Below are 267,409 nucleotides of genomic sequence, written 5' to 3'. Positions count from 1 at the left end.
GACATCGGTCCGGGGTTTCTCTCCGCCCGGGACTCTATCCTCTTCCTCCTCCTCTTCTCCTGTGGCCAATTCCTTTCCCGCCGGCGCTTCCCAGCCCTTGCTCTCTCTCCCCCGCGTCTGGCTGAGGTTGGGCCAGGGACAGCCCGTACTTGGCCAGGAAGGCTCGAGTCACGCAGCGGGCAGCGGCGGGCGGGGGACGGCGGCCGGGGGCTGTGCGCGGAGGTGGCCAGGCGCGGACCCCCGATGCGCGCCCCCGCTCACCGCGGCCTGCCGCGGGGAGTCCGCTCTCCTTCTCGGCCCCGTCGGGTCCCCGCACCTTTCTGGCTGCCTGGCTTCGGGCGCCGCTCTGGCCACGCCGGCTCAGCTGGGTCCTGTTCTTGGTCCCCAGAGACCGCTCTGTCTCGCCGGCTGCAACCGCGGGCGATTTGAACAATTCTCGACCTCGTGCGTGCAGGGCGGCGACGCGCACACGGACACCCGGGCTAACCAGCGAGGGAGCATGTGTGGCTTGTCGTTTTTACAAGGCACACAAGCACACTTAAAATTCTCAACGCACGTTCCTGGTGGAAGTAAAACAGAAGGCCCACCACTGGGGCAGGTGGCCGCTGAGGTTCTCTGGTGCTTCACCACCTGCTCGACGCCACTTGGCTGCATGCGTGGGAAGCCCACCTCCCTTGCCACGGGACCCCGAGGCCCTACGGATCCCACCCTCGCGACACCCCCATCCTGAATTTCGTTCCAGAGGTGTAGACAGATGTGCCCTCTCAGCCTAGTCAAGTCCGGCTAGGGTGGGAAAAGGGACCGGGTGCCCTCTCCAAACCTTCAGAGCGTCCCCTGCTTTTTCTCCTGGCGTTGTCCCTAAACAAGGGACCCCAGGGTTGGTGAGGGACGAACAAGAAGGTGGGGGAGAAGGGCATGGCCATCTGCGCTTAGAATTTGTCTTCAGTGAAGTCTCAGTGACTTTCATGTGTCCTGGTACTGGGTTGGCATCATCTCTTGCCCTGTTGACCTGCGAGGTGACTCCTCTTGCACACTGGAGTCAATGTGCAAGAAAAAAGCAAAAAACCGGTGACATTTTAAGTGCTTACGAAAAAAAAATTTTTTAACCAACATGTAACTAGTAAACACGAGAAAATGCCAGCCTCGTTAGCCATCAAAGACATGCAAATCAAAATATCATAGTACATTCTTCAGTTTTTGTGTGTTAAACGACCAGCTGGGGTGGGAGGAATCCTAGAATTTGGGTGCTGGTGAAAGTGCTTCGAAGCTGGTATTCTCACAAATACTGCTGGGTGCGAATAAACTCTTAAATCCGTTAGGAAAGCAATTCGGCAGTAGCATCAACCCCCCTAGTTTTTTTTCACACGCTGTTGCTCAGAGAATTCCACTTGTGAGTGTTTACTCCATGGAAATAATCTAAAATGTGAAGCGGAAGGTTTCATACATGAATATGCTTATTACAACATTATGGTTTGGAGGAAAAAAAAAAAAAACCTCTGCTATCCAACAAAAGAAAAAATCGTTTAGTGACGTGGATTAAATTTGCTTGGTAATATGTTATACAATTATTGAAACTAATTATGAAATCTAGCAACATGGGAATGCTTGTGACATACTAAATGTTTAAAAAGAATGATGCACTATTAGAAGTCTTCCAAAATGTTAGTCAGAGATAAAAGTGGTGATAATACACATCGTTGGCTAGAGGGTGGGGAAATTAGAAAACAGTTTTCTGGTGGGGGTGCACTGAGCAACAATGTCTTCTGAGGGCACTTTGGCAATATATTTTATAGCCTAAAAATGTGATGGATTTGACCCAATATAGAAATTTAGCCACAGAAAGTAATCAAGAATGTTTGTAAAGAGTTAATTACAAGGATGTTTATAATATTTTGAAAGAGAATAAACTATATATCCAACAATAGGGGATTATTAAATAGAGTAAATAAAATGGAATGTTATACTGTTGTTGGAAAATACAACAGAAAATATTTAACAATGTAAGAAAGTGAGATTTATTAGAAAAAAAGTAAATATGAAGCAATATGAAGTTCAGGGGATTTTTTTTAGCAGCATAGATAGAAAGTCTATGTTAAAATATAAAAGTGCTTATCTGTACAGTGGATATTTGTATTTTTTTAGTTTTTCTAAGTTTCCTCAATTATTTTATAAAGCAGAAAAAGCTAAGAAAATTATTTTCTAAAGCATTGAGAAAACACTGGAAGGAAATATGTCAAAATGTTGTTCAATAATATAGTGGGAGAAAAGTGTGTTAGGGAGATGTATTATGGAAGTTTTTTCTTTTTTCTCTTTTCCAGATTTTCTGTAAAGTGTTTATATTTTTTCAGTAATATTAGTAAAGGATAAAATATTTATATTATATTTATGTTAAATATTTATATTATATTTAATATATATTTAATATAATATTTACATATAATTTAATAATATATAAATATATATTTGTTTACATATGATATCTATAATTATAATTATTAGAAAATAAATTACATTTATATTATATTTATACTGATTGTGCTATATTTAAAATATTTATATAAATTTATATTTATAGAGACAGCATATGCGGTACTTTTATAATTAAAAATTATATTTTAAACATGCAAATAAAATAAAATAAAATGAAATAAAATGCTTTCTGCAGCTCTGCTGCCCTGGTATGAGCCTGCCCAGGTCCTGCCCTCTTTTCATTGCATGTCACTAGCCTGTCACTGGGTGAGGGACAGCATTACTGTGGTGGGGACTCTCCTGGCCCAGTGCTGATTCAGCAGATGCCATTCTCACCTTTATCCAGTGGCAGAAGAGCCCTGGGAGGTCCAGCTGGTTCTCAGTTCTTCAACTTGTGGGCAGCCGCTCCCCTGCACCCCAAAGCCTCCCCGCTCATACAAACAAGGCAGCTCAGCCAATATATGCCCTTTCCACCTTCGAGATTTTTCTAGAAGTATGAGCTGGGTCCCATTTTCAACATCTTCCATTAACACCATACATCTGACAAGGCATTTCACTTCCTTCCTGGGGCCTCAGCTTTCCCATCTGTAAATGATGAAACCCCAATGAAAAGCTTTCCTTGAATAGAATGTTTAGTGCCTACTGCTGCTGATAGCAATAACAACAATATAATAGCACACAGTGGTAATAATAACAACTAACATTTATTGACAGTTTGAAACTGTGCCAGGCGCTCAGGTAAGTGCTTCTACCTGCATAATTCCATCTATTCCTCATTCCAATTCAATAAATGGTATTGTTATACCTATTTGGAGGATGAAAAAGCTGAGGCTAACAGGGGCTAAGGTCGTCTCTCCCCCCACCCAGAGAATGCAGAGAGTCACTGAATCCCACAGGAAGACTTCCTGGAGGACCTGTGTGGACCTAAACTCTGAGCTGACTCAGCAGGGGTGTTCTCAGTGAAGGCCCCCCAGGGCTAGCTGGTGATCCCCCAGGAGCAACAGTCCTTGGAGCCGACCTCAGACCTGCGGCTTTAGGCTACAACTCAGTTGAAGGGTGGGCACCAGAGGATGGGCCATCGGTGACGTGGCTTTGCCCAGGTCTAAGTTCTGTCAGGGCAGTCAGTCTATAAGAGTGTCCAGGAACGAAGCCCAACAAGTCAGCGGATCCGGTTCTGAGGGAACGGTCTTCAGAAACCCAATTTAGGAAAATGATTATAGCTTGCATTTGTCTAGCACTTTACAATTTACAAACTTCCTCTACATATTTTATCTCATTTGATCTTCATGATCATGCTGGGTTTGGGTATGATTATCAGGAAACGGAGAGGTTAAGTGGTTTGCCTAAGGTCACACTGCTAATAAGTTGCAGAGCCAACTGGAGATGAAATCCAGCCTTTGACTCCGGCTCTGGCGCTCTTTCCACTCTGCACACAGACTCCTGTGTCTTCTAACCCTTCCATTTTAGGAGCTTCCCGGAGTAGGCGACTTCACCCTCTGAGGCCAGGAGTTCTGAACCTCAGCCCCTTTCTCCGCTCACCACCCCGGCTCCCCATCACCCCATCGCCAGTCACCTCCTCCTTGTCCTCCAGCCTCTCAAACCCTCTTTCATCATTTGCATTTTGAAACTGTTTCCTTAATTATTCCCCTGCTATTGGAAACCTGCTCTCCCCCTTCTCCGTGGCATCCTTTGATTTATCTCTGTCTGGATAACAGCTCCCCGATTCTCCTTGGGGAATTCAATTTTCATTCATTTTTCTGCTGGGCTAGATTGATATAGACCCTCTGCCCTGGTCCATATTACTCATCCCAACAGAGAGAACCAGGGAGACCAACCCTCAGCCCAGCCCCTGGGGAGCCACTGTCTTGTTCAGGGAGCCACAAGGAGTTCTCCAATAAAAGGACAGGGGCCTTTGCTCTTCCCCATCTGTCCACCCAGTCCTTCCAGTCATTTGTCAAGGGCCCCTTTCGTGAGCCCACCACTTTGTCATTTGTCTCCCTCTCTTCCCAGAACCTTCCAGGGATCTCCCCCCACCCCCAGGATGCTGATCAAAAGGCAGTTGCTCCTCAATTTAAACCTGCCCTGTGTCCTTGACACAGGCCTTGAAGGGACATGGAAAAGAGATGGTCCTTTACTTGGGCATCTAGCTCTCAAGATAAGATTCTGAGGCAGCACGTGGCAGAGAAACAGAGTAAGAAAAGAGCACTGGGATCCTTCGAGGAAGAAGGGAGGTGACAATAGCTGACACTTAAACCACCAGCACTGCTCTAAGTGCTCTATATGTGTTAACTCATTTAATCCTCACAAACCCTTTGAGGTGGGTATTACTATTATCCCCATTTTATAGATGAGGAAACTGGGGCATAAAGAGGTCAAGTGATGTAGCCAATAGTAGGCACAGATAGTAGGCAGTGGAATCAGGATATGGTCACAGGTGGTCTGGCTCTGCTTGCCAGCATCACCAGCAACATCATATAACTCTTGTTGGGAAGTCCCTGGGCATAGCCAGTGGTGAATCCACACAGAGCCTGGCAAGGCCAAGTCGTCTGGGATCCATCCGTGCAGCCATCATACCCCGTGGCCTGTGTGCATGAGCAGCTGGGGAATGAATCAGGGAATTTGGTCTCGTTCTAATTTCAGGGTTTATTCTCTTTATTTCCCATCAAAAACCTAGAGTATCTTAGATCGTTCCTTAATTCCTGCATTCATTGAGCATCTGCTGTATACCAGCTCCTCGCTTGACCCTGGAAGACAAGGATCTGCAGTGCCAAATGCAGACAGTCCATAGCTCACTTTGCTCCAGAATTCCAGGCATTCCTGTGAGACAGTGTCAGCAAAATTCCCCAGGAGCACGTGCTTTCCTTATGCTGGAAGGGAGCTGGAGATGGGTGGGCAAACCTTTGGGCTCTGGCTCCCAGTGTCTGCATTGAAATTCCAACTTGGATACAGCCTAAGTGGGGCAACTTTTGGCAGGTTCCTTCCCACAGGCTCCGTGGGGTAACGACGGTACTCTCCTCACAGATGGTCACCTGAAGCGTTTCCCTAGAAAGGTGGGCTGGCATCATTATTGTATCCCTTCTGTAATATTTTGCCTGTTTTCCTTTTTTCCCCCTTGTTTTATATTTATGGGAGAAACCAGTGGGCAAGAAACTTACTTGAGTATTTTCAAGCAAAGACTGGAACTTGGGAGCTCTTCCTTCCTAAAAATGTTAGCTGGGGAAGAGAGAGACCCGTGGTGGGTGGCGGTGGGGCCATTCTTTGCCCCCCTCTTTGGGAGTGGAGGAGACCTGCACCCACAGTATGGTCACAAGCTGAGTTCCAGGTGCCAAAGCTGCCCCTTGGGTGAAATTTAAGCTACCTTATGAAAATCTTCCTGTCTAGTTATTTCCTAGACGAGTTATTTAAACGTGCCATTTTCCTCATTTGTAAAATGGGGATAAAACCTGCCTACATTGTAGGATCTTGTTGGATTAGAGAGAATGCATATAAACCCCAGAGCCCAGTGCTCAACACCCAGAAATGGTTAATAATGGTGGCCTCCAGTATTAATCAGGTGGCTCTGCTCCTTCTGATGGCTTCTACACGGCACACTGAGATCTTTTCAGAAGCCAGTCTGCCTGTGCAACCTGTAATTATGCTCTTTGTTTTTTTGTTTGCTTTTGAAGTTGACTTAATATCTAGGTTTGTTTTAAAAACCTGGACTCCAGAGGCTGCACAAGTGACATCCTTTCTCCCTATTTTCTCTCTTCAGTCCCCAGGGCTCAGAGGCATCCTGAACCCAAGAATGATCCTAGCAACTGACATTATCATGGTGCTTTACAGATTGTTAAGGGCCATCACATACCTTTCTCACCCAAGCCTCATAAGATAGGTGGGGCCCATCACATCAGGGCCGCCTTCCAGATGAGGACACTGAAGCATAGAAAGGGATAGCTGTCTGCACTACCGTATTAGGGCTTTTAGGCACCCAGGATCTGTTTCTCAGCTTCTAAAGAGGAGGCTGTGAATGGGGAGAGGGGGAAGGAGGGGAAGTCCAGCCTGGCTCCATTTGAAAATAGCTGCAGGTGTCAAGGCTAATCTATAAAATAACCCCGTCATCATCTTGGCAAAAGACTTTTACTGGACGAGCTTAACTCAGCGATTTCCTCTCAGGAACTGACTTACAACCAAAAAATGTAGATGTGTTAGATGTGGGCAGAGGTGACAGGAGACAGACCCGGGAGGTTCGTGGGAAGCAATGGTGAGGCAAGACCAGACTCCTGACCCTGGAACTAGGCAGACTTCATTGTCGATGGCTGCTGGAGTGCTGTTCGCCCTGAGCCTCGGTTTACTGATTTGTATAATGGGAGAGTAAGAGTAGTAAAAGACCTGCCTGATAATATTGTCACAGGAGGGCTGTAGCTGTTAGTACAGAGCCTGGCATTTAGAGGATCCCCACTGATGACAGCTGCCTTTAGTCTGAAAGGACGTGCAGCTTCACCTTTAATATCTCTCACTGCCTGGCCTTCTCCCCTGCTCATAGCCCTGGCTTACCGGCAAGGGGCTCGCCCTCGGTCACCTATCTGCTTAAAAGCACAGGTCCGCAGGGAAGGGACCGGGACACTGTAACTATGGCCAATTTTGATGGCCAAGGAAGAAGCACTAAGAGCTTTGGGGGACAAAGGATTTCTTCAAGACCTCACCTGAGGAAGCATTCTGTGGAAAACATAAATCCTGGATCTACTCGACATCCGAGTTGTATGGCTATGAGAAGGAAAATTCTCTGAACCTCTGTTTTCCTGTGTTAATTGGGGATAATACTCAGATCACTCTCCTGAGAAGGGGTTGTTGGGAGATTGTATGAGATCCAATATGAAAAAAGTTCCTAAGGCAAAATGCTCCATGAATGCTCATTCTATTTCCCTGTTCTTGCACACGCCGGTCCTCAGATTTACTACGCACATAAATCACTGGGCGTTTTGTTGAAACACAGATTCTGATTCAGCAGGTCTGGGACCTGAGATTCTGCATTTCTAACGAGTTGCCAGACGATGCTGATGCTGCTGGCCCTGGGGGCCGCACTGTGTGGGAATGCTCTAGGTTTCCACCTTCCAGTGCGATGGTGGCTAGTCACGTATGGCTGCTGAGCCCCGAAATGTGGCTGGCCAGAAATGAGATGTGCTTTAAAGGTAAATTACATATTGGAGTGTGAAGACTTAATACAAAGAAAAGAATGTAAAACATCTCATTAATATTTTTTAAATATTTATTACATGTTGAAATGATACTATTTTGGAGACAGTGGGTTAAACAAAATCTATTATTAATCACTGCTTTCTTTTATTGGCATGGCGACCAGAAAATGTAAACTTACACAAGTGGCTGGCATCATATTTCTGTTGGACAGCGCCAATAAAAGTCTAGGGTATTTAGGCTTCAGTGCGCTGCACGCACGCGCATGCACGTACGCGTGCGCGCGCGCGCGCAGCAGCAGTTGGTCTTCCTCCTAGCACCTAGCGCAGTTTCTGGCACTGAGTAAGGGACTGCTAAGCATTTGCTGGGTGAATACGCAGGGAGGATGCCCACAAATGTAGCCCCACGAGAGCTGGGCCCCACTCACTGATGAAGGGACCTCAGCTGCACGAGAGAGCAGGCAGGGGCTGAGCAGGTGGCTGTGCCTGAAGAATGACCATCTCCCCCTTGCAGTTGACCCTGACCTGCCACCCATCCATTCTCCATCATCCTCAGCCCCACCCTCTGCTCTTTTCAAGGCTCTGATGGCAAAGAAAAAAAGGAATTCTGGTCCTCCGTCACCAGAGCTTGCCAGATAAAGAGGATAGTCATGGGATTGCTTGGAATCCAAGGACCACTCTGCCACACAGGCTTCCTGCCTTCCCTGAAAGCCACCTCAGCTAACCTGAGGGTCCCCTTCCCTTTCTCCTGTTCCCCTCCCTCAGGGTGCTCTTTGTGGTCTTTGCCCATCCCTGCTTGGAGGTGGGGGTGGGAAAGCCCATGACCACAGGCACAGACCAGGCATGAACTTGCACAGACCTCCCTGAGCCCCGTCACGGCCGGCCCGAGGGGCTCTCAGAGAAAGGGATGGAAAACGGCTTCTGAAGAGGCTCCCCCACCTCCAGCCTGACATTGGCAGGGGAGACAAAAGGACAACTCAGAGTCCAGATTCCCACATCTTCCCTGCTCTCAATGACCAGTGTCAGGTTTCAGGACACTACAGGCTGTGAGCTGGGAGTATGGGGTGTCTGGAGGGAAAACCAGCCCCAGGAAAGGCTCTAGTGAGCCAGCAGTGACCTTAGGATGCTCAGGAGCCGGGCTCTGCCCCAACTGCAGGGTGCTGAGCTGATTTCTGCCCCCTCCACCGGATCCTGAGTGTGGGTACACGTGGCCCACACCACCCTGCTTCAATATCTCCCATACCCCTGTCCAGACTATTTCCCCTCCAAGCCTCTGACGCTACGCAGGACAAAGAGAATTCTCGAAACATATGAACTTACCAGAGGTCAGGGGAAGAATCTGCCTTCATGGTGAGGACTTGGAGGCTGGGAGTAGCTGTTGTCGCTGAACGTGGGCAGCTCTAGAGGCAAGTCAGAGAGTGTCTGGGAGGGGAGCAGCAGCCCCATCGGGGGCGGGAGCTGGGGAAGGGGCTTGGTAGGTGGGGCAGGGGCTGTTCCCAAGGAGGAGGCCGAGTGGATGGATTTGGACAGAGCCCGGAGGAGGCCCCTCTCCTCTTTTCTCTGCAAGAACGTGCTCTGCTCCCCCCAGGAAGCTGGGGAAATAAGGGTCTGTCTGGGGGAGGGTAGCAGAGGGGCTGGAGACCGCCTCAGAGAAAATTAAATTGCACTTGAGGGCAAATTCTATTAGGGAATAGAGCCTGTCTCTCAACAGCCTGCGTCCATTTAGGTGATTAGCTCAGCCCAGCACCTCCACCCCAGAGCCTGGTGAGCTCTGTCCCTCTGCTGGGGGAGCCAGGCTTGTGGCCTCTGGGGACCCAGCTGCCCCTGCTCCCCTCTCCTGCCCCCCAGCCAACCGTGGGAGGACCCTTCTCTCACCACTGACAGCCCCCAAGCTCTTTGAAAGTGGCCAGGAGGGAATGAGCACCCCGGTGTTTGCCTAGAACATCCTGGAACATACACCGAAGCAAGGACAGGCAACACCAGAGAGAACAGAGACAGCCCTTCCCCTGAGGAGTGAGAGACCACTGGGCACTGGGAGGGTCAGCTGGCTGGAAAGCAGGGAGGATCTGGGTAGGTGGAGAAGGGAGAAGAGAGAAGGTGGCCGGGTGACTGAACAGGCAAGAATAAAAGCCCTCGCTTTTATTGGGCAAGAGGCAGGGTTGCCAAATTCAGCAGAATTTGGAAGTAGGTACAGAGAAATACAAGTGGCTGACATTTGAGGAACGTCAAATGTAATAATGAATTAATATAATGGAATGGTAAATGGTATAATAAATTCATCTGTAAAGTGGGCATGATAGTAATAACATGTACCTTATGGGGCTATTTTGCACATCCTAAGAGTTCAACAAATGTTGGGGCTTATTATTAGCTATTGGTTCTGTGTCCATACACTTTATGCTGTATCTAGGCTTTGGCAGGAGGGACTAGATCTGAGGCGCTGAGAAGACCTGCTTACCAGTCCCCTATTTCCTCACACCAGCAGTACTCAGATCTCTGATTCACAGGCCAGTCTCAACAGGCTGGACACTCCCCAGCCTGGCCACCTGCTGGCCACCTGCCCAGGAAGATGGTCCCTCCCTCTCCTTCATATTGACCAGTACAAGGGCCTGTTGGGTTTCCCTCAGTTTCTGGCTATAAAATTATTTCATTTGCTTAACAAAACTTTATTAAGCATCTGAAATGTATTCTTTTTTTAAAGATTATTTTTAATGTTTATGTATTTTTGAGAGAGAGAGAGCACGAGAGGGAGCAGAGAATCCAAAGCAGGCTCCATGCTGTCAGTGCAAAGCCCTATGAGGGGCTCAAACCCACGAACCACGAGCTCATGACGTGGGCTGAAGTCGGACTGAGCCACCTAGTATCCTGAAGAGAGTAGTGCACGGCTTCCAGAACAAGGAGAAACGTAAATACATTCAACTTAAAAAGAGTTCTGAAAACACATAATGGTGCGGAAAGCATTGTCTCTGACCTGTGGTATGTATCGTTCTAATGTATGTGAGCCTCCTCTTTCGGGCTCTTCTAAGGCCCACCCAAGTGTCCTGGGACACAGAATTCCAGCCCAAGCGAGCTTAACCTCTAAACCAAGGATTAAACCGTGTATTTATATTGCTGGGGTGGTTGTACCAGACCAAATAGCAAGGGATTTGTGTTCTGTGTGGGAGGGCAGTAGAGAGGGTGTTCAGAAAGGGAAGGCCCTGAGGGAGGGAAAGAAAGTATGTGGCGTGCAGGGGGAGAGGGATGTTCCTACTCTTGAGGCTGTGGGCAGGTTCATCGCATGGTTGGTTGTGGCCTAAAGAGAGAAGCCCAGGCGCCTTCTGCTGTACCCTCCAGCCTGTCAGTGGGGCTGCTTCTGCTCAATGATGGGCTCCGGTGGGCCTCTACCCCAAACTCTGTCCTCTGCCCAATTGTCAGGGCAAGGGTTTAGTATCTGAGGGCACTTGGTGAGTACTGGGAACCAGCTGGTGTTGCAGACAGCCTGGAGGCTGCTTGTCTCCCAGGTCTGGCCTTCCAGGCCTCAGACACCCCAAATGGCGTTGACAAGGCCCCTGATCCCTAAGAATACCCTCTACCCATTCATCCCCTTTACTAACAAGGGCCTGGGGCAGGCCCTCCTTGGGATTCTAGCAGTCTTCATGACAAGAACATCCCTGATAACACATTCCTGTCCTTGACCGGACTTGGGTACCCCCACCTTGTTCCAGGGACACACTTACAGGGACCCTCTCGGGTGACTCCGAGAAGGCACTCAAGGACAGTGATTCTTGTTAGCTTCACTCTCCAAAGGCAATCTTATTACAAGAGGCCTCAGCACTGGAGGTCTTGGGCAAGTTATTTAACCACGGGAAAACAGAGCCCAGAGTGCTGGGCTCTTAAGAGGCGCTTCGTAGATGGTAATAAATGTTGTTACAAAGCCCTCCGCCCCTGTGTTTACACCTCTCTGCTGACAGTAAAGAAAGTGTCTTACTCACCATTATGTTTCAAGCTCCAAGTACAGGACCCAGCATATTACAGCATCTTCGTAAATACCTGTTACGTGAATGGATGCGGGAGGGGGGGCAGTGTACAAGGAACCCACTGACCAAGAGAAGCCCGAGCACATGCTCCCTGGGGCAGTGGGGAGGCTCTCAGCAGCTGCTCGCACACCGCTGCTGGTGGCCCTGTCAGGCCTGGTTAGGCTGTCGGACCTGTTATTGGTGCAGTCGCTGGCGGGATACTCACGGCTACGGCTGTCAGGCCCCCGATTACCTCTCACCACTAATGGGCCCTGGCTTTTTATGGACTTCCCGCTCTCCCTCAGTGCCCTGCAGACTTTATTACACGGGCCCGGGGTCCCTTTGACGAGCTAAAGAAGAAGAGGAAAGCCTGAGACGGTGACCTGGACACAGAGCACAGGAAAAGCCACACCAGCATCCTGCTTCAGCTGCTGTCGCTGGAGTGAGGCTGGGGGCTCCCACCCGTGAACGCTCAGCTGGAGTCCCCAGGCCCAGGATGCAAGCTGTTCCTCTCCTTTCCAGGTGCTGGCCCCCTCCTCAAGCCTGCCTCCAGCCTTGAGTCCCATGCAACTCCGGCATCACACATCAGGTCCTCCCTCTGGGAATGTCTGAGAGGACTTCTAGCCCTAGCCCTGCCCTGCCCCTGCCCCTGCAGAATCGTGTCTGTGCACCCCTGCCCGGCAGACACTCGACCTCTGTGTGAACACGGCCGGGGGCACCGGCCTCCTCCTTTCAGCGGCAGTCAAGGTCATTTCCAGGCAGTTCTGCACAGGACTGTTACCATTCCCACAAACTCTGCCTTTGAATAAATTCGGCTGAAAGTGTGATTTTGCTGGTGCGCGTGTGTGTGTTACACATGCATTATAGTTAGCTCTTATTTCAAAATGACTTTACCGCCTGGAGTTACTTGCTTTTCCACCATTTTCTTGAGCCTGCGATGATCAGAGTAAGAGGTGACCTCCACAATCAGATCTTGGCCTTTTCAAAGTGGCCCACTGACGTTTCACTGAATGTTAGATGGTTGACTCTTTCCTGAAAACAAAAATGAATCGCTCTCAGAGATTTAGTTACAATTCATGTGATCACACCTTTGAAGAATATTCACATCACGCTACATTCTCATGCACGGAGTAGACCTTTGGTGTTTACACTAGTCACACAGGTGACCCCTAATGAGCCATATCTCTTGTATTTGTAACCTTGTGGAGTCCCCGCCCCTTGAATCTGGGCTGTGTCTGTGACTTGCTTCAAGCACTAGAATACAGCGGAGGTGACACTGTGCCAGTTATGTCACTGAGCTTTAAGAGGGCGTGGCATTTGGGGAGGCTGGGGGGCTGCTCCCCCATCCATGTAAGGTGTTCAACTACTGAGCTGGAGAGATCACATGCCAGAAAGCTCACCAAAAAGGGTCTACCAATGTACAGATCTTATGGTGCTATTGAAAACCTAAATTAAACAAATACTTTTGGGGGCACCTGGGTGCCTCAGTCAATTAAGCATCTGACTCTTAGCTCAGGTCATGATCACGTTCGTGGGTTTGAGCCCCACGTTGGGCTCTGCACTGACAACATGGAGCTTGCTTGGGATTCTCTCTCTCTCTCTCTCTCTCCTCTCTCTCTGCCCTCCTCAAATAATTAAGTAACCATTAAAAAAATAAAAACATAAAATACTTTTGAGTATCTCTTCTCTCCCCAGGTAGCTGAATGCACCCGGGGCAGAGAGAGCTGAGTCATCCTGAGACAGAGAGGAGGAAAGGAGAGGTAGAAAAAGTCAGCAAGTGTTTTACTCGCCGGTGGGAGAGGAGGCCATGATTTCACCGGTCAGTCACTTACTGACAGCAAGGGTGACAAGCAGAGACACGGGGGTGGAGGGAGTACAGACTCCACATTCCCAGAGTTCCCAGTCTGACGGGTGGGGAGGCCAAGCAGTCAGCACACATCTTCAGCCATGGGATGGGAGGAAAAGGGTGGTGCTTACCGTGGCCCAAGAAGGGGAGGAAGGGCTTGGCTGCAGGGTGTGGCCCAAGGAGGGTCAGGGAAGGCTTCTTGGAGGAGGTGACATTTGAACACAGGCAGGCATTTGGTGGGGAAAGATTTCAGGTGGGGAAAGAGCACATAAGAAGGCCTGTGGATTGAGAGCTTGAGTCCTGGGGACTCACAAGATCTGTCTGGCCGGGGTGGGCCCACCCCGGAGAGGACCAGAGAGGCAGCTGGAGAGGCGGCAGGCACAGCGAGGCAACCACACTGAGGTCTTACATGTATGTTGTTGGCTGGGGAGAACTTGGACCTCAGACTTGGGTTCTCACACCAGGGACATCTTGCTAAAAAATACCCAAGACTGTGCCTCTCTGCTGAAGCACCCCACCAGCCCCTAAAGCCTACAGAATCCATTCCAGACTTCCAGGCTGTTCCTTAAGTGCCCTACTCAGGCCACATCCCACCCTCTCATCCTTAGTGCTTCCCTCTCTCTTCTTCCCCCTTTCCCTGTGTGAATTTCCAGTGACCCCTGCTCCTCTCTCCTGAAGAGGAGATGAGTCCTGGGGCTCCACAGCACCCCAGCCCTTCTGTGGGGCATCTACCGGGCTGAATCGTCATGGAACCCTTTCCTGGTGGGTCTCCCCTTCTAGACTCCACACTCCTTAAGGGCAGGGCACCTTAATCAATATTTGCTATGAAGTTACTGTCCTTCAGAAGAAGCCCACTCAAAGCTTCCTTCTAGAAAGGGGACAGTGTCAGGAGCAGTACTTTTATGGGACACTGTTCCACAGTCTGAAGCGTCTGTGACTGTGGCCTGTGGTGGCAAGTCCCCCGACCCCCAAACCACATGCACACCCTGTTGATTCAGGCTTTCAGTCACAGAAACAGGACGGGAAGTGTTGCTCGGGACACAGAAAGGAATTCTGCCGTGGAGAAACAGAATTAGCCCCACTCTCTCCCCCAGGCCTGGAGGTGACGGGCTTCCTTTAGGCCGCTAATCCACCATGAAGGCTGCGTTTCACACTTGCCACTCTGGAATAGGCCTGCAGGGAATTGCTCCCGCAGAGTGAAAATTGGAACCCGTCAGGGTAATTTGTCCATTTTACCACACACGTTTCAGGGCCAGTGCTCATAGTCTGGCCTGTGGCTGACCATGAATGAATCTCGTCTCAGGGAGCATCCTCGGCCGGGAGAGGGCCTGGACAGCCGGCCAGCACGCCTGTCATTCTCCTGCCATGCCATCGAGTTTTCCACCTCGGCGCCAGCCCTCTCCCTGATCCGAGTGCAGAGACAGTCCCGCCAGAGCCAGACCTCCCCTACGGGGTTGTCATGGGCAGGTCTACACTCGATGGTGACGAGGGCAGTTTTAGACGCCGCAGATACCTTTTCCCAGCCTGTAAGCTGTCTGTTCACTTGCCTGTGGCAAACAGAAACTCTTCAGCATGACCTAAGAAATCTGTCTCCACGTCACCTCGTGGTTTGTGCTTTTTAGGTTCTTAAGAAGTGCTTCTCTATCCCTATGTTGCCATGATATGCTCCCCTATTTTCTGTTGGCTTATAATTTTTAATCGATCATGTTTAGGTTTTAAACCCATCTAAAAACATAAAATAAAATACGCAACTACTTTGGACTTAAATAAAAATTAAATCCATCTAGAGCTCATCTTCGGTACAAGGCAGAGGTCCAGTTTTCCTTCTCTCCATACTGAGTGAGCCAGTTTCCTGTCAACTTTGACTGTCTGATGGGTTTATAATGCTACCTTAGTCATATCTCACATGGCCGTATATTCGTGGGTCTTCCTTTAAACGTTTTATTAGGATCTATTGGTTCCTAGGGTGAAAATCACTCTTAAAAAATTTCTCACAACAAGCAAGTCCCCTACTTTACTCTTCCCCTCCCCCCAGAACGATTTAGTAATCCACGGACCTTTAATCAGCTATATGCGTTTTAGAATAAAGTTGCTGAGTTCTACCAAAAAAAATCTACCTGGACTTTTGATTGGTGTTACACTAAATTGTAGGTTAATTTGGAAAGAACTTTTCTCTCTGCAGTGTTGATCTGCCCGTGCATAAGCACAGAATCTCTGTTTAGTGAGATCTTGATGTCTTTCATAAGGAAGTCCTGTTTATTTTCTCCATAGCATTAACACTATGTGAGATCCTTATTCATTTATTTCTTTACCTGATTATAGTCTGTCTCTTCCTACCATCTCGCCACAAGATGTAACCTGAGACCCTTCTTTTACTCATCCCTGTGTCCCAAGTGCCTAGATGTCCCTGACCCTATTTTGCTGCTGAAACAAAACAGAGTTTGGAAAAAGTTGAACTTCTGCTGTGGCCCAGGTAGCCAGTCCCCCACCGGCTGTGATTCCAGGGGAGACAAGTGAGGCCCCTTCGGTGGGGGGGAGGGAGGGCTCACGGGGAGGGGACGCCTGCTAGACTAAGGGGTTTGGCCTCTATCCTTGTAGATAAGAGGGGGGTTCTGAGACACTGTGAGTGGGGGGGCTGGGCAACAGGAAAGAGGAGAGAATCCATGCACAGGACGGCCAAGAGGAGACATCCAGGCCTGGGAGAGTGAAGGGAACCCCTCGGGCTGCCAAGAGAGGGAGCAGGCTTGGAGAGGAAGCCTCCGTCAGCATCGGTTTCAGATATGGGGAGTTGGAGGAGCCAGAGACACCTGGGGAAACAAGTCCAAGTTCGCGGAGCCTGAAGGCGTAGCTGGAGCTCGGAAGGGAGACTGGGAAGGGGCCAGAGATCGGTGCACCCCAGAGACAGGACGCTGCGTGTGTTGGCAGTCTGTGTATGTGATGCGGCAAGGTCTTCAACGTGCAGTATTAACGTGACACAACGGGTGCCGAGTGGTACGTGTAGCGTGTGCCTGTCTCGTATTTGCAGAGAACGGGTCTGAAAGGACATGCGCGAAACCAGCAGTACTGCGAGCTTCCAGGGAGGGGACCTGAGAGCCTGGCAGGCACTCTGTGTCCTTCTGAACTTTTAGAATACTTATTTCTGTATTACCTATTGAAAACATCGAGCAAAACTAAATCTTTTCTTTTAAAAAAGAACCAAGTATGTGAAAGAACTTTGGGATGAGTAAAGGAGTTGAGAGACATAGCAATTCTGCCTTTGAGGAATGAGGCCTGGCCTCTGTGGAGAAGCGCCCTGGTCCCCTCAGCCAGGCAAGGGGCCAGGGCACGGCTCACACTACTCCCAGAGGTATTGGCTGCCTGAGGCTCCGAAACCACCCGAATCCCAATCCCCGGCCCAGCGCAATTAGGAGAGAAGGCAAATGGTGTTAAAGATGAGAATGTGCGATGAACTCTTACTGTGTGCTGGGCACTGTTCGCCACACCTTACCCCTGATGACCTTCTTCGCGGATGAAGAAACTCAGGCTCGGAGCAGCATGTTCCCGAGGTTATGTGGCTAAGAGGGAGCAGCATCGGGATTTGAGCCCACGTCTCCCTCACCCTGAAACATCCTTTTCCACAATGGTAGCTGATCCCTAATTTGTTATTCACTCATTTTACCATTATTAAGCCTCTTTAGTGTTCAAAGCACTCCCTGCGCGCAGCACTGAAGGTGTATAAAAAGGCATAACATGCTATGAGAGTTGCAGATCCTGGAATATATCCCTGTTTATTCAAAAGGTATCGATTGACCACCTATGAGGTGCCAGGCCCCATGCTAAGTCCTGGGGCTGCAAAGGGAGAAGGGAAGATTGTCTTTGTCCTCTCAGAGCAGACGTCCACAGCCAGGTGACCACACTGCCCTGTGGTAAGTGCCCTCAGGAGAGTGTACGCCCAGCTCAGGCTTGAGGGCCTTGGAGGACCTTCTTAAGAGAGTGATCTTTCGGCTGAGTCTAAAAGCAGGTCAAAACTGGGGCACCTGGGTGGCTCAGTTGGTTAAGCGTCTGACTTCAGCTCAGGTCATGATCTCACACAGTTCGTCAGTTCAAGCCCCAGGTCGGGCTCTGTGCTGACAGCTCAGAGCCTGGAGCCTGCTTTGGATTCTGTGTCTCCCTCTCTCTCTGCCCCTCCCCCACTCATGCTCTGTCTCTCTCTCTCTCTCTCTCTCTCTCAAAAAATAAACATTGAAAAAAATAAAAACTTTTAAATCAGGTCAAAACTCAAATGCCTATATGGCAGGCAGCCAGGTAAGGAGGGATGTGAGCTAGGTCCGTTCTCAGACACAGATGTGCTCAGCCCAAATATAGGCATGTGCTTCACTTCCACACCCATACGGTTTTCTTTCATTTTTTCCTAAAACACGACTTGTGTAATTAAAAACAAGAGTACAGGGGAATATTTCCCTCTTCTAAATCAACAGTGCCAGTGTGATGATAAATCGTAACTGCCCCCTGGCCTCTGCACTCGGAGTGCAAAAGGGGGAGGTGAAAACTGTGGGTCTGAGAGGAGGGCCCAGTGGACTGTTTCCTGTGGGAAGCAGGCCCCAGGGAAGGTTTTCCGATGGTGAACATGGAGGCTGTTCCAAGTTTGGGTCAGTATTTCTGACTATTAACATCTGTTTCTTTAAAGTTTATTTATTTATTTTGAAAAAGAAAGCATGAGTGGGTGAGGGGAAGAGAGAGAGAGAGAGAGAGAGAGAGAGAGTGAGAGAGACTCCCAAGCAGGCTCCACACTGTCAGTGCAGAGCCTGACGCGGGGCTCAAACTCATGAACCGTGAGATCATGATCTGAGTTGAAGTCAGATGCTTAACTGACCGAGCCACCAGGCACCCTTGATTCTTAACATCTTTAAAGTTGGTACATATTGCTATATTCTTTTTCAGCAATACTATACCAACTTATATGATCACTTTTCCAGCATCAAGTTGTATTGTTACTTGATGTATAAAAAATATTACTCTTTCACTCTGTTGACTATTGAAGAATATTGTTTCATGTATCTATTGATATTTGTATTTCTTCTTTTATGAATTGACAGTTCATATTCTTGGCCCATTAAAAGTGGTTTTTAATTGTAGAAGTAGTAAATATTTAATAAAAATGAGAAAATACAGATACCTAAAAAGAAAAACACCCATAATCCTACCCCTGTTAACCACTGTTGACCTATTTCATGTACATGTTCCAGGTTTTCACCCATGCCTTCAGTATCCCTATGTATATATGTATTCTCTTTTTCAAAAATAAGATCATACTGTGTAGAACTGCTTTTGTAACTTCATATTTTCATTTCACAATATGGTGTGGAAACATTTTCAGCTTAAAAATACGCACTCAAATTGTTTCTAGTGGTTATGTTGTATTCCATTGTAATGATGTACCATAACTTAATCACCTCCGATTATGGACTTTAGATCAAATTTATTTTGATGTTATAAATATTCATCATGTAGCAAATCTTAGTGAATATCTTCAATTACTTCCTTAGGACAAATTCCAGGAATAGAATTGTTGGATCAAAGGTTACATATTCTCTTAAGGCTCTTAAAACATATTACCAGTTACATTGTATTACAAATTGCACATTTCCCAAAGGTGGTGTCAGTTTTTACCTCCACAAGCCGTGTAGAAGGGTGCTCTGTGGCAGACTGTATTTTTTTAAGCTGGCTTCGACAACCTCTCCCATCTCACATAGTTTTCCAGAACTTGTCACTGCCCTATCAGAAGGTGGAGTCTAGGACTCCTCCCCTCGAACCTGGGCAGGACTTTGTATCTGCAACCCGGATGAGATTTTATATCTGTCTCAACCAACAAAGTATAGCAAAAATAATGCTATGTGACTTCTGAGGGCTCTTATGTGAAAATGCCATGCACTTCTGCCTTGTCCTCTTTGGATACTTGCTCTCAGAGCACAGCCACCAGGCTGTGAGGAAGTCCAGGCAGCCCGTGGAGAGGCCTATGAAGAGAACTGAAGCTCCCTGCCCACAGCACGAGCTTGCCAGACGAATTGCATCCAGATATACTGCACAGAGCAGAGATGAGCCGTTTTCCCCTGAACTCTGCTCAAATTGAAGATTTGTGAGCAAAGTAAACGACTGTTGTTGTTTCAAACCGCTAAGCTTTGGGGTGGCTTGTTATGCAGCAAAAGATAACTGATACACGTCCTTTTCCCCTCCCTCTAGCTAGCACTGGGCATTATCCTTTTTTTCTTTCATTTTACCAATAGGATAAAAAAGAGTGACATCTCTCATTTGGTCTTCATACTTCGGCCCATTATTTTCAACAGGGCATTAATGCTTTTCCTATTTACAACAGAACTTTAAAATCCTTTAATCCTGTTTATTTTCCTTGTTGTTCTTTCTTTTCAAAAGAACTGCATTGGTTGCCAAAATTCAAAAAGGTATTTAAGTATTTCTTAAATTTCTAAATTTCTTGGGGGGGGGGGGACCCAAGCAGTGCTGGGGCAGAGGACGCCGGTGGGGTGCAGGCTGAGGGCTAGCATGAGTGAGCCTTCCCTTCTCATAGTTGTCCTGGACTTCCAAGAGGACACAAATCATACAGGCTGTGATTTCTTTCTGCCACAAGTCCTTCCTGAGTGGCCTTGCAAGACCAACCCTCCCTGAGCTGACAAGAAAACAGCTGAAATCACTGCAAGAAAGGTAAAGGCACCTTAGGGACCACGAGGCTCTGTCTGAAGCCTTCATCCTAGAGGTGAGGAAGCGGAGACCCAAGAAGTGAATGGCTCATCCAATGTCACATGCAGCTGGTTAATGGCCAAGCCAGGAGAATGAAACAGATCTCCTCTTCCTCCTCCAACTGCTGGTGACTTTCCTCCAGGGCCAAGGCTGTGTGGGTACCCTGGACCCCAGGCCTCACCCCCACATCCAGGGAATGATGTGCTGCTCCTGGGCACCCACCCACCCACCCAGTGCCAAGGCTGTGGGGGGGGAGGAGCCAGGCTGGAAGTGGGGCCACCCCTTGGGACCTCACCAGCCTGGGGGTGGCTTCTGAATGCAGCAGCCCCTCAGGCTTGTGGTCCCCCTACCCCTGCCCACTACCTGTCTTCTCTTCCTTCAGGTCTCAGAGAAGCCTCCCCTAACGTCCCCTGCTGGCCCCTCCTTAAGAGCATGAGCACATTTTCCTCTCCCGTCTCTTCCCCTAGAGTGGAAAGCTCCACCGTAGCGGGAACCACGGCTTTCTTCTGTGTATCCTCAGCTTTAGCCCAGGGCAGCATTGAACAAATCCTTAAATAATTTTTTTGAACAGAAAAAATGTCTACGTTTCTTTACTGAGAATTTCTTGTATTCACTCTTTTTCTTTGTTGGACTTGGCATGTGCTTTCCCCTTGGCCTGTGATGCCTTTTCCTGCATGTTTTCCTTGCTACACCCACTCAGTTTTCAAAAGCCAGCTCGGCGGCATCTGTCTCTAAGAAATCGTTCCTGAATGCTCAGTAGGTAGCATCCCAGGCAGAGGGGAGTTTCTCTGTCCGGCTCCAGAACAAGGAGCCTTCGCTTTGGCAGGGCTCCCCCGAGGACCCTCTCCTGCGTGGGAGCTCTCCCAAGAAGTGGAGAACAACCCAGAATGGCAAGCAGAGTTCAAGTCACAGAAGCAGGGGCTCCCAGCCTGGCAGACCCGCTGGGGGAGGGGACGAGCTGGGGGGCAAGCTGGTTTATCGATGAAGCTGAAAGCGCCCTGGGGAAATCAGGGTGAAAGGCAGCAGCCCTGTTAAGGGGGAGGCCCACCCTTGTTTATCAATCAGAGCCATGGAGACAGCACAAGAAAGGGTTGGCTGTGCGGAGGAGGCCCACACCCACTATAGAGGCCCTGGTGGGCCCTAAGAAGGTCCTGTGAAGCAGGCTTGCCGAGGGAAATCCTCTGCACTTGACACTGTGCCAGGTACCAGGCAGGAGAGGAGCAAGGCAGGTGGTCTTGGCCCCGTGGGCACTGGCCCTGGGACCTCTTTCACCTTCTTGCAGGCCGGGGTCGCACTGCCCGGTGTGCTGGCCCGTCAGCCTCCCAGCCAGGACCCGGTGGGGCTCGGGGAGAGGACCAGAGCCAGCTTAGGAGAACGGAGGGGGCAGACGGATGAGTAGAGCCAGGACACAGAGAGGGAGGCTGCGGGGAGGCTCCAGGCTGGAAGCTACCCAGCTAACACAGGGCTGACACGTGCAGGGAAGGGGGTGTCGACCCCTGCCTGTGCCCCCATCCCAGCTGCCCCAGCAGAGGGAGCACGCTCGGCACCCCGCCTGCTTCACCCAGTGCCAAGGCCATCTGAGCAGAGTGAAGATGTCAAAGAGAAAAACCCCAAATCGGATTGAGGCTCCTGTTCCCCCTTAATGAGGTTCATTATCAGCTGTTCTGATCCTTGTAAAACCTGGCAGGCCGGATTAGGGACAGGCTCTCTAATCTGGCTGACTCCTCCCTGCCGAGCAGCCAAGGCAGGCCGCTCCCACAAACAAGCCCTCTCCTTCCTTGGGAGAGAGCTGGGGATGCAGGAGGCCAGGCCAGGCAGGTGCGAGGAAGGTGCCTGGAGCAGAACTGGAACACGAGTCAGGTGCTCCAGGGAGGCTGGGGGAACAGGAGGCAGGATTAGAACACCAAGGCCTGTCTCCAGTGCATGTGGAGATGGAAGGGGCTTGGGAACGGAGAGCTCCATGGGCAGTACAGGAGGGTCCATCCCGGAGACAGGGGCCGTGCTGCGGCACCTCCTCCCCTGCAGGGTGGTAGCTATGTGAGCCAGGGGCCAGTCGCTTCTGGCTGGATCCCCACTGAGGCTGGATTCTGCGTATTCTGTCCAGACCTGGACACTAGGTCTCCAAACAGTAAGTTAAAGAACACACCAATGCTTTGCCTTAACAAAAATAATTTATTCCACAACCCTCCCAAGCAGTGGGGTAGAGTGGGAATCGAGCATGTGTACAGAGTCACCCTCCCCTCTGACCCTTTTAACCTCTGCACGATGGAAGGTGGGCCCTTGAGAGAGAGGACACTTCCTCACTGCAACACCCTCCACATTCAAACATTAGCATCTATTTCGGAAGCCAAAATCAAAAGACAAAAGACCCAGCTCTAGGAGGGGTAGAGTGCACTGGGGAGGAGACAAAGCACATTCGAAGCAACCATCTTTTCCCTGTGGCTTCACTCTACCCTCCAGCTAAGCCCAGAGCCAAGGCACTAAAGACACCAGCACCCTCCTTAAATCCCACACCAGCCCTTATCAGGTCCTGCCAAGCCAGCTGCTCACCACCCAGCCCCGTGGCCATCACCCATCCGAGTCCACACCAGCTCTGGCCTGCACCCCTCCTGAAGCAGAGGTGTGGGGGAAGGAGCCAGAAGCTCTCCTCCCTCCAACACTCACCCAAGCCTCACCTGGGGGACCAGCAGGACGTTCAGAAGCTTCCAGACCCACCCCCCCCCCGAAGCAAACCCCCACCCCATAGATACTGAGGGGCTGGAGGATGGACAGACCACAGAGGGCCAGAAGCAGTCCTGCCTTTTCTGGCACAAAGGCCTCTTTGCATCCAGAAGGGAGCGGGATGGATGGGGCCTGGGGTGCAGTGAAGAGTTCCGCTCTAGTGCGCCAGCCCTGGGAACGCTCCTCTGGATGGGGGACCTGGGGAACTGTGGCCTCACTTGCCCCAGTTTAGGCCCAAGGCCAGGTGGGAGACACGGAAGTTTCAGTGAGAATGAGCAGGACTTCAAACAAGGTGAAAAAAAGGAATGTGGGTCCTGAGAGGCCAGGGACAGAGCCTCCCATCCCCCCTGCCCACAGCTGTCCTCCCCCGTGCTGTCAGATGGACATGAGCCCTAGGTGCGCTTTCATGGCTATGGAATTCTCCTTCCCAGAGGGCCCCAGGAGGTTCACTGGAGCAACTGGCTTCCCTGGATTTCCCTGGACAAGGAGCAAGGGAAAAGGGGAGAGGAGCAGGGGGCTGGAAGAGCGCCATGAATGGCAGCTCCCCTTCCCGCCCCCTCCCAAGGTGAACGGTTCAGGCTGTGGGGTGGCCAGCGTGGCCCTTCAGTGCCCTCATCCTGGCCCGGAAGTAGGTGTACACGGCCAGGAGGCCCATGAAAGACAGGGAGTAGAGCCCCACACAGAGGCTGATGTCCAGGTGGGAGAAGCCCCCTCCCAGCACCTGTAGCCACTGGTCCCGGCCCCGCAAGGGCCCAGCCTCCAGCTCCCCATCAGAAATGCTGGCCAGCTGCTTTGAGCTGCGACCCACTCGCCCCAGCTCTGCAGGGCCTCTGGGGTTCTTCTCAGCGAGGAACTCGGCCAGCAACACGGTTCCTGTGTCTCGTTTGGTCAAGTGTTCCCGCCCTTTTGGCCGCTCCAACGTATCCCTGTGAAGCTCTGCTCTGTGCTCAGGAGGTCCCTGGTCTGGCTCAGCCGTCATACTGAGGCCAATGAGCACATCCCGGGGGTGACTCACCCTCAGTGTCTCTGCTGGAACTTTGGGAACCGTGGTTCCGGGGCCTACCATGACCCCAGCCTTCTCAGGGCCCAGAGTAAAATTTCTGGCTGCCATCCTCTGGGCAACCATCCGGGGGCCCGGCCCGGCTGAAGGAAGGTCCAGGATGACATTGCTCGGCGAGAAGTGGGTCTTGAGGAATCTGAGGGTGTTGTCCAGGTCCCACACAGGCGAACCCCGGAGCTCATTGTGGCAGGCAGAACAGAGTTCGCGGGGCGGCCATTGCACCTTGGGAAAGTGGGGGTCCTCACTGGGGGCACCTGGCGAGGAAAACACACAGGCTGGCTGTGACCTCTGGGCCTGCCTAGACGCCCAGACCTCATTCTTCATTCAGAATGCCAGCTTCCTCATCTGCCCTTGGGAATGATGGGTATGAGAAGCCAGGTGAAAAAACCTAGCATGGGGTGGGGGGGCCCATGGAGCCCAGCACGGTGCTGCCCTGGGCGAGGAGGACTCCAATCCCCTCCTCAGCCACCACAGCCTCCTAGCGGCCGTTCCCTGCAGCCCCTTCATCAACTTCACTGCTGGGTTGTACCCCTCAACCAGGCATGGAAAAGGGTCAGAGGACTCAATATTATCTGTCTTGCAGTCTTTGGTTGGTCTGCTAGTAATTTTCTTCTCTGCATTTTTCTGAAATTTCTCACATTTTATACAGTGAAGAAACATTACTTCTGTAGTTGAAGGGAAAATGTTTTTTTAAAACAAGAGCTCGGGCATGTGGTAATGCACAGGTGTTCCTCACGCCATGGCAGCCCTCCAGGGTAGGCAGGAGTTGGTGGAATCTCCTTCCCTGGTGGGCTCCAAGGGGTGGGTATGGGGGCGCCTGGGGGCCTGGATGGGGAAAAGGGCACTCAGGAGGGTCAGGGAGTTACCCTGATGGCTGGCTTGGTGGGCAGAGCCCCAGGCTGAGCCCCATAGGGCCAGGGTCGCCCAGGGAGTGCCCATCAGCCCAGATCTCTTGGAGGAGGCACCTCTCCCAAAGGGGTTAATAGGGGAACAAAAGGTACTGGCCAGAACGAAGCAGCGGCAAGTGATGTAACCGCTGGAACAGTTATTGTGGGGAGGGGACATCGAGCAGATTCCAAAGGTCCAGTGAGAAGTAGTGGTGACCAGCCTCGTAAAGTGAGCACTCGATTTGTACCTGCTTGTTACCAATACTAATTTAATCCGAAAGGACCCCACTACCCCCCCCACCCCCGCTCCGAGGCCGGGCCGCGCCAGGAGAAGCCCCAGATCCACCCTCCAGTGGCAGCTGGGCCCCAAGGGGAGCAGGGAGCCTGCCCAGGTCATGGGGCTGGAGGGTCACATGGAGCATGTGGGGGCAGGACGGCAGCAGAGAGGGAAGCAGGGAGAGGAGAGACGGGCTCCTGTCTTCTTTTCAAAGTCGGCCAGGAGGCCCCAGGGGACCAGCAGCCTGCACCACCACCTGCTCCATTCCCTTCCTTTTCCTTTAACCTCGGCAGCCCCAGGCCTCATCCCCAAACCTCCCACCCCCAGGAGGTCTGTCAGCCGCTCCCCTCTCCCCACAGATAAGCCCAGGCTCCCGACCACAGATGGCCCCTCCCCACAGCGACAGTTTCTGGTCACCCCTTAGTTTAATGCTTTTGCCTGTTGGACCCATCCGACTCCTTTGCACCAGGAACAGAAAACACTGTAAATGGGGAAACTCAGAAGACAAGGCCTCCCCCTATGGGAATCAGTCCCTGTTTTTTTCTAGGGAGGACTTGGTCTTTGTCTTCAGGCACATTTCATTGCTAGACCCCTCCCCTTGGGTGGAAAAGCCCAGCTCTCCTCTCCCTGTTGGTGTGAGTAAGAAAGGGGCCAAGAGCCAGACAGCAGAACAAGGAAGGCAGGAGAGGGACCCCAAGAGTTCTGAGGAAGGCGCCCTGGTGCAGGAGAAAGAGTGAGCAGTGGCACTGGAAGGCCACAGTCCTAGAGCGTCAAAGCCTCAGCTTCCTCATCTGGAAAATGGGTCTAAAGACACTGACTCCATCAGCAGCGCAGGCGGAGCATGTGGAAAGGCTCTGTGCCCTGTGAAGCACTGTGAAACACAGGCTGTTACTTTCGGGATGAGTGTCCTGTCCCCACCTCTGGTCCAAGTCCCCTAAAACTCCCCCACCTCCCTCTGTAGGTGACTCCAGGCTTGGAGAGGGCCCTTCCTTACCGGCGAGGCGGGCGTTGACCTTGTTGTGGCTAGACCAGAGCCAGAGCACGGCGCTGTTCAGACTCTCCACCCGGTGCATGGAGGCCACCGCCATCTGCTCAAAGTGGCTGGCGCAATCTCGGCAGCCGAAAAAGAAGCGCACGTAGCCCCGGATGGCCTGGAGGACCTCCTGGGCTTTGGCTGCGGGGAGAGGAGACGCTGTTGCGGTCGCGGGGGGTGGGGGGGCCTTTCTGGCTGCCTGCGCCCGCCAGCCCCACCACCGTCCCCTCCGCGGGCCCCGGGTCTCCTTGCACACCTGTCCACCTTTCAGAGGTCACTTCAGAGTTGACCCCATCTCCTCCCAAACTCCTAAATCGCAGTTTCCTTTCTCTGCTAATCATCCAGGTCCCTGTCACTGACACTTGGGATAAAGCCCAAACTCGTCAGCAGAACACTTAGGCTCTTTGAGATGTGTCTGGAGAAGCAGGCAGGGGCCAGCCTGCCCACACCCCATCCCCTGCACCCCTCCTTGTGCCCAACCCACTTTGGGCTTCCTGCTCCTTCAGGTACTGCATCAGGGGTCCCTGAGATCTGGCTCTGCACATTCCCCGCTTTGTCTCCATATCCCCTCACCTCCTACTCCCTCCCCCTGGGCCCTCTGGACTGGCGTCAGTGCCCACCCCTGAAAACTCCCTTCACCTTCCTGCTGACGCCGGGCTCCCTGAAACATGCCCTCTTAAACCTTTTGTCTTCCCCACACCTCATACGTCAGGGCCAGGGCCGGTGGTGGCGGAAGGACCCTCCTTGCTGCTGGTTGCTTCCAAACTCTCTCTGTCCTGCAGCAAACTCCCAGCCCCTCAAAACAGGACCCATGGCCCCCCTACCTCGACCACCCCCCAAGCCATCATTCCTGGCAACTTGAGCACCCTGAAAGCCACGCCTTGCCTTTGTCCTTGGCCCCCTGGGTGCTGCCCTCTCCTGCCCCAGCCCGGCTGCTGCCTGCCCTGCAACTGTGCGCACCGCCTCCTCCCTCCCTGTGCTCGGGGGGCCTTACCCCTTCTGGCCTCGGCGAGGATCTCACTCCTGTAAACATATTCCTTTGTTACTGCAGCACCCACTTCTCCCTTAACGCGGGATCATTCTGACTGGGAAAGACGACTGCAATAAAGACATCCCTTCTCTGACCCCTGTTACTTCCCCATCATCTCCAGTTTCTTGCCTCTTGTTCTCCCCTCAGCCCATTCCAGCCGGGCCTTTCTCTTTCTCTCCACGACACAACTGCAACAGCTCTTGCCAGAGAGCCCCGCACCGCCCCCCCGCCTTGGCTGAGTACACCCTTCTTCTTCAAACACGGTATTTTGAAATCACAGCGGCTGCTCCTTCTCCATCTCCTTTGCTGGCTCCTGTTCCTCGTCAGAGGCCCAGATGCCACACACCCCAGGGCACAGGCCTCAGTGCTGTCCTCTGCCCGCCCCGTAATGGGCTTGTCCAGTCCTGAGGCTTTACCTATCACCCCCATGCTCATGCCCACGAGATCTGTACCTCTGCCATGGACCTCTCCCCAGAAGCCTGGACTCAACTGTCTACATCTCCGTTCAGACAGCCAGCGGGCACAGACCACGGAGTCCCCCACCATCTACACACTCCGACCACTGAGCCTTCCCATTTCCCGGCTCACAGAACCACTGTCCACCAGCAACTCTGGGGTCTACCCTGGGTCCTGGCTCCTGCATATACTCTCCATCCAGTCCGCCCCAGGCTCCCAGCAGCACTACCTTCAAGATACTCCTAAATCTGACCACTTCTTCCACATGCTACCTACCACCCTGGTCTAGGCCACCACTGCCTCTCGGGACTAGCTTCACAACTTCCTGGGGTGGCCCTGCCTCCACCTTGCCCCGCTACAGACCACCCTCCACCCAGCAGTCTCTCTAAAGCATCTGTCGTTAGGGACGCTCCCCTATGAAACTCTCCAGCAGGGTCTCCTGGCGCTGAATCAGAAATCCAACCCCTCCTTTGCCGGGACCACAACACGTGCACCTCCTCTACTGCCTCCCCCATCCCAGACTCTCCCCCTGGCCTTCTTTTGCTGCTGCAAACATGCCAGACGTGTCCTCTGCACCTGCTAGCCCTTGGCCCGTGTTATCGGCTGTATTGTGTTCACTCAAATTCTTATGTCAAAGTCCTAACCTCCAGTATTTCAGAATGTGACTGTATTGGACACAGACTTCAAATTAGATAATTAAAGTAAAATAAGGTCACGAGGGTGGGCCCTCAGCCATTGTGACTGGTGTCCCTACAAGAAGAGGAAGTTGGGACGTGGCACACGGTGAAGACCACATGAAGACAGCGAGAAGAGGGCCTTCTGCCAGCCAATGAGAGGCCTCAGCAGACACCAACCCTGCTGACACTTTGATCCTGGACTTCCAGACTCCACAACCGTGAGCAAGTAAGTTTCTGTTGTGCGAGCCCCTCAACATGTAGCACTTTGTTATGGCGGTCAAACGGGCACAGCCTGGAAACCTCTCTTCCCACATTCCCCCAGCTGCCTCCCTCTCACTAGTCAGGGCCCCGTGCAGGGCTAGCTCCTCGGAGAAGCCGTCCCCAGCCACCCTGTGTAAACATGGCACCCCTCCCTCGCCCTCTTCCACACCACCTAGCTCGGTCTTCTTCAGAGCATTCATCATCACACCTGAGATGATCTATTTGTATGGTCCCTGTCCATCTCCTTCCCCCGGAACATCGGCCCTCTGAGGGAGGGACTTCCTGCCTGATGCACCACGGTACCCCTCCCGACACAGGGCCCAACGCTTTGAAGGTGCTCTGTAGAGACCGGCTGGCTGCACCCTGGCCGCTCCTCGAATCCCTCTGCCTCTGCTCAGCCGTTGGGGTGCTCTTCCTTCCTAGCTCGGCTCCTGTTCACCCATCCATTCTCAGCTTACCTCCTTTTGCCCCTCCTGACAGCATGGAGACTTCCTCCCCCTCCCTGCGCACCCTCATCCCTGGCTCTTGGCCTTGGCACCTTGCAGGGTGGCTCCGCCCCCCTGCCCCACGGAGGGCAGGGATTGTTTCTTTCCCACCTTTGCAGCCTCCGGGCTGAGCCAGGGCCCCATATAACCCTCAGCAAACACGGACTGAACTGAATACATGCCCTTCTGGCTGTCAGGTGTGGCTGCGAGGCAGACTGGGTGATGGAGGCAGCTGCTCGCTTTGGGGAGGGAACAGGGCAAGAGGAGCAATGTGTTCCCCCAGCTTCCCTCAGAAAATGACGTTTCAGTGTGACACTAAAACTGTTCAAAGTACACAGTATCGGCCACGTAGACCAAAACAGACATAGTTCTTTCCTTTACAGGAGTATAAAAAAACAGAACCACACATTTTTCACGAAGGGCTGGAAACAAAGCAAGGTCGTGGTTCCAAGAAAGCCGGGAAGAAACCTCATGCTGCTGTTTGCCGGGCACCACCCTGGGGCAGGGGACACGGCCGGGTGGCTTCTCCAGGTCCCCCCCATTCTGGTTCTATGCTGAGTGCATGCAGCCAGCTGTAAATGCAGAATCTTCTACATCTGGGCCTGAGTGAGGAGGGCAAGGCAGGGCTGGGCTGGGGCACTGGGGGTGCACAGGCCTCGGACTCACCTGCTTCATGCGAGTGGTCTAAATTGTGCCGGGCTGCTTGCACGGTCAGGAAATGAAAGAGGAGCCACAAGGAACACGGAAAGCCCCGGAAATGTGGCTCACTCCCCTGGCAGCCAACCCAGTTCACCTTCTTGACAATCACAGCGCCCTAAGGAACACATACGTGCATGAGAGCATATATGGAGAAGAAAAGGAATGGGACGGGTGGTGAGGAAAGAAGCTTCCAGGAGACTCAAAGGTCAGCACACAACCCTAAGACAAACGAGGTCCCTTTCTTAGTCTCTCATCTCAAAGGTGGCCTTTCCCTTCCACTGGCGACACCCATCAAAGGAGCAGCAGATCTGAAAAGCCGTGACACAGACTGAGTTACATCCTTATTCTAGCCTCAACTTCCCCATCTGTAAAATGAGAAATGAGGGGTCTGGCCTCTGAGGTCCCTTCGAGCCTTGGCATCCTACAAATCTGTAAGGCTGTGTGCCTCTGCTGGCTGCCGTGGCCCACCTTTGCAAAGAGCGGAACGCACAGGAGCCCAGAAAGGTGCCCCTGGAGAGGGCCAGAGGGGCCCAATGTGCCTGCGGTCCGCAGGGAGCAGTGGCTACAAACTCGCTCACGGCTGGTATCTCACAATTGGACTTGAATCCCAGCCCAATCACCTACTGGCTATGTGATCGTAGACAAGCTACACAATCTCTCTTACCCTCAGTTTCCTCATCTGCTAAACAGGGATAATAGCTACCTTCCACTAAAGCTGGGAAGATTAGATGAGCTACGGTGCACGCACACAGCTCTAAGTAGCAGTTTATTCATTACGAATGGAAGGACCCAACCAAGATCCCAGACTCCTGCCCCAGTCCAAGTTGGTGAAGGAGGTCGGAGGCCACAGGGTGAGCCTTCCACTCCCACAGTTATTGAGGATACGAAGAAGGACGTCAGTTGTCCCCAGACTCACCTCCTTCCTGTTGTCCAGGGCAGCTTTAAAGAAACCGTAGGGAATTTTCTTTCTCTGCTGCCTCTTGAGCCAGTCATTCATGGAATGCAGGAAGTTCTGGACTAAAGGCTGGCCAGGGAAGTGCTGTGGGGGGCACAAGGGGAAGCTGGGGAGTGAACAGCAATTCCCCCAGAGCCCTGCAGTCCCAGGGAGGATAGGGGGCTAAACAGAAGTGGGCCAAGGCAGTTTCTTGAAATGTCCCCAAGCCACCAGGAAAACATCCTAAGATGCAAATGTGTGTTCCTCACAACCTCTGCTCTGGGGCACCTGGTAAGGCGAGGGAGGGGCTGGGGAGAGAACAGAGGCTCTAAGTCAAGCTGGGTCCTTGAGGCTCCCTCTCTCAAGGCTGACCCTGACCCCACACTGCCCCTGGGAGGAAGGCTGGGCAGCTGCGTGGCTTCCCGGGGCTGCTGGGCACCTGGGCCACACAGTCCTCTTTGCAGGTGATCTTCTGAGAGACCAGCTGACTTGCTGACTTACTGACTGCTGGGCGAGGCTGGGGAACAGCCTTCCATCTGTATTCCGTAGGATGCCATGGGGACAAGGCGGCCCTGGGGCGCATAGCCAAGATCCAGACCTTGATGGTAACTCCCAAGAGTCTCTGAGGAGCATGAAAAGCTACTCTGACAATAAGTCAGCTGAAATCTCATTAGTATCAGCACTTTAAAGCCACAGGACTCTAGGGAGGAGGACAGATGTGTGTGTGCATGTGCGTGTGCACACACACACCAGGGGAGGGGGGCAGAAGAGGGAAATGCCAGCAGAGCAGGTCAGATAAAACCACCGAGACACTGGTCAAGAGGACAATGACACTGAGGAAAGTTCGGAGGAGAAAGAAAAAAGAAGGATCACTACACAGAAAAACCTGCCAGAGGACTCAGTCCTGGGAGAAAGCCATTACATATTCCCATCAACCCTCCAGGGCTGGACACGGCCCCTGAGGGAGAAGTGGCCAGAAGAATCTTGTCTTTGACCCACTCCCTCTTGGTCAGCTCACTCGGGCCTCTGGGCTCCCAACATGATTTTACAGCTTTAAGTCGGCGTTTTTCCCTGACCTTTGCCCTTCATCCTGACTCGGACCCTTCCTCCTTCTAAGACCCTGGTGTCAGGAGGAAGGATGAATTAAAGGCTCTGGACTTCAGGGAGTCACCCTCTGGCTGGAGCAGGAAACGCTGGTGACCGCACGCCACCCAGTGGCCAGTCCCACCAGGTGCTTACAGGAAGGAGCAGGGACGTCGTTGGGGAGGGACCCAAGGCTCTGGCTTCAGGCTGTGACAGCACCACACAAGCACAAGACTGAGCCAGGTGGGCCTGAGGCCAGGACTGGGTGAGGTGGGGACTGGGGAGGTGGGGCTGGCAAGCAGTTCCCGATGGGGAGGCACAGATCACCCCCAGCGGCAGCCCCAGCTGCCCACAGACCTGCACCAAGAAGAAGCAGACCTGGCACTCAGGAGCTGAGGGTAGCTGAGTCAGCAGTCAGGCTCAGCAGGAGACCAGGGCCCGCATCTGACTCAGCAGTCCTCGGCAGCCCAGCGCCTCGGATTTTAAGTAGGGCAGCACTGGAGTGGATCTGGAACCAGACAGAAGGATGCAAGGAGGGAGGGGGAGCCAGCTACAGAGGGAAGAGAGACAAGGGAGACTGGGGCCCTACTCACCTGGGCCAGCACTGCCATGAACTTTTTCAGGGCCACCAGGCGCTGCCCTTCCAGAACAGAGAATTTGCCCACTTCTACCCGCAGGATGTAGTGCAGTGCAGATTCCAGGTCAGCCATGTAGATCTTGGAGCTAAGGACCCAGGAGGAGGCAGAGAGAGAGAGAGAGGTGTTAGCCATAGGGCAGCGGCTGGGGACGAGTGCCCAGGGCTAAAGAGAGAGAAGGGGAGGGCCATCTCTGATGGTCACAGAGTCTTGTAAGTTAGCACCAGGCTCTGCCACTGACCAGCTCTGTGACCCTGAGTATATGACTTAACTTCTCTGAGCCTCAATTCCTCATTTATTATCACAAATAAATAATAAATTGCTCACGGGTAGGTTGCTAAGAGGATGAAACAAAAGCACAAAGGTAAACCCCTCAGCAACTCCTGGCACAGAGTAGGGGATCCCCCTCTGCAGGCTCAGAGCCAGTCTCACCCATGACTCCTTAAAGGTGCTTTAGTCAGGCTGCTGGTGGAAGGCTGAGCTTCATTCTCTGTTCTGAACAAAGACCCCTAAGGGACAGACAGACCAATAAAAAGCTGGGTCCTCTCGGAAAGACCAAGGGTTTGGCTGCCCACCAAGTCAGGGCACAGCGGGGATGCAGGGGATAGGAGGAGAAGCGGTGTGTGTTTTTATTTTGGGGCTGATATCCTCGTAGCTGCCAGACCTTGGTAGCAGGTGGGGCTCCCTCTCACACCTCTTGGGCTGACTCCAGCCCCAGCGGAAGGGCTTCAGGCTCCATGCTGACCATTCCCCCCTGCGCCCATCACGCTCACTTGGGGCCTGGGCTTAGGGTTCTGAAGCAAAGGGCTCCTTGTGTGTTGGCCGCTTCTCTACCCCTGCTTCCTGAGGCCTGGGTTCTGGCCTCAGATCTACAGTGAGCTAGCTCTGAGAGGTGGGGCAACTACAATCTACCTCTCTGGGGCCTCAGTGACCTCACCTGTAAAATGGACTGATGGCTCCTGCCGCACCTACCACCTCAGGTTGCAGGGAACCAGCAAGGTCAGCTAACTGGGGTGAGCCTGTGACCACCTGTGCTTCATCCTCGTGGCAGAGTCCCTCTCTGTGCTCTTGGGCCTCAGTACCTCACCATTCCCATGGTCTGCCTCAAGAAGTGGCCCGTGACTGAAGGGAGATAATGTATTGGAAGGTGCCCAGCAGTTTGGCACACCAGGCCAGTATGTGTCAGCTATTATAATTTGAATGAATTGAATCACCATAATTTGAATGACCATAACGACCATTCGTTCCCACCTCTCAGTCTCTCTTTCCTTCTTACCTGATTTACTAAAAATCTCTCCATTAGTGCTTTCAACCCTTAAAGTCCCTCATGCTGGGATGCAAAATCCTCTGGAAATCAGGTGACCTTTCCCCCAGTTGTCTCGTACAGTCCCCTGTACTGTAGGTGCAAACCACCTTCCTGATGCAGCTCTGGGCTCCCTGGTCAGCCATTTCCACCTGGTAAACTGCTGGGTGCCCGTGCAAGAGGTTTATAGCCTCATTTGCCCAAAAAGCAAGAATTCTACTCCAAGAGCAACTTCCTCATGGTTACAACTGTGCACAAAGATATAGGCTACCTCAAAAGGTAGTGAGCTCTCCAGCACCAGAGGCATTCAAATGAGGTCAGTGTCCTCCTAGAATGGAAAGTAAACTCTCTGTGGGAAGGAGCTGCACATCTGGGCATACCTGTGGTACAGTGCCTAGCCTGTAGCAGGTACTCAAAAGTACCTGCTGAAGAAATAGTTGCTTGGGTAGGAAGCTGGCTGGAAGGCCACAGATTATCCTTCTAAGCTGATTCTACTTGTTCTTGAATAGCATTAAGCTCAAGGAATGTGGGCATAGAGAAGTATTCATTCTATCATGAAGGATACAAGTAAATGCTGTTTGGCAGCCGCCACAGTCAGCAGACGCAGGGCTGGTCACCAGTTCACTGCTGCTGCTCCCACACATCTGAGACTCTCCTGCATGGCCGGAGAGGGGGCGCTGCCCAAAGGCCAAGGTCAGCCCTCGGGGGTCTGGGACTGGAAAGGCACGTGCTAAGCTCAAGACAAGGAACGGAATGTGGTAGGAGGCAGGGGGTCTGTGATCAGTGGTAAGGCTGGGGTGAGGGAAGGGCTCAGGGAAGTAGGCGTGGCCTTACCGATCTGCGACCTTCCACACAGTGGGAGCTGCTGTGTGAGCTGTGGTTGGCGCAACCGTGGTCGGGACAGACTCCCTGGTGGTCCTGGAGAACTTCTGCAGGTACGCGGTGTAGAAGGACCTGGATTCCTTAAGTCTGCGAGGGAAGAAAGCACAGAGGAGAGGCAGTGAGTGTGGAGAAGCAGACCCCAGGGCGAACTCCTGCCTGGAGAGGAGGTAGGTGGCTCACTTGACAAAAATGTTTATTAAGAAATATTTGAATCTGGTTGGGTCTTACCCTCCACGAGCTCAAAATCAAGGCACCCATGCCTCACTTCGGCCTTTCTATCCACTGCTCATGCAATGGAAAGTTTCGTGGACACCAGTCTGATGTCAAAACCCCATCTGGAAAAGCAGCGGGGCCCGAGAAGGTCTCAACCTGGCCCGGAGAGGCTGTGGGGTGGAGCGCGGAGGAGCAGGTGGGGTCCGCGGGGCTGCTGCTAATTCCGCCGTGGACAGGACGGCTGGGTCTGACTCCCCTCCCCAGAGACCGAGGAAGCTGCCTGCTCACAAGCTGGCTCTGAGATACCAGAGGGGACATGAGTCCCCAAGAAAGTCACCGCAGTGTGATACACAGCTTTTCAAAAACAGGTAGTAACGACAACAACAAAAATGCTACAATCCTCAAATCCTTCTACAATCCTTTTTACTTCTTTCCCTCTTCCGACAGAGTCCTTGAGGGCAGACGACACCTCCTGGTCACGGCCACCTGGAGGGAGGGTGTGAAGACCAGCCACAGCATGACGGGACACCCCAGGGGAGCTGGCATCAGGAAGCCCTGCTTCCCACTCTGCTGTCCCGGCCCGATGTTTATCGATGAACAGATGGCTCCGGAGCAGCGTCGTCACAAACAATTTTCCCCTCCACCAGCTCCAAGTAGGGAAACAATGCCTCCTCTCCCCACCAGGACTGGCACTTTCTGTCCCTCCTGTCCCCCTACAGACATCAGGCTTCCCTCCCCCAGGAGAACTCTCTGACAAGGTCTGGCCCGGTGCTGTCTAGCGACTGGGGCCGGCAAGGGCGTGTGGCCGCCCTGCCCAGCCTCCAGGCGGGATGGCACTAATGGGCCCGCAGAGCAGCTCGCTGGGTACCTCGGGCAAGTCTCGAGCTCCCTGGCCCTCGAGTTCCTGCCTGCAGAGCCAGGCTACATCAATCATCTACCCAGGGAGGGCATCGAGGCACCATCTGGCGCCATTTAACAGGCCATTCAGCAGCAGGAGCCTGACAGAGGGCCACGGCTGGCCTGATTGTTTTCTCTTGGCATTTTGGAACCGGCTATTGTCTAGCTCCTAATGAACTTTTCTGCAATTAGAAAACTAAAGGGAGGGAGGGTCAGGCATATCTGAGAGCTTGCCAGGCCCGCAGCCTGCCAACGAGTCTGTGGACAGAGGAGAATGAGGAGTGGGGCCAGGGCTGCGGTGGCGACGGTGCGGAAGCATGGAGGGCGAGGGCGCCAGGAGCCTGAGGCAGGACTGCCGAGCTGGGGGCCGGGGGCCATGTCCCCTGCACTGCCCACCCCCGCAGGCAGACGGCTGCTTCTCCTGCACAGGGCGCTCCCTGCCTGTCTCGGAGGGAGCTCCTCAGAAGAAGGGCAGGAGAAAGAACTTGTCAGCCCCAGGAAGAGGCCAGCAGCCGCAGCCCCTCCGGGCAGGAAGAAACGAGCACAGGGAGAGAGGAGGGAGGGGACAGAGAGGCACTGCACTCACACGTGGACCCGGGAGGCAGAGCCATTCCGAAACAGCAAGTAGCAAGACGGGAAGTCGGTGACCCCAAACTTGCTCACCACATCACCCTCCGTGTTCAGGACCCTGCGCACCGCGATGCCATGGTGCTGGGACAGGTCCAGAGTCACCTGCAGAGACAGACAGATAGACGTGTTGGGGGCGGGGTCCAGTCACTGGGCAGAAGGAGCCCTGGGCGGGTGCCTGGTGGCAGCCACGCTCCACCCAGACTCTAAACCTTTCAGAGAGTGGACCAGGGTGCTGAGCGAGACTCATGCCACCAACCGCATCTATGCCACAGGGGACAAGAATCAAGCACTGCCCAGGAGAAGGGGCCTTGGAACTGTGCACACCACACACCTTGAATTTCCTAGAGCAGTCCAATTGAATAGCATTTTCTTTCCAATGAAAGCAATCTGTAGAAGGCATGATAAAATGTGGTTTCATTTTTATTCTCATATTTATAAGGCTTTCTATCTATATTCTGAATCAGAAAACATACTTAGATAGGATTTTAATTTTAGAAAGAAATAAGGGAAAATAATGTTAGCTAATGTTTACAGAGTAGGTATCATGTGCTGTATATATATTGCTTCATTTAACCTTCAAAATAATACTATGAAACAGGAACTATTGTTAGGAGGCCAAGCCAGTAGGCACAGTATACTATGGCTACCTGGGTGTGCATCCTGGCCCCACTGGCCTAAACCTCCCCCCAACTCAATTTCCTTACTTGCAAAACTGGAGTAACAATTGGATTATTAACAAAATTGGAATCATAACAGCAACTAGTGCATAGTAGGTACATAAGTGTTCATTAAAAAAATAAATGCCTATTGCAAATGAAAAACCTGAGGCTTAGAAGTGAAATCGAGTGTCTAGGTCATACAGTTAGCAAGAGCCTGAATTGGGCAACAAATCCAGTTCAGTTTGGCTCCAGAGCCTGGGCTCTTGGTCACTGTGCCTTCCTGCTTTTCAAACTAACCATCCTCTGCGTGGACACGGCCCCAGACTCACTCAGTCCACAGGGGTCCCTGCCCCTGGTTTCCCAGGGGGCTAGGGGGTGGGCAGCAGGGAGAAAAGCTGATTCCAATGAACATTTATCAGTCACTTCCTCATGACAGGCACGACCCCAGGCCTGGACTGGGACCCCAGAAGGGTCAGGCAGTCCTTCAGCAAAACTCTGTGCCCCCTCCCCACCTCCCTCTATTTCCCCTCTTGGCGCTCTGAGGCCTAGAGGCACCCCAGAGCCCTGTCGACTGTGCTTGCTGAGTTTCGGGAGGAAAGCCATTCAGAGTCAACAGTGGTGTTTAATTTCATTCCCACTTTCATGCTTCTTCTACATCCCTGGCCTGCCTTGCACCTTCACCCGTGCCCTGGCCCATCATCCCACCTCTGCACCTGGGAAAAGCTCACCAGTGATCTAGACGAGTCTGTGTGCCAGTGGCAGAATGCAGAGCTCTCTGCATCAGGCCAAGGGCATGGATCTTTAAAAGGCACTATTCTGTGCCAGCTACCCACCCAGGTCCGTTACCTAAACTGCCTCATTGGACTGTCCCAGCAATACTCTGAGGAAAGGTAATTATCACTGCTTTATAGATGGAAATGGGGCTCCAGGAAGCTAACTCACTTGATCACATATCATCACGAAATGGGAAGTCAAACCTGCCTGTTCTGTAACCTGCCTCATCTGGTAAGGGATCTCACTTCCTAATGAGGCACTGCCTGAGCTTTGATGTCCCCTCCCCCCACTCAAGTTTTCTACTCCAGTTCTTGGGGGGGGGGGGGGGAGGCGGGCAGGCTCACAGACCTGGCTTAAAGCCGTACTCCACCAATTCACTGGCCAAGGGATCTTCAACGTGTTACCTGATTATCTACCTTAACTTTGAAGATTAGCGACTATGTGTGCCAGCATTCAATGGACAACGGGTGATATATGTGCGGTTTCAATGAGGGACATGAAACCAGACATAAAGGTTTTCAAATAGAAACGCCCGGCTCCCACACTTCCCGTGTCCCCCAGCAGGGGTCAGGCCAGTGCTGAGCTAAGAAGTGCATGTGACCGACACCCTAGAATTCCGGGGGACAGCTCTGTCCTTGAACTCACTGGGCTCCTCAGGAGTTGCAGGGACCCTGGGGGCAGCTCACCTCTCTACCCAGATAGGAGCCTGCCTTTTCAAAGATCAGGGCCAGGTATTCTTCGTCGTTTCTTGCAAAGAAGCCATCAATCTCCTCCAGCCTGCAAGAGACAACATTGGCAGTGACCACCCACAGCCAGTGACAATAAAGCGGAGCTGCTGGGGACACAGGCGCGGCAGGCACAGCACTGCAGGCACAGCCACACAAACTCCTCCTCTGTTTCCACAGGGGGCTCCATGGCGGTCTCCCCCTGCCAGCCCTCCCCTCCGGGGGAGTAAAGCCAAACCCTCAGTCTCAGAGCATGCTGCCTCTGCTACCTCACACTGGCTCTCCATTGTGCCCACCTTATTGACTTGTTTTTTCAAATGTTTATTTTTGAGAGAGACAGACAGAGAGAGAGAGAGAGCATAAGAGTGTGCAGGGGAGGGGCAGAGAGAGAGAGGGAGAGAGAGAAGCAGGCTCCACACTGTCGGTGCAGAGCCTGATGTGGGGATCGATCCCACAAACTATGAGATTGTGACCTGAGCTCCAATCAAGAGTTGGGTGCCGAACCGATGGAGCCACCCAGGTGCCCCTTGATTTGTTTTTTGATGCTGTCTCTGAAAAATCTGGGGTGATTATGAGGTGGTCTAGGGAGCAGGAAGTGGGTGGGGGAGGGATGCTTTGACACTAGTCGTCTTTATGTTCTGGGTAAGGCCCAGGCTTAGCGAATATGGTTTTTATTTGTCCCCTAAGGACCAGTGTTTAGAACCATTCAGATATGAGACTTGGTCTTGGGGGTGGCAAGTCATTACCAACTGGGAGACCCGCTTTCCCTCCCCTGGAGCAGGCCTGACAAGGGAATTAAAGAACCAAAGTCCTGGGTGCAGGAGACCTTAGAAGCCATCTAATCCAACCTCCTTATTTTAATTTGAAGAGACTGAGACCCAGAACAAAGGCAGAAATTAGTAAGAAGGTAAATGTTATGATCACCCCAAATCAGAGAATTAAGCTCCAAACGGTTTTAGAAACTCAAAGTTTCAGCGGAAAATAATTGCACAAAAATGATCTGTTTCCTCATTCCAATTAAAGACGGCACATTGTCACACATGCTTAAGAGGCCAACACGTAAGAGGGCACTGGGAGACTGCATCTTTTTATCCCTAACCTGATGGCCTATTTCCCTCTACTGGATCCAATGACACATGTGGCATGATCACATCCAAATGGAACACACAAAATGGGGCCAACGCTGGAGCCCAGCCCAGTGACAATACAAAAGGATGTGCTAGAGAGGTGGAGGCTAGAGTGTACTCCAACGGGGGAATGAAAAGAGGAGCTGTGGACTCTGACAGACTCTCAGACCCCTTCGCCAGACCTCCCTTCGGCTAGCAGAAGAGCAACATGGCGGCCAACACCCCCCAGCCCATCCATTCCCACTCAGACTTCTGGAAGAGGCAGCTCACCTTTCATCACACATCTCTGCCTCCTTCCTAAAGCTCTTTAGAAGGGCCACTTTGAGGGAGTTGGCAGGTGTGTCTGATTTGCTGCTTTTGAGATCCCTTGGGACTGAAAATGCACCATGAGGGATGTGTGTGCCTAAGACAGACAGACACGGTCACTGGGAAATGTAAGTAAGGAACAGGCTGGCTGGCTGTTTCCTGGAGAGATGGAATCACGCTGTGCAGCCCCAAACCACACCTGACTAATGCTGGGTCCAGGATCTCTGTGGGGCCCTCCGGGAGGATAGACAATTGGGGAAGATTATAAAAAGTCACCGTGGGTTGACTGACGCTTAGAAGCACAATCTCTTGGCAGGGCTATGGCTTTGAAGAACATCATTAAATCAACGTGGAGGGCCTGGAGCACCAGCGCCTGTCTCACGAGGCCTTCTCAGCCCCTGGAACCTTCATTGTGCTCTAAGGCTGGGCTCCCTCCAGCAGTGCCTGCTGGTATTTGGATTTGTTCCTTCTTGGCAGGAGTCCCTGAGGTGGGCACTATCCGGTCTCAAGAGCTTATCTGGGAGGGCGGGACCCAGTGTCCTCAATTTACCCTCTGTGGGAGAGCTAAAGCAATACACTGTGTACCTGCCTCTCCTAGAACAGATAATCCTGGAAGCCTGCCTGGCAGGCAGATAAGGGCCACCAGCCACCATGCCTGATGCTCTGTGGCACAACAGTCACATGCCCCACCCCCCAGTCACAGCCGCTGCTCAGAAAGACAACCACTTTCCTTTTACAGGAAGGGTTCCCTTTTCCTCTGAGCCTATCTTCTTCCTCCCCCCGCCCACTCTCTCAGTGCCCCCTCCAGGTTAGATCATGTGAAAAGATCACAAGGACAGGTTATGAAAAGCAGCAGCAGGTATGACCCGGAGAACCCCTGCCCATCCCTTCCTTTCTGCCCGGCAAGACAGGCCTTTGCACCTGTCAGCCCCACGAAGCCAGGGCTGCTCGGGGAGGACTCCAGCAACAGGGTACCTTCTACCAGCTGCTCCAGAGTGGCTCTAGCCTACAGAGGTGTCTGCCCCAAAGACACAGGCCTTCATTTCCCCTGCCCAGCTGTCCCCACTACCCTCTTGCTCCCAGGCCTGTGATCCTGGCCCAAATCTGCACCACCCTGAATACCTGGCAGGCTCCAGTGGGGGGCAGGCAGGGGGCCACGTGTCACTATGGGACTCGAGGGCGTCGATGAGCCTCTTCCGCAGTGTTTCCACATCAGCACCAGCCACTGGATGAAGACGGACATGGGGGGGGGGGGGGCGGGCATGAGGAGGGAAGGAGAATGAATCCCACCACCCTTGTCAGCTTCACTGAAACAAAGGGCCCAGGGCACAGGCTAGTTCTGAGAGAAACAGAGCATGGTTCAGTCCTTAGCAGTGGGGGTGGGGTCTTCTTCTGTGGCCCTAAGTTATGCAAGGAGACCCATCTCTTAGGGGACAGGAAAGAGTCCTTCAGACCTGGGACCCATGAAGGTTTTCCCTGGAGGCTAGCTGGTCTGTCCCTCTGGATGCCAACCCCATTTTGACAGGAAGAGTTAGCCTGGATACACTGTGACCCTCCCCTCTTCCCAGGACCCTGAACGAGCCAAACCAGAAGGGTTTCTTCAGCCTCCTTTCCCTGAAGGCATCTTCCAGGCTGGCTGGGAAGGCCACACAAGAAAACACAAACTCCACTTTCACCTGGGAAACTCTTCACCCCGGAGACCCTGCCGGGCTCTTCTCACCTCAGTAGAAACCCAGCAGAAAGAAAAAGAGAAAGACCATGGACAACTGGACCCAGGACACCTACCTGGCAGTGCTGTTCCTGAGCCGTTCTTGGTGAAGGCCTTAAAGAACTGGAAGCAAACACACAGGCGAGAGTCAGTAACACACGGAGCTAAGACCACAACAGCGATGCCAGATGGATCCGTGTCTAAGACCCTCTACTTACTCAAGGGGGTTAATTTGGGAAAATTACTTAACTTCTGTGAGCCTCAGTTTCCTCATCTGTAAAGGAGAACAGGACGGTTTCTGCCCCTGGGGCTGGACACGGATTCCTGTCTTCCCCGTCTCCGTACCCAATCCCTACCCCCACAGCTCTGATGCACCCAGGGACGCACAGTACTAGAGGCAGACGGTCTCCCTAAGCACCGGCACCCAGCACACCGTGACTGGAAAATATCCGCTGCATGGATGAAAGGATGAGGCAAACCCAACCGAGAAAACAAAGTCACGTCATACTTCCCCCAGAAAATGTAAGCGACCCTCTGAGGCAGTCTGTCCTTAGAGGCTGGTGTCTGTCTGTCCACTGAGAACTCCCAGCCTGGCACAGCAGACACTCCACGAGGGGAGGGGTCTCCAGTTCAGGTCCTGTTGAAGGGTGGGCCCAAGCCCCTGAAGAAACAAGTCTTGTTACAGACAGGCCAATTTAATTCACCACTTCGTCCTCTTTTCCCATTTACGCGAATGACACTCCAGCCTCAGTGTGGAGCGAGAATGACCTCCTTGGGCAAGAGGACAGAGACAACAGAGGACAATTCCTCAGGATGTGGGCCTCTGTGTAAGTGGCAAGACCGCTGGCAGGGCTCTGGCCTGTGCTCTCCCGGGCTCAGGAGGGAACAAAGTTCAGTTGTCTTGACGGACAGACAGCTACCTAAAGGCCTGTGAGAGAGTCTGCTGGCCAGGAAGAGGCCTCTTCCTGAGGTCCTCCGGGGCCACCTGTAGCTTCCTTTGGGCCTCTGCCTGCAACAGTATGGCCATCCGGCCTTATTCCAAGCTGGTGGTTGAGTACGGGCCCTGCGGTCTACCAGACCTGGATTCTGCTACTCTTGCTGTGTGACCTTGGGCGATCCATTAGCCCCCCTCTCCCTTCTCATCTTTAAGATGAAACGACACCATCCACCTTGAAGATTTGCTGTGAGGAGTCAAAGATAACACATCTAAGTGCTTGTGTCTGATGCATACAGTAAGGAACCAATAAATGTTAACTGCATGATTATTACCGTCCCCTTCCCTTGTTCCACCTCTTAAACACTAGGAAACACTGACCAGCTAGCATTTGTTTATTCCAGCCATTTGTAGGCGGAAAACTAACAGGCCACCTGCCCACCCTCCCACACGAGGAACCACAAAGATGCAAAGAAGCCACCCACCTCTTCCCATCTACAAGCTTCTCCTGTTCCCTCTGACCTCACCTGGCTCCTAACTCCTGCTAACTGCTTTATCCTCTTTCTTTCTAGACCATTAATATGAACTTTTATTCTAGGTGAAAACCATCCACAGATACACGCCACATATATTTATTTTTATTTTTCATTTTTAAATGTTTATTTTTGAGAGAGAGAGAGAGACAGACAGAGAGACAGACTGCGAGTGGGGAAAAGGAAGACAGAGAGGGAGACAGAGAATCCGAAGCAGGCTCCAGGCTCTGAGCTGTCAGCACAGGGCCTGATGCGGGGCTTGAACTCCTGAAATGTGAGATCATGACCTGAGCCAAAGTTGGACGCTTAACCGACTGAGCCACCCAGGCGCCCTGCCACATATATGTATGATAATGTTCTTTGCAGTTATTGAACAAATTCTGAGTGAAATTATACGTTATCCTAACACTTGTAAGAACAATCACAAAGTTCCTGAATTGCGATGGGATCGAGTAGAGAAAGCATGTTAAGGCATTTATGGACCGTCACTGCTACGGGTGTTATTTTCAGTCATGAGAAGCAGCGTGGCAACTTGTCTTCATCAACCACCAGGTCACCCAGGTCTGAGCAGGTGCTTTATTAAAAGGGGCTGGCATGTTACCTCCATCAAAAGGTACCCTCCCTGGACCCCAGCGGAGCCTTCTAAAGGCCCCGGCCATGGGCAGCAGGGAGTGAGACAGGAGCCCCAGCAAGACTGACTCAGGGGAATGCAGGGACCCAGGACACACCCCCAGGAAGACCTCCCACTTCCCTCCACGTGCCCCTGTGCTACTACACAGCCTTCCCTTCTGTCCTCAGATGCCCATCTACCTTCCAGAACAATGTCGCCACTGGGGCTCCAGCTCCCAACCTCATGCTCTTAGGAACTTTTTCCAATCAATTCATCTCTTTCCCCTCTTCTGCCAGCAACTTCCCTAAGCCTACAAATAGACTCCAATCCTCCTAATTTTTCTTTTATAAAAGGGCAGGAAGGGAAGTGGGATGAGAATAGAGAGATGCCCTCCTTCCTCCTCCAGTTACTGCATTTCCCGTTTTCCTAGCACTGCCAAATTTCCCAAAGCAGGGTCCGCTCTCCCTCTCCGGCTGCCCCCTCACTTCACTCCCATGCTGTGGCCTGTGGCCTGTGCCCCCACTGCTCAGCTGACCCCTTTGGCCAATCCAATGACCTCTCCGGCGCCTCCTTGCTTCCTCTGCAGTGTCTGCTTTGCCCCCATGGCCAGGTTTTGCCACTTTTTTGTACCATATATTCCTGACGTTCTCCTCGTTGGCCTTCATATTGCCACCTCCCTTGGTCTGCCTGACACCGACCAGGCCTTCTTTGCCACTTTCACAGCCTTCCCTTCACCCTTGTCCTAGCCTCACCCTGGACTCCTCTCTCGTGTCCCCTGCCCCCACCATCTCCTGTACCCAGTCTCCAGCCATGCATCAGCTCTTGACACTCTTCTGTTTAAAAAGTCCTGGGAAAGGGGCACCTGGGTGGCTCAGTCTGTTAAGCGTCCGACTTCAGCTCAGGTCATGATCTCATCATGGTTTGTGAGTTCGAGCCCTGCATCGGGCTCTGTGCCGACAGCGCAGAGCCTGGAGCCTGCTTCGGATTCTGTGTCTCCCTCTCTCTCTGCCCCTTGCCTGCTCACACCCTGTCCCTCAAAAATAAACAAACATTAAAAAAAAAAATTTTTTTTTATAAAAAGCCCTGGGAGGCATCGTCAAAAACAAGGAGGTTAATCCATGCTTTTGGACAAAGGAGCAAATGAATGAGTGAATAAGCCTACTGTTTGCCTCCCTTGCCAATGTCATCTACTTGGTCTAAATGATTTGCAATCTGAACCCTCTGTCCAGGTCCTCACCTGTCCTAGACTTCCGTTTCCTCCTGGTGCCCTCCACCCAGGTGCTACCCCTCCCCCAACTCCCTAAGTCACCCCTCCCCCAACCTGTTTCTCCATTTATGTTGCTTATTTCACCCCATGCTCATCCTTCTCCCCCCATTATCCAGACGAGCACCTCGTCCTCCCCCTAACCCCATCAGCCAGTCAGTGGACAAGTTCCGTGAATGTGACCTTTGTGATTCTTCACCAGTCGTCTGGGCCAGTTGCCCTTGTCCAGACCAGGGCTTACCACCTATTTCCTGGCCTAATGCAACAGTTGTCACCTGTCCCTCTGTGAGCTCAGACATTTTCATCCACTCAATTTTTGCATTCTGCAACTCTGTTCCTTGTTGCCCCTTTGCTTAGTGGCACAGTTCCGGTCTGATCATGTCATTCTCCCGCAAATCTCTCCCCTGACTCCCCACTACCAATGAATAATGGCTAAACTCACTGGGTCCGAGGCCTTCTAGGACCTGACCCAAACTTACCCGCACTGTCCCCTTTCCCTACACTTCAGCTATGACAGGCCTGAAACCGGAACTTTCTCTGGACTGTAGAGGACTGTACTCTGGCACCTCTGCAAGCCCCACAGTGTCGAGAACATGGAAGTTCCCAGAAGGCATCTGTTCAGCTGAGCAGAGAACCTCTGCCCTTTGATCATCTTAGATGCTCATGTGAAAATCATATTAAAATCTAGTCAGGGCACATTTTTGTCCTCCTATTAAAATGCATCCTTCTTAAGTCAGCTGTTGGAGGAGGCGTGTGCCCTCCCCAAGGGAAACCACCACAACTCTTGGAAACAGGTAATTAAGATGTCAGCAGTGAGTTTTCTTTTTTCCAGGAGCAGTCGGCACCCGGTCCCTTTCCTCCCGCCACTTCACGCAGGACCCTTCCCCAACTCTGCGCCCCTGGAAGACCTCCACATCTCCCCAAAGGCAGGAGACCAAGGGGCAGCAGGTGGGTCTTTACCAATCTGTCAAGAAGCAACACCAATATCAAGAGTAACTGCCTTTCTAGGGGTCAAATAAGGCTGAATGGAAAGCACACTTTCCAGTGGTGACCATCAATAACATTGGATCCAAGCTTTTAAGGCAAGTTTCAAGGAAAATGACCCGGTCTCCAAATATCTTATGGTGATCCCAGGAGGATCCATATGCCTAACCATTGCTATGTTGGGGCCTGACTGTGGAGGGGGCCACAAGAGAGCAGGTGGCTGCTGACTGGGGGCTCATATCCTTCTTCCTGAGAGAGCCAGGAGTCCCCCTCCCTGACACCCCACCCTCTTGCAAGTGCCACATAAGGTAACAGCCCAGCCTCTGTGCCCCTACAGGCTGTCCACACTCCCAGCCTTGAACTCAGGGACCTGCCATTCCTGGGCCCCACCACCGTGCCTCAGCCCTGCCCAGGAGCCTCTGCTCCAGCCAGACCAGTCTTCTCAACATGTCACACGGTTCTGCCCACACAGGGCCTCTGCTCTTACCTCCTCCTCTGCCCGCATTCCTCTTCCACCAGCCAAAGCCCACAGGTCCTTCAATACCAAGTGGAAGTCCCCTTCTTCCGTGAAACCTCTCTGATGTGTTAGGGAGAGGGCTCAGGGAGCCCAGGCGATTCCTCTGGCGTTCACTGCCCACTACCTAGCTGCTGAGCTCTCTGTGTCTCCCCCACAATGGTGAGCACAGCGCAGTGCGCCCGGCAAACATTCACTCAAGGGCTGCTGATGGAAGGACTGCCTTAAATGCAGCGCCCACAGAGGAGCCATCGTGAGCTCCATGGGATGACTTAGGAAGGAGGCTGGACAATGGGAAGGAAGCCAAGTAACATTTACTGAACTCCACGTGATACTCCACAATGCTGTGGCACTCTCACGTGTAAGACCTCACTTCACGCTCGGCCACAGTCCTATTAGGTGGAGATATTAGCATCCCAGTTTTTACAGACAAGGAAAATGAGGCCTGTTGCTGAGGCACGGTTAAACAACTTTCTGAGTCATAGATAGTAAGCAGTGGAACCAGGATCTGAACCCACGTGAAGTATCTCCTCAGAATCTTGCAAAGGGGAGACTTCCGTCCTCTTCCACCCCAATGCTGATGCTCTCTGTAATCTTGCCCCAGCTGGGCCTCTGGCTACAAGGGGTCCTGATGGAATATCCCCTGACAGCACTACTGTGGCCCGTGGCAGAGCCCCTCCCCACTAGATCCAGCCTCTAGGTCTCCAAGTGCCAGCCAGAACCTGTTGCCAACTAGTCCCTCCCTCCCCCACACCTTTGTTTTCTTCCAGCTGGGCTCCAGCTCCAGTCTGACGGGCACCTGACACAGCCAGCTGGCCCTGCAGGGCCAGATGTTTGCTACACAGGCTGGGCTAGTGGAAGCTGTTTGCTAATGGTGACAAAAGGGGTAGGAGGCAGAAGAAAGGGACAATGATACATGTAACTGGGGGTGGCCAGACTCTTGTGTGGGTCTGCCTCCATCACACCAGCAACACTCTCCCTTGCCCTGTGCGACAGGAGTTCTCACAGGCTCTAGAGGCAGGAGTGTGGACAGGTCCAGCCCCAGGGGGGGGCAGCAGACAGGGCATCAGGGCTATCTCTCTGGCCTGCTGGCAGCCAGGCTGACCTCTAGCCTCTGCTCTGCTCTCTAGGGAGTCCAGACACGATGCCCACAGGCACACCAGACTCTGAATGGGCTAGAATTTCTGGAGATCTGGAATTTTCCAAAATTTTGAAGCAGCGTAGTAGTAAGATGGAACATCAGTTTAGCGAATCACAGCTAGGAGTTAAAAAAAATAATAAATGGAACAAAAATAGTAACAAAAATGCACTGCATTTAGGAAGAATAAATACTGCTTTATGAAACTTTTGGTTTAGTGATCACATACAAATCAACTTCTGGATGTCACTGGAAAATGTATATATCTTACTGTAGGTTACAGTAAAAAGGTTTGAAAGCCAGTGCCTTAGAGCAGAGACCCATCGGAAGCTAGAACCACCTGCCCCCCACCCCAGGGCCAGAGTCCTGATGACAGGACACTGAGTGTCTCTCCCTGCTGAAACTGAACTGCCAGGGCCAGCCAGGCACTGCCCGTGTGAAGGCTGGGAAAGGTCAAGACGACCAGCGTGGGGCCTTCTCTCCCAGCTCCCCTCCCACAGCCAGCTGGGCGGTGCAGGAGATGATTAATCTCTTGAGGTATTTGGGCTGCGTGTGCTGCGTGACACAGGCAGGCCAGGCGCTGGGAGCTATGGGGGACCTCCCGACTGCCTGAGCCGCCTCCCTCACACCCACTGAGCCCCAGCCTCTCCCGGGCAGAAACACAAAGCCCCAGGTGCCAGGTCCCACAGAACCCTGCCAGGACGCCCTGACACGGCCCTGGCACCAATGCCAATCCCTTTCCCAGGGGCTGAGCAGGGGCTAGACCCCTGTGGCCAGTATTCACTGACAGAAGTGTCAGCCTGTGAATGAGGACTCTTCCAGCCACGGTGGTCTTCCCACAGCTTTCCACACTGGGCTGCTTACCCCGGCTCAGCAAAAGGAGCAGAGATCCCTGTACAGTAATTCTGAGTATTTTCAGTTACATATTTCAGGACAAGGATAAAGCAGTGGCCCTGCCAGGGAGGTCTTTAACTTGAAAGGGATGACTGATAGGCAATCTCTTTACTGCCACCTCTAAATGATATGGCAGGAGGTGTTGGCTCACCACGCTGTTCCCCAGACAGGCCTAGCCTCAGCTACACCTGGGGTTTAGGCCTGACCTCAAATGGTAACAAGAGTGTAGGAGGGAGCTCGCTGGGGCTGTGGAAACCCTGAACCCAGCAGGATTCCAATGGGTGTGAGGAACAGAAAGGTCACATGGAGGTCGAGCTGGACATTCTTGCTGGAGTCCGGAGCCTTGTTTTCCAGACAAATTCTCTTGGAATCATTAGGCTGAGATATGGCTGGTGGGTCGGCCTGCAACTTGAGGCCCCTGTGTTCAGATATCTTGTTCTAAGGACAATGCTTAGCATTTTAACCTTCAGAGGCCTTTCCTGATTATTCTTAGTGGTTATAGAAGAAATGCTTTTCTAGATGCCATTCTGGTAGAAGGAGGCTTACTATTTATAGCTGGAGGTAGGGAGAGAGATTCTGATTCTTTAAATTGGAAGCAAACTAATTGGATTACAGCTGGGGCTGAGCCCTGGGCACTAAGTATAACGGCACAACCTTGCTGTTCTGGGCTTTCCAGAACCTCCTACTTGAGAGCCTTGGAAGTTGTTCAGATGTTAATTAAGCTGCTGCTGCCCCACAGTGGGCAGGTTGCCAGGCAAGGCCTCACTGGAGAGCTCACACTACTTTCAGCCAGAGCTGGGGTGACAGAGCCCTCATGTGCTGGGTGTGATGGCTCCCATGATGGGGACCCCTGCTGCCTGAGGCATCAGCATTTGACCAGGGGGTGAGGCTACCCGGGCAGGTCACTTCTGAGCTATTTGTCTCAAGGCACTTGCCTGATGAGGATGAAGCTTGCTGGTATTTTCTAGAGGATCATCAGGCCCCCTGAGTCTGATCCTGCCTATGGGTGGGTCAGAGCCTGAATCGGGTTTTACAGTGTTGGATCAGACCTCTAAGGCTGGGAGGTCGGGAGGGAGAGGAATTGGAAAGAGGATCCCTGGGGCTGAGGGTTCTCACCAGCCTAGGCGATAACTACCTCACAGCCTCAAATCAGAGCAGCTGAAATCGGCCCCTCCCCTCCTTATAAAGGGAAGAACTGGCCAGACGAAATGAACCTCCCGATTCACATCCCTTTCCGCCTCTACGACAGGTGTCTCATCAAGCACAGGAACAGTGCTCCAGAGGCCATGACTTAAGTGGATCGAGGCCAGAGGCATCACAGGCCACCACGGAGCTCAGATGCCAGGGCAGCACGGGGCAGCAGTGGGCAACATGCACCGCCAGTGCCATGCCCTCTCTCCCCTCCCTGTCACGCACCCTCACGGTCGGGAAACCAGGGATGTTGAAGTCTCTGCAGACTTCGCTGTTGGTCTCCTCGGCACAGTCCAGCGCGGCGAGATTCAGTGCTGGCCTCCAGTCTGCAAGGGGAAACAAAGAAATCAGGTGAAGTAAGAGGGACCGGGACCTCCGCCTGCTTACCCCCAAAGTGCAACATTCCACCCTCACCAATGCCCAGAGTACCTGCCCCTAAGGCTCTCATGAGAAAAGGTCACCCCTTCCCCAGGAGGGGTCTCTGAAATAGTCTGGTTATCCTGCACTTGGCCCGTGCTTAGGACATGGTTAAACAGCACAGGCAACACTGTCCTGTAATGGTATCTGTGTTCCTCCGTTTTCTGCGGTGGGGGAGGGGCACAGAGGCTGCGGGGGATGACAAAAAATGTGAGATGATCTTGAACGCCCTGGGACCGACCAAGCCCTGGCACTGCCTCTGTCCCTGCTGCCCTCTAGAGAGCATCCATTCCAGAAGGGCGAAGAACATGCCTCAGGAGCTTTAGAATTCCCCAGTGGACGCTGAGTGAAGGCTTCTGCGGCCAGAGGTCCTGGCTGTCGGCCCAGCTTGGCTTGCATGGGCGGCACACGGGGTGGTGAGGACCAGCTCCCCCGCTGGACAGGGAGGCAGGAAACCCAGGGGAGGGAGGGAAAGGCACCTGGAGTCCAGGAACCGCAGGAAAAGAAGCCTGAGGCCAGAGTCTGGAAAGGTTAACAGCTCCCAAGCTGCCTGGGCACCCTGCTCTTTCAACAGGCCCCAGGCTGCAAGTCCCCCCTCTGCTCAAACTCACCGGCAGAGAAAATAATGGCCCCATTCTGGGCCATAGCCCAGGATCTGTGAAACAGCAAACAAACTCCTCTACCAGGTAGGCCCCCCGAGCTCTGGTTCCAGGTCGGGTCCCCCTGCTAAGGTTCCACGCTACACTGAGGCTGCTTCGGCTGGAGGGCAAGATACACACACACGTGAGGCCACACAGCCGTGAGATGGCGATGGACTGGTGCCTGCCACATGGCACAGAGCTCTAATGGGATTTGGACACACGGGAGACCAGCCCCGGGGACCAAGCACAGGCTTCGCCGGAAGGGCAGAAATTGAGTGGAAGCCTATCAGTCAGCTGACAGGGGCCTGTGTGAGCAATAAGCTCAGGGCCCTGCTCGTGTCTCCGTGACAGTCACAAGCCTGTCCGCCCCAAGTGCTTCTTCATGTGCGCAACCTCACTGCCCAGCTTCCCCATTGTCCTCAGTGAGCACTGACAGCATTACACGGCATTGCAGGATCAGCCCTGGCTCTCAGCGGCTCCAGGGCCGGAACCACTGCTCTCTGCTCTCTGCCTCAGTCTAGCAGGCCCAGGCAGGGGGTGAGCTTAAAGCCAGCCGCCTGTGAAGGAGAGCAGAGCTGCCCAGGTACGGGGTTTTGTCCTGGAGCACAGACGAGAGCACCTCAGGCCTCCCTCCTATGGCTCCTTCCTTGCCCAAGGGAGTCCCAGGGAGAGTGGGAAGCACAGGTCGCCTCCTGCGGCCGTCTGGCACACTCAAGGCTTGGCGCCTTCTGTTCTGCATCTCAGGCTCTGCTCACCTTGTGTGGGGAGACTTGGCTACTCCCAAAGGAGTAGGCCAATTAGACAAGAACATGAAAGAGAAGCACTTCCGTGTCCTTCCACCGGTGAGGGCCCCTGGCGGGGGTCTCACAAAGTCACCCGGTAGGGTGACCAAGCACTGAAGGCCTCAACGGCTCCCCTCTTCTCCAAAAGTACAGGCCACCATCCATTGGACCAGAGTCAGTGTCCACTGCCCCTGGGACCCGAAGACTGAAGGGACAGGCAGGGGAGAGAACAGAAAGCTGGTGCTCAGTGAGCGCCTATGACACACCCTGTCTCCACCATGGCCACTGGAGGGGGGCATCACTCCCCCCACTTTACAAATGAGGCAAGCAACTGAGGCCTCCAAGTTGTCCAAAGGCTACCCGACTCAAACCCACTTCCCTTCCCTTTCCACCTCACCAGGGTCAGGATATTACCCTTCTGTTTTTGCTCTTGGCTCTGATCACAACCTTGAGAGAACGTAAACACAATGCTGTCTTCAAATAGCATAAATTCTTTAACTCAAACATTCAGTCGCTTTCATAGACTCTCCTCTTAGATGATGATATCACATGTACAGAGTTTATGAAGAGATCATTGTGTGCCTAATTTATCTAGTTAATGTGCAACTACCACTGTGAGACAAAGATCAGAGAACTGTGCCCAAGGCACACATGAATCAATGGTAGATCTGGGATCTGAACCCAGGATTTGAGCTTCTCTTCTGGTCTCAAGAGGGCCCAAGACAGAACAGAGAGCTGCTCTGTTGGCTTGGCAACCAGAAAACCCAGGGAGTGGGGTGGAGGGGGGTGTTAGTAGTGGAGACAGGGGGGAAAGGTGATGCCTGGGAGTTCTCAGCCCCTTGCTCCTGAGCAGGCCTTTGACTCCTTCTCTTTATACCTTGATTCTCTTTCCCCCATGAAATGGAACCCGCGCCTCTTCAGCCACAGGGGGAAGTGGAGGGGTAGGCTGAGGCCAGGCAGGTGCCAAGAGTGTCAGCTAAGGAAGGTTTCTCAGGAATATCAATGTCAATACCTTAATGAGCCATAATGACATATAAAGATCTGGTTTGATACACTCATCATTCTAGTAACAGTCCAAGGAACAGGGTGCTGTTATCTGGGTGCTCCACTGGTAATGCAAAGCTGCATTTAAGTAAAGTGCACTCCTGTCAAAGAGGAAGAGAACTGGGCGAGGGAGGCTTTTTAAAGTGTCAGGTGACTTAAACACTGCAATCTGCAGGCCTAACACCTAACATTAGCAGTTATCAGACCAGCCCCACTCCTGGGGAGAAAAAAGTTTCCTAGTGCAATTACTGCCCTGGCAAAGTAATTTCTCTATTAACAACAGAGTAAATGAGCAAATGTAGAAGGGAAGGATGGGGACACAAGCATAACTAGGACAGCTATGGTCTCTGAGGTGGTGAGTGAAGAGACACCCATAGTGAGGGGGGTCATGGGCTCCTTCTGGAGTGCTAGGCAGTATCCCCATCCCCACTCACCAGTCCAGGAAGGGGCATGGACCCAGAGCCACATGTCTTGATTATGGCTATAAGTGGCCAAGGCACCAAGAGCTGCACATGTTTTCTTTCTGGGCCTCCCGGGTCAAATGGGGGCCAGGGTGGATGGTCTCTCCTCTCCTTTCCAGCTCCAACAGCCGTTCAAGCGCTTAATGGCAAACTCTCGCCAAGAAAAATGGCCGTTAGTCCTTTGCGTGTTAAGCAAGCCACTATTAAGGCAGAGGCCAGACCCACCCAAACCACCAAGAGCCAGTCAAGTCGAGTGGTCAGAACTGGACCCCTACCCAACTCTCCAGGAGTCCTCCTGCAAGGAGTTAGCCAGTGCCATGCTGTCTCCACCACACCCCTGCCTCCTTGTTGCAGACTTCTGGGCAGTGAGGTCATGGGATAGACCAAATGCCTTCCCTAGCCCTCACACCTGGCTGACACTCCAGGTCTAAGTCCAGAAGAGCCACAGCACCAGCAGAAGGCCCAATCACTACATTCTCACTTGGAATCCCATGAGGCTCATGCCATCAGCCTGGATGAGTGTTCAGCAGACTCCTACCCTGTGCCAGACTCTGCACTAAGGCATCACAGGGGTACAAGTAAGAGAGGTGGTCTACACCATGGGAAAAAAAAAAAAAAGAGGCAAACCAATGCTGTTCAGCGTCACTCAAACATCCATGCCTTATAAATGTCATCTCCATGGCTTTGCAGAGGCCATTTTCCCACCTGTACCCTCCCTCTTTCACCCACTTCTCCACCTGCCTGGGCTCGAGAGAGAGAGATGGGCTCACGAACCTCCTCCAGCATCTGTACTATCTTGGGCAAGTTACTTAATCTGTTAAAAACAAAATACAATCGACTGCTCCAATATTTTCTCATAAAGATTATATGTAATAGTGGCCCTTAGCAAAGTGCCTGGCATAAGGCAAGTGCGTAAACTGCTTAAACGATGGCCTTTGGTGACCAGATTAGCCTCCTGTGACTTCCCCCTTCCCTCAATTCCTACAAGAAATGGCTGAGCCACTCCTTTGTCCCTTTTCAAACACAGCTTCTTACTGTGGCCAATTCTCCTGCTGTGTGTAGCTCACTTCCCAAACCCAAACTGCAATGTAAACAATGCTTTGCACACAGAGGTCACTCAACAAATATTTACTCATTGATTAGCCAGTGAAGAGTAATGAAGACTTAAAATGAATGCAATCAATTTCCCAAACATATGGTAACACAATAAGAGCTGCTCCTGAATAGAAAGGGATGAGCCAGATCTTTCGAAGCCAGTGTGCTAGTCCGTGGCAATGACTGCCCCAGAGAACCTATCCTACAAGTCACTGAACAAATGAGCCCGAGCCAGTCAGATGAAATGCCTGAGGCCAGCTGGGCCGGGTTGCAAATTTTTTTTCTCCCCCCATGGCCTTCCACACTCTCACTGCTTCTACCCCAGATACTCATCCCATTGGCAGAAGGCAGGGGCCACACTCCCACAGGCCCATGATGGTGTCTGAGCCTTCTGCTGGCCCACAACCATTTATTCAAGGAACCTCGGGAATACAGAGGTGATGTGAGAATAGCCCTGGCTTCCCAGCAGGGCCTCCCCCTTGGACTGGAGTAGGGGCATTCTCTATCACTGCAGGCTGACACCAGATTCGGCCACTGCTATCCTCCCACAGGATCTTGTTAAGGGGGCTGACCCATCCCCGTGGCTCATGAGAGACCTCCGGTTCCCACCTCAATTTCCCACTTCCCACTGACTGATTCATCTCCTCAGACTTCAAGGCTTTCATTTTCCTTCCTCAGATTAAGTTATGATTGGTGTTTTTTAGGGGGAGGCTGTCCCTCTGTGCACTAGGGAAAGACCCCTTTTGGAAGTGGCAACCCTCATCCAGGAGTAAGCTGGGTCAGTGTCTGACTATGCAATTCATTGGAAAACCCTGGGTCGCAAGAGGCCAAACATATGAGTCAGCTGGAAGCTAACCCTTCCCTCCAACGTTCTTAAGATAGAAGAATCTTCTAGGTTGGGTTCATCTGAAGCCATTAAAGACCTCTCACGGCCTCAAGATGGAAACTGATCTGGGGATTTTTATGATTTTCAGGCCCTCAATGTCCCCTGAGGTGTTCCGGCTGCATGTTCAACATTCTTCTTCCTCCCTCCTGCCCTGACCAGATGTGTTGACATCACCAAAACAGTGTGAAGAGCTGCTGAGAAATGGCTCATTCCGGTGATGGGACCAGAGAGGCATGCAGACACGCGTCTACATGTACACTGGAGGTAAAACAGTTTATCGGTTTTGTCAAAAATAACATTCCGGGACCATATGGCTAACAGGTGCATGCATCTTTCCAGCTCGCCACTTCAGTTGCCACTACGCAAGCTGCTCAAGGTGAGTGGTGGCCTCGGTTTGAAAACCAACACCTACAAATGCACTGTTCCGCCACGAATGGCTGAGTTTATCAAGAAATACCAACAGCACAACGAGGAAACAACGGTTCCAGTTCTCTTTCTAGAAAGAGGCCTATTCCCCAAGATGCCCTCAGTCAGTGACCATTTCCAGTCCGGGGCCCTGCGAGGGCCCTAGCACCACAATCAGGAAGTAGCTCCATTCGGAGGCAGCAAATCAGAAGCCAATCACTACCACCCCACCCACCAAACACCTACTACCTGGGTGAGGCAGACGTGTGAACCCACAGAGATCTTTAAACTGTGGAAAGGAAATCGAGATAGTGCATGTTATGTACTTACCCAGGGAGGTGTCAGACATACAGTAAGCACTCAGTACATATTACTATTATGACCATATTTTTTCAGCTCTAGTCTTAAGTTTTTAAAAAATTTACCATTTCTGCAACAGAGTACGCCTTTAAACCTCTACATTTAGTAGTCAGTCTTGTTATCTCTCTACCCCTCAAGCTGTCAGTAAATGAATGGTGTGTATCACAATTGGGGGACTCTTAGAATCAAGGAAATATGGTCAGGCCAGAGAACAAGAACGTGCAGCAAGGGCCAAACACATACGGAGAGGCTGTCTTCAGTGGGGCCTCTGGGTTCCTTTGGTTAAAGCAAAAGGGTGTGGAAGGATTCATGGCCAAGGGGAAGAGAGAGAAGGATGTGGCCCAGAAGCTAATTAACTGGAGGCAGCAGGTCAGGAGAGGCCTGGAACCCAGGCAGGAAAACGCTGTCTCCAAAGTAGAGCTAAAAAAAGAAGTCTAAGTAGCAGCTGGGTCAACTAGCCAAGGGGTTGTTGGGGCGGGAGATGGAATGTCAGTTCCTTTTGTCCTTAGTACCGATCCCACAGCAGCGGAAGAACTCCGTAGGAAGGTGAGACGGGTCCCTGGGCGAGAGGAAGGGGACTGCCACAGGCGACTGTAGAAGAGGCGGTAAGGTGTCAGCCTAGCAATCGGAGGAACAAAGGACCCCGGCGCAGGGATGGGGGCAGTAAGCCGGTAGAAGACGGGCAGAAAAGCAGAGCAGGTGCGAGGGCCCAGGCCGCCGGGAGGGGAGAGAAGCTCGGCACACCTGCCAAAGGGAGAGAGGAGGCGCGGGAGCCAAAAATGGAGTCGAGGGCTGGAAACCGGGGAGAAGTGCAAAGCGGCCGAGAGAAAGAGGTGGGCGAGGCGATGGGGCGGTGGGAGAGGCTCTCGGCCCGACAGGTGGAGGGGGTCGGCCGGGGTGGGGGATGGCGCGAGAGGCCCTCCGGCCCGCCTCTCACCTTTGACGTCGTTGGCCAGCGCCTTCCACGTCGGGGCGAAGGCGATGCAGTGGCCGCACCAGGAGGCGAAGAACTCCACGGCCCAGGCGCTGCGGGAGCCCAGCACGGCGCCGCGTACCGTATCCGCCTGCAGCAGCGTCAGCGGGTCGGAGGACGAGTAGAGCGCGGAGCGCGGGGCCGCGCCGGCGCCGGCCACCGCCAGCAGCAGCAGCAGCAGCAGCGACGGCGGCGGCCCTGAGCGGCGGCCGCACCAGCCCATCCTCGAGGCGGCGCCCACCACTGCGCAACAGTTTCGGACGAGTCGGCGCCCGGCCGCTCCGCCGCTCCTCCGGCGTCCGTCGGGGGGAGGAGCCACGGGGCCCCGCCCCCTCGGCCCGGCCCCGCCTCTTTCCCCGCCCCGTGGTCCGCCGAGGCCTCGGAGTCAGCGCTAGAGTGTTCGGCGGGAGAGGGCGGGGAGCGCAACCCCGGCCCTGGAGCCCCGCACTCCAGCCCTCCATGAAAGGGGCGTTTGCCCTGCAGAGGCCCCGACCCGTGTTCCGGTCGCGGTTGGGGACTCGAGGAGGTCATTTGGCTTCTCACGAGCCTCGTATCTAACGGAAAAGGAGTAAATTGGAATAGATTGGATCGATTTACGCTGTACCAAGAAAGTTCTGGGGATCCCTCCACGCAATAAGACATATGAGTTAGAAGCAGGTGAGAGAGAAGAGGGAGGTCTCTGAGTCTGTGATCATCATGACCCCACAAGGATGAGATGTGCCCACACCCCTGAGGTCTGTGACCATCCAAGGGAAACCGTATTTGAGGGCTTTCTAGTCATGGATGAGAAGCCCCCTCTCCACACTAAGCTGGGCTGGATTGGCGTGGCCATTGCGGTGGAATCAGTGTATCGTCAGCACACAGGTCTGGCCACCCTGGTAAGGTCATGAGGGGATTCCTCCAGTGGACCCCCACATCTAATTCCCCAGCCTACTAGAAGCCCTCTGTACTCAAATGTCCCTCTCAAAAGTAACCCTCTAACTAATTTTGTGTCTGTGTGTACTAAGGTGTTAATGGTTAATTTATTTCCCTGGTCGCATTTGTAGCCCCTAGACTGAGTTATTTTACAGGGAGAGAGAGCTCCTGGGAGGGTTGTCACACATCATCTTTTTCCTTTGTGTTTGTGGGCTAGCTCACTCATCTGTGAGCCATCTGGGACTGGACTCATTATTCATTTAACATTTATTGAGTGGTTTCTTTGTGCCAGACACTGCTCTAGGTACTAAGAATAAGACAGTAAACAAAACCGAGATTCTGCAGTCATGGGCTTACATTCTAGTGAGGATAGGGATAGAGAGATGATACACAAGTAAATGTAGATGTGATGGTGAAAAATGCTATGAAGAACTAGGGTAGAAATAGAGTGACAGAGGAAGTGCTATTTTATTTTAGACAGCGTGGTCGGGGATGGGCCTACCCCTAATATTTACAGGGCCATGGTCAACAGCACAAATGGAGGTCCACATACCGTATGTGTATGTACTGAAAAAGTACAAACCAAGTTAAACTGGTATGTAAAATTCATATCCTTTCATTGTGACAAGTATACCTTCATCATAATCTGGAAAGCCAAATTTAAGTTTAGAATTCTTGGACTCCTCCAAGATGTGCACTAGAATGGGGTGGCTTAGGTGGTAACCAGTCCCTGGCCCTCGATCTTCCTCCTACTCTTCCTCCTCCTACTCTTTGCACTCCAGCTCTGTTCCATACTTCAAGGGGCCATGTACCCACACTATCATATCTGGGTCTGCACATCCACACCTCCTACAAATAGCTGTTCCTTGGCTCCTCCAAAGGACGGAAAGGCCAACACAGTCTCTAGAAGCTGGCCTTGTGCTATTGGGACAAAGAATTCTAGGGTCTCAGGTACGCACAATATTGTCTAAGAAGGGGTGACGAGCAGAAGCTTTGGGTGGGCACATCCCCATGGCGCATGGACTTCTTGCTCTGTGGAAAGGTTAGAAGAGGCCAGAGAGGGGTGCCTGGGTGGCTCAGTTGGTTGAGTGTCAGACTTCAGCTCACGTCATGATCTCCTGGCTTGTGGGTTTGAGCCCTGCATCAGGCTCTGTGCTGACGGCTCAGGGCCTGGAGCCTGCTTCAGATTCTGTGTTTCTGTCTCTTTCTCTGCCCCTCCCCTGCTTTTGCTCTGTCTCTGTCTCTGTCTCTCTCTCTCTGAAAAATAAATAAACATTTAAAAAGAAAGAAAGAAAAAGAAGTGGGCCAGAGAGCTCAGAACCCAGGTAGGGGCTTTTCTTGTCCCAGTCTTTTTTTTTTTTTTTTTTTTATGTTTACTTATTTTTGACAGTGAGAGTGGGGCAGAGAGAGGGGGAGACAGAGGATCCAAAGCCAGCTCCACGCTGACAGTAGAGAGCCCTATGCAGGGCTTGAACTCACGATCTGTGAGATCATGAGCTGAGCTGAAGTTGGAAGCTTAACTGAGCCACCCAGGCACCTCTTGCCCCAGTCTTAAGACAGTCTTAATGAGGTAACATTTGAGCCAAATGAAGTATGAGAGGGACCTTGTGGCAATCTGGGATAAAAGCATTCCAGGCAGAGATCTGGATGTTAGGGCTTTTGCTCCTTTCCTGTATTCATAGTCTCAATGCCCAGAGTCTTGAACTGCATAAAGAAATTATATGTTGACCGCTTGGAGTGTTAGTACCTCCCCAAACTCCCGCAGCCAATTCCAGATGCTGAGCGCTCCTCCCTGCCTGCCGGTCCCTGAACAGCTTTTGCTACCCCACTTCCCTCACTCCGAGCAGCCATTAGGACCAGTTGTGGCCCAGGGTCATCAGGATAGAGTCCTAATAGTCTTTTGATTCCTGGGGTTGGAAGTATTCCAGTGGTTGGATTGGGTGCCAGGAAAAGTCGAGTGCCTTTAAGTGTGTCTATTGTTAAACAGTGCTGTAGTTATCTTCCCCCAGAGGCCTGAGAATTAAGGAGACAATGTCTGCTGAACATGCTGAGCACCTGTGAGAGACACCGCAGATGAATACACAAAGATTTGCTTGTTCACGTATCTGTTTCAGAGCATCAGAAATAGAAAAGAACCCAAACTATTTGAATGAAGTAGAGAAAGTTGCTTGGCAATGGGGTCAAAGAAGTTAGGAGTGAGAGCTGTCGTATCTAGGGCTTCAATATCTCAGAATAGGGATTTTCAACTTTTTCACGTCTTGGAAGCCTGTGTTCAAACAGAATCTTGAAAGGAAACTTGAACAGACAAAAAAAGCAAGCTAAAGGGTGTGACCTAGAGTGATAACCACTTTCTGTGGTCTGTGGGGCTTCTTGGGAGCCCTGGGGCTCTCCGGACCACCGTCTGAAAACCACTGGTCTAGAATTGAAAGCAGAAAACATAAGAATCAACTTGTCCTGGCTGCTCTTCCAGAAGCTTCCTGGGATAAAAAGATGGCAAAGAAGGAGATCTACTCAGGAGTGGGGTATGGAGGGGGGAGGGAAAAGAGGAGGACAACACTGAAAGTGGGGGGACTTAGGAATTCCTACCCAGGTCCCCTGCTCCCCTTCCTACATACAAGCTGTAGGAAAGTGAGCCAAAGGAACCAGATGAGAGAGTATAATAATAGTATTAGATAATACTTTGCACCTGCTGTTCTAAACACTTAAGGACGTTACTCATTTAATCCTCACACCAATTCTATGAGGTTGATAGTATTATTATCCCATTTATACAGATGAGGAGACTGAGGTAGAAGGAGCCCTGTTGACTTTCCCATTTGTGAATCATTCATGTATTATGCATGAATAAAAGAGAGGGAATTTGGGAGTCTGTCAACCAAAATAAGACAGATGGTCAGAGGAATGAAGCTTACATACAAATACAGATAATTATGGTGAGCAACAGGATTGTGTTTGGTAAAACATGTCACCCGGTAGCAGACCATTAGATGACTTCCCACTCACTCATTTGTACCGAGCATGAGAAAGGGTGTGTGCAGCTAGCTAGAAGGCAACTGCCTAGCAGCCAAGGCACCTTTGCTTTGTCCCTTCAAGACTCACCTCTTGGTCTTACAGATGAACTTTTCAATAGCCAGGGCTGGTTAGAATACCAATTCTGAAAGCGGAGACAGAGAGGTATAAGATTCTGTGTCGTTTAGGTATGGCAGGAAAGAGAAAGCACATTCGAAGGGTTCATTAATGGAAGGACTGTCTACAGAGGTGGGTGAAGGGAACTGACAAGAGCTGTGAGGTCCTTTGTGACTAACAACAGCAAGAAATCTTTTTAGTGCCCCTCCACTGGGGGAGATAAGGTGAAGGAACTTTGTGAGGAAAACCTGTGGGAGCTGGGGTCAAGGAAGAGGGGCCACCCAACCACAGTTGTAATTGCCAAATGCCACCACTGCCAGGAACACAGGGAAGTGTGGGGGAGAGCAGTGAGACACCCGGAGAGTCTCACCTCTACTACCTCTTTCTCTTCTAGTCCTCTAACAGTGCCTCCCATTGGCCAAACCCAATCAAAGCTAGAAGGGGGGGGGGGGGGTGGCCCTGGCTATCGTCCATAGAGGTTGATTTCCAAGACAAAAGGCAGGTTGGAAGAGGGTGGAGAGTAGAGAAAATACTACTAGTAGAGAATACCCTAGAACAGGATCCCTAAACGTGGGTCTTTGAGGCCTTAGAAATGAGAATAGAAAACACAAACATCCCTGACCATCCTTCTGTGAGTCTCTTGGGCGGGAGGGGAGGGCCAGACATCCACCTGACCACTGGAGAGAGAGCCATTGGAAGAGGGCTGCTAAGCAGTTCCTTCTGGGCTCCTCGTTCACACTGTTCACACTTGGTCCGGCTGCCTTATTCTCATCTGTAGAGAAGACAGAGGCTCAGAAAAGTGAAGGGATTCGCTTGACACCACACGGCAAGTATGGGTTCATAACCCTCCCGGGAGCTTCCCTGGAGTAATCTGAAACCCTGTACTTGGAGGGCAGGGAGAGACCGAAGCAAAAGGCAGGCCACTCCAGGTTGACAGCTGGCATTTCTATTAAGTAAAGGGAACTTACATGTGAGGCTTTTCTTGGGCGGCAGCACGACTAATGGATTCCTGCGCTCGCCTGCCAAATCTTAAGAGGCCTCTAACTGGTTCAGTCACATAAACCATTTTGGTGTTCTTCACACCACATCGCTATCTCAAGACTGTGTCCTTGGAGGAGCCCTTCGGGGCGGGAAAGGAAGGAGAGCCCACATTCCAAGGACAGGGGAGGGGATGAGGAACCTCTGAGTGCCCGGGGGCCAGCTCATGGAGCGGTCGACAGTCACGTCTTTTTGATGACCTTCCTCAAGAGCCCGGTAATGGCAGACTCCATTTTTGTTGGGCTGTCCAACATGACTGTGGGAGTATTGAGACGGGGACGTGTATGAATGGGATATCTGGGGCCGAACCCAGCGTTCGTGTAGAGCTTCCCCAGTCCCTAGGTCACTTGGTGGCAATTCAGAAGGAACAGGCACCCCCACCCTTTCCACACACACTGCCCTTCCCTCCCCCACCCCCACCCCCCCAGAAGGAAACTATTTAAAGTAGAATGAAGATAAAAGTCTATACACTCAAGACCTTGTTTGGGCTCTCTGACTAATGTCAGGAATGAAACATTTTGGGGACCTGCAAGTTGTCAAATGAGGCCTGAGGTCAAAAGCAAGAAGACCACACCCTGAGTGCCCAGTCTTCCCCCTCCAAGGCTTCTGGAGACTTTGCCAACTTGTTGATACTGTGGGATTTATTTGGGGGGAAATTTAGGTTTCTGGAGTAGGTGTCCTAATTTAAAATATCTTCTGCTGTGACTTAAGGGTGAGTCCTGTAGTTCTCATATAATAAATAGATAAATACAAATAACTACAAAGTATAACACAGGTCCTGAGGAGGGGCAGAATTAAACTTTGCTTATAACAAAAGGCTTCGCAGAATTTGCCTGAAGAGAGGACAAATACGCATGTGCACGTGGAGGGAGGGGTGGGAAGAGCAGGCACAGGTTGGAAGACAGCAGTCACCTGAGGCTGTGGGGACACCCTCCTTCTACCTCAAAGCTACTAGTTTGGAAGCTCTTTTAGAAGACGCTGGGTATGGCAGATGAGCACCTGGTCTTTGGAGTGAAGATACTTACCTTTCAGTCCTTGGCAACTGCCTCCACCTCTCTGAGCTTCAGTTTCCTCATCTGTAAAATGGGTACAGAGGCTACTTGAGTTTTGGAGTTCTTGTTTATGAATGCTGTGGTGATTGTATTTTTTCTTTCCTTTTCCTTTCCTTTTCTTCTTTTAGAGACAGAGACGGAGAAAGAATCCCAAGCAAGCTCCACACCCAGCACAGAGCCTGATGCAGGGCTCAATCTCACAAACCGTGACCTGAGCTGAAATCGAGAGATGCTTAACCGACTGAGCCCCCCTGGCACCCCCAACTCTTGTGATTTTCTTATTCAGCTGTGGTTCCACTGCACCTCAGACTAGTTTCACCAGTCCAAGGGGGTAAAAATTTCTATTTTGAAATACCTATCCAATTTTCAATTTCCTAAATGCTTTTTTTTTTTTTTTTTTTTAATGAAATGAATAAGGGATGAATGGACAAGCACAGAGGATTGTTAGGGCAGTAAAACTATTCTGTGAGATATTGTAGTGGTAGATACATGTCCTTTTACATTTGTCAAAAACCACAGAATGCCCAACACCAAGAGCGAACCCTAGCAATCCGTAGACCTAGGGTGATAATGATGTGCCTAGGAGTTTCATAGGTCTTAACACATGTGTCACTCGGGAGCAGGATGTTGGTGGGGGTGGGGGAGGTATGCACGGTGACAGGGGGTATGTGAGAACTCGCTGGAAGTTCTGCTGAATTCTTCTGTGAACCTAAAACTGCTCAAAAAGATACAATCTATTTTTTTTTTAATGAAATGATGAGGGGTGCCTGGGGGGCTCAGCGGATTAAGTGTCTGACTTCGGCTCAGGTCATGATCTCATGGTTCATGAGTTCAAGCCCCAATTGGGCTCTGTGCTGACAGCTCAGAACCTGGAGCCTGCTTGGGATTCTGTGTCTTGCTCTCTCTCTATCCACCCCCATCCCCACTTGTGCTCTGTTTCTCTCAAAAATAAATAAAAACATTAAAAATTTTTTTAAATAAAATGAAATGATGATAGCGGATGGATAACTTAAAAAAAAAAAAAAAATGTATCCTTAATGGAAAAATTTGAAGTTGGCACCCTGGTTTTTTTTTTTTTTTTTTTTTTTTTTTTACTTTTGAGAGAGACAGGGCACCAGTGTGGTAGAGGCAGAGAGAGAGAGAGAGAGGGAGACACAGAATCTGAAGCAGGCTCCAGGCTCCGAGTTGTCAGCACAGACCCTGACGTGGGGCTCGAACCCATGAAATGGGGAGATCATGACCTGAGCTGAAGTCAGACACCCAACCAGCCGAGCCACCCAGGTGCCCCGCTGGCACCCTGTTTTGGTCCCTAAAATAATTTGGGAATTTTGGTGGCCCATAAAAAACCACAAAAAGAATTTATATGATTGACTTGCTGTTGAATATGTAAAGGTAAGGCCACACTTGGGCATAGAGGCCTGGTCTCGCCAGCAGAGTGAGGGCATTTCTGGTGCCAATCACCCCCCTGCAGAAAGACATTTTCCCATCTGGAATTTGGGGCTTGGAGAAAGCAGCCCTGGTGAGCTGCACAGAAGGGCATAAGATGCACAGATCTCAGAAGAAAGCTAATAGTAATAATGTCTCTGTTGGCAATCATTGAGAGCTTACTGTGGGCCGAGCACGCTGCCAAGCAAAGGGGTGTGGGGTGGGAGCTGAGGGTCTGTGTCCATGAGTAATGCTGCTGGGTCCCCTCTTGAGTAAGGAACAAGCAGAGATTCAAATTTTTCTGCTTTCTTACGGATAAAGCTGATTGCAGAATGTGGCTTAGACGCCCACAAAGTATTCCTTGTACTTCACCTTCGAATTAAAACCGTCTCCCAACTACAGGCCCTCTCTAGTAAGCTGACCAGATGGATGAGAAGATGCCCTCCCACGGCTGGCGGATCTCAGAGGAGACTCAGCCTCTTAGCCCAAGAAACCTCCGCACGGGGAGAGGAATTTCTGTGTCCTCGGATTGGTCTACACAGTAGTCCCACCAGCCCCCATCTGCAGTTTTCCTCTCCATGGTTTTAGTTACCTGCAATCAAGAGGAACCAGAAACAGACGATCCTCCTTCTGACTGATGGTCAGAAGGTCAGTGGTAGCCTAACGCTACATCACAAGGCCCAGGTCATTCCCCTCCCTTCAGCTCATCACGTAGGCATTTTATCACCTCATATCATCACAGGAAGAAGGGTGAGTAGTACAGTGCAGTAAGAGATTTGGAGAGAGAGAGACATAACTTTTATTATAGTATAGTCTTATAATTGTTCTGTTTAATATTATCGTTGTTCATCTCTTACTGTGCCTGATTTCTAAATTAAACTTTATCATAGGTGTGTATGCATAGGAAAAACATAGCATATACAGAGTACAGTGGTTTTGGCATCCACTGAGGATCTTGGAACAAATCCCCTGCAGAAATGAGGGCCGGATTACTGTATGTAGTATTGGGAGTTTCCGGACCTTTTCTCAAAGTGGTTGTGCCATTTTATATTCTCACCAACAACGTATGAGAGTCCAGCTTGCACCACATCCTTGCCAGTATTTGGTGGTATCCGTATTTTTTTGATGGTAGCTATTCTGGTAGGTGGGTAGTGGCATCCCATTTTGTTTTAGTTTGCATTTCCCTGGTAACTAATGGTTGGACATCTTTTCGTGGTTCTTCTTAAATCTTTTTGTGTGTGTGAAGTATCGAAGTGTTGTGGACCTTTTTAAAGATTGGGTTGACTTATTACTGAGTTGTAAGTGTTCTGTGTATGTATATATATATATATATATATATATATATATATATATATATATATATATATTTGCTAGATGCAAATCCTTGCAGATATATGCTTTACACACATTTTCTCTCAGCCAAAAGCTCACCTATTCATTTTCTTGATGGTGTCTCTTGAGAAGTTTTTCATTTTCATGAAGTCTAATTTATCTTTTTTTTTCTCTTAAGGTTTGTACTTTTTATGTCCTAAGAAGTCTTTGCCTACCTCAGAGTCACAAAGATTTTCTTATGTTTTCTTCTGGATTTCTTCTAGAAGTTTTATAGTTTTAGCTTTTACATTTGTTTACATATGCTTAACTTTTTGAGGAATTCTTTAATTAGAATTTTGTGTCTTTTTTTTTTCCAAAATTATTTTGTGTCTTTTGTGTCTTTGTGTCTTTTTTTTTTTCCCAAAATTATTTTGTGTCTTTTGTGTCTTTGTGTCTTTTTTTTTTTTTCCAAAATTATTTTGGGCATTCTAGTTCTTTACATTTCTATAGGAATTTTAGGATCAGCTTGTCAATTCTAAAATTTTAAAAAACCTGCTGGGATTTTTATTGGGATTGCATCGCATCTATAAGTCAATTTGGTTTGCCACATTTTAATTTTTTAAATTAGCTAATGTTTTAAGCAACGCTCTATGTGTAATCAGACCAGGAAGCAGGGATCCCAGGCTAGATTGCTAAAACCTTTCGCCACATCATGAGGGTTAGAATGAAGCAATCTCAATATAGCTCATGCAATAGAATAGGTCTGCAGGCCCTGAAGCAAGCTAGCTGCAGACTGCTCTGTAATCATGTCTGTTTTGTGCATTTATTACCTCATGTTATTCATTTGCTTGCTGTGACCTCTCAGAATTTTACTCAAGTCTTTGAAAATTCCAGCCTATCTTAGCAGTGCTATGAGCTGAAGCCAGGGCTGTGAGCTCTAGCCATTGTGGTGGGGATAGCTATGAAGGAAGCAAGAGAATTTCAAAAGCATGTCAGAACTCAACAGGAACAAGATCTGAGACTCTTGGTCAGCTGCAGGGGCTGCCTGAGATTCTGGGATTTGTCTGAACAAAGAACACCTTCAGAAGACTCTTGGTCACACTGGATGAAATCCTTAACTGAACTGGCTAAAGCAGGAAAGGGGAATCGATTGCCAGGAGGGACCAATTCGAGAATAGGGCAAAGGCCTATCTGGCCTCGGAGAAACCATGGTTTCATCTTTCTCTCTGCACTTCTAGTCTCCACATTGGCTTTAGTCTCTAAGCCTGGCTGCTTCCAAAAGTCTAGAACCGTAGTCATATGCTTTCATCTTTGAGGTCAGGAGGAAAAGACCAAACTTCTCTCCTGACCCTAGTTTGAGAAATACTGGAGAAAAACACTGGCCAGGCTTGGGTTATGTGTTCATTCCCTGATCAATCCCTGTGATCAGGGAGATGGGGTATCACCACTGGCTCATCCCAGGCAGTGTACCCATTCCTATAGGTAGCGGGGTGAGCACAGTATTGGCAGCCCCAACCAGAACTACATGTCTGGAGTAAGAAAGGAGTTTTCCAGAGAAAAAGGACTACTGCCATGTGGGAAAGAGGTCAGATGGGGCTGTGCGGACCAAGGCAGAAGGTGCAGATGGCCACCACAAGGAGGTGTAAGTGTAAGGATCCACTGGGAGAATGTGAGGGTCTAACACAGTGCCTGGGACAGTAGGGCTCAACTAATCGTTGTTTTTAAAAAATAGTCGGGAAGGCTGAGGTCTGAGTACACCTGGAAGTCACAATACCTATGTCGAGATGTGTCATGAATGTACCAGGGATTTTCAGGCGTCCAGATAAACTTGGCTCAAGCCATTTGGGTGCAGAAATGGGGAGAAACTTATGTAAAGAAGAAAGAATATCTTGCAAGAATTTGCCTCACCCACAGGAAGCTCTCAGAGCGTGTTGTGTGAATTGCCCAAATGAAATATGGAGTGTTCGTATGTTCTCAGGTGACCATATCAACATCCAGATGTTATTTTATGCATTCTTATTTTACGATGGCCTTGCTGTCCGCAAACACCCTGGACAGAGGCAGAGAGGCAGTTTTAGACTTCTTCCCAGACTGTCCTCTGGACCACAGCCCCTCATTCCCTGCTTGACACCTTCCGGTGACTTCCCATCCACTTAGGAAATCCACATCTGTACCTCGGCCTAAAGGCGCTACCTGCGGCTCAGACCCCATCTCCCACCCCTGCTGCTCTGCCCCTCACTGACCATGCCACAAGCCTGTGCTCACTGATGCGGTTTTCTTTTTTAATTTTAAATACAGCATAGTTAACACACAGTGTTCTATTCGTTTCAATTGTACAATACTTGATTCAACAATTCTGTAGTTACTCAGAGCTCATCATGATAAGTGTTCTCTTGATCCCCTTCACCTATTTCACCCATCCTCCCCGCCCCCCACCTCCCCTCTGGTGACTATCAGTTTGTTCTCTATAGTTAAGAGTGCTTTTTGGTTGATTCGGGGTTTTCTTCCCTTTGTTCATTTGTTTTATTTCTTAAATTCCACATATGAGTGAAATGATATGGTATTTGTCTTTCTCTGATTTCTTCACTTAGCATTATATCCTGTAGGCCCATCCATACTGTTGCAAATAGTAAGATCTCATTCTTTTTAGGGCTGAGTAATACTCCATTGTGTATGCACACCATATCTTCTTTATCTATTCATCGATCAGTGGACACTTGGGTTGCTGCCATCTCTTGGCTACTGTAAATAATGCTGCAGTAAATATAGGGGTGCACATACCTTTTCAAGTTAGTGTTTTCGTTTTCTTTGGGTAAATACCCAGAAACAGAATTACTGGATCATATGGTAATTCTATTTTTTATTTTTTTAAGGAACCTCCATATTGTTTTCCACAGCAGCGGCCCCGATTTACATTCCCATCAACAGTGCATGGGGTTCCTTTTTCTCCACATCCTCACCAACATTTGTTATTTTTTGTCTTTTTTATTTTAGCCATTCTGACAGGTGTGAGGTAATATCTTCTTGAGATTTTGATTTGCATTTCCCTGATGAGTGATATTGAACATCTTTTCATGTGTATGTCGGTCATTTAAATGTCTTCTTTGGAAAAAAATGTCTATTCGGGTCCCCTGTCCATTTTCTAACTGAGTTGTTTGGGTTCTTGGTGTTGAGTTGTAGAAGTTCTTTATATATTTTGGTTATTAACCCCTTATCGGATATATCATTTGCAAATATCTTCTCCCATTTAGTAGGTTGCCTTGTTGTTTGCTGATGGTTTCCTTCACTGTACAAAGGCTTTTTATTTTGGTGGAGTCCCAACAGTTTAATTTTGTTTTTGTTTCCCTTGCCTGAGGAAACATATCTAGGACAATGTTTCTGTGGCTGATCTCAAGGAAATTTCTACCTTCTAAGAGTTTTATGGTTTCAGGTCTCACATTTAGGTCTTTACTCTGTTTTTTTTTTTTTTTTTTTTGTATATGGTGCAAGAAAGTACTGAAGTTTCATTCTTTTGCACGTAGCCGTCCAGTTTTCCCAACACTGTTTGTTGAACAGACTGTGTTTTCCTTATTGTATATTCTTGCCTCCTTTGTCATAGATTAATTGACCATACATGCATGGGTTTATTTCTGGGCTCTCTATCCTATTCTGTTGACCTACGTGTCGATTTTCTGTGCCAATAGCATACTGCTTTGATTACTACATCTTTGTAGTATATCTTGAAATCTGGAATTGTGATGCCTCCAGCTTTGTTCTTCCTCAAGATTGCTTTGGCTATTTGTGGCCTTTTGTGGCTACATAAAAATTTTAGTATTATTTGGTCTCATTCTGTGAGAAATGTTGATATATTTTTAATATCTTTTCTTTTTTTAAGTTTATTTATTTATTTTGAGAGAGAGACAGAGACAGAGACAGAGACGGGGGGGAGGGGCAAAGAGAAAGGGAGAGAGAGAATCCCCAGCAAGCTCTGTGCTGCCAGCACAGAACCCGATAAGGGGCTCAAACTCAAAACCGTAAGATCATGACCTGAATCAAAACCAAGAGTCAGACACTTACCCAACTGAGCCACTCAGGTACCCCAAAAATGTTGATATTTTGATAGGGATTGCATTAATTCTATATTTTGCTTTGGGTTGTATGGACATTTTAACAATATTGGTTCTTTCAGTGATGAGCATGGAATATCTTTCCATTTGTTTGTGTCTTCTTCAGTTTCTTTCATCAATATTTTACAGTTTTGGTGGTACAGGTCTTTCATCTTCCTTTTATTATTTTTTTGTAGTCTTTATTTTTTTAAGTAGGCTCCATGCCCAGCATGGAGGCCAACGTAGGGCTTGAACTCATGACCCTGAGATCAAGACCTAAGCTGAGATCAAGAGTTGGGAGCTTGTCCAGAAAAATCAGAATTGCCACTGTTGAGAAACACTTGACTTTTCACTGTTCATTTAGGATTAATATTGTACCACTTCATTTAAATGCAGAAACTTTGCCACTGCATAAGTCTTTTTCCCATCCTACTGCCATTTTCCTTTACAGGAGTTGACAAACCTGTAGTTAGTGAGCCAGATCCAGCCTGCTGCCTATTTTGTACATAAAATTTTATGGGAACATAGCCACACCCATTCGCTTATGTTTATCTGCAGCTGCTTTCACACTACAGTGCAGAGTTGAGTACTTGTGACAGAGATCCTATGGCCCTCAAATCCATGATATTTACTCTCTTGCCCTTTACAGGAAAAGCGTGCTATCTCCTGCTTTTTGTTGTATTGTCATGGGTATTAATTATATCTACTTATATTATAAAACTCACAAGAAAATATTTCTATGCTTCAAATAGTCATACATATGTTAAAGAAATTAAGAGGAAAAAATAGACTTTTCTATTTATCTAGATAGTTACACTTCCAAAGCACCTCATTCCTTCTAGAAGATCTGAATGTCAATCTGGTATTGTTTTCCTTTAGCATGAAGAATTTTATCATCTCTTAGAGTGGAGCTCTGCTGTCAATGAGTCTTCTTAATTTTATTTTTTAATTTATTTTTATTTTTTATTTCATTTTATTATTTTTTTTAAAGTAGGCTTCACATCTAGTGCAGAGCCCAATGTGGGGCTTGAACTCACGACCTTGAAATCAAGACCTGAGCTGAGATCAAGAATGGGACACTTAACTGACCAAGCCACCCAGGTGCCCCTCTTAATTTTATCTGAAATTGTCTTTGCCCTCATTCTTGTAGGATATTTTCACTAGCATGCCAAAAGAATTGGCATGTTTTGTTGTTGTTGTTTGGTTTTGTTTTTCTTTTCAGCACTTAAAGATGTTTCCATGGCTTCTGGTGAGAAGTTAGCAGTCATTCATATCACTGTTTCTCTGTATGTAACATGTTGGTTTTCTCAGACTGCTTTCTCTTTCTCTTTGCTTTTCAACAGTTTGATGTGCCCAGGCATAGTGTCTTCATGTTTACCTTGCCTCAGATTTGCTGAGCTTCTTGAGTCTTTAAATGTATGTCTTTCACCATATTTAGGGAAGGTTCGGTCATATTTCTTCAAATAGCTTTTTCTGCCCCACTCTCATTCTTCTCTGGCTGTGACTCCACTTATAAGTATGTTAGACACGTGTTCCATGAGTTCCATAGGTCTCTGAAAGTCTTTTCTGATTTTCTTTTTGTTTTTCTTCACTGTTCTTAGATTAACTTCTGTTGATCTAGCTTTGAGTTCACTGAATTTTTCTAAATTTAGTCCTCTCCATTCTGCTGTTAAGCCCATTCCATAATTTGTTTTTTATTTCAGATACTGTAATTTTAGTTTATTTCATAGATTGCAATTTTTTGTTCTAGAATTGCCATTTCACTACATTTTATGATTTTTTTTTTCTGAGACTCCCTACCTTTCTATTCACTATAAGCATGTTTTTCCTTACATCATTGAATACAGACATATAGCTGTTTCGAAGTCCTGTTTCCTGATTCCAGCATCTGAGTCCTTTGTGGTTGTTTTCTATTGAGAATAGGCTACATTTCCCTGTCTCTTCATATGTCAAAAGTTTTGGATTATCTTCTGGACATTGTGAATATCATGCTTTAGAGACTCTGGATTCTGATGTATTTTTCCAAAGAGCTGATTTTTTTATTTGACTTGTTTGGGTTTTTGCAAGTCATCGATTTGGCCAGACACAAACTGTAAACACTTTCTCTTCAGAATCAGCTCAAAGCCAGTTTTATGTTCATCTCTCCCATAGAATGTTTCTGTGAGTTTTGAAGGCATTCCATTCCATCTTCATTCCCCTGAAAAATTTTCTTTTGTCTACTTCCTCCTACTTTGGAGGGGGAAGAAATGGGTGAATTTTATGGCATTAGGAGGACGGGCAGGAGGAGCAGAGAAGGTGGTTGCCGAAAAGAACATGGTGCCCTGTTGTTGTTCCTGGCTCTCCCGTCTTAGGTGACCAGGATCAAATGTTGAACTCAGAATGGCTTCTGTGCCAGAGCATACCCGTTTCCCATAGAGCTCCAGTTGCCAGGGTAGTCACAAAACAACCTCTGTCTGTGTTACACAGAGAGACTCTCAGCCACCCGGAGGTGTGCCTTCTGCCTCCCCTCCTGCAGAGAGGGCCAGAACAGAAGCATGACCCCTGATAGGCAAGCACTCTGTAAACGCTGGTGCTTTCCCTCCACCTCCCTTCCCTGGAAGCAGGCAGGTTTGTTGGCCCCAGGAAGGCAGTGTTATATGGTGGGGGAGAAAACATGAGCTTGGAGTCAAATAGACTTCATCTGGACTCACAGGTCCTCACCTGAGCTGTGTCTGACCCTGGATGGTGTCCTCTTGCTCTGTGATCCCTGCTTTCCGCTGGGAGAATCCGCTGTCTCTTTCATCGGTGAGGTTTATTTAACTTTTATAAACTAGCCCTTCTCCAAACCACCCACACAACAAGTCCTAATCCGCCAGAGAGCTTTCACAGGGAACCTTCGTTAGAATACATATTGCCACTCTGGGGCAATTCCACGGAGCAGACATTGAGCCAGTGGCAGGGCAGGACCAGCCAGGTGACAGCTGCAGACATTATAGCTGGAGGAGCTCCCCAAGGAGAGCAAGCCCCAACACAGGTTATTGTGCTCCCTTTGTTCCGGGTACAGGACAGCACACTCAAGCCCGAGTTTTTCCTGGGACTGGGTGGAGGTGGAAGGAATTGCTCATGCTTTGGAAGAGGATGATCTCAGAATCAGAGCTGCTGCTGGGCAGACACCCTCCCCTACACTCATCTCCAGCCTTCAGGGCATCTCCACCTGCAGTGGCCGGAGAGTATAAGATGGACCCCACCCATAAAGAAAGACAGGGCTTGACAGGCCATGAAACACTTCAGCACCTGCTGTTTCCTTTGATGAAAGTAGGCGGGGCGAGCATGAAGCTGAAGAGCTAAGAAAGTTGCTGAGGGTTATTTGTCTAGTAAGTAACCTCCTCTGGGGCCCAACCTGGATCCAACAGTCCCCCCGCCCCCTCCAGTCCCAACATCAGGGCCCAAAGAGAGATGACAAAGGCCACTTCCTTCCTGGGGCCGTGCTCCTCCAGTTTGTCATCAGGTGGCTTCCCACATTTCAAGAGACACCATTTCATATCTTTTCTTTCTCTTCTCAACCCTCCAGCATGCCTCCCTCTCCACACACCCTCCCAGGAGACCTCACTTCAGTCCTGTTGGTGACAAAGTAGAAGCCATCAGACAGGAACTCCTTCCCCCCACCACCAAACTACAAATTGCCTTGCACCTGTGCTCGCCTTCTTTGTTTTCCTTCCAGCTGTTTCTTCCCACCACACGTAGCCGGGGCCAGGCCCTTCTCACTCACGCACTCTTGATTCCCACCCACACCCTCCGCAAACCAAACTACTCTCTGCTCGGTCGATTCCTTCAGCAAACACACACGTTCTCTGGCTCCCACTAAGACCAAGAAAATAAAACTCCTGGATGAACACACCCTTCTCCAGATACCGTCCTCTTTCCTTCCTTCTCTTTGCAACCAAACTTTACAACACAGTTGTCTGTGTTCACTGCCTCCGCTTCCTCACCCTGCCCTTTATTCCTCAACCCACTCCAGCCTGGTCTCTGACCCCGCCACTCCGCCGAAACTGCTTGTCAAGGTTGAGAGCAAGCTCTGTGTCACCCCCTCCGAAGCTCGCACCTGTCTTCCTCTTACTCAGCCTCACACGGCCTGTGACACAGCTGATGGCTCCTTCTTCCTCGAAATGATTTCTTCCTAGGCTTCTAAACCACATGGGTTCATTTTCTATTGCTGCAGCAACAAATGATCACAAACTGAGTGTCTCAAGACGATGTAAATTTATCTCACCGTTCTGTAGGTCAGAAGCCCAACACAGGTCTCGCTGGCTGACATGGAGGTGTTGGCAGTGCTGTGTTCCCTGCTGGGGGGTTCGAGAGGAGAGCCTTTCCTTGCTCATTCAGGTCATTGGCGAATTCATTCCTTGCTGTTGTGGGACTCGGGTTCTAGGTCTTAGCTAGCCTCCCTCTGAGAGCCATTCCTATGTTCTGGAATTGGCTTCTCCCTCCTCAAAGCCTGCAGTCGTGGGTCAAGTTTTTCTCGTGTTTTTTTTTTTTTTTTTTTTAATTTTTTTTTTCAACGTGTATTTATTTTTTTTGGGACAGAGAGAGACAGAGCATGAACGGGGGAGGGGCAGAGAGAGAGGGAGACACAGAATCCGAAGCAGGCTCCAGGCTCTGAGCCATCAGCCCAGAGCCTGACGCGGGGCTCGAACTCACAGACCGCGAGATCGTGACCTGGCTGAAGTCGGACGCTTAACCGACTGCGCCACCCAGGCGCCCCTCTCGTGTTTCAAATCTCTTGTGCGTTTTCTTCCATCGCCGCATATCTCTGACGCCCGCTCCTACCTTCCATTTTGTTTTTAAAGGCTGTGGTGATTAGATTGGGCCCATCCAGATAATCCAGGATCATCTCTGACCTCAAACTCTTTAACCTTAATTGCTCTGCATAGTGCCTTTTGCCACATAAGATAATATATTCACAGGTTCCGTGGATTAGGGAGTGGATATCTTTGGAGTCTGCTGTTAAGCCCACCAGGCCCCTCACCAGTTCTCCTACTTCACCAGTACTTTCTCGCTCTCCTTTCCTGGCTCCTCCTCACCCTGTCACCCCTAAATGTTAGAAACCTGCAGCTTCAGCTCTCAGATCTTCTTATCTGCTACATGTTCTCCATAAGCAAGCCCGTCCAGTCTTGTGGCTTTAAAATACCATCCGAGGGGCGCCTGGGTGGCGCAGTCAGTTGAGCGTCCGACTTCAGCTCAGGTCACGATCTCGCGGTCCGCGAGTTCGAGCCCCGCGTCGGGCTCTGGGCTGATGGCTCAGAGCCTGGAGCCTGCTTCCGATTCTGTGTCTCCCTCTCTGTCTTCCCCTCCCCCGTTCATGCTCTCTCTCTCTCTGTGTCTCAAAAATAAATAAATGTTAAAAAAAAATTAGAAAAAACATTAAAAATAATAATAATAAAATAAAATACCATCCGAAAACCAGTGATCCTAAATGCTTATTTTCAACCCCAGAATCACTCTTGAGCCCAAGATTCATCTCTCTGGGGGCACCTGGGTGGCTCAGTTGAGCATCTGACTTTGGCTCAGGTCATGATCTCATGGTTTGTGGGTTCAAGCCCCACATCGGACTCTGTGCTGACAGTTCAGCCTGGAGCCTGCTTGGGATTCGGTGTCTCCCTCTCTCTCTGCCCCTGCCCTGCTCATGCTCTGTCTCTGTCTGTGAACAGACATTAAAGTCTGAACACACATTAAAAAGGGAAATTAAAAATAAAGATTCATCTATCTGACTCAACATTTTCAGTTGAATATGTGACTACCATCTCAAACTGAAACTCTGGTTTGTTTTGTTTTGTTTGTTTGTTTCTTTTTTTTACAAATCCCGTTTCCCCCTAGCCTTGGCCACACCACTGAAGGCATTGATTCAGCCTCTAGCTCAGGCCCCAAACCTAGGAGCCATGCTGGATTTGTATGTGTGTGATGTTTTTGTTTTTGTTTTTTTTGAGAGAGAGAAAGAGGGAGAGAGAGAGAGTACTAATGGGGGGGGGGGGGGAGAGGATAGGGAGAGAGAATCCCAAGCAGACTCCACACTGTCAGTGCAAAGCCTAATGCAGGGTTTGAACTCACCAACGGTGAGATCATGACCTGAATTGAAATCAGGAGCTGGAAACTTAACCCACTGAGCCACCCAGGCAACCCTGGATTTCTGTGTTTAACTCTACCCCTTCATGCAGTCAATTAGCCAGGCTTATTGACTTGCTCTCCACCTACTTCTGTCCAGCTCACTACCCCCACCAATGCAGGCTGCTTCTACTTTTCACCTGGGCCACTGTAATTGCCCTTCTGCTGGTGTCCAGCCTTTTCTCTTACCCCCTAACCCACTCTCCACACTGCAGTGGGAGCAAGCTCTAAAAATAGAACCAGACTGAGTCACATCTCTGCTTACTATCTGTTGCCTAAAGCCCGGCCACTCAAAGTGTGGTCCACAGACCAGCGGCACTGGCCCAGCCTAGGAGCATGTTAGGAATGCAGAATTTCAGGCCCCCACCTTGGACCTTCTGAACCTGAATCTGTACTTTAACAGACAGGATGCCCAGATGGCTTGTGGGCATCTTAAACTTTGAGAAGCACTTGACTGGGTCTCTCTCTACTTTTCTGACTTGTTTCCTGTCACTCTTTCCTTTGCTGACTACCTTTAAGTGACATAGATCTTCTGTTTCTCATATTATGTCAAGCACACAACCACCTCAGGGCCCTTGCACTAGCCGATTTTGTTTCTTGGCACATCCTTTTCCTGATTCTTTATACCGCTGGTTCCTCCTAATTATTCAGGTCTCAGTTTTAACGTCACCTCCTCAGACGCCATCAGGGAGCACCCTACCTCATTTGGTTCACCCTCCCCCAACTCTCTTCACCGGCCGTTCACTCAATTTATCCTATTTGATTTCTTTCACACACACACACCCTTATCTCTGTAAGGCTTACGTTTATTTCTTTGTTTTCTTGTTACACATCTTCCGTCTATCGCCCCTGCCCACCCTACCCCAAGAAGGTAGGATGAATGGAGGCAGGGACCCTGTCTTGCTTACTCCTGCTATCTAGTGCCTGGAAAAGTATCTGCCCAAGAAACTCTTTCTGAATGAACTGCCAGCAAATACTCTGCCCTTCTTTCTGGCCCATTCTCTTCTGTTCCCCTCTTTCCACAGTTTCTGTTCCAGTCACAGGCTCTGGCCTGAGGACAGATCAGGCAGCCAGAGTACCTGTTCTTGGAATTCTCCAGGTCTCCAGAAATAGCTTTTGCCCATCACCAGTCAGGAAATGAGGTTTTTTTTGCAGCATTCAATCTGGTAACAACTTTGAGGATGCCCGAGCCCAAATAATAATTACACGTAATGGGCAGTACCTAATTAACACTTACTGTTTGCCAAGCACTGTTCTAAGCACTTTACCCCTGAATAAGCTCACTTATTCCTGTTACTCCGTACTGACATTATCTCCATTCTCCAGACATGGAAAACAAGGTCCAGAGAGATTAATTAACATGCTCAAAGTTTCACAATAAGGGACTGGCAGCCACAACATCCTTTGACCCAGACTGGAGGGACCTCTTCCTTGGGCCTCATGCTTTAGAAGGCCCCGCTCTGGAGCCATCCCTGCCCCCCAGGGCACAGAATCCAGGGGGCCAAGGGGAGAGCCCACCCCCCACCTTGTACACCACACTTGGGCACCTGGGACTGTGGAATCCCGGCCCAAATGGCCTCTTCTCTGGCTTCATCTTCCTGAGGGTGGACGGTGCCCCTGAGAAGGCCCAAACGGTGGCCAAGAGGTGGCTTGTTGCAAAAGGCACGGGCAGAGCTCAAACGTGCAGGCCCAGTGTTCACACGCTTTGGGGAAGGGCCCTGAGGAGGTGCAGCAGAGCAGGGCCTGGAAGAGAAGGGGCCACTTTCCCCACAGCTCCTCACCCAGTCAGAGGACTCCGTGGACTTCAAGTGTGCGAGATCCAAACCTGCCTCCCAGGTCTTCGTGAAGGTTCCTGTGTCAAGATGGGAGGAGAGAACGTATTTTACTTAACAGTTTGTTAGCTGGACGGATAACTTTAAAATATCTGAAGTATTTAGACATGTGACCCACGCGTCCACGTGTCTTCCTGCCCTGGCCCCACAAACATCGGGGGTAGGTCAGAGCGGACCCCAGGCAGCCTGGCTCAGGGCTGACATCCCAAGCCGTAACTGGGAAGCCTCTGCGCTCTGAGCTGTGCACCTTCCAGAGGTCTGGACCCTCAGCTCCCGGGAAGGCTTGGCCCCGTCTGTCCAGTCCTGTCCTCCAGCTGCTCCTCCCGTGGGGGCTCCAATATTGGCCATTACTGTATCCACAAAACTTGTAATACTCTCACTGGTGCCCGGAGGCTGAAGGCTTAGGGAGGCTGGGGCTGGTTGGTGTCCTGGTGCTACATATGCCTTGGGTTCAAATCCCAGCTCTGCCATTAATAAGCTGTGTGACCTTGGGCAAATTATGTCGCCCAATGGGAAAGTCTACACACTTGGTAACATTTCTCATCATCGTCATCTCCTCTTACCCTTTGCTCTGAGGCCCAAGGGATATGGCTCAGCTGCCCCGCTGGGAAGCTGCCCCAAACCGATCCCAAGCACTGAGGTGGCAAGGAGCCAAAGTAACGGGCCACAGAGACCCCTAATGGTTAAGTCCTGGGCCCTGGCATAGCTGAGCTGGCAGCGGTGCGGGATAGGTCCTCCTGCAGTGCTCCAAAGCAGGATTCTGTGGGTCTCTCAGGAGCCAGTGCTGTCCTGGAACACGGTGGGCCTACCCTCCACCTTCAGAACTCTCTTTTTTCCTTTAATGTTCTTTACCTGTGAGCTGTGAAGGCCTATGGCCTTCCCATTGCTAATAATGATTAAACCTTGGGGGCGCCTGGGTGGCGCAGTCGGTTAAGCATCCGACTTCAGCCAGGTCACGATCTCGCGGTCCGTGAGTTCGAGCCCTGCGTCAGGCTCTGGGCTGATGGCTCAGAGCCTGGAGCCTGTTTCCGATTCTGTGTCTCCCTCTCTCTCTGCCCCTCCCCCGTTCGTGCTCTGTCTCTCTCTGTCCCAAAAATAAATAAACGTTGAAAAAAAAAATAAAAAAAAAATAATAATAATGATTAAACCAAACACACTCACGCGTGCACACACACACACACACACACACACATCCATAGACATGCAAATTGGTTTAGGTGAAGTACTTCTTAGTGGCTAAATATAGATCATCGTTTGACAGGAGTTTAATGTTCTTATTGAGAAATGAAGGTTTCCTTTTAACTCATTATGAAACCCTCCGCAAGTAAGATAGATGTTACTAGGGAAGGGGGTTGGGGGGAAAGCAGGAGGGGTGTCTGCAGAATAGGATGTTAAAGCTGACATTCCTTCTTTTGCCTTGTTTGGGCAAATGTGGCATCCGAATACATAGAAATTGAACCTGGGTGGTCCTAACTGGGGCCCAGACTCTCGGAAGGGCCTGGTCAAAGTGCTGGCTGCATACCCAGGTGGTGTTCTCTCTTCTCTGCACCGATACCCAGAAGTCAGGCTGCAGCAGCCTGTTTTCAGAAGAAAATAAGCACCCACATTCAGGATCTGAAGCTAATGGTGGTGGACATCTACAGACAGACAGCATAGAGCTCTTAATTCAATTATTGGGATTCCAGGCCAGCCCCACCACTGGCTGGCTGAATGAAATTGGGCAAGTTAATTACCCAACCTATGCCTCAATCATCTCATCTATTAGATGGCTCTACTAATAGTATCTGTTTCATAGGGTAATTTTCAGATTAAGTGAATTAGTGTGCATTAATACATATAAACACTTAGAGGCAGAACGTTCAGAATGGCAACTAACAAGACTAAATAGTCATGTTGTTTACCATTATTTCATCCAAGGGGAGCAGGCCAGAGGCTTGAGAAATGGTGCCACCACATGACGTTTCTAATAACCCCCTCCAGTGATCGTGATGCTGCCCTGAGCGTAGGTATGTGGTGAGGACATGAGCCCAGCCTGTGGGGGCTTTGCAGCCTTGCTAAGGGGTTTGGTTCTATTCTGAACAAATGGGGAGGTATTTAAAATTTTTAATTTTGCTGTAGGCAGGTCTTACAGTCTCATCTAGAACTTGGTGACCTGGGGGCCTGAGGTTGCCTGCCCAGGAAAGGATAATGTCCAGGTGAAGCGACAATGACCAGAAATAAACACAGGATAAAAGGCATGGTTTTGGGAACCAGACAGACCCAGGTGAGTCCAGCTCATGTCACTCACAAGCTCTGTGTTTTCAGGCAAGGTCCTTAACCTTCGAAACCTCAGTTTCCTCACCTGTGAAATGGGGCCCGCCTCATAAAGTAGTTGTGAAGACCAAATCCGATGATGCAAGCCAAGTCCTCAGCACATAGTAAGTAAGTTTGTGCTCAGTGAGCCGTCGCATTTATTGTTAGGGCTTTTGTGGGAGAGTCTGAGAAGCGAAAGGTGGTCGTGAGGGTCAGGATTGTCCAGGAAGGAGAGAGGCATTCTGAATGGAGACAGGAGCACTGCAGGCATGAGAGAGAAGAGAGAGCATTTTCTGGGCCCACCATGCTTGGGTGGAATGCAAGGCGTGGTATATATACACGATGGAATACTACTCAGCCATATAAAAAAGAATGAAATCTTACCATTTGCAGCAACGTGGATGGACCTTGAAGGTATTATGCCAAGGGAAACAAGTCAGATAAAGAAAGTAAAATACTGTCTGATTTCACTTCTATGTGGAATTCAAAAAACAAACGAACGAACAGACAAAACAAGACCCACAGATACCAAGAACAGATTTGTGGTGGCCAGAGGGGAGGACGAGTGGAGGTTGGGCAGCATGAGTGAAGGGGGCGAAGAGACACAAACTTCCAGTTAAGTCACGGGATGCAAGGGACAGCATGGTGACTAGAGTTGATAATCTTGTATTGCAAATTTGAAAGATGCTAAGAAGATGCTTAAAAGTTCTCATCACACACACACACACAAAAACCCACAGTTTTTGTAACTTTGTGTGGTGACAAGACTTCCTGTGGTGGTCACTTCCCAACATATACAAATGTCAAGTCGTTGTGTTATACACCTGACACTAATAGAATGTTGTATTTCAATCATACCTCAGTAAACAAGAAACAGGGAAACAAGAGAGGAAGGGTTGGGTCAGAAATAGGATACAAGAGTTTTGTCCGCAACTCACCTGAATTATACCACGTCTGAGTCTCTGCTTCTCAATCGCAAAATAAAATGCTTACTTCACCGATTTTTTAGAACAGTGAAATACAATAATGTATGTGAAGCATCTGGGGGAAAAGAAAGACTTAGGCTCCTCAACATGTTCACCAAACTTGCTTTCCATTAACGAAACAAACTCTGGGAAAAGGGAAGGGGAAGGGGGGCGTGGCTGTAGATAGAAAATGGAGGCATGTGGGTCTTGAGAAAATGATGCCTCCATTCTAAGTTAGTCAGAAGGTTTTCTGGTTTTTTCTTCCAATTTATGAGACTTACTCTGACCTCCAGAGTGCCCGCACACCTCTGGGAGACCTGACACCTCCCTGTTGCTCAGTCTCTCAGGCTGGGGAACAGAGCCCTGGTTGTGGTAAATTACCCCAAGTGTGACTGCCTCCCAGCGAGGTCTCTGGCTGGGTCCTCCCCACTCACACCTGCCCCGTAACTGCCACCCTGCGCCCTGCGGCGGCCCAGGAACTGGCAAGAGGAATCATTTACTAACGTGGTTGAAAGTAGATATTTGTGAATGAACGAATGAATGAATGGGTATCGCCTACTGGTGCCCTTTACTTATTCACACGTGTGTGTTTTGTCTCCTCATCCTAATTCATGCAAGGGACATTTGAAGACCTTCTAGCTAATGGGTGGGATCAAGAATGATGGCTCCTCTAGGGTTTTGAAAGCTGGAGACATAGTTCCATTTGAAGGCTGCTGGGCACGTGGTTGTGCCCAAGGGTGGAGGGACGGAGAAGATGAGTGTTCACGCACTGCTGGTCATAATAGAGCGCACGGAAGGGCGTTGGCATGATGATGGAACAGCCCAGCCGCCTGTTCTCAGAATTTTTCCAGGGAAGTCAGCAGCTCAGGATAAATACATTCGCAGGCACTGCTGGTTGTGAAATAAACAGCCATATTCTCGCTCTCCTTCTTTATTTGTGGGACCTGCCTTCAGAAGCTGAAAATTCTAGATGCTTGCTTTCTGAGTTTCTCTTACAACTCGAGGAGGGCATTCTTGCCAACGACACATAAAGGAAAGTTCGCTGAAGACTTATGGAAATAATTTTCCAAGTATTTTTAAAATCAACATATTAAAATGTTAAATTTTAAAATAGTTAAAATTTACAGGGTACTTGGAGCTGCCCCAGCCATCTGGGCATCCTGATCAAGAGGGTCAAGGGGGAGCTGACCGAAAGCTCTGAGGCGTTGACCAACCCTGACCCGGTCTGCCTCTGGATTCCTTGTGATGTGACAAGTATAAGATAAGCCCCGATTGTCGACCTACTTTCAGTCAAGTGTTCTGTTCCTTGCAGTCAAGTGCATCTTGGCTGCTACAGTTTTTAGTAAAATTTACTTTTCACGTTGGTTATTTCCCACATTGAGATTTTTAGCTCTTTTTATAAGTAAGGATGTAGAAACCAAAATGATTTTGTTTCCATTCACTGGCTCCTCTCAGAAGAACAAAACTCTTAAATGGTTCAACTGCTTCCCCAGAAACCAGCAGATTCTCCTCTCTTCTATTCCGGGCCTCCAAAGTGATAAAAATCACACAAAAGCTTCTTAAGACAAACTCCCTTGTTATGTGTATTTTGGGCAGTGCTACTTTCAGAGAGTAGAATTAACAAGGTAATGATCTCAAAGGCCAGAAGCAGGGATTAATCAATATTGCAGCTCCCAAGGAATTCTTGACTAAATGCTTTTTCTGCCCCTTTTCTCCAAGAAAACTCAACCTTGAGACTCGTGGTAGGAATTTGGAGTTATAACTCCATTTTGCTCATCTAATTGTTTGAATTAGTTTTCTCAAAATAGTAGCAATCATACTGACAGACCAGTCAGGGAAGTTATTTAGGTGGTTATTATTTAAAAGAATATTTTGGCCGTACTTAAAATGGGTCATCACGCATGCCTGTCTGTGTTGTGGGAACTCAGAATCCTGGAATGTGTTTGGAGCTAAAAGAGTGGTTTTGAGTTTCCTGACCTGCATTCTTCAGGTGGGAAGATTAGTTACATAAAATGTATTTTTCAATGGTGTGCTTGTTCGAAACAAAAGCACAAGAAAGTTGGGTATCTGCTTGTAAAAGGTGCCAGTATCGTGACAACAAAATAAATTTGAATAGGTAATAGAGTTACAGACCCAAGAGAAACCTTGGCCTCCAGTTCCATGCAAGTTGACACGCTGAGGCCACTAGTTAGTGCTAAGACACGATGATTCCTTTCCCTACACCATCTACCTACCATCAAATGTGCGTGTTTAACCTTTTTTAGTATGCAGTACTAAAATGTTATTAGAAGTTTTTTATTTTAGAGAGTGTGGGTGGGGGAAGGGCAGAAGGAGGGAGGGAAAGGAAGGGAGGAGAGAGAGAGAGAGAGAGAGAGAGAGAGAGAGAGAGAGAGAGAGAATCCCAAGCAGGCTCCATGCTCAGCACAGAGCCCGATGCGGGGCTCGATCCCACCACCCTGGGATGGTGACCTGAGCCAAAATCAAGAGTCAGACACTCAACCGACTGAGCCACCCAGGCTCCCCTAAAATATTTTTTTATTACGTTAAATGCATCACTTAAATTGTGCATAACAGCAACACGTTTCAATTACTTTGAATCTAGTTCTTAGTTGGAACAGAAAAATATTTAGATTGCAAAGCTGTGACCCAAATTTAGCTTCTACAGACAGTAGTACTGGAATAGTTTTAAAGTTATAAGAGGAAGGAGGGTAGAATCCCATCTAAATATGCCCTCTTTACATTTAGCAGAGAAGTCAATGAAGAGAAGCTGCATTTGTCCTTTTTTGGTGCTGCTTTATTTTTTGGTGGAGGGAATATTAATTTTTATTATCAAGATGATACTTGTATGTAGTAAAAACAAAAAAGGTTATTAATTAAACACACACACACTCGTGGAACACATGAGTAGTCTTCAGCCCCATTCTTCTCCTCACCGTCATCCAGAGGCACCTGTTGTTAGTCATTTCATTCCAGCATCTTTGTTCTGGTCTTTACCTCTGTATCGAAGAGAATCTGCTATATCTTAAATCACTGGTTTTATACTTTAGTTATTGACTTCCCGTATTCCTTAGGCTCTCTGGAGAAACAGAACTAATGGGTTGTGTATGGAGAGAGAAAATAAGGGAGAAAGGGCAGGGGCAGAGAGACAGACATAGAAGGAATTGACTCCTGTGACTGTAGGAGGTGGCAAGCACAAAATATATGGAGCAGGTTGGAGACCAAGGGAAGCGTTCACATTGTAGCTCAAGTCCAAAGGCAGTCTGGAGGCAGAATATTCCCTTCCCTGTGGGACTTCAGTCTCTAAGACCTTCACCTGATTGGATGAGGCCCACCACACTATGAAAGCTATGAAAGGTAACCTGCTTTATTCAAAACCTACTCGTTTAAATGTTAATCTCATATCAAAAAATACCTTCATAGAAACATCTAGATCAATGTTTGATCAAATATCTGGGTACCATGGCCTGGCTAAGTTGACACATAAAATTAACCATCCCACGTCCTTATATGAGTAGATGTCGGTTTAGCGCTCTGATACCTCCCTTCCCTTTCCTCACCCTTTCAATTTAGTGATATCCCAGTATTCACATTATTGTAACTATAAATATTGTTCATAGCTGGGCCAAGAAGTGTATTATGATTGTTTCTTACTCACACAATGCTTTGCTTTTCCTCATATTTCATTACTCACTCTTTAAACCTATTACTCAATCTTTCCTCACCTTCCAACAGCTTCTCAATGAAAAATTTCACGTTGTTAAAAACATACGTTATTTATTCCTCTCTCTTTCCCTTCCCTGTCACCTGGGGACATTCCCTCTGGAGTCTGTCCCCCTGCCCTGATCTGGACTGATGGCCCCTAAGGCATACCAGGTGGCCGTCATCCTGGGACTGCCCTTCCAAGTCATCCTGGGGATTTTCCTCCACAGTCTTCCTGGTGGAGCCGCTGTTTCTGGATCCCACGGTTTCATCCTTCAAGGTTTATGCCTCCGGTGAAAGAATGCGTGAGAAGTTAGGGCCTCCCCAAACACATCCACATTCTACCCTAACACTCGAGTCACGATTTGGCTGAGTGTAGACTTTTGCATGAAAATGGTTCTCGTGATTTTTGAAAATTTTGTTGTATTTTCGTATGGTCTCCAATGTTTCTGTTCAGGAGAGTGATGACGTTTTTATTCCTCACCCTCTTCCCGCAGTGTCCTGATGTATCCCCCTGATACGACTTGCTGGGGCGGCGACGGGTTTGGGGGGGGGGGGTGCGTATTTCTTGCGCGGGGCACTTAGCAGAGTTTCAACAGGAAACTCACAGAGGTAAGTTCTGAATTCTTTTCGTGTCCCCATTCCCTCCTGTTTTCTCTGTTTTTGTTAGATTCCAATTAACGTTGGATTTCCTGGGTTGGTTCTCTAACTTCATCTGTTTCCTGTTTTTATCTACCTTTTCGTTTTACTGTTTAGGAGATTTCCTCCACTTGGCCTCCCAACTTCCTACTGAGTTTTATATGATGGCTGCTATCCATTTAATTTTCAAGAGCTTCATCTAGTTTCTCTGGTTCATTACTCTTTCAGAGCGTCCTGTGCCCATTTCATAGATGCTGTGTTACAGCAGCTGTCTGAGAGGGCTTTCATTTTAATTGTGGTTTTTTGGCTTGTGATGTTTTCTTCAGTGCCGTGCCTTGTTTCACCAGGATTCCTTTATGTTTCTTCTTTTGGGGTTGATCTAGCTCATACTGCTGGCTTTCCTCGAGCGTCTGGCGGTGGCTGGCTGTTTGTTCACCTCTGGGCGATGCACTAAAATGTGATGAATAGGGGCGCCTGGGTGGCTCAGTCAGTTGAGCGTCCTATTCAGCTCAGGTCATGATCTCACAATCTGTGAGTTGGATCCCCGCATTGGGCTGTGTACTAACAGCTCACAGCCTGGAGCCTGCTTCAGATTCTGTGTCTCCCTTTCTCTCTGCCCCTCCCCTGCTCGTGCTCTGTCTCTCTCTGTCTCAAAAATAAATAAAAACATTAAAAAAAATTTTTTTAATGTGATGCATAGCTCAGTGGGCATGTGTGAGACTTTTGACTGGTCAGTTTCCTGGACAGAGATCAGGTAGCAAACCAACTTTTCCTCTAGAGCAATCTCCCCACATGTCAGGACCTCTAGGTCTTTCCTCCAAAGCCATCCATTTTTCCAGAGGAGGGTCCTCCAGTCTTCTTTCTGGAGAAGGGAGTCCTGGATAAGCCTGACTAGATCCTTCCATTTCAATCCACAGACTTTAACTTCGCTTTCGTTTTCGGTTTGTTGCCCCATCTTTGTGCTTGGTTGTGCCGGGAGTCCTCACATTCAGGAATTCTCTGGTTGGGTTTCTCCAGAGAATAAATGACCTCCTGAGGGCATTAGTGAGGGGACTGGCAGTGACCCACACCCACCAGAGAGGCACGGGTACCCAGGGGGTCTAGCCGTTCCTTTCAGAATTCAATCAAGTTCGCTCTTTCATTCCTGTCGGGAAAGGCAGTCAGGCACAGCTTCTTGCTTCCTGCGCGGTCACATACGAATGGGCCTTGGCCTGGCACACCTCCTTCACCAGGAGATGGAGTCCTCGCGGCCTATGCCGGGCCTGTCACCTTGTGTGGGAAGGCATTTCCCCGCCTCAGACTCAGCGTGTGCGCCTTCGTTCTCCTGAAGGGCGTGCCACGGTGGCCCCTGGGCACACCCCCAACTTTCTGTATTTCAGACCCGTGGGAAGGGCCCTGGTCCTTCCTCTGCAGCACAACACGGCGTGCAGTCCCGTCTCCCCCTCCTCTGCAGGGTGGATGCGCTTGCCATGGGGGACTTGCCACGGGAGACCCATGCATGGCAAGGGGCTGGATCTTGCGCACTTTCTTTCCTCTCCGGACCAGGAAATGCGGCACCACTGGAGCCTGGGGTGCATGCTGCCTGTTCTCAGTGACCTCATATCCTGTGTCGATCTCATATCCTGGATGCCACTTATCTGCCTTTTAACTTTGGCTGCACAGCCTGGCCAGCGGGCAGACGGTGAGACAGATTTGGTGCCCTGAGCAGGGTTGCTGAAGATACGTCCTGAACGTGTCCCCCAGGACCCCATCCCAGAGTGACGCTGGCTCCCCTGGGGATGCTGAGGCTCTTGAGGAGGGTGAGGAACACGCTGGTCTGCCAGCAGGCAAACGTTGTCTAAGAGTCTCCCCGTGAACTTGGCCGAGTTGATGGATTGGAGTAGAAGTAAAAGAAAGGAGCCCTAGGAGGGGCAGGAGAACCATGCCGGGGCTCCTGGCTCCTGTGGCACCTGCCCACTGCCCGGCCTTTCAGGGGCACAGACCACATCCCCGGGATGTCTGGGGCCCCCGTTCAGGGAGCTGTGCCAGGCCTGGGTCACTTGTGGGCCTCAGGTAAGACCTGTTTTCTCTCAACACAAAAACCGATGGCGTTGCTGAAACGAAACTGTTCAAATGAGGTCCTTCTCTGAAAATAAAATACAGAAACTGAAGCACAGGTGTGGACAAAAGCCAGGGAGTCCCATGCAGCCAGGTTAGTACGTCTGTTTGGTAAAGGAGCATTGAAACCCACGAGTCCTGGCTGTTACAGACATTGACGTTTGGGCCACTTTTGACGTACAACATCACCGCCACCTGAGGGTGGATGTCCCCTCACAACACAGAGCTCCCGCCATGACAGCAGGACAGCCGCTCCCGCCGCCCGAGTCAGCTGAACCCCAGCGGAATAGTCAGTAAACGCAGTACCACATGCCGTGTGAAAACCAGAAACCATTATTAATTCAAGTCTTGGTGCCAGCACCGCTCTGGTGCCATCTAACAACTCAGTGTGGCCCATAAAAAAGGCCTCAGGAGTCTGGAGGCCAACAGTGGACCCCCTTTGGTTCTCAGAACCAGACACCGAGTCACCTGGGTGGTGACGGTGCACGTGGGAGACCGGTGTGCAGTTACTGATCTGGCCATTGTCTTCTTTTCAGTCCCTTGTGGGATAAGGGCCAAGACCGACTTGCATTACATGCAACGGCCTATAGTGTACTTTCACTTTGCCCCCTCGCCATATGCCAGAGTGGGTAGGGCTAGGTCTGTAGCAAGCCCAGTGACTCCCAGGAGGGCTTGGCATCCACTTTACTGAGGACAGCCTCACTGCTGGCCTGGGGAACAAGTTGGCCAGGCCCCGCCTAAGGTCACGGATACCACGACACATGCAGGTTGGGCCGTCCACCCCGGGAAGGTCCAGGACCCGCTCAACAGCGGCAGTTCCGGGGAGCCACATGGGCCAGGAGTCAACAAAATATTCTGGACGAGCTTAAACAAAAGTTACTGTCCTAGACAGTTCCTACCAACAAAAAGGAGACTCAACAACTGGCAGGCCCACGTGGCGACTAAAACACATACATCACATCTGGGTATTCTTTTGGTCCTTTTTTGTCAAGGTTACCCACGTGGCGGCTCCTTTGGATGGGACTTCTGACAACAGCGGGTCCCACAGGCCGTGCAACATGCGAGGCCCTGCCACTGGGCCAATGGAGCCCACCAGGCTTATGAAACTACAGGTTTCATTGACTCCTACCCATGTGGATTAGGGCCTGTGATAACAAGAGACCGCTATCAAGGTGCATTGGTCCCTTGGGTTCTGAACGCATAAATTACTTGAGGGAGGTGCCAGACATACTCCACTCAAATGGCAACTTCCGTTCTGCCTTTGGGCCTTACTGAAAGGAGAGTGCCTGACTGCTAGAGCCTGACAGCTTGTGTGACCATAAGACCTCAGCTGCCCATCCTCATGTGGGTACCCGCTGATGCCACTAATAAAATAGGACAGGTTCAGCAAAGCTCCATCTTTAAATAAAATAGTACAGCCAAGGTCAAGCCCACTTAGGCCCCAGTAGCTGCTTGGCCATAGGAAGCTAAACAGCTGTAGCGGCTGCTCCTGCCCCTCCCTTTATGAAGTGGGGCCACAGCTCAGAGATTTCCAGCTGCCAAGCTCAAAGCCGGCAGAGTCACTTGGGTCGCCATGCCATCTTCTCCAAGGATGACCACCTTTTAACTGAGGCTGGACAAGAATACTCTGCCCAGTGGGCCAAAGTGTATCCGATAAGGATGCTGAAGCCCTTCCACGAGCAACTCTCTGCTACTTATTTATAGACCCACAGGCTATTACAAACCGTCTAGCTCCCCCGGTGTAGGGACAGGGATGGTGACAACAGCTTGTGGACTGGAAAAAAAAAAAAAAAAAAAGCCGATTCACCACTCATATTAATGTCTATGACAAAGAACCATTAAAAAACAAACACAAATGGAACTCACAAGCTGACCTAACATGCACTCAGCAAACCACCGTGGGCACCTGTTGGGTCCACTACAGAATGGAACATCAAAGTCCCCCTCGACACAAAAATGGACCGAATCTCAATGGCTCACCCCCCAAAACCGAAAGCCAAAGGTAACACAGTTGTCACTATTGTGTGAGTTCTGCCTTTTAATGCAGCCCACACAATATAATGAACACATCCACATCAGGTGGCCTTCGGCCCGACACAAATGTGGCAAATCGACGACTTCGGGCCACTCGTCCCCAGGCGTGGATGCCAGCAATGCTCACCGTGTGGACACAGTGGGCCATAGAGACACAGAGATCACTATTGTAGCTTAAAAAAACACCATTGCCATATGTTCAGATATTCAACAAAATTCCCATCTGATCAAGACACCACATTCACAGCCCAAAAAACAAAGTGATGGACATGTTCCTGTGACATAAGGTGGAGCTTTCATGCTCCCTATCACCCCCAGACAGATTGGGGGTGGGGAGGAAACACTGTAGTGGGTGGCTTAGGCAATAACTATACAAAGACCATAAAAAAAGAGAAAAAGCCAACTTACCAGAGGTACCTCCGCTTAAGAAAAGTCGTTGAACATTTAACAGGAGGCTCCACCCATGGCGGGCCATACTTGGAGTGGGTGGAAGGCCAGACAGTCACCCGATTAGGCTGCACCAGCAGAATCCCAACCTCGGTGTACCCAACCATTCGTTCTCTTTTCTCCCTTGTGACATACTTCCTAGGTGTGACTTGTCCTCGGGATCACAGCAGCAGCACAGTAGGACCCCCCAGGCCAAACGTGAAAGCAACACTACCTGCAGGTGCCTCACTCTTGAGGGACCCCAGGGAGATGGGGGAAGGGGCGAAAGAGCATCGGAGCCGTAGGGCTACCCTGGCTGTGCTGGGACCTCCAACTCAAGTGGGTGATATTATTATGAGATACGTCAAGTTCATTCAGACTGTGACTTCCCTCTCCAGGTTGGATGATTGGGCCAAAAGATTTGGGTCAAGCCATGGGCAGTGGATCCCGAGGAAGTAGGGGACAAGAGTGCCTCTGGCCCCAGGAGGTTTTTGGTGTGGAAGCGAGGTGGGAACTTTCACCTGTCTTCTCTTCACTCCGACAGGAGCCTCCGCTGTGCCTGGCACGACAACACACGACAGCACAGCCGTGAGGAGAGGAGGCGAACTCGAACAATGCTGAATTTGTCATCCCAGAATAAAGTTCCTTTTGTCCCACATTCCCATTTTAATGTCCTGCCTGGTACACAACAACTTGGACTTTCCTCTAGACCAACAAGAATCACTAGAGACGGACACCTGACTAGCCTTCAGTTATCTGCTGGCAGAATAGGGTAGCTGTTGTGTCATTGCCAACATCTCTTGCTGGGACACATCAACAATGCAGGGGAGGGGGAAGCCCCATGCTCCAGTCGGATGGTTATCAGACTCATCTTTTGACCTCTTCAGTTGGCTTAGGCCAGGCACTGGAGGTTTCTGGCCGAGGACCATCCTCCAGAGAGGCCTGATCATCGTCCTGGGTCTGGTTCTTCCAGTGACTCTGGTAAATGTCTCAAAATGACAGGAAGGCTCTGTGAATTGTAGCCATATGCATTGTTCAGGGGCTCCTGGACCCAGCTCCGCCTACCCATTTGTGGCAAACAGTCGTCCTACCAGATCTGGTGTGCTTTATCTGCTAGTTCAGTGGCTGAGCGGGGGAGGTGGGGTGGATTGTCAGGAAAGGCAGTCATCCACAGCTTCTTGCCTCCTGCACAGTCTCATAAAAATGGGCCTTGGCCCTGGCACACTTCCTTAACCAAGAGATAGAGTCCTCACAGCCTGTGCTGAGCTTATCACCTTGTGTGGGAAGGCACTTCCCCCGTTCAGACTCAACATGTGCGCCTTTGTGCCTTTGTTCTGCTGAAGGGCCTGTGTCAGTGGCCCGCAGGCACACCCCCAGCTTTCTGTATTTCAGACCCCACAGGGAGGGCTCTGGTCCTTCCTCGGCAGCACAACATGGTGTGCGTGCAGTCCCGTCTCCCCCTTTGGCTTCGGAGTGGACCTGCTGGCCACGGGAGACCCAGGCACTGCAAGAGGCTGGGTCTTGTGCAGTCTTTCCTCTCCGTATGGAAACGCTGTACTTCGTGAGCCTGAGAGCTGTTGTCTGTTCTCAGAAACCTCGTACCACAGCATTGGTCTCTTCCCTGGGTGCCACTTACCTGCCTTCTAACCTTGGCCACATAGCCTGGCCTCCCAGTGAAGGGAGGGACAATCCCCCTGCTTCCCACCTTTGCCTGTGGCAGTCACTATCTCCCATTCCTGAGCTTTTTCGTAGGGCACTGGCTGGTTCTCCAGCCCTCGCCCCTGTAGATCACATTACTTTGGGTGTCACCATTCTTAGCTCTGCCATCTATCTACCTACTACTTTCACGTATTTTGATTCAAGGATATGGATATTTGGGTTCCCCCCCCTCCCCCCAAGATTCAACCTGTCATTCCTATTGTGCCTGAGCATCAAACACAGTATCTGGCACATCATGGGCGTTCACTCACACGTCTGTTCTGGGAATCACAAGAAATATTTTAGAACCTGCCACAATTTGGGGTTAGTCCTCTTCCGAGAATTCCATTAAGGTTCACGGTTGTGTAGGGATTAAAGGTATAGCAGGGTTGGCCATCAGGAAGCTACTAGAGGAATTCAGGCGTGATGATGGTGGTTACTTCCAGTCTGTTGGACCAGAGAGGATTCATGATCCTGAGGGCCATACGTTGCAACCTTTGAAATTCTTTTATTCTTCTAGATCGCTAGCTCCATTCTTCTCCAAGCTTGTATTTCTAGAAATAAATTAGAGCCTCCACACCTAGTCATTGGATGGTTGCTTTTTTATGGCCCACTTAATTGTGTGTGACTTTTCCGTGTGTTATTTTGCGAGGATGATCAGAACTCAAGTCACCTGGGAGAAAAGAGTTTTCCCATGAATTACAGGGAAGAAACCCATCAATATAGAGCTCAAAGTTATCATTTGTCAGAGAGCTCTTCTCTGGCCCATCCCCACCCTTGCTGGTCCTTTTGTCAATAGATTCTCAAACCCCCGTGAGTGCTTCATTTCAGCACCTCCTGCAATCTGTTAGACATTGTTTTGGAAGTTCTTTTTTGATGACGCCTTCAGTAGACTTTAAGCTCCATGAGATCAGGGACCACGTCCGTTGCCTCTGCTACCTCTCCAGCCCTCTGCCCAGTGCTCAGGACACGAAGCTGTGCCCAACGACTGGACAAACGAGTGACGAACGTCAGAGCCCAGGCTGCTCAGACGTGTGCATCTGTGAGCACGGCAAACAGGTCCTCCACACTGCTCAGCCTAGTCGGCTGTCCCGCGGGCAACCAGAAGTCAGTGAACTTCACGGGGACTGTGGCTTTCTACACTTGTCTCCAAAGGTGAGGACGCAAACACCTGACACGGTATTAATTTATAAATCAGTTTATTTACAGATTTTCTCTTTTCTTAAAGTACATTTCAGTTAACAAATCTATTTACACAGGTATACATGGGAATCCATCCCAGTTATTTTACAGGTCATACTTACAAACCACACCCCAAGTGTCGTGTGCGAGCTGCACCGGATGTGACTATTGGCTGAAAATGGCCTGGTGACCAGGCTATTTACACATACACAGTAAACGGGTTTGTTTTTTCATGTCTGCACAGTACAGTACACACACGGAGGCCAGGCCTCCCAGAGAACGCTTTGCAACGTGTTTCCCGAGAAGGCTTTGCAAAGTCCGGAAGGAAAAGCTATTAAACATACAGGTTAATTAAAATGACAGTACCTCCTTTACATCAGTTTACATTGTTTTCTTCACATTTTTATAATACAAAGATATTTTATTGAATTGCTGCACAACCAGTTTAAGATGATTTGTAAACATGTAAGTTCCTACAATTTGCATTAAACATCATTGTAGTTTCTATCATTTGCTCTTTGAATTAATGTTTTTATTCACTAGTATTCTTAAGGTAGTAAAAGAAGATGTAAGTTTGAACTTCTTGCAGAAAAGTTATGAGTCTCTAACGCTGTGCGAGTACACACTTTATTCAAGTATTGCAAAAAGCTAAGGCCACTTTTTTTCAAGACAAGAAAGTGAACAAAATTGTTTTTATCAATAGGCCACAACACTCTTATGAGCAATGAAATCTCTTCTGAAAGATAATTTCTCAGAGACCTGTAGTCACAGAAGGAATTTTCTTTTCTTTCGGGTAAAAGAAAAACAAATTGCCTTCCTTATTAACTACTTTTGAGCTCTTCCCACTTTTCCCTAGAATAAAAATTCCTGTTTAGACCTGAAGAGGGAATCTATACCCTGTACTTATTTAACCCAGAGTCAAGTACCCTGGATAGCACAAATTATTTTGGACTCAGAAATAAATCTGAAGCCTCTATGTTGGTTTACTACTAAATTCTGATAGTGCTATTCTAAAAGATATTACTGCTGATGCAAAGATCTTTTTCTTAGAGGAATTACAAAGAAAGAGTGAAAGAGGATGGGCGCGTGGGGAGAAGGAACAAAGATTAGAAAGAGGGACTATTTAGATTCTTGAAGAGGCAGAGCTTGATTAAAAAGATCCCAATATGGAACGAGTGGCTGCATATCCACAGTCATCAATCCTAATGCTAACAAGAAACACCTTTTCCATTATATCCAATAGTTAAAATAATAAGAAATCTGCTAATTATAGATTCCTCTGTTTTCTGCTACCAAACTATGGACAACCATTTCTAAGCAGGGGCAAGACGGACCGACTGCTGCCTCCCCGGTGGAGCCCGGATTTCTGAGGACCGCGCAGCCCCAGCAGCGCCCTCACCACGGAACTCTACGGGCTCCGCACTCTGATCTACTCTTTTCCTTTTCTGGAATCATAATGTCATAAAGAGTAAAGATTAACTTTCTTATTAAAAATTGATTTAGATCCAAATAATGAGAATGTAGAAAAACAACCTATATTCCTATTATATTATTTTTATATTCACTTATAAAAAATTTATAGCAGCTGTAAAGTTTCAGTATCATAAGGACAATGTAATCCTACAAACAGCCAAAGGGTGTAGACAAGATGTTTTTCTGTCTTCCGAGTAACACAGACTAAAAACAAAGGCCTTTGCTTTTCCTTGGCCGCGTGAGAACAATATCTCCACACTACTGGTTAATAACCCCAAGAAACCCTAGCTTCTCTTAGTCAATCTGCTCGTTATGGCTACAAGACTAGAGCTCAACATCAAAAGCCCAGAAGAAATGCTGGCGATGCATCAAACTGCGCATTTCCCGAGACCCAGTCACCACATTTCAGTGCTTTCCTTATTTGTCAAGAGCTATCAGACCAGTCATTGTGCAAAATGCAAATATTCCAATGATCATTTCAGTAAGTGTCTCATGATGACAAGATGAAACCAAGGAGGAATGGAAGTGTGCATAGTGAAACACTTGAGACGCAAAGGCAAGTTGACAGGGAAGATGCAGAAATGAACGAACGTGCACACTTAAAGATTATACCATCTTTGGGGTTTTTCTAACATATTGTGAAGCTCTAACATTCCAGGATATTTGTAAATAGGAATCCAGTGGATGTCTTATATCATGCTTCTAGTCAGGACCTTCCAATATTAAGGCATTTACATTCACGCCTAAGATTATCCACATTCTTCTAGATTACTTGAAGAAGGATGGGACCGATTAAGAGAAACCAGTCGAGAAGGCAGTGTATTGAGGTCCCGGAGAGCATCATGTGTGCTCTAACGTAGCAGCTGGAGTCTATGTATTTCTTTTCAGGTACAGGTAAGAGTTGTGAGAAGCAATGCTGCAGGAGAGGCAGAACTGAATTGTGCAGTGTCTTTAAATCACCTTATTCCATTCCTGCTACTGCAGGTGATCTCGGAAAAGCTCATCTTCTTTTCACCGAATCAAACTGCCTTCTTCGATATGTGTATGGGTCTGTTTAAACCGTAGATTTCCTGTGCAAAGACTATGAACCACAGAAGCTTCAAGACGGAAGCTTAACTATTACAAGAAGAATCTTTCACTTCTGAATAGGGACACACGTTTCCAACTTAATAATTTATCTGAAAATAAATTAAAAAAAAAAAAGTTCCATAGCGCAACACAAGCACACAAACAACAGACAATATCTTTTTGTCTTTGGTGCACACACTCATTTCCTAAATCATTCAAGTAACAGCGTCTCTGACTTCTTGGGGGAAAGATGGGGGGTGAGGGGGGGGAGTTGAACGTTTGAAGGCCAAAATGAATCATTTCCACTTTTGCCATGCCTGGATGCCTGAGATGGTCCTGAGGATCTGGGATTCTGGGAGCAGCTGGCAGAGGTTTAGAAGGAGTAAGCAAAGTGCAGGGACAGAAGAAGGGGTAGAAGAGCCGGCCCCGCATCCGTCCTTTGAGCCCGGTCTTCAGTGGGGGCATTCCTCGTTTTCATGCCCACACAGAGAAAACTAAAAATAATGCAAAGGTTTAAAATTCTGTAGATGGTGCTCAGAAAGCAAGGCTACCACTGATTTGTTAACTCGACAGGTCCACTCGGTGCTGCTCAACTGCAAGAATGGAAGAAAACGGTCTTCAAAAAGAAGCGAAAGGAATTCCAAAGTGTGAAATAGGCACACATGATTAAACTTGCCTATTTAGAAGTGGTTAAGGGTTTAATACTGTTGAGAGACTATCGTGTCCATTTATGACTTTCATGGTATAGACCAGGATTACGTCTCCAAAATGGTAGGACGCACGTTAGCTATACACCTCACCCCGCCTGACTTCAGATTCAACGAAGAGACAGCCTCGTCTAAGCTAAGAGGTGAGTCTGGTGTTTTCAGCCCACATCTGGGACCTGGTAGGGGCGCTAACAAGAGGTGTAGGATTATACCGCGTGTCAACATCAGGAGTGCGGCCCTGCCCACCGAAAATAACCAATGGATCCAGTGGACGGTCTCTAAAGGCAAAGGCTGTCATACCAGATATACCGCATGGTCCCATGAACTCCAAACCAGTAGTCTTTAAGGAAAGTACCAAGTCCAGGAGCACTCTTGCTATGATGGAGATGGGGTGTGTATCAGGAGGCAGAAAGGCCCAGGACTCATATTACACTCAGTGTTCGATTTATTTGCAAGATGTCACACAAGTAGCATTCTCCCCTGTTTTTCACTGATCTGATTCAGAACATCGATAGTATCTCTGATCAAGGTCTCGAAGATCCCCTCGGCGAGCTGCATCTTCACACACAGCTCATCCTCGTCATAGTTCACCCACTGCGCCTCCTCTTCGTGCAGCTCCTGCACCTGGAATTTAGGGAAAAACAAGGCGAGAAAATTACTGTCGCACAAAAGCTACAAAACTAATCATATTAATGCAATGCCTGATAGTAGGCATTATTATATATCACTGTGTATTACATGCCCGTCCATGAGAACACAGACCAAGGAAATAAGTCAGACACAAGGTAGTTTATATGATGGTATCAAGATCCCTTTTCAAGTTGCAAGAGATTTGAAAAAACTCAACTGCCAAATAAAAGTGGCTTCAAAACTGTCAGAGTAGAATTTGACGATATTCCAGTATTTTACTAAGATATTTTAGATATTAAGGATTTATATTAGATATTAAAGTATTATAGATATTAAGGATTACAAGTGTGTTGTTGTCTATGACAACATAAGCAAATGTGTATAAGGATTTAAGGGGGAGAGAAGAATGTAAACTCTTAGATGTATGGATTTACAATTATAAAATGTATATATCCAAAGAAAATACTGAATGCGATTTTAGAATATTATAAATAAATGAAGTTTAATATTCATTACAGAATTTTTATTTTATTTTTTATGTTTATTTATTTTTTGAGAGACAGAGCTTTGAGCTGTCAGTACAGAGCCTAATGCGGGGCTCAAACTAACAAACTGTGAGATCATGACCTGAGCCAAAGTCAGATGCTGAACCGACTGAGCCACCCAGGCGCCCCTTCATTACAGTATTTTTAAAATGTATTATTGCTTAAGTTTATTTTAAAAATCAGTCATGTAATACTTGCTCTTTTTTTTTTTAACTGAAGTATAGTTGACACCCAATGTTAATTAGTTTGACACAGTGATTCAACAATTCCATACATTATGCCATACTCACCATGGTAAGTGTACCTACCATCTGTCATCATACAATGTTAGTACAGTATTAGTTGCATTTTAGGGTTTGGGGATTCCCAAGGTAAACTAAAACCAATCAAGTTAGAACTAACTGTCCAAGATTTTTTTTGCTTGTTTACAATTTTTAAAGACTACTCTTAAAAACAAACAAACAAACATATGAGACTTAACAGTATGTAATGATACTGTATGTGGGTTGGAGGTCAGGCGGAGAAAGTGGGATTGTAAACCCCAATCTAGTGAGAAATTCAGTGACCGGAGTGTCTAACCAGAAATCTAACTTGGTGAAAAAGCCATACAACCGCAAATCCCTGACTTGCCCTGATCAGAGTTTCATCTCGAAAGAGGCAGAGGAGGTGAAGGCGGGCACTTGTACTCTGGTTCCTGTTAGGAGGAAATGAGAAGACTCCACTGCCCTGGAGTTTGAGAGCACAAGAAGAAAGAACAGCTTTGCCTGACAGGTGCCCTTGGCCAGGGCTGACAGATCTATGACATGGTGGCTGCCACATTCTTTCTCTTTGAGGAGAGTTTTTTGAAGGGTTTACAAAACATCCATTTCCTCTGTTCCCTAATTTATGATCCGTGAACACATATGCCACCAGAAAGGGCTCCAAGGTCAAATAAGTTTTAGAAAGCTCCCTCTGGAGTTTCACAATGTAAATTAGCCTATTGAAAAGAAGTCCACCAGTAAAGAAACTTATTAAAAATTTTTTTAACATTTACTATTGAGAGAGAGAGAGACAGAGCATGAGCATGGGAAGGGCAGAAAGAGAGGGAGACACAGAATTTGAAGCAGGCTCCAGCCTCTGAGCTGTCAGCACAGAGCCCGATGCGGGGCTCGAACTCACAAACCACGAGATCATGACCTGAGCCAAAGTCGGATGCTTAACCGACTGAGCCACCCAGGCACCCCGAGAAACATTTAATCCAGGGTTTCCCATATTTATTTGATCAAAGAATCATTTTGTATGGATGTGTAAGAAACACAAGTAACCTCCCAAGGAACTGGTGTTCCTCTCATGAAAGATGCTGTACGCAACAGCCTAATGCGACACTTCTCGAACTGGTGTTGAGGGAGAACCATGTTCTGGGAAAGCTAAGAGGTGTGTCCCCACATAAGATTTCATATTGCCCATGAATTTTGTCCAAACAAAGTTGCACAGCTTTCCTTTTTATAAGTTTTCTCAACCTTTAAGGTTAAATCTTTTCTCCTCCCCAGTAACAAAATTTAGGAAGCACTGTCCTAATGCAACCAATTGTGGCCTTAGAGTAGAATATATGCTTGGGACTTCATCTGTTATCTCAGTGCACAGACGATGAGCCCCCACAGAGCCCTCATCAGATTTAGCAAAAGCTTTGCTCCTCCTTAAGAGCAGGAACCATCTCCCTTTTGGCTGGTGAGGACTAATATCATGTTTTCCATTTTGCTTTAGCCATCAAAAAGCACAAAGCCCAACTCAGAACTTCAACTATGGCAACTGAGGGATCTCGTAGCCTGCAGATCTGCCTCCGTGTTTTTTTCTTCTGGCTATTGGAGCCTATTCTACTTTCTTACACATTTTCCTCTGTTCCTACAGATGTGTTATGCATGTATGGTAAATTAATATGTATTATATAAATTAAATTACATTAGGGGCGCCTGGGTGGCTCAGTCGGTTAAGCGTCCGACTTCAGCTCAGGTCACGATCTCGTGGTCCGTGAGTTCGAGCCCCGCGTCGGGCTCTGGGCTGATGGCTCAGAGCCTGGAGCCTGCTTCCGATTCTGTGTCTCCCTCTCTCTCTGCCCCTCCCCCATTCATGCTCTGTGTCTCTCTGTCTCAAAAATAAATAAACGTTAAAAAAAATTTAAAAAAAATTAAATTACATTAAAAAGTCAGTCTAATAATTTTAATTTCTCAGTGACAAGGATGGTGCGAATAGAATGTGCTAAGCATCTGGCACATGGATTTTTTACTGAGTGCTAAAAGGCTGTCTTTGGCTCTGTCCAGTTCATCATTTGCAGCAATGACCAGGATGAATTTCAGAGGTAACAAGAAGTTGAGAACAGAACTATGTTGGAAAAACGAACTCAAAAATGTATGGGTAGCTTGGAATGAAGAGCCAAATTTAACAAGATGATGCAATAAAAGAATAAGGTCCTATATTTGGGTCCCCAAAATAACAACAGAGGGACAGGTTGAAACTTTGGTCTTGGCGTTTTCCTAAGTTTTTGTGAGTCCTGTGAGAATGATGTAGCTAAAAATAAAACAAATGTAATTATAAACTGCATTAGTCCAAGTGTAATATCTAAAAAACGAAGGGTTGCATGTCCGTACTAATTAAATACACGAAATATTATATGGTCTGTTCTGTGCACAGTATTTAAAGAGGGACACTGAAAAAAGAGGTAAAGTGAAAAGATGTTGAGGGGACTTAAAAACACTATCAGACAAGAGGAGAGAATACCATTTAAAAGGGAGAGAAAGACTCAGGCGCAACACGACAGCTGCCTCAAAGGCATGCAGGAAGAATTCAAATTGTTAGATAAAACCCCAAAGCTGGAGAAGTAAATTATAATTAATTATATGAAAGAAAACCCTTTTAGGCTTACTATGAGAAAGAACTTATCAACAATAGGTAGACCCTCAGGAGCTATCTCGTACCTTAACAGACCTTAACTTGTAAAGGAGATTCAATCGTAAGCTAGGTGGTTTCACTATAGGATTTGTTCTTAGTGCAATTGTACCTACAGTAGAGGCAATTTCCAAGGCTACTATGTGTAAAGGATATGCAAGAGTTGGTCTAATTTCTTGTCATTCATACACTCCATCCACATCACATACACTTTGAGAATGCATTGCTAAAAATAGCTCATCATATTCTTAGCTAACCTAAGAGAAAACTTAATGTCCTTCTGGAGTGGTAAAGAGACAGAGTGAATGAGACCTGGAGCTGAAAGAAAGATTTCTGTTCTTATTTTTGGCTAACGGAGGCCCTTCTGTCTAAAAAAAAAAAAACTTTCTTTGTATTTTACTCACCTCAAATAATGCCTACTGACACAGGGAGAGTTAGACTGATTAGGGACCTTCCTAGTCTGAGCGATGACAGCTAAATTACACATTTCCTTTTGGAAAGCAACTTTTGGAGGAAGCTACTGTTCATTCTGGAATATTTACTGTAACAGATCATCCTGTCACAAGTGCTCACGTTCAGCGGGAGGGCACCCGTCCACGGTGCGGATGCCACCGCGCCGACTCAGGGACATGTTCCTGCCGTGCTCTCTCCTCTGCGCCATCACAATTTCTCCTTTTTCCTGTCAGCATATTTCTTTCAAGCTACAAGAATGCTCTCTTGTCACCATGTCCCCCTCCATCTTTCGCTTCACAAAAAAACTCCTTTGACATGTCCATTTTTGCTCTCACTAATCTCTTGTTCTCTCTTGAAACCTACTGCAAATCAAACGTTTACCTCATGCACGCCATCCAAAGTCTTTGTATTAATGTTAAGATCAGTAAAGACCGCCACGTTGCTAAATCCCATGGTAAATCCTTAGTTCTCATTTTACGTGACCAATTAGCTGTATCCCATGCAGTTGATTCTTGCCTCTTCCTTAAAACACTCTTACCTGGCTTCCAGGGCCCCACCCTCTCCTGGCTTGCTTCTACTTCACTGGCTGCTCCTTTTTAGTTTCATTTGTTGGTTCCTCCTCATCTTCTGAATACATGAAACATTAGAGTGTGTCAGGAATTAGTCCTTGGACCTCCTCCCTTTGCGTCTACACTCTGTTGGTCTCAGGGCTCTGACTGCCATCTATGTGTCCACCACTCCCAAAGTCCTACCTCCAGCCTAGGACTCGTGCCTGAGATCCAGACTCGTATGTCCACTTGCCTCTTCAGTATCTCCATTTGGATGTTTATCAGACACCTCCAATTTAACAGGTTCAGAACAGAACTCTTGATATTGCTTCCCAACCTGCTCCTCTCAGTCTTCCTCAAGTCGGCAAAGGGAAGTTCCATCCTTCAAGTTGTTCAGGCCAACCCGATGGATTATTCTTAATACTTTTCCCTCTCTCATATGGCACAATTTATCAGCAATTCCATTCTGCTCTGAAAATCTGTCTAGAATCTGACCACTTCTTACCACCTCAACACCACCACACTGGTGCTAGCCACTATTATTGCTTGTCTGGATTATGACAATATCCTGCTGGTCTCCTTGCTCCTGCCTTTACTACCATTCCCTCAGTCTATTCTCAACACAGCAGTCACAGTGATCCTGTTAAATAAATTAAGTCAGATCACATCACTCTTCTGCTCAAACCTTAAATGTCTGCTGATCTTATTCAGCGTAAAACCTAGTTTTTACAAGGGCCTATTAGACCCTGTATGATTCGGCCCTCTGTGTGTACACACACACACACACACACACACACACACACACCGGTACTTCTGGGACATCATCTCCTACTACTTTTTCTGACTTCTCACTCTGCTCCATACCCAGTGATTTTTCCCTAATAATCAAGGCCCGATGTATCTTTTCCAGAATGTTCTTCCCCTGGATGAGTGTTTGGCTCACTTCATTTCCCTCAGTCCTTTAAACAAATATCATCTTCTCAGTAAAATCTTTCCCAGCCATTCTATCTAGAACTGCAACCCCCAATATTCCCTTATTGCCTCCATAGATTTATTTTTCTTATGTATCTGTCTCCCTTACCAGAATGAAAGCTCCTTGCATTTTGTCTGGTTTGTTCACTAATGTATTCCCAGGGCCTAGAATACTACTTAGCACATAGCAGGTCCATAAGAAATGATTGATTGATTGGGTTAATTTGAACTGGCCACAGATGCTCCTGGGAGCTCCATGGATCTAATGCTGTAACAGGGAAATATGTGAATAGTTTTCTCTAGTTCTTTCTTATCGTTGTAAAGCATGGTATTTATGTATACATACATCAGAGTCCCTTCTCCAATTAAACTTTTCACATGATTTAATTCTGTGTTAATCTGTTCTTTCATCACACTGGACTGTGTGGTGACGAAGCAGTGTGATGAAAGAAAATACTGGAACTGGTCAAAAAGTATATTGACAAACTTGGCGATATGGCTGACATATTATATGATCTTATAGGAAGATGGAGTCACAACATTCTGGGATTAAATCTAGCTAGTAGTGTTAGGATCTTTAGGCAGAGGTGACAGCATCTGCTTGTTCTGAGTCCAAGTGCTTTCATCTATCAGGCATAGGTAACAGATTAAAACTACTATAGCTGAGAGGCATGTACATTTTTATTTTTATTTTTTTTCAAGTTTACTTATTTGAGACAGAGCGCGTGTGCATGGGAGGGGCAGAGAGAGGGGGAGAGAGAGAATTCGGAGCAGGCTCTGCACTGTCCTGACGCAGGGCTCGAACTCACGAACCGTGAGATCATGACCTGAGCTGAAACCAAAAGTTGGATGTTTAACCGACTGAGCCACCCAAGTGCCCCAGCATGTGTATTTTTAATAAAAAGATGAAATTTTTACTTTCACAATGCAAGAAAACAAAAATTTTCATAATGTATCTCATAGCACCAAGTCAAATTTCTGACCCAAGTTCTAAGTGACATAATTTAGACTCTGGCTATTTAAATTTTTTTTTTTTCAATGTTTATTTATTTTTGGGACAGAGAGAGACAGAGCATGAACGGGGGAGGGGCAGAGAGAGAGGGAGACACAGAATCGGAAACAGGCTCCAGGCTCTGAGCCATCAGCCCAGAGCCCGACGCGGGGCTCGAACTCACGGACCGCGAGATCGTGACCTGGCTGAAGTCGGACGCTCAACCGACTGCGCCACCCAGGCGCCCCGACTCTGGCTATTTAAAGACAGGGAGGGTAGGGATCAAATAAGAAAATGATTGTAAATCAATAAAAATGTTTACACTAATAATATCTACTACTTTTGAGAGCTTTCTATATGCCACTTAAGACATGCAGCACCTCATTTGGTCATCACTACAACTCTATGAGGCTGTCACTCTACAGAGGGGGAGACTGAGAGACAGAGAGGTAACCTGCCCAAAGTCACGTTGTTAATAAGTGGTAGGAGCCAAGTTTGGAACCTTCAAGGAGTCTGATTCCACAGATCTGGCTCTTAACTGCTATGCCCTATTTTCTCATTTTAGTGGCACTAACATCCATGGGAGCATTCTGGGGATCGTACATCCAAGAATATTAAATGAGGCTCAGGATATTTCAGGACCTCTAAAATCTAAAGATCCTAACCAAAATTACCAACAGTCAAAACTCTAGAAAAACAATGAAACTCATCGATTTTATAAGAAAAGCTGGCTTCATTTTATCTATAGTATTGAGCTGACCAAAATGTTAATCACTGACTTCTTCTGCTCTTTTAAATGATAATACCCAAATATGACTTAGAAATAAAATTTGAAAAACTCCTGGCGTACGTTAAAACACCACCACCCCCAACACCACAACTAGCTGGCAAGCCCGTCAGAGTAAAAATGGTAAGATAAGAGTAAGGTGGTGCGAAAAAGTTCTCATATAAAGACAGATATATTGGATAAAGTACAACAAAAAATATTTGTAATGCATAGGGAAATCTTGAGAAAAGAGGAAAATCCTGACTACCAGAACAAATAGGGATTTAAAAGAGTGGCAAGAGCTGCAACTATTTAGGGGAAGAATCAAGCACCGTGGAAGAGAGAACAGGGACAAAGGGATGTCCAGAGAGGCGCCACAGGGAACTGGAGACTTGGGGAGAGGCAATATTCTAAGAGACAATAGCTGAGAATTTTCCAGAATTGAGTAAAGATATGAATCCATAGATTTAATAAGCATAGTGAGTCCAAAGCAGGAAAAAAAAAAAAAAAACAAAAAAACCAAGCCAAATCCACATCTAGACACATCCAGAGAAACTGAAACAAACACACAAATTCACAAACACACACACGGTCTTCCACAAAAACCAAAAAGAAAAGACAGATTCCCCAAAAAGAACTATCAGCAGATGTCTTAAGACCAACAAGAGAGGTCAGGTTACAGGAAAATAGTATCTTCAAGCTGCTGAAGTGAAAGAACGATCGTCCTAGAATTCAATATGTAAGTAAGCCGGAATTCAGGAGCAGGGGCTGAGATCAGAGCAGACAGACAGACCTGCAGACAAAGGCTGAGAGCTGATATGATGTTTGTGGGATTAACGAAATACTAAAGTATGGACGTTAGAAAGGTGGAAACAATGGTTTCTGTATTATTTTCATTCTTTTTTGTCATTCTGAAATATGTAAGGATTAAACATGCAAAAGATTTAGAATAACCAATGAACAGGTAAAAATATTAACCACATTGATAATAAAATTAAATAGAGCAAAATGAGCTCGTTCTTTTGGTAAAGACTTACACATTGGTAGTAGCTAGTATTGGCAAAGGTGGGAACCTCCACTCTTGTACCGTGCTGGTAAGGATGTATAATTGCTACGACCTTTTTGGAGAACAATTTGACAACACATACGTAAGCCTTAACATTCTGCATTATGCTTTTAATCAGCGATTCTATTTCTAGGAGTTTATCCTAAGGAAACCAATGGAAATAAGTACAAAGATCTACCATATCACAAGATGTTTATTACAACACTGCTGTTCAAAAGAGCAAAAAAATTACTGCCTGGTTAAATAAATGATGGTACATCCATACAACAGATTACTATATTTCCACAACAATAAAATGGGATAAAGTTATTAAGTGTGATATAAAATAGAGGAACATTTAGTGACAAGAAAAAAGTTCACATTTTATTGACTAAAAACAATCAGTTCACAAAAAAGAGACCATGATCTCAACTGTTTAAAAAAATCCTCTGTATAAAGACTCTAAGCCTATACATCACAATATAAAGAGCTATCTAGGTGATGAGATTATCATGATTTTCTTTTGATTTACCAATATTTTCTAAATTTCCTAAAATGAGCATGGTTGTTTTATAATAAACATGATTTTTCTTTTGTACTATGGGAAAAATTTTGGTTCATGTGATATAAAAAAATTGTTTTGAATCTCAATCTCTCTATGCAAGAGCATTAGAATCTCCAGATGCTAGGTTGGCTAAATCTAACAGTGGGAGAGGAGTTTATTTAGCATTTTTAATCATTAACTCAAGGAACTAACAGTATCATTTTGCTATACATTAAGAGTGAACTCATGAAACAAGTTACATAGGCCCAGGTCTCTCTGTAGGAAGGTGAAAAACAGTTTATGACCAACAAAGGGAATAGTCACAAAATATATGTTGTTACTATTTTCCCAACTCCCAACTCTCCTGAATTGTTGTACACTGACGTTACCCTCACCCAAGCTATAATAATCTCATACTAGCAAAAGGAATTTTTGTTTGCTATTTAAGAATTTTCTGAAAACTGCTGGAGAGACCAATGTTTTCCTGTGTAAGTGATCCTATCTGGCACCTGGAAGCCTATGCCTTCCAAGGACAAGATCTTGTTTTGTGGTACGTCTAATAAAGAGCTACAAATCAATTCATTTATTGTTCACTTGTGAGATGTATTACTTGTCATTTCTGACTAATAATTCCAGTCTGAAGATGCCTCCAAATTGTTGCTCCCCCGCCAACGTATTTAATCCTTTCACTGTGAAGATGACAGTTTTATAACCATGTGAAGTGAGAGCTGTCTGTAACTAGCTGGAAGCCGCATGCATTAAGCCTTCACTCTCTGTTCATTTTGAACTGCCACACTATGCTGGTTTCCTCATTTACTTGACATGTGCTCAAGATAAACTTACCTAAGAAGTTTTGCTTCAATAAACCTAAACAGTCACCTTTGACCTACAGGCTACATCCTTCTCACTGGTCTTTTTTCCTCCACACATTTCTTTTGAAGGATTCTTCCAGCATTTTAATTTAATTTTTTTAAATTCTTTTTTTTTTTTTTTTTTTTTTTTGAGAGTGAGAGAGAGAAAGTGTGAGCAGGGGAGGGGCAGAGAGACAGGGAGAGAGAGAATCCCAAGCAAGCTCTGCGCCATCAGTGACCTGAGCTGAAATCAGAGTCGGATGTTTAACTGACTGAGCCACCTAGGTGTCCCATATCCAGGACTTTTAAAACTGCAGATCTGGTCTTGTAATCTCTCTTGCTTAAACTCCTTGCTTTTACAATAAAATCCAAAATCCCTGACGTGGCTTACAAGGCACTGCAGGATACAGACTCTACCTCTCCAGTTTATGCCACCTCCAGCCGTGCTAACATTTCAGCTCAGACCCATGCTCATTTCAGGTCTTTGCAAACGTGGTTTGCTTTCTGTGAATTGTTCTTCTATCTTAGAACCCAGTTAATGCTTACTCGTCTTTAAGGTCTCAGCTCAGATGTCACTTCCTCAGGGGAGTCTTCCCTGACCATCTTCAACAGATCAGTTTCCTCTGGGTTATGCTTGTATAAAGCTCTCTGTTCCTCTATTTTTATCACTTAATTTATAATTTATAAAATTTCTAATTTACTTATGTAAATTATATATTAATGGCTAGTTTTTCCAGCCAAGGATAAATCCATGAAGGCAGGGTCTAGGTCTGTCTTGCTTACCACTGTAACATTAGTCGTTAATTAGCACAATTCTTGGCTCAGTGTGTGCCCTGAGATGATTTATAGAGGATATGATCAATTTAACTGATAGAAGGGGTACATGAATGTTTCTTGACATGCTCTCTTCTTTAACTCCTAAAGAAGTGGAGGAAGTAACGACTTAGAAAATAACAAGAACTCAAACTTTAAGCTGCTGTAGAACTATGAGAACAAGTTCACGTTCTTAAGAGGCAAAGAGCTATGAAAAAGTTGCTTAAAATCTTGGCTCTTATTTGCTGGGCAAGTCACTTAATATCTCTGAGTCTAAACTTTCTGTAAAGATTTTTTTTTTTTTTTTAATTTCACTCATTTTTAGAGAGACAGGGAGAGAGCACGAACGCGGCAGAGGGGCAGAGGGAGACAGAGAGAATCTTAAGCACCCTCCACCCTCAGGGCAGAGCCTCATGTGGGGCTTGATCTCACGACGCTGGGATCATGGCCTGAGCTGAAATCAGGAGTCGGAAGCTCAACTGACTGAGTCATCCAGGTGCCCCAAGATTTTTTATTTTTAAGTAATCTGTACAATCAACGTGGGGCTTGAACTCGAACTCTGAGATCAAGAGTCACACACTCTGCTAAGCCAGCCAGGTGCCCCCAAACTTTCTCATTTGTAACACAGAATAACGTGAGTCCTTCCTGCCTCATGTAATTACTGTGAGGATCAAATAAGGCATGAAAAAGAATGGCAAAGTATAAAACTCTAAATAAATGTTTATCTAGTGTAGTCATTACTGAGTAAATGAAGCAATGGAAAGGTGCATACTTGGGGAAAACTCATTAATTTAAGCCTTACATTTGTTTTTCGTTATATGAATATAAATACAGACAAGATAAAATAGTTCAGAATCAAAATGTTTAGAGATAAACGTGAATCAAGTAATGAGTTTCCCGAAGTTTGCTACTGCTTAACATTCTTTTAGGGAACAAAGAAAAGAATGACTTTTTTTTTTTCTTTCCTTTTTCTTTCTTTTTTTTTGTTTGAGAAATGTTTTTCTAGTGCTAGGGAAATCTATTGCCAAATGGAATAAATCCTACCCAGCTAAAAGCTCTGGATAATAATAACGAGGAGGAAATCATAACAGCTAGTATTTACTGAGTTATATGTAGCCAGGGAACTCTTGCATACATACATATGTAAACATACTTTTAATTCTCTTAATAACTGTCTTGGTAGATTACAGATAGGGAGACGAGACACAAGGGGATTAGACAATTTGTCCAAGATTACACACCAGGTATGTGGCAGAAAAGGAATTTAAAGGCAGGCAGTCTGGCCCCAGAGTCTACACTGATCTCTTCTTAATGCCGTACCTCATCCACTCGGCTTTTTATTTCTCGAGTTTTCCACACCCACAAAATACTGTTTAGTTAAATATTCATCTGTCAAGTTCAAAAGAAAGCAAGTTCCAAAACTGAGGGGCAGAAATGCAGCAAGTGAAGGCTTTACGGCTTCACTATCATAGACTTAGGGTCAGTTACATTCCTTTTCTTTTTAGAATGTGACTACATTCTGATTTTAGAAGAGACAGTCAAAATAAACATATTGCAGTTATATACACTGACCAGGATATGATCCACTCGGTCTCTTTTCTTTCTTCCAAATTTCATCATTTTCTGCCAATCTGTTTTGTGGTTTGGCTCCTTTTTAAGACTAAACAACTTGAGCACTTCGGTGGCTATGAAGTTCTGTGAAAATAAGAGGAAGTAATGAACCAAACAGCCAAATTTCTGAGAGTCAGTGCTTATAATGCAGGTGCGTGCTAAGAACATAGCATTTATAATAAAAGATCATACAAATTTCTTCCACTTAACAGTTCCACTTAGCAATTTGAAGACAAAAGCATTCCAAATGCTCTGACTTTACTTACTCACTTAAAGAATTTTTCTTTTTACACAACATACAAAAGTAAAACCCACTGATGAATCTGCAAAGAAAAATCACTTTAGAGTCCCCTCTATCTAAGAACCGCCATTAGCTAACTTCAAGCGGGCAAAACTATTAGAGAAAGCATTAAATAAATCTCTGCACTTAAAGAATCCCACATAAAGGTTCGAAGCAGTGCCATGGGAGCAAAGTACAGGCTTTGGCTGGGATAGTTTATTTTGAAGCACCATGACTGAATACGTTGAATTGTAACAATATTAATCAGTGCTTCAATATAAAAAGCATGATAATTTTACTAACAGTATTTAAACTATCATCCTTAAAAACACCTTACAAAATGTTATTTCAATATTAAAATCACTGGGCAGCATCACTGTGTGTTATACTGATATATGCATTTTGATGATTGTTGATATATATTATGCACCTTGTCTTTTTAAAAATTTTTTTATTTGAGAGAGAGAGAGAGAGAGAGAGAGAGCGAGCATGAGTGGGGAAGAGGGGCAGAGGGAAAGAGAGAATCTTAAGCAGGCTCCACGTAGAGCTCGATCCCACGACCCTGGGATCATGACCTGAGTGGAAATCAAGAGTTGGACATTCAACCAACTGAGCCACCCAGGCATCCCATTATGTATCTTGTCTTATTTCAACTTATTTGTCCTTTGTTATTAATAAAACAATTGGCGTTTACAACTTTTTATGGTTGTTCCATTAAAAAAATGTCAATGGGGGGAAAAGACACATTTATGAATCAGAATCATTTGAAAAGATTCTCAAACTACCAATGTGCCCCCAAACTCCACCAATCCACACACATTTTCTAGCTCTCTCTCTTTCAAGGATGTATCAACACTGGAGGGCTGAAAGCAATGGAGTACACCTGTGTTTTGAAAAAGCTCCCCAGGCAGTTCTGGTACTTTATTCCTCAAAGCTGAAAATCATTTTAGAAGTTTTCTTTTTTTAATGAATCAAAAGTAATCTTTGGAAGCTTTTTATTTCTTCCTTACTTTAATTTAAGCGGGGGCCAGCCTGTAAATATTTAAGGCTTTGTGGGCCATTTGGTCTCTGTCGCAACTACTGAAGTCTGCTGTTGTAGCAGAATGGCAGTCATACACAATATTTAAACAAATGGGTGTGGCTGTGGTCCAATACACCTTCATTTATAAAAACAGGTGGTAGGCTGGATTTGGACTATGAGCCACAGTTTGCCTAACTTCAATGTAGGCATACATGACATCCCATAAATATCTGTTGGTGTTCTATGAGTACAAAATATTTTCAAAAGCTTTCTGTAGTTAAATAATACTGTATTGTACATTTGAAAGTCACTAAGAGAGATCTTAAAATTTTTTCATCACACAAAACAATTTGTAACCATATGTAATGATGGATGCTAACTAGACTTGTGGTGACCTTTTTTTTTTTAATAATATAGACAAATACAGAATCATTATGTTGTATACCTAAAACAAATATAATTATGTTAATTATATCTCAATTAAAGAAACTGACTAAATTGTTTAGGCAATGCCTCCACATGACATACCAGAATAATGTATATGTTCTTTACTATATTTTAATAGTCCACATACACTTCTGGATGATGTAAGAAAATACACCAGTAAGATGAGCACAGGTGACCCTTGAACAACATGGGTTTGAACTGTGTTGACCCACTTATACACAGAGTTTTTTCAAGAAATACATAATAGTACCATAAACGTATTTTCTTTTCCTTAAGATTTTCTTAGTGACATTTCTTTTCTCTAGCTTACTTTATTATAAGAATACAGTATACAAAACATGTAACATACAAAATATGTGTTAATTGACTATATTATCAGTAAGGTTTCTGGTAGACTGTTAGTAGTTAAAGATTTTCAACTGAGTAGGGGGTTGGCAGCTCTAACCCCTAAAGATGTTCAAGGATCAACTGTAGTTGGAGGTATGCTATAGGGACAGGATGCAGGGGGCAGGCTTTCTGTGATCAAATAAGTCTGGAAAACACAATTCCAGAGCCTTGTTCCTCAGGGTGGGTTCTAGGGTCAACAGCGTCCACATCACTTGGGAGTCTGTTAGAAATGGTACTCCTGACCTGCTGAGTAAGAATCTCCATTTTAACCAAATCCCCAGTGATTCATATGCACATTACAGTTCAAGAGGCACTACACTGGGAATACAACCTTTGCTATATTAAGGAAACATGTGAACGGGCAGAAATTTCCACCAATGTGACTTTGAAGTTTTGCTGGGAGTCACTGTAGCTTCAAGGCACTTAATCTTCTCAGAGGCTTCTTAGATAACAAACAATATTTTTTATATATCATATTACTATCCCACATATTTCAAAACCACATAACTAATTTGAGACCTCCAAAATCAAAGATGAAAAGTAACACCTGTCTAGGGCTGGCATATTTGATAGAAGACATGTTTTCAGGTATACTTCTAGAATACTGTATCATGATCTCTAAATTGCCAAAAATTTACCTGGAAGTCCAATCATTTATCTCCCAGAGTATTTCCTAATTTTTTCTTAAATATTATAAATTATGTACACATAGGAAATGTTAAAAAGTTATACTTGCAAAAACTTGAGGATTCAGGACTCCCTCTCACCTCATCCCTCCACTGCTCATGGACTTCATGAATCAACAAACATGTACTGAAAACCCACTATGCAAAAGGCCTTGAGGATAGAAGGAGAAACATACAGAAGAGTACCTGCTTTTACGGCATTTATAGATCTACATAAATGAACAGCAAGTCAAAAAAGGAGATACTCTCTAGTTTGCAGTTTACCTTGATTTCATCAAGGTTATTTGGGTTTTTCACTCGTCGGAAATAACTGGAGTTGATTCTACATGGCTTCATCCAGACGGGTTGATTCAAGTTGGGATCCTCTGCGAATATTTCCTCAAAAATCTCTTTTGTTAAATCAAAAACCGCCTTGACAGAGAAAAATGAAACAAAAATAAAATGGCTACAAATCCAAATTTCAAACAACAGAGATTAGTCTAAAAATTAAAATTATCCTTCCAGGTTACATACCTGTTTGTAGACTCTTTTACTAGTGCTTTCTATATCTAGACCCTTACTGGCACAGCCAAGCAATTTTGTAGGAACACTGATGCTGTGGAGATCGTGACCTAATTCTTTCCATTTCCAGAGTTCTTCCACTGCATTATGTACAAGAGTTTCTACTTCCTCTGTGGTATGGGGGACTGCCAACAGTGTCTCACATGGCTTTTGGGGAGCTCTTTTAGGCTCTGCCATTAGAGGTACAATTGTTTCTTCTGCCTTGTTTTTGGGGATCTTGTGAGAAGAGCTCAAACCAAAGTCTTCATCAAACCAGTCTTGATCATCTCCTAACACGCTCAGGAACTCCCGGCTGATCTCAAGTTCAGCAAGTCTTTTAGCGAGCTCCTCCTGTCCACTGGCACCAAATACTGGACTCTCCTATGGAAATGGAACCAATCAAACAGAGCACCGTTTAGTAACCTCAGATCATTCATTTGGGCTTTTTGTTTTTAAAGACAAAGCAAATATATTATTTGTATGTTTACTCTTTCTCTATAAGCAAAACAAAAACAACATGGTGGCTACTAATTAATAATTTAAGAAGAAAGTATCCTGCTTCCCATAATTCTGCTTACATAAGCCTTATAACTGAATTTTTATAAAGTGTTTATTGATTAGTTGTTTTTTCTTTTTGAATCATCATTATTTTGTTCCTGAAGGACTCTCTTGTCTCGGGGATATGGAAACAATATATGAAATTTCTCACCTCTGGGGATTATCTGGCTCAAATTACTCAAAATCATTACTTTTGTTCAACTGTCTACGGACAACCCGAGTTAAGTTGATGGTCTGTCTGAGTATATGTCATAGTGGATGTATTTCAGTTTTCCCAGAATCAGCATCACAACTGGTAATATCTGCAGAGCAATTATGACTGAGTAGATAAGTAGACACATAATTTCATAGGCAAAAAAGAACTGGATTGAGAACCACTGGAAAGCTCCATTGAGTAAATCTGTTCAGTGGATCTGGAAGGGAATCTAACCTCCAGACAGCACACAGGGGTCATCAATCCAGCACAAAACTGCCAGCGTTTGTGACAATCCTACAGTGACCACTCATGACATAATAGAGGACAATCATACTTCAGACAGAAAAACAGCCACAGGGTCTTTAAAAACTAGTACAGTGATCTTTATCTAATAAATAACATGTCACAAAAAATCTATGATGAACTACAGAATTAAAACGCACTACAGAAGGTAAATTGACATTCTTTCTAGACAAAATACTTACAGGCCTGGGGCATATATCTGGTGAAGAAATCTCTTCTTTTTCATCTTCTAAGTCAGGCCTTAAGAAGCAATCTGGAACACTTGCTGACTGTTCCTCAAGATTTTGGGATAGGCCTTGGGGTGGCATACTCTGTCGATCATCATCAAGAAGCCCTTGATTGCTAAGCTGGATTTTCTCATTCCTAGCTTTTTTGATTTCTTGTAGTTGATTGACTGTGTCCTTCACAAAGACTGTTAGTAAACTGTCTGTCAGTAAGCTGACTTTTTCTAGCTGCTGCTTTGACTTTTCCTCATTTAGTGAGGACCTCAGCTGGGCTTCCAGTTGGTTCTTTTCTCTTGTTAAAAGATCTAGAAGTGGAGTAGAGAGCTTTTCTGACACCTCAGGACATAAGTCCTCTTCCTTTTCTGTCAACTGCTGCTGCTGCTTTAATTCTTCAGAAAAGGCATTGTCTAAAGTATCGCCTTCTACAGCAATGGAAACCTTTTCTATGGCACCAGGAACGTCTTTGTTTTCCTTTGAAGAGATCAGTGAATCCACTGAAGATTGCTGGTGAACATGGGCTTCAAGTACCCCAGAAACATCCTGTACCTTGTCTGTTTCTATTTTAAGGCTTCTATCAAGTGAGGCTTCTATATCATGCATACTAGGTAGAGAGTTCTCATAAAAATATTCAACTGCATCCTTTTCTCTATCAAATTTGGAATCTGCTGTATCTTTTTGTTCTTGATTATAGTATTGATATCGTCCATCTGAGTAAGACTCTTCATCTTCATTTATGTCTACATAGTCATCAAAGTTTTCTGGAATGTGAGATATTTTTTGAGGGGGAGCAAAAATACCATGCTTCTCTCTGCACACAAAGTATACAATGCCATCATATGTCCCATTGTTATTTCCTTCAGCTTTATCCAACTCCACTCCAGCCCAAAAGCCTTTGGCAAAACTGGTCACGCCTTTGAATCGAAGAGTTCCTGGCTGAACATTGCCAATCAACACCCTATCGCCAATGTGGAAATCATGTAACTCATCTGCAACAGAAACTGAAACCAAGGAAGGGGGTTCCGTAACTCCCTGTTCATGCTCTACATCACTGCGCTCCTTACTTTTCATAAGCTCAGTAGGGGACTTGAGTTCTAATAGCCTCTCAGAGTGGACACTGCTATGAACAGAAAGGCTTTTCTCACTGAGGCACTCACTGATTTCATCATCACTGCCCAAGCTAGTGGCTCTACTTGTAGAGTTCTTTGTTGGCCGTGACTCATCTCTGCAAGATTGAGAGTCTTTCCTGAGTGACAACAAAGATGACACCTCAAAGTCATCTTTGTACAGTTCAGCTGAAATGTCTTTCTTGAGAGAAGACACTTCAAAATCTTCAGAGTATGATGTCTCCTTAGGAGCAAAAAGATGCTCTGACAAAGATGAGTCCCTTTCCTTTATGTTCCTTTGTTCATGAACTTCTTTTTCTGATTGGGTGCTTGTACTGTGATCAGTACCTTGATCTGACTCTCTCTCTTTCAACTGTTTTTTATGAAGATTTTCAATGGCTAATCTAACTAAGTCTTTCTGAACATTTACAGAATCTAAAGGAAGATCCTTCCTTGAAAGAATTTCAGATGAATCTCCCTGTTCCAGGTCTAGTTTCAGTAAGACATCAGACTTCCTACATTGTTTTGAATAGGCCTCTTCAATCACACTCTCTTCCAATTTTGCATAGTCCACTTCTTGTATTTCTGATTTTTGACTAGCTTCTTCAACCTTGGCATCTAACACATCCAGAATTCTATTAGGGGCATTCAATTCTTTGAGAAGAGATAATGATGGTACATTTTCTAAAGAATCACCAGATTCTGCTCTGGCTTTCCTTGATGATCTAAGAATTGGGGATGAAGTCTGAAAATGCTCTTCTGTTTGTCTATCCAATTCAATGACTCTCTTCGCATATGCAGATAAAGACCTTTCCGATACTGATCTCTCAGAACCTGCCAATGCAGCATCTTTAAGGAAAAGAAAAAAAATCTTATCAAAATTATTTAATCACAACCTTTTAACTGCTGGAACCAAAGGTTAAATAAAAGCCAAATCTTCATGAGGAAAAACTCTGGTCAATAAATATAACCTGTTTTGGTTACCATATAAGGTAAGTTTTTCCTTTAAGAGAATATATTGCCCCAGCAATAACCAGAACATTTAGAATGACTGGAAATTTAAAGTTTGAAATATTTCTTAAGGGCTGTCTTAACTTAGAAAGTGAAGAAAAATGGCTCTAAGTTTATGGAGACACTGATTTGCGTGATCAATTCCTCAAATCATGTGAAACCAGATAGATATTACATACACATTATTTCATATAGGAAAACAATGAAGGAGGGACAAAGATACTTTGAAAAGAATGAATTTTCCTGGGGACTTCAACTAAGCTCTCAAATGCAAATGCAAGAGAAAAAAATAACAATTTCTGCAAATACAGTATTTTTTAAGAGCTAAAACTGCAGAATAAGAAAAAAAAATATTTGATGAGCTAACAAACCAAGAAGTAAAAGTTCTGAATTCAAATCTCTATTTTGTCATTGTTTCTACATAGGCTTTTTTATGCCTCAGTTTTATTTCCTCATTGAATCACACTTTATTTTCAATAATTCTTATCTTTCTTTGGATTAAGTTGAAAAATATACACGTATATAACCACTTAACCCTGAGAAATAGTATAGGCTGAAAAAAATTTATAATCAGTTATAAAATTTGATTAAGGGAGAATTTAGGGATGCCGATGATACACTCAACCATTTTAGATTAATGTCTTTATGCTTCAGTTTTTAAATTTATATATAACCGATAAATCACTTTTATATAAAAGTAACTTAAAATTTCAATAATTATTCTCTTTAAGAAATTCACTTTTTAATCGAAACGCTGTAGAGGCAGAATTATATACGCCCTTGCATAAATTCTTAAGTCTAGTGGATACAGCGTCATTATTTTCCCTAGTTACATACCAACATGTTCAGCAATGGACTCCAACGACCCTCTGGCACGCTCTGATTCTGTTAGTGATTTCCAGTTCTTTGCTGTTTCAGATCTGAAACAAAAAAATAAAGAGTAGAAATAAATGTACTGCTGATACTGTAATAACTGGTAACAATAAGCAGTCAACTCTCAGAAAACTACTTCTTCACAGGAGGTATTCCAACCTGTCACTTTCACCAAGCCTGTTTCTGGCCTTCATCACTCTCAGTAGTCAATCTTGCCTCTTTTAATGAGAAAAACAGAGGCCATCAGCATGACCTTTCTTACCCTGAGCCTTTCTACCTACAAATGTATCTATATTCATAGCCATCCCAACTGCCTTTCCTTCTGTCTGCAGGACAGAAAGAGGTGTGTCTTTCACACGTATTCAAAGCTGATTGTTTGAACCTCCTGCCGAAAATCTCACACATTGCCTCAGCCTCATTAATGGTACTCTTCAGTCATACGTTCACTTTCCTAGAACCTTCAGTTCTTCAACCTGGAGATTTTTCCCCTTCGCTTATAAGTACATCATGAGCCTCAAAATTTTACCTCTCAATTCTTCATTCTTCCACCTCCTGGCTGCTGTCCTCTCTTATTCTTTAAGTTAACAGAAACAGCTACATTCTTCATTTTCTTGCCTTCTCTTTATTTGCTAAGTCATAGTATTTGGCTTCCGCTTCTCTTTATAATGCCTTTAAATGCTATTTTATCATAATTAATACTTGGCTTCCTTTTATTCTCTCTGAATGCGTATCTTCCTTGGGTGATGTTGCTATGTATACGCTTTCAGCCACCATCTTTATGCTCCTCATCCCATATATATCTTACACTGACATCTTTCCTGGATAATTCTCCTTAGGTGAACCATGTGCACCTCAAAATTTGTATTCTAAAACCAAAGTCATAAGCTACCCACAAAAGAACATCTGACTTTCCATTCAGGCTAATGGAATGTTGACCCAACCATTTAAGAGAAACCTGGGAGTCATTCTAGATTTCTCTTGTTCCCCTATCTAGCACTTCAGTGAAGTCTACTTCTCAAATATTTTCTTTTAAGTGTTTTTTTTTTTTAAATGTTTTTTTTTTTTCAACGTTTATTTATTTTTGGGACAGAGAGAGACAGAGCATGAACGGGGGAGGGGCAGAGAGAGAGGGAGACACAGAATCGGAAACAGGCTCCAGGCTCTGAGCCATCAGCCCAGAGCCTGACGCGGGGCTCGAACTCCCGGACCGCGAGATCGTGACCTGGCTGAAGTCGGACACTTAACCGACTGCGCCACCCAGGCGCCCCTCTTTTAAGTGTTTTTAAGAATTCTTTCTTTTTTTTTTTTAAACTAAACTCTATCCCCAATGTGGGGCCTGAACTCAATCCCAAGATCAAGAGTCACATGTTCTACCAACTGAGCCAGCCAGGCACCCCTGCTTCTTAAATATTTCCAAGTCTATTTCCTATCTCTGTTCTTATTTCCACTGATTATTTGAAGCCTGGTCTAGACTCCTGTTCTCCCTGCTTCCGAGTTTGCTCTTTTCTATTTCTCCTTCATATACTAGTCAGAAAAAGCTCTCTGAACACAAATGTGATCACATCATTCTCTGGTTAAAATCCTCCAAGAGTCTGGTTAATAAAACCGTAAAGCAATTCATTAGTGTATTATGTAGAAATCTAAAAATAAAATTTACAGTTTTGTAATATAATGGAAAAATGTATATATTACAAAAAAAAAAAAAAACATATAAAATCTAAGCATAAGAAATCCTAAAAGGAAATACATCTAATTGTTGACATTTGCAATTCTGGGATAGTTCAGTATATGATTTAAACTTTTCTTCTTTTTACTGCTTCCCTCAATATTCTAATTAAAATAATAACAGTAACTAATACGCAGTGCTAATTGTATGCTAAGCTCTGATCTAAGTTAAGTCTTTTAATTCTCATAATAAGTTAATTAGTTAGGTGTTATTATAGGGATATAAATCCCTATTAAAAAAAATAAGCACAGAGAGATTAAATAACTTGCCCAACAAAGTTAAATAGCTAGCTGGTACTGAAGCCATGATTCAAACTGAGGTAATGAGAAATTAATTATCATGAGTCTCTATTATTTTTGTAACAGACTTAAAAATCCCTAAGTATTTTTTGGGAAAGCCTCCAAAGGCTTCCCATCTTCTGAAAAGTAAAGTAGAAACTATATTATGAATGAGTGAGTACAAGGTTTTCACAATTCAGTTTTTATTTTTCCAGTCTCTTTTAACATTAGCAACATTCTATAATGTTCAGTTTCTGTAACATGCCAAGCTCCCTGCTGCTTTTGGTCATTCATCGATGTCCTTCTCTGAAATGACCCCTATTTCTCAGTCCCACTGACTGCTTACCCCCTACTCATTGCTCAAAATTCAGTTTAAATATTGCAACCTCACTTTTTTATATACAATCTCCAATGCTGCCTCTCAGTATTCTGTATTTGCACTGACTGGCTGCATAATATTCCATCCCTGGGAAGACCCTTACGTTACTGGGCTATTCACCTATTTCTGGACATAAAGATATTGCATATTTTCTCAAACTAATTTCTGGACATAAAGATATTGCATATTTTCTCAAACTAGGTTTCCAGGAGTGAAATTACGGAGTCAAAAGTTACAGGTTGTTTTTTACTTCTGAAACACTGGCAAACTGCTTTGCAAAAGTCTATTGCTACTAGCAATACTGGAGGATACTATTTTCATTGTGCCCACCAGATTTCAGGATTCAGAATATATTTTTAAACCTGTACCTTATGATAAATTCGATTTGTGATTACATCATACATAACTCTACTCTAGTGAAAGTAAAAATACTGGTTAAAATTAACTTCACAGTTACTTAAAAGATAGCTTCTACTAAAAGTCTTCCCTTAATTCTTTTCTCAAACAAGGCAGAACATAGAGAAGTTATCAAAAATTTCTACCTGTGTAGTGGAAGGGGCTTGATCTTGGGTTTTTCAGAAGCTGAGGAGAGCGTTTTAATTTGAGGCTTGGCTGTTGGTGATGTTTCCAAATCTCGGCTAAGCTCTGCTTCAGTTTTCTTAATGAATTCATCATATGACTAGTTTAGAAAAATCAGAGGAGTCACTATACAGAATTTTTAAAAAAAACTATTTTAAATTAGAAAATAGTATATTTTATGGTAAAATATTCAAACAGGAAAGAAGATGTAATGTAAAAATCTTTCTCCCAGTATCCATGTCATTCCCCAGAGTGCCATCAACATTTACTTGTAGATCCTTCTTGAAACAGACTATGTATAAGCATACATGTGGAACCATAATCCTAATATGAGTTAGAAAATGACAAAGTCTCATTTTACAAAAATTTAATACCTATGAAGCAATCATTTGGGTCCTGCCCCATTAAAAAACTTCTTTAGCTGACTATGTAAATATTCTTTTAAGGGTGTCCTAATACTTCCATGTTATTTTTAAGAAGTTTAGGCATTACGCAGAGTTCAATGGCAGCTTCTTGGGAATACAAATCCTTGGGAATACAAATCCTGAAGAAGGAAGGCTGTGATTAGAGAACATGATAGTTCAGAATTACAAAAAATGTTATCAGCCATTCTATAAACACTAATGTGTAATTCTGATTTGGATGAAATCTAAGGGAAGTCCTTTATCTATTATATTTCTTAGTTTTCTGGGCTAAAATCCCTACTTTTATATCTCTATTTGAGACTATAGCTGTTTTGTTTAACACTGTATATCCAGTACCTACTCAGTGTTTGGCCCCAAACAGGCTGTCAGTCAACATCATAGAATAAATGAATGACCATGTGGATGCTACTCAGTTGCTACAGATCCCTAAAACTTGGGCTGAAATCCCTACTTTTACAACTTTCACTATCCATATCCTCCAAATTTTCAATGTTTTGGTAAAGTAACTTCTGGTATTACACACCAAAGCTAGATGGTCTAGCTAGCTAGGTATATGAGGACTATAACTTCTCAGATCTGAAAGCTATACTTACATGGATGTAGTTGATTTATTACATCTGTGATTAAATAAACTCCCAAAGATTTTGTATATGAAATGCTATATATATTATGTTTTTCTCCATCATATACTATAATTCTAAAACCTAAACACACAACTTTCTTTTGTCTGTAAACCATCTAGTAAAATGTTGAATGAGATGGATCCTATGGCATTTCTCTAGAGACCCTTCTGGCTGGCATATCCATTAATGAAGAATTTTGAACAATGCTATTCAATCTAATAGTATTTCATTTAATTTTCAATGGCTCTCCATTACCTTACACTAGTGCTTTTAAATTCTGGGTCCCACCCTAGATTATTAATCCCTCTGGGAGGGAGACTGAATATTTGTATTTTTCAAAGAGCTCCCCAGTTAATTCTAACGTGTGGTCACGTTGAAGACTACTGACTTGAAGTCCAAACTCATCCGTCTGATTCTAAGACCCTGAACATGATCTTTATTTTTGAATTTTGTTTCCCACTATTTTCCACCATGAACTTGCCAGTATGGCTATTCTACCTTAAGCACTTCCCTTACTTCTAAACATCTGTGCAAGTTACAGTCCCTGTTCCCATCTCTGTATTGTGTACCTGTGTGGATGTCTATTTTCTCCACATCTGTCAGCAGCCCTGTTTTCTATGTGGAAGATAGGACACAAAATTTAGAATTAGAGATCTATTAAAATCTAGCTTTACCACTTCTGAGTGGTGTGTCCCTGAATAGCATTACTCTCCCTGAAACTCAACTTCCTCATCCGTAAAACTGTAGACAGTAAAGCCACTGTTGCTTGAGGATAAAATGAATACATGTAAAGTCATTAGCTGGAATTCTGGCATACAAATAGGCACCTAAATATGTGATGACTAAATTAATAGATGTAGGAGGAATACATATTTGGTGTTACCACAACAAGGACCATTGAAAGGACAGAAATACTAACAGAACCAAAAGATTTTTAACATTTACAGAACCTAGAGTCCTACAATGAAACCAACTGCCTTGAAATTTTGAGATTTCCTATTATTGGAAGTGTTCAGGTGGAAGCTGAATGGTCTTCTCTGGTGATGCCGTGAGAAGGGATTCTTGCGAGGAGCAGGACGTTCAGACTGATTCTATGATGAATGTGGCATTTTAGGAACACTAGGCTGGCAGAAGGTATGCAAGTATTAGGGAAGCAACAGAGACAGGGGCATTTAAGAGGCCACGCAGAGAGCAGAGATAAGGGGTCATGAGGCCCCAGTCGGCTCGATGGCAGCTGGAATGGAAAAAGCAAGCAGACTCATTAAAAAAAAAAAAGTAACCAAAAGGATAAGAGATCTGGTAACCAAAAGGATAAGAGAAAACAGAATGAGGAAATATCAAAACCAGGTTTCCAGCTGGGGTAGAATCAGGGAAGGTTGCTAGAGCATGGGAGAAGTCTAGTTTAGAATTATCACTTCTGAGCCATTCAAATAGGACAATGTGGCATGAAACATCATTCTGCTTAAAAAAAAAACAAATTGTTTTTAAAAAGGCAGTAACAGTTTCAATAGCTAGAATTATTTATCTTTTTTCACAGAATTATTCATCTAATGATTCTTTGCTTAAGAGGGCGTGAATTTCAACCTTTGCCTAATCTTTCTTGTTTAAGAAAAAAAACTCTTATTTTAATTTGATTTTAAGACTATTTACTTAATACTTGATGCTATATGATTTATTTTTTTATTTAATGTTTTATTTATTTTTGAGACAGAGAGAGACAGAGCATGAGCAGGGCAGGGGGAGAGAGAGAGAAAGACACAGAATCCGAAGCAGGCTCCAGGCTCCGAGCTGTCAGCACAGAGCCTGATGTGGGGATCGAACTCATGAACCACAAGATCATGACCTGAGCCAAAGTCGGATGCCCAACCGACTGAGCCACCCAGGCACCCCAAGATTTATTATTTTAATATTTAACGCTTTAAGCAAGAGCGTTGTTTAGATAACCTTGGATTTCTTTTAAAAAGAGGTTAAAATGTGGCACCAAACTAATAATGAAAAATTCTACGCCATTACTTTATTAACAACATTAAAAAAACATTTTAGGCTTCACATATACATTAGTCTTGATACTGAACCCCCTTCCTATGTCTAACCTCTAACTGTTTGATCAGACTGGCTTCTTGGGCTTTCAGTCTTTCCTTCTGCCGTTTTCTCTGTTCCTTCTTCAGCTGGTCCACAACTGATTTTCTTTTCCGCAGCTCATCCTTTAGGGCTCTGATCCTACCTTCAATGTCACTTTGGTCAGATGTTGTTTCTGAAAGGGAAATAAAATCTTTCATTTTAACTTGAGAATGAAGTTAATTTAATAACTACTAATGAAAGCAGCAAGGTGATACTACACTTACAGTCAATCTAACATTTAAAATTAAGGAAGTGGAGCTTTTGAAAAAAAATTTATTAGTGATTTGCATCTCTCTTTTCCCTGAAATATAGTGGGCGGTTGGTCCTTCCTACTTATTTTCACTTTCTAATTGTACTATTTGAAACCTCAAATAAATCTTAAGATACCCTATCTTGATGAGATAAACAACAGGAAATTGAGGAACTTTTAAGCTAGTGAAATTTGGGCATCATGAGGAATTATTTCCTGGTGACAAGAGAAACATATTTATCTTTCCTTCCCCTTAGCTATTAATAGTTTTTAAGTCCTATTAAAATAAAAATGAAACTTTGCCATTTTACACTGACTGTGAATCATCAGTTGATGTCTTAATACCATATAAAAGGAAAGAAAGAAATTACAAAGAAATATACTCTGCTATAACCTTTCTTTAGAAGCTCTTAAAATATTTAAAATAGCTAAAATGAAGCTAGTTAAATCTTATTTTCTTCCCAACAGTTCCCTACACATATACACGCACATACAAAGTAGATGTCCAGTCACAGCAAAATCATGAAAAAGACATTTCATTATAATAAGTGTCACATACATGCTATGAAAATACTGTCATTTAAAGATGCTGCTTATTTCACTACACATGGAAATTACGCAGAATAAAAATGATTATTCCTCACACCTCCTCCCCAAATCAAGTAATAATATCATTTCCACACACTAATGTCGAGTGAGACATTTAATAGCCATAGAAATACTATTACAATAGAAATACTATTGTATAAAATCTGAAGACTCAAATGTATGCTACAACATTAAACCATAAATAACCAGGTTTTTTTTTTCAGATACTTCAGATTAAATTGTGTAAGAACTAGTTATGGAACTTATTTAAATGCAAAAGGATTATAGTCTTTTTTAATAGAATGATCCCAATATCTGGATTAGAAATAATGAAATCTAAGTTCCTGTCACTTCTATGTTGCTAACTTTAGGTACCTCAGGAAAGTAATACCCATCTTATACCACTGGTGGCATCATCGTGAGTCCTTAGCATGGGCAAAGCTCACTATTTATCGATCAACACTCATAAAATAGCATAATAATAAAGGCCATTTTCAACTCTGGATCTGTTACTGGTAATTGGTAAGGTAAGTTTGACCCCCTGCTGATTTCTAGAATTGATGTGTAGATTACATAAGGTGTACAAAGCACACAGCACAGCAATTGAACTACTATAAAAGCTCAAAAAATGGTGGTAAGAGTAATACTCATATAAAACAAACATTTTATGCAGCTATATTTTAGGTAACAGATTTTCCAATCTAAAACTAAAAATGCTGGTGGTGAGAAAAGAGCCACTGAGTATCTCCCCTATGTTTTCTTCTAATTGCTGAAGAAAAGAATCAATTGCTTTCAGGGTTAAAAGGTTCTGAGCCCTTTGCAGAGATTCAATTGATGATTCTAGTGTAATAATTTGGGGTAGGACTGCAGGTTGACCTAAAAGTTAAAATCTTTCTAAAATGAAGTATAAACCCATATCTTTGCATCTTCTAAAAACTGAGCTTCTTTTAGCTGGATAAGCTTTTATGTGCTTCGAAACCTCAAGACATGGATAAAATTTGAAGACTTTGATAAAATTGTGTGGGGGATCACTATACTCGTGCACACTTAGTTTCAACTTTGTCCCCCCTCCCAAAATGATTATTTTAAATTAGTATATACATATTTAATAATTTATTGTCAAGTTAGCTAACATACAATGTAGTCTTGCCTTCAAATTAATATATTTTAAAAATTGCACATGCCAGCAGTGATTTTTTTTTTGTAATTTTTTTAATGTTTATTTATTTTTGAGAAAAAGAGCATGAGCAGGGGGAGGGAGACAGAATCTGAAGCAGGCTCTAGGCTCTGAGCTGTCAGCACAGAGCCCGATGCGGGACTCAAACCCACAAACTGTGAGATCATAACCTGAGCCGAAGTCAGACGCTTAACTGACTCAGCCACCCAGGTGCCCCGCCAGCAGTGACTTTTCTAATAAAAATATGTATCATGTATGCTTGTGAAGATTTAAAAGTAGTTGATGAGAAACTTGGGAGTTTTTAGATGAAAGACCTTGGGAAATGTTTCTATTTTTAAGTACTAAAGAAGCCAAAAGTGTACAAATGAAAGGTAGAAATTAAATAAATAAAAGTCTATGAGAATGAGTGGGAATACATTATATACCTGCCAAATATAGTATTACTGCATAATATTCATCATTAGTAACGGGGTGCCTGGGGTTTGGCTCAAGTCATGATCTCGTGGTTTGTGAGTTAGAGCCCCGTGTGGGGCTCTGTGCTAACAGCTTGGAGCCTGGAGCCTGCTTTGGATTCTACGTCTCCCTATCTCTCTGCGCCTCCCCCACTTGCACGTGCTCGTGCTCACTCTCTCTCTCTCTCTAAAATAAACATTTTAAAAAATTCATCATTAGCAACATCTAAAAATCTCTAGAATTTTTTTTTTAACCCAAACAACTCACTGAATGAATTTATTGCCTTTATGGAATTATCTCCTACAAGGTTTTTTTTGGGTGGTGAGGGAGAGAGGAGGGGGCAGGTAAATGATATTTCAGTTTGTTTAAACTAACGTCAAGACAGAATAACCTGATGGACAGAATGATCTAATAGAAAAAATTAAGTTTCTGATTATTTCACACAGGCAGCCTCTAATAATTTGGCTGATAAATTCTTTATCACTTGAGCAAGGCTTATATAACTCCACTACGTTAAAACTGACCACTTCCATAAACACTGCATTTAATGATGTCATCATCAATAGGTAGATGGCATCTGGAGTTTAGAAATCTCAGAGCTATTTTTCCAAAACTATTCTCACTTGAGTATGTTTTACCAATAAAACAGTATCTTATTAACATTATTAATCCTTAGTCTGTAACTCATGCAAGGCTGGTTACAATATTATTCCACTGAACAGATGGAAAAGACTATCCAATATGGGAAAGAAAGCTGAAGAAAGTCACCAGTAAGTAGTAGAACTAAGATATGAATTCAGAGGTTTTTTTTTTTTTTTAATTTTTTAATGTTTATTTATTTCTGAGAGAGAGAGACAGAGAATGAGTCGGGGAGGGGCAGAGAGAGAGGGAAACACAGAATCAGAAAGCAGGCTCCAGGCTCTGAGCTGTCAGCATAGAGCCCAACGCAGGGCTCGAACTCACAAGCCATGAGATCATGCCCTGAGCCAAAGTCAAGACACTTAACCGACTGAGCCACCCAGGCACCCCTAAATCCATGTTTTCAAGTATCAAGTTTATGTCTACTGACATGTTACTACACTGGTAGTAACTTTTTGCCAGAGTACCTCAAAGCAAATACATAAAAATAATAATATTCAACAGATAAATATGATATACAACATTCTTCAACTGGCTTGAGCTAGTAATCTCATTTCTAAGAATTTATTCTTACTAAAATATTCCACAAGAAGATGTTCATTACAACTTTACTGGCTGGGAATGCAAGCTGGTGCAGACACTCTGGAAAACACTTCCTCAAAAAACTGAAAATAGAACTACCCTACAACTCAGCAATTGCACTACTAGGCATTTATCCACGGGATACAGGTGTGCTATTTCGAAGGGACTCATGCACCCCCATGTTTAGAGCAGCACTATCAACAATAGCCAAAGTATGGAAAGAGCCCAAATGTCCATCGATGGATGAATGGATAAAGAAGATGTGGTATATATATACAATGGAGTATTACTCAGCAATCAAAAAGAATGAAACCTTGCCATTTGCAACTACGTGTATGGAACCAGAGGGTATTATACTAAGTGAAATTAGTCAGTCAGAGAAAGACAAATATCATATGACTTCACTCATATGAGGACTTTAAGAGACAAAACAGATGAACATAAGAGAACAGAAACAAAAATAATATAAAAACTGGGAGGGGGACAAAATAGAAGAGACTCATAAATATGGAGAACAAATTGAGGGCTGCTGGAGGGGTTGTGGGAGGGGGGATGGGCTAAATGGGTAAGGGGCACTAAGGCATCTACTCCTGAAATCATTGTTGCACTATACGTTAACTAATTTGGATGTAAATTTAAAAAAATAAAAAATAAAATTAAAAAAAAAAAACATTATTGGCAATTTTGACAAAATCTAAATGATCATCACTAGGGAAATATTTAAATAAGTTATGGTATATCTACTCTTTGAAATATTATGCAGTTATTCAAAAATAAGGGTGATTTAAAAATATGGGTGTGGGAACCTCCAATGATTTATCATCATTTGAAACACTGAAAACAGGGGGTACAGAATAGGATCAAAGACCAAAAACAGAATAATATTTTTCACTTTTTCTTCATTAAATGTCTACTCTCAAATGAAAACTAAAAATGCGCTCAAAAGGCATACACTCAATATAGTGTTAACCTTCCTTGGAATTCTCATAAACTGAGCGTTGCCTGTATAGATATGCTTCCCAAGATCAGATCTTGTGTACATTGAAGTCTTACAGAATAGAGGCTGTTCATGGTTTCATAATCTAATAGCAGAGAGTTTTATAGCAGAATAGAGACTATAGGAGAATAGACAATGTTCCCCACTGCCATGTGCAGTTGATTCTCTATCTTTCCTCCTTCAAAACTTAGGCTATCCTGCCCTACCTCCTCCTCTCTCTCTCCATGGTCATCATTAATTCATTCAAGAAACACTTAAGGGGCTCCTGGGTGGCTCAGTCGGTTGAGCATCCGACTTTGGCTCAGGTCATGATCTCACAGCTTGTGAGTTCGAGCCCCGCGTCGGGCTCTGTGCTGACGGCTCAGAGCCTGGAGCCTGCTTTGGCTTCTGTGTCTCCCTCTCTCTCTACCCCTAACCCACTTGCATTCTGTCTCTCTCTCAAAAATGAATAAACATTAAAAAAAAAAAAAAAAAAAAAAAGAAAGGAACATTTAATAAATACCTGCCATGTGCAATGCAAAGTACCTGGTAGGTCCTGGTGCCACCAATTATTAATAAATTAGACTCTCCTTTCCAGAAGTCTATATGCTAGTAGGGGAGACCTGCTGGGTAAAGTCTGGTTACAATTTATATGCTGTCTGGTATAAGCTGATGCACAGAGCACTATGGGAACACATAAGCAGTGTCTGGCACATAGAAAAAAATATTCCACAAATGTCTGATGAATAAATGATTTGCCCATTAACAACCCAAGAATATAACAGTTTGTCACATTTTGTGTAATTAGGGAAATAATTAATTATCAATGAAAAGCACTGAATTATGTGATTTACTCTTGGCAAGAAAAAAGCCTTTACAAATGAGAGAAAGGATAACATTACACTAACATATGGACAGACAAAGCTTATTAAAGAGGTATTCAAATATAATACAAAGAAAACTCCTTGTTATTACTCTTACCTGACTGTGTCATAGATAATGACTCATCTGACCAACTAGAACAGTGTTGATGGGACTTGATAGGTAGACGATACTGTCCTCCAGTCCTATGACTTCCTTTGCTAGACTCCTGCTTTGATACTGATGTGCAGCTTTTGGGAGGTGACTGTTCAAACGGAAAACCAAATGGGAAGTGTTTTGTGATACAGTTGTAAAATCCAGTTAGCATTTGAGATACCAAGCAGTTAATAATATATACAAAGAGTGTTAAGTAACTCTATGACATAAAAAGTAAAAACAGTTTACAAATTATACAAAGGATAAATCGACCTCAATTTTTTTTAAGTTATACAAAAAAGTTACAGAGAAGCATGCTTTTTAGAGAGGTTTAAAATAAAGTAGGAGTGGCTATTGTATAAGTGATAGTTACCCCCTTATTCATTTATTTTTTTTAATTAAAAAAATTCTAAACACGGGAGTACAGATATCTTTTCGACATAGTGGTTTCATTTCCTTCAGAAGACTCCACCCAGAAGTGGAGTTGCTGGATCATATGGGAATTCTCCATTGACAGATAAATGATAAAGAAAATGTGGTGCATGTGTGCACAAGTGCACGTGCATGTGCACTCATGGACACGCACACACACACACACACACACACACACAGGAACACACTATTCAGCTGTAAAGAAAGAAGGAAATCCTGCCATTTGCAACATGGATGAACCACGAGGGCATTATGCTAAGGGGAATAAGTTAGACAGAGAAAGATAAATACTGTATGATCTCACTTATGTGTAGAATCTAAAAAAAAAAAAAAAAAAAACTCAACTCAGAAAAAGAGATCAGATTTGTGGTTACCAGACGTGGGGGTTGTGGGGAAATTGGGTGAAGGTGGGAAGGGTACAAACTTCCAGTTATAAAATACATAAGTCCTAGGGATGTAATGTAAAATGTGATGACTAGAGTTAAACATTGCTGTGTGGTATATGTGAAAGTTGCTAAGGGAGGAGCATAAAAGTTCTTGTTACAAGGGAAAATTTTTAACTTTATGAAGTGAGAGATGTTAACCAAACTTATTGTGGCAATCATTTCACAATGTATGTATGCCAAGCCATTATGCTGTACACTTTAAACTTATACAGTGTTGTGTATCAATTATATCTCAATAAAACTGAAAAAAAAACTTTAAAAATACTAAATATGGGGGTGCCTGGGGGGTTCGGTCAGTTGAGCGTCCCAACGCTCATGACCTGACTTCAGCTCAGGTCATGAATCCACCATCGTGGGATTGAGCCCCACATCAGGCTCTGTGCTGAGAGTGGAGCCTGCTTGAGATATTCTCTCTCTCTCTCTCTCTCTCTCTCTCATTTTCTCTGTCTTTCCTTCTGCCCTTCTCCCTTGCTCACACACTCTCTTTCTCTAAAATAAAATTAAAAAAAAATGTTTTTAAATACTAAATATGTACTATTTTGAAGAAGGAAGGAAAGAAGGGAGGGAAGGAGGAAGGGAAGAAAACAAAGTGTAAGAAGACTGTCTACAAGAGATTACAAAGGACATCATTTCTATCCTGCCACCAGGAGGAAGTGGAATATCTAATTTGATTCCTGGCTATCATCACTTCCTATATCTGTGAATTTGGGCAGGTTTCCTAGCCCACTGAGCTTCAGAGTGGGGCTTAAAACAGTATCTCTAGATTTCTTGTGAGGATAATCCACATAAGGCATTGGCATATTAGCTGGCACTTGGCAAGTAAGCACGAATAAGTATTAGTTTTTTATTATAAAAATCACTAGGGGCACCTGGGTGGCTCAGTCGATTGGGGGTCCGACTTTGGCTCAGGTCATGGTCTCACAGTTTGTGAGTTCGAGCGCCGCGTCAGGCACTATGCTGACAGCTCAGAGCCTGGACCCTGCCTCAGATTCTGTGTCTCATCCTCTCTCTGTCCCTCCCCTGCTCCCACTCTGTCTCTCTCTGTCTCTCAATAATAAACATTAAAAAAAAAATTTTTTTAATAAAAATAAAAATCACTTAAACATTTTTTAATGTTTATTTTTGAGAGAGAAAGAGAGAGGCCGACCGGGGGAGGGGCAGAGAAAGAGGGAAACAGAATCTGAAGCAGGCTACAGGCTCCAAGCTGTCAGCACAGAGCCTGACCCAGGGTCCAAACCCACAAACTGCAAGATCATGACCTGAGCTGAAGTCGGACACTCAACCAACTGAGCCACCCAGGTGCCCCAGTTATAAAAAATCACTTTAAGACACACTAGTTTTATTTCTTTGCCATATTTGCTTGTCAGGAAAAAAACTAATTTTTAGTGTTTGATCAGCCTATTTTGAATGTCAATAACAACGCTAGGTGGGATTTAACCAATTCACAGGAAGTAATATTAAGATTGTGTCAAAAAGCATAGTTTGGTTGTAAATTCCATGCTATGGTTATGTATACAAGCCTATTTTCACATAATAACTAAGAATTTGCTAATATAATTTAATTAGAAGCCTTTTATAATCTAAAAACTCTGCTTTCAAGTATGTGCCCAAGGCATTGGAATATTTTGCTACACAGCACAGAATAGGTTCTTCATTGGATCACTGGATAAAAAATGTTTTCCCCCAAATCTTTCAGGTGCTATAACACACATAAATCTGATTTTTCAATAGAGGAAATGCAATTCATTCTTCACATCCACGGTGAAATGAAGACTCTATCAAAAGATACTCCATTTTGAAATTAAATGGGTTCCTTTTTTTAGACAGAGACTTTAACAAAGTTTATGTTCACTTAATATTTAATAATATTATGCTAATTCCTTTGTAGGCTTTATAAAATCAAATTTAAAAAGAAACAGTTAAGTTTCTAAGCTTAAGTTTTTATCAGATAGGTTTTGTTTTTGTTTTTAGTTTTATTTATTTAGTTTGAGAGGGGCGGGGGAGGAGGGGCTGGAGACAGGGAGAGAGAGAATCCCAAGCAGGCTCTGAGCTGTCAGGACAGAGCTTAACGCAGGGCTTGATCCCACAAACTGTGAGATCATGACCTGAGCCAAAATCAAGAGCTGGACACTTAACAGGCTGAGTCACTCAGGCCCCCTCATCAGATATGTTTTTTTTTTTAATGAAATACAGAATTAAGGACAATGTGGAAAATCTTATTCTAGAAGTGACCATTATTCTAATTCAGAGTCAATAACCATTTCAGATCTGCCTTAAAGAAATGCAACCATTACTTTTATTCTGATTTATGAGTTATAAGGGCAACTATTCACTAAATTATAGAAAAGGCACAATGATATGGTTTAAGATCTTACTGTTTCTATTATAGGTCAGAATACAGATTTTAATAAGCACTTGTATTGTCCCTCTATAATTATCTTTAAGTTTAATTTAAATTAAACTTAAATTATCTTTTAAAGATTTTAGAACTTCCTATACCCTCAATATTAATAGACTTAATAATATATAATTTTACGACTGCCACTAAAACTAAAATTTATATATTTATTAATCTTTAGGAATCTATGAAAAGCTTTATTCCTGTTCAAATATCATATGCTGTATGTTACAGTATGGGCAATAGTCAACACTGTCATTAATTGCAAGAATGTTAACTGTTAATAATATAACTTTCAGAAGACTTTGGTCTAAAGAAGCTTTAAGGAATAAATATACATTAACTTACATGTTTACTAGGAGAGGTAGAAGATTCCAGTTCTTGTGAAAAAACCATTTCTTCAGTAAGTACACTATGATCTGGACTCCCTGACTGCTCCTGAACTATAGACTCGGAGGGTATATATCCAACAGCAGGGCTGCCCAATTCTTCTGGAATAGAGCTTTCACTGTGGAGGTGAGAGTAAGAAGGTACTGGAGATTCTGCTTCACTTGCTATTTCTACAAAGAGAGAGTAAAAACAAGAAAAAGACCACAGTCTTGGTCAAAAGAAATTTTCCACAGCTACACTTTACATTTGCTTTTACATAATTTCACCAATTGCATTTAGATACAATTTTAATCCCACCACTTAAGGAATCACATTACTGTAAAGTCTGTTAGTCTAAGTAAGAATTTTGGCTGACAGCAAACTGAAGGAGAGATCTGTAAACATATAATCAGCAATGACAGTGACTGACAACCTAACTGATTGGGAAGCTACAGAGCAATGACAACTCATATTCTCGTATATGAGTGTAAGTTGGTCCAACCACTTTGAAAAACAATGTGGCTGGCAACACTTGGAAAAGATGACAATACTCCATTATCTATCAATTCCACTCCTAGGTATACACACCCTAGAGAAATCTTGCATATATACAGTAGGAGACATTTACACGGTTTAAAAAACACAAATATCTGCGGATAGTAAAATGAATAAATTGTGGTATATTTAGCCAATAACATGTAACATAGCAACAATAATGAATGAACTAGAGCTGCATGATCGATGGAGATATACAGTGAATTTCATTTAGTGCTTCCAGAATTTTTAGCACTATCCTGTCTCTGGAATTTCCTGTCCATTATAACCCTTGCTCTTTCCAAGAAAACAAATATGTTTGACACTAAACAGAAAAACCTTGACATTATACTTGTATAATGTTAAGAATTTACATTGTTTTCCTTCTTTGTCTTTGTAGGTATAATGCCCCACAAGAATTAGATGATATCATATTTTGCATCAGTACTGCTAACATTTGATATACTCAATTCTAAAAGTCTCATTTAAGATTCTGGGTCTGAAATCTGCAAAATAAGCTTATTTAACATAAGCAATATCTTGAATAACATGGGTTTGAACTGCACAAGTCCATTTATATGTGCATTTTTAAAAATAAATACAATTCAATTCAATACTATAAATGTATTTTCTCTTCCTTATGATTTTTTAAAACATATTCTTTATCTTATTTTATTATAAGAATAATACGATACTGTAATATATTATGTACTATTTAATACATATAACATACATAATACGGGCTAATCAGCTATTTATGTTATCAGTAAGCCTTCTGGTTAGCTGTAAGCTATTGCTAAAGTTTTGGGGGAGTCAAAAGTTATACATGAATTTTTGACTGTGTGTGGGTTGGCATCCCTAATCCCTGTGTTAAGGATCAACTCAATTTTTTCTTTTAGGTTACTTTACTTTATTAAACAGTTAAACTATTCATAGGCTGTATTTGATGAAATTAAAATTGCATTAAAATTGCCTTTGTCTTATCACATTTACCCAATAACACTTTTTCCATGATTAAGGAGGCCAATAGTTCTAATAAATTAGAGAGTTGAACAGGAAAAACATTGCTCTAAGATAGGAGTTAAACATTTTGGTCTCAGGACATCTTTATACTCTGAAAAATCACTGAAGACCACAAAAAGCTTTTTCTGTGGTTACAGATATGGTTATATTTATCAATATTAACCACACTAGAAGTTAAAATGGAAAAAAAATTAAAATATTTAAAAACAGTAATAAATCTACATGTTAACATAAATGACATTTACTAAATTTTAAAATAACTACATTTTTCCAAAAAAGGTCTTAGTTGAAAGGAGAGGGATTATTTTACATTTTTTAAAATATCTGTAATGTCTGGCTTAACAGAAGGCAGTTGGAATCTCCTATCTGCTTCTGTCTGCAATCTGTAACTATCTGTTGTTTTGGCTGAAGCATATGCAGAAAATCTGGCCTCTCAAAGAATATATGTAATTAGAAAAGGGAAGAGTATTGTAACGGTCTGTACAGATAATTGTGGATATTCTTTTTTGATGCTACACTGAAATTTGACCATTGGTCGTTCCTTGTATTTTAGCTGGAATGTAGAATCTAAAACCATATCAATAAACTTTTTGTGATGTTACATTAAAATCCTTTGGTCAACTCTGTACTTTAAATGGGTTTTCTACCCATGCATGATTCTCTAAATCATCACTGGTCATTTGGAAAACACTGGTTCACTGAGTTCTGAAGATCTTCCCAATGTTGACACATTTTATCGCACGATATGAAAAAATGACCCTGATTAGTATCATCACCCATCGTATCAGGAAAGTCTTTTAAGTATTGGAAAGCTGTCCAGCTCAAGATGGGGAAAATGGCATTTCTAAAATCCTAAATTTTTGCTTGAAAGCTTAAATTTTATCACTGGCAATAAATGTAGCCCCTGTTTTCTCTGAACAAAGTTGCTTCATTTATTTCTGAGAAACTGCCAAATACACAAGTATGAATAACAGTTTTTTAGACACTTAAGTAAAAATGGTACTCCATGAAAAAAAATGGCTAGTTCAGCTTGCAATTCAAACCACTGCATTATGTGCTTTCCTTCAAAGCCACCACCAACCTTCGGCACATGCAAGTGCTTTGTGCATATTTCCTATTTTGTCACACAAAGTATTAAAAAGATATGTACCCAAAGGTTGAGATTCAACAAAATTAGTATTCGTAAGTGCTTATTTCAGGGCATTCTTACATAAAACTGGCACGTTATCATTAGTACAAAGTGGTGAAGAATACAATGGCTACTAATAACACAGTTCGGTGCCACTGCCTTGATTCATGCTAAGACGTCAGCAATTTTACTCACCCTTATTTTTGCTACATCAGCGTAATGTCAACACAGTGAAAAAGGCAAACAACATGTTAGTATCATTATAAAAATAATTTTGACCCCCACATCCTCTGAAAGGATCTTAGAGACTCTCCCAGAGTTTCCTGGGCCATATTTTAAGAACCACTGCTCTAGGATTCATACCTGGGAATGGAACCGCTGAATCGTAAAATACGTGTACCTCACTTTTATGATTTTATTGATTATTTTTAATGCCTCTTTTTTTCAACCTGTTTTCCAAACTAGGTTTAACAATTAATACACCAGCAGTTCCGTGTTCCACCTACATACCTATGGGTTTGATGGGTATTGTGAATGGGCTGAATGATGGTCCTGGAAAAGATATGTCCATGTTTTAACCCCCCGGACCTGTGAATGCAATTCTTTTTGGAAAAAAGGGTCCTAGATTCACTTGTTAAATGCTGGATTTTCTATAATAATTTTTGCTTCTTCCTTTCACTGCTTAGGTGAAATAAAAGCATCTTTATCTTCTTTCCAAGTTTAAAGGGAAAGTTTTCTATGTTTTATCACTAACAGCAATATCTTGTAGTAGGTTTGGTTTTTCATTTTTGTTCATAGATATCCTAGATCACATAAAGAAAGCTCCCTTCTATTGATACTTTGATCTGAAATTTGTTTTATTAGAAATGCTTTTTGGATTTTATCAAGTACCTTTTCCAAATCCATTCAGATGTCATGTAATTTTTCTCCTTTGATCCGTTTAAGTTATCTGCCCTGTTGATTTTTTAGGATGTGTTAAACCCCACTTGGTCGTGGAATAACCCACTTCCATTTCACAGAATTCACCCATTTCTTCTCAGTTCTCAGATATGTTAGCATAAAGTTATTCACAACAGTCTCATAATTCCAAGGTCTGTGGCATTTGCAGTTATATCGCATTCTTCACATTTAATCATCCACCTTTTTTAAAAATAATGAAGTCAATCTTTTGGTTACATTAGGCTTGGGTTTGCAGAGTGAATGGAGTTAACATTTAATACCTTTCTGTTCTGTTCTCTGGTCCTCAATTTCTTTCTTCGGAGTTTTAGGTTTTATTAATTCTTTGTCCCAGGCAGCCAAAGCTTGTTTCTCCATTTGACGAATTTCTGCTTCCTCTGCATCCAAACGTCGCTTCCACTCCAGCAGCTCCTCTGCGTGTTGTCGTCGTTGCATTAGTTTCTGCTCTCGCTTTGTCAGAAACCTACGGTCACACCATGAGGGACGGTCAGAGAACAAATCTACAGGCAGAAAGCACTTAGAGCTCTATACCACTCACTGCCTTCGCAACAAGCTGCGTAAAAACAACACACTCATACTACTCCTTTGAAAAAGGCTTGAAGTAACAGAAGCTTTGGTGAATCATTCAGAAAAGGAGAGAATTTATGTTTTACTTCTAATTGTTTGGAAAGATTAGCAAAGGAAAAATGGTGGCAAATTCAGAAAAGAAAATCTTCAGAATTTCTGGACAACCAGGACTGATAATCCTGAAATTACATATTCACTTCTCATAGGTGATTCTTTTTCATAACAGATGAAGAACTTATTCTGAAGGCTCAGACCAGAAAACACACAAAACCAAAACAACAAAGACCAAAACAATAACAAAAAACAAATCTCAAAGCCCCCAAACAAGCAAGCAAACAAAAAAACGTGTTCATGTCCCTTTTTGACTTTTATTTTCAAATTCAGTCTGGTTTTATTTCAGGTATCACTCACTATACCCCTCTTTGGTTCCTATTGCCTAAGAGATGCAAAGTCAGGTGATAATTATGGAGAGAACACAGCACCACAGTCAGATGCCTTATGCATATAAACATAACTTTATTTACTTGAGTAAAAGGATGCACCAAATGCCTCAAATTTCTCAATTTAACCTGATCTCTGAAATTCAATAGCTCGATATATCTTAGCTCCAAAGGATTTAGAGAAATTTCTGATTTAGGAAAAGTTATCTGAGTAGTTTAAAAAGCTACTATTAAACTCTCCTCAAATGTAGATGCCACAGCCAAATAAAAGGTGGGCTGCTCATGTTATTGGTGTTAGATCTGTATTGGTAGCTAATCAACAAAAATGCGTTCACACATCCAACGAACACTTAATAAAAAGCACAAAAACTGTCATTCCGCTTCTTGAACAATCAGCATGTCAAATTAATGTGGAAACAAAAAGGTACCATCTATGGGACATTTGACAAGAAGGCTCCAGGCTGTTATGAAAAAAAAGAAAAAGAAAAAAAAGCAAACAAAACAAACAAAAAGAACAGAGCATGCTCTATCAAAGAGTGCACTGAAAAAGGTGCAAAGTTACCTGACCAACTGGTTGTAGATATACAGCTGGAATTTGGGATGAAGGTTGGGAAAACAGACACTGAGAGAGGCCCAGTGGTGAGACGTAAAGACAGAGAAGAAGTAGTGAACAGGAGAGCAGTGTCTACAAAATAAGGAGGAAGATTTTAAAACCAAGGGATCAAGAGGCAGAAGAGTGAGAAAGGGAAAGCATAAGAGCTGAGTGGAGAACTTTCAATATGCTTCCTGAATAACATTATAAGCTACTCCGTCAAAGCAAGTGTTATACTCTGGGTGACATATAAAACATGTGCTATTATAGATCTTACCAGTGATTTCTGAATAAACATGCCTTTCTCCTCAGATGTTGCTTAACCATTACTTATAGTTTCAGGTAAATTTACTTGTTTGTGAGTAAAGTACGGTGTGGAGCTAAGTAAGTTTTCCCATAAGCTTTAACACAGAGTACAACAACTATGGCTGTGAACCTAGTACATCAGCAATTATACAAACATATGTAACCCTGAGCAAATGATTTTTGTATCTGTACCTTGTCATCTATTTTAAGATTAAAATTAAATAAATAAAAACCACTGCATTTGCCTTATTTGACCTTACCATCATGATCTAGCTTGAAAATAATTTGGAAATTAAATTTATAGTAAAAATGTCTTATTCACCTCTCCCACATAAAACTTACTGCTCACAGGACCTACTGGAGGTATCGTGCTTTATATTTAACAAAGGCCCACTTTAATAAGATTGAAATACAATATCCATTCTATAAAATATGAGGATGCATAATTAAGAATAACGTAAGCTTGTTGCAATAAATACTCCCAGCAGCAAAAAATAAATAAAAAATAAATCATGCTGTGGACAGCTCAATCATAAGGTTAAAGGTAAGAAGAAAATTTCATGTGTTAGAGTTATAAAAGTAGAAAAAACCCACTAGTTTCTCTTCTTTACTATTTAAATAGTAAATAAATCATATATATATATATATATACATATATATATATATATATATTCGAAAGGATAACTAAGTCTAGTAATAGTTTGAAAGGTTAATTCTCTTTGACAGAGCATGCTCCTGTTCACATGCACACAACAATAACCTGTAGATCAAGGCAACGCTTTTTGCCTTGGAAGGGCAAGGAATAATATCAGTATGTCACAGAAGCGAGAAAATCTAGGTATAAATCCAGCCACTCATTTGGATTTTAAAAGTATGTAGAATCTTGCTTACACATGTATCTTTAGATAACAGACTATTTCAGTGTCTGTTTCCCCACATACAACTTAATATTTCTCCTCCCCTTCATATACATATATATATATATATATATATATATATATATATATATATATATATATACACACACACATACATACACATTCGTATCTGGATTGCCTGGATTTTCTGCACTGAAGTTCAAGGAAAAACAATTTTGTCAAATTTTAGTAAGACACTGCAATCTTCCTTGCCGTTCTTTATGAATGTATAATAAACTTATTTTGATACTAATTATCAAAATATGAAAAAACAAATTACTCAGCAAATGGTCCAAAAAATCTATTCATAATATTCAAGTATCACCCACCCTCTTAAGTACATAACTGCTAAATGCATGCATGACCTAGTATAAAAAGTAGAATGATATTGAAACATGTAAAATAAACTGTAAAAAAGATACAATTTAAATTTGTCTAACCCAATATAGAGAATAACAATTTTCTCTATTAGAACAAGTACTGACCATTTATTTCTCATTTATAAGGATTAAGCATATTCAAAAGCTCTAGGTTGGGAATGAACAACAACAAAAAAATAGCTAATAGAAAAAAGAGAAGAAAATAGTTTAAGATGCAGTATGAGAAAAGTTTAACTTAAAGTTAAAACTTCTTCCCAGAAACACATGTTCTTGATTTAATATATGTGTATTCTAGAAGTAGTGTCCTTTACAAGTTAAATAAAATAAAGTTGAAATAAAAAAGGCAGTACTTCACACTACAGTTAACAATCCTCCAAGATGCTGCACAAATAAGAAAGAAATTTGTAAATGATGGAGACATAAATGCCTACTAATAGAAAATGCTGCTAATATGCGTTATGGTTGGTGTCAAGGCATCCCGCAGCAAGGATGCTTAACAGAACACTGGACTGGGGACACTTAGATACAAAATAGATTTAATCTAGTATGTAAATCATTATGTTCTTATTTAATCTTAAGAAATTCATGAGTAATTAGTTCTCTTTTAAAGTCACACTTTCGCACTCTAAACTCTACACATATACAGATAAACAGCCACTGAGCACTCTTCCAATTTAAACAAATCCTATTTATTTAGAAGGGTCAATTTCTACGGAGATAACTCTAAGTCATCACTGTAGTTTTTCTTTTTTTTTAAGCTAGGAGGTTGAAAGCAGATATGCTAACTTAACTCAACGTTAACTCTGGCTGGCTGGCATCCAGAAAGCAGGGTCTGAGTTCTAGCCCTGCCACTATGCAACGTGTGAGATGTGGGATGAATCACTTATGTCCATGGCCTCAATTTCTTCCTGTGAAACCAAAGGACTATACTAGATGACGTCCTTAAGAGACCTTTTAGTTCCAGCAGTTTCCAACTCTTTCTCCAAGTACCTCCTCACATTTTTTTAAATACCTCAACATACTGCTACCTCAACATACTGCTAGATCATGTGACATAAATGAGAAGCTTTTTTCCCACTGAGCTAATATAATTGTAGATTATGTTCCAACATATTATAAAACCATGCTATAATTTGAAAGAGTAAAATTACAATGTAAATTTTAAATGAAATTGTGAGTTGTAAAATCATTTGACTCTGAAAAATATTAAATAAAACAAACAAAAATCTAATACTTTAAATCATTTTAAAATTGTTTCTAGACCAAAAATTAATTCTATATTGTAAATACATAAAAATGAAACACAGTTTTAAATTTTAAAATGAATTAATTCTTCTAGTCTTTAAGCATTTTTAATGATATGAGGAATATGAGGATATGGATAGTACTGACAAAAGAAAATGAAGTCTTGTATTTTTTCTCAAGCAAAATTTATTCTATTACTTAAAAGTGTCTAATAATTTGCATATACTTAAATAAACAAAATGCAGGTATATTATTCCTAACCTAGAAAGTAAAGAAAATTATCAGACTATCAGGTTTCATTCAGTCTAGAACCTTCTCCAAGAAAATTCTATTTCTAATTTAAGGCAATGATATTTAACACACTTTATTTTTTATTTTTTATTTTTTAACGTTTATTTATTTTTGAGACAGAGAGAGACAGAGCATGAACAGGGGAAGGGCAGAGAGAGAGGGAGACACAGAATCTGAAACAGGCTCCAGGCTCTGAGCCGTTAGCACAGAGGCCAACGCGGGGCTCCAACTCACAGACTGTGAGATCATGACCTGAGCTGAAGTCAGACGCTTAACCAACCAAGCCACCCAGGCACCCCAACACACTTTTTAAAATTCTAATGAAAATGTCTTCTTTAATGGAATATCAAAAGTCTTCCCTTGCAAATCCTTAATTTTTTTTATTTTTTTTAATTAAAAAAAAAAATTTTGGGGGCGCCTGGGTGGCGCAGTCGGTTAAGCGTCCGACTTCAGCCAGGTCACGATCTCGCAGTCCGTGAGTTCGAGCCCCGCGTCGGGCTCTGGGCTGATGGCTCAGAGCCCAGAGCCTGTTTCCGATTCTGTGTCTCCCTCTCTCTCTGCCCCTCCCCCGTTCATGCTCTGTCTCTCTGTCCCAAAAAAAAATAAATAAACGTTGAAAAAAAAAATTTAAAAAAAAATTTTTTTTTAATGTTTATTTATTTTTGAGAGAGAGAGAGAGAGAGACAAAGTACGAACAGGGGAGGGGCAGAGAGAGAGGGAGACACACAATCTGAAGCAGGCTCCAGGCCCTGAGCTGTTAGTACAGAGACCGACATGGGGCTCAAACTCACAAACCATGAGATCATGACCTGAGCCGAAGTCAGACACTTAACCCACTGAGCCACCCAGGCGCCCCGCAAATCCTTAACTTTTTAACTCAGTAGATTAATGGTGAAAATTTTAATATTTATCGGACACTACCACAAATACTTTTAGACACATCTATGTCATACAATATTTATCTGTTTAACTTTATGATTATTTAAAACCAAGTAAGTTAATTTGCTCCTTTAATGGTTTCTAAGCTAACTGGGAATATTTTAAAATATTTAAAATGAATGTTTCAGAAGTTCTGACTTCATTTTTCCATGCTAATGATCAAACCAAAATATAACTATATGTTTGTGGGATTTTTTTCGCTTCTTCTTATGCTATTAAAGTACTTATCCAAAAGTATATTTAACTCACCCATGAAAATTGCTTTGATATATTTTTTCAGTAGAAATTTCTTCCTCTGAATTTCTGAGCAATTAATTTATATACACTTCTCTAAAGGAACCAACATTTGTTTTTTCCACCTAGACCATATACTCTTTAAGGTCAAGGTTTCTGTTTGATTCACTTTCGATTCTCTCAGACCTAGCACACTCACACATTCCCCAATAAATAATTGCTAAAAATAAGTATATATTTAGTAAATAATATAAAAGAATAGTTGCTATTAAATGAAAGAGAAAATGTACTGTATCCTATTTTAAGACTTGAAGATAAACCCATTCTTTCTGTTTTATTTGCTCAGTAAAAAATTTCCCTGAAATGGAATTGGCAAATTAACAAAAGAAGTCAACTGCATTGTGTTTTCTTCATGAATATATGTTTCAGGATTACAGGCAATGCACTTATATTGTAAACAATGCCCCTCACAATGATAACCAAAACTCAGATTTCACTTGCAACAGTACCAAAAAGACTGAGGGCTATTCACTCTGTGGCTCCTGAAACATATATTATTACAAATCTTTTTCACAACTTAAATTTCTTTTGCTTTTCACTACACTGAGAAATGGAAATTATTTATATAATGTCAGATCAATAAAAAGGTCGGGAAAAGCCATAAATTAGACATACAAGTTTTAACAAAGGCATTGCTGTCTCAATGACACATTAAAGAAGGAAATCTTTCACGATAGCCGAGAACAGTTTGATTGCTTTAGAGAAATATCTGTCATAGAATCAGAGTTCAGAGGGTTAACAATAAGCAATAGTGTATAGTGAAAAATTCTTCTCAATAGTTAGCTAAACTTACTGAGGGAGGAATACTTTTTGACAGGTGTTTTATATCAATAAAATAGTAATCTCTTGGGAGACTGCCTTTGCAAATCTACAGAACAAATAATAGTGCCTAGCAGCAAAGGCTCAAATGATTTTGTTGACTATAAAATGAACCCATTCTATTTAATGGCATTTCTACTGACATTTCAATATTGTTGGGGTGCCTGGGTGGCTCAATATTATTAAAAGAGATCTCATGATAAAGTTCTGGTGATCTGGATGGTATATAAAAACCAGTTTTCACATTATTTTGTTCTAGAGATCAAAAAGCATTGCATAACAATAATCTTCCTTTATAGGGCATCGCTATTTTTGAAAAATACTCCAGTTCATCCTCAAATTTCGGCACCATCACTAAACATTAAAACTAATTCCTTTGCCACCGCTGTCCTTACCTCATCCTACCCACCTCATCCTACCCACAAACACAACCGCACTGCTTCAAACACACATCAAGTCACTGAATCTTTCGAGGCCTATTTCTTTGAATTTCTCAAATGGTTCCTGCAGCAGTTGACAAAGGTAGAACAATAATACAAAACTTCTATGTGTTTAATATTTTGGATTCTGAGAAAATAATTAATAAAACTTGGAACAAAATCAGTAAGTTCAACCTTGAATTTGTTATTTAGAATTTTTAAAGCTTTAACCAAATCTGAAATAAGAAGCTACATGAACTAACTCATCTCATAAACAGACTAAGATTAGCAGTTTCTTCTTCTATGTGATCAAAATTATCAGAATATTATTCATAAAGACCAGCAATGAGTATCTTACTAATATAGATGAGCAAGGGATCAATGAAGAAATTATTCCTGAAGCTGTCTTTCCTCCAACATTTACCAAAGACATTTGGAGGTATATATAAAATGTCAGGTCAGCTATAATATAAAAATTCATGAGACTGATAATTCTGAATACAAAAATCTCTGAGGTAAAACAGTATGCCTATACAGGCTTTGGGAAATTTTATTAGGAAAGAAAGAAAGCATCTTTAGTCTACATTTCAATAAATTCCTATATTTTTTAAAAAGCCTTATTTAGTCTATCCCATGGAATTATCCAAAAGGAATACTTACACATTTGTAAATATTTGGTTTCACCTCTTTTTATTTATTTTAAAAATGTGTATTTATTTTTTAAACTTATCTTCATAACCAACTTAGGTATTTTAAAGTTATGAAATACAATTTAACTAAGCAATAGGTGCCAACATATAACACTACACCTATGGTAATCAGGTTTGATTTACAACTGTCTGACTATCCAAAAGCTAATCAACTCATAGGTTGATGTCACATATAAATACAGAGCATTATTAAATCTGGTGATGTGTGGTACACTGACAAAAGATATCAATACAACTTAAGTTCAATCTGTGGTTCAAACTGTTAACAAAATAAAGGTCAAACGTTTTAATGGGTCTGTCTTTCGTATTTAAAGAAGGTAGAAATTGTTATAAAGTCAAGGATAGAGTCCACAAACAGCAACTTGACAAGCATATTTAATTACACCCAGAAGAGTAGACTCTCACGTACATGTAACTTCATATGGTCAATGTCAACACACAACTGAGCTACATTTAAGTAGAAGTAGCGTTCTTTAAAAGAGCTTCTAAAAAAATAATACTTAGTAATGTTTTAGAAGAATGGTAGACTGCCAAAGCATTCAACATCCCAGGAGAATTTCAGTTTTTCTGGTTTCAACTGAACAATCCACACCTACTCACAGGTTAAAATTTCTATCTGACCTAAGCCTGGAGTGGTCAGCGAGCCACAGCATGAGATCTCAGGATACACCATTAACTGCTTCCCTAAGTCAGTAGACACATCCACCGATTTCAGAGAAGTATAAATTTCCCACTTATTTTTAGCCTTCAATGAAAGAAAGATGGAAACATCGTCATGGGTATATGTGCAATCGCTATGCTGTTTTGTTTTTTTTTTTAATTCTTTTTTAATGTTTATTTATTTTTAACAGAGAGAGAGATGGAGCATGAGCAGGGGAGGGGCAGAGAGAGAGGGAGACACAGAACCTGAAACAGGCTCCAGGCTCTGAGCTGTCAGCCCAGAGCCCGACGCGGGGCTCAAACTCACAGGGACCGTGAGATCATGACCTGAGCCGAAGTCAGACGCTCAACCGACTGAGCCACCCAGGCGCCCCACTACGCTGGTTTTTAAAATAAGAAATCTGACTGTATTAAAAACAAGAAAATTTGTTTTATAATAAGATCTATAGTCAACTGACTTCTAGGTTGATTTAATAATTCTGCTAAAATGCTACTGAATTCATAAAATATTATGTTTTATCAACCTAATCTAATGAAGTACATTAAAGATATTTGTTGCTATCATTTTCAATGTGAACAGGAGATATTTATAAAAATGAATTACTTTTCATCCATGCGGCTTCTCATTTTTTTCAGTTTCTGCATAATGCTGCTAGTTTCACTGCTGGAGATTGAAATGGGGGAAGGACTGCGGGTCTCCAAGTCAGTTGGACCAGGACTGGTTGCCTTATTATCCTTTGTATCATCGTCACTATGAGAGTCCTGTAAACAAAGGAGGGTAAAGTTTTACAATTTTACTGGAATTTAAGATCTCAAAGTGATCTTAAACACTGTTATTTCAAAATTATGTTTATCAAAATCATATTTATAAGAAAGTAGAAATAAAGGAATTACTTAAAAGACAAGATTATATCACATATTTGAAAATGGCTAAAATACAGATTTTGTTATGTATATCTTACATATATTTATATATAATCACAAAGTGTAATAATTTCTTATAAAATGTGAAAAAAAATCCAAAATCTTCTGTTGCTAGCAAACTAGTACCTGTCCTAATTTCTTTTATTTATTTATTTTTTAATTTTTTAATGTTTATTTTTGACAGAGACAGAGACAGAGCATGAGTGGGGTGGGGCGGTGGAGGGAGGGGAGGGCAGGGGGGTAATGCTGAGAGAGACACACACAGAATCAGAAGCAGGCTCCAGGCTCTGAGCTGTCAGCACAGAGCCTGACCCAGGGCTCAAACCCATGAACCGCGAGATCATGACCTGAGCCGAAGTCAGACATTTAACCAACTGAGCCACCTAGGCGCCCCTGTCCTAATTTCTTTTAAATTGAACCACTCAAAAGAAATACAAAACTACAGACACTGTAACGTTTATACGTACAGACAAAAGAATGAAGAGCAGGGCGCCTGGGTGGCTCAGTCGGTTGAGCGTCCAACTTCAGCGCAGGTCATGATCTTGCAGTTTGTCAGTTCAAGCCCCGCATCGGGCTCTGTGCTGACAGCTCAGATTGTGTGAGCTTCAGATTGTGTGCCTCCCTCTCTCTCTGCCTCTCCCCCACTTGCACTCTGTCTCTCTCTCAAAAATAAACAAACACTAAAAAACTTTTTTAAAAAAGAATGAAGGGAACACATAATTAATTTTAATAATACTGAGGGATGGATCTTTTTTCTTTTCATTTCTAACGAAAAAAGCAGTATTTTCTCAACTTAAAAATTACAATGAAGGGGCGCCTGGGTGGCGCAGTCGGTTAGGCGTCTGACTTCAGCCAGGTCACGATCTCGCGGTCCGTGAGTTCGAGCCCCGCGTCGGGCTCTGTGCTGACAGCTCAGATTGTGTGAGCTTCAGATTGTGTGCCTCCCTCTCTCTCTGCCTCTCCCCCACTTGCACTCTGTCTCTCTCTCAAAAATAAACAAACACTAAAAAACTTTTTTAAAAAAGAATGAAGGGAACACATAATTAATTTTAATAATACTGAGGGATGGATCTTTTTTCTTTTCATTTCTAACGAAAAAAGCAGTATTTTCTCAACTTAAAAATTACAATGAAGGGGCGCCTGGGTGGCGCAGTCGGTTAGGCGTCTGACTTCAGCCAGGTCACGATCTCGCGGTCCGTGAGTTCGAGCCCCGCGTCAGGCTCTGGGCTGATGGCTCAGAGCCTGGAGCCTGTTTCGGATTCTGTGTCTCCCTCTCTCTCTGCCCCTCCCCCATTCATGCTCTGTCTCTCTCTGTCCCCAAAATGAATGGACGTTGAAAAAAAAAAAAAAAATTACAATGAAAGGATTTAGAACAATTGGGCTTTTTAAAAAAAGTGTATTTATTCTGAGAGGGAGAGAGAAAGAGAGTGCATGAGCAAGTGGGGGAGGGCCAGAGAGAGAGGGAAAGAGAGAGAATCCCAAGCAGCCTCTGTGCTGTGAGTGCAGATTTCAACGAGGAACTTGATCCCACAAACCCTGAGATCATGACCTGAACCAAAATCAAGAGTCGGATGCTCAACAGATTGAGCCATCCAGGCGTCCCTAGAGCTATTAGCTTGATACGTTATTTCTCATGAACAAAAAATAACTTTATATGCTTAAGTAAGTCTTTCCCACAAATACTCATTTATGTTCATAACTTTTCAGGAAGATGAGTAGGGACAATCATGGCTGTTTTTATTCTGTGAACAATACACACAGCAGAATAAGGTGTGCTGAATGGAGCGAGATGAGGAGGGCCTCTAACACAGGAGGGTGGCCTGTGTGCCAAGTCCAAGCCCAAGTGGAACAATGCGGATGTCCATATGGAAGCAGTCCTATATGGCATGTCACAAGCCCAAACAGAGTGAGGTGGCATTCCCACAGAGAACAGAGTGCAAAGAGGGTAAGAAGAGAACAGAGAAAGGGCAAGGAGATGGCGGGGGGGGGGGGGGGGGCGGACAGCTTGACTTGGGAGTCAGGTTTCAGGGGCGGCGAGAAGGCTATCAACATGAGGAAAGGGGTGGAGGTTATGGAGACGGGTTACACAGAAGAATGATCAAATAATTATCTATATTAAGGAAAATGTTAACCAGCTGTCTGTCAGAGAAGGAAGTTTCAGAAGAGAGAAAACTAGAATGGAAACTTACGGTGCTGGATTAGAAATCGAAGAATCAGCATGAACTCATTATGTATATATATGTGTGCATATATATATATATATATATATATATATATATATATGTACGTATACATATGTATATATACATACAGACATATATATAACATGTATATGTACATACAGAAATATACATGTAAAATGTATATTTTTATTATATCTACATAAAACTATATATTCTCTAGATTTCTTGCTTTTAGAAGGCCAAAACCTGAATAGCAATGAGCATGCCTACTGGATTTTAAAGAACTTTCCTCCTTGGACAAACAGCTGATTCCAAGTCTGGGGCACGGAAGGTACAAAACGACCTGGAGACATCTTGCTGCAGGAAACATGGAAGTGCTCAAAGACTGACTGGGACATGTCACAAGGACACAGAAACTGGAAAAGAAACTTGAAATAGTCTGATTTGGGGCAAAGTGCGCATCAAAACAAATGACAGTAACAGATTCACCTTTGAGTAAAGTAGGAATCTGTCAGTCCATACTGATACAAATAAAATAATAAGTTTAATGAAAAACAAGAATTTATGTAGTCTCAAAGTAACTCATGCAGGGGAGCCTGGGTGGCTCAGTTGGTTGAGTGACTCAGGTAATGATCTCACAGTTTTTGAGTTCAGGCCCCACATCGGGCTCTGGGCTGACAGCTCAGAGCCTGGAGCCTGCTTCAGACTCTGTGTGTGAGTCTCTCTCTCTCAAAAATAAACATTAAAAAATTTTTTTAAATATATTTAATAAAAATTAAAAAATAACTCATCAAAGTATTTATTAATTATAACGAGAAAGAAAGTAACTTTTTAGTAGAGTCTGATAGCCACCACCTTAATCAAGTGATCAAGTCAAGTAAACATCATCAGTAATGGGATAAATCAAAATTAGACACCAACTGACTGAATGCAAGGAGAACACAGCATCATGTCTGTGATATTCCAGCCAAAGATGCACAACCTGAACCTAATTATGAGGAAGTATCAGACAAATCCAAGTTGAGAAACATGCTACAAAAAAATAACTGGCATGTGATCTTCCAAAGTGTGAAGGTTATAAGAGTCAAGTAACTTTTCCCGACTAAGGAGACAACATAGACATGAGAACTTAATGCAATATGTGATTCTGAACTTACCTTTTGATATAAAGCACATTATTGTGACAGCTGGAGAACTGTCATACTTTCAACTCAGGAAGACAGAGTTCTTTGTACCGTGTTTGAAATTTTCTATAAATTTGGAATTGTTTCAAAATTTAAGGTGTATTTTAAAAATCAAAGCAGAAAATACAAGAGACTTTATTTAACTATTTATAAACTATATAACTGTTTATATATACATAAAACATATATATAAATATAAATATATATAAATATATAAAATATATAACTATTTATACAGCTATAAGTCTGGGTTCTCCAACACTATATCGACATCTCACAGTATCTCAGAATAGATCCACATTTTGCTTTTGTCTGAATACCTCCTTTCACTCCTGTATCATTGTATTAACATAGGATAGCTAACATAAGTAAAATGAGCAAAAATAATCTCTCTCATTAATTCTGAGGAATATATTTGGATTGATAAGCAAAAGCAAGGTACTCTGTTCAAACTGAGTTTATGAATGGAAAACATTTTTCAACTATTATGTGAACCATGTGTCCCTTTCAAAACTTGAATACTCCATGGGAAAAAAATTAAAACTGTCATTATATATAAGGGCACAGACATAGAACTTTATTCCAGTACCTTATGGTATCACAGTGCTAGAAGGAACATGTCCATCATATGAGAAACTGAGGCAGGGTTAGGGATTATTAGCAAGCAACATGAGACAGAAAACAAATAGTAATTTTATGTAATTTACCAATTTATTCTCCCCTGCTGACTTCAGCTTCTCCTGTAATTTCATGGTGGTCTGTCGGATCCTCTCTATCTCCTCCTGCTGTTTAAGAATTAGTTGTCTTTCCTTTCGAGCTGCCTTATTGGCTTCTTGAAGACGTTTAATTTCCGCCTAAGGTTTAAAGAGTTAGGAGAGGGATTGAGATTTGGAGGACACAAGTCCACAGTAATATTTTAAGAAAGCCCAATCATCACATATGTCAAAAATAAAAACATACAGTATTTCAAGATAAAAGTAATAATATTGAAAAAATTTAAAAATTTTTTTTTTCCAACGTTTATTTATTTTTGGGACAGAGAGAGACAGAGCATGAACGGGGGAGGGGCAGAGAGAGAGGGAGACACAGAATCGGAAACAGGCTCCAGTCTCTGAGCCATCAGCCCAGAGCCCGATGCGGGGCTCGAACTCACGGACTGCGAGATCGTGACCTGGCTGAAGTCGGACGCCTAACCGACTGCGCCACCCAGGCGCCCCAATATTGAAAAAATTTTAAATCGTGAAGGAGGAAAAAAAAAGAGTCAGATAACCCCATAACATGCTAAAATAATTTAACATTATCCCTTAATTTTAAATAACTATTACTACAACAGACTAATAATTTCCTGTCCTTTTAATTTTTTTTTAAATATTTATTTGTGGGAGAGAGAGAGAAAGAGAAAGAGGAAAGAGAGAGAGAGAAAGAGAGAGATGGAGCATGAGCAAAGGAGGGGCAGAGAAAGAGGGAGACCTAGAATCCAAAGCAAGCTCCAGGCTCTCAGCTGTCAGCACACAGCCCAACGCAGGGCTCAAACTCACGAACTGTGAGATCATGACCTGAGCCAAAGTCAGATGCTTAACTGACTGAGCCACCCAGGCACCCTCCTGTCCCCCTTTTAAACGTAAGATACCCTCCACATTTTTCCATACGGTCTTTACACTTGTTTAATAGTTGCATAACAGATAAAGTAGTTAATGGAACCATTATTCTACTGCTAAACTCGGGCCGCTTGTAATTTTTTTTATCATCCCAAAGAATGCTTTCATGCCATAACTGTTTCATACTATGGATTTATGGAGAGATTCCAAAAGGTAGGAGAAACAAGTCAGAGAGGATGAATCATATTACGGCCCTCAAAATCATTTAAAGATTGCTTTCAAAAAAGAACTGTCTCTACTTAAATTGCCACCAGAAACATTTAAGACTTCATTGCACCAAACTCTCCAACCAGGGTATTAAGTTTTCTGTTGGCCATTTAAAAAGTGGGCAAAAGGTGATTCACTTCACTGTTAATAATAGTTAAAATTTAAGAGATTGTCATGGTTTTATCATAAATGTGTTTTAATCTGTGTTCCTGTCGCATAATAAAGACAGGAATAATTTGCAACTTATAATTTCTTTTAATCATATTTGATTTTTGGAAACACTAAACATGTAGAAAAGTGCATAAAAATATCTAATTTCTAAAATCTCATATTAATAACTGTTAATATTCTATCATATTTTACCATAGTCTTTATTTTGTGAAGCAATAAAACATTACAGATAAAATCAGTGTATGTCCTCTGCCCTAAGTCCTTACAGGTAATCACTACCATGGTATATATCCTTCCAACACATTCTTTTAAAATTCTTCCACAAATATTTACACTTACCTGCAAAAAACATTACATTGTTTGGTTTATGTTTTTAAATATTTTAGAAATAATATCACATATTCATATTTTCAATCTTGCTTTATTTGCTAGTCATTATTTTGATAGTTCTCTGTGTTGACTTATACCTAAATGCTGCATAACATTGGAGGCATATAATATTTCATGTGTCCATTACCTCTATGTTTGGATAAAGTTGTCGTTTACTATTACAACAATGCTACAATGAAGAGGCTTACATTGTCTGTCTCCTTGGGTACATGTACGGATTTCTCTGGAGCTGAAGTTCTTGAACTAAGGTCCATGGACTCTAGAGGGTTCCCAAGGTCCTTTCAGGGGACTCTCAGGGTCAAACTCTCTTCATAATACTAAGACATTACTTGCCCTTGTTTACTCTTGCTCTCTCGTGAACATACAATAACACTATGCATTTTAAAGAAAATAACTGTATTTTCCAAAAAAAAAAAAAAAATTGTGAGAAGAGTAGTATTTAGATTTTTCCAAATCTCTTTAATTGTCTGGCTTGATTTTTTTTTTAATTTTTTTTTTTTCAACGTTTATTTTATTTTTGGGACAGAGAGAGACAGAGCATGAACGGGGGAGGGGCAGAGAGAGAGGGAGACACAGAATCGGAAACAGGCTCCAGGCTCTGAGCCATCAGCCCAGAGCCTGACGCGGGGCTCGAACCCACGGACCGCGAGATCGTGACCTGGCTGAAGTCGGACGCTTAACCGACTGCGCCACCCAGGCGCCCCGATTTTTTTTTTTTAACATCATGCATTGGTCATTTGGAAAATGTCGGTTCAATCAGTTATGCAGATCTTCCTAATGTTGACGCATTTCATTATATGGTATCAAAAAATCACATTCTTTCTTATCACCACAGATCTCAAAAGTTCTTTAGTATTAGGTAGTGGATAGAAATTGTCCAAGATAATGACTTCTTTTTTTTCTTAAATTTTTTTTAATGTTTGTTTATTTTTGAGAGAGAGTTAGAGTGAGAACAGGGAGGGGCAGAGAGACAGGGAGACACAGAATCTGAAGCAGACTCTAGGCTCTGAGCTATCAGCCCAAAATCTGACGTGGGGCTCGAACTCACAAACTACAAGATCATGACCTGAGCCAAAGTGGGACACTTCACTGACTGAGCCACCCAGTTGCCCCCAAAATAATGACTTCTACTTGAAAGTCTGAATTTTGTCATCGCCAACAAATACTGTCACTGCTGCTTTCTCTAAAGTGACAGGCACACTTTGTTCATTTTTGAGAAAATGACTGTCAAATACCCAAATCTGAATAAACAGATTGCCTCTGAATAATTCTTTCAAGGAAAAATGATATTCCATAAAAAAAAAAAAGTAGCTAGTTTAGCTTGCAATTCAAACAACTACACAAATACCTTTCCTTGAGTTAATCACTGTCTTTTGATATCTAACAAAAGTGCTTACTTCTGGGCTTCCTATTTTTGTCACACAGAGTACGGAAAATGACGAGTACTCAAATGTCAACACTGAGTAAAATTAGCAATTTTTACTACTGAAGACATACTCCAGTGAAACTAGCTTTTTTTTTTTTTTTTTTTTTTTTTTTTTTTAGCTTCAAGCGTGAGGCGGTGAAAACTATGACGATTACGAGACAGTTTGGTGCCACTGCCCTGATTTGTGCTAAGGCACCAGCAGATTTACACCATTGTTTTTGTACCACTTAGCACAAATGTCAACACATGGAAAGGGTGAATTCATATCCCACTTTTGGGAAAATAGTTTTGACCTCCTTGATCCATGAAGGGGTATCAGGGACCTGAGAGTTCCATAGAGTACATTTTGAAAAACTGCTATTATAGGTTAGGCCTGGGTTTCTGAACCAATTAATATATAAATTCACCCAATCCAAATCTAGAAGAGCGAAGAAACTGTCTGAAGGCGGTTCTTGGAGGAAAAGGTTTGCTCTTCTTTTCAGAATAAGCCATAAGGTTGTACAAGCAAACTGCTCACTTTAAAATGGTTAATGGTATAAGTGAAATACTTTTTAAAATGGTTATTCTAAGCTATGTGAATTTTATCTCAAAAAAAAAAAAAAAAAAAGAACATAACATAGGAAAATATGTTCTCTCTTTTTTGGATACAGTTGTACAAAGATATGTGGCCAAATTGGTTATAGCCATCTCACTACCAGTCAAAATAATTCTTACTGATACAACCCTAATATGCTTACTTCAGCAGCACATATACTAAAATTGATACAACTGTAATAAATAACTTAGTACATACGTCTTTCCAAGCTGGTATTTTTATTTCTGTAGGGCAACTTTCCAGGAGTAGACAGTTGGTTCAGAGTATTTTTTGCACATTTACTTAAAAAACATTATGAAGTACTATAAACATGATATGTAGAAAAATTTGTCACTCAAACACCAACCACTGGGGTTGAAAAGTTTGCCCATTTATGTTTCAAATCTTTCTGTTTCAAAAATATATCATTATAGATAAAACTGAACACCCCAATCCCCAATCCCATTCCCTCCCCAGGAATTTATCATTTTTATATGTACTTCTGTACATGTAAGAGTCCATACATACAGGAGTGAGTCCATAAAACATACATTTCTGATTCGTGACTTAAAAAATTTATAAGAATGGTACCATACTGTATGTATTCTTTTGCATCCTGCTTTTGTATAAAAGCCAATATTATGATTTTTGATAAAGATCTACTGCTATCACTATTCAACATGGTAGCCACAGTTACATGTAGCTATTTAAATTAAAATTAAATAATATTAAAATTTCAGTTTCTCAGTTGCACTAGCCATATTTTAAATACTTAAAAATTACACGTGGCTAGTAGCTACTGTATCAGATAGCACAGATATAGAACATCAATGTCATTTCAGAAATCTCTATTGAACATTACTGAGATGTAATGCATTCGTTTTCCTGCAGTATTGTACTTTCTGGCAGGAACATGCTTCATTTTATCCATTCTCTTCATGAAAAAATTAAGCTGCTTCCATTTTCCTCTGTACGCATGTGAAAGCATTTCTAGGATTTATACCAAGACACAGAACTGCTGAGTCCTAGATTATATGTGTTATCAATATAACTAGATATAATGAAACCACTCTCAAAACAGTTACACCAGTCACCACTCTCACAGGTACACAGACCTGATGTGACAGAACTGGAGACTTAAGAGGTTTCCAATGCAGTATCTCCTTCAAAGCATTTGCCTTTCTTAAGCAGTATAGACAGAAGACTAAGGAGCCAGAAACCTCTCAACAGCAGTCTCTTATACTGGTAAAATAAGTTTACCTAACTTTCCACTGAAATGCCTAGGGGTTACAACCTAGGGTCAATGAAAAAGCAGAGGCCTAGTAGACTGAGGCCTACTAACTCTGCAACCCAATACTAGCCCAGCTCAGTCCCTGAACAGATTAAAGTGAATAGCTGAGCACTCTAACTGCAGGGCAGAGGGAAAAATAAGCCCTCTCTGTGAGAAGATAGCATCATTTGGAGCCTTTGCAGTTACTTACACATTGTCCAACATTGAATAAAAATTTACTAGACATGCAAAGAAAAAGAATCATATGATAATAGAAAATATAAAGAGAAAACAGTAGCACACACACACACACACATATGTCCAAAATCTAGTTAGCAGACAAGAAAGTTAAAATGACTATGAATAACGTGTTCAAAAAAATGTGGGAAAACATAGAGAAACTGATAAAAAGGTAAAATCTATTTTAAAAAAAGAAGAAAATAGATGTTACAGAACTAAGAAAAATCACATGAAGAACTCATCAGCTGATTTAACAGAAAACATGACAGGAGAGAAGATATAACTAATGAATTCAAAGACAGATCAATAGAAACTTTCCAAATTGAAGCATAGTTTTTTTATTTTATTGTTTCTAAAGAGGGTGATATAAAAAAACAGAGTAGAAGAGAGATGTGGTAAATGGTCAAAAGGTCTAACATATTTCTACTTGGAGACTCTGAAGAGAATGAGGGAGAGAGGGGGAGCAGAAGCAACACGTGAAGAGGTAATTTTCAAAAACTATAATACAACAAACAACAAATTCAAGAAGCTCAGCAAATCATAAATAGTATAAACAGAAAAGAAACCACACCTAAGCACATCTTAGGAAAACTAATGAAAAAATCTAAGACAAATTTTTAAAAATGTTTAAAGCAGTCTTTAAAAAAACATTAAGGGGCGCCTGGGTGGCGCAGTCGGTTAAGCGTCCGACTTCAGCCAGGTCACGATCTCGCGGTCCATGAGTTCGAGCCCCGCATCAGGCTCTGGGCTGATGGCTCAGAGCCTGGAGCCTGTTTCCGATTCTGTGTCTCCCTCTCTCTCTGCCCCTCCCCCGTTCATGCTCTGTCTCTCTCTGTCCCAAAAATAAATAAACGTTGAAAAAATAAATAAATAAATAAATAAATAAATAAAAATAAAAAAACATTAAGACAGGGCGCCTGGGTGGCTCATCTAGCTAAGTGTCTGACTCTTGATCTCAGCTCAGGTCATGATTTCACGGTTCAGGGGATCGAGCCCTGTGTTGGGCTCTGTGCTGACAACGAGGAGCCTGCTTGGGATTCTCTCTTTCTCTCTCTCTCTTCCTGTCCCTTCCCTCTTTTCTCTCTCTCTTTCAAAATAAATAAACTCAAAAAAGTAATTAAAAAAAAAATTAAGACAACTGACCTCTTCATAAAAACAATAGAAACTAGTAGACAATGGACACTATCTTTTAAAGTGCTGAAAGAAAATAATTCTATGCCTAGTAAAAATATCTTTCAAAACCGAAGGTGAAACAAGTACATTTTTAAACTAACAAAAACTGAATGTGCTATCAGCAGGCATGCAGTAAAACATTAGATTCATCAAAATCCAAAGACGTGGGCTCCAAAGCACACTATCAAGTAAGTGAAGGAGCACTTGGGTGGTTTAGTCGGCTGAGCATCCGACTTCAGCTGAGGTCATGATCTTGCAGTTTGAGTTCAAGCCCCACATCAGGCTGGCTGCTATCAGCATAGAGCCCGCTTTGGATCCTGTCATCCCCTCTCTGCCCCTCCCCCGTTTGTGCACTCTGTCTCAAAAATAAACATTTAAAAAAAAAAAAAGGGAAAACAACCCCACAGAATGAGAGAAAATATTTGTAAATCTAGCTTTTATTCTACTTTATAAACAGAAAGCTACCGTAACCTTGTAAACAGTTATTTCCTTATTTTAACTAAGCATTTTAAGTTATTCTGACACCAATTTTTCTGTATTAAAAAGACATAACTTCTTTTTTTAAAAAAATATCAAATTTTTAAAGTTCATATGATCAATGATGTTTCCCGGGTGAACTTAAAAAAAAAGCAACTAGTTGAGTAATAATCCAATATATAACTTAAATGATTAAGTTCACAGATGATCCAATATGGTGGCTAGCACCTTGCAATAGGTCAATAAGGGAAAAGAACTAGAATCCACTGAATACTTACCAGACACTCTGAAACACATTTTTCACAGATAATAACAGTTAACATTTATTGGCACTTACCACTGCGCCATGATCTGTTGTTGTAAGTTTATTATTTGTATTAATTTATTCCTCCCAACAACCCTACAAAGTATGTTACCATTATTATCCTCAGTTTATAAATAAGGAAACTGAGGCACAGAGAAAGTTAGGTAACTTGTCCAAGGTTATGAAACTAATAATTGGTAGATTTGGAATTTTAACCCAGGCAATCGGACTCTGGAGCTTGAATTTTTAACCACTATACCATGCTACCTCTCCAGGATTCAAATCCTAGGTGTTTCTGAATTCACTGGGCCAAAATATTAGTCAATTTGTAATGAGTATGTCTTAAAAGTCTATTTGGGAAAATACAGACCAAAAAATTAATCCAAATAGACTCAACAAATATCTTAATTTTTAAAATATGCATTTCAGAAGACTATTTAACAAATGAAGGCAGGTTTGACTCTACATTGTATTAAGTTAGCAGTGACACACAATCCTAATTTAAGAGAAACACAGCAGACTACCAAGCAATTTCTGTAATTATAGTAGCATAGGCAAAACGGTGGTACGTATCAACTAAATCTCACTTTATTAAAGTAATAATAAGAAAAAGAGATTAGGCAAAATAATAGATCCCACAACACAACTTGCTGTAAATTCTCTTAAACAGTGTTTTTCCTGACATACCTTCTCTTGCTGCAACCTTAAAAGCAAACCACGCTGTTTCTTCCGAAGTGGGGGCATTTTATCATCTTCTCCTTTGTCTCGTAGATGTCTGCAAATATTTCACATTGAGACAAAGAGTAGATTAAATTTCTAATCTAATGTCAAGAATTCTTGACCACTGCAAAGTCTCTAAACTAATTTAACATTTTCAAATGTGGAAAACAACTGCTGTATGCAGCAATGGCCATCCCACCAAGTAAATATTTTACTGCACATATAAATATACAAACACTAGACTGGGTCCTTTAAAGATAAAATTGCTTTAAGGAGTTTACAACACAGTAATGGAATTCAGTATAAAATAGCAATCAGTCAAGTGATAAAAGAGAAATGCAAAGAAAATGTTATGAGTAGGAGGTCTCGAAAGCAACAGGATTTAGGGACGACTGCCCTATTTCTAGGTTGAGAAACTGGGTTGATCAAATTAAATGAGGAAACAAAAGCATCTTTAAAAACAAAGCGCTTTCTTTTAATGAAAGAAGAAATTAGAAAGTGAAAACTATATTCACTGAAACAACTTACTTTTTCTGATGCTCTAACCAGGCTAATTCAGCCTTAGTTTTCTCCTTCAAGGCCTTCTCACGGAGACGCAGGAGTGAAGACTGGTGAGCTGCCCTCATTTCCTCTTCTTTCATATACTGTCGAACCATCTCCATCGTAAACTTAGAAAAACTATCTTGTCCTCCTGAGAATGGCATGCTCAGCTCCTAAAGTGAAGATTTTATTTCAAGTTTATCATCATCTAAGCCTCCGGAACTTAATTAACGTTGTTAAAAGAGGCATGCACTTATAAACTATGTACACAGAAAGGCTGCCGACCATGTCAGGGAACATTCTTCAAAAAAGGCACATAAGAGGGAAGAACATTCATCTGCTAATTTATTCAACCAATAAAATTTTAACAAACAACTACTGTAAGTCAGGTACTGTCCCAGGGATATAAAGCAGGGTAAGAATTGTCCCTGTTACCCACAAGGCTAACGATTTAGTAAGAAGAATGATAGAAACATAAATTTTTAAATGGAATGAAGTAAGAGTAAAGCAAGTGAAATGCTAGAGACATAACACTGGCTCAGATCCTCGAAGGCCTTTCTCTATCATTCCAAGGAATAATAAGTCCTGTGTTGTACTTCGTAAGGAAAGCAAAGCCAGATTCTATAGCAAAAGTATAATATAAAATTGCTATCTTAGAAAAATCATTCCTGGAGATGACAACTGAATTCAAGTACAAAATGTACCCTCATATCTATGAGAGAACACATCCACAACTCTTTTTTTTTTAATTTTTTTTTTTCAACGTTTATTTATTTTTGGGACAGAGAGAGACAGAGCGTGAACGGGGGAGGGGCAGCGAGAGAGGGAGACACAGAATCGGAAACAGGCTCCAGGCTCCGAGCCATCAGCCCAGAGCCCGACGCGGGGCTCGAACTCACGGACCGCGAGATCGTGACCTGGCTAAAGTCGGACGCTTAACCGACTGCACCACCCAGGCGCCCCAGCACATCCACAACTCTTTATGAAGTAATCTCCACAGGTAAACTGAAGCATACCTTAGCAGAAGACAGTGTTGTCTTTTCCGGAGAAGTTTCATCATCAGAGTCATCATGATGGCCTCTTTTCTTTTCCATGTTAAATCTGCGATGGCTCTCAGAAGGTAGTAAAGATCGAAATGATTTTTCTTCTATTTCATCTTCTGTCATAGATTCATCAAATTTCAGTGAATATTCTGTTGCAATAGAAGTTGAATCTAAAAGAATTTAGAACAAGTGGATTTTATCATTGTAACAGTTTTCAGTAAGTATTCAATTTAGTAGCCCTTGCTGCCTCTTTATGGGACGATCTAACATAAATTCATAGAGCTGATCACTAATAATTGTAGGCCTGGAATAGTTCACTTACCTTACAAACAAGGAAAAAAGTCTCTAAACTATCTAAAAACACTAGTACAAGAAATATGGCTAAAGTGTAATATACTTTATATATAAAGAGCTCTTACAAACCAGTTAGGAAACTACTAAGATTCCTACAGAAAAATGAGAAATGGTCATGATCAGATCCTTCAAAAATACAAATGGCCAAACTAAGTAAAGAAACAAAAAAACAAAAAAACAACATTTAATATTGCTAGCAAAGAAATGCAAATTAAAAGTTTTTTAGAACTCATCAATTCCATGCTTAACTTAAAACACAACAGCTCTTTTTAGATTGGTTCTTGTTTGCCTCTGACATGCACTCCCCTTCCTTTTTGTTTTTGGGCACCATTACTTATTGGTACTACAAGATGCTCCAGGTTCATTTTGCATTTTCCCTGCCCAGTCCTAGAACCAGTCTCATTTTTCCAAAGAGCTCTACTTTCTTTTATTGGACAATATCTAGAAACCATAATTATGGGCACTGGTTACTCTTGTTACTGCTAGAGTATCACGGTTTCTTCACCCTGTCAATGAACAGAGCTAGGTAATATATGCATGTATACTAGCCCGTGTACACACATAATCTCTCTCTCTCTCTCTCTCTCTCTCTCTCTCTCTCTCACACACACACACACACACACACACACACACACAAATTGTTCTTGTATCTATCCACCCATCTAAAGACGGATTCACACTGATGTTACTGAGTCCAGCACCACAGGATTCATTCTAGTCTTCTTTTCTTGTGTATCTAACATCCTTTTCCAACATGAAGAAACTTGACCCCTACCATCATCCAACGTCCATTTATTTATTCGTTCAATCCTAATACATATGTAAAGAACTGTGAACTTGTACCCCTATGAAAAGCTCATTTACCAATCAGAATATACTTTATATACTGTTCCTTTTATATTTAATAGGCTTACAATTTCTACTCAAAAATTCCATTTTCCAAATTTACTTAGGTCAGCTCCTTTTCCTTCCACTCTCTTCAATGTGGTCATGCTATACATTTCTAATAAAGTTAGATTCATTAGTCACAGACTGTATTCCATCCTAGATCCCCAACATCCTGGTTGATGTGTGTGTATTTAGTATGCACACACTAAAGTGTGCTCTTTGTGATGTACATACAGCTCTAGGGTTTTGACAAATGCCCAGTATCAGTCAATAAATAAAAGAACCATACAGGACATCCCTTATATGACATTTGCTTCACACTAAAAGTTCTCCCATGCAACCTCTTTGTAGTTAACCCCTTCCTCTTCTATCTAACACCTGGGAACCATTAATCTGTTTTCCATCCCTAAAGTTTTGCCTATTCCAGAACGTCATATAAATGGAATCATATGATATGTAGCCTTTTGGGGCTTGCTTCTTTCATTTCACTTAAAATACATTCATGATGTTGCCTATTCCTTTTAATTGCTAAAGTGTTACACCAGTTTGTTTATTCTCCTCATAAGACATCTTCCAATTGTTAGCAATTATGAAAAATGGTGCTATGAACATTAGTGTATAGGCTCTTGTGAGGACCTAAGTTTTCAATATGCTTGCCTAGGCATATTGATTGCTGGGTTACTATAAGATACTGTGAAAATGTCTTACAAAATAGCCATACCATTTGGCATTCTCACCAGCAATGAATTCAAGTTCCTGTTGCTCTGCATCCTTGCACCATTTTGTTGTCAGGTTTTTGGATTTTAACCATTCTAAAAGGCATGTGTACATTCTTGTTGTGATTTTAATTTTCCACTCCCTGATGACACATGATATTGAATACCTTTCCTAAGTCTATTTGCCATTTGTAGAGTTTCTTCAATGAAGTGTCTGTTCAGATCTTATGCACATTGCTTAATAGGGTTGTTGATTTTCTTGTTGTTGAGTTTTAAGAATCCTTTATGTAAGTCTGGATGTTAAGTCCTTTATCCAACATGTGATTTACAAATATTTCTAACAGTCTGTGGCTTATCTTTTTAATTTTCTTAACAGTGTCTTTCACAGAGCAGTTTTTTAATTTTGATAAAGTATATCAATTTTTTCTCTCATGGATTGTACTTATGGTGTCGTATCTAAGAAATCACTGCCCAATAAAAGGTGACCTGGATTTTCTCCTGTTTTCTTCTACATACTGGTTTTCAATAGGGTTTAGTTTCTTTGGATCTTGGTTGTCCTGTGAATTCTAGTTGCCTTAGTCTCTCCACACGCCTAACTCTACTTCTTGAATTCAGAAAGGCTGCTGGGCTTCATGCTGTGCAGCCGGGAGACTCCCCTCAGGCAGTAAGCCCAGACAATCTCAGTGCTCCTCTCACCTGCTTTCCATCTCTCATGAATTGACAGCATTCACTGACTGCTATTCAATGTCTTAAAAATACTTACTTCACATGTTTTGTCTGATACTTGTTTTAGGAGGGAGGGTAAACCTGGTCCTATTCCTCCATTGTGGCCAGAAGTAGAAGTCCAAGTAATTTAATTTCATATTGTTTAAACAAGTCAAATTTATCAAGAAGTCATGGTTCAAGACATTTCAAATTAGTCACTTGACAATTCCACATTTGCAGGTACTGGCACCATGGCAAACACTTGAGAACAACATTAAACAAGTCACAGATGGTTACATCTACTCCTTCTGAGGCTCATGGACACTTTCAATAAATAAATCGGTCTTCGCCACTATAATCACAAACAACTGTTATTAAGATAAAATTTTGCAGGGGTTAAATTCATCCTATAGGAGGAACTTAACAAATAATTTCTTTATTGTTTTCCTCTATCCTTTATTTCTCTCTTTATGTGGAAGGTGTCATTATGAAGTCTGATCCTAAAATGAATTTCGTTAGTCTTTAATTCAGTAATCCATAAAACATTTTCGAAAACATTCTGAAAAACATTCATCGATCAGTATAAAAATATGAGCATGCCTCTTGATATTTAATACTATTATATTAGTCTGCTTGGATTACTATAATAGAACACCACAGACCGCTGGCTTAAACAAACAACAGAAATTTATTTCCTCACAGTTCTGGAGGGTGGAATCCAAGATCAAGGTGCCAACTGGCTTGGTTTCTGATAAAACCGTTCTTCTTAACTTGCAGCTTGATGCCTTCTGTGTCCTCACAAGGCCTTTTTTCTGTGTATGTGCATGCCTGGGGTCTTCTTCTTACCAGAACATAAGTGCCCACTCTTCTGACCTCACTTAACTTTAACTACTTCCTTAAAGGCCCTATCTTCAAATAAAGTCACATTGGAAGTTAGAACTTCAACATATGAATTTTGAGAGGATACAGTTCGGTCCATAACATCCCATCCTCTGGTTCCCCCAAATTAATTCCTTCTTGCACTCAAAATACACTCACCCATCCTAAGAGCCCTCAGAGTCTTAACCCATTCCAACACCAACTACAAGTCTAAAGTCTCATCTAAATATCATCTAAATCAGGCATCCATGAGACTCAAGGTATGATTCATCCTGAGGTAAAATTCCTTTTTAGTTGCGGACCTTTGATACAAGACCCAGTTATGTGCTTCCAAAATACAATGGTGGGAAAGGCATAAAATAGACAATCCCATTCCAAAAGGGATAAATGAGAAAGAAGGGTGATGGGTCTCAGGCTAGTCCAAGACTCCAGTGGAGCAAATTCCATTAGATCTTAAGGCTCAAGAATGACCCTCTTTGGCCAGATGCTCTGCCCTCAAGCCCACTGGGGTGGCCCTGCCTTCTTACCTCTGTGGGCAGAAGCATCTCCTCGGCCACTGGAAATAGTTTGCTCCTGAGGCTGAGAGCAAGGGCAGCCTGGACAACTGAAACCAAGGAGGTGGCCCCATACTCAAATGGAGACAGCCTTGCCATGTGGGTTGTACGGCCTGGGCCTGTGGTGGCAATGGCTGCCCTGCTGATCTCTGAATCACCCTCAGGGTCATTCTTTCCTTGTTTTAAAGGATAAGGCATGTTTACAACCTAGCTCTACGTCTCATCTGGTAGAATCCCAGAACTCTGAAAGCCTTCGTATAATTTCATCCCATCTCTGTGCTCTTTAGTCCTAACTGGCAGTCTCTCTACTCTTATAATCCCATCTCTATTCCTGGCTTCTGCTGAGATGGCTGCTTAAATCCAGGGATAATCTCTTTATGGAGCGATTATCCAGTCACATCCTTGGTGTTCTCTCCAGAACATGCTTTCTCATTTTTCACAATAGGGATAGTCTGAGAATTTTCCAAATCTTCAAGTTCTGGTTCCTTTTTTAACAATTCCTTCAATTTATCTCTCCTCTCACATTTTACTATAAGCAGTAAGGAGAAACCAGGCCATGCCTTCAACACCTTACTTAGAAATTCCCTCCGCTAACTATCCACGTTCATCTCTTTTAACTTTTGCTTTCCACAAAAAGCTAGAACACGGTTCAGCCAAGTTCTTTGCCAGTTTATAACAAGGACTGCTTTTCTGCCAGTTTCCAATACCAAATTCCTAATTTCCATCTTCATCAGACTTCATCAGAATCATTTTTAACATCCATATTCCTGCCAATAGTCTCTGCAAGGCAACGTGGGCTTTTTCTCACATGCACCTCAACACTCTTCTTGCCTCTAATCATTACCCAGTTCTAAAGCCACTTCCACATTTTTGATACTTGTTACAGCAGCACCCCATTTCTGGGTAATAAGAGCTATATTCATTAGCTAGATTGTATTTGTACTTCCGGGTAACAAGATCTGCATTAATTGTTAACCATTAATTATAGACTGCTTATGCATAAATTATATTCATTATAAAATTACCAAAAAAAATTTAAGGGATGAGAAAAATCAAAATTGAAAAATCTTCTTCTTGTACTCTCAAGATTGCCTTGCCCATCCTGCTCTGAAGATGACAGTTCTAGACCATTAATCAAATGCACTGCTTGAGAACCAGTCATTAAAAAAAAAAGATCCTTAAAGGTGTCATCTGTTGCCAAATTCTGTTTTCTTCATTATGTTGTTTACTACCCATGATTTGATAGGGATATACCTCTTGTTTATGATCCAGGAAGACGTAACTATGAGTTTTAATTTAGTTACTATATCTGACATTATCATTATAAGAAATTGTATCCTTATTATATTATCTAAAATGTAAAGTTCTAATAATGTATTCTTCTTTTATGATTATATTATATATCGATAATAGGATATAAGAAATTTTTTTTAATATCTATTTTCCATTCACATGCATGCTGTCCTAGATTTACTTTGCCTCCCCTTAGGATTATGACACACATTCGTGTTTGTTTTCTTTTTTTATATGAAATTTATTGTCAAATTGGTTTCCATACAACACCCAGTGCTCATTTCAACAGGTGCCCTCCTCAATACCCATCACCCACCCTCTCCTCCCTCCCACCCCCCATCAACCCTCAGTTTGTTCTCAGTTTGTAAGAGTCTCTTATGGTTTGGCTCCCTCCCTCTCTAACTTTTTTTTTTCCTTCCCCTCCCCCATGGTCTTCTGTTAAATTTCTCAGGTTCCACACAGTGAAAACATATGGTATCTGTCTTTCTCTGTATGACTTATTCACTTAGCGTAACACTCTCCAATTCCATCCACATTGCTACAAAGGGCCAGATTTCATTCTTTCTCATTGCCACGAAGTATTCCATTGAGTATATAAACCAAAGTTTCTTTATCCATTCATCAGTTGATGGACATTTAGGCTCTTTCCATAATTTGGCTATTGTTGAGAGTGCTATAAACATTGGGGTACAAGTGCCCCTAGGCATCAGCACTCCTGTATCCCTTGGGTAAATTCCACTGCTGTTGATTAACATAGTGTTGGAAGTTCTAGCATCAGCAATCAGACAACATAAGGAAATCAAAGGCATCAAATTGGCAAAGATGAAGTCAAACTTTCACTTTTTGCAGATGACATGATATTATACATGGAAAACCCGACAGACTAACCAAAAGTCTACTAGAACTGATCCATGAACTCAGCAAAGTCACAGGATACAAAATCAATGTACAGAAATCAGTTGCATTCTTATACACTAATAATGAAGCAACAGAAAGACAAATAAAGAAACTGATCCCATTCACAATTGCACCAAGGATCATAAAATACCTACGAATAAACCTAGCCAAAGATATAAAAGATCTGTATGCTGAAAACTATAGAAAGCTTATGAAGGAACTTGAAGAAGATATAAATAAATGGAAAAATATTCCATACTCATGGATTGGTAGAATAAATATTGTTAAAATGTCAATACTACCCAAAGCTATCTACACATTCAATGCAATCCCAACCAAAATTGCACCAGCATTCTTCTCAAAGCTAGAGCAAGCAATCCTAAAATTTGTACGGAACCACAAAAGACCCCAAATAGCCAAAGTAATATTGAAGAAGACCAAAGCAGGTGGCATCACAATCCCAGACTTATTCTCTACTACAAGGCTGTAATCATCAAGACAGCATGGTATTGGCACACACAATCGTGTTTAAAATACTGGCAAGCAGGGGGCGCCTGGGTGGCTCAGTCGGTTAAGCACCCTACTTCGGCTCAGGTCATAATCTCACAGTTCGTGAGTTTGAGGCCTGTGTCAGGCTCTGTGCTGACAGCTCAGAGCCTGGAGCCTGCTTTGGATTCTGTGTTTCCCTCTCTCTCTGCCCCTCCCCGGCTTGCACTCTGTCTTTCTCTCTCTCTCTTTCAAAAATAAATAAACATTAAAATAAAATAAAATAAAATAAAATAAAATAATAAAATACTGGCAAGGGTAACTGACATAACATGTAACCTTGAAATCGTTTCACCTGGATACATTTAATGTCAGATTCACACACACACACACACACACACACACACACACACACACGCTATCATGTTCTAAGCATATCAACCAACTCAGCCACAAACATCTCCAAGGGCTCTGGAAGCTTCCCCAAACAAATAACTACACACACATGTGCAAGGAATGTTACCTTTCTCATCAGGAAGAGAGGGTGCGCTGTCACTTCGTAGAGAATCATCTGCAGCGGTCTGAACCTGTTCATCAATAGAACTCTCCATCTTTTCACCATGAAGCTTCCTCTCATTTTCCTTAGAAGATAGAACTGAGGGACTTTCTTGACGGCTGCTACCACTGCTACTTCTGTTTATAGATATTATGGAAACAAACCAAAAAAAAGGGGGGGGGTGAGAAAGTAAGGTTCATTACTTCAAAGTAAACTTATTTGACTAAGGGAGTGTGTCTTATGACCAAGATATGAAATGATGAAAGATGTAACACAAAACATAAAATACTAAATAGAGAAAAGTCCGAGAAGAAACTGTTTTAGGAAAGATGAGTAGGGGAGAGGAAGGTTTGACTGTGAAATAGTCATGGGAGGCAACCACAATTCTCAGGCTATCACTTTTCTTCCCCCTTCATTTTAAAATCAAGCTACTGGGAAAAGGGGCTTCTGCTTGGCTATTTCAACTTTTCCACAACATCACAATTAATCACAATCTGCTTCAATCCCAACTACTCTACTAGAACTGTTCTTGTAACCTCTACCTAAACTTCAATTGCCAAATCTAATAGATAATTCTTCTGCAACATTATATGGTGTTGATCTCTACCTCCTTTATAACCTCCACTTGCAAAAGCAAATGTAGTAAAATGTTAACATCGGTGCAATGTGGATAAAAGATATTAACTCTGTATTATTCTTGCAACATTTCTGTAAGCTCAAAATTATATCAAAACTAAATGTCAAATAAAAGACTCTCCTTTGTTACACTCTCTGATTCTACTCTCACCAGCTTTTCTTCCTTTCTTCCGAACAAGTTTTTCTGCTTCTTTCACTTCCTTTTAAATTTTCCTGGCTTTCCTTAAAATGATGGTGACTCCCAGTGTTTTGTTTTTGGTCCCTTTCTGTTCTATGCTACATATTCTCTTTGGCAATCTTACGTATCTCTATAATCTTCTTTTAACTTGTTTTATTTTTTATTTAATTACATCCAAATTAGTAAGCATATAGTGCAACAATGATTTCAGGAGTAGATGCCTTAGTGCCCCTTACCCATTTAGCCCATCCCCCCTCCAACACCCCCTCCAGTAACCCTCTGTTTGTTCTCCATATTTATGAGTCTCTTCTGTTTTGTCCCCCTCCCTGTTTTTATATTATTTTTGTTTCCCGACCCTTATGTTCATCTGTTTTGTCTCTTAAAGTCCTCATATGAGTGAAGTCATATGATTTTTGTTTTTCTCTGACTAATTTCACTTAGCATAATACCCTCCAGTTCCATCCACGTAGTTGCAAATGGCAAGATTTCATTCTTTCTAATTGCCAAGTAATACTCCAGTGTGTATATATACCACATCTTCTTTAGCCATTCATCCATTGATGGACATTTGGGCTCTTTCCACACTTCGGCTATTGTTGATGGTGCTGCTATAAACATTGGGTGCATGTGTCCCTTCGAAACAGCACACATATATCTCGTGGATAAACGCCTAGTAGTGCAATTGCTGGGTCGTAGGGTAGTTCTATTTTTAGTTTCTTGAGGAACCTCCAAACTGTTTTCCAGAGTGGTTGCACCAGCTTGCATTTCCACCAACAATGCAAAAGAGATCCTCTTTCTCCACATCCTCGCCAACATCTGTTGTTGCCTGAATTGTTAATTTAGCCATTCTGACAGGTGGTAAGGTGGTATCTCATTGAGGTTTTGATTTGTATTTCCCTGATGATGAGTGATGTTGAGCATTTTTTCATGTGTCAATTGGCCATCTGGATGTCTTCTTTGGAGAAGTGTCTATTCATGTCTTTTGCCCATTTCTTCACTGGAGTATTTTTTTTTCAGTGTTGAGTTTGAGAAGTTCTTTATAGATTTTGGATACTAAGCCTTTATCTGATATGTCACTTGCAAATATCTTCTCCCATTCTGTCAGTTGCCTTTTAGTTTTGCTGATTGTTTCCTTCACTGTGCAGAAGCTTTTTATTTTGATGAGGTCCCAGTTGTTCATTTTTGCTTTTGTTTCCCTTGCCTCTGGAGATGTGTTGAGTAAGAAGTTGCTGCGGCCAAGATCAAAGAGGCTTTTGCCTGCTTTCTCTTCGAGGATTTTGATGGCTTCCTGTCTTACATTGAGGTCTTTCATCCATTTTGAGTTTATTTTTGTGTATGGTGTAAGAAAGTGGTCCAGGTGCATTCTTCTGCATGTCGCTGTCCAGTTTTCCCAGCACCACTTGCTGAAGAGACTGTCTTTATTCCATTGAATATTCTTTCCTGCTTTGTCAAAGATTAGTTGGCCATAAGTTTGTGGGTCCATTTCTGGGTTCTCTATTCCGTTCCATTGATCTGAGTGTCTGTTCTTGTGCCAGTACCATACTGTCTTGATGATTACAGCTTTGTAATACAGCTTGAAGTCTGGGATTGTGATGCCTCCTGCTTTGGTTTTCTTTTTCAAGATTGCTTTGGCTATTAGGGAACTTTTCTGGTTCCATACAAATTGTAGGATTATTTGTTCTAGCTCTGTGAAGAATGCTGGTGTTATTTTGATAGGGATTATGCATCTCTATAATTTTAACTATGGTCATTTAGATTGAGCTTCATATCTGTATCAGCTAGCTTTGTCCTTCCCCTGACTTTAAGCCTTAAATTTCCAAATGCTCAGCAAACTTGTTTTCGAAGTCAGTGTTTTCCTTTCTCCCCCTTTGCTTTCCTAAGTTTATTCATTCATTTAAATATACATGGAGAGACATAGCCAATCACAAGCCGTGTTTTGAGAGCCTCTGCATGAGTTCTCTCCTCTTCTGAAATGCCCTTCCTTCCCTGTCTGCCTAATAAACTGCTAATTTAAGACTCAGTTCAAGTATCATTTCTGCAAAGTGCTTGTGGATACCTTCTCCCACTCCCAAGGAAGATTTGGTCACCTCTGTATCTGTATTTATACTGGGTTTTTTTGTGTAGGTTTCTAAAATAGTATTTATCAGAATATTGTGCAATTATATGTCCAGTTTAATAATGTTTTTGAAAGTATAAATCCTATAATATAGCTATAAGGTAAAAGATATAATGCAGGAGCCAGCAAGTGCTTTAAAGTCAGAAGGATATGGGATTAACCTCAGTTATTCCATTCAGCAGTATGTACCAGTAATCACTCACTGAATAAACATGCAATAGATTGCCTGCCTTCTGTGTGCTAGGCATTTTGCTAAGTTCTAGGGATAGCAGTCTTCATTCGGATGGCTATAATAAAAAAGATGGGCGCATGGGTGGCTCAGTTGGTGAAGTGTCTGACTTTGGCTCAGGTCATGATCTCATGGTTAGTGGGTTCGAGCCCCAAGTCAGGCTCTGTGCTGACAGCTCGGAGCTCAGAGCTCAGAGCTCAAAGCCTGCTTTGGATTCTGTGTCTCTGTCTCTCTGCCCCTCCCCCACTCGCGCTCTATCTCTGTCTCTCAAAAATGAATAAACATTAAAAAATTTTTTTAAAAATATGTATTTATATACACAATGGAATACTACTTGGCAATGAGAAAGAATGAAATCCTGCCATTTGCAGCAACGTGGATGGAATTGGAGGGTATTATGCTAAATGAAATAAGTCAGTCAGAGAAAAACAGATATCATGTTTTCACTCTATGTGGAACTTGAGAAACTTAACAGAAGACCATGAGGGAAAGGAAGGGGAAAAAATTAGTTATGAACAGAGAGGGAGGGAGGCACACCATAAGAGACCCTTAAATACAGAGAACAAACAGAGGGTTAATGGGGAGGGGAGATGGGGGGAGAGGGGAAAATGGGTCATGGGCATTGAGGAGGGCACTTGTTGGGATGAGCACTGGGTGTTGTATTTAAGTAATGAATCACAGGAATCTACCCCCAAAACCAAGAGCACACTGTATGTTAGCCAACTTGACAATAAATTTTATTTAAAAAAAAGAAGCAGGAGGAGGAGGAGGAGGAGGAGGAGAGGAGGAGGAGGAGGAGGGGAAGTGATTGCTAATGGATACAGGGCTTCTTCTGGGGGTGAAGAAAATGAAGGCCTCAAAGAACTTCTAGTCTAGTCCGTAACTGACAAATAAAGGAATGAGATATAGAAGGCAGTAGAGGCTGTAACAGTTACATTTGGAGTGCTATGGGAGAACACATAGAAGGCATTATCTAGAGCAGACTGATTCTTGGAGGGGCAGTAAAACTAAATGAAATAGAGGAGAGGAGGTCTAGAAAACAGGTACATCATACGTAATGGTACAAAAGACAGAGAGAGCATGGTTCTTGTAGAGAATTAGAATAGAGTAGTTACAATTAGTGGAATATGAAAAAGGGGAAAATGCCAAGAGACAGGGCTGGCATGGACCAAAGCCGCAATAATAAAGGAACTTTCATGCTCTACTAAGTGGCTCTAAAGAAATACTGAAGGTTTCAAACAGGTGAATAGCAAATTGACTGCAGGGGCACCTGAATGGCTCAGCTGGTTAAGCGTCAGACTTCAGCTCAGGTCATAATCTTTCAGTTCATGAGTTTGACCCCCGCATTGGGCACTATGCTGACAGCACAGAGCCTGGAGCCTACTTCAGATTCTGTGTCTCCCTCTCTCTCTGCTCCTCTCCTGCTTACGCTCTGTCTCTGTCTCTCTCTCTCAAAAATGAATAAACTTGAAAAAAAAAAAAGCGAATTGACTGCAAATTTTAGAAAAATCACCTAGTTACCATGTGGTTGTGCAGAGACTGGGGAAAGGTAAGAGAACAGGGAAACCTATTAGGAATCCCCTGTACTAACCCAGTGGACAGTGGACAGCCTAAATGAACAAAGTATCAGTGAAGCTTAAGTGAAAATCATACAGCTCCAGAGATATAGCAGATACTTAATACCCAACAATATTGCTTTTTAGTCTCATGACTTTATTTTTTGGTATTATTTATTTTTGAGAGACAGAGAGCACAAGCAGGGGAGGGTCAGAGAGAGAGGGATACACAGAATCTGAAGCAGGCTCCAGGCTCTGAGCTGTCAGCACAGAGCCCGACGCGGGGCTAGAACCCACAAACTGTGAGAACATGACCTAAGCCGAAGTAGGACGCTTAACCAACTGAGCTACCCACGCACCCCTCATGACTTAATTTTTTTAATTGAGGTTTTACTTTGACAATGTGGGTATCCTACCTGGAGGAATGCTAGAAAAGTGGCTTTGAAAATCTAACCCAAGGACAGAATTGAAAACTACAGATATTGGGGCGCCTGGGTGGCTCAGTCAGTTGAGCGTCCGACTTCAGCTCAGGTCACGATCTCACGGTTCGTGAGTTTGAGCCCCGCGTCAGGCTCTGGGCTGATGGCTCAGAGCCTGGAGCCTGCTTCCGATTCCGTGTCTCCCTCTCTCTCTGCCCCTCCCCCATTCATGCTCTGTCTCTCTCTGTCTCAAAAATAAATAAACATTAAAAAAAAATTTTTTTTTAAAGAAAACTACAGATATTAATACCACGCAAGAACCAATGACTAAGTATTCGATCTTCTTTTATGATGATAAAAATTAGTAGATGCAGTAATGTCAAGAAATATGGATGTTAGCAAAGCAATGGACAATAAATATAGACCTTGGAGCCAGATAAACCAAGGTTCAATTCCTTGGTGTGCCACTATCTATGTGACCTTGGGTGAGTTTCTAACAGCTCCATGAGCCTCTGTTCCCTACTATAAAATGAAGGCAGTATCTGTTTTGGAAGGTGGTTAAAATTAAACGTGGGAAAAACAAACTTACATAGCGCTTGTACAACGCAGGCTCCCAAGGAATGGTAGTTACAGTACTACAAGGAGCAACTATTTTATAAATCAGCTAATCAAATGGGGAAGTCCGAACTTTGAAGGGGAAAAAACTATTTCATATAAAGAAATGAGATTAAAAGTAAAAAAGAAAAAGCAATGTCTAAGCCATTTATCAGATTTTACTAAATCATACTGTTTATACCTTCGATCATGATTCTTATATCTTGATGACTCAGAATAACTATCATATGAAGGGGAATACTTCTGATGCTTTGAGTCAAGGGTCCCTTCTTTACTCTGGGAGAGTGAAACAGATGGACTTTTCCTACAAAGACAAAAAACCTGATTAAGTATTTAAAGCCTCTAATAAGAGAAGGGCTTTAAAAACCATTTAACATCAATACGAGATAAAATCTTGAATAAACAGAAATTCTGAAACAGCTATTACAAACTTTTTGAGAAAGGCATTCACGCGTAGAAAATAGTATCTTCTGCTTTATGACAAATAAACACAAATCACCCCAGGTATCGATAAATATAAATAGCCTTAAAATTGATGAATCAGAGACAGTCAAAATGTGATATGAAAAAAAAAAAAAAAAACACAAGCATGATCACATCACCCAGGCTGCCTAAAAATTCTCAAATGACTTTTCATTGTTCCTAGAATAAACTCCAAAATCCTCTGGGTCTGCAATGCCCTACCATACTCCGGTCCCTGCACTATCTCCTACCATTCTCCCCTTTGCTCTCTGCCTCCAGTCACATTAGTCTTCCCTCATTTTCTCTTCCTACCTTTGTGTGTACTGACCTGCCTATTCTTTCTCCTTTACATCACTCACTCCTTTTCACCCACTAGATCTCCCCATAACTTTACTTCCTCAGGAAAATCTTCTCTGATGTCCCTGCATCCCCAAGCTATTCAAATTCCTTTGTCACATATCTCAGGGACATATGTTCTTTTCTCTTGTAACACTTAACCTGTTTCTAAGTGTGACTTCACTTAAGTGAATATTTGATTACAATATCTATCTCCCCCCCAAACTGTATATCTGTAACTATATTCCCAGTACGCACAACAGTGCCTGGGACATAGTAGAAACTCATTGCATATTTGGCGAATGACTGAATATTAACCTATCTGCTTCAGCTCTGGTCCTCAGCTGTTTCACGAAGTCGGGAGCATGCTGCCGCTGGTGGTCATACAGCGTTGCTAGGGGAGCTCCCGAAGCAGTAATGGCATCTGAGATATGAGTCCGAGTCAACTCTGCCATCTAAATAAGAACACACACAAGGCAAAAGCAGACATTAAAAAATGGCAACATCACAGAAACTGAGAAGGAGCATAGTGTCTTTGAAAGGTCACTGGATTGAGGGGCGCCTGGGTGGCTCAGTCGGTTGAGCGTCCGACTTCGGCTCAGGTCATGATCTCACAGTTTGTGAGTTTGAGCCCCGCATCAGACTCTGTGCTGACAGCTCAGAGCCTGGAGCCTGCTTCGGATTCCGTGTCTCCCTCTCTCTCTGCCCCTCCGCCACTCACACTCTGTCTCTCTCTCTCCTTCAAAAATAAATAAACATTAAAAAAAAAAATTAAAAAAAAAAAAGTCACTGGATTGAGAGCAAGTTAATTCTGCCATAATAGGTAAAGTGCCGTGGGCAAGTCATTTAGACTCTTTTAGTCTCAATAGCTTCCTTATAAAAACAAAGAGTTGGATGGAGCACATGATTTCTAAGGGTTCATCCAGTTACAGCACTATGAATTAAGACAAAATCTTCAAGTCATATAATAGGCCATAGTAAACCAAAAATTAAATCTTCCTTCAAGAATCAATTCAATTACTACTTCCTATCTGTTTTCTGACCTACAATGTCAAGTGTTTTCCCTATTATTAGGCACTTCTGCAAAGGCTCCATGTATTACTCATCTGGTATTTATTCAGTCACTGCCTTGACAACTTGAAGCGTTTTTGAAATCTTTGTTAGTGTTGTCTAAAATTTTCTTAAAATAATTCAAACTTATTTGCACAATCCCACTGTACCCAACACAGTAGGTTTGTGGCTTTTTAGTAACATCCACATGCAGCCAAAAATCCATGCATAACTTTTGACTTCCCTAGAATTGAACTACTAATAGTCTACTGTTGACTAGACTGGTATGACTACTTACCACTAACATAAAGTTGATTCACACATATTTGGGACATTATATATATTATACACTACAGTGTATATATGTATAATTGGGTATATATGTATAATTCTTACAATAAAGTAAGCTAGAGGAAAGAAAATGTTATGAAGAAAATCCTAAGGAAGAAAAATTACATTTATAGTACCGTAAGATATTTGTCAAAAAAATTTGCAGTTGACCTTTACAGTTCAAATGCATGTTTTTCAAGAGTCAACTGTATTCTTTCTTTTTTAAAGTTTATTTATTGAGAGAGAGGAGGAGGAGGAGAGGGGGAGAGAGAGAGAGAGAGAGAGAGCGAGCGAGCGCATCCCAAGCAGGCTCCGCAACAGTGCAGAGCCTGACACAGGACTTCATCCCACCCATAAGATCATGACCTGAGTCAAAATTGAGAGTCAGATGCCTAACCCACTGGGTCAACCCGGCGCCCTAAGAGTCAGCTGTAATCTTTTTCTTGATTACGGTGGCGTTTATAGGGATGGATAGATAGATAAAAAAGACACAGATATATATATATAGATATGGTAGCTACATCTATGTGACAAATGTATCTTACATATGTATCAAAACTCATCAAACAGTATACTTATAATGGATATATTTTATTATAAGTAAATTATACATCATAAAATCAGTATATATATTTGAAAGATTTTATTTTTGTATGTATGTATGTATTTGAGAGAGAAAGAGAGAGCAGAGGACAGGCAAAGGAAGAGGGAGAGAGAGAGGATCTTAAGCAGCCCCACGTCCAGCACGGAGCCTGACGCAGGGCTCCATCTCACCCCCATGAGATTGTGACCTGAGCTGAAATCAAGAGTCAGACGCTTAACCAAATGAGCCACCCGTGCCTCATAAAGTCAATATATTTTTTAACAGCTTACTCTAGGACAGACATTTAGAGTTTCTCCATCTTTTTTTCCAGCATCTGTATCACTCACATGTATAATATACTACAATAAATGGTGCCTCTTAATTCAACAGTGTAGGGCTCCCACTGAAAGTCACTGATCAAAAGTATGTATTTGCGGGGCACCTTGGTGGCTCAGTCAGTTGAGCATCTGACTTCGGCTCAGGTCATGATCTCGTGGTTCATGAGTTCGAGCGCCACGTCAGGCTTTGTGCTGACAGCTCGGAGCCTGGAGCCTGAAGCTTTGGATTCTGTGTCTCCCTCTCTATCTCTGCCCCTCCCCTGCTTGCACTCTGTCTCTCTCTCTCTCTCAAAAGTAAACATTAAAAAAACCTTTTTTAAATAAATAAATAAAATAAATCTTTGAAAAAAAGAAAGTATGTATTTGCTAGATGTTAGAAACCCATTACGGTGAAGACCAAATTTACTCAGCATGACTAAAAAGAAAAGGGCTCTCAATGGCTCTTACTTCACAGATTTGGCGAGCTGCATCTGTGGTGAGGCGAGCAGTCTCTGTTTGCTGAGCAGCTATTTTACAAGTTGCTTCCTGCAGCACTTCGGTGACTTCCCGCTGTGATTTGACTACCTGCTGTAATGATTCTGCGTGGACCTGAAAATAAAAAGGAGTAAAAAGAGAGCTTATGTTATGTTATGTCACAGTCTCTCCCTACCCCAAATTAGCTTTAATTTGTAAAATTGTTTCATCGATCAAATGCCTTGTAAAATAAAACATTAGACTATTATCTGGGTTTCTTGTCTTAAAATCTAGAGTCTTAAAATCACTGCTGGAGTTTAATTTTTAACTCCAGTGTTCATGAGTTGAGGTTTCTTTAAACAAGTAACTGCAGGGCACCTGGGTGGCTCAGTCGGTTAAGCGGCCAACGTCGGCTCAGGTCATGATCTCACGGTCCGTGAGTTCGAGCCCCGCATCGGGCTCTGTGCTGACAGCTCAGAGCCTGCAGCCTGTTTCAGATTCTGTGTCTCCCTCTCTCTGACCCTCCCCCGTTCATGCTCTGTCTCTCTCTGTCTCAAAAATAAATAAATGTTAAAAAAATTTTTTTTAAAAACAAGTAACTGCTATGTACCTCAGTTGCCGCTTCTCTAAATTGGGGATAAATCCTGACTAATTTATTTCACAGGAATCAAATGACAGGAAATTACCCCATATGGCATAACATATGAAAGCACTATTATTTACATCTTTTCTTTTATACTCCTATATAATTAAAAGAATACTAACACCATTTCAAAGATACAAATTTAGGTACAAATAACCAGTACCTGTTGCAAAAATGAGTACCTGAGCTGCTTTGTTTCGGGTTTCTTCTAATTGTCTCTGACACTCCAGAGCCTCTTGTTCAGCCTTCAATTTCAAAAGGGCCAAGTCTCTTTCATGGCGTTGCTGCTGTGCCTTCAAAATAAAAAAATGATCAACTATTAATTCTAAGACGCTAAACTATTTTAACACAATGACTATATTACACGTAATGCTATTTTCCTAACACAAATTTTTTGAAGCAACCAATGAGAGCTTAAAGGAAAGACAGCAAATAGGATGGACACAAATCATTTATCAAAGACTTAATGACCACCTACTATGTGTCAAATAATGTAGTAATATAAAAAATTTCCAAGGCACACAGGACTAAGAACTCATACTAAAAAGCTGGATTCAAAGCAAAATCGATAGTACCTAACTCTTTAGAAGAGATTAAAATGTCCTATGTGTAAACATAAAGATAACATCTCACATCTCAGAATTTTATGATTCCTTTATTTTGTCTGTGAAGGAGCAGTTTCGTAAAAATGTTGCCCCAAAGAAGGTCTCCTTCTCACCAGGACCCTTTGTTTCCATTATTCCATACAATGCTACCTCTAAATTTATATTTTTTTCATTGGTTCTGGAATAGTGCTAAATGTAGGTTTTCTAAATGTGGTGAGGCTGTATATAAAGTTATACAATGCCCTGCACAAATACGAAAGCCCAGAATTATAATTATATTCATAAAATGGTAGAAAAACTCAGTACTTTTTTGGATTCCTAGGTAAGCATGGCTCTGGGGTCATTTCTCCATTCCAGTGACATAACCACCATAGTTGTTATAAGTCCCTCCCCCTTCTCCTGAAGGGAACACTTGGAAATGTCTGGGAAATTTTTGCTGTCATGAGTGGACAGTACTACTGTCATTTGTTGGGAGAGGTGCAGGAATGCTGAACTTCTTGCAAAGTATGGGACAATTCCACACAAAGAACACTCTTTAGCTATTTGGGAAGGAACAACTACAAAATAAAATCGGGAAAAAAAAACTATTTACAACAGCACCAAAAGACATAAAATATTTGGAAAGAAATTTAAAAATGTGTAAGATCTTGGGGCACCTGGGTGGCCCAGTAGGATAAGTGACCAACTCTTGATTTTGGCTCAAGTCATGATTTCGCAGTTCATGAGTTTGAGCCCCACATCAGGCTCTGTGCTGATGGTGCAGAGCCTGCTTGGGATTCTCCCTCTCTCCTCTCTCTGCCCCTCCTATGTACTCTCTCTCTCTCTCTCTCAAAATAAGTAAAATAAACTTTTAAAAACATTTTTTAAATGTGTAAGATCTTTACACTGAAAATTACATTGCTGAAATATTTTTAAAACCTAAGTAGACACAGATATCACATTCATGAATTAGAAAATGCCACTGTTAAGATATAAAGTCTTGAGAATGTAAGCTGGTGCAGCCACTCTGGAAAACAGTATAGAGGTTCCTCAGAAAACTAAAAATAGAACTACCCTACGGCCCAGCAATTGCACTACTAGGCGTTTATCCAAGGGATACAGGTGTGCTGTTTCAAAAGGACACGTGCACCCCCATGTTTATCGCAGCACTATCAACAATAGCCCAAGTATGGAAAGAGCCCAAATGTCCATCAACAGATGAATGGATAAAGAAGATGTGGTATATATATATATATATATATATATATATATATATATATATATGTGTGTGTGTATACACACACACACACACACACACACACACACACACACACAAAGGAGTATTACTTGGCAATCAAAAAGAATGGATCTTGCCATTTGCAACTACGTGGATGGAACTGGAGGGTATTATGCTAAGTGAAATTAGAGCAAGACAAGTATCATATGACTTCACTCATATGAGGACTTTAAGAGACAAAACAGATGAACATAAGGGAAGGGAAGCAAAAATCATATAAAAACAGGGAGGAGGACAAAACATAAGAGGCTCTTAAATATGGAGAACAAACAGAGCGTTACTGGAGGAGGTGTGGGAGGGGGGACAGGCTAAATGGGTAAGGGGCACTAAGGCATCTACTGAAATCATTGTTGCACTATATGCTAACTAATTTGGATGTAAATTAAAAAAATAAAATTAAATTTAAAAAAATATTTAAATGTTATATAGCACAGAAAAAAAAAAAAAACCAACTATAAAGTCTACCCCCAAATTGATCTGATTCTTTTTTTTTAATAATTTTTCAAAATAAGATTTCATAACTTGGGCATTACACTTAATTGAGATTTCTAGATTTTCTTGGAAATCATCTATAGATTCAATGCCATTCAAATCAAAATTATACCAGGCATTTTTTTCCTTTTCTTTTTTTTTTTGTATAAACTGATAAACTGATTCTAAAAATTATGTAGAAATGTAAAAAAAAAAAAAACTAAAATGGCCAAAACCACCTTGAGAAAGAACAAAGTTGAAGTAATTATACTCTGATTTCATGACTCACTCTAAAGACATGTTAAAACTGTATGGTGCTGGAGTTAAGGATAGACAAACAGATCAATGGAAAAGGACAGAGTCCAGAAACAGATCGACACATAAGTGACTACTTAATTGTTGATAAAGGTGCCTAGGTAACTTAAGTCTTTTTAAGAAAATAGTGATGAAACAACTGAAAATCTACATGGAGGAAAAGATAAACTTTGGTCCGTTCTTCACACCCCATAACTAACTTGAGATGGTTCACACACTTAAATATAAAAGCCAAAACTATAACACTTTTTGAAAAAACATAAAAGAATATTTTTGTTACAGTACCTTAATATCTTAGGATAGGCAAAGATTTCTTAGAAAACAAAAGGGACTACCATAAAATAAAAAAATTAAAAACTAGATTTCATTAAAATTAAAATATTCTGCACTTCAAAAGATAGTTTAAAAATGAAAGGGCAAAAAATAATTTTTTTTTTTAATTAAAAGGCAAGCCAAGGACAGAGAAACAGTACTTGAAATATATCTGAAAAGGACCTGTGTCTAGAATATATAAAGAACAACAACCTTATTATGAAATAGGCAAAAAATCTGAATATTCACAAAAGACAATGTGGGAATGGTCAATAAATACACAAAAAGATTATCAACCTATCAGTCATCAAAGAAACACAAATTAAAACCACAATGGGCCACTACTTCACTCTCACTAGGATGCCTAGAATAGCAAATGACAGCAAGGACAGGGAGCAACTGAGACTCTCACATGAGAGTCAGATGTTACAACTACTTTGGAAAACAGTGTAACAGTTTCATACGAAGTTAAACATACACTTTTACTTGACCCAAGCAATTACACTCCTGGGTATTAAAGCAAGAAAAATGAAAGCATATGTTGAATACAGAGTTGTAAAAAATATTCATAACAGGAATATTTATAATAGCCCCAAACTGGAAATAATACAAATGTACATCAACAGGAGGAGGGATAAACAAACTATATTACACTGATCAATGGAATATTACTCAGACAAAAATCAACACAAACAAAACAATGGATACTGCAAGGATGAATCTTAAAAACATTATGCCACATAAAATAAGCGAAACACAACAGAGTACAAAGTATATAACCATATATATGAAGTTTTAGACCAGGCAAAAATAAAACCACAGTGATTAGGAATCAGAACAGTAACTCTCTAGGAGAGAGGATTAACTAAAAAGGACCATGGGTGAACTTTCTGAAGTGACAGAAGTATTCTATATTTTGATTAGGGTGGTGGCTATACTGATCGAAACCAATCAAACTATGGAACACTTAAAATCTGTATATTTTAGTATATTGTAAATACTAAGTTTTATTGTTTTTGTTTTTTTTTTTTAAAGATAACCAACAGAACTTTTATGTAGGAACACTACGTAGACCTTTATTAGATGTTTATTCGCTAAGGAAAAGTGCACATTATCCTGGCTTTACCAAATACCTGGATCTCAGAGACTTTTCTTTCTGGTACAAATAAAACATTAAAAGCAAAAACAGAAATAAAAGGTCATCTCTGACTTGTCAGTAAAAAAGACAATAACTGAGAGCTGTCCAATTAGCTGATGTTCACAGTCATTTTAAAAAGCAGAGAACAAGGAAAATAAAGGATTTGAGAGAGAATGACCGAATTACTGTTTTGCTGCCAAATGTCAGATGTTTCATTTTCTTTTTAGTACCCTGTGTGATAGTTTTCCCACAGTTATTTATAGGTGCTGTATGTCACGTTATTTTTTTCTACTTGGCAGGATAAAGTTTTGTGTGTTGCTGTTGTTACTGTTTTTGTTGTCTACCTCATCATTGAAACGATTTTAAATAGAAAAGAGAAAAAACCCAGAAAGCTAAAGAAGAAAACTCCACAAATACCTTTATGATCTGAGCCAGAGACACGCTCTCCTGCTGAGCCAGCGATATGCCCCTAACTCTCTCCACATCTGAGAGCTGGCGCACGGACTCCTCAATGGCACTCAAGTAACTGAGTTCTGCCGCCATTCGATGCTGGAGGCCAGCAGGAGAAAAGCGCTTAGAACCTGGAAGGCATAATAACTGTCAAATGTAAAAAAGCTCACGTGAAGCAACATCTCAGATTTCTGATATTCATTTCTTGTCTTAAGACCCAAAACGCGGGCGCCTGGGTGGCTGGGTCAGTTGAGCTGCAGACTCTTGATTTCGGCTCGGGTTGTGATCTCAGCATCGTGGGATTGAGCCCCAGTGGGGCTCCACACTGAGCATGGAGGCTACTTAGGATTCTCTCTCTCACTCTCTGCGCCTCTCCCTGCCTCACGCTCTCTCTTTCTCACTCTAAAATTTAATTAATTAATTAATTAATTAAGAGCCAAAAGCGTTTGTTTTCCATTGTGGGAAAAGACAGTGACTTAATTAATAGTACAATGTACATTTTTCAGGTGTGTTTGACTAATGCTGACAAAACGGGGAAAATCACCACTGCTGAATCTGTACTTCTTTTCCTGCATAGTTTTTAATACTTCAAAAAGTAATCACATTCACTTGAGATAACATTTCCCTACAGTTCGACTGAAAGAAAAAGGATTTTAAGGGAAAAAAATAGTACTTGAAATGACAACTACATGGATCTACTTGCCTGGTGCCGAGGCCATCTCTGAGGGCGTTCTGCTGGCAGGAGGGTTCATGTCAGTAAAAGGTGCATTAGGCTTAAATCCTGTCACAGATGGAGGCATTATTACCGAGGATTTAGATCTTTCCAATGAAGTTCCTGGAAGGTCAAACTGCAACAATTTCTGGGAACTTGGAGATAGGGGAGAAGTTGGAGTTTTCTGAGATCTTCCCTTGTCTGATGAGACACTAGAAGTTTTGTTTTATAAAGATGTTAGAGAAAGGAAAACTACTTCAAGAACCAGCTAAACATTTCATAAGAACAGCATGCATTACATTCTGTGTTTAAACGCTAGCTTTTAAAGGCTGTGATTCAGGCTTTCAATCATTGAACACAGTCGCCATGTTGAGTGAATGACTAGGAGTAGGTCTCTAACTGCCAGATCTGCAGTGGTGAATGAGCAAGGCACAAACCCTGCCCAAAATAATAAAATAGAAAAGGAGTCTCAATTAAATTGGCACTTAACTCTTTCCTCTACAATGTACATATATAATAAATCACTTATTATAGTGGAGGCAAAACCTTCTAATATACTTAGACCTTGTACAGCAATAAAATTATAGCTATTTATAAAAGGTAAAGTCAGTCAAGCCTATCTTATAAAAAATGTCTTAAAATATCTCTGAAAGAGAATAAAGTATAATTTTGTATTAAAAATCAAATGACAAAACTTCTCTTTTGTTATCTGTCTTAACCCAGAGCCACAGCAAAAAATTACTTTCATATTAACCATATTTAAGTATTTTATGGGGTGCCTGGGTGGCACAGTCGGTTAAGCGTCCGACTTCAGCCAGGTCACGATCTCGCAGCCCGTGAGTTCGAGCCCCGCGTCGGGCTCTGGGCTGATGGCTCAGAGCCTGGAGCCTGTTTCCGATTCTGTGTCTCCCTCTCTCTCTGCCCCTCCCCCGTTCATGCTCTGTCTCTCTCTGTCCCAAAAATAAATAAACGTTGAAAAAAAAAAAAAAAAAAAGGTATTTTATATATATATTCATTTGTTTCCATCCGCCTTTTAATGCTACAGTTCTTTCCTGAACTTTCTAATATGAAGTAAACCTCAGAAGCAGTCTGATTGGAATAACTCTTAAGGTATTTATTTCAACAGAAGGCACAGGTCTAGTCCCTCTCTGAGAAATCTGGCTCATATTAAAGTTACTATTTCTCATAACGAGAAGATGTTGTCAAGCACTAAACATTTATTTATTGAATAAATTACTTAAGGTACTCCATAAAGCATGTTAGCCCAGTTAACATATTTCTAACACAGTAAAACAAGTTTACTTTTAGCTTTAATAAAACCAGGAGATAGTTTTCAAAGGTAGACATTTCTCCTACACCCAGCATATAAATATTTGAATTAAAGTAGTCTTAAGAGGCACTCGCTTGTTTACCGTGACCTTTAATTTACTATTCATGGTTTATAGAAATACTATTTCTAATAGTCTGACAACTTCATTTATGGAACATAAAAAGAATTTTATTACTTCTGTCTAATAGATTTCCAAGAAAGGATTACAACACAATATCAAAACCAAGTACTCTGCCTGAACCTCACCTTACAGTTTTATAAGCTGAATTTTTATTGCTCTGCCCAGAAGATTTACCTAGACTAGTATTTCCAAAACTATGTTTCCAGTGATACTAACAAGTTTCCCCAAAAATAAAAAGAACAGAAAGCTAAAGAGCTTGGGGACAGAGAGTGACTAAGCCAAATAAGCTAAGAAAAAAATGGGTGAAATAATTTTTTTTTAATTTTTTTTTTAACGTTTTATTTATTTTTGAGACAGAGAGAGACAGAGCATGAACAGGGGAGGGGCAGAGAGAGGGGGAGACACAGAATGGAAGCAGGCTCCAGGCTCCGAGCCATCAGCCCAGAGCCCAACGCGGGGCTCGAACTCACGGACCGCAAGATCGTGACCTGAGCTGAAGTCGGAGGCTCAACCGACTGAGCCACCCAGGCGCCCCAATTTTTTAAAAATCTGACACTTCTGGGGTGCCTGGGTGACTCAGTTGGTTGAGTGTCTGACTTTGGCTCAGGTCGTGATCTCACGGTTCCTGAGTTAGAGCCCCGCATAAGGCTCTCTGCTGTCAGCACAGAGCCCACTTCAGATCCTCTGTCCCCCTCTCTCTCTGCACCTCCCTTGCTCCCGTTCTCTCTCTCAAAAATAAATAAACATTTTTTAAAAATCTGGACTCTTCATCAAAGCTTCAAATCATTTTATCCACTGTGAATCTCCATGGGGAGAAGAGTTCTAGTCTATGGTATGGACCATTTATCAAACTTATTTGGCTATGGATTCTGTTTCAGAAATGTTTAACTTTACAGATTTTGGTAAATAAATCATCAGAATCTCTCTAAAGAAAGGTAGTTTTCTGAATTCCAAAATCAATGAAAAAGAAATTAAGATTCTATTTTAAATACAGCAATGATGGTATTAACAATATAAGATATGTAGCATGAAAGCATTAAAAATGATTATCTGTATGTGACACTGTACTACTGTACTAGAAAAAGCATACAGTTAGTTTAAATTTCCAGAAGGACAAAATCAGTGCAATAGATAAAAAGCCATGTGAACAGGGGCACCTGGGTGGCTCAGTTGGTTGAGTGTGGATTCTTGATTTCAGCTCAGGTCATGATCTCAGAGTTGTGAGATTGAGCCCAGTGCCAGGCTCCACGCTGAGTGTGGAGTCTGTTTAAGATTCCACATTCTTGGGGCGCCTGGGTGGCTCAGTCAATTAAGCATCTGACTTCGGCTCAGGTCATGATCTCGCGGTTTGTGGGTTCGAGCCCCATGTTGGGTTCTGTGCTGATAGCTCAGAGCCTAGAGCCTGCTTTGGATTCTGTGTCCCCCCCCCCCCCCGCTCCTCCCCTGCTCATACTCTGTTTTCTCTGTCTCTTAAGAAACGTTAAAAAAAATTTTTTTTAAGAGTAAAAAAGATTCCCTCTCCCTCTGCCCCTCCCCTGCTCACACATGTCCACGTATCCACTGTTTCTCTCTCTCAAAAAAAAAAAAAAGAAAAGAAAAGCCATGTGGGCAAAGGAATAGAAACTGTACATGAAGAAATAACTGAAGGTCATTTGTAAGCAACAGGTTAAATGTATACTATAGAATATTAAAAAGAAGAAAAAAAGAGTATGTAAGCCTTGTAATCAATAGAAGAGTGAGATTTCAAAATCTGCTTGAGTTATCAAGTAAGTAGAGCAGGAGAGAAAAGTTTGAGGAAGAAATAAACAATGAGACAAAAGGATGCTAAGTAGTTGTGTTAAAAGAGTGGAAGAACACAGATGAGAAGAATGTATGGACCAAGGGAATGAGATAGTTTGTGACAGCCTAGTGAAACACTTCAAGTAAAGTTAAGTTCTTGGGAGTTCATCTGCAGAGTAGCTGTGAGCTCACAGAGTACCCTAAGGAGGGCAATTGCTTGGTCAAAGGATGAGTCAACATAACAACTGTGGCAATGGCATTTAGAATAGAAAGGTGGATTGTGCTAGAGGAAGAATACTCCCAAGAGAGGCTATAATAGTTTAGGTGAGAGATGACCATATATTAAAATATAAAGACTCAAACTATGAACCAAACCACAAAGGCTATTCAGAAAATACAGCAATTTATTGAATGGATTCTCTGAACATCAAAGATATTGTAACTTTAATTAAATATGAATTACAGGATAAAATACGTATTACTTTACCTCACAGAATGCCCAGAAAGATCCTCTAAAACGCTATCAGTGTCAAGAGTCTGCTCAAAGTCTTTAACAGAAACTTTGCTACTGGTCCCAGATTTCTTTCCTTGATGAGAGCCACGTTCTGAGCCAGAGTGTACTTTCTCCTCATCAAGAAGTGAGTTCTGAACATTTCCAGTGAGTGAATCCAGCCCTGTAAAGCAAATTTCTTATAAAGCTGATTCCCAATGTTAGAAGCTCCTGAGAAGTAACTGATACCTCGATTTCAACAAAGTAATAAAATGTACAGGTCAGAGTATTTAAAAACTGGCTTATTTTTAAAAGTTATTTTTTGGGGCGCCTGGGTGGCTCAGTCAGTTAAGCGTCCGACTTCAGCTCAGGTCACGATCTCGCGGTCCGTGAGTTCGAGCCCCGCGTCGGGCTCTGGGCTGACGGCTCAGAGCCTGGAGCCTGCTTCCGATTCTGTGTCTCCCTCTCTCTCTGCCCCTCCCCCGTTCATGTTCTGTCTCTCTCTGTCTCAAAAATAAATAAAAAACGTTAAAAAATTAAAAAAAAAATAAAAGTTATTTTTCATATATAAAATAAAGTAGTCCATCCTTCTGCTTCCATTTAAGGAGACTGAAGTTTCTTCCATTAATATCCTCCACTTGCTGTTAAAAAATAAATTGTTCTTAAACCAAATGGTAAAAAAAGACAAGCATATTAAGCAAGAATGAAGTACTACCCTATCTCTATGAAAAAGTAACCAAGAAGAAGTTTTTCAAGGATAAAACCCAGGAGTGGGAGAAAAATGGTATCAAATGCCACTGAACTACACAACCATTCTGAAGAATTTATGACAAGAACCACAGACCAGATTCATAAAACTGGTCTTATTTTCTAACTCAGAATAATCTTACTTCTAGGAGTATCTTAAATAGATTATTGAAATAAACACAAATTATGCATGATATTCAATGTACAACTTAAAAATTTTTTAAATTTCAACCTAAACCTCCAACAACTGCAGAGTTGTCTAAATTACATAGATAATAGTAACTTGAACATTTAAATAACACTTTGTAATTTAAAATGCATTCCCCATATGTTACTTTATCGCTCTTGTAAACATGTTATGAACTGAATACCATCTGCTCAACTTACTAACGAGGTAACTAGAAATCTGTGAAGCTAAATAACTTGCCGGAGGATACATGATCAAAGACCAGAAATAGGACATAAACACAGGCCTCATGACTTTAAGTCCAGTGCATGTGATGTGTTTATCAACAGCAACATGGAGAAGTATTTGTTACATTTAAAAAAGCAGGGAAATGGGGCGCCTGGGTGGCTCAGTCGGTTAACCATCTGACTTTGGCTCCGGTCATGATCTCACAGTTCATGAGTTCGAGCCCTGCATCAGGCCCTGTGCTGACAGCTCAGAGCCTAGAGCCTGCTTCTTCGGATTCTGTCTCTCTCTCTCTCTCTCTCCCTTCCCCTGCTGCATTCTCTTTCTCTGAAAAATAAATATACATTAAAGAAAGGGTGGGGGGGAATAAGGGGAAAAATGAGGGGCACCCGTGTGGCTCAGCTGGTTAAGTGTCTTGACTTCGGCTCTGGTCATGATCTCAAGCTTCATGAGTTTGAGCCCCACATCAGGCCCTGTGTTGACAGCTCAGAGCCTGGAGCTTTCTTCAGATTCTGGGTCTCCCTCTCTCTCTGCCCCTACCCTGCTTGTGCTCTGTCTCTCTCTCTCTCTCTCTCTCTCTCTCTCTCTCTCAAAAATAAACATTAATTAATTAATTAATTAATTAATTACATAAATACATAAATAAACAAATAAAAAGTGAAAACAACCATAGCATATGAAAAGTATTAACCCCAACAAGCAATCAAAGAAATGCAAACCACCTCAAATAAGATGCCATTTCTTCATTATTAGATTAGCAAATATTTTTAAGCCCCGAGTGTTATTCAGTACAGAAAAGGATACTCATTGTTTTCATGGGAGTGCAAACTGATACATCCTTTCTGGAGGACAACTTAAAAATGCATAAAAATAATTTTTGTTCCCCTTTGACTCCAAAATTTCACCTCATTTGTGGTAATTCATTCTAGGATGCTATGTAAAGATGTGTACCATGAATTAGATATGCTGATCACATTATCACAAGGGGGGGCTAAAAACACACAAATGATCTAAGGAATTATCAATCAGAATGGACTCTATAATCTAAAACCTATTTATGATCCCTAGGCTAAAAGCAAGCTGCTATACTGGGTATCTCTAATTTTTCCATAATAAAAATGAATTTCTTTTTTCATTTAAATTTATAAATTTAATTATAATTTAATTCATTCATTAATCTTTATTCATTAATTTAATTCTTTATTCTTTGAAAAAAGCACACGATTTAAAAATTGCTCTTGATTTCAACCAACTAGAAACTGTATACAACAGTCTTTGCAAGAAAGATCTAAACTCCAGCCCATATACACAGAAAATATTTGTCCCTACTTTAAAAGATTGCCAAATGAGAGTATATTTATATATTTTAAAGTTAAATTAAGATAAAAATATTTTCTTATGATTATCACTTTAATCTACCGAGGACTTTCAACCATTATTGAGATTATTTTTGTATGAGCAGGCAGACACTCTTTTTCACCACTAGATGGAGCATATACAACAAAAATTACACTGATTTTGGAACTTGGGTATACAGGAGAAACTAAGTTTTACATGATGCAGTATAAAGTACATTATATAGGGTTTGCTTTTTTTTAAAGGCATTGTAAGAGGGGATCGGGGTAAATGAATTCCACAAAACACTACCTATATTTCATCTAATTATATTTTAGATCATTTTAAAAACTTATGAGTATTGCTTATACTCATATTTAATATATCATAATATTTTAAGTTGTATAGTACATTATAGTAGAAGGTAAGCTGGATTTGGGAGTGAGAAGTCATTATCCAGGCTTTACCAACAACTAGCTAGTAACCTTAGGTGAGACACTAAGAAAGCAGGAGCGCCTGTGTGGCTCAGTCGGTTATTTGTCCAACTCTTAATTTTGGCTCAGGTCTTGATCTCATGGTCATGAAATCAAGCCCCACATCGGGCTCTGTGGTGTCAGGCTCTGTGCTGGGCATAGAGCCTACTCAAGATACTTTCTCTCTCCCTCTCCTTCTGCCCCTCTCCCGCACAAGCATGCACATGCATGTTCTCTCTCAAATAAATAAAAACAAAAACAAAACAAAACAATTGCAAAATAAAAGAACTGAGCAAGTTCAGCACATCCCAAAATGTGTCCAGCTGAATCCAAATGACCTAACATGTTGATGGAGGAAACGATTCTGTGAACAAATAAATTTGGAAAATACTTCATACTGCTGCCTCAAGCCTCATCCTAAAATAAATAGCGCATGTTGGCATATTAAATGTGTTGATAAATCCTGTAGGAAAGAAGCTTACTTCACTCTAAAAGCATTCCCAAATTTATGGAACCATGGAGCTCTTTTATATCAGAACACTTCTGAAGCAGCCTATCCAACTGCATCAGTATTTCATAAGAAAAGACAGACACTGGCAAGTGTTGGTAAAATGATGTCTAATGTTCCCACCAAAAACTTTCAGAACAATCTATAAGAGAGTTACGCTAAGTTAATGATTAAGAAATAATTTCTCCTAGCGCTTTCATATGAGGGGTATAAAGTGGCATTAACTTTCTGAAGGGCTATTTGGCAAAATGTATCCAAATTCCTTTTTTTTTTTAAGTTTATTTATTTTTGGAGAGACAGAGAGAGAGAGAGAAAGAGAGAGAGAGAGAGTGCAAAAGCAAGCGAAGGGCAGAGAGAGGGAGAGACAGAATCCCAAGCAGGCTCTGCAATGTCAGTGCAAAAGCCCGATGCAGGGCTCAAACTCAGAAACTCTGAGATCATGATCTGAACAGAGATCAAGAGTTGGACACTAAATCAACTGAGCTACCCAGGCGCCGCAAAATATATCCAAGTTCTAAACATGACATACTCCTTGCCCCATTACCTCACTTCTAGGATTTTACCTTACGGGAAAGAACCAGATTAATGCATAAAAATACATTTATAAGGATATTCAATGCAGCAGTGTTCATAATGGAAAAAAGAAATAGAGAATAACCTAAATGTCCAGGAACAGGGAATCTGCTAAATAAATTACAACATATTAAAACAATAAAACATTAGATAGTCATTACAAAGGGTGATCCATATTAACTGACAGAGAAAGGTATCTGTAACCCACTGACAGAACAAAACAGCATGTAAAAAAAAATGTGTAAACATCTATTTACATATGCCTACAAATTGTCTGGAAGGAATCTTACTAAAAATCTTAACTTCTTCTTACAACTATTCATCCATCTATAATCCTTGATTTTTTATCACTGCAAATGTATTCCTTTTGTATTAAACAAAGGATTTATAATGTTATATATCAAAAGGCATTGTTGTAATGACAAAAAAATATGAAAACTAATTATGTTTTATCACAAAGAAATGCATCTAACTTCTTATGGAATTAAATTATACCTTTAGATCGCTACCACAAAATGACCGGTAAGAGAAAACATTACCACATAGAATTCCACTTACATTCTTTTTTTCCTTTCTTCCCTTTAGAAGACGCAGATGAGCGAGATGATGCAGCAGACTGGGCCCCTGACGAGCGCTGGGAGGTAATGTCCACAGAGGACAGGTCATAGGCAGATTTTCTGCTACAGTGGTCCTCCTGAAGGCCCACACTGCCAGCTCCGATACTGCCAAAGAACAAGCGATAGTGGTTAAAGAATGACTAAAAAACCCTAAAACCACTAAAACTGTAGATATTTTTAAATCTATTAATCACAAGGAGAATATAACTATAATCAAAGATAACCTTCCACTTTCCTGTTTTGGTTTCTTACTACCATAAGTTTAGATTGTTCCCTGTGGCTTAACTTATTACTGAAAAAAATCTAAGGGAGTTATCTACTGAAGTGAAACCAATAAAAATGGATAATTCAGACACTTAAAAGTAAAAATACAGGGGTGCCTAGATGGCTCAGTCAGTTGAGCGTCCGACTCTTCGTTTTGGCTTAGGTCATGATCTCATGGTTTGTGGGATCGAGTCTTGCACTGGGTTCCCCACTGACAGCATGGAGCCTGCTTGGAATTCTCTCTCCCTCTCTTTGTCCTTCCCCCACTCGCATGTGCTCTCTTTCTCTAAGTAAATAAACTTTAAAAGTAATTTAATCTTTTCTTTAGAGTTCAAAATTTAAAACTAGACTTTGCCCACTTTAATTTTAATAATACTTACTTTCATTAGTCTAACCAGATAGAACTAATTTTCAAAACATCATCCAATAATTTTATGTGGATTACAATATGTAATTTGTGAAGAAAATGATATTGAATGTGAGTAATTACAGACTACTTTACATGGTAGCAAGATTTAGGAAGGAAATTCTCCCTGGCAAAGTCTGATTCACTCACTATAGGACTGTGTACAAGTAACATAACCTGGATGCTTCAGTTTCCTCTCTACAGCAGGAATAGTAGCAATAATACTTACGACATCAGGCTATTGTAAGAATGAGTTAATACAAGCAAAGTCCCCTCAGTCCTCTCAGTGCCTTGTACATTGTGCCTAATAAATATTAACATTATAACTTTATAGTATAGTTTTATACTATATTATAATATATTATATACTATAGTATCTATTGTATCAATTAAGAATTAATTTAATTAATTGATTAATAATTAATACTATATTAATATGATTAATATAATTTTTCAAAGGCTTGCAAGAGTTTAGACGTTCTCCCAATTAGGAAAAAATAAATATTGATTTACTTGGGGTCATGGAGTCAAGGATCTAACGGGTCATCCTCAATTCTATCACAGAAAACCATTTCTTAACCCCCTTACATTAGTACACCATGGGATAATTTCCCAACATCCTCCTCTACCAGGGGTTCACAGATTGATTTAACAACTTACATTCTGCTTACTATGTGCCAGGCCGTGTTCTAAGTACTTTTTATTTCACTGAATATTCGTAACATGCTATGAGGCAGGAACGATTTATTTTCCCTATTTTACAGAGAAGGAAACCGAAGCAGAGAGGGTTAAACAGTATGCCTGAAGACAAACAACTAATATCAGGAGAGCCAGGATTTCAACCCAGACAGTCTGGATCCAGAGCCCATGCTCTTAATAAGTACTATGCTATGCAGCCTCTACACTGTGTCTTCAAACAAAGGAAAGTAAGAGTCACACCACAGTTCTCATTTGTAAAGTTTTTCACTCTTTGGATTTTAGTCCATATTGTCAACATTTTCTTACTTAGGTTCAAGAGCTGATTTTCTTTCTGTCAAAGTCCCACTCCCTGGAGAGGAGACAAAGTCATCTTCATATGAAACACTGCTCACAGGGGTCGTGACGGCATTTAAAGGCCGCGAGGCTGAGGTTCCTCTTTCCAACCTGTCTTCAAACCCTGTCAAAAGTAGTAGTTGAAATATGCTTTAAAACAAAAACAAAACAACTACGAGCAAAGCATTCCACAAGATGGGGATTAACCACATGGATTTAGGGAACGTTTTAGTTTGCTTTTATTAGTGCTTCTTTTCAATTTATCTTTATATCTAACAATACATTTTAAACATTTTATTAATGAAATTTGCCAACATACAAGTAGAGAAAATAGCATAATGAAACCAAGGAATCCATCACGCAGCTTCAAGAATTACCTCCTATTCCCTTCATTTCTCACTCCCCTCCCCAGACTATTTGGAAGCAAATCCTAAGTAAGATATCATTTCAACTCTAAGTATTTCAGTTTAACTACAAAATCTTAATGAAAATCTAAAAGGATTTAAGAAAAAACACAATTTTCTTACAAAAAAATGCGGATATTGTTTAAAAAGCATTTTGAGGGGTGTGTGGGGGGCTCAGTCGCTTGAGCGTCTGACTTCAACTCAGGTCATGATCTCACAGTTCGTGGGTTCGAGCCCCATGTCGGGCTCTGTGCTGATAACTCAGAGCCTAGAGCCTGCTTCAGATTCTGTGTCTCCCTCTCTCTCTGTCCCTCCCCAACTCACACTCTGCCCCACCCCCCAAATAAATAAATAAATAAATAAATTTTAAAAAAATTAAAAAATAAAAAGCATTTTGCTTTCATCAAAAATACTTTAGGGGCGCCTGGGTGGCGCAGTCGGTTAAGCGTCCGACTTCAGCCAGGTCACGATCTCGCGGTCCGGGAGTTCGAGCCCCGCGTCGGGCTCTGGGCTGATGGCTCAGAGCCTGGAGCCTGTTTCCGATTCTGTGTCTCCCTCTCTCTCTGCCCCTCCCCCGTTCATGCTCTGTCTCTCTCTGTCCCAAAAATAAATAAACGTTGAAAAAAAAAAAAATTAAAAAAAAAAATACTTTAAAAATACCCCATATAGAAATAGTGTTAATATAGAAATAAGTGTTAAACAAAAGAGACCAACAGCATGTAATAGGCCTGCACAAGATCATAACAAAGTAGCTAAATACGAATTCTAGAAAAATGCACTGCAATACCCAGTTAAGCCTAAATGAACAGATGAAATCAATTCACTTATCAAATAAGTTGCTCACTGTGTAGAATGGAAATAAAAAACCCACAGATATCAATAGCTGACTTAAGGCTCAGCCTCATTCTCTGAACTGGAAATTCTAAGGTTATGTTAGCATAAAATGAGTAGCATCCACCTACAGTAGAAGAACAGAGAAAGGGATTTGAAGGAATTGAGTCTATCAGGGAGACGAAAGAAACTTTAGAAGTTAATTGTTTCACAACCCCAATATATAGCTATATTACTGTTCGAAGTCTGAATATTTTTAAAATTAGGTTTAACAAGCAGTAATAGTGTCCATATTAGAAATGTTACTACAGTTGCCCCTCAGTTCTTGACCACTATATTCCCAATGACTCACCAATCAGTGTATTAGGAAATACAGTTATTTTCTATCTAAATACATACCCATGGTCACAGAAAACCTAGTGTATATTTGATACATACCTATCCTCAACACCACCTATGAAGTAGACCAAAATTTCTACAACTACCTATCAACTATGGTTCATGACAGTAACAACTAAAAAAATGAAATTTTAAAGATTAAATTGTAATACTCTAGTGGAACCTTGCAGATAATTTAGATTAACTTAGACTAATTTAGACAATAAGTCCCTACTATCCTCATAATGAATAATGAAAATTTGTACTTAAGTATTATCTTGTACAGAATTATTAAATGATTTATCTTAATATACAAATAGCACAAGACTTAGTTATTTTTCTCACCTTTTCCATACAACTGATAGGATTTTGTAAAAATATTAATGACACTATGTGGACTTCCCTTTGCCAATTCTTCCCATGGTCCTTTGCTTTGTGTACCACCTATGTGCCCAAAAAGTGGCAAGAATTTTTCAGCTTCCTTCTGAAATTCTTTGATGGGTTCATAACCATTTCTTTCACCAGCACAAAATTCCTTTTCCTTTAAGATTTCTGCTACCTTCAATGGGGGCTGTCCATCATGGCCTCCCTCTTCTTCAGAGAGACTCCCTTCACTAAGAAGAGGCCCTTCACTGACTGAATCTGTGCTGGAGCCAAGAGACAATTTGGCTTTGTCTTGAGAACAAGCTTGCATATCAGAGCTAGAAGAGTCAGTCTGCCTCTTACACAATTGTGCCAGCAGCCCTTCTGGTTTGGGACCGGGGGATCGCATTCTAAACCTTGATATGGCGCTGTGAGGTCTTATCATCTCAGGAAGCTTTTTAAATTCACTAAGGTTGCCTACACCAGGAAGATCGTCATCAAAAGTTGCATGAGATACACAGGTTCCCATCATCTTTTGAATTCGGGCAGAGAAAACATCTTCAGTATCCTCTTTCATAGGTGGACTTGGAGCCTTCGTCCAAGATCCATCCTCTTGGGGTGTTCGCTGTACATCATACTCAGTGCTCCATACTGACCCATAGTTAATGTTAGCCCCAGCTAATTTCTTGGCTTCACTTTCAATCCTGCTGGACAGAGAAGCAGCTGTTGCTTTCAAGGCTTCAATACGATCCAGTTTACTTTTATACTGGCTGGCACTAGGTTTTAACAAGGCATCTGGATGAGCAGCTGGTGAGGTCAGATATGGTTGAGGTGTAAAAGTTAATGGCCCTGAGGCCATATTATGATTCTTCCTGGGTGGTAAAATAGATTCAAAATCCTTATTCAAAATTCCTACATGCTCTAGACTCAAGAGATGGGAGAGTAAATTTCCAGCTGTTCCAGCAAGAGGCTGTGGTTGAGAATTGTGGACTCGTGGGCTCAATCTGTCAGGCTGCATCCAAGTAGGTTCCATCAGGTCCTTTCTAGAAATGAAAGTCACAGCATGTTAGTTAAGACAGTAACTCATGACTAAGCCACCAGTTTTTTTAACTTCTTTTTTTTTTTCTCGTAAGAGTAACACATACTCACCACCAAAAAAAAAAGGACAGGCAAAGAGGATAAAAAAGACAGCGATCTCTCACAGCTAAACAATGAGAAATAGGCACTATTAATATTTCATTTAGAATTATATCTTTTCCAAACATTTTTCTATGTGTGTGTTGTGTTCTGGCATTGTTATTTTCATAAAAATGGAATGTCATCATGCAAACTGCTTTCTTCAACTAAGACATATTTCTTAAACTATTAATTAAAGAGAAGGCTTTATAACCTTTAAAACTCTGTGAACAAAATTCTTTACAACATTGGCTCTACCCCTTCCTTTAAAAATAATGTTATATATGGGGCGCCTGGGTGGCTCAGTCAGTTGAGCGTCCGACTTCGGCTCAGGTCATGATCTCACGGCTCGTGAGTTCGAGCCCCGCGTCGGGCTCTGTGCTGACAGCTCAGAGCCTGGAGCCTGCTTGGGATTCTGTGTGTGTGTGTCTCTCTCTGCCCCTAACCCACTCACATTCTGTCTTTGTCTCTCTCAAAAATAAATAAACATTAAAAAAAAAAATTTAAAAATAATGTTATATAAAAGAGAAATGCTTAAGGTTGCTAACTACTAACATAGGCATGAGTCATTATTCTAATCAACAAATATTTAATAAATGTTTATGTTTAACATTGTACATACTGAAGAAATAAGGAGATTATTACGATGTCTTTTTTTTCAAGATTTTATTTTTAAGCAATCTCTACATCATAGGGCTAGAACTCATGACCTCAAGATCAAGAGTCACACTCTCCACCAACTGAGCCAGCCAGGCACCCCTATAATTTCATTCTAAAAAAAAAAATTAATGAACATCAAACCATGAATACCAATGCAAAACTATGAATACCCATTATGAATATACAATACAGAGAAGGTTGTCCATAAAATAGAGAAACCAAACAAAGATGTTCTAGATGACATTATATAATTCACCTACATTTCCAGACCATGGACATTCTGTATATTTAGAGATATTATAAAAAACAATTAAAGCTCAATGTGAACTATTAAGAAGATGCTTATAAAAAATAACTTGAAGTTTTGTCCTTGGTCTTGTCCATTATTTTTAGATGATGACATAAAGATATTCTTATAAAATTCACAGATGACAGAAAGCTAGGATGTGTGGCTAACCCAACAAATCAAATTATGATTCAAAGTTATCTGGACAGGCTGCAACCAAACTAGTATGGAGAAATGGGAAGCCTTACAAAATAAATACAAAAGAATTACCTGGAGGAGGGGAAGCAGAGTGAAAAGAGAACTGAAAAGCATGGAAAGCATGTCACGCAAAGTTTAGTTAGAGGTTGTATAATAGCAATCTTTGGTGTTGAAGGGCTGCTATAAAAAGGGAATGAAGGGGGCGCCTGGGTGGCGCAGTCGGTTAAGCGTCCGACTTCAGCCAGGTCACGATCTCGCGGTCCGTGAGTTCGAGCCCCGCGTCGGGCTCTGGGCTGATGGCTCAGAGCCTGGAGCCTATTTCCGATTCTGTGTCTCTCTATCTCTCTGCCCCTCCCCCGTTCATGCTCTGTCTCTCTCTGTCCCAAAAATAAATAAACGTTGAAAAAAAAAAAAAAATTAAAAGGGAATGAAGGAAGACTCATGCATAGATTCTATGCCACAAAATATGAAGTGTGAGGTTATTAGGCCTCAAACTAAGCTGGCAGTAATGGGAATACAAAGGAGGTTATAGGGGCACCTGGGTGGCTCAGTCAGTTAAGCATCTGACTCTTGATTTCAGCTCAGGTTATTATCTCACAGTTCATGAGTTTGAGCCCCACATTGGGATCTGTACTGATAGGGAGGAGCCTGCTTGGGATTCCCTCCCTCCCTCTCTCTGTCTCTCTCTCTCTCTCAATATAAATGAAAAAACTTTAAAAACAAATGAACAACCAAAAAAATGAAGTTATAAACATAAAAGATATTGCTAAGTAAAAATCCAAGATCTTTAAATTCAAGTATTTCAACGCCAATTACGTGCCAGGCACTATGTTGATGACAGAGGCACAGGGGAGACAAAAATGGAAAGACTTAATCCAGTTAAGACTAAATCCTTACTCTTTAGTTTCTAAGATCTAGCAGGGATGAGACACTAATAAATAGCTAAACTACAATGTCATAAGTACTAATATAAAGACATATAAAGTTCAATAGAGTGTGGAGAGAAAACAATAAACTCTGCTAGCCAAGGGAAGTGACTTTTGAGCTAGATCTTCAAGGTCTTCAGGGTCAGGTACGTAATTTGGAGTTTTCCACGTAGCTAATGAAGAACATGGGGCAAAAAGGGCATGGAAAAGTAATGCCATGCTTCCAAGCATAAAATAACTGAGATATGGTGAGACTACTAACAGAAATGGTGAACCTAAGAAATGGGTAGAGGGATGGTGGAGGCAAAAGATTACATATCTCAAGGTGAAGAAATTTGATATTAAAAAAAAGGAAAGGGGTGCCTGGGTGGCTCAGCTGGTTAGGCATCCAACTCTTGACTTCAGCTCAGGTCACAATCTCACAGTTCGTGGGATTGAGCCCCACGTCAGGCTCTGCACTGACAGTACAGCCTCTCTTCTCTCTCTGCCCCTCCCCTGCTCGTGCACACTCGCTCTCTCTCAAAATAAATAAACCTTAAAAAAAAAAAAAAGGAAAGGAACATGTGCAAGCTAACCATAATCGATCTGTTTACGTTTGATTTGTTTTTAATACTGGCTAACTTGTTTAGAGTTAGAAGGAAACTCAGGAAAGGTAAAACAGAAGACATGAAGCCAGAAGACTATGTCTGACAACAATAATGGGGCTGAGATGAACTGAAGAGTACACCTACTGAAGGTATTCAAATTCAAAAAAAAAAAAAAAAACTTTAAAGTTTATTTATGCTTGAAATTTGAAAGGTTATTTACAACTTTAAATAAATCATATGAAACTTATTGGGAGGCAGTGTATAGAGTGGTTAAAAGCACAGAGTTTCTGGAATCAGACTGAAGTTCAAATCTCTCTCCACCACTAATGTTTTGATCTTGGAGAAAATTAATTAAATTCTAGGCCTCAATTAGCTCTTCTGTAAAATGGGAATAACAATAATGCCCAACTCAAGGAATTACAACAAGAAATAAGCTAATATATGCAAAGTATGTAGATCGGTGCCTGGAAACTAACAAGTACTCAATAAATGTTAGCTATTCTTATCAGCATTTTTATTCTCTGGGGGGGCAATGGGGTGAAAGGACCATGTATACTGACCCAAATTGGGATGTGATTTGATCTTTATTTGTGCATTCTCACAAAAGAGTTCCAAATGCTTCTCTTCTCAAAATGGTTACTTTAAATTGTTTAAAACCATATGAACTCAAAATCCCCTCAAATTCCATGCATACTTTTTTTTTACTTCATTGCAAACAATATATTACAGCAAGAAAAAAAATTTTAAGCAAACAAGTAAAATAGTCCTTGATCAGCAATCCAGCCCTTGTTCACGTGTTCATATGCATATCCAAATACAACTTTTGAAAGGGATGATGGATAAAATGGAATGAGTCATCTAAAGAAATTCTGAATAGTAATGGACGCAGATGTGCCTTTTGAAAATTATTCACCACAAATCCTTTAAAATATTAACTTCACTGTGATCCATTCATCCAGCAAACGTTTATTGCGTGTTTAGTTCAGAGAAAGCAAGAGTGCTTCCAATCGCAGGATCCCTGGGAGAAACTGACATTTAGGCTGGATATTAAAGGACAGGTAAAAGTGAACAACAGAATCGGGTATGCAGCAAGTACAGATGTACACCATGCTGAAGTATCCACCAGAAGATACTAACCAATTTCTAAATAAACTTCTTGCTCATACAGGAAGGTCAGTCAACAGAATTCACTGAGCTTAGGCCACTATACTAAATTTCATGGAAAGAATCTTAATCATACTTCGTTCTCCCCTTTTTACCTTGCAAGAGGCTGTGGAGGTTCTGACAGAGACATGTCACTACTGGAAGATGCACTTAGGGGACGTTCCTGGACTTTGTTTTCTTTGTCAGATTCTCCAGAAGGTTGATACCCTGGTCTGGTCTAGGAGAAAAGGACAGCAAATTCATCTGACCCCCATCCCAAAGATATATTCAGGGAAGACACAAGACTAATATTAATTCACTTCAATTTACAAAGATTCATGAAATGTGAGGGCTTTTTTCTCCTAAAATAAAACCAATCCAAATTCAGTTTGTCTTAAAAAGCAGCCATTACAATTAACAGCAAAATTGCATCTGAAATCCAAGAAGGGCACCTAATACTAACTGTGTAATTTGAAGGAAATAATACTCTTCCTAAACCTCAGTTTTTTCGTCTAGAAATAGTAATAGTACTTACCTTCTCAGAGTTGTGAGGATTTAGTGAAGCTTTACCCTATAAAGCCTTTAACACAGTCTGTGGTAGGTACATGGCACGTACTGAATGTTATTCTTAAAACAAGAGCAATACTCGTAAAATCATCACATACAATAGGATATTCTCTAGGTTCCGCACAGATCACAAAACTAGGCTTTTATGAACATCATCTAACTTTATGCTCAGTAACACAGTGAAAACTAGGCAAGGATGGAACTAACAACAATGACAAGCTGAACAGAGATCAGGAACACTCACTCTAGGAAATGCTAAACTGAGAACTTCTTTCTAATCATATTTATCAAATCACTCTTCACACACAGTAAGTTTCATGAAAAGATCATCATTATTAAATACCGTCTGGGCGTCTGTCTGAATATTCGAAATGATGGCAACAAAGTGGTGAATAAGGTTTTTCCAATCATGACTTACTTCCCTTTGTATTTCTGACACTACTATTACCTGCGTTTCCTGTGTGACATGTTGGTGAGGCGGCTCTTCAAGCAAGGTCTTTTCTAGTAGCAATTTGGAGTAAGTTTCCTGCAGTCGCCTGGTTACTGATGGCTCAGAAGGAGGCACATTTTTGACTTTAGTAAAGGCTTCTTTCTGTTTCCGATAGAGCTCCTGTAATCGTTTGTTCTTTTGCTCAGTGGCCTCCTTTTGAGCCTTCTTCTCTTCATTTTGCTTCCTCTTCCTTTCCTCCTGCTGTCTAACAATGTACTGCCGTACCTCATCTGTGTCATAGTGGCGCTTTTTGGAAATAACAGGGGGATCTTCATTAGCTGTTATTTTGTCAGGTTTTCTTTTTACTGGGCTGTGACTCCTAGGAGCTTGTACTGGTGCTGATGACTTCAGATTCTGTAACTCTCCTATTTCTTGCCTTGCAGCCTGAACTGTAGAATCCAACTGTAGGTCATCAAGAATTCCACGAATTTCAAGAGGTAAAAAGTCCTTATTTAAGGCAGTACTGTCCTCCTGTTTATTATCTGGAAGAGATGGAGCTAATTTCTTTGTATTAGTCTCAGACCGAGCTCTACTTCTCGAACGTTCTGAGTTTCGTGGAAGATGTCTATGCGAAACATCCAATCTAGGATCAGATTCTGCTCTTCCAATATGACCCCCTGCAAAATATGGACTGTTAGCAATGTATGAAAATCCTAAATTCATTCCTAAGATTTATTGCAGTAAGGACAAAATTAGGGAATGTTCCTTTATTCTAAACTCAAATTCAAGTATCCGATAAAGTTGTTTAAAGACTATAATAGAAGGAAAGAAAAACACCTTTTTTAGAGGAGAATAATTTCAATCTTTTAAAAAACTAGACTTCCAGTGTGCCTGGGTGGCACAGTCAGTTAAGTGTCCGACTTGTGATTTCAGCTCAGGTCATGACCTCATGGTTCATGAATTCAAGCCCCAAGTCGGGCTTTGCACTGACAGTGTGGAGCCTGCTTGAGATTCTCTCTCTCTCCCTCTCTCTGCCTCTCCCCTGCTTACTCTCTCTCTGTCAAAAATAAATAAATAAACTTAAAAAAAAAAGACAACAACTATACTTCCTTGGCATTTAAACAACGCATTTTTAGGGGCGCCTGGGTGGCGCAGTCAGTTAAGCGTCCGACTTCAGCCAGGTCACGATCTCGCGGTCCGTGAGTTCGAGCCCCGCGTCGGGCTCTGGGCTGATGGCTCAGAGCCTGGAGCCTGTTTCCGATTCTGTGTCTCCCTCTCTCTCTGCCCCTCCCCCATTCATGCTCTGTCTCTCTCTGTCCCAAAAATAAATAAACGTTGAAAAAAAAAATTTTTTTAAATAAACAACGCATTTTTAATATTTCTAAAATAAAGACAAATCTATTGTTGATGTGAATATTTAAGTATTAATAGAGAATTATTATTTCTCTCCCATGTATATATTTAATATTACTATCTCTCTCCATCCCCAAACCATCAAATCAGGAGTTCAAAACCCAACAATGTTTAGCTGCCACAACTCTCCAATGAATAACAGAAAAAAAATTAAATAGATAGAAAAACAATCATTTTAAAATCTAAATGCTTATTGACATGGCTTGATTTTAAACCAAGAATGCATATGAGTTTATTTATAAGCTAGTGAAAGTAAAGAGGAGTAAATACAAAGTATATATTGATTTCTATATCCCAAATTATAGTTGTGATTGCATTTCTTACTGAATCCATTCCAGAAGCTCAAATTAATTAAAGCAAATTTTGTTCCTGAAAAGGAAAGCTGGCCTGTAGTTAACTTATATTTCATTTCCCAAAATTAGTGTTCATGAAACAAGTAACTAGTTATCTCAAAGAGCATTTAAGATACTTCACAAAGAGAAAAGTAATGGACTTGAGGGTCAAACCAAAGAGTTTTAGATTCTAGATCAAATTTTGCCACCCACTGAATATATACCCTGAGAAAAAAAATCACTTCTCTCTCAGGGCCTGTTTCCTAATCTGTCAAATAAAAAAAGCCAATATTATGAATGTCTGCCTATGTTTGTGTAGAGAAAGACAAATCGGACTTAGTCTCTTAAGGTCCCTAAAAGTCTAATAAAACCTAATTAAATGATGCTTTTCTATGCAGCTGGCAGCTAAATGTAATTAACATAACAAATAGAATCCTTAATAAAAGTCATCATAACATCTATATATGGAATTATCCACAGACAAGCCCAATAGAACAGTTCTTTTTTGAGCTACATTCACAATTATAAACCAAATTCCGAAAGCATTCTCAAGAGTACTTTCACCTTCTCTACGTACTTATACAAGCAATCTTTAATTGCTTTTCTCAACAATTTTAATTACTGAAACAATTTAATTTAATAATTTAATTACTCACCAGATTTAGTAGTTCTTTCTCTTCCACTTCTGTCACTTGATGCTGTTCTTCGCTCTTTTTGCTCCAATCTGGGTGCAGGCCCCAGAATCTTCTTTACTAATTTTTGTCCATCTCGCCAAGAAGATGTACTTATCAGACGACTGCTACCTAAAAAAATATATACATACACATACCGGGTTGAATTTAAAACTTCAAGTATATCTACTCAACCATACAGGTTTTGTAATTAATCTTATGCTGATCTTATGCCAAAGTCAGAGGGTTTACAACCTAATTTTTAACCCAATGCCCCCAAAATTAATTAGCAGTTTGTTTAAATGTTGATGTATCCACACATCTCAAATAAGTATAAAATGCTATGGACATGGGGCACCTGGGTGGCTCTCCGTCAGTTGGGTATCCGACTTCGGCTCCGGTCATGAGCTCACAGTTTGTGAGTTCGAGCCCTGCGTCAGGCTCTGTGCTGACAGCTCAGAGCCTGGAGCCTGCTTCGGATTCTGTGTCTCCCTTTCTCTCTGTTCCTCCCCTGCTCACACGCTGTCTCTCTCTCAAAAATAAATAAAGATTAAAAAAAAAATTGAAAAAAAAATGCTTTGGACGTTAAGTACCAAACATTAATGATTCTTGAATCCTCAAGAAGCAGAGCACTGCATTCAACAATTTGGGCACACAACAAAAAACATGTCTTAAGTATAGTAAGTGTTTGGTTTACCAATGGTACCTGGCACATAATAAAGTGTATGTCTGCTGAATGAACAAATGACTTCAGCTAAGCGTAGGAAAAAAATCCCAAGAAACATGTCACAGTTACCAGTGATTACTGTTAAGGGAATGGTATTATAAGGAATTTCACATTATATTTTATAGATACATAGCAGAACTGTACATTACTTTTTTTTTTTTTTTTTTCAACGTTTTTTTATTTTTGGGACAGAGAGAGACAGAGCATGAACGGGGGAGGGGCAGAGAGAGAGGGAGACACAGAATCGGAAACAGGCTCCAGGCTCTGAGCCATCAGCCCAGAGCCTGACGCGGGGCTCGAACTCCCGGACCGTGAGATCGTGACCTGGCTGAAGTCGGACGCTTTACCGACTGCGCCACCCAGGCGCCCCTGTACATTACTTTTCTATGCATAAAACAATGACACTCAAAAAGCAAACATCGCCAACAGTATAAACTGCCCTCATTATAAAAGTTCATGAAAGTATGGTCCAATAAACACAGCTGTTGACTAAGAGAAAAACTCTTCATTTACTACTTTCAGACTGTAAAAAAATTAAAATTAGATCATCATACACCAACACAGGTGGAGTACTGTGTGGCTATTGCAAATTATAATTTCCATAAGAAATAAGTTCTGGTGGTACAATGCTAAGAGAAAAAGACAAAATGTTATGTATGCAATGATTACATCACCTACTATTATGATTTTTAAACTACTGTAAGGAAATAAACAAAACACTAGTACTTTAAGTGAGGGTAGTGGTTTTCGGTTTTCTTCATTTTTCAAGCTTTCTGTAATGCTATTTTATTGCATTTGTAATAAAGGACATCCAATTTAGAGTTCTTTTAAAAAGGCTTCAATTTAAAAGTTTCAATTAAACCACAGTTTTAAGAAAACATCTAGTATTAAGAAACATGAATTATGAATCAGTGTTTACTTTTTAAGTGTTTTTGCACCTTGTTATTAACCTTAAGCGATCTAAAATATTTAAAAGGCTTTAAGTCTACTGTTCAATCTATTTATAAGAAACTATGTTCTTAGGCAAAATGAAAGAACAGGCTTCTCTTGGAGTTCAGCTTCTCTTGATTTCTGAATCAAAAGCAAGCAACCATGAATATACTGGGTAGTTATTTATAAATGTTGGCTTCTGAATATGCTGTGTGGTTATTTCTAAATTCTGGCTTTCTAGAATAGTCTCACTGCAGTCGCTGGTGGTAAAAGGGGACTTTCAGTTATTGATAAACTATTAACACAGCTTTAGCACATTTAATGATTCTCTGTCAGTCACTGCACAGTGCATACATGGGAATTAGTCTACCACAAAACTGGAAAAACACAATCCAAGATCAGTGTTTACAAGTTACAATGGTCCCAGTGCTTCATTTCAAACTATGCCCCTGGCAAGAGTATTACATAATACCACAAAAAAATAACACTTTGACATATTTTTTAATGTAAAAATTAGCTTAGTTTGTGTTCAGATAATTCACGTTCTTATAAAATTTTGATTTGTATATAGTAAGGGTCATTCTGACATCTAGAGGTTAACAATGGGTGTCACAAAATCTGTTACTTCACATTCCATAGATTAGTCTATGATCAGAAAAACAAGTGTCTGGTTAAAAACCAGTGCCTCTGGGGCACCTGGGTGGCTCAGTCGGTTGAGCGTCCAACTCTTGATTTCAACTCAAGTCATGATCTCATGGTTCGTGACATCGAGCCCCTTGGGATTCTCTCTGTCTCTCTCTCTCTCTCTCTCTCTCTCTCCCTGCTCCTCCTCCATTTGTACTCTCTCTCTCTCTTAAAATAAATAAATAAACTTAAAATACATATATTAAAAAAAACACCAGTGCCTCATCACTCCTGCTCCATGTTCCTATAATTCCCTATCATACATTAGTCACATTCTATTATAACTATGTATCTACTATCTACTGTTTTCCTGACCAGATTATAAATTCCAAGAGGGTAGGGACCATGTGTATCCTGCTTACCACTGTATTGCCTAAGCTTAGTATAGCACAGGGCGTCACATGTATAAAGTGCTCAAAAATATCTGCATAATGAATGAATGAATGATTGATTCTGAATGTCTCCAAACTGAAAGTGACAAATTCTCAACTTCCTCCACTCTCTCAGGCCAAATTACTCACTAACATAAACATGACAGCTAAATAACCATTTTCAATATACCAGAAATAATAATTATTATTAATGGAATCATACCTAACATTTGAGTGCTTACCATGTGCCAAATACTACATACTGAATGCTTTTAGGTATTAATTATTTTAGTTTTCACAACAACCCTGTGAGAAAAATACTACTGCTTTCCCATTTTACATACGGGGAAACCAAGGGACACTAAAATTAACTTACTCACCAAAAGAACAAAGCTAGACATAACAGAACAGAACAGGTTATAAATGCAGGCAACCTAGACTAGGTCTGAAGTGTTAATAACTACAAAACTAGGGAATTCTCTTTTTCTCAGTCCTGATCTATTTAGAGTCTGGCCTGACCAGTATTGGCATGGACTGCTATATTTTTCTCATGCAACATTTATTCTCTTTTGAGAGTAAGTGAAGGGATGTAGTGACAGTCATAGGCAATCCCTTTATATATAAAAGTTTACTACATAAAAATCATTACCTGTAATCTGGTTAATTTCTATTAAAAATAATGATTAAACATTTGGGCTGGGGAGATGTGTTTACTATTATGATGAACATAAGGTTTCATGAGTACATACATATGTGAAAACTCATCAAACTAACATTCTAAATATGTACAGCTTATTCTATATCAACTATACCTCAATAAAACATGTATACAAAATAATGATATATAAAATGTACTGGATTTTTCTATGTGCCAAACAATGAAAACATCTGGTTAACAAGTATTTATTTCCAGCGCACTTGGGTGGCTCAGTCGGTTAGGCATCCAACTCTTGATTTTGGCTCAGGTAATCTCACAGTTCGTGAGTTCAAGCCCCATGTCAGGCTCCTGCTGACAGTGGAGCCTGCTTGGGATTCTCTCCCTCTCTTTCTGTCCCTCCCCCATGCATGCACTCTTTCTCTCTTTCTCAAAATAAATAAACTTAAAAAAAAAAAAACAACAACACTTATTTCCATATAGAATGCCACTTCAGTATTATGTAATGGGGATGGGCATGATATTGAGAAAACCAACCTGTTTTGCCTTCTGGACTTGATAACTGTGTTACCTTTTGGACTTTTCGCACTGGCTTGACCACTTTTTTCTCTTTACTTTTTTCAGTAGGTTTCTCTTTCATAGAGATATCATCTGAAAAGCAGAAACACTTATAGCAAACATTATAATGATTCCTACCCACCCATTCGTCCTCTTCCCAGTAAGAAAAATCAGCATAAAGCATGATTCAGGTAGGGGGGAAAAAAATCTTTGCTGAGGCTACTTCTGTGACCCATAGGCTACCAATGCCAACTCCTCTTATGGAAAGGTCTAAAGATTACCACTAACTACCCCTACAGTTTGAGTTCTAAGTTTTCACTTTTTGTTTTTCATTTTTGCTTTGTTTTGTTGTTGTGTTGTTTTGCTGTTGTTGTTGTTTTCCAGAAAACCCTCGAAAAATTTTCCTCATTTTCACAATTTCGCAAACTGGAAGAAGTTACAAAAGTAATGCTTTCCAAGCCAGGGTTGGATCATTTATAGAATCTCACAGGTGAGTACTTTCACAGATTCTTATTTCATTTAAAAATTCCTACATATCTGAGATATTCATGAACTTCCAGAATAAAACTTCATAAAATAATATTCCCAAATATTAACCCTTTTATGGTTATGCTAGTGAAATATGTCAAGTCATTTCACATATAAATTACTACTCACTAATTTTTTTAAATTCCAATCTGGGGAAATAGACTAGCTATACATATAAACTTGAAAATCAACCTCAATTACAGATCTGAAGAAATGTAAACTTGAAAACACATATAGAGCTCTGCACTCTGAACAGAGTGGAAGTGTGAGTGAAAGGTCCTAAAGTAGGAACATACCTGAGAAACAGCAAGCAGGCCAGTGTCCGTGAAATGAACACAGAGTAGAGAGAACCACGGTCAGAGACATAACTGAGGGCCAGATTGTGTGGGGCTTTACGAGTCATTGAAAGAGCTTCAGGTTTTACTTAAGAATGAGATCGAGAGGTTTTTGGAAGTTTTAGGGCAAAGGAGTGATATGATCTAAACTAAATCTTAACAAGCTTACTCTAGCAGTTGTGATTATAACGGGCTTACTAGAAGGGCAGAAGCAGGAAGACCAATGAGAGGGCTATTGCAATAATCCACACAAGAGACTGATGGTGGCTTGGACCTAGGTAGTAGTGAAATATAAACTTTAAAATACAAATAGAGCTCTGCTCTTTCTCTGGAGAAAGGTGGTGAGGTGGAGAAAGTGGTTATATTTTAGATATATTTTGAACAACATGAAACATAAGGTCTGAGAGAAATAGAGGAGTCAAGGATGACTCAAGATCTGGGGCCTGAAGTAGAAAAATAGAATTAACAGAGATAGAGGGACTACCAAAGGAGTAGGTTTAAGGGGTATCATGACCCCATTTAGTTAGCTCCATTTTGGATTTATTAAGTTTGAGAAATCCATTATATATCCAAAGGGAGAGGTAGAGTTAGCAGTTGGATACAAGTCTGAGTGCAGAGGAAAAGTCTGGGCCAGAGACATAAATTTGGGAATCAACGGCAACAGAAAATATTTGAAGTCCTGAGACTAGACGAGCCTGCCTAGAGTGTACATAAATAAACAGTAGTAGTAGCAGTAGTAGTAAGGGAAGAAAAAGAAAAAAGAGAGAGAGAGGAAGAGAAGAGAAAAGAAAGGGAAAAAAAAGGATAGACAGACCCAAGTACTGAGCCCAGGGCATGACTATGTTCAGATATCAGGGAGTTAATTAGGTAAAAAAAAAAAAAATCTGAAAAAGAGTAGCTAGACTCAAAAGGAAAACCAAAAACTTAAGGAACCCTAGATGCCAAGTGAAGCGTTTCAAGAAAGAAGTAATCTATCATGTCTAATGTCGCAGGGAGATCAAGATGACAACTGAGAATCAAACACTGGATTTAGCAATGTAGAAGTCACTGATGACCTTGACATTAGCAGTCCACAGAGAAGGCGGAGCAAAACCCAAATAGAAAAGGGTTCAAGAGTGAAAGGGAGGAGAAAAACCGGAGACAATGAGTATAAGGCAACTTTCTGAAGTTGTGCCACAAATAGGAGAGAAACAAGGCAATAACTGAAGAGAGTAGAGCCAAAAGCAGCATTCTTTTATGATGGCTGAGATAACAGCATGTTAGCAAACAGTCTGTTGATGGGCATGACCTTGAGGAGTGGGAAAATTTGATGATGCCAAAGAAAGGAAATAAGGACAAAGTGATGTCTTTAAACTTTTACAAGAGTAAATGGAACCTAAAACACAAGTAGATGGGTCAGTCCTAGCTAGAAGCTAATGGAAAGAGTTCAACCACCATGAAAGAGAAGGCAGTCTTACTAGACAGACTTTTTTTTTTTTAATGTTTAGTTTTAAGAGAGAGAGATAGCATGAGCAGAGGGAAGGGCAGAAAGAGAGGAGGACAGAGGATCCAAAGTGGGCTCTGTGCTCTCAGCAGCAAGCCCCACATGGGGCTTGAACTTACAAACGCGGAGATCACGACCTGAGCCAAAGCTGGACGCTCAAACAACTGATCCACCCAGGTGCCCCAACAGACAGACCCTTTTTTTTTTTTTAAGTTTATTTATTTATTTTGAGAGGGACAGAGAAAGCACAAGCAGGGTAGGGGCAGAAAGAGAGGGAGAATTCTAAGCAGGCTCCGCGTGGTCAGCACAGAGCCTGACATGGGGCTCAAAGTCATAAAACCACAAGAACATGACTTGAGCTGAAATCAAGAGTTGGATAACAACCAACTGAGCTACCCAGGCACCCCCAGGCAGACTTCTTAAAGAATTCATTGACATACATCATTCTACTGGTCTGTAAAGATACTGACCTATAGAGGTATATTATTATTATCCCTCTTTTACAGATGAGAAAAACACAGGTAGTATATACGTAAGTAATAAGAGGCAGAGCAAGAATTTGAACCCTTGTAAGCTAATTCCAAAATCTTTACTCTTAACGATTACATTATACTCCTTTTCCATCTCAGGAAAAAAAGAAAAAAAACCTGAATACACTGTTCCAAGAATAATACTAGGAAAACTGGACTGGACACTTAATACCACAAAATATATTAGCAAAATCTCTATGGGGGCTTAGTAGAAAAATCTCAGGCTGTAGAGTCAGACAGAGTTGGCTTTGAATTTTGGCTTCCATTCTCAACTACTCTATCTATAGATACAAACTTGGGGAAATTACTCAGTAAGCCTCCATTTCCACAACTGTAAAACAAAAGTACAGAAGACTACGAATGCATCACCTTACCCCAAATTGCACTAAGCATTCCATAACATTACAGTATCACCTTCCCATTTCCCTCTTCAACCTTCCGTAAATTCCTCCTATTTCCAATTCTCTAAATGCATTCCGTTCCTATAACGTTGATTTTTCTTTCTGCATTTTGCCCTCATGGTAGTATCATCTTATCTGCTGCCTACCAAATTACTGACCATCTCAAAGATCTCAGTCTAGTAGAAGTAAACTTCAACTAGACTCTGCTATGTTTCCTTCAAATCAGACAGGCCTGACTCAGAGAGTCTCTGAGGTTAAAAATAACCTAGTTTCTGTCTCATCAGCCATGTATGCTAATTTTAATCCTGGAGCAGAGCCTAGACGCTAAGAGAACCTTATGACTGAAACCACAACTACTTTGGTATACCATGCAGTTAAAAAAGGGAAATACCTTTATTTTGGTGACAATTTTAGGTTTAAATATGATGTCAGATAGCATACATGATAAAACATGCAAAATCTAAGAACGCTCCACTCTCACCTGCAAAGTGAAGTGCTAAGTCTCGATACAGTTCTCGACTCATGTTTTGAAATTCAGCCTCCTGCCACACTTTCCCATCAGGTGTTCGAATCTTGGTCTCTGAAGGATTGAAGCCTAATATATACCAACAATACAAAACAGTCTTATCAAAGTTGCTTTATAAATTGAGATATAATTAACATAACCATAAAATTCACTGTTTTAAAGAACACAGTTCAATGGTTTTCAGTATACTCACAAAGTTATGGACCTATCAACACTAATTTCCTGTACCCATTAGCAGCCACTCCTCTATCATGCTATTCCCTGGGAACTACTAACCTCCCTTCCACCTTCATGGATTTGCTCATCCTGGAAGTGTCATATAAATAGAATCCTACAATATGTGTGTGACCTTTTGTGTTTGGCGTCTTTCAATTAACATGTTTTCAGTCACCATGTAACATGTAACAAAGCTTTCTTCTTTTTTATTGTTGAATGATATTCCATTGCATGAATATATCAACATTTATTTATATATTTATCAGTTGATAGGTACCTGAACAGTTTCTACTTTTGGGCTAGTATTAACAATGTTGCCATGAACATTCATGTACAAGTTTTTGTGTGGACATATGTTTTCAATTTCCTTGGGTATCATACCTAGGAGTTTGAATTGCTGGGTCATATGGTAACTCCATGTTTAACTTCTGAGGACTGCCAAACCATTTTCTAAAGGAGCTCTACCATTTTACATTCTCACCAGCAATGCATGAGGGTTCCGATTTCTCCACAGCCTCACCAGCACTTGTGATTGTGTTTTTGTTTGTTTCTGTCTTTTTTATTACAGCCATCCTAGTGGTTGTGAATGGTATCTCACTGTGGTTTTGATTTGTGTTTCCCTAAAAACAAATGCTGGTGAGCAGCTTTATACGCTTTTAAAAGAAGGATGCATAATTAGCTACCACATAATGTGCTGACAAATACTGTTGGGAAAAAGTAAGCTTCAGTGAGATGAAGCAATATCTATTTCTTCAAAAGGACTAGAAATGGAGAAGCACTCAATTAAATGATAAAAGGATGTCCATTGTAAATTACGGATTTCAGAGAAAGAACTACTCTTCTCAGGAGTAAGAGAGAGACAACACTAATTCTTCCTTTGAAGACAGGCATTAATTGCTACCATCTGTCTGATTTTGCCTATGGCTGAACAAACCGACAAGCTGCTATCTACACAAGCAAAATGCACCCAAGGTGTGGAAAACAGGTCTTTAAAACATACTTGTTCAGTCTTGCAACAAACATTACACATGTGCTATTTCCTAGGGATTAACAGTCTGATTTCCTACTTCGAATTTATCTTGGAAGGCTATTTTAAAAAATCATAAAAATGATGAATATGGACGATAACTGGAGTAGTATAAAGATTTCTATTTTCAGATGGTCTCAACTTACCAAAGAATTGGCACCCAATAAATGTTTGTAAAATTAAATCAATATAAAGAACAGTCTGGAGTAAAAAACTGATAAAAGCACTGTAGAAGTGTTACATAAAATGCACTGGTAAACTAATTGCATGTCTAATAGAAATGAATCTATTCAGCTTTTAGCACAAGAGCAGAAGTTTAATTTCACCTGACATTTGTGGCAAGGGGCATGCAATTATGCCTATGCAACAAAAAATTTGTAAACGTAGTGTCCAGGCTATTGCAAGCTACAGTTTGTAATAAGAAAGTGTGGCAATCCCATGCAAATTTCTCGCTCTCTCAACTTTTCACCACCATCATCCCCACCCCATCTCTCTGCATTCAACTCCATCATTTTTTCTCCTCTCCTCTTCAGGAAACATTTATCTCCATGGGAGCCTTTCATTATATCTGCATTTTTATTTATAAGTCAAGTTTAAGAAGCTTTCAATATCTACACCAGTTCCCTTTTCTGTCCCCCAATTTTACAGTAGTCCCCCCTTATCCGCTGTTTCACTTTCTGCAGTTTCCATTACACACCGTCAACCATGGCCCAGGATCAGATGATCAGAAGGCCAATAGTAGCCTCATGCTACGTCACAGTGCCTATGTCATTCATTTCATCTCATCACACAGGGATTTTATCATCTCACAGCATCACAAGAAGAAGGGTGAGTGAGGACAGTACAATAAGATTTTGAGAGGGGTGTCTGGGTGGCTCAGTTAGTTAAGCGTCCGACTCTAGATCCTGTCTCAGGTCATGATCTAACAGTTCGTGAGTTCGAGCCATGCATCGGGCTCTGCACTGCCAGTATGGAGCCTACTTGGGATTCTCCCTCTCCCTCTCTCTGCCCCTCCCTAGCTTACAGTAAGTAAATTAACTTAAACAAAAATTTTTTTTAAACTTAAAGGAAAACTTAAAAAAAATTTAAAGATTTTGAGAGACCACATTCGCTTAACTTTTATTACAGTGTACTGTTATAATTGTTCTAGTTATTTTCGTTAATATGTTACTGTATCTGATTTATAAATTAAACTTTATCATAGGTATGTATGTATGTATAGGGAAAAAATAATATTTATAGGGTTTGGCACTATACAGTTTGAGACATCCACTGGGAGGCTTGGAACGTATCGCCTGAGGATAGGGGGGACTACTGTATTTCTATTCTTTGTTCCCTTTTTTCGTTACTAGTTGAATTTATTGACTAGAATAAAAAAGCTACTGTGCACTTATGCTTAAGACAGTGTACTAGGCTCTGAAATAAAATAAGGATGATCAATATAAGGTCTTAAACTTCATGGGCATTTACACCAGGGAGAAAAATGTATGCAAACAACTAAGTATAAGACAAAAATCACATAAACACTGTTTGTGCTCACTACTTTTAAATTGAAATTTTAAAGCAGAATCATAGAACACTTTTCATGTCTTTAAATTAAAAAAAAAAAAAAAAAAAAAAAAAAACAGGGGCACCTGGGTGGCTCAGTCATTTAAGTGTCCGACTCTTGATTTCAGCTCAGGTCATAACCTCACAGTTTTTGAGTTTGAGCCCCGCCATCAGGCTCTGCACTGACAGTGTGGAGCCTGATTGGGATACTCTCTCTCCTCTCTCGCTCTCTGCCCCTCCTCCACTCACTTTGTGTATCTCTCTCAAAATAAGTATATAAACTTTAAATAAATGAGAGAATGAATGAATAAATAACATAAAAAACATAAATGGAAAACCAAGGTTTAGAATGGGTTTAGTATACTAACAACTGCATAAAAAGAGAAAGAAAATAATTAAACACACACTATTTGTGTACACAAAAATTATCTCTGGAAGAATATACGAACTGTTAACACAAGTAATAACCTGAAAGGGGACCAGGGAGCTGCAGAACAAGAGATTTTCCTGGTACATCCTTTTCATCTTTTGAATTGTGAACCAAGTGAATTTATTACATATTTGAACAAATGAAAGTAAAATGTCACTTTAGAATACAGTATATTACGATCCTTTTCATTTACATTGGCAAAAAGTTGACAAAAATAGTTTTTCAGTGTTGGGAAAAATAAATCCATTGCTCAGGACGTTGGAAACCATATTCTGTTATAATTTCACAAATGTATGCTATAGTTCATAAATTAGCCCCCAAAAGTTCTATTTATAAATTTTTTTTAAGTAGGCTTCACTCCCAGCAGGGAGCCCAACGTGGGGCTCAAACCCACAACCCCAAGATAAGATTCAAGCCTAGATCAAGAGTCAGATGCTTAACTGACTCAGCCACCCAGGTGTCCCTATAAAACATTTTAATATGAAAACTAACAGGTTAAAAAATCATTAAATAAAAGGTAAGTGCGAAATCCAATCACCAACGCAGAGGAAGTTAAGATTTTAAGATTTTCACTCAGGTTCATTCGGGTTGTGTTTGTTTTGTTCCGTCCTATTTTTAATTTTTAGATTTTTGTAAATTATTAAATAAAATATGGATTTAGGTTGATCATCTTAACTTTGCCTTACTGGAATAACTTTTGGAATTTCAGAACTTTGATTTCTACAATAAACACACCTTAAATGTACAATCTTTATTTAATGGATCTGACATTAATATAGCAAAAGTTTTGGATAATCACTATCTCACAACCAATAAGAACATTTGCCATTTGCTCTGTCAACAGTGTGGACAATTACTACATTGTACACAAATGACTAGAAGGATATGAAATAATTTAATTAATAATACAGTAGACCAATCCTGAATAACAAAACAAGTTTTCAGTATTCTAAAGGGAACGGCTCACAAGTTTATCACAAATTAGCAAGGATAAAATGCAAATTATCCACCTTTTATCTAATTCACAATTAATTATCATTATCAAAATATAATAAGCAACACAAAATAAAACTGATAATTGCTCTGGGGCACCTAGATGACTCAGTTGGTTGAGTGTCCGACTTAGGCTCAGGTCGTGATCTCACAGTTCGTGGGTTCAAGCCCCGCGACGGACTCTGTGCTGACAGCTCAGAGCCTGCTTCGGATTCTGTGTCTCCCTCTCTCTCTGCCCATCCCCACCTGCTCTCTGTCTCTCATTCTCTCTTTCTCTCAAAAATAAATAATAAACACTAAAAAAATAAAAAAATAATAAAACCGATAATTGCTCTAACCGCACATATAAAATTCATTCTGGAGAAGAAGACCTTAGGACTACAAAAAAACTGCAAAGCTGGTCAGGGAAAAGTTAGACTTGGTGGACAAATACAAAACAAAATTAACTATAGCAAAAACTGTCCTAGTTTGTTAATAACTTAAAATTAACAGAAAAAATGAATCTTGACAACTTTTGATCTTCATACACTTATCTAGAAAAACTGAACTTTGACAAAAGAAAGGCTATGGTAGCAGAAGTTTTAATGACAAAAATCTAACTCAGACTGATCTGATCAATGAATCAACTCTTTAATTAAAAACTTTACATGAATAACTGTGAAAATAAGTTCAGGAACATAAAAATACAATCTCCTTAAAACCACCATATATAAAAACTTGAGTTGGCTACAAAGCAGAGATTCTCTTAGAAAAGGATTTTCTCAAGGAAAAAAAAAAAAAAAAAAAAAAAAAAAAAGAGGTTAGAGTGGGAGAGAGCCAAAGCATAAGAGACTGTTAAAAACTGAGAACAAACTGAGGGTTGATGGGGGGTGGGAGGGAGGAGAGGGTGGGTGATGGGTATTGAGGAGGGCACCTTTTGGGATGAGCACTGGGTGTTTTATGGAAACCAATTTGGACAATAAATTTCATATATTATAAAAAAAAAATAAAAAAAAAATAAATAAATAAAATAAAAAAAAAAAAAAAAAGAAAAGGATTTTCTCAATGAAAATCTATCTATGTTGGTATAAATCTGATTTAAATATTTGTTTTCTCAAACATGGGGGGGGGGAATCCCTTACTGTCAAAACTTAGAGCTTCAAATAACAGGATCAAAATATCAGTGCCAAAATATTCTGTAACCAACTATAACTGGAATTAACTCAATTATAATTTTAAATATTTACTTTTTTTTTTTTTTTTTTTTCAACGTTTATTTACTTTTGGGACAGAGAGAGACAGAGCATGAACGGGGGAGGGGCAGAGAGAGAGGGAGACACAGAATCGGAAACAGGCTCCAGGCTCTGAGCCATCAGCCCAGAGCCCGACGCGGGGCTCGAACTCACGGACCGCGAGATCGTGACCTGGCTGAAGTCGGACGCTTAACCGACTGCGCCACCCAGGCGCCCCTTAAATATTTACTTTTGAAAGAATTCCTAATAACAATCCAAATACAATGGTGGAATAAGAGTAAAATTCTGGCAGTTCTCTAAAAACGACACGAATTCGTATTTTCTCTTTTGTTCAATTTATTAACTATTCAGATGGGGTTCTTCATCTCCTGAGGGACTTGTTAAAAAATCTAATTCTGGACTCTATACCAAGAAATTCTGATTTAGATCCAGTGTAGCATCCAGGAATCTGTATTTTTAACCTGCACCTTGAATTAATTTCCTAAGCATTTGATTTGAGAATCACACCCTGTTCTAAAGATGACCTTCTCTATTCAAATGCACCCTAGGGAGAAAGGGGGACAAGAAGATAGGAAGAGAGAAAGATACAAAGACTGACTACAAACCTTTATAAGTTGGAGCAGGTGGTGCTGTTGCCACTTTCCTGACTTTTGCTGTCACTGAGTTATCAACATTAACAACCATTACTGGATGGTCAATATGACCCAGATTCTGGCCCCGGCCATTTGTTTCTTCTGAGTGTTCCCACTGTTTCCTAATTCGCTCCTTGAGTTTTTCCAGTTTGACATCATGTTGTCGCTGCTTTAAAATATCTAATCTTTGGGAATTACAAGTACTCGTAGAGGACGGAGAAGAGTCCGTTATCCGTAACACTTTTGGATCAACATCATGGCCCATGTTACTTACAGAAGCCTTCTCATTTCCTTTTGCTCTACTAGGCTTTTCTTCCTCAGTTCTCACAGGACCTGCCATCTTAATCAAACATTCAGAATTTTGCAACGCATCAATTGCTGGTCGATCATTTAAAAACCTAACCACTGTATCATTGATGACAGATGATTGGGAGCTCTCAAAATCACAGCAATGTATGTTCCGTTCTTCTCGATTGCAGATCATCCGGTTCCCACTCTCAGGCTTTTCTTCATTAACATCCACACAATATACATGCTTTGACTCTAGATGGCTAGGACTTATATTGGAAGGTGTGCCATGGATTTCCCTATTATTAAAAAATAATAAGCTTTAAATAAAGAGCATAAAAAACAAACTGAAACCAGTCAAACTGAAAGAATTCTAATATTAGAGATTTTTTAAAAATCTAGAAATTCCAGTAGGTTAAAAAACAAAATGCTCATCACTAACATTAAGATTCAATGCTCCGTGCCCCCTCTATCAAGTTAGATAGCAAATAATCTAAATCATAATGTGCATATGTAAAATAAGAAATATGCAAAACATGGAGAGATTTCCTTAAGAACTCCAGAAAATAGGATTACAATCTGACTTTAGAAATTCACTTGATACCTATTACCAAAATATGCATTTTACTCCTCTATGAAATCTTAAGTATGGGAAAAAAGTTCTCAAATTCTGTGTTTGTAACTTCTAAATAATGTACCAAATTAACAAATAGATGGGAAGTACAAATAAAGTGGAGTTATAATAAATATTTTCCTCCAAATAAATGTAGTTAAGTAAAGTTAAACCTCTCTAAACCATAGATCACTTTTTTTGGTAGCTTCAAACTCTGTATAGCACATCTGGAAATTGTGGAGTAAGCAAAGACAACTAGGCATAGCCAAAGTACATATCACAAAGTCCATATTCTTTATTCATAAAAACATTAACAAAAGTCTTCCTCCAGAGATCATTTTTATTTTATACATCATGCTAATAAGTTATATTTTAGGAACAGAAGTAGTTTATTAAAAGCGAAGTTAATGAAGACAAGCCTCAGCAGTAACAACAGCACATGATTTATGAAAAAATAGCCAACAAAATTATAAAATTTGGATCTGCAATGTCTCAAAGAGTAGACATTAGCCACATGTAGCTACTGAGCCCTTGAAATATGGTTAGCCCCAATGGGAGATGTGCTACAATGTAAATTACATACCAGATTCTAAAGACTCAGGATGACAACAGAAAAAGAATGTAAAACATCTTCATGTGTCTGTGTATGTGACTAGTAAAACTGTTTAAATTGTACGTATGGCTCACATTACTGGTTCTATTATACAGCACGGATCTAGATGTTTCGTGGAAAGGCACAAAACTCTAAATATCGCAAAAATTCTTAAAGCCATAACTCTGTTACAGTATAATATGGTAATTATATCTATTGTCAGTCTATGAGTATATGCATTTTTTTAAGGAGACAGCAGTCTGCAGCTTTCATCAAATTCTCACTGGAATCCATGACCCAAAAAACATCAGACCCCGTTTTGAGTGGTTGATTATTAAACAAGATGGAGACTGAGAAATGACTCATGTAGCTTCCACTAGAGATCAAGACTAAATTCAGTTATTTGCACTACCTTTACCAGACCAGAACAATTCATAGTTAGAAGGATTTAGGTATAAAATTAGCAAATGTAAAGAATAAAAGAAAGCATAAAACGGTAGTTTGCATATCATGTCACAATCTTAAAAATGGAAGGACAGTTGATCTTCCCTCCCCACCAGAAAAAGAAAATCGTATTTTTAGTTTTCATTCACTCATTCATTAAATATTTACTGAATACATAGAAGGGTGTTTATTGTACAATTCTTTCAACTTTTCTGTAAATATAAAAATTTTCATAATAAATGTTAGGGGAAAATATTTATGGAATACTTAGTAAATGATAAGCATTAAGCTGATGTTCTGAGAATAAGACAGATTTACAGCCTTACATAACTAATGTAATGGTTAGATATGGAATCAAAATATAAAGCAACACGAAAATATATATAACAGAAGAAGTTATATTGTATTATTAGAGCATACAGGAAGGGCTAAATAGGCTGTGGGAATGGAATAGGATAGAAACACATCTGGCAATGTTTCAGATACAAGGTGCCAAAACCGAAGTTTTGACTGATGAATGGAGTCAGCCAGGTGAAGGACATTCTTTTCACAGCTTCCCTATAGGTACTTTTTCTTATCTTAAAAGATACATAATTTATAAAATTTTAAATATCAAGTAGTATTCTTTTTTTTTTTCAAGTAGTATTCTTTGCAGGAAGAATATTAGAATATGAATAAAGAGTAATTTAGTTTCAATTCCGATAGTGATTATTTTTCTAGCCAAGTTGTTTTTGTGTGGTTAAAGATTTCTGAACTCCGATTATTTTCCACATTTTTCTTTCTCCTTTTATTAAACTATGAACTTTTACACAGATTAATTCCCTGGCCTTCTCCCCTATATTTTCTTCACCATTTTTCTCGCTTCAACACTAGTGACAACTCACAAATTTACATTCCCAGCCCTCTTTCCACACACATTCCTACCCAAATTTTCAAATGCCTACTGAATATTTTCACTTAGATATTTCAAAACTGCATCAAATCAAATATTGATGTTATACACTGATATGAACTCATGATCTACCTCTATCTCCCAAATTCTTTATCTCAAATTTAAGAGCACAAACATATACCCAGTAGTATCTAGCACCATCATGAAACTCCTTGATTTACTGGTTGACATTTTACAACACTAAAAATGTTAATGAAACAAAGAAATATAAGGCCCAGTGTTTATCACCTATTACTATTTGCTATACTAAGAGCATTAATACTTTTATATCATTAATAAAATATTCCTCAAATATAAAATTCTCTAATTTTATCTACTGAAATCCTAAATTATCAGCTAACAAAAATACACATTTTATGTTATCCATTCTATCAAAATTCATACATCAATCCTGAACATCTGACAATAAGTTGCTGAAAGGAGCCACTGGCAACAAATTAAAATAAGAAACCAATTCACATTCTCAGTAGGAAAGAAATTTCAGGTAATTGATAGAAGAAGAAGGAGAAGGAGAAGGGGGAAGGGGGAAGGGGGAAGGGGAAGGGGAAAGGGAAGGGGAAGGGGAAGGAGAAGGAGAAGAACAAGAGGAAGAAGAAGAAGAAGAAGAAGAGGAAGGAGGAGGAGGGGAAGAAGAAGGAGAAAACTAAGCTATACAAAGTTCATTATGTAGAACACTTAATCTGAGATATTAATGAAGGAAAAAAAAAAAAGGCCACACTTCCGGAGACTGAATAATCTGTCTGTAGGAAACATATATTACAATGGTGGTAGCCTGGAGTCACTACTTCTTCCTCCCAAATATTTAATCTGTGAAAGAGTAGAAAGTCAATATTTCATCATATACAAGACTTCTGCTCTACGTTTTTGGGAAATGAAAAAGGTAATAATACTAGAGCCACGGTGCTATGAAAAACTCAGAAAATAAACCATAATCTTAATGTAAATATTACAGGCTAATCCTAGTTGATAATTTACTGTTAAACACTAACCTGTAAGAAACCAAAGGTTCACGAAACTCCACGCGGTTATTTTTCCTTATGTTACTCTCCAGGGTGGTAACTCTGAGAGGGCTGCGAGATTTCTCTTTTCGTGATTTTGAAGATTTGGAGGTTGGAGCATTAACCCAAGAGTCATCCAGGAATCTACCATCTGAAGGAAAAGAAAGTCTGTAAGAACATATGATATAATCTACGATTGCCTCTGAATTTGGGTAGTGTTTATGAAAATAAGTATCTATTATTTCTGGCATCTCTAGCTGGATATCATATACGTGTATAGAAAACATTCAAATTAAACTATTACAAACCACTCAATCTATAGAGGAAAAAACTGCATCCTGAACAAAAAAAAATGCAAAACAAATTCTACATACAAAATTCCTTTTGGTCAAAGGCTCTCACTCAAACAAGGAATTATCGAATAAAATCCAACAGACTCACAGGTTTAAAAAAAAAAAATCACAGTTTTAATGGAAAGTACTAACCTCCAGGTTCTAGTTCACTAACTAAGTAAGAAACCACACAATTACATATATGAAAGGTAACCAGAGAAAGTAATGGCATTGTGTCAATTTACCTATGAGATACATAATTCCAATTATGATTTAACCCCCTAAACAATATGTAAATCTTACTAAACCGACTAAATCTCAAAGTGATATATCCGTGAATTTAAAATACAGACATAATCCCAAAGGCTTAAAATCAAATTCTTATCACGAAAAACAAATGAAAAGTCACTGTCAAAGGTGATGCAATGATGCTAAAGTCCCTCATCAAAAGATAGTGAAAACATCATCAGTAGTCACTGAATATGAAGCTGCTTCATAACTACTCAGCACCGAAGACAAAACACCTAAATGTGGATGAGGTATGGTCTCTGACAAAAGAGCAAGCAAATATACCAGACTATAGAAGGAAATTAAATTGAAAGAAAACATCAAAAATGTAATATATCTGTAATTCTGGAAGCAACAACACACATACCTTTTCTACTTATTTTTCTGGTAGCACTTGCAGAAGATTTCTTGGTATCCATGACAGAATCAAACACAGCTGTACTTGTAGGGACAACTTCTAATTTGTTTTCAATGTGTCTCAGCTAAAGTTCAAACACCATCACAACAAATAGGTTAATTCTGTATATAAATCAGCTACTACTGATTTACACAGTCACAAATTATATTGTCCGACATCTTTCTCTAAAGTAGGAAAAATTCAGGACTGCCTTTTTGTAGTATTAGCTTTTTCATTGTTTGCTACTTCAGCTATAGTAACAAGTAGCACAATGCTGCCCATATTTGGACAAGAAAATCAGAAAGATTCGCAAGAGGGGAACCTGGGTGGCTCAGTCAGTTGAGCACCCGACTCTTGGTTTCAGCTCAGGTCATGATCTCAGTTTGTGAGATCGAACCCCTTGTGGGGATTTTGTGCTGACAGCACGGAGCCTGCTTGGGATTCTCTCTCTCCCTCTCTCTTTCTGCCTCTCCCCCAGTTCCTTCTTCTCTCTCTCCCTATCTCTCTCAAAAATAAATACACATATTTTAAAACTTAAAAAAAAAAGATACTGAAGAATATCAAAGAGTTTCTATTTGTTTTGTTGACCTTTTTTTTATTATTTTTCGAAACAGTACATTTTCTTTTTTTTTTTTTTTTTAATTTTTTTTTTTCAACGTTTATTTATTTTTGGGACAGAGAGAGACAGAGCATGAACGGGGGAGGGGCAGAGAGAGAGGGAGACACAGAATCGGAAACAGGCTCCAGGCTCTGAGCCATCAGCCCAGAGCCCGACGCGGGGCTCGAACTCACGGACCGCGAGATCGCGACCTGGCTGAAGTCGGACGCTTAACCGACTGCGCCACCCAGGCGCCCCGAAACAGTACATTTTCTAACATATGTTGCACATCATCGTTATATAGCCTGTGCAATTTACAGGCAAAAATTAGAAAAGAACAACTCAGATGGACTCAAATTTTAGAATTGTTCAAACAGCTACAACTTTTTAAGTCTTCTGTCTATAAAATAAGTTTCACAATAAAAACAAAATTCACGAGATAGAATTCAGGTTTCCATACACTTTACAGTAGAAGTCAACTTCTGGTATAACCACCAATGTTCTCAATGATTTAAAAACCATTTTCCCCTAATTATATGCTTACAGGAGAAAGCTTGTAAAGCACAGAAAAGGTATAAAAAATGAAATTAAAATCATCAAAATTCCACCACACAGAGATAAACACTGTGTAAAATTCTGATTTATCTTCATTCAGATTTTTGTGGTACAATGTACTCACAAAACTGGAATAATCATTGATATTCTGTTATCAGGCTTTTTCTCCCATTTATATTATAAGCCCCCTGTCATCCTTGAAAGTTATTTTTAGGGGCACTTGGAGGACTCAGTCGGTTAAGCGCCCAACTCTTGGTTTCAGCTCTGGTCATGATCTCATGGTTTGTGGATTCAAGCCCCACATCAGGCTCTGTGCTGACAGTACAGAGCCTGCTCGGGATTCTCTCTCTGCCCCTCCTCTGCTTGCGCACCCTCACGCTCTCTCTCTCTCTCTCTCAAAAATAAATAAACTTAAAAAAAAGTTATTTTTAAAAACACAATAGTTTTGAAAAACGACAATTGACAGTTCAGCTCTAAATTAGGTTAAGTTAAACTGGGGATAAAAACTATTCCTACATTGTAGATATATAATGCTCATATGGAAGAGAGAGAATATATATAATGCTGCATTTGACCCTACATTATGACCAAATCTAGGTTATAGTACCTTTTCCAGATGCATTTTCAAACCAGTTCTGAAGATGAGGGTACAGAGAATACCATATTCACACAGTAAAGAAATAAGTGACTCAAATTCAGGTAGGATACAAAAGAAAACAAAGAAAGGACAGATTAGGAGAGTAATTTTCCTGGACAGCAAATGAAAAAAGAAAAAGTAAAAAGGCTCCCTTTGAAGGGACTATGCACCACTTGCCAAATTTGGGTTCCTAAACTGCAGACAAGACTGGACAGAACACAAATGAAAACAGGTTGCCTATAGACATTCTTCAACACTACTGACAGAAAACAGCCTGCTATTGCCACAAAAGAGGCAACTCACAGTCCATTAAAGAAGCTGTGTAAATGGTGAGTCACCAAATTCTACTCCTAAAACCAATACTACACTATACGTTAACCAAATAGAATTTAAATAAAAATTTGTTCCTTTCATTTCCTCTCTGACTCTGAGCCTTCTACATAGACATAGGCCTATATTCCCAAATTCATTTTGTTTTATATCTTCATTTCAACATACCAGATGAACAAATTTATTAAAGGAGAACAAATAGCACAAATTATTTTAATATTTTATATGCCATAGTGTGAATGTTCCTGACACCTAAAATAGTGTCTTGATTATCCCTATATTATTTAATAGCTGTCATTAATGTTCATTTTGTAATATATGGTACTTAATTTCCAACCAAAATCTTTGACTTTATTTTCCTATCACAAAAGCACTATAGAAAAAAAAATGTAATCTATCCAATCATAACAGGAAATCAATTTTAAACCAGAAAGAAATAAATGGAAGCTATAATTACTTACAGCAGCCTTGGTCTGAGAAAGTGCATTCCACGATGTGGTTATATCTGCTAGGAAACAGTGATATTTACTGAATCAGAATCTCTGAAAAAGTCTTCAAAATCTGCATTTTAATAAGCTTCTAAATGCACTTGATTTTGAGGACCATTTTATTAGGCAGAACTATTCCTCAGCAACTGCTTTATTATATTGAACCAAAACATGGTTCTTTTCCCATCCTATAACGCCAAGTTTCCTAGTTTATGTTTTACAGTAGTATTAGACACTGATCCTATTAGTTCTTGGGACAGCTGGACCAACACCCCCACCCGCAGCTCCATCAGACGTCTCCAACAATAAGCAGTATCCTCAATTTGCCCCAATGACCTACACACATACAAAGTTTTATATTGTGATATATTTCACATTATGATGCTGAAAAGATTAGAAAAGTACTCCAGACTTAAATCTACCAACAGAAACAAAGGTAAAATCTAGTCTTTCAGATAATAGCCCTACAAATAACATAAGGCCACATAGTTCCTTGAGTCATCCTTCTCTAGGAAATTTCATTTCTGCCAAATGTTCCTTATGTGACATGATTTCCAGATCCCTCACAAACCCAATCTTCCTTCAGATGTACTCTAGCTTATCAATGTACCTCAAAATATATCATGCCCTAAATTAAAGTTACCCCCAATGCATCATTTAAAACAAACAAACAAAAAAGAGTTCAGTGAGACTTTTCCTTTTCTTATCTGTGCACTACAGAGGTCTAAGACTATATTAGGACCTATATTATACCACTTATTGACATTACCAGAATTTTTCAGAATTTCTAAGAAACTGTGTAAAACTAATTTTGCATGCACTGTTTCTTTTTTAAAAAGAATGTTTTCCTTTCTAAAAGTTTACCATAGAACACCTTTGAAGGTGAGACCCCTTGTATGTTTAGAAGAAATTTCATTTAAAAATTTATCTACCTTTTACAAACCAAAGGATACATGGAATTTTCATTTACTGATTAGCCCAGAGTTTTATACACACGACCTAAACAAGGCATTAAGTTCAATTTAAAGGAAACAGATCATACCTTGGACAGTATCCTTGCTTTGAGAGTTCCTTGGATTTGGTAAAGGCACCTCTTTTGATTTGCTGCTCTTCATCCTGCCAATTTACCTGCAATCATACCACCAGCGTTCATTGAACAGCAATACTATCACATTAGTAAAGGAAAATGCTATCATTTATCTTAACGTTCATGAAAGTCAGCAAGGGATTTTGTCAACTCTAAGTTACCTTCATGCCCTGTTAAGAGTCCCTGATAATCTGATAACTTTATTTTTCTTTGGAAAACTAAACCATTAAAAAGTCTATCGTGGGGCGCCTGGGTGGCGCAGTCGGTTAAGCGTCCGACTTCAGCCAGGTCGCGATCTCGCGGTCCGTGAGTTCGAGCCCCGCGTCGGGCTCTGGGCTGATGGCTCAGAGCCTGGAGCCTGTTTCCGATTCTGTGTCTCCCTCTCTCTCTGCCCCTCCCCCGTTCATGCTCTGTCTCTCTCTGTCCCAAAAATAAATAAACGTTGAAAAAAAAAAAAAAAAGTCTATCGTGACTACCTCACACCAACTAGGATGGCAATATCAAAATGCCAACAACAACAAATACTAAATGTTGATGCGGAGAAACTGGAACTCTTGTAGCCTGTTTGTGGGAATGTCAAATAATATAGCTTCTGTGGAAAACAGTATGGCAGTTCCTCAAAAAATTAACAATAGAGGGGTGCCTGGGTGGCTCAGTCAGTTAAGCATCTGACTCTTGATTTCAGCTCAGGTCATCACCTCACAATTTGTGAGTTTAAGCCCGGTGTTGGGCTCCACAAAGAGCCTGCTTGGGATTCTCCCTCTTCCTCTCTCTGCCCCTCCCCTGCTCACGTGCTTGCCCTCTCTCTCTCTCTCTCTCCCCCTCTTAAAATAAACTTAAAAAAAAAAAAAAGAAAGAGGACAATTTTGGAATACCTGAGTGGCTCTGCCAGTTAAACATCTGACTCTTGATCTCAGAGTAATGAGTTCAAACCCCATGTTAGGCTCCACATTGGGTGTGAAGCCTACTTAAAAACAAAAACAAAAACAAAAACAAAAATGGGGCAGGACGGAGCCTGGGCAGCTTAGTCGGTTAAGCATCTGACTTCGGCTGAGGTCATCATCTCATGGTTTGTGAGTCTGAGCCCCTCGTCGGGCTCTGTACTGACAGCTCAGAGCCTGGAGCCTGCTTAGGATTCTGTGTCTCCCTCTCTCTCTGCCCCTTGCCCGCTCACATTCTGTCTCTCTCTCAAAAATGAATAAACATTACAAAAAAATTTTAAAAGGGAGGGCAACTTTGACATATTCTATAGTAGAGATGAACTTTGAGTACATCAGCTAAGTGAAATGGGCCAGTTACAAAGAAGAATACTGTATGATTCCACTCATATAAGGTACCTATAGTAGTCAAAATCATAGGGACAAAAAGTAAAACAGTGGTTACCAGAAGCCAGGGAAGGGGGGAACATGGAGCTATTGTTTAACGGGTAAAGAATTTCAGTTTTGCAAGATGGAAAAAGTTTTGGACATGGATGGTGATGATGCACAATGCTATAAATGTATTTAATATTACTAAATTATACACTAAAAATGGTTAAGATGGTACATTTTATATTATATATTTTAATGTTTGTTTGTTTGTTTATTTATTTATTTATTTATTTATTTTGAGAGAGAGAGAGACAGGGCTCAAGTCAGGTAGGACCAGATGGAGAGGGAGACACAGAATCTGAAGCAGGCTCCCAGCTCTGAACTGTCAGCACAGAGCACGACACAGGGCTCGAACTCATGAGCCATGAGATCGAAACCTGAGCCAAAGACCGACTGAGCCACCCAAGTACACCTATATTATCTATTTTAGCACAATACAAAATACTGAAAGAAAAAAATTATATCATGACTCAAAGAGAAAGATCACGATCTGCTTATGCTGACTAAACAGCTTGATAATAGTCATATTTTCTTATCAATATAGTAGAATTATTTTGTGGGGCACCTGGGTGGCTCAGGTCATGATCTCGCAATTTATGAGTTCAAGCCCACCTCGGGCTCTGTACTGACAGCTCAGGGCCTGGAGCCCATTTCGGATCCTCTGTCCCCCTCTCTCTCTCTGCCCCTTCCCCATTTGCACTCTCTCTCTCAAAAGAGATAAATAAAACATTAAAAAAAATAAAAATAAATAAAAATAAAAATAAATGGGTGGCTCAGCTGGTTACGCATCTGACTTCGGTTCAGGCCATGATCTCATGGTTCTTGGGTTCAAACCCTACATCGGGCTCTGTGCTAACAGCTCAGAGCCTGCAGCCTGCTTTGGATTCTGTGTTTCCCTTTCTCTCTGCCCATCCCCTGCTTGCGCTCTGTCTCTCTCTCAAAAATAAATAAAACATTAGAAAATAATAATAAAATAAAATAATAAAACTAAAAATAGAAAACAGAAAAACTAAAATTAACACATATGCAAGTAGTTTAAAATTTTTCCAACCATAAAAACTCCCACCAGAGATGCCAATGTAGTTCAAAACATTAACTCACTTTACTTTCCTTCTCATAAAGATACTTTCCTTCTCATAAAGATACTTAACCAACTGCATGGCTCAGCCAGTTAGTGTCCGACTTAGGCTCAGGTCATCATCTCATGGTTCTTGGGTTCTAGCCCCGGGTCGGGCTCTGTGCTGACAGCTCAGAGCCTGGAGCCTGCTTCGGATTCTGTGTCTCCCTCTCTCTCTGCCCCTCCCCACTCATGCTCTCTGTCTCTCAAAAATAAATAAAAACATTTTTAAAAGTTTTAATAAAATAAAATGATAACAAACATGAGTTATATTCTATATTAGTAAATAATATGTCAACAATTTGACAAAAGTTTTCTTTGGGCAGACTTCTCTTTTCTTTAAAACTAAAATAAATGCTTAAATACACAGTGATCATTTTCCAATGAGAAGGAAGAATAGATTAAATAATCAAAACTGCATTTATGTCCATCATCTCTATGTTTAAGGGCTAATGCTGATAGGCTGAGACAAGGTAGATAAATAAAATGAAAAGCATTTAAATCTACTCCCAAATAAAAACCTTCATAAGAGTTACTCATCTTCAAATGCAAAGGACTAAATGTTTTGAGTGTGACATTTATGTAAAATTTCATCTTGTAAAGAATGCTAGTATATTCACCATTTAACAATGAGAATGAACTAATTACAACAACATGTAACAAGATAGTTGAACATCACCAACATGTTAAGTGAAGAATGCCAGAAACAAGAGTACATGTTGTATAATTCCATTTTATAAAGTATCAAACTTTATAAAAAAAAATTTTTAAAGGGGTGGGGAGAGCCTGGGTGGCTTAGTCGGTTGAGCGTCTGTCTTCAGCTCAGGTCATGATCTCCCAGCTTGTGAGTTCGAGCCCTGCATCAGGCTCTGTGCTGGCAGCTCAGAGCCTGGAGTCTGCTTCGGATTTTGTGTCCCTCTCTCTCTCTGCTCCTTCCCTGCTCATGCTCTCTCTCTCTCTCTCTCAAGAATAAATAAAACATTAAAAAAACTTTTTTTAAAGTATCAAACTTCTATGGTGTTAAAAAGACAGTGGTTATGTAGGTTTGGGCAGGGGGGTGATGACGGGAACTAGAGCAAGGAACAGCTTTTGAGGTACTGATAATATTGTTTATTGATATAGGTGCTGATTACACGCACGTATTCTGTTTAAAGGATTTCCATCAAGCTGTGCACTTACATTCTTTTTCAATGTATATTACACATCAAAAAGTATTTTCAGATAACATGCCTAGTTGAAGTTTGTAATTACAGTTTTAATTCAGTTCTGTATGTCTAGTCTCATGAATGTCAGTTTTTCAATAATCCACCCTTCAAATTCCCTGGTTATCCCATACCAGTAAGTGGATGTTATTAATAGAATCTATTTAAGTAGGTCTGTTCTTTCTGTAAGAATATATATGTAAAATATCACCATTTTTTTATAAAAATAGAAAAAAATGAGGAAAAAGTACAATGAAAAAAACCTTCATAGAAAGGAGAGAATCTAATCTATCAAAACTCTTACTATCTTTAAAGTATAAATCTCAATCCGCAAAATGCCTTTTCCAATTATTTTAAGGTTACCAAGTCAAACAGATCAAACTTATTCAAGATGATTTATTGGGCAGTAATGAAACTAACCTCAGTTCAATGAACATGGCTTTATTCTACAGCCATATGGAAATTTTGGAATTATTTACTGAACACTTGTGTATTCTCTTTTGCCTACTTAATCTGTCAAGAGTTAAGAATTAAGGTAAGTAAAAATGTACTGTAACTTTTTGTTTCCTCTTCATATTTCTATAAACTAATGTTTATATAGCTTGATATGATTATTTAGTGCTTAGGTTATTAGGAGAAGTAAGTTATTATAGATAAAATATGTTACATATATTGCTTAAAAAAAGAGGAGTGCCTGGGTGGCTCAGCCGGTTAAGCTTCCGAATTCAGCTCAGGTCATGATCTCACACAGTTTGTCAGTTCGAGCCCCGTGTCGGGTTCTGTGCTGACAGCTTGGAGCCTGGAGCCTGCTTCGGATTCTGTGTCTCCCTCTCTCTCTGCCCCTCCCCCACTTGTGCTCTGTCACTCTTACAAAAATAAATAAACACTCAAGAGAGAGACAGAAAATACAGAAAATTTCAATGACAATTTCTATGACAATTCTTTTGAGAGAGAGTTATCTCTGGTCACCAGAAAACACTTTTTTCAATCCATTGATAAAATTTAGGCTTTGTTCTTCAAATTCATTTTCTTATAAACAATCCTTCGACTAAAAAGTCCATACTTTCTAAAGTCTAAAAAATCATTTTTTCCTGACCCACAAGTTAGTTTTTATGAAGATAAAACAGGAAAAATAATTAAAACTAAGTATATACGTACATATGTGTATGTATATAATCTATATAACACAATTTTCCAGTAAGGTATTATAACACTATCACATTGGGTTTTTAAGCTTTCATCTTGAAATACTCACTACTCTTGGAATCAGTAAAACACATCTGTCCTATTTTCCTTATCTTCTTGATTTTTTTTTCCCCTTAACTGATGGCTTCTCTACTTTTGCCCAATTCATCAATGGTAACATTTCAAAAGGTTCCATTCGTAAGTCTCTTCTTTCCTAGCTCCTGCTTCCCAGGCAATCTCACACATTTTCATGGTTTCAACCACTTCCTAAATGTCCTATTTCTGTCCTAGGTCTTTGTCTGAACTCTAGACCCAAGTTTTCAGTCTATTAGACAGGCCACCTCCAAATCCCACTGGAATTTCAAATTTATCAAGTTCAGAACCAAATTCATTATTGTTGATCTTCAAAATAGTTTCTTCTTTTTCTCATAGCGAATGGGGTTGTCATGCATCCAGTTAATCTTTGACATTTCTGCCTCTCCTTCACCATCATTTACTGAGTTACCAAGTCAATACTATCTTTTAAGACATTTCTGTTATGATATATAAAATATGCCTCCATAAAGCTGTTGAAAAAACTTAAGATATTTCTAACTTCTCTCTCCCTCTCTCTCTCTTCCCCTTGCCTCTGTTCAGAGAATTATCTTTAGCCCAAATTATGGTAAAAGCTTCCTAAATTATTCTGTTCCTAACCTATTCTCTATACTGCAACCACAATTATCTTTCTAAAAAAAGAACCTAGCAACTCTGCTTCTAAAGCTCTTCCATGACTATCACCTATGGGATAAAATTCCAGATTCCTTAGCATGATAAACTTAATTTATAGTCTTAGCCTCTTTGCTATCTTCACTATATACCGACTGTTCCTGTCAAAAAGTCATATCTAGAATGCATTCTCTAAACATCCAGAAATTTCTTTACCTCCACATCTTATTTCCTAAATTTTGGGGGGCAGTAATATCCTTCAAGTCCAACGTTAATGTCATCTAGTACAAATCTTTTCCCAACTGTTCCTTAACAGAACTATTACTACTTCATCTATTTCCACAATAGCACTCTGTTAACTTTTTAGAGCCCTTATCATTGCACACACACACACACACACACACACACACACACACACACTTCATTCATTCATTCATTCAATGAACATTCCTTAAGCACTTAATGCTCACAATCTAGTGAAGGCACACATATAAACAAATAGTATACAATGTGCTAAATTATATAATAAAGTTACAAATAGCATGTGTATCAGTCTCTCCACAAGGTTGTATGGATTTTAAGGACTATGTCTTCTTATTTACCTTCCTATCAACAGAGACCGTCCATGAACAAAAAAGCAAATGGCAATGTTGAAAGCTGTTATGATCTCAACTTAAACAGAAAATAATAGAGGGATCAAAGGCAAGGCTGCCAGTGAAAGGACAAATAGGGAAGGGAGGGGGGGTAAATCAATAGCAGTAACAATAAACATGATCACAGAAGCAGAAGAGATGGTTTAAAAAGCCAGGCTGGAAAACACTTAAGAAAGAAAGAGGAACACAATTAAAATACATCACTAGGCTAGTAAGCTGGGAACAAAAGGGAGAACAAGGGAGTGAAATTCATATACTATTTTGCAAGTAGCCTATAAGAATAACTGGTAAAATAAACTACAAACCACATACACAAAAAGCATAATTGACCTTGCTGATAACAGTGTCAAGAAGAGGGCTACAGGTGACCATATAATAAACTAAACATATGATGCCATGGAAATAATGGGAGTCATTTGATAAAAGCATACCATCATTAATGTGCAATGAATCAGATGGCTGGAGCAAAAGATAATGCTTATCCTCTGTATTCACTTGCTCAAGTAAAAGCCTTGCTATGATTAGGCCAAAAAAAAAAAAAAAAAAAGTTCAGAAAGTTTTGTATAGTTCAAAAAAAAAGTTCAACAACTATGTATAAACTGCACTTGAGGTTCATTTATTCACTCTGGACATAATGTAATGAGCAGGTAAAGTGGAGCAGTAAAACATTACCATCTAGAGTCAGTGAACAGCAGAAACTACTCAGAAAGAGAAGACATTTCTCCCAGCTACTCACCCAGAGCAAAGATTAACTACTAGACATATGGCTTCAACCTCATATAAAGTCTGAGTGTTTCTCAGAGGGGAATGGGGTGGCCCCATCTGAACAGATTAGTTGTGGTAATTAACAGAGGTGTACCACTAACTCCCAGGCTACAACCTGACAAACAAATCCGTCTTGTTGACAATTACACTGTTAGCAATCAAGTTCCCTGATTTTGGAAGTATAGTGATATCACGGAGTGCCATCCTCAAGAGACCTTAACTCTACCTGACTTCCAGTGAAACCAGTAACAAAGATTCCAAGCTGCCAAGAGTCTCTAACAGACAGTAAGAAGCCAGAATCCTAAGGTAAAAATAGAAATAACTGGAATTAGATCTAGGCATACTATCCTAGATCTTATTCAATTAAGTCCATCAGTAAACAATGCATTCTTTCTCCTAAAACCCATACCATACCATTCCTTCTTCTAAAATCCTACAGGCTAAAGTGAGCTGAAAGGCGAAGGTGGGTTTCCTGATACTTTGTTATCATCTCTGGTTCTTTCATTCACTAGTACATTCTTACTTAAGAAAGTCCGCTTAAAATTAAAGAAACATTTATATTCATTCCCTAAAAAGCAAATTTGTTATAATCTCTTCAAATATTATATTTTCCTTTTTTTCCCTATTTACCTCCCATTTTCTATGATATTTTTCCCTCTTCTGTTTTCTGTATTAATCACATATCTGACTTCCTCTCCTCCCTTATTTTTAGTTTCCCTATTTTTATATCTACTGTTCATATTTATATCATACATGTTTATGGCTAATTTTCTATATCTAAAAAAGGTATTACCTCCATGAATAAACCTACAACATAATAAAATTTCTCTCAAAACCCAAAAAGCACCTGGATGGCTCAGTCAGTCAAGCATCCAACTTCGGCTCAGGTTATGATCTCAGGGCTCGTAGGTTCGAGCCCTGCGTCGGGCTCTGGGCTGACAGCTTGGAGCCTGGAGCCTGCTTCGGATTCTGTGTCTCCTTCTCTCTCTGCCCCTCCCCTATTCATGCTCTGTCTCTCTCAAAAATAAATAAACATTAAAAAAAATTTTTTTTTAAATTAACTCTCTCCCAAATAATCCATACATACATTCCCAATCATTCCTGCTGCAAGAGAGTTTCAGAGCAGCCACATAACGCCCTCCTCCAAGCAGCTGCAAAGTTCCTGTCTCCTGAACCTGCTTTCTCAAGCAGCTCTAGGAGGAGAATCACCTGGATGACATATTAGAAACTGAGATGCTGAGGCTCCACCCCCAAGAGCTTCTGAATCAGTGGGTCTGTGAAGAGGCCAAAAATCTGTATTTTTAAAGGTCCACAGGAATCCCAATACCATGTCAGCTTTGAGAACTACAGCTCTAAAGACTATTTTCAGTTCTACTCTTTGAAGCCCGAAGCCTCCAAAACCACTGTTGATTTCCATAAAGATGAGCATCAGTGGAGAGAACTAATCCTATTCCCCAAGCACCTGAGACCATCTCTCTTGCAAAGATCCAGAACACTTAAGAACAAAAAAATATCTTTAAACCGGAAGCTAAAATTACACACCTCTATGGGGGGTGACCATGAAGGCAGTTAATAGTTAATAATCGTAGCTACCATTTTCTGTGTTCCTTCTATGTGGGCCAAGAACTAAGTCTCCATCACAACCCACAATCCTTTTCCTTATTTGCCTTTTACTCCTCCCCTTAATCTAAAAGCTCTGTTCAATGCAGCTGGAAATCTGTATCCTTCTCTCTCCCCTTACTCACTTCTTATATACTCAGGCTATACTGAGGAGAAAAGTACACAATGCATCACCCTTTCCTTTCCCCTATGTATTAAGATCCCTTATTTACCCTTTTTCTCCCCTCCCATTTCTTCCCACTCCTAGCAAAAAGGAGCCTTTTCTTCTTTGTGACCCTAGGAACATACTGCGCAGGGGAAATTGCCCCCATCTGAACCTGGCTCCATTCGGGTTTCTCTTGTCCTCTTCTGTTCTCTTCCTGGTGTTCTTTTTCTCAGTACGGTATGCATAATAGAACAGACATGGGCTTTGGGGGACATTTATTTTATTTTTTTCACTCTTGTTTATAAAAACACTTAAGCATTCAATCCCAGAGAACCAAAAATCCCACCTCCCCACTGAACACTACTAAGGGGCAGGTCTTCTGCTCCATACCTTTTCTGTTTTTCTTTCTCTCTTGTTAATGCTTTTAAAAATGAATGAGTTTTTTTATATAAATAAAGTTTTTAAAGTATGGAAAAAACTATTCATATATCCATTTCACTGATGAAGAAACAGTATCAGACAGGCTATGGAAATAGTCCAAGGTCATTCAGTGACAGATCTGAAAATTAAATCTAGAGCTCTCTCTCTCTCTCAAACCTCTGAAAGCCTCTAACAGGCCATTCACATAATGCCTCTCATAATATTCAAACTCAGCTACCATCCATAACATAATCCCCTATACTCTCTCAAAATTTCATCACAAGGCACTTGGCTTTCCCACCTCAATTCTATCCTCAATTCCCACCTCTAATGGAATCTCTGCTCCATAGACTTCAATGCACTTTAACTTCTTTAGAGAATACTCATTGAACCAATATGTCTTGACTCTTAACAAACTCACACCAAAGGACGGGGCTTGCTCACAAATGTCTATGGATGAAACGTTTTATTCCACCCTCTCTTCTACACAGGTAAGAGGTTTCAGCAAACTCTCTGGTGTTGCATCAGACTGTGCTCTTCCACACTGAAGAAAGACCTTTTCCTCAAATTGACCCATGTCCTCCACTCATTTATGTTTGCTGAGTGTCATGTATGTAGTAGAAATGAAAAGTGCTAAGCAGTGGGGAGACAGCAATGAGAAGGAACATACTCACCAATTAAAGAATCTAAAGATTTACTCAGAAAGTTGATATTCATAAAGATTACAGATGAGATGAAAATAATTAAGGGGAAAAATAGAAATGCCACAGAAGCATGTAACAGAAAGAAATTCATCTAATCTGAGAAGTGAAGAGGAAAGTGTCATTAAATCTAAGACCTAAAGGATGAATACAGGGCAGCACGGAAGAGCTTTCCAGGCAGTAAGAACAGTACATGGAGCAGCCCTGACACAAAAAAGACATGACACAGTTTAAGAAACCAAAAAGCCCCATGTGTTGAAAAGGACAAATGTCAAGAAATAAATCTGAAGAAGAAAAGGAACAAGATCATGTGAGGTCTTCAACACGATTTGTTTTTAAAGGATCAATTATTGGCCACTCCTCTCCATGACCACAGTTTTGAGAAACCAATAACATAGAATCTATACCACTCTATTGCACTTTTCAGAAAACTTTAAGAATACTTTTATTACTGGGAATGCAAGCTGGTGCAGCCAATCTGGAAAACAGTATGGAGGTTCCTCAAAAAACTAAAACTAGAACTACCCTACAACCCAGCAATTGCACTACTAGGCATTTATCCATGGGATACAGGTGTGCTGTTTCAAAGGGACACATGCACTCCCATGTTTAGAGCAGCACTATCAACAATAGCCAAAGTATGGAAAGAGCCCAAATGTCCATCGATGGATGAATGGATAAAAAAGATGTGGTATACACACACACACACACACACACACACACACACACACACAATGGAGTATTACTTGGCAATCAAAAAGAATGAAATCTTGCCATTTGCAACTACATGGATGGAACTGGAGGGTATTATGCTAAGTGAAATTAGAGAAAGACAAAAATCATATGACTTCACTCATTTGAGGACTTTAAGAGACAAAACAGATGAACATGGGGGACAAGACAGAAGAGACTCATAAATATGGAGATCAAGCTGAGGGTTACGGGAGGGGTTGTGGGAGGGGAGATGGGCTAAATGGGTAAGGGGCACAAAGGAATCTACTCCTGAAATCATTGTTGCGCTATATGCTAACTAATTTGGATGTAAATTTTTAAAAAATAAAAAATAAAATTAAAAAAAAGAATACTTTTATTACTCATTTAAGTGACTCAAGAGTTTCATTCTAGTGTCCATTTTATAGTGAGTTTAACTGGCATCTTTTAGAGAAACAAGTTGTTTCATGCAAAAGTCAAAGCATAAATGAATACTGCTTTGTTCAGACTAAAGTCAAATATCATGAGGACTAAAAAAGAAACTATATTTGACATGGTTCTATTTACATCACATAAAATATAAAAAGCCTCCAAAAGTTAGCTAAGGATGACTCTAACTTGCCAACAGAAAACAGAAATAAAACTTCATTAAAGCTATGAAAATAATATAAAAGTATCTGGTTAAGATGATACATATAAAGGGGTACCTGGGTGTCTCAGTGGGTTGAGCACCCCAACTCTTGACTTCAGATCACGATCTCATGGTTCAGTTCCAGTTCAGTTCAGTTCGTGAGTTTGAGCCCCATGTCTCTCTCTGCCCCTCCCCAACTTGCACACTCTCTCACACATGCTCGTACTCTCCCTTTCTCTCTCTCAAAATAAATAAATAAAAACTTTAAAAAGAACTCTATGGAGAACCATCTTTTTAAAAAAAGTACGATACATATAAAAGGCAGAAGCACCTTATCTCAAGTAAGCATGCAACTTAAAATAAATTACTTGATAGCAAACAAGGGATCCACACTTCAAAGTATCACCCAAATACTCATCTCATAAGAGAGGTGCAAGGCTCAAAGAAAACTAACAATAGCCAAGAAATTTTAAAGAATTATATTTACCATTTAACTTCCCCACTTACTGTACAGGCTAAGAATTCATAAAGAGGGGGAATAGGAAAAGAACACAAAAAGTAACTTTTAGGGGAAAGGAGCCATAAGAATACATCTGTTTTAAGATCTCCCCACCTCCAGGTTCTTACAAGAAACTTCAACCATCAATTACATTTTCCCTCATGTGTATCTCTAGCGTCCTCCTCTCTCCAAGATTGTTCCTATCAGCACTTATACTTAATCAGGTCTTCTTACTTAAAACAAACACAAAAGTCTCTCAACCCAGCACCCTCCTCTACTACTGCTCTTTTTCTTTTACAAACTTCTCATAAAAGTTAATTGAATACACTCACTCTTCAAGCAATTCCTAGGTGCTTCGCACCCTCCAATTCTCCCCAATTCTCTCATTAAAATCACCAGAGATCTCTCAATCTGCTGTGCATTTTCAAATAAAAGGTCCTCATCGTGCTTGGCCTCTTGGCAGCATTTATCACAGTTGACTGCTCTCTTGAAACACTCATTTCCTTTGGCTTCCATATACCACACTCTGATTTTCCACTTCCTCTCTAGTTCTTTCTTAGTATCCTCTGCTAGCTAGCCCTTCTCTTTTAAATCTAGAGGTTCAAGAGGGTTTGAACATTGGCTCTTTTCTAACATTATGCTCTGGGCAACGTCACCATGTCCAAGGCTTCAAATACCATGTACGTATATGCCAATGACTGCCAAAACTCTAGTCCCGATCTTATCTCTGCTATGCTAACCCATATATCCAACTGCTTATTCAGACCCTCAAAGGCACATAACTCAACATCTCCAAAAGTCAACTCATGATTATTCCCAAAAACACGAGCTTGAGGTATTCCCTATCTCAGTCCAGATGCATAAGCCAGAAATATCCACAAGAGGTGATTAAAACTACATGACCTCTGGGGCACCTGGGTGGCGCAGTCGGTTAAGCGTCCGACTTCAGCCAGGTCACGATCTCGCGGTCCGTGAGTTCGAGCCCCGCGTCGGGCTCTGGACTGATGGCTCAGAGCCTGGAGCCTGTTTCCGATTCTGTGTCTCCCTCTCTCTCTGCCCCTCCCCCGTTCATGCTCTGTCTCTCTCTGTCCCAAAAATAAATAAAAACGTTGAAAAAAAAAAAAACTACATGACCTCTAAGGTTCTATTCTACTCTAAATTTATAATCTATACCACCAGTTCCAAATGTGGTCCAGGGATCTCTGAGGGTCTATCTATCAGGGGGAGTCTTTGAAATCAAAACTATCTCTATAATAATATTAAGATATTAATTCTCTTTTTCACTTTCATTCTCTTTTGAGTATATATAGTGCAGTCTCCCAAAGGCTACATGACATATGATATCACAACAGGTTGAATGCAGAAGGAGATATGAGAATCCAGATGTCTTCTATTAAGCTAGATATTAAAAAGATTTGAAAATGTCAAACAATATTATTCTTTTCACTAAATGCTTTTGTGTTTTGTGTTTTGGAAAATACAGTTACTTTTCACTTAAAAATGTTTATTTTAATACAGGTTTATTGTTATTTTAAATAAATTAATAAATATGTTTAAAACTTCCATGTCATGCATGTTTTCCAACCAGAATGCTATGAAAGTAGAAATCAACTGCAAGAAAAAAATCTGGAAAAAACACAAATACATGGAAGTGAAATAACATGCTACTAAAAAATAAATGGGTCAACTAAGAAATCAAAGAGGAAATCAAAAAATACAGAAACAAATGAAAATGAAAACACAACAGTCTAAAATTTTTGGAATGCAGCAAAAGCTGTTCTCAGAAGAAAAATTATAGCAATACAGGTCTGCTGCAAGAAGTTAAGAAAAATTTCAAATAAACAACTAACCTGACATGTAAATGAGCTACAAAAAGAACAACAAACAAAACCCAAAATCAATAGAAAGAAGGAAATAAAAAAGAACAGACCAGAAATAAATGAAATAGAAACTAAAACTAAAACAACAACAACAACAACAACAACACAATGTAACATACCAATAAACCCAGGAGCTAGTTCTTTGAAAAGATCAACAAAACTGATAAACCTTTAGCCAGACTCATGAGAGAGAGAGTGACAGAGAGAGTGAGTGAGCAAATAAAATCACAAATGAAACAGGAGAAATGACAACCAACACCACAAAACTATTAAGGATTATGAGAGAACAGTATGAACAATTATACACCAACAAACTGGACAACCTAGAAGAAATAAATTCCTAGAACTGTATCACTTCCCAAAACTGAATCAGGAAGAACCAAAAAATTTGAATAGACTGATTACTAGCAATGAAACTGAATCAGTAATCAAACACTCTCAACAAACAAAAGTCCAGGACCAGATGGATTCACAGAATTCTACCAGACATTTAAAGAAGAGTTAATAGAAAAAGAAGAGGAAGGAAAGCTGCCAAATACATTCTATGAAGCTAGCATTACTCTGATACCAAAACCAGATAAAGACATTACCAAAAAAAGAGAACTACAGGTCAATATTTCTGATGAACACAGATGCAAAAAGCCTCAACAAAATACTGGCAAACTGAATCCAACAATACATTAAAAAAATCATTCACCGTATCAAGTGGGATGCATTCCTGGGATGCAAGTGTGGTTTAATATTCACAAACTAATCAACGTGATACATCACATCAACAAAAGATAAAACCATATGATTTCAAGAGATGCAGAAAAAGCATTTGACAAAGTACAACATCCATTCATGATAAAAACCCTCAACAAAGTAAGTGTAGAGGAACATACCTCAACATAATAAAGGCCATATAATAAAAAAAAAAAAACAAAAAAACACACAGCTAACATCATACTCAATGGTGAAAAACCAAAAGCTCTTCCTTTAAGATCAGTAACAAAACAAGGAGGTCCACTCTCACCCCTTTTATTCCACAAAGTACTGGAAGTCCAAGCCATAGCAGTCATACAAGAAAAAGAAATAAAAGGCACACAAATTGGTGAGGAAAAAGTAAAACTTTCACTATTTGCAGATCACATGATGTTATATGTAAAAAATCCCAAAGACCACCAAAAAATGACTACAACTGATAAATGAATTCAGTGATGTGTCACAAGACACAAAGACACAAGACACAAAATCAATGTGCAGAAATCTGTTGCACCTATGCACTAATAATGAAGCAGCAGGAGGATACATTACGAAAACAATTCCATTTACAACTGCACCAAATATAATAAAATACCTAGGAATAAACTTAACCAAGGAGGTGAAAGATCTGTCTTCTAAAAACCATAAAACACTGATGAAAGAGATTGAAGATGACACAAACAAATGGAAAGATATTCCATGCTCACGAATTGGAAGAACAAATATTGTTACAATGTCCATACTACCCAAAGCAATCTACAGATTTAAGGCAATCCCTATCGAAATACCAAGAACATTTTTCACAGAACCAGAACCAAAAAACCCAAATAGCCAAAACAATCTTGAAAAAAAAGAACAAAACAGAACAGAGGTATCACAATCCCAGATTTCTAGATATACTAGCGAGCTGTAGTAATCAAAACAGCATGGGAATGGCACAAAAACCAACATATAGATCAACAGAACAAAATAGAAAACCTAGATCCAAACCCACAATTACATGGTCAATTAATCTTCAACAAAGAAGAATGGTAAAAGACAGTCTCTTCAAATACTGGTACTGGGAAAATTGGACAGCTACATGCAAAACAATAAAATTGAACCTCTCTTACAACATACACAAAAATAAAAACTCAAAATGGATTAAAGACTTAAATGTGAGACCTGAACCATAAAATCATACAAGACAGCACAAGCAGTAATGTCTCTGACATCAACTGAAGCAACATTTTACTAGATACGTCTTCTGAGGCAAGAGAAACAAAAACAAAAATAAACTATTGGCACTAAACCAAAATAAAAAGTGTCTGTGCAGCTAAGGAAATGACCATCAAAACTAAAAGATAAACTACTAAATGGGAGAAGATATTGCAAATGACATATCCAATGAAGGGTTAGTATCCAAAATATAGAAAGAACTTCTACAACTCAGCACGTACACAAAAACAAATAATCAATTAAAAAATGGGCAGAAGACATGAATCAGACATTTCTCCAAAGAAGTCTCACATATGGCCAACAGACACATGAAAAGATGCTCAACATGACTCATCATCAGGAGAATGCAAAACAAAACAATGAGATGTCACCTCACACCATCAGAATGGTTAAAATCAAAAACATAAGAAACAAGTATTGGCACGGATGTGAAGAAAAAAGAACCCTTGTTGTACTGTTGGTGGGAAAGCAAACTGGTACAGCCACTGCGGAAAACAGTAGGGAGGTTCTTCCAAACACTAAAAATAGAACTACCATATGATCCCGTAATTCTACTACTGGTTATTTACCCAAAGAATACGAAAACACTAATCTGAAAAGATACAGGCACTCCGATGTTTACTGCAGTATTATGTACAATAGCCAAATTATGGAAGCAGCCCAAGTGTCCACTGATAGATGAATGGATAAAGAAGAGGCGGTATGTGTGTGTGTGTATGTGTATATGTACATATATATATTTATGTATATATAATAGAATATTACTCAGCCATAAAAAAGAATGAAATCTTGTCATTTGCAACAACATGAATGGATCTACAGAGTAGAATGCTAAGTGAAATAAATCAGAGAAAGACAAATACCATTAGATTTCACTCACATGTGGAATTTAAGAAACAAAACAAACAGAGAAAAAGAGACCCTTAACTATAGAGAACAAAAAGATGGATGGGTGAAATAGGTGACGGGGATTAAGAGTACACTTACCAGGAGGAACACTGAGTAATGCACAGAACTGCTGAATCACTCACTATATTGTACACCTGATAGTAATGTAACACTGTATGTTAACTATACTGGCATTAATTTTTTTTTAAGGGGCGCCTAGGTGGCTCAGTCAGTTAAGCCTCCGACTTAGGCTCAGGTCATGATCTCACACTTCGTGGGTTCAAGCCCCGTGTCTGGCTCTGTGCTGACAGCTCAGAGCCTGGAGCCTGCTTTGGATTCTGTGTCTCCCTCTCTCTCCGCCCCTCTGCTGCTTGCGCTCTGTCTTTCTCTCTCTCGCACGCGCGCTCTCAAAAATAAATAAACGTTAAACAAAATGTTTTAAACTAATATATATATTTAAATCTTCTAATACAGTAAATATCAATAGACGTAGCCAACATAAACAAGAGCTCTTTAAGTTTTTAAAAACTCATGAAGTGCTCTTGACACCAAAAGTTTGAGAAATGCTAATCTGTACTTACGGTATATACACAAATAAGATACAAGATGATATTTTTAAATGGCCAATTCTCAAGTATCCTCTAGAAGCAAATGACAGGGCTCTCATTCAGTCACATAGATTTGGTTCCATTATTCACTGGGCTCCCACTATGTGCCTGGCACTAAGGATAAAATGAAATTATATTGTTTTGGCTCTCACAGAGAATATTTTCCATACCTTTGCTACATTTCAGTTCTCTCGTCTCTATCAGATCCTATGTAACAATCATGGCTGCCTGAAAGAATGAGAAAAAACAAGCCTGCAATAGTCATACTATCTAGTCTAAATATAAAGTGGACAAATTTAGTAGGGACCAGGCTAGAAAAAAAGGAGAAAACTTTCCAGCTCTAGGTCAGACCCATTACACTGTTCCAAGTAAACTTCCAGAATAACCAACACCCCCATAATATAGTATAATACACAAATACAAGTGACCTGCGGATTCAGCCTCAACTCCTTGCACATTTAAAATACAAAACCCGGGGTGCCTGGGTGGCTCAGTCGGTTGAGCAGCCAACTTCAGTTCAGGTCATGATCTCACTGTTGGTGAGTTCAAGCCCCATGTTGGGCTCTGTGCTGACAGCTCAGAGCCTGGAGCCTGCTGTGGATTCTGTGTCTCTGGCTCTCTGCCCCTTCCCCACTCATTCTCATTCTCTCTCTCTCTCAAAAAAAATAAATAAACATTAAGAAAATATATAAATAAATAAAATTTTAAAACCCCAACAACTACTTTTACAAATATAAGGCAGATCTACTGTAATCTATGAAATCCAGAAGAAACTATGTAACATTTGGTACCAGTTTGGTCCCTGGAATATGAGGCAGGGTGAGGATCTCAAAGAACATAATGTCTCCCACTGATAAGAAATGAAGAGCTAAACTAGAGCTTGACTAGAGGTGGTCCTAATCTTTTACTTAAGGAGAACTGAAGACAACAAACAAGACTGGGAATAATGAGGAAAAAAAAAAAAAAAAAAAAAAGCCCTAGGAATAGGGCTTACCCACCATCTAGTTATCCTGAATACTTATTCTTCCAAATTAATTTCAAGGAATACATCCCTATAAAAGTGTTTTATAGCTTGCGAGTCAGGATTATTTTTTGGCCTAAGTATGAAATTTTCATGACAAAACCTTCCCTGATACCTAAGAAACTGCTAAACCTGGTTAACTCTGAGTGAGGATCAAGGAGAAAAAGCAGATTTTTCTATGAATATGTTTTTGAATTTTGTTAAAGCAGAGGCACATGTCACTTTTTGAGGAAGGAAAAAAAACAAGAAAAAACATTTTTGAAAAGTTTCCTTCCATATTCAATAACTTACTAATTTAAGCTAAGGCTGTAAAGGAAAGAAAGACAACTACTTTTTCTTTCATTGGAAGCGTTTATTGACTCCTTAAGGCAGTGTAGTTGCTCCCACTTTGTGGATCCACAGTACTTTACCATTCCTCTTACCACCTTGTGCTATTATTTACATATCTGTCGCTTACATGGAACTGTGGAGATGTTTTAGTCCCCTATATATCCCTAGTCCATGCAGAGTACACACTAGGTGCTCCAGACCTACTTGCTGACTGATGGATGCTCCCATTGATAAGTCTCAGGATCCAATTCTTACATGCAAACAGGCAAAAAAAAATACAGGAGTCTCATACAATATGAAGAGGTTAACCATTCCTAAGCAGGTAATTTATTTTGACAACATGTAAAATAACTAACTAAATAATAGTTACATGCATACATATATGCATTTATAATTCCAAACAAGCCTGGAACTACAGAGAAATTCTTTAATAAAATACTGTTATAGGGGCACCTGGGTGGCTCAGTTGGTTAAGCATCCAACTCTTAATTTCGGTTCAGGTCATGATCTCAGTGTGTGGGTTCGAGCCCCACAATGGGCTCTGCACTGACGGTGCGGAGCCTGCTTGGGATTCTCTCTCTCCTTCTCTCTGTTCCTCCCCCACTTGGGTTCTCTCTCTCTCTCAAAATAAATAAATTTAAAAAAAAATAATTCACAATACACAAATGTAGCATCTATACAAATTTTCAGAGATGCATCAATTGAATAAGTGTAGTCCGATTTCATTTATAACCAATCAGAAAACAAAGCACATTAAAGCTAGAAATTAGAGGTCATCCAGCCTCATGCTCTTCAAATTTGTAGTTAACAACCCATTAGTAGGTCCAAAAAAAAAAAAATCTGATAGATTGGAGCTAGCATCTTTTAATAAAATCAAACGGGACTGAATTAAAAATAACAGGGTGTGTTAAAAGTAGTAGGATATTATTTAGTGGAACTTACAATTCATTTATATTTATACATATATGTAAATTATATCCCTATGAAAAAATAAATTTCTTATTGCAAGTGTCCTAGTCAAAAGAGTTTGAGAGGTTCCCAAGCTTTTTCATTTCACAGAACTCTCAGTGTCTCAGTAATTTTTTCAAGGTTCCCCCTAGGCACCAAAAAATGCCTTCTATTTCCATTTGTTAGATCCATACAATCTATTAAGTATGTATGTCCTAACAACTTAGTAGCAGTTTGAAAAATACATATAAATTGAAAGAAATATTTTATTACTAAATAACCACAGTTGCTTATTAATGGAATGAATGCACCTACTACACACAACTTCTCAAACCTTGAAAACACTTTGGACACTGACACTTTCATTTATATGGATTTTTGCACAGTACTTTTTATCACAGTAGCCCCCAAACCTAGTTTTTTGAAGACTTCCTGTCATCAAAAGGAATACAGCACAATGTCACAGACACTACCTGAAACTAATAGTTTGAGCAGTGTCCCACAGATGTCAAATATCACACAGATACCCCACAGCTGTGAAATATTACCGTGTTTCCCTCAAAAATTTTTAAATATTCCAGTGCCTGTGTGAGCTCACTATAGTGCTCAAAGGTACCTGACAGCACAGTTTGGGAATCCTGGGTTTAAGAAACAACTGATCTAGCCTGTATGCTTACTTTGCAAATTAAGAAATGACACTTAAGGTCACAAAGCTAGTAGAAAATAAAAACACTTAAGGGTTAACTGCATCAACAAAAGTTTTGAAACAGAATCTAATCATGTGATAGCATGTTGATGAAATCTACAGATCTCTGAAAAACAACTAAATTCAAAAATACATTTAGGGGCGCCTAGGTGGCTCAGTCCGTTGGGTGTCTGACTTCGGCTCAGGTCATGATCTCACTGTTCCAGAGTTCGAACCCCACTTCGGGCTCTGTGCTGACAGCTCAGAGCCTGGAGCCTTTTTCAGATTCTATGTCTCCCTCTCTGTCTCTGCTCCGCCCCCACTTGTGCTCTGTCTCTCTTAAAAAATAAACATTAAAACATTTTTTTTTCAAAAATACATTTATATGATTGTATAATAAAAGGAAACTGTTTTGATATTTTTTTAGAAAAAAAGCTTCAAAAATTATAAAAGTGGAAGTTATAATAAACAGTACAAAAGTGTCTAAAGTAAAAAAAGGAAAGTCATCCACTCCCTCAGGGATAATATAGCTGATAGTTTAACATATATCCTCACAGACCCTTTCCTACGGACATACAAAATCCTAACAAAATCAAACTACATTTCTTTGTCCGTGTTTGTTTTTTCAAAACTGAATCATATTCTACAGTGTAATGCAACTTTTTTCTTTCACTCAGGATTATATCATGAACATTCTTCCATGTCAGGACATAATAGTAATTGCAAACAAACATTTATGTGGTGCTTACTGTGCTTGCTTGAGGCTTAAATAGTAAGTCATTTAATTCACACAACAGCCCTGTCAGGTGAGAAACTATAATTATATCCAGTTTACAGATGAGTTTAAGTAATTTGCTAATGGCTGCATCTAATAAATGATGCATTTGGGATTTGAACCCAGAAAGTTAGTTGCATGGTCCTTGCACTCAATGATACACTCAGCTGCTTCTCATGAAGTAAATCTAGCTATCCCTCAACCTGTTAACAAGTGCATAGCACTTCATAGCATAAGTACACTAGAATTTTAACTATTCCTCTACATTTAGGACTACTCCTGACATTTTTTTAATTTTTTAATACTATTGGCATTTACTTGTAATAATGTTAAAATGAACTCCCTATAGATTTACTCTTATGCTTTTGTGTTAAAATTTCTGTAAGATAAACTCCCTAAAAATGAAGTAACTCTATCAAATATGCGCACTTTTAATTTTGATAGATAATACCAAATTTCCTTCCAGAACACTGTCCTACTTGTACCAACTTATAGTCCCGATGACAGAGGGGAGGGTTGAGGTTCATTTTTAAGTCAACAAATATTTTTGATTCATGGAGAGGTCTATTTTGAGTTTTTCACTCTGACGCAGAATGAACAGACTGCCAGGTTGTTCACAATCATCCTCTAATTTGATAATTATCTGACTTTTTTTTTTTTCAACGTTTATTTATTTTTGGGACAGAGAGAGACAGAGCATGAACGGGGGAGGGGCAGAGAGAGAGGGAGACACAGAATCGGAAACAGGCTCCAGGCTCCGAGCCATCAGCCCAGAGCCCGACGCGGGGCTCGAACTCACGGACCGCGAGATCGTGACCTGGCTGAAGTCGGACGCTTAACCGACTGCGCCACCCAGGCGCCCCGATAATTATCTGACTTTAAAGAGGTGTAGACTGTATAGTGAATTCTTCATCCAGTTATGAAACCACCTATGGGTGAGATATTTCCCCTATACGATACTGTTCACTTATGTATAAAACGTGGGAATTGGACTACCTGGCCTTTCAGATTTAAAACTCTCAATGCTGTAATTAAGAAGTGACTTCAAGTTATTAAAAGCCTATAATTATAGTACTAATTAGGCCAGGGCCTTAAACCTTCTATTTTCTTTAAATTATAATAACTATTGCCAGAAGACCTAGGCAAATCATTAAAATAGCCAATAAAGTTTTCAGGATCCACCTGTGGCTTATTCTCAGTGGTTTTTGAATCCCAGGCTGTAATTCCCTGCAACCTAGCAAACTTGAACATATCTCTAGAGTATATTTCTAATAAGAGTTGATATGTGCCTAGGAACATGAACCAGTGTTGTGTTTTTTTAAATATTATGCCAAGACCACTCTTAAGTCAATTTATTCAACTAATATTTATTGACTGGTTTACTATGTACTAAGCACCAGGTGCACAATAGTTAACAGAGTAACTCTGCCATCATAGAACTTACAGACTAGACAAGAAAGGCAAATAACAAACCAAAGTAACCACTAGTAAATGTAAAGTTACACTTCTGATAACAATAAACAAAAAGCTATTAGTGCAGAAGAAAGAAAAAAAAAACCCACTATGCAATCTTTTGATTATTTGTGGGGTTTTTTTGGACTATTTGCAACACTAGAAATTGTTTGACATGAGAAGAAAATGTCAATAAAGAAATTATTTCACAACCTCTCCTGCACTGCAAAAACTAGCAATCACAAGTGTAGATGACAAATTAACTTTTTAAATCACCAGTACTAGAATAAAGTCACCAAGATGTCACTACTTTTCAGTTATGCTACTATGTGGCCCAAATATTGGTTTATCATAACCAAGACTATAAATGCTTTGAATTTCAAAGACGACATAACTATGAGTATCCAAACAAAATGAAAGATGACAAATCAACTACAATTTCTTAGGAGTACTGTTCAAGCAAAAAGTACATACAGCGGTAAAGCCATTCATTATAATAATTCATCACTTGTTCATAATTAACAAAATTATTGAAAATACTATTTTTAAAGAACAACAATCATTAAGCATTAAGGAGTTAGTGGTATGTCAAAAGGAACAAAAATAGATTTTTTTTAGATTTTATAAAACCAAGTTCCAGAGTATCTATATTAATATCCAATTTTAAAATAAAACTAATTCTACAATGTTAACTAGACTTGTGATCATTTCACAATACAAACATATGAATCATTATGTTGTACACCTGAAACTAATATAATGTTGTGTCAATTATACCTCAATAAAAACAAAAAACACTTGTTCAGGAATAAGAGCATCATTCATCACACTTCCTTGTGTCAATTTCCACAACTGCAAAACAAAAATATTTGCCAAACCTACCTCACATTGCTACGAAGATTAAATAAAATAATGTATGTGGTGATACACTGAAAAATGATGTCAGTTATTTTAAACAGTTGCTTCTTTTTTGCCGCCACTATAACATAGCAATTTAAAAAATAACAAAATTGGTTAGAGAAGGACTCCATCTCCTTTCGTCTGTCCATAAGTATTATAAAAGGGGCAAAAAACTGGCAATCAAAAAAAAGCACTAAGAAAAAATTCAAAACTTCGTAATTCCTAAATTGATTACCCTCACAGGAGGCTGGTTGTTTAAGTAGTAACACTCTTACATAACAATATATCTCAGAGAATCAGGGAAATTATCTCACATATGTATGAAATTGTTTACTGACTAGATGTCACCATCATCACAAACACAAGTCCTGCTACCATGAAAAAATGAGATACATGTATTTATCCACACATACAATGTATTTTAGCTTGATGTTTATTTTCTGATTAAAGCATCTTCAATGCAATGACGCTCCAATGGTTCAGATTTATTTTATTACACTGAATGGAGTTGGTCAATTTAGCACACCAAAACTAATTTCATGTTACACACCCATGGGTTTGAAGCAACTTCTACCATGGGTCTAAAACCAATCCCCCAAAATCTCATGTTACTGGCAGCACACGGCCTTGTTTAAAAACTGTGTTTTAAACCAAAAAATTTAAGTGGAGAGCAGCTCTCAGTATTTTATCATTGCTTCTACAAACCGTTTCAGGCTGTTGCTAGGTCCGCCTAACATAGCCTTTCCTTTAAAACCTTTAAATGCAAGAGAAGGAGGTATCGTTAACATGGCAACATAACCATTAACGACTTTTCCAAATTCAAAACAAGGATCGCCATCAAAACAAAAATATCAAACAATCAGGCGGAGTGCATGGATACTGATTACTACTCCTGACAACCTGTCCTATATGAAGGATCTTTTTCTTTTATGAAAGACTTGCTACTACACTAAAACCACATTAAAATTTCATACCTATGGGCAACTTCCTATCTGAAAACTAAAAATCCAGCGAAAATTCCAAACCGTATTTGGGACATCAGTTAAGTATTGTTTACCATGTTGGGTTACATTTAAAGAGGGCGGGGGAAAATACTGACAACTTTGAAAGCGTAAAGCTTTTTAAATCTCCCACTAAATCATTTGTGAATAAATCGGTAGACTACATTCAGCAGCTGCTAGACTGGAGCAGAAGATCAAAGTTTTCCCTATACTTGAGAATGCTTATCCCCACCAAAAAGGAACAGAAACCAGTCATCCTTGCCACTGGAGCCAGTTGCCCGGAATTTCCTAAAATATGCCTGATCTGCAAGCGAAGGAGGAGCACTTCTCCGGAGACCAAAGGCGAGAGGTATCTTACATCTTTTGCAGACGAGAGGAGGGGCGGGAGCAGGGAGAGCACTAGCAGGTAAGGAAGGAAATCCGTCTTCGGCAGGCACCGGTGGGACCTGAAATCCAGGTCTCAGGATGGCCCTCCCCGCAAAGGCTCAGGACACGGGGAGGTTCCCCGAGGGGGACGCCAGGCTGGGCCAGGACTCCCGGCGCCCCGCCCCGCCTCTCTCGCCGCCACCGGGGACCCGGGACCGCGGACAGAGGCAGCAGAAGCTAAGCGAGCGTCCGCGGTCCCAGCCACGTCCTCCCGCGGCTCACCTGAGAGTGTCGCCTCCGCCCTCGGCTCCCACGGTGCATCCCGCGGGGCCTGGCGGAGGGTGCAGTGATGCCGCCCCGACCGGCCCCAGGGCTGCCGGGCCTGGCCTCCCCGCTCCGGGGACGCACCGGGTGCCCGCCTCGCACCGGCTCCCGGGATCCGCCGGGCTGCAGAGAAGGAAGGAGAGGCAGAAAGGCTGCCTCCCCTCCCCCACAGCAAGCCTCCCCCTGAGCTGCGGCTCTCTGCAGTTCCCTCTGGCGCAGGTCCGGCCCCGCTCCCCCGCCCGGGAGTCACTTCGGCAGCGGCGGCCCAGTCGCCATTACAGCCCAACAACTGACACGGAGGAGGAGCGGCGCCGGCGGCAGTGGCAGTGGCGGTCGCGCGAGGCAGGGCGGGAGCAGTCGGGGCCCAGGCAAACCTCGCGAGAACTGTCCCGACACGGTTCTACAGGAATACAACCTTTGGTTAAGACCATGTTGAGTGTGGCCGAAAGGTGCGGGAGAGAGAACGAAGAAAGGACACTCGAGAGCGCCATGTTTAGTGTGGCGAGTTTGTGCCTTGCAGGACTCGGGAGGAGCCAAAGTAGATCCGCAGCGGAGACCTCTCTCCACCCCCACCCCCCACCCTCCTTCCTCGGACGCTAATTGGGCCTTTTGGCTGCGCATTTCACCCCGGGCCAAAAAAACAAGCTGGGGGTTTGACCAGGGTGCGCTCAGAAGTCGAAATTACAGCTTCTCAGAGTTTACGATGTTTCACCAATTGTCGTCCAAGTAAATCTTCTTTACCCCAGTCAGTTTCAGAGCAATTGCAGCGCTGCGGCTGCTGCAGTTACCCACTGCTGTCACTGGCCGTTTTGTTCGCGAGGGTTAACGATTGTGTTCAGCATGCCGTCTGTCCAATGGCTAGAGACTCCAGAGCAAGGAAAACGGAGTTTCCTCCCGTTTAGGTATAGACATTGATAGAACTGTGCTTTGAGAGACTTTGTGTGATCAACATATCTTCTAATATCTTTATCCTTTTTCCCCAGTCTCCGAATGGTGAATTCTAATGTGTGTCAGGACTTAGCTTAAGTGACATGTCTTCTGCAAATAATGCCACCTTCCGCTAGGTGCTCACTTCGCACAAGCTCTCTGCCCATCACTTTTCCTGCACCTTCTGAACTCCCACAACTGTTTACCCAGAGACTATTTCTCATCTTTTAAGTATCTTGAAGACGCTTGTCCCTCTGTACCCCAGTAGGGCCTAGCTCATTTTAGGTGCTGGATAACTGCTAACTGCTAGGTGTAACTAGGACATTTTAGGTGCTGGGTAACTGCTTATTGGGTAGACCTCATCAGTAAAAGCAGAAGGCAGTAACAGCTCCTTCTCTGTAGGGCTTTTAACTGTGCCTGAATAGGACGTATGTGGATGTGCAAAAATGGTCCTGCACATATGTAAAATCTGTACTATGTCTCCAGGAGGCTGTACCAGAGGGAAGAACAGGAAATGTGGGTATCCCAGTGGTGCCAGGGGTAGTGAGAAAACAACATAAGGACAAAGTTATTTTCCTCATCCTTTCTGTGTAAAGCAGTGGGATAGATGTTTTTCATATGTTATTTTCCTGAATTTATACAACCACATTATTAAATATTATACTCACGTTTTTAAAAAGAGGAAATGGGAAGGGGGCGCCTGACTGGCTCAGTGGGTGGAGCGTGGGGCTCTTTATCTCGAGGTTGTGAGCTGGAACCTCACTTTAGATGTAGAGATTACTTAAAAATAAAATCTTTAAAAGTGGAAATGCGTTGTGAAAAGTTAAGTAATTTGCCCAATATTATGCCATCAGTAAAAGGCAAATGTAAGATTTGAGGTCTCCCTTACTCTAAAGCCTACTTATACTTCTCCACCCCCATGCTGCCTCCTGGGTAACAGAGAAAACACCAAAAGTTTCTGTCACTGTGTGGGGAGCAATGTTATCCTCATATCAGCCTATGCACAGTTTCCATCTCTCATACTGCACGCTGACCCCTGCCTCTCCTTCACCTCCCAAATACCCCAAACACACCAACCTCTCTTCTTTTTGACATGCCATAGCTCTTATTATTTATACCCTACAGATTGGCTCTTGCAGCATTTTACCATATTTGACTATAATGAATATGAAATTGCAGTTGTTGCGTGAGGTCCTGAGACAAACTGATAGCAGCAAGTAAATTATGAGACAGGCGTCCAAGAAGCACATTTTCAAAGGAGTAATATGATACCAATAATGCAATTCTTGGGCCCCTCTCTCAAGACCCTTCAACCCGGTCAGTGATATGAAAGGATTGAGAGAGACTTCTGGGTGGCTCAGTAAGTTGAGCGTCCAACTTCTGCTCAGGTCATGATCTTACAGCTCATGAGTTCAAGCCCCGAATATGGCTCTCTGCTATCGACACAGAGCCCGCTTCGGATCCTCTGTCCCCCCCACCTCTCCCACCCCTCCCCAGCTCGTACTCTCTCTCTCTCCCAAAATAAATAAATCAACTTAAAGAGAAAAAGGATTAAGGGATTGTAGATTCACAGGATTTGAGAGGAAGATTTTTGGAAAGAATAGGCGGAGAGGTGCAGAGGTGGCTTCTTCCTTTCCTCAAGCTAGAGAGAAGGGCTTTGAGGAGACAACATGGAAAGCTTGATGTGTGCACCAGAATCTGGAAGCCAGAGTAGCCTGAGGCTGGATTCAGCCTTGAAAAGGTACAGCAGGGGTGCCTGGGTGGCGCAGTCGGTTAAGCGTCCGACTTCAGCCAGGTCACGATCTCGCGGTCCGTGAGTTCGAGCCCGGCGTCAGGCTCTGGGCTGATGGCTCAGAGCCTGGAGCCTGTTTCCGATTCTGTGTCTCCCTCTCTCTCTGCCCCTCCCCCGTTCATGCTCTGTCTCTCTCTGTCCCCCAAAAAATAAACGTTGAAAAAAAATTAAAAAAAAAAAAAAAAAAAAGAAAAGGTACAGCAGCCTCAGCAGTCAGGTAGAGAATGGTGCCTGCCCAGGTTGAGTGTTCCTGCTCCAAAAGAGGAGTCAGAGATAACTGAACCTGAAGTCAGAACCCACGTAAATAGTATTCTACTATTCGAGTTAAGGAAAGGTGGAGAGAAATATAATACTTGCTTGTACATGTATAAATTATCTCTACATGGATACAGAGGACACTGCTATCACTGGCTGTCTGTGTGGAAGGAAACGGATGACTAAGAGTAAGAGGGAGATTTATCAGTTGTACTCTTTTGTACTTTAACAATTTTGAATCATGTCACTATACTAACCATTTAAAAATAAGTATTTTAGGGGCGCCTGGGTGGCTCAGTCGGTTGAGCGTCCAACTCTGGCTCAGGTCATGATCTCACAGTTTGTGAGTTCGAGCCCCGCGTCGGGCTCTGCTGACAGCTCGGAGCCTGGAGCCTGCTTAGATTCTGTGTCTCCCTCTCCCTCTGCCTCTCCCCCACTCATTCTCTGTCTCTTTCTGTCTCTCAAAAAATAAATAAAGGTTAAAAAAAATTAGTATTTTAAAATAGAGATTAGGTATTTTCCTTAAAAAAAAAAAAAAAAGAAATTAAAATTGAAGGAATCCTCCTGAAAGGGTGGCCTGCCAGGGTGAGTGGAACCCAGAGAAAGACGAGAATTTGGCAGGGGGCAGAAGATGAGGGGACATTGGGAGTGGCCAGCTGAAGGAGAGTCACAGGCATCAATAACATTCCGCAGGTAAGAATAGAATGATCAAAAATGGGGAAAAATAGGAGGAGATTCAATTTCTTTTAAATGTTTATTTTGGGGGGCGCCTGGGTGGCGCAGTCGGTAAAGCGTCCGACTTCAGCCAGGTCACGATCTCGCGGTCCGTGAGTTCGAGCCCCGCGTCGGGCTCTGGGCTGATGGCTCAGAGCCTGGAGCCTGTTTCCGATTCTGTGTCTCCCTCTCTCTCTGCCCCTCCCCCGTTCATGCTCTGTCTCTCTCTGTCCCAAAAATAAATAAACGTTGAAAAAATAAATAAATAAATAAATAAATAAATAAATAAATAAATGTTTATTTTGAGACAGACCGGGGGGGGGGGGGGGGAGCTCAATGCGGGGAGGGGCAGAGAGAGAGAGAGAGGCAGACACAGAATCAGAAGCAAGCTCCAGGCTCTGAGCTGTTAGCACAGAGCCCGACCAGGGGTTTGAAATACCAAACCGTGAGATCATGACCTGGGCTGAAATCAGACCCTTAACCCACTGAGCCACCCAGGTGACCCTGTAGCAAAATATTTTTAAATGCCAAAGAATAAGAAAGAGTACATTCAGAAATGTGATTACCTCTGAGGGAACAGAAGGGGAAGTTATATGTAGTCCAGATGAACTCAAGAAGCTTCAATGATGTTGGTGGTAAGGTTTTATTTCTCAAGCTAGGTGTGGGTGTTTGTATTGTTATTCTTCATAGTTTTTGTATTTCCAAAATATTAAATAATATATTTTAAACATAAAAATAAATGAGAATTTTAAAATACATGTAGGGAATAGGAGGAAGAACACCCCAGAGAGAAAAGTAAAAGAATACAAGAATGTAATTTCGAACAGTAGAAATGATATCTTACTGATTTGGGGTTCAAGAAACTTTTGAACTTTGTAGCACTGAACAGAAAAGTACACTCTTTTTATCAGAGTTTAAGCCAAGACAAGAGTGTATATCCAAGAAAAAGCTGCAGCAACTTCCTTGGAGGTAAATTAGCCACAGTTCACATAAAGAGCAACCACCACCAAGGGGAAGTTTGTGCAGAATCAACTCCAACCTGTGTTCTGCCTCCAAGCTACTCTTCCAGATCAGCAAAGAGAGGTCATCTCCTCTCCTCAGCCCAGCCCTCCACTATGCACATTCCTGGGAGAGGAAGATAGGTCAGTGAAAACGCAGTACAGCTGGTTCTAAGTAAAAAGAAACTCAAAGTTAATGCTAACATTGTTCAATGTTTGATTAATTCAAGTCAAACAAATTATTTTCTTTTTTTTTTTAAGTTTATTTTGAGACAGCGTGAGTGGGGGAAGGGCAGAGAGGGAGAGGGAGGATCCCATGCAGCCTCCACTGATAGCACCAAGCCTGATCCTGGGCTCAAACTCACAAACCGTGAGATTATGACCTGAGCTGAAACCAAGAATCGCGGACACAACGAATTGAACCACCCAGGCGCCCCTGTGTCCCCTCTTCTTGAGCCTGGATGGAATTTTGTAACTGTCTCAACCAAGGGAATACAACTGAAATGATAAAATGTGATTTCAGAGGTTAGGTCATAAGAAGCAATATAATTCTGCTTAGTGTTTTGTCCCCAGGGACACATGCCTTGGGAATCCTGTCTGACATGAAAAAAGCCCAGTTGAAGCTCCATACTGGAAGACCATATAGGGATAGAAATGCACAAAGAACCCTAGGTATTCCTCCTCCCAACTAAGTCTTTCCAGCATTAACTACCAGACAAATGAGGGACTGATAATTCCAGATGGTTCTGGATCCTATCTGTATTAGTCAGGTCTAATAGAACCAATAGGATGTGTAAATATGTATATATATACATTAAAATATGTAACAAAATATGTACAAGTGTAATATTATAATATGTGTGCAATATAATGTATATGCTATATACATATATATGTATATGTAATTTAATGTTAATATTATATATACTGTTACATATAGAAGTATGTTTTTACATATATACTTTAAAAAAATTAAAAAGTCTAACTTTTAAAAAATCTTAAAATTCCCATTCCGAATACTCTATAAATACAATTAACATTGATTTTGCATAAACCAGTTGCTGACAATGGAAAACTTGTGATAAAACAGAAAAGAAACCCATATTTGAGTAGCAGGTCATTGTTGATCCAACCTCCATCTTCTCTCCCTCTGTGTCTCTCTCTTTACACACACACACACACACACACACACACACACACACACGTTATGTCACACACACACACATGTCATTCACTTTTATTGTCACATTTGTTTCAGGCAGGAGTGTTACTACAACTTTACAACAACCAGTAAGGTGGGGAGCCAATCAGAATGGAGCAGGGTTAGAGGCTTCCCTTTTTGGCGGGTATAAACACCTTAGTTGTTAGATCTTGCCAATCAGGTTGCTGAAGGACAACAGCTATTTAGCAACCAGTACAGAACTATGTTTTTTAAGTTTTTATTTAAATTACAGTTAGTTAACATGCGGGGCAATGTTAGTTTCTGGTGTACAATGTAGTGACTCAACACTTAACATACAACACCCGGTGTTCATCACAAGTATACTCCATAATCCTCATCACCTATTTTACCCATCCTCCCACCCACCTCTCTTCTGGCCACCATCAGTTTGTTCTCTATAGTTAAGAATCCGATGGGGCACGTGGGTGGCTCAGTCAGTTAAGTGGCTGGCTCTTGAATTTGGCTCAGGTCATGATGTTGGTTGGGCTCCATGCTGAGCATGGACCCTGCTTGAGATTCTCTCTCTCCCTCTCCCTCTGCCCCTCCCCAGCTCACATGTGCGTGTTCTCTCTCTCTCTCTCTCTCTCTCTCTCAAAAATAAATAATAAAAGAGCCTGTTTCTTGGTTTGCCTCTCTCTTTTTTTTTTTTACCTGTGGTCATTTGTTTGGTTTCTTAAATTCCACATATGAGTGAAATCATATGGTATTTGTCTTTCTCTGACTGATTTATTTCACTTAGCATAATACTCTCTAGCTTCCATCCACATCATTGCAAATGGCAAGACGTCATTTTTCTTTGATGACTGAATAATATTCCATTGTGCATATATACCACATCTTCTTCATCCATTCATCAGTTGATGGACATTTGGGCTTTTCCATAATTAGGCTATTATAGATACTGCCGCTATAAACATTAGGGTGCGTGTATCCCTTTGAATTAGTATTTTTGTATTCTTTGGGTAAATACCTAGTAGTACAATTGATGGATTGTAGGGTAGTTCTATTTTTAACTTTTTGAGGAAACTTCATACTGCTTTCCACAGTGGCTGTACCAGTTTGCATTCCCACCAACGGTGCAGGAGGGTTCCCCTTTCTCCACATCCTTGCCAACACCTGTTGTTTGTTATGTTTTTGAGTTTAGCCATTCTGACAGGTGTGAGGTGATACTCACTGTACTTTTGATTTGTATATCTTTGATGATGAGCTATGTTGAACATCTTTTCATATGTCTGTTGGCCATCTGTATGTTTTCTTTGGGAAAATGTCTATTTATGTCTTTTGCCCATTTTTTTAATTGGATTATTTGGGTTTTCTGGGGTGTTGAGTTTTATTAGTTCTTTATATGTATATTTTGGATGCTAATCCTTTATCAGATATATCATTTAGTGCAGAACTATTTTAATATTTAAACAACCAAACCAGATGTCAGTTTAGAATTAGGTATGATGTTATTGCAGGATTTGCAGTGAACTTTGGCCCACTAGTTTAATCATCATTACAGCCCTATAAGAAAACCATGGCAAAAATTTGCCTTTGGTAAGAACACACTGGACCGTCCTAGCAGAGTCTATTTTTTTACTGGACAAACCTGTCAGTATAAGTGTATTGTTAACAACACCGTGTTTCTCATGCTCGATGCCATTCAGTCCTGAGACTATGACTCAGTTCAGCAGAATTGCCCTGAGATTTTGAGATTCTGTGAGAGGGCACATGAGGAAGCCTATTGCTGCCAGAAATACATAATGTGGAATGTACCTGAAAGTTCTCTGAGGATTCAGCCATTCATAGTCACAGATTTATAAATAAATAAATAAATAAATAAATAAATAAATAAATAAGGGAGCAAGCAGTATTTGTCTACCTCCTTGAAAAAGAGGAACTCGGGATTTGAGCTCATTCGTGACTCAGGATCACATTCTTCTTAAATGCAGAAAGTTACCTGACCATTGCAAAAATCCATAGCTTGAAAGGAAAGAAATTCTAACAAATAAGTTCTAGTAAAGTTAAAACAGAGCCATTTACTTCACTTACTTTACTTACAACCTCTTGGGTAAATATTAAAACAGATTGGTTCTGCTTTATTGCTAGGTAAAACGTTTATCCTTATCTGGGAAGGTCAAGACATCACTCGTAAGAAAGAAATCAGAGAGACTTTCAATGAATTTAGCAGCAAACAAGACTAAATAAGCACAGAATTATATTTAGATGGTCTGGGAAATTATTTTCCAACACGAAAAAAGATCTTAACCCCACTCCAAATAATCTATAAATGCAGTTAACATTGATTTTGCACAAACCAGTTGCTGAGAATGAAAACTTTGTGATAAAGCACCACAGGGTTTTAAGGGCTTGAAACTTTCATATTGAGTTAGCAGGACATTACTGATCCAACCTAGATCTGATTCCAAAGCCTCTACTCACACTGACTTGCCCTATGACTTGCCCTATGACTCCAGAACAAGGAATTTAACCTGGATGGACTTAACGTTAGCAGAGATTCTGCTTTTATGGTACGTATCTTTTTTTTTTTTTTTTTTTTTTTTTTGATGTATAGGATATGGTTTGAAGATTTAATGGGACTGTAGGGCAAACAGTTAAATCAGTGGTGGGATCTACACTTTCTCCCACCCTGTTTTTGAGTTACTCATTCATACTGGTTGGTAAAGGTGGCTGGAATTTAGGAAGTATATCTTGCGTAAAGTTAACATGAAAAGGATAAACATGTCCTTGACAAAGAGCATGCCCTTCCTCATGACCACAAATAAAACAAACCTGTTTTTAAAAACCAGACTCAGGGGCGCCTGGGTGACTCAGTCGGTTTAGCGTCCGACTTAGGCTCAGGTCATGATCTCATTGTTCGTGGGTTTGAGCCCTCTGTCGGGCTCCACGCTGACAGTATGGAGCCTGCTTGGGATTCTCTCTCTGTCCCTCTCTCACACTTTTTCTCTCTCTCTCTTACTCCTTCTCTCTCTCTCTCAAAATAAATAAATTAATTAAAAAAAAAAAAAAACAGACTCTTGAATGTAGAGAACAAACTGGTAGTTACCAGAGAAAAGGTGGGTGGGAGTATGGGTAAAATAGGCAGAGGATTAAGAGTACACTTATTGTGATGTGAGCACTGAGTCACGTATAGAATTGTTGAATAACTGTATTGTACCCCTGAAACTAATATAGCACTGTATGCTTTACACTAGAATTTTTAAATTAAAAAATAATATAAATAAATATAACCGTTTAACCTAGTGCTATGCATTTAGCTCTAACAGTTAATAAAAAAACTCATTGAATGGATAGATGGATGAATACATTACATCAATAAAGTAGACCAGGAGAACTAGGTGGAAATTTAAGGAAGAACAAAGTCCACTCCTTAAACATGTGGCTATTGAGCTCAAAGTAGCTTTTTGGGATTGGATTATCTGGAAGATTGCTTCAAATCCACATTTCATTTTTGATGGCTAATCCCCCCTTAAAATGAGTAATGAAGTGCTGTTGGAACAGAGCCCAGCAATGGGGTTAGTGAATTTCTTCCTCTTTCTATTTCTGATAAGGTCAAAAGCAAACTAGGATTTAGGACAAACCTGACACTGACTTTTTTTTTTAAATATAGAGGCTTAAAATCATAAATATTGTAGTAATTGTGAGACATTGGAAACAATGGGTACATCTCAAAAACATTTCTTTTGTTTTTGAGTGTTTTCTTTCTTTAATTTGTTTTTGAGGGAGAAAGAGTGAGCAGAGGTGGGGGGAGGAGCAGAGAGAGAGGGAGACACAGAATCCAAAGCAGGCTCCAGGCTCTGAGCTGTCAGCACAGAACCTGACACAGGGCTTGAACCCACGAACTGTGAGATCATGACCTGAGCTGAAGTCAGTTCCTTAACTGACTGAGCCACCCATGCGCCCCTTGGTTTTTTGTTTTTCATAAGCATGCTAGCTGGGCTTGAAAAAAAAGTTAGAGAGGGAGGGAGCCAAACCAAAAGAGACTCTTAAAAACTGAGAACAAACTGAAGATTGATGGGGGGTGGGAGGGAGAGGAGGGTGGGTGATGGGCATTGAGGACGGCACCTGTTGGGATGAGCACTGGGTGTTGTATGGAAACCAATTTGCCAATAAATTTCATATTAAAAATTAATTAATTAAAAAATTTTTAAAAACCATTAAAGAAAATTTCTTTTTACTTTTATTTGTTTATTTTCAGATAGAGAAAGGGAGGGAGAGGGAGCATGCACCAAAAAAAATTTTTTTTAATAAAAACATTGTTGGGGCACCTGGGTGTCTCAGTTGGTTAAATGTCTGACTCTTGATTTCGGCTCATGGTCTCATGGTTCATAGGTTTGAGCCCTGAACTGAGTTCCACACCGACAGCTCGCAGAGCCTGCTTGGGATTCTGTCCCTCTCTCTCTCTGCCCCTCCCCTGCCTGTGCTCTCTCTCTCTCAAAATAAATAAATAAACTTAAAAAAAATTCTTGAGTGTAATAAAGCAACTTGCTTAAACAACATCTGTAGTCTGACTTTTATGTAAATAAAATCAAAATAATTCTATACATATTCTGTGCATATCCACAGCATATAAAAAAGATAAACTCTGGTGTTGGGGAATGGATCAGGATTAGGTGAGCCTGGTCATTTTATTTCCAAGCTTTGCTTCCATCTTCTCAGGTTTCCTCAACAAGATTTGTGAGTGGACAAACAATATATTTACATCTCAGCCCCACGTCTTTCCTATTTTCCCCAAATTAAGTTTTATACTTAAGAGGAAGAATACTTCTGAATGGGTGATTTTGAAATGTTTTTAAGCTTTAAAAAATTATATTTTCCTATTTTTATCTCCATGAACCTTCAAAGAGTAGTCTCTTCTAATGTTCAGCACCTTCTTTTTGGTATTTTCCCTATTGGCATTTCTTTTAAACAGCTTAGCTAACAGACATGGAAATCCCTTTACTGTACAAAGACAACCTCTTTTTTCTCAGAACACTCTAAAGAGAAGGGTATCTCTTTTTAGGGCATCTCTCTGTTTCGATGCTGTTTTATGGACCAATAATACAAATGAAATATGCAGTGGAACATCTCATAGCAAGACAGCTGCAACTTAAAAAAATTTTAAAAATTAAAAAAAAAAAAAAAACGCTAAAGAATAGAAGTCAGAATAAGGTTACATGTAACCAAACCAGGTTATATTTTGAAAGGGGTGAACCACCTATTTGCAGGCTGTGGAAAGTTTTAAACTCTTGACAGGAGATTTTCTGTGGCCCTTCCAAAAATAGAAAAAGGCAGCTGGGTGCCCAGCCTGGAAGAAGACCCACAGATTTAAATGAGGCTTATCAGCCACTAAAACCACTCCTGGAATCCCAGGATTGGGTTCTCCCCACCTGTTGGACAAGAAATGAGAACAGGTGAGCATTTGGTTACAAATCCTACTGCATTAACAAAATATTATAAGGGGCCAAGAGCAGCTGGAACTGCCTTACAGAAAAACTGACAGGCAGGAATAAGATTGATGGCGAAGAGAGAGCTGGTTTTGGAAATATAAGTGATTGCATACATTAAGCATGAACTGAAAAATTTGTCCACTCTCACACACAAAAAAAAGGAGGTTCGAGAGGGCACCTGAATAGCTCAGTCAGTTAAGCGCCCAACTTTTGATTTCTGCTCTGGTCATGATCTCACAGGTTCATGGGATCGAGCCCCCTGGTGGCGGGCTGTGCATAGAACCTGCCTAATATTCTTTCTCCCTCTCGCCCTGTCCCTTCCCTGCTTGCATGCTGCATGTGTGTATATGCATGGTCTCGAAAGAAATAGAGAAAGAAAGAAAGAAAGAAAGAAAGAAAGAAAGAAAGAAAGAAAGAAAGAAGAAAGAAAAGAAGAGAGAGAGAAAGGGAGGAAGAAAGGAAGGAAGAAAGAAAAATAAAAATTTGTCCAAACATAAATACTATTCTAATACATGCTGATACTTGTTTTACATATATAAGTGGTTATAACTAATACATATGTATTTTATGTAACTAATTTTATTTTAACTTTTTAATTTTTTTTTCAACGTTTATTTATTTTTGGGACAGAGAGAGACAGAGCATGAACGGGGGAGGGGCAGAGAGAGAGGGAGACACAGAATCGGAAACAGGCTCCAGGCTCTGAGCCATCAGCCCAGAGCCCGACGCGGGGCTCGAACTCACGGACCGTGAGATCGTGACCTGGCTGAAGTCGGACGCTTAACCCACTGCGCCACCCAGGCGCCCCTATGTAACTAATTTTAGATAACGTATGTATAAATCACTCTTGCACAAACTTTAATAACCTCAGTTATTCACACACACTGTCTTGTTTAATGCTCACCAACTCCTGTGGTGTATCACCATAATCCGTCTCTCAGAGAGGGGAAGCTGAAGCATGGAGTCATGACATGGCTTGCTTTTGGTCACAGGTTGAAGAGTGGTAGGGCTACCCGTGGAACCTCCAGAAGACATGCCTGTTCAAAGTTGCTCAAAGAAGTTGGATTCTCTTTAGAGAGAAGACTGGCATGTGGATTTCTGTGCTTTGGCTGAACCAAAAAGATAGGAGTTACCTAGTGACAAATCGTTCTGTTTGCTGGGTTCATGATTTCTCTGTTTCCCCAACTCTCAGGTCACCAGCCCACACAGGTGGGATGGGTATAACTGTGGATGTTTATATGCAGCTCTCTGCCTTAAATTAACCTGATCTCCCATCAGTAACCTTAATCCCAAATTCGGGCCAAAATGAAGGAGAAATGTATTATTTCTCCATTTTGAAATATACAGTTTACATGCAGTTAATATTCTCAAACTTTATTTTTGTCCTGTGATTAGTTTGCTTCTAGCACAAGTACTTGCTATTAGTATATAAACATATATTTGTGTTTGTGATTTTTGCCAGTGTCTGTTTATGGAGCAGACTATAACAGATTTATAGGAGCTTGGAGATGGGGACTAAAGTCAAAATAACATTTTTGAAAGGGCAACAACCAAGAAACACTCCCTCCTCTCATAATTTGTTCTCATAAAAATTACAGAATTTTCAGGGATAATTCTTTCTTTTTTTTTTTTTAAGTAGGCTCCATGACCCTGAACTCACACTGCTGCGATCAAGAACTGAGCTGAGATCAAGAGTTGGACGCCTAACCAACTGAGCCACCCAGGCACCCCTTCAGGGACAATTCTGAGTTGAGTGGGAGTAAAAAGTATAGAATAATCCCCAGACCTTTCCTATTCATGCCCACCTTACCAAAAATAATGTATGACACACAAGCACAGAATAACCATTAGGACATCGGATACTAACTGATATAATTTCATAGGGTTCTATATTAGATACCTAAAATAGGTTGTACTAAATGACCTAAACCTAATGTGGATACTTTTTGGAATCTGGGATAATTTATTTTTGAATTACCTCTTAAATGTCTCCCATGAAAAGCAACTGTGACTTACAACAAAAGCATTTTCATTTAATTGTTTACAGAAGATAGTATCAGTTTTAAAAATACATTTAATACAAATTTACACCAATAAATGCCTTTTGAATCTGGAAAGCTGACCTAGTGATATGAACAGAAAAGATTAGATTCCTGACATAAATTTCTGGTTCCATCACCGACTCGTTGTGCATGCTTAAGGAAGTTATTTAATCTCTTGGTATCTTAGTTTCTCCACCTATAAAATTGGGGTAATAATATTTGCTATGAGATAATGTCAACAAAGCACTTGGAGCACCTCAGAAGAAAGGCACCACAAGTATTTTGCTATCTTAAGCATGACTTCATACTGTCTGAAGAATGAACATTACCAGGCTTGTTGATTATCCCAGCACCTTAATTCCAAACTTTTCCCGTTCAACTGCTTTCTGGCTTTACTCATTTCTGTTTATACTCTTTACATATTTTAACTTCATTGTGCTGTGTGTATTGTTTTGAGGAAATTTGGTTCTTTGAGGAAACCATGAGACCATGCTTCAATTTGTTTGGTTTGGGTTGTTTGTTTGTTTGTTTGTTTAAACTCATATGCCTATGTTTAAGGTTTGAAACAAACACAGAGCACTTAAACAACTTTCTCATCATAGGAGACAACTATAGCTATGCAAATCATATTAGCCTTATCCATTCACTGCTCTTGTTTGTGTTCTTTTTTTTTTTTTTTTAACATTTATTTATTTTTGAGACAGAGAGAGAGACAGAGCATGAACGGGGGAGGGGCAGAGAGAGAGGGAGACACAGAATCGGAAGCAGGCTCCAGTCTCCGAGCCATCAGCCCAGAGCTCGACGCGGGGCTCGAACTCACGGACCGCGAGATCGTGACCTGAGCCGGAGTCGGACGCGCAACCGACTGAGCCACCCAGGCGCCCCTGTTTGTGTTCTTTATATTTCATTTCATATTAAAAGGTCATTTTTAGCATGCACATATAGATTTATATTCCTCCCTGAACACTGTGTGCAAGATTTTAGGCAGATGTTGAGACTATTGTAAAGTTTGACGTTTGTGTCACTTTCCTAGGGGAATGAGATAACATGATAAAAAGGCAAAAGATTAGTTGCTTAGGACTAAATCTGAGCATAACCTATAGTCCAATCATCTAATACACATTGATCTCCTTGGGGAAAATGGTAAGGGTCAAATAGTTACTTCAAGAACAACCACATGACTCAAAAAGCAGAGCTGCTAATTCAATAACAATTAACACTTAGATGAACAAACCTTCGGTTTGGGGGACCTACCAGCTAATGATAGAAAATCTAATTCTCTGAGACTATTCCCAAAGAGAAAGACTTCATTGGAACGTACCCATGAAGATGTTATATTTCATACAGCAAGTATTACACTATACAACCACAGTGGGAGTCATCTGTTGAACTATAGACAGAGTATGGCCTCCTAGAGATAAAGACTCTTTCAGAGGAGACATCAAGTGAAATACTTTGGGGTTTACAGTATTTTCAGATATTACAAACTTTGCCAGTTTTATAGAATCAGCATTGACAGAGATTTTAAATATCTAGTTCAATGTACGCTCAAGTTGGGAAATCAGAACCATAGTCTGCCTTTGTTATTGGAAAGGTACTCTTCCGAACAGAGTTCTAAACATTTTTGCCAGATTTTATCGCTACAGAGAGGTGTAAATTTCATCAGGTAATGAAGTGATCCCATAGGTCAGGCACTACGTTTCCCTAAATTGTACCCATTATTATATGTATAAAAAAAAAAGAAATGGATATTATGATGGGATAGAATGTAGTGTGATGGTTAACAATGTAAGTACAATGTAAGTTCTGGAGTCACATGGTCTGAGTTCAAATTCTATCTTCAAAGCATAGCTTTGTGTCTTTGTTTTCTCAACTATAATAGGGAGAGAGTAATAGTATTTACTTCAAAGGATTATGAAAATTAAATGAGATACTCTATGTATGGTGCAAATCATGGTGCTTGGCACACGATAAGTGCTCAAAAAATGTTAGCTATCATTCACTCCATTTATAGACTACACTAAGCTTGAAGTGTGACAGTTTGGGGTCTCTGAGAAGCAGACTCTGACAAAATTTAATGTGCTAGATGTTTACTAGGGAATGCCCTTGGCGTGAACACCTATGGAAAAGAGGTGAAGGAAGAAGGATGGGGTTGAGGGGGGAGTCACATTATAATACAGGTACCGTAGCCTCATCTAATCCCATGGGAAAGCTCTAGAGTGCAAATGGTCCGTCCAAATTGTACTATGATGGACTGAGAAGGCCTGGCCCTTATATTCCCTTAATCAGTCATTGGATGTGTACCACTCTCCCCCTAACCTGGCATGACCTTGGGCAAAATGACTCTCTGCAGCTGAAGTAATCCATGAAGTGACTGACAGTGAAGGCTCTTCACTGACCACGTGCCCCGTATTTGGTGCAACACATCCTTCCTTTAAGGTGATCTAGGTGGCACATCTTTGTGTTCAACACTGGGTAGTCTGTGCAGCACTTGGGAAATAATCTCAACCAGTTATAATTGTTTGAATAAAAGTGAAGTCTTTAAAAATAAAAGTAGGATAGTGAGGTCGAACAAGCCATGGAAAGATGGGAGAAAAGTCTATATATGTGACAAAAAGCTTTCTCGTTCTTTATAAAACCCCCAGATTTTTACAGACGGGGTTTCTGGTGACTAGAACTGCGATGGGTTGGGGTTTGTAACGGAGGTGTAAGCTAGGAGAAAGTCCAAATACTCTGCATCATAAGGGTCACTTAAGAGGGCGGAAATAGAAGCCAGCCAGCTGATGTCACACAGAAAAGAATTGATAATAAGAATTTAAGTGAACAAAAATAACTGACATTGTACCCTTTGATGTCCTCAGCACTTTCAAAGTGCTTCGCATATAGCAACGGACTGCATCCTCACAATAACACTGTAAGATTTATTTACATTATTTCCCCCATTTTAGAGATGAGGGAACTGAGGCAGAGAGAAGTTAAGTGATTTGCCGATGTCGTTGAGCAAGAAAGGTATGGAGCTGGGATTTGGACCCAGGAGGTCAGACTCCAGACTCCAGACAGTGGGACTTGTGCTCTTAGTCATACGTTCCCTTCTGTTTCTGTGCAATTACCAATGTTTTTGATGCAAACGGACTCTTTCTCAGCAAGTCAAAGAAGTGCCATTTTGCATCTAGGCTGAGAGAGGACGAAAACAGAGGCTGTGCGGTATGCAGGGACAGCTAAGACCTGGGTTACATATAGGTGTTTCAAAAAAGATGAACTGTGAATCCACACTGCGGGTCTTTAGTTACAACAGCACGATGCCGGTGTAGGCAAGTATGAGTCAACAGGACTGTGTGACGACGGTCTTCAGACTTTTGGTGCGGGTAGTACTTGGATTCCACAAGCTGAGCCAGGAAGAAAGAAAGAAAAGGGTTTAAAGGAGAGCCACGAATAAGAACCTACAAATTGGAAAAATACTCCAACCTGTATGGAGCCTGAATAGATTGGGGGGAAAGTACCGCATATGGCGTTTCTAGAGACTAGGCGCTTAGTGGTTGACAATAGATGTTTTCAAACCAGACTGCCCAAATTCAAATCTCTGCTTTGTTACTTTTTACTTGGATATTCTTAAGTGTCACTGTACCTTTCTGTGCTTCCGTTTCCTATTAAATGGGAGTAACAGTACTACCTCACAGTGTTGTTATGAGACTTGAATCTGTTAATACACATGAAGCACTTGAAACGGTGTTTGGAGCATGAATAAACACTTAGGCAAATAGCTGACAAAAAGTAAAAAGGGGGACAGACAACTTAACACGTATTCAAATATAAAGACCTTTATGTAGATCTGTTCCATCTATTTCGTGACACAATGAGAGAAGGCCACTTAAACTAGGAGAGATTGAAAGAAAATTGCCCATCCAGAATAAATACTGAGTGGATGTTCTCTATAAAGGAGTATATAGCATGGAGTAGATTCTCAAGTTTAGCCTAAGAATGGTACTGTCTACAATTGGGGGGCAGGGAGGGACTTAAAGAATCAAGTTTGAATCAGGTACATAGTCTCCTACCATTACACTTGCCCAAGAAACAGTCTGAAAACTAAAGTAGGTTCTCAGTGTTCTTTTGAGGGACTTATAACAAATTAGTAATAGCTATTATATATTAAGATAGTACCTGAAGTGTTAATAACTGTTATTTCTTCAGCATAAAAAATATCAACGCAATGGGAAGAAATCAGAACACATTTGTAGCAGAGCTACAAAAAGGACAAGTTTGCCTAGACAAAAGATGCAGATTTTAAAATTTTAATAGTGTTTCCATCACCCTTTATTTCATTTTTTAAAGTGAAAATGAAATTAATTAACCAGTATAGCATCATGTCATATAAAGGTCTTTATAAATTGGAAGATGTATTCAGTTGTCCCTTAACCGTATCTGCCCACTTGTTGGCCTGACCTCAGGAAAATGCTGTTCCCCATCCCCACCCCATGGTCCCTGTTAAAGGAGTGACCTAGACAGCCATGCTTCATTACATATTCTTTTCAGGGATCATCCATACACCGGGTTGAGCCAAGCAAGTTCATTCTCTTTGTGCGTTTAAGTCACAAAGGGGAAGTTACTAAGGTGAAGTAAGCCAGAAGCAGAGGCAGGGGGGATGGTGGCTGAGCTCTCCATCGGAAGTCCTCTCGTTCCCAGTCTCGTGTCGTAAGAGTCTGAAATGCATTCTTACAATACCCACCCCACCCCTCTTTTTCTCTTCTGCTTGTTAGACGGCGCTGTTTTTTTTTTGTTTTTGTTTGTTTTTTGTTTTTTGGTTTTTTACAATCAAATAATCCCTGACTTATTATGTGTCTCTCTCTACTTCAAACGGCTAAAAGTCAACAATGACATACAGAGATAAGAGTTGAGTCTACCACTGTGTATTTTGTATTTGGGGAGAGAAGATACATGAGCTAAATTGAATGAAGAGTTAGTTTTAGTAGTACAGCACTTTGAAGAGTCCTCTGTGAGGTATTTTCCCTAATATGACATTCAATTAACCAAGCCTTGTCATTTCTACCTAAATATTTTTTCTTATCCATTTTCTCTCCACACTCATAGCCATCACTTATTTGGATTATACTACCCTCTTAGGCATTATAAAAAGGTGTAAGGAAACTTGCTTTTTTATTATTTTTTATTTTTTTAATGTTTATTTTTTAGAGAGAGAAAAAGTGGGGGTAGGGACAGAGAAAGAGGGAGAAAAATCCCAAGCAGGCTCTGCGCTGTCAGTGCAGAGCCTGA

The 267,409-nt window shown here is 41.9% G+C and overlaps 2 protein-coding genes and 2 long non-coding RNA genes across 8 annotated transcripts; 2 read left to right on the top strand and 2 right to left on the bottom strand.

The window, feature by feature from the left end:
- Positions 1–22,365: 22,365 nt before the first annotated feature.
- QSOX1 (quiescin sulfhydryl oxidase 1) lies at positions 22,366–57,159 on the bottom strand. The gene is made up of 12 exons (XM_045452559.1): positions 56,766–57,159; positions 49,963–50,063; positions 41,753–41,798; positions 41,090–41,192; positions 38,496–38,586; positions 36,333–36,478; positions 34,589–34,723; positions 32,410–32,539; positions 30,716–30,838; positions 29,767–29,914; positions 26,153–26,332; positions 22,366–24,248 (listed from the first exon to the last, which is right to left on the bottom strand). The coding sequence occupies exons 1-12, from the start codon at positions 57,022–57,024 to the stop codon at positions 23,509–23,511; spliced, it is 2,202 nt and encodes a 733-aa protein (XP_045308515.1). The 5' UTR covers positions 57,025–57,159; the 3' UTR covers positions 22,366–23,508.
- LOC123584903 lies at positions 34,693–36,799 on the top strand. Its single transcript, XR_006705737.1, has 2 exons — positions 34,693–34,803; positions 35,297–36,799. It is a non-coding gene; the product is annotated as an uncharacterized LOC123584903 (long non-coding RNA).
- A 5,979-nt stretch (positions 57,160–63,138) lies between the features above and the next one.
- On the top strand, positions 63,139–65,255 carry LOC123586465. The gene is made up of 2 exons (XR_006706808.1): positions 63,139–63,263; positions 64,760–65,255. It is a non-coding gene; the product is annotated as an uncharacterized LOC123586465 (long non-coding RNA).
- Positions 65,256–92,755: 27,500 nt separating this feature from the next.
- CEP350 (centrosomal protein 350) lies at positions 92,756–249,098 on the bottom strand. Of its 5 annotated transcripts, XM_045452556.1 has the most exons (40): positions 248,718–249,056; positions 223,851–223,936; positions 222,782–222,828; positions 220,171–220,285; positions 219,175–219,334; positions 215,270–215,883; positions 209,174–209,287; positions 205,395–205,508; positions 201,476–201,622; positions 199,093–199,751; positions 198,194–198,315; positions 193,084–194,144; positions 191,099–191,249; positions 189,365–189,528; positions 184,756–184,942; positions 181,030–181,250; positions 180,294–180,457; positions 175,942–176,052; positions 175,111–175,251; positions 172,681–172,817; positions 171,746–171,868; positions 165,783–165,952; positions 158,461–158,657; positions 157,433–157,617; positions 156,872–156,959; positions 149,002–149,148; positions 144,608–144,765; positions 136,994–137,116; positions 135,688–135,887; positions 131,761–131,972; positions 128,101–128,245; positions 122,427–122,587; positions 119,249–119,385; positions 116,288–116,370; positions 113,295–115,288; positions 112,029–112,436; positions 111,780–111,926; positions 108,656–108,778; positions 101,092–101,180; positions 96,431–96,627 (listed from the first exon to the last, which is right to left on the bottom strand). In XM_045452556.1, the coding sequence occupies exons 2-39, from the start codon at positions 223,921–223,923 to the stop codon at positions 101,133–101,135; spliced, it is 9,351 nt and encodes a 3,116-aa protein (XP_045308512.1). In that variant the 5' UTR covers positions 223,924–223,936; positions 248,718–249,056; the 3' UTR covers positions 96,431–96,627; positions 101,092–101,132. The 5 variants fall into 5 exon arrangements, with proteins under 5 accessions (XP_045308511.1, XP_045308510.1, XP_045308514.1 ...); XM_045452555.1 differs by lacking the exon at positions 101,092–101,180 and having other exon boundaries at positions 92,756–96,627; positions 222,782–222,825; positions 248,718–249,098; XM_045452554.1 differs by lacking the exon at positions 101,092–101,180 and having other exon boundaries at positions 92,756–96,627.
- Positions 249,099–267,409: the final 18,311 nt, after the last annotated feature.

The sequence above is a fragment of the Leopardus geoffroyi genome, chromosome C3 (genome assembly GCF_018350155.1).
Source record: "Leopardus geoffroyi isolate Oge1 chromosome C3, O.geoffroyi_Oge1_pat1.0, whole genome shotgun sequence".
Classification (NCBI taxonomy): domain Eukaryota; kingdom Metazoa; phylum Chordata; class Mammalia; order Carnivora; family Felidae; genus Leopardus; species Leopardus geoffroyi.
This window is presented reverse-complemented; position numbering and strand designations above follow the sequence as displayed.

What these genes read in the sequence shown, in the direction of transcription:
- QSOX1 (XM_045452559.1), bottom strand. Translation starts at nt 57,024, where the DNA reads ATGGGCTGGTGCGGCCGCCGCTCAGGGCCGCCGCCGTCGCTGCTGCTG. An exon ending in CCCCCACTGGAGCCTGCCAG is followed by an intron (nt 38,587 to 41,089) that starts GTATTCAGGGTG and finishes TGTCTCTTGCAG; the next exon opens with GCTGGAGGAGATTGATGGCT. An exon ending in TCATGGCAGTGCTGGCCCAG is followed by an intron (nt 30,839 to 32,409) that starts GTGAGTAGGGCC and finishes TGCCCCCCACAG; the next exon opens with CACTTCCCTGGCCAGCCTTT.
- CEP350 (XM_045452554.1), bottom strand. Translation starts at nt 223,923, where the DNA reads ATGAAGAGCAGCAAATCAAAAGAGGTGCCTTTACCAAATCCAAGGAAC. An exon ending in CAGAAAAATAAGTAGAAAAG is followed by an intron (nt 219,335 to 220,170) that starts GTATGTGTGTTG and finishes CTTTTCCTTCAG; the next exon opens with ATGGTAGATTCCTGGATGAC. An exon ending in GTCCATTGCTGAACATGTTG is followed by an intron (nt 115,289 to 116,287) that starts GTATGTAACTAG and finishes TTTTCCTTAAAG; the next exon opens with ATGCTGCATTGGCAGGTTCT.